Source organism: Hemicordylus capensis, chromosome 5, assembly GCF_027244095.1.
Source record: "Hemicordylus capensis ecotype Gifberg chromosome 5, rHemCap1.1.pri, whole genome shotgun sequence".
NCBI lineage: Eukaryota > Metazoa > Chordata > Lepidosauria > Squamata > Cordylidae > Hemicordylus > Hemicordylus capensis.
The window spans coordinates 218,421,956-218,673,450 of NC_069661.1; the positions used below are offsets into that span (position 1 = coordinate 218,421,956).

At 46.3% G+C, this 251,495-nt stretch overlaps 4 protein-coding genes and 2 long non-coding RNA genes across 13 annotated transcripts; 2 read left to right on the top strand and 4 right to left on the bottom strand.

Annotated features, from left to right (window-relative positions):
- Nucleotides 1-8,377: 8,377 nt before the first annotated feature.
- Nucleotides 8,378-55,184, bottom strand: SH3BP1 (SH3 domain binding protein 1). The gene is made up of 20 exons (XM_053256241.1): nucleotides 54,693-55,184; nucleotides 38,823-38,865; nucleotides 36,387-36,491; nucleotides 35,748-35,824; nucleotides 33,447-33,558; nucleotides 33,155-33,231; nucleotides 31,648-31,783; nucleotides 30,481-30,549; nucleotides 29,948-30,038; nucleotides 28,405-28,547; nucleotides 27,962-28,073; nucleotides 27,752-27,833; nucleotides 25,589-25,669; nucleotides 25,257-25,373; nucleotides 24,160-24,257; nucleotides 21,449-21,578; nucleotides 19,648-19,760; nucleotides 17,331-17,744; nucleotides 12,391-13,122; nucleotides 8,378-10,127 (listed from the first exon to the last, which is right to left on the bottom strand). The coding sequence occupies exons 1-20, from the start codon at nucleotides 54,752-54,754 to the stop codon at nucleotides 9,802-9,804; spliced, it is 3,120 nt and encodes a 1,039-aa protein (XP_053112216.1). The 5' UTR covers nucleotides 54,755-55,184; the 3' UTR covers nucleotides 8,378-9,801.
- A 20,838-nt stretch (nucleotides 55,185-76,022) lies between these two features.
- Nucleotides 76,023-108,742, bottom strand: GGA1 (golgi associated, gamma adaptin ear containing, ARF binding protein 1). 2 transcript variants are annotated; one of them, XM_053257065.1, is made up of 17 exons: nucleotides 108,139-108,741; nucleotides 105,269-105,353; nucleotides 103,221-103,296; nucleotides 99,875-99,973; nucleotides 99,434-99,557; nucleotides 97,762-97,862; nucleotides 88,874-88,954; nucleotides 87,636-87,773; nucleotides 85,786-85,867; nucleotides 84,754-84,861; nucleotides 84,209-84,367; nucleotides 82,431-82,495; nucleotides 80,962-81,134; nucleotides 80,555-80,841; nucleotides 79,305-79,474; nucleotides 77,933-78,043; nucleotides 76,023-77,726 (listed from the first exon to the last, which is right to left on the bottom strand). In XM_053257065.1, the coding sequence occupies exons 1-17, from the start codon at nucleotides 108,179-108,181 to the stop codon at nucleotides 77,616-77,618; spliced, it is 2,013 nt and encodes a 670-aa protein (XP_053113040.1). In that variant the 5' UTR covers nucleotides 108,182-108,741; the 3' UTR covers nucleotides 76,023-77,615. The 2 variants fall into 2 exon arrangements, with proteins under 2 accessions (XP_053113040.1, XP_053113041.1); XM_053257066.1 differs by lacking the exon at nucleotides 105,269-105,353 and having other exon boundaries at nucleotides 108,139-108,742.
- Nucleotides 92,880-94,741, top strand: LOC128327802 (uncharacterized). The gene is made up of 2 exons (XR_008308791.1): nucleotides 92,880-93,646; nucleotides 93,860-94,741. It is a non-coding gene; the product is annotated as an uncharacterized LOC128327802 (long non-coding RNA).
- Nucleotides 108,743-109,117: 375 nt separating the features above from the next.
- LGALS2 (galectin 2) lies at nucleotides 109,118-160,022 on the top strand. Of its 5 annotated transcripts, none has more exons than XM_053251569.1 (4): nucleotides 109,118-109,398; nucleotides 155,475-155,559; nucleotides 156,503-156,662; nucleotides 159,831-160,022. In XM_053251569.1, exons 2-4 carry the CDS (start codon nucleotides 155,504-155,506, stop codon nucleotides 159,975-159,977), a joined length of 363 nt encoding a protein of 120 aa, XP_053107544.1. In that variant the 5' UTR covers nucleotides 109,118-109,398; nucleotides 155,475-155,503; the 3' UTR covers nucleotides 159,978-160,022. The 5 variants fall into 5 exon arrangements, with proteins under 5 accessions (XP_053107544.1, XP_053107545.1, XP_053107546.1 ...); XM_053251570.1 differs by lacking the exon at nucleotides 109,118-109,398 and adding an exon at nucleotides 139,407-139,824 and having other exon boundaries at nucleotides 155,477-155,559; XM_053251571.1 differs by lacking the exon at nucleotides 109,118-109,398 and adding an exon at nucleotides 140,215-140,511 and having other exon boundaries at nucleotides 155,477-155,559.
- Nucleotides 160,023-163,263: 3,241 nt separating this feature from the next.
- On the bottom strand, nucleotides 163,264-189,124 carry CDC42EP1 (CDC42 effector protein 1). Of its 2 annotated transcripts, none has more exons than XM_053258127.1 (3): nucleotides 188,930-189,124; nucleotides 175,316-176,302; nucleotides 163,264-167,820 (listed from the first exon to the last, which is right to left on the bottom strand). In XM_053258127.1, the coding sequence occupies exons 2-3, from the start codon at nucleotides 175,731-175,733 to the stop codon at nucleotides 166,931-166,933; spliced, it is 1,308 nt and encodes a 435-aa protein (XP_053114102.1). In that variant the 5' UTR covers nucleotides 175,734-176,302; nucleotides 188,930-189,124; the 3' UTR covers nucleotides 163,264-166,930. The 2 variants fall into 2 exon arrangements, with proteins under 2 accessions (XP_053114102.1, XP_053114103.1); XM_053258128.1 differs by lacking the exon at nucleotides 188,930-189,124 and adding an exon at nucleotides 184,982-185,129.
- Nucleotides 189,125-232,337: 43,213 nt separating this feature from the next.
- Nucleotides 232,338-237,535, bottom strand: LOC128325707 (uncharacterized). 2 transcript variants are annotated; one of them, XR_008307569.1, is made up of 3 exons: nucleotides 237,503-237,535; nucleotides 234,234-234,354; nucleotides 232,338-232,675 (listed from the first exon to the last, which is right to left on the bottom strand). It is a non-coding gene; the product is annotated as an uncharacterized LOC128325707 (long non-coding RNA). The 2 variants fall into 2 exon arrangements; XR_008307568.1 differs by having other exon boundaries at nucleotides 237,426-237,528.
- Between the last annotated feature and the right edge of the window lie 13,960 nt (nucleotides 237,536-251,495).

The following is a 251,495-nucleotide window of genomic DNA, read 5'->3' on the forward strand; positions in this document are numbered from 1 at the left end:
AGGTCCATTGACTTGGCTTGTTGATATTATACAGGCATGGTAGTGCTTTTATAGTAGAAGTGAGGTGTGAAAACATGTTGAACTTCTTTCACTTAATTTCATCTTGAACATAGAAACATAGGAAGCTGCCTTATATCAAGTCAGGCTGAATTAAGGGTACAATACACCCCTGGGCCTGTTTCACAAAATGTAGGGGAGGCCATCTGAAAAGCTCTGGAAGTGCTGTGTATTATACACACACAAAATTAAACCTCCCTCTATATTACCATATGATAGTATGCACATATAATTGTGATTTTCCTTTAAAAAAAAAATTAAGGAAATTAAATATCAAACATCTTCAGTTTAAGATGCGTTAAGCTGCTTACAATTCTCACATGCAATCCAAAGTGTGGAAATTGCAAATTAAGGTGTTCACCTTAACTTCTGTACCTTGAACATTTATAAGCAGGGAATACTTTCTGCAGTTAGGTATATTATGCTGACTATACAAAGTGGGTTCCACACCACTGCACTTTGCTTTGTTGGTCTTTCAGCTCGAGACTGGGCTAGGGAGGGATACATTGAGGTAGAATACATTCAGCTGGTGTGGCTTGCTAGATGCACCTGATGATTTTGTCATTCATTTCCACAAGGCACAGTGCTTCCCCAAAATGTCATTTAGTAAAGGAAAATGTCCACGCAGAAGGAGTCCATCTTAATTTGTAGTTTCCATGCTTTTTTGACCACATCAGAAATGGTAAGCATCTTAACTCTCACCTTAAATGGAAGATTGTTGTTTTAGAGTCAAGTTAAAGGTCCCCAATGGGAACTTCACAAAATAAATAAATAAACAAATTAAAGGGGAAAGGGTTAGTCATATCTGGGAGCAGAAGCAGATCAGATACATCCCATGGTGCCAGAGATCAAAGGTACAGGAGACATCTAAGAAAAGACAGAGTTGTTGCTTCAGTATGTCAGCTCCCACTCCACAGAGCACAGATGCTTTGATGGACTCGGAGCCTCTAGATCAGGGTTTCTTAACCTTGGGCCCCCAGATGTTGTTGGACTACAACTCCTAGAATCCCCAGACATGGTCTTTGTGGCTGGGGATTCTGGGAGTTGTAGTCCAACAACATCTGGGGGCCCAAGGTTAAGAAACCCTGCTCTAGATGCTGACTGGGAAGTGGAGTCATAGGCAACAACTGAGCGGTCCCTAGAGAGTTCCATTCTGACTACTACTACTATGCATATTTATATACTGCCACTCAACAAAAGTTCTCAAAGAAGCTTATGTAGAAAACTAATAAATAATCAATAAGAGGGTTTTCTGTCTCCAAGGGCTCACAATCTAAAAGTAGGTGTGGGTGGCATTTGCCCAGGATTCTATTTGTCCACAAGTTATCCTGTTTGTGTTCAACAAAGAAGCCTGTGGCTTCATGCGGGTTGCTTCTGCCCCAAGAATCTAGTGAAGAGACACTACTAATGTGGTCCACAAAGTTGCCAAATTCAGACGTAATTAAGACGTAACACGAAACTGGAGGCTGATGAACCCGCGTTCTCAAACTGTAAAATGCACCACAGACGTTTATCCTACTGTGGCCTGCCAACCTCCAGTTCCAGGAAAGGGGAGCCCCTTCCTGCTGCTCAGCTCCTGCGGCCAATCCCAGCAAGCTCCATGGCCAGTGGGCAAAGCGTTAGCAGGGCAGCCATGATTGGCCACGGTCTCAAAGGGGGCATGCCGAGCATGATCGTGCATTTTTGGAACGCTCCGCCCACCTTTGGCATGATAATGGCCCTGAGCCATTTTGGAAGGGCGGTATACAAATCAAATCAATCAATCAATCAATAATGGCATTTAAATCCCTGTAAATACAATGCCATGCCAGCGATTCATCTGACAGCGACGGCACCATTGCCTCCCAAACAGTCCCCACAAGCACGATTTTGGGGTGTGTGTGGGAGGCACGATTTCCCTGTTACTCAGGATAGGGAAGAGAACATGAAGACTTCCTAGGAGGGGATATGTATATGAGGGAGGGCAAAGTATTGGGCGGGGGGGGTCTGTCCCGCTGTGATCTAGGATGGTGTTGCGAGGGATCACCCTGTCAAAGCAGTCCTTGCAGACCAAACCAAACTCCTGCTCTGCTGACAGCTTGCTGCCGGTGTGCTCGCTTGCCCTCTCATGAGAAGGCCAGTCTGCTGGGGAGGACCATGCGGTTGAAATCCCTAGGTCTCCTGTTGAACTGCATGCTCATGAGTTGAGCTAATCCAACAATGGGGTCCCAGCTTGTGCTGGGCCCCCAACTCTCCATGGTAAAAAACAGAACAGAATCACTGCAGAACTGCCTTCCCCTTTCCTATGAAGCCTTGTGCACACCCAAATGAGATTTTGACGCTCCATGTGTCAGAGCCTGGCCAAGTGCGTGGACGGGGTATCATCGGGTGTGTGGACGGATCTTTACTTCTATTCAAAATTCCCGGGTTTCATCCGGCATTGCACTGTATACAGATCTGCCAGTGCGGGGAACTGCAGGAGAGGGGAGCCCTTGATTTCCAGCAACCCCAGGAGAGTAGGGTCACCATTTGGGGGCACAAGCAAAGGTACACATGGGCAGACAGGCTGGAAGTAGGCCGGCCTTGACAGCTGCTTGGCAGCAGTCACCAAGACAGGGAGAGCAGTCGCCAGGGTACACACCCCTGTAGCTTTCCTCCATAGAACCACCTGGCTCAATATAAAGCCCCAGTGGCCAGTGAGCACAATCCGCCTCGGTTCAGCATCCGTTGTCATCACACGTTGAATCCTTCGTTTGACTGGAGCACTGGTGACCGGCCCTTCTCATGTGTAAGCATAGGGGCCATGTATCCTCAAATGGGAAGGGGCTGGGCCCCCCTTCCCCAACTATTTGTGGGGGGTAGATAGATTCTTGGCTGCTCAAGAATCCCTGCTAGGGGCTGGCTTTTAAACCCGATCCCGGGAAACACCCCCCCCAAAATGAATTGATTGCCCTCCCGGCACGGTGATGGGGTGTCCTGCTTATGTTGCCACCTGCAGTGTTTGTGCTTGCGAACATACATCATTGCCACTTCCTTCTCGGGGAGCAAAGCATTTAGTGCCCGTCCTGTCATCCCATCCCCTTTCCCTCCTGCTTGACCAGTGGGGGGAGCAATGGACAGAGTGGGAAGAGGGCATTCTCCTGTGTGACTGTGCTGCTTGACAGGCTGACAAGCTTGGGATGAGACGTGGCAGCATCCATGTTGCCAGGCAACTCCATAGCTGGATAGGTGACAGAAGGGGCAGGGATGGTGCTCAGAGGGGTGGCCAGTGAGAATCGCCACGGCCATGAAGCAGATCCCGGGCGCTTCTGGCCCACTATGAATGCAGTTTGAAAATCGGTATGAAAGCAGAGTTATGGCAGCATCTGGGATTGGACATAATGTTTTGGCAGCCAAACCGGAGGTCCTGGCAGCAAACCTTTGCGCAAACCGAAGGTTCAGTCTGGAGTTTGGTGAGGCAAAGGGCTGGTCGCTTTTGCCATGAAACCGTGATTTCACAAATTCAGACATAACCTCTGCCATGTTTAACTCCGGTTTCATGTTTCGTCTGAATTTGGTGAATGAATATACCCAAAGGACCCACAGAGCAAGACATTATAGCAATAAAGCACTTCTCTGTGTTGAGGATGTTAATATCTGAAGTTTTTCACTTCCCATTTTCTGAAATAGCACAAGTTATTGTCTTGCATCATTCTTTACCTTGCATCATGATTTTTGTTATAAATTTTATTTTCTAAATCTCTGGAATTTTTTTTGGCTTCTCCAGATGCTTCTCAAAATGAAGGTTGTCTTATGGTTGCCAATTTGTCTGTAGTTTCCTGCACAAGTAAGTCTATTTCAAGAGTGAAGATACTTCTCCAGGCAACGTGGTATTTTCCCCTACTCTCTCTAGAATTAAATCTTGGCAAAGGTTATTTAGAGCCAAACAAAGAAAGGAGGCAAAAGGATTTGGCATTTAGAGATGTTGAAATACTTGCCTCGTCTGTTGGATTGCTTGGTTTCCAACTGCCTCTAGCCCTTACAAATTCTTGTTCTAGAACCAAAGGAGCACAACTGCTTTGCCATGATCATCCTATCTATTCTTGGGATAGGAGGAGAACCAAGCTGCCCCTGTGAGATGTTGCTGCTTCTCCTGCATCCTCCACACCACTGAGCCTGAGCTTTAGCCATCACCAAGGAGACAATGAGTGCATCATAGTAGAGAAACCACAGGTGATGTCATAATTGCCAACTGCAGAGGTGGGGCAGGGGAAGTGTCATCCATCAGCACTAGGGACAGATGTAGCTAGTGACAAGCATATACATATTTTATAACAGTCCTATTCTGGGAGTTCTAGTTTGGAGAGTGTGCTGGTAGTTGTCAGATCCCTAAACCCAGGGTTCCCAAACTTGGGCCCCAGATGATGTACTACATTATCCCTGGCCGCAATGACCAGAGGCCATTGTGGCTGGGGATGATGGGAGTTGTAATCCAACAACATCTGGGGATATTTGGGGACTCAAGACTGGGGAACCCCCACTCTAGCCTTTCTCCACAACTAGTGCTTAAAATTAAAAAGGTTGTAGAATCTGGGGTATTGCCAACAGGAACTGGGTGGTTTCTCATTCAGCAAGCAAAATCCCCTAAGGTGCAAGGGTGCAAACGTTTCAGATAAACCAGAAAGAGACAGAGTAGAACCAGGAGTAGAGCAGACTGAAGACATGTAGAACCAAACCGTAGAGCAGACATGACAGCCGGTCAAAAAGGCCAAATGACTGCAAGGGAGATAGCACATGCCAATGCCAGGTAAGAGACTCGGTGAATAGGTGTTTATATACCAATGCCTGAAGCCTCCAAGATGGGAAAGCTGGAATGCTTGGTTGCTAATGAAAGCATAGATATAGTAGGCATAATGGAAATCTGGTGGAACGGTGAGAACCAGTGGGACACTTATTCCTGGATACAAATTCTACAGAAAGTACATGCTAGAAAACCTAGGACTGGAGGATTCCACAGAAACATTATGGGTGACAGTACAAGGACTTAAAGGTAATGTGTTACTAGGTATGTGCAATCGTCCTCTGGATCAAAACACTGAGAGTGACCTGGAGTTAGAGAAGCAAATCAGAGAGGCATCAAAGAGAGACAGAGCTGTAATAATAATGGGTGACTTCAATTACCGTCACAAAGACTGGGCAAATTCACGTGTGGGTATTGACAGAGGTGCCAGATTTCTAGACATGCTAAATGACTGTGCTTTAGGACAGATGATTGCAGAACCAATCAGAGAGAAGGCAATCTTGGACTTAATCCTGAGTGGTACCTAGGATCTGGGGCGAGATGTCAGAGATGTAAAACCATTGGGGAACAGTTGCCACTTCAGAAGAGGAAACTTCTCAAAAATGAGAGGACTGGTATAAGGAAGTTGGAAGGGGAAGTCATGAGAGTCAGATCACTCCAGAAAGCATGGAACTTATTTAAAATCACAATAATAGAAGCTCAGTTAGAATGTATACCAAGGAGGAGGAAAGGTACCACCAAATTCAGGAGGACGCCAGTGTGGCTAACAAGTAGAAACAGGGAATCTATAAAAGGGAAGACCATTTCCTTCAGAAAATGGAAGTCCTGCCCAAATGAAGAAAATAGGAAGGAATAAACTCTGGCATAAGAAATGCAAGGAGACAAGGGTTGCAGAAAAAAAGTTTGAGGAGTATATAGCTAGAAGTGTCAAGGGGAATGACTAAAAGTCTTTAAATATATTAGAAGTAGAAAACCTGCCAGAGAGGCATTTGGACCCTTAGATGATGAGGGCGTGAAAAGAGGATAAGGAGATTGCAGATAAACTGGATTAGTTCTTTGCATCTGTCTTCATGGTGGAGGATACGGACCATATACCCACTTGGAACTGAGCTTCTCAGGCTTGGAGGCTGAAGAATTGGGCCAATTTGAGGTGATGAGAGATGTTCTAAACCAGGGATTCTCAACGTTGGGTCTGTTATTGGACTTCAACTCCCATAATCCCCAGACCCAGTGGCCTTTGGTTGGGGATTATGGGAATTGAAGTCCAATAACATCTGGGGACCCAATGTTGAGAATCCCTGTTCTAAACTGTCATGAAAAACTGAAAATTAACAAATCACCAGGGCCAGATGGCATCCACCTGAGTACTGAAGGAACTCAAATGTGAAATTGCTGATCTAGCAAAAATATGTAACTTGTCCCTATAGTCAGGCTCTATTCCAGGACTAGGAAGTAGCTAATCTAACAGTCGAACAGATTTTTTTAAAAAAAATTGATTTGTATACTGCCCTTCCAAAATGGCTCAGGGCGGTTTACAATTTTCAAAAAGGAATCCAGGGAGGATCTGGAAAACTACAGGCCGATTAACTTCTATGCCGAGTAAACTGATGGAAAACATACTTAAGGGACAAAAGAGTTAAACATATAGAAGAACAGGCCTTGCTGAAGGAGAACCAGCATGGCTTCTGCAAGGGCAAGTCTTGCCTCACTAATCTTTTGGAGTTCTTTGAGTGTCAGCAGGTATGTGAATAAAGGTGATCCAGTTGACATATTATACTTGGACTTCCAAAAAGCTTTTGACAAAGTTCCTCACCAAAGGCTCTTGAGGAAACTTAGCAATCACAGGATAAGGGGGCAGGTTCAGTTGTGGATTGGTAACTGGTTGAAGGACAGGAAACAGAGGGTACGAACAGATGGACAGTTTTCACAATGGAGGGAAGTAAGAAGTGGGCTCCCACAGGGATCTGTATTGGGATTAGTGCTCTTTAACTTGTTCATAAATGATCTAGGAGTTTGGGAAATCAGAGAGGCGGCCAAATTTGCAGGTGACAAACTATTTAGGGTAGTGAAATCTAAAACAGATTGTGAGGAGCTCCAAAAGGATCTCTCCAAACTTGGGGAATGGGTGACAAAATTTATTTATTAGAAACATTTAATATGCCGCCCACTCCAAAAACTCTGGGCAGTGTATGGCAAGTGTGCTTCAATGTAAGCAAGTGTAAAATGGTGCAAATTGGAGCAAAATATCCAACTTCATGTATACACTGTGGAGTCTGAGCTGTCGGTGACTGACCAGGAAAGAGATCTTGGGGTCATGGTGGACTGCTTGTTGAAAGTGTCAACTCAGTGTGTGGCAGCTGTGAAAATGCCCAGTTCCTTCCTAGGGATAATTAGGAAGGGGACTGGAAATAAAAATGTTAGTATTATAATGCTCTTATACAAATCTATGGTGCAGCCACATTTGGAGTATTGCATACAGTTCTGATCACTGGATCTTAAGAAGGACATTGTAGAACTGGAAAAAGGAGCAGAAGAGGGCAACCAGACTGTATAAGAACATCCCTGCTCAATCAGCAGGGATGTGCACAAACCTTTTACGGGCCTCCGAAAAGGTTTGAAAGACCAGCGGTTCAACAGATTTGAAGGCAGGGCAGATACCTTTAAGGGTTGGGTGGGTTGCACTCACCCTGCCCCCCTACATTTCCTCCACTGGCACTGCAGTGTAAAATAGTCTGGTGGGGTGGCAGCATACCTCCCTGCCACCCTGTTGCCTCCTCAGACCGGAAGTACTCTGTGCGTGTGAGCGGACCTCAAAAAATATGTGAGTGCACGTACACCTTAGAGGGAACACTGTATACCACCACTTGAACTTGATTTAATTTCAGAACAGCATTTAGCTATTGTGTCGAAAGGTACTTTATAGAAGGCATGATGAACTACTTAAAAGTCAACATAAACCGCCCAGAGAACTTGCATTTTGGGCAGTATAGAAATGTATTAAATAAATACATAAATTAAAAAAATAATAAATAAAGGATCCCAAGTAAAGCCACAGTAAGTCTTGAAAGTTGTTACCACACAAGGAAGGCTTCCAGTCCACGCCATCTAGGATATTGCAGAAGTGTTTCATATTTGTCTCACGTCAACTGTTCAGCTATTGTGTACGATAGGTTGTTCACATTTATGAGACCTGAAGCTGCCAGCAAGTCAGTCAAGACCACCTTGGATCAATTTGAACTCAAAAGCAGTGCTCCCTGTAACAGGGATTACCTGTTGACTACAATTCTCATCATCCCCAGCCAAAGACCATTGAAGCTGAGAATGATGGGAGCTGTAGTCAACATCTGAGAATCTTTGTTACAGGGAATACTGCCCAAAACTAAGCCCAGCAGTGTCTATCTCAAATCTTGATTTTTCTGGCTCTTCCCAACCTCCACCCAACAGGATAATTTCTGTTATGATCAAAGTATTTATTCATTTTTCCTAATTTCACATAATTACCAGCAAACCTCACAGTATATGTCTTTGGATTTTAAAAAAAAAAAAAGCAGCACCACCCCATCTTGTGCCTGCACTTTATTATATGCAGAATGACAGTGAACGCAGAGAACCACAACATGGAGGTACAGGTAGTGAGTGGGCCCAGAGGCTACATACCCACTTTGGCACAACTGATCAGCATAATTTATACAAACACTTTAATAAATACATCGTAAACCATAAAAATACAAGCAGCAAGGATTGCGTCGGGATGCTGTGGCACACTTGACAGCACTGGAAATGCCAACATTATCCCACAAATCTAGGACACCACAGCAGGGCAGACGAAGGTTCATCCCTCACCATGGACAATGGTGAATCCTATCAGGCACAGACAGGAGCTAAATAGTTTTACTGAAGTGTTTCATTGGTCCACCCAGCCAAAAGAGAAAGGGAGAAACCCCACACATGTTACATTCTTGCCCCTGTGTAGGCCAGAATGTTTGGAGGCTGTTATCACTGGAAGATTACCAAGAAGTAGTGACAGCCAATTCAGAATATCATAGCATGAAGAGAGCAGCCCTCCACAAATATATCAAAATTAAACTGGATTGATATAAGTTCTGTAACCTGAGAAAACTCTCAAGAGGACAGAAACAAACATTCCTCCATATGTTATTCACAGTAAATAAGTTTTGCAGATTTATCAGCAAGTTCCTTCTGACTGAGTCAGTTAATTCCCACCCCCCTTGCACAACACAGCACTTTGGAGTAATGCCTGTGGATGCATATACCAAACACAGTAATGTCAGAATGGGTCAAACATGCAGCTTGCTTCGAGATCATGCTGTGGAGAAAATTCATCCAAAAATTAGCCTCAATGCACATCAGTCTGGGGCAAGCTGTACTGTTCTGATAAGGTTCTGCTTGCATATGTATCCACAGGAACGCTCTTAAGAGCCATTCTGCAGAGGCACAATGATACTTCTGAACTGGCTCTCCAATATTCCCCTTTTGATGCTTAAGAGTTCTGAGGCAAGAACCCCAACACTAGCATGGAATGGCAGTAGTGGGAGAAGGGCGGGGGGGACGGGGGACGACAGCACTGGTACAAATGTTGCCTCATTAAAGCTTGGGAACAGCAAATCCCAGAAAGAGCACATCACTGTGCTACAAAATAAAGCAGAGGACAACAGTAAAAAGGCCGCCAGTGGCTATAGTCGAACACAAATTCAAAAAAATAAATAGAAGTAATTACATCATGCCAATAGGTGGGAATAAATAAATAAATAAATACTGGTTTGGCCTGCAAATACCCCACATTTTCACATAAGACTTCCTATTCCCCTACAGCTGCCTAAAATGAAAATTGAAAGAGCTCAAAGAATGAATGGGGAGACACTGGAATGTGATGAGCCTGGAATCCGAGAAAGGGACACGGGAGTAGGGAAGGGTGGCAATCTGGAATGGGACTTGGACCCTCTTCCCCACTCGCATCCCTCCCCTTACTCATCCAAGCCTGGTATCAAGTCTGCAATACTGTCCACATAGTAGTGAGGAACCAGGTCCTTTGCAGCAGGGCTGCTGCTGGCCATGTAAGCCTGTGCCTCCTCTAGGCGCGAGACGCCTGTCAGGGTCAAGACTGTGTCAAGGCCGCAGTTCTTGCCAAACAGGATGTCTGTCTCCAGTCGGTCACCCACCATGAGCATGCGGGATGGATCCACACCATAACGCTCAACAATGCACTCAAACATGTACGTGTTTGGCTTCCCAATTACCATCGCCTTGCGCCCAGACGCCGTTTCAACTGCAGCAGTGAGACTCCCTGTTCCTGAGAGAGAAAAGACAGACATCCATGGGTCAAGACTGGTCTCCATTTCAATAAGCAATCTACCTTCACGTTTTATCAAATCAAGCTGAATTAGTCTGATAGAGTCAGCAGTAGGGATTTCTGAAGGAGGAACCACTTCAGCAGCCCCAGGAAGGTAGGATTAGGTAGGTCTAGTTCTCAGAAGGCGGAAGACTATATTTGAATTGTATCACTTCAGAGACTACAGGTGAGGACTGACATGGTTGAATGTTTCTTCATACAAAAACAGACATATCCCTTCCATACAGAAAAATCTTTGCCAGGGAGATGTGGCCTAGGCCTTCTAGCACTGGCTTCTCCCTGACCGGAAAAATTCCAATGTGCAGAGAATTTTTTATTTTAATGAAGGAATATTCAAGCAAGAGAGTCCCTTCTTCCAGTCTGAAGTGGTACAACCCAGAAACACATTTACCACCTTGTTGAGAACTAGGCCCTAATCTGTGAATAAGAGCACAAACTTGGAGGCAGCTCAGGATTTTTTCATCATGGATCAGAGACCCCAGCTTTCCAGGGAACTGACATTCTAGAAGGTATAAAATCTTTAGTAGTAAGCTAGATATTATAACATGTATTCCATATTGATGCTGTGTAGCTATGCCACCTCCAATAAACTTCTCATTTGATTTATTAATACTGGCACAAGACACTGTGTGAAAGTAGTGGGAAATAAAATGAACTGGATACTGGATATTGTTGAGGTTAGCAGTGGATATTTCTGAAGCAAGAAAGAAATATCAGTAACCTCAGGAGTACAGGACTAAGAAGACCAGATAAATACATGAATCTGAAGTCAGCTAGGCAAGACTACAATTTTCCTAATTTTGTCATACAAATCAGAGTGCTCTAGGTTTGAGGTGGGCATGGCTAGAGCTTCTCAGGAAATAGAGGCCAAGCTTGTAAAGTTACAAGGGGACCATGTTTGCATTCTCAGGTACCTAGGATAAATCAGATGCCCAGTAGAGGGCAAGTGGAAGCTCAGTTAAGTTGGTTTGGCAAACTGCCTGGCTAACTAACTAACTAACTAGTGAGGATTTGTACAAGGCTTCCCACTCGTGGGGAAGTGGGAAGCCTTGTATATCTTAGCAAAAGTCCAGGTAAAAGCTCTAGGGAATGGACATTTTTCAAGGTTAGTTTCTAAAGGAACCAAGAGCTTCTATTATTGTAAGTCACTCTCACATCCTAACTAATCAGCAACTCAAACCCTCTTTTTCAAAGGATTATCAGAAAAAATGAACATGTGAGGTGGGTTATGATTCATACATCTTTACAAGTACTCCACATTTTGGAAGTTACAGTACTTTAATTTAGTTTTAGTATTTATTTACGGTCTTTGACCAAATAATACAACACATTTACATTTACAAAAAACAAAACATACTTTCAGTAAATTTGAAACATTAAATAGTACTTTAGTATCTGGTGAGCAATATACAGGAAAGGATGCTAAATACACTGATATTTGATTATCAGCAATGTAACACAAGCATCAGGTTAATGCCATCATTGCATCCAATTTGCTCCTAAGAGGCTCCATGGGATAAAAACAGGTGTAAATAATGGAACACAAGAGCAGTGTTTGTTCCTCCAAGCATCTTTGATCCTTCCTGAAAAAACCTACCTTAATTCCCAACCCACACTTAATTCCCATGACCTCACAGTGTCAGTTGGTTCATAGACTTGGGTTCAAATTCCAGCTGAATTGTGTCTTTATGACTTACTTGATCTTTTAACCTCAGAACAAAAAAAACTAACACCAAAATGAAATACTGTTTCTCTTGAGCCTCTGCAACATGGTCTGTCAATCAAGGTAAGCACAAAAACCACCAACCCTGTTTTTTTTGGGGGGTTTTAAGCCAAAAGAATTGACCTCCTTTTAAAGTACCTGGATTATCTGAATACTTGTGCCCAGTTCTGGGTGCATCACATCTGAACTGATTCTATGGTATTAGCAACAGCAACATATAGTACCTTACGGACAACACTACTTTGCTTAATTTCCCCTACTCTCCTAATTAATTCAAAGAAGAAGGCGGTGCTGAAGCCTCGATCCACTATAACCTTGGTGTGACAGGCCTGTCTCCAAAGTCTCACACTGGGGAGGGAAGCAGATTTCTGCTATTCAGCCATGAGAAAGGAGGACTCTGCATATGCTCAGAAGCACCCCCTTCTCAACAGGTGACACCGAGGCCCTGCAGCCAAGCCCCGCCGTCTGTCTGTCCCTCACCTGGGGTGCGCTGTCCGTCGCTCAGCGGATGCCAGGGGTCGGGGTCGGTGGCCACCAGCAGGCACTGCGGGTCGCGCAAGTAGGCGCAGGCCTCTGAGAGCTTGGCGAAGGTGAACTGGTCGTCGTAGCCGACAAGGACGGCGCGCACCGGGGGCCTCTCCGGGCCAGGAGGCTCTTCACTTCCTCCTCCGTCCTCCTCTCCGACCAGGCGCAGCCCAGCATTCCGCAGCTCCCCGCGCAGCCCTTCGCCGCCCAGCACGAAGACGCGGCCCGGGAGCGAGTCGCCAGCGCCGGCTTCGCCACCCAGGAGGCGCTGGCGGAGGAAGAGGGCGGAGCAGAGCGCGGAGCTGAAGACCTGCTCGCCGCGGACGCCGCGGAAGCCCAGTCGGGAGAAGCGCCCCTCCAGCTCGGCCACGGAGCGGCGGCTGTTGTTGGAGACGAAGAGGGCGGCCTTCCCGCTCCGGCTCAGCCGCTCCAGCAGCTCTGGCGCGCCGGGCACCGCGCGCTCCCCGGTCCACAGGACCCCGTCGCAGTCGAAGAGGACCCCGTGCGCCTCGCCCAGCACCTCCCGCAGGCCGGAGCCGCTCAGCCGCCTGCAGCCCGCCATGCTGGGCCCGCAACTCACCAGCCCACACCGCCTCACCTGGCCCTCAGCGCAGCCAATCAGGGAGCTGCCGCAGTCTTGACGGACAGGAGAAAAGCGCAAGGGGAGGGGCCAGAGGGAACCAAGGGCTCAACGCGTTTTGGACGAAATGGGCGGGCGCAAGATTCAGCGCCCAACCCGGTTGCGGGCATCGCTGTGATTGATAGGCAAAAAGTAGGAAGAGGAGATCATCTGCCCATGGCGACTCAAGGCCGGACTGTGTTGCCATGACAACCCATTACGGAAAGCTGAGTGGAGGGCTGGCTAGAAAATTTAGGAACACAAATGGGCGCGCCTAAAGAAGCGCGCTCGTTTGACTTTCTGAGATATCGGACAGGGGAGGGAGGGAGAGAGGGAGGGAAGGAAGAGGTTGGGGCTAAAAAACCCGCCTCTGTTGTCTGCTAGCGTAGCCTATTGTCAGAAAGAAGGAAATAAACATGGAGGCGGGCAAAAGAAATGTGCACCGACCTTAAGCCTATCTAGTAGCCGAACATATTAGTGAAAGCTTCATTACCCTATTACGTACAGCAAAGCTGGATTGACAGCAACCTCTACCTCTCCTGAAAATAGTGTGGAGACAGGACTAAGGTGGATAAAAAAGCCCCCCAACACTACAGAAACTGAAGTGGTATATAAACAAACATGGGCGCCCGGAAGAGGGGATTCAAGAATGAGAAAGGAGGCGGGGCGGGCTAAGAATGCTCCGGAAGTGGTTCCCGCCCACGTGCGAGCCCTACGAAACAGACGGCGCGCGCCTGGGACGCTTTCGCGATAGTGCTCTCTATAGGCACCTCTAAGGAGGAAGCTCATCCAGAGCCCCTTTCGCCATAGACCAGGCGCAACATTTACTGTCTTGGGGCACAGCCGTGGGCCGTGGCTGTCCAGTACTATTCCCATTCCTAACACCTGCAGGTGGGATTAGGACCTGGCAGCTGATTGAGTTCCGGCCTACGCACTAACTGTCTGAAGCTCTATCTCCAGGATTGCTTTCAATTAGCCACCTGGCAACTGATGCCGGTTCCTGAAGTTCCCAGGGCAATCTTGCAGGGTTGACAACCCTAAAGCAGCAAAATGAGGTGGAATTCTGAGGTGATCGAGAGGGCTGTGCCACTTCTAGCTGCAGCTGGGCAGTGTTGTGCTTCGTTAACATCTTACATGCCCTCCCACCCCCACCCCCCAAAACCGCAAAAAAAAAAAAAAAAAAAAGTTGTTAAGGTTGTGTCCCAGCCTACACTGGATTTTTGTCTAGCTTTCTGTTTGTGTTTTGTTCAAAAGGTGGGGAGTAAGATTAGAAAAGCGCTGTATGAACCTCTTGTTTGATTTCTCCACAGACTGCAGTTGGATTGGGTGAGATGCTGGAAAGAGATACTTGAAAGTGCCTTGTGTGCTTAGAGGTTGTTATATTTTGCAGTTAGCAGTGCAGTTAGCAGGAGGCAAATATTTATATACTGCTCTTCAACAAAAGTTCCCAGAGCAGTTTACATAGAGAAATAAAAATAAATAAAGATGGATCCCTGACCCCAAAGGGCTCACAACTTAAAAAGAAACAAGATAGACATCAGCAACAGCCACTGGAGTGATGCTGTGCTGGATAGGGCCAGTTGCTCTCCACATGCTCCAAGAGAATCACCAGTTTAAAAACATGCCTCTTTGCTCAGTTAGCAAGGGATTACTTCCTACCTGACCTGTTGATATGTCAATACAAGTTATTTATAGCAGGATTGCCATTAGACTCTCTGAAAAACTGACCTCATAAAATCATTAATTTCCTGTGTTCATTTAGATAGGTAGATAGATAGATAAATCTTTATTGTCATTGTCCTGTGCAGAACAACGAGATTGAAAAGAATCTACAACCACTACTACAGGACCTAACAAGAATAATCTAAACATATACCCATACGCCCCCCTCCCATCAACCCACTAAAAACCCACTAAAAAACTCTAAAAACTAAATACAAAAAACCCTCAGAAGCTGTGTTTTGCTGCGTTCAAAGCTGAGACCGCTTTTGGATAGAAGCTACTTCTCAAGCGGCTGGTCCTGATCTTTAAGACCCTATACCTCCTTCTCGAAGGCAGAAGCTGAAAGAGATCATTTCCAGGGTGCGTGGGATCCTGTGCTATCTCTACAGCTTTATTATAACACCTAGTGGCATAGATTTGATCTAAGGTAGGAAGAGTACACCCAATTATTTTCTCCGCAGTCTTAACAACCTTGGACAACAGTGTTCTTTCTCTGGCTGTACAACTTCTTTTAGATAAAAGAAGAAAAATTTCCCATTCTTCCACAAGCACTTGTATAATGTGTACAGTAAGATTCTATGCTGTTATATCCCAAGTAGAAAATGGGTAATCACACAGTCAGATGGGACAGATTTTCCTTCCATTTCTCCACAGAGGGTGATACAGTAAATTGCCATGAGGCCTTTTTTGATCCCAAGGCAAAAAGGAAATTTAAAAACCAACAAACACCATAACTGGGCAGAAAGTAGATTGGTATCAGCTAGTAAATCCCTGAGTAATTTGCTATAGATCAGCAAGGGATGCTGGCTCAATTGTCTAGGAATAATGGCAAAAAAAAAAAAAAAAGCCCTTTAAGAATCAAGCCAATATGCTAAAACATCATCCGCCCAGAGACAAAAGTTTGGGCGGTATATAAATGTGATAATAAATAAATAAATAAATGGGAGAAAACCAGAAGTTGAATTTTAGATGAATGGACAGTGAGCTCAGTTTTGGCATGGAAAATAAATTTCTGGACTGAGCATGTGCTCAGAGACCCCCTTTCCCTCCATTCTAAGTTAATGTCTCTGCTGCCACCCAACCCCTAACCAAAGGCCTGCACTGTTTTGCACCTGTCTGCTGTTGGTCGATTTTGAAGTTCTAGTAAAAAATCAAAGTAGAGCCTGCAAATTGATGTCTGCCCATGCCTGTGATAGTGGGAACTCACATTGCCACAATGATATGATACAACAGAAGCTATCTTATGTATGAAGGTATTTTACTAAAAGAAAAAGAGGGCTACAGTTTGTGCAAGTGTATGCCACAATGTCTTTATTAGGCTTAAGGGTGCCACAGAACTCCTTTGTTATTTTGCAGGGTTTTCTTAAGATCAGCCCAAGAGCCAAATGTATCTATGGTACAAGCAAAGCAGACATGTTCTTTTAAAAGATGAAGGAATTTATCCCTTCTTACATTAGCTTTAAATATGACTCCACCTTTAAACAATAATTTATCAGTTATGTATAAAAATAAGACAATCCCTCCCTACCCCCTCAAGACTAAAGATACCACTGTGAGGGGTTAGTTTAGGGCATATTTATGTTGAAAATAGGGGTAATAAACAGGGTAATCACTGTCATGCTTCCTCCCTTCCAAATAATCCTGGGAATTGTATTCTTTTAAATAGGCAAAGGGAATTTCTTGTAAAATATTTTCTGCACCCTTATAAAACTATAGTTCCAGGTTTTTTTGGAGCAATCACAATAGCTAAACTGGTTAATCTTTCTATGATAGATGTGTCTTTAGCAGATGATTTCATCCTGTACAACTTTTAGCTCCTCAACTTTAAAGGCCATGAAGACCAAAGTAATCCCTGAGACTGACTGAATTAACACAGGATGTTGGGCAACCAGAGAGGGAAGATAACAAGATGGTTGCCTTATTTTCCCTCCCATTAGAATTTAGCTCCTGAATTTCAGAAGCATTCCCAATATATCTTGATGGGGGAGAAAGCAGACATGCTAGCCCTAAAAAGCTGATCTACACATTGAGGCCGTCTGCTGAATTGGCCTGATCTGTACCACTTCGGACAGCAAGTGCATGAGGGGCAGGTCATATTTCTAAATGCTCCCTGGATGCATTATCACATTGGATGATATTATCACATCACTAAAAAGGCTATGCCAGCTAATGTGCTCGTTTACGCCACAGGAAGGTTTTTGTTTGCTTTAATGTGAAGAAGCATTGGCTGTTCATCCGAATGTATTTTGGGAAAGGTCACGAAAGGGAATACCAATGAGGAGAGAACAATAATGAAGAAGAGTCATACATGAGTGGGACAAAGAGTGATGAGAAGTGGAGGCACACAGAAGAGAAGAGTTTCCTTTTGAGATTGGAGACATATGCACTGGCTTCTGAGCCAGAACAGTGACAGGAGTCTATATGGCACATCTATGTCCCTCCGGAAGCACCAGCCTTATGTGATGTACCCAACTGTTGCACAAGATCTTACACCTTCTCTTTCCTTAAAAACTGGCAACCAGAAGTGATGTCTCTACAGTGCTTTCTCTGCTTCAGTCATTCTCCAGAATCTCAGCCTTCTGATTGGGTGCAGACGGAGAGCTGTCTGCTCTCTCAGAGGATGGCTCAGTGGGCTCTGTTGCCAGAGGAGTGGAATCTTTGGACACTTTCTCACTGCAGTCATCTGTTGGAGACTCTTCAGCTGCAGCTGCCTCGTTGCTCTCATTTGCTGAAGGAAGCTTTGGAGACGGTGGTGCATTGCTTTTCTGACGCCTGGCTGGCTGGGGTGGAAGTGGCGGTGGCACAGAGGGAGTCCGCACAGATGCTCCTACTGCTCTTCGAGGCATGGCTTTAGGAATGGAAGGAGACTCTGGGGCAGGCGGCAAGGTTTGAAGATGCACAGGAGGTGGGCTTCGAGGCTGCACTAGGGGTGGGGGCACTGTGGGCCGGGGTGGGGCAACCCGCTTGGCTGCAAAGCAAAACAAGGAAACAAAATCCAAGTTTTGAGAAAACTCTCTTTGTGGATGTTGCTTATTATCCATTATCTACACAGCAGTTCTGTACCATGGCCCCTTCTTCCCCTTCCAATGCATATTAGGCATGTGCCCGAAACGTTTCGGAGGCCATTATGAAGGCCTCCGAAACGTTTCGGCACTGGGGGCGGTTTCGGCGTTTCGGGGCCGGCGGGAGTAGCGCTTTAAGGACGGGGGAGGGTGTACTCACCCTTCCCGCTGCATTTCCCCCACTGGCGCGTTGTTTTTAATAAGCCCCTCGGGGCAGCAGCGTTCCTCCCTGCCGCCCCGTTTGCCCCATCAGCCGGAAGCGGCTGGAAGTCACGAGTGCATGTGCGCCTGTTGTGTGCGCGTGCACGATGGGCGCACGCGCACTCACGACTTCCGGCCACTTCCGGCCGACAGGGCAAACAGGGCAGCATGGAGGAATGCTGCCGCCCTGAGGGGCTTAAAAAAAACAATGCGCCGGCGGGGGAAATGCGGCGGGAGGGGTGAGTACACCCTCCCCCACCCTTAAAGCGCTACCCCCACCGGCACCGAAGATTTCCGTGCACATCCCTAATGCATATTGCTAAGTGTGTTTGTGCAGATGACACTAAGAACACCTTTTAGTTTGGGACTGTGTGTCACTTCAGAGGCTATTCCCACAAAAGTAATGTTTCGGATCTTTCCAGACAACCAGTTTATACTGCCAGTTCCAAGCAGGAGAATCATTGGAGTAGGCCGCAGAAATCCAAAGACATAATGTCTTTTTCTACACCAGGGTACTTCAGCACAATGCAGAAAATGCTCTTCTCCAGTCAGTGGGAAGGGGAATTATAACTGGTTCCAAACATGAGCTATTTTCCTCCCATGAATACCACATAACCCCCATTCCCTCTATAAATTCAATTTTGGACAGCACAGTAATGGTGGGTGTATCCAGCACATTAATGGTATGTAGTAACTCAGGGGCGTAGCTAGGGGAGAGAGGGCCCGTGTTCATCCCTCACACTGGCGGTCCCCCCAGAGTGAGGGAGATAATGAAGAAAATAGGGAGGGGTGGAGCTGGAGGGCCTTCAGGAGCCGGGGGCCCGTGTTCTTTGAACCCTTTCGCTCAATTATAGCTACGCCCCTGCAGTAACTCCACCTTTATTGTTTTTAACTTAGCTGTAAATACGTGTGCAAAAGTGCCTATAGTGCAAAATAGCTCTCTGTTATTTTAAAAATGAAACAGAAAGGCCTAGGGCAGAATTACAATCTGAGTATTTTATTCAAATACAGACTATGCTCAATTGTACCACAAACCAGCTACAAACTCTTAATGTATATAGACAGTGTTTTCAGTCATAGCATCCCAATAAACAAAACAAAAAACCAGCAGCTGATCATTGTTGCCAAAGTTTGTAATTGTGCATTAAAAACATTCATAATTTCCCCCTTACTATTTTGCTTCTGTGCAAAATAAAATAAGATTTAAAAATGATGAATGCTAGTGGCAGGAAGAGCTGCATTCCAGGAAAGATAATCCAACATGGAAGGAGAAAGGTGTGGAAAAAGACACTGGGTTGTATCCAAAGAAAATAAATCATGATTAACTTTCTTTGGAAACAACAAACCATTGTCAGCAGGCCTCTGCAGACAACAGTGGCATGGCAATCTACACAGGCAAGGACTGAACTGCAATCCCATTTGAAGCTGAAGAAATTGCCACAAATGCGCACTTGGGGGCAGGGGTGGTGGTGGAACCAAACAAAACAGGAATGCAATAGTTATTATAGTTTGGGAACAATGTTGTGTGGATTCTATGGAATAACTGAGTGAGTGAACGGTGCCAATTCTGCAGAAAACAGCTCGTGTGGAAGCATTAATTAGACTTACATTTCCGTGAGGCATCATCGGCAGGAACTGGGGCTGGCAAGGAAGCTGCTGTTTCAGCAGAAGTTTGGGACACCTTTGAGGAGACGGTTCCTGGGATCACCTCTGGATTTTTCCTATCAACAAGGAAAATACCTGTATATTTTCATGTATATAAAGAATATAAAGCTCTTTATATTCTCATGTCCCAGAAGGTTGCACATCAATAACTAGTTCACAAATGAATGGTACACTCCTGTTAGAACTCTTCCAGCATCTACTTCTCATCCTAGATAGAGTTATACTTGTCATAGTCTCACCTGGCACCAGAGTAGTTCTATAACCCAGTCCTCAGGGAAGCGCTGCTTACATTATTGTGAGAGCAGAACAGTCGGGCAAACAACGATTTGGCAAAGTGCAGGTGTGTGTGTGTTTGTGCATGTGTGTGTATAACATGCAGCTACATTCCACTCAGTGTTGCCAACTGTAAGCAAAATATGAGCTGGTGAGAAACCACATTTTTTCCAGTGACAAAAATACCATCCTTAGATACACTTTTGAAAATGTTTATTGGAGCTCAAACTACATGTAACAGTGCCTGACCTGAGCCTTCCAATGCAATTCTGCCCCAGTTGTGACTAAATCAGGGGGTGCAACTTAAAATGCTAAGCGAGCATGCAGATAGGGGGTGCTGCTGAAAATCCCTTCCGTCTTTCCCCCCTATTGCTCACTTCTGGCATTGGCTCACTGCCTGAAGGGTAGAGAGGAAGAAAGATTTCAGGGGCTGGACTGGGGACAAAAGGCCACATTCTCTTGGGTGCTTTAAATCACACCTTTATACCCCACTTTAGATATAATTGGGGTATACACACATTTTAAGAAATAGGTCTGCCCCCTCAATCAGGATGTTCACAAATGAAACTAAGATTGGTGCTTTAAAGATTTTCCATGTTTGTAAATCCAATGAAAGAGACTGAGCAGAAGAACATACATTTTATTTTTAAAATGTCTGTCAATATCTGTACTACATTAATACAATTCAGAGTGGGGATGGGAAAGAACATTTTCAGATAAAGCTTGGCTTCAGAGTTTGTTGTTTGTTTTGGCAGCTTTTAAACAGAAAATTGTGTCATATTTGGCATGCTAGGAGAAAAGGGAGAATCTTGAATTTTCTGGGAGCTTTCTTGAGGACTGGTAGTATGCTGTTGGACAAAGCCTGCCTTAGATAAACACTGCACAGTTCTCTGAGCTGGCTTGCACCAGTCTCCATATGCCAGTCCTGTACATGGAGAGGTGGCTTGTTGGTTATTGTTTTGCATCTTGCTGCACCAGATCATACAGCTGGTTTATTTTATTTCTACATTCTATAAGGGTATGAAATGTTAATGTTTGACCCAAACTGTTTAAAACCAAAAGGTCAAAGTTCTTACTGCCAGTTAACATTTTAGAAAAGGTGATTTCATACTGTGGACAATCTCTTTCACTGTTCTGGGTAAGACTATGTCAATGGTCAGCGAAGAGCTCTATGACTCTATGTCAAGAGCGACTCTGTCAAGAGCTGACTCTATGTCAAAGAGCCAGCATGGTGTAGTGGTTAGAGTGCTGGACTAGGACCTGGGAGATCCGAGTTCAAATCCCCATTCAGCTTCATTCATGATGCTTGCTGGGTGACTCTGGGCCAGTCACTTCTCTCTCAGCCTAACCTACTTCTCAGAGTTGTTGTGAGGAGAAACTTAAGTATGGGCTCCTTGGAGGAAAAGCAGGATATAAAATGTAATAAATAAATAAATAAATAATGGAAGCTGCAAGAGATACATATATATACCTTTCCCCAGGTGATGGTGAAGAAGGTTCAACTGGGCAAAATGGTAATGTGGTCTCTTCTGTTGCTGGGACTTCATGATTTTTGCTGTCTGATGAGGGAGTGAACAGTCCAGAGATGTTGAAGTCAATATCTTGAAGAAAACAAGAAAGATAAAATCAATGAGACAATCTGAAGGGCTGAAACCATGCTTGTTATGAGATTCTATAGTCCTTTGCAACGAGGCTGGAGTGCTTGATCCCTTTTAACTATGATTCATTATATGAGCCTTAGAAGGTGAGCTGACTTTCATGATCCATGAGAGTCAACTTACCTTCTGAGGTCAAGGGAAGATGCCTTGCTTGCTATGGGTCAGTCCCCTCTAACTGAGAGGTTAGATAAAAATGTAGACATCGAGGGCTTCTCAGAGGTGGTCTCAACTTTACTGGGAGCAAAGACAGATATAAAAAGATATTTCTTAACAAAGTCATTCAACCACAGTGTGAAACCAGCTTCCTCCTGGCTTTATCATTTCTGTGACAGACAGACATTCCAGCAAATCAAATGTTGGTTCAGTCCTCAGGCTTCCCTCTCATCCCATGTTCCAAGCAGTTGTACAACTTTTAAAAACAACAACACAAAAAACAGAATGGTCACAAAAGCCTGTGCCACAATAAGCTTATTAGTCTTTAAGGTGTCACAAGACTCTTTATCCACTCATTCACTGCCTTATTAATTTTTTTTAAAAATCCAGAAACTTAAAAGTTCAAAACTGTTCCAATGTGTCTAATCTAATCTTTTCAGAAAATGCAGCTTTGGAAATATGATGTACTCCTGTCTATTTCTGCCATTATGACAGCCTCCCTCCTCCTTCTTGGGAAACTCTGGCTTCATACAGAAATGAAGGAAGCAGAGGGTGGACAGACATTTGGCATCAGGAGAGGAAACCTAGACTCTATTTGAATTAAATAGCAATGTCATGCCAGTACTCAACTGGTGCAAAACCTGAATACCAGTGAATCCTGTGCATTCTTAATGAAGCCAGTGTTCCTAACACAGCAAAATATATTTTAAGTTAAAGGACACAGAGGGAAACATCCCAGAATACAATCAAACTCAAGTCTTAAATTAATTACTGTATGTGCATTCAGCATAATAGTATTATTGTGTTCAGCTCTTCCTCTGAATAGTTACCATTATATCCACATCATCTCCATGTCTGGTACCTGCAACTCCTCCTTTGTCCTTTTAGTAGTTTAAAGTTTTCCTGCATTTGGAGCTTTACACTAAAGCAAACCTTATCAAAGGGGTTTTCTTTTGGATCTCAGTGTGTTTCTTCTGTTGAGTTTCCTGTGAGACTTCTGTGTTTCTTCTCTGATTTCATACATGGGAGCTTGGTGGCAAGCATTGCCTTCTACTGTCCAGAAGCCTACATGGCTGAACACCTGCTGTGTGCTCAAATCCTTTCCCCTGTGCTAAATCAGTAATTTGCTGAGTCCTAAATTGGAACACTGGACTGCAGGGTCCAGTACTGCAGAAGCTGAAATCACTGTCCTTGAGCATTCTGTGTGTAGGCCTGTTGTGAGAATACCTGCAACGGACTGCCAATTGTGGAATCCAGCGTCTTTGAGACTTTCTGTGTGGGCTTGCCCTGGGAGCATCCCCATTTCTGACTGCCTGAAAGCCTCTAGAGTAAAACCCTGGAGGCTGGGGAATTCCCAACATGGGCTTGCCACAAGCTAACCCTTGTGCCTGACTGACTGGGAACTCAGTGCTCCCTTTTGCTAGCTGTGAGCATGTGGTGTTGCCATTGATATTGGAACTTGGTGCTATGCCAGTGCCTCACTGCCTGTCTTTGCCCCCACTTTGGCAATAACATTTGAGAATGACCCTAAATTTTCTCCAGTGCAGGACTTCCCTTTTGGCATCACACACTAATGAGCAAAAATGGACATGTATTAAATTGCTCTTAATTTTATCTTTTTTCTCTATCCCTTTCTCTTCCCCTGCCCCTCCCCCTTCCTCCATTGAGATTTTAAATTCCCAACCACTAGACTATTAGAGCCTTCGTGCCTTCTCACGCTTTATCTAGTCCCTGGGAAATGCCTTCATGCCTTGTGCAACTGCAACCTTATCAAGGTTGCTAGATATCACCATTAACATTGGGCCTCTGTTCCAAAAGCCTTGTAAGAGTCTGCTGCCCCTCCAGGTACCCTAGGCATTGGCTTGTGTCCAGACTATTGTCTGTTATTCATACTTGCAAACTCAGTTTTGAGCAAATTTTCCCCAAATTGGTCCAAAAATGCAGATACACACATGTGTGGTATACACACGTGTAGGCAAATGTGCTTTTACTGTACAGTGCTGCTTTTTTTAAATTTTAAGTAAGGTACTTTATATTTGTCACATCTGTATTCCTTCTTTGCTCTGAGCTTCTCAGATCAGTGTACAATGTTGCTGGTTTTTGGTTTGGTATAATTCTGCCCTTGAATAAGAACCTTAACTGTTGTCCTTTACATCTGGATTATCCCCTTGATTTTCCCTATTTCTAATATGGACCTAGCAAAGAGGAAGAGTAGAATTATCCCATGATAGTGTATCACTATTCCTCATGACATTTTCACAGTAACAATGACCACACAAAGTATTTTCTCACTCCCATGCACACCAGTGAAGCTCAGAGTTGCTTCCAGTCCCACTAAAGCAAAAGAATTCAGGCTGACATTATTGGCTACCTCCTGGGAAGAGGATCTCCGCATTTTGTATTAGGGGCTCCACAACTCCCACAACTTGGATAGAGGATACAGAGGCCATGTCTAGTTGTATCTGGGACCTGGGAGGAAAACAACATTAAGGAGATAATGAAGCCTATATCCTTCATGGTCCTGTCATAAGAATATAAGAAAAGCCCTGCTGGATCAGGCCCAAGGCCTATTTAGTCCAGCATCCTGTTTCACACAATATGGAATGCTAGTTTCACAACTAGCATATTTTGCCAATTATATCATAGGGCAGAGAACTGAGAATTTCACCACCAGTCTGTAGAGTGGAAAAGAACAGTCAATGGAATCCTGCCTTCTACGGAGCTTTTAAAGGTATGGGAGCCCTTTAGGGTCTGGATCAGACAACATGTTGGAGGTGAGGGAGGGAAGGTGCTAGGGTTTTTGTTCCTGTCCTTTCCCCATGTTGACAAAGAAGTTATAAGGAAAACTGCACCTTTTAGGTGTTTTGCAGTTCTGAAAGGATCAGATGGAATATAGTATCTCTGGTAGGATAGGGCTCCAGCAGGTATACTGCACATGAGAGCTGCTCTTACCCCTGGACTTCCAGGCCAGTCCAGGGCCTCCACACCACTGGAGGGCCCCAAATCCTCTTTAGTCTGTCCCAGGTGGTGTGGTTGTCGCATGCACTCCATGCTGCATCGGGCACCTCTGCTTTAGAGATAGAGCGAGGAGTGGGGAAAGAAAAATGTGGGATGGGAACATGTTAAGTTGCGTGTTGACATGTTTCTGCTAATCCACATTTGCATAAATATACCTGTTTTATATTATATTCTTACATTATTGTGAGTTCAGCTGCTGTTTGTGCCCTCAAGAACCCACGTGTTAAAAATACTGTGTGTGTCACTGTGTGTGTGTGTGTAATGATGCTTAACTTGCAGTGGGGGGAGTGGGGGGGGCACAAGAGGCCTTTAGGTCCAGGCTCCAAAATTACCTAGGTGCAACTCTGTTGCACATTATCAGTTAGAATGCAGTAACTCCTGAATGCATATTACCAAATACATCAATTTTCTAACAGAGGGGGACTGCTTCCTGGGGACTCTATATATTACCCTTCAGTCTGTTGAGGCCACAACAGGTTGGGCCCAAGGACAATGGCAATGTTGCTAGGAGTCATTTTATTCACTTCTTGTTGTTCAGCCAGCTTGGCTAAAAACCGGATCAGATACCTGTTGGAAGAAGGTCATTAGTAAAGTCAGGGAGATATTGGCTAGATTTTCTGGCACAACTCTTTATGCCTTTATCTGATGCAGGCAGAGTAGAAAGGTTAAAAGGCAAAGCTTTTCGCACCATGAAAAGGTCAGGACGGGACAAGTTTCACACACCAAAATTCTGCTTAGACCCCTGAACTTGTAAGCCCAAAAGGCCAGCAGGTATGCCACACCTCAAATTGTTGTAGTTGTCCTTGGGGAGGCGGTTGCAAGCGTCCTGGAGGTGCTCCAGCCGACTCTCTGGTTCTTTGACACTGAAAAGGAAAGCCTGTGTTACTGCCTTCAAGCAGAGAGGGGAAGGGAAGGCCACAGGAGATTCAGAAGGAGAGGGGATAGAACCTCAGTGATATAATTGCTTCTATTAACCCTTGTATTTATTTCCTAATGATCATACACACTTTACTCTGTGTCTGACACCCAATATAGACTATATTTCAAGCAGTATGGTGTTACACCAGCCTGCTATCAGATGTGGAGAGTGGATGCCCTCCACCACAGTTGCAAACTGAGGGCCAAACTAGATATGACACAACTCATGTCATTTGGCCCTGGTTTTGTTGGTTTGGTTTGGTTTTAAGTCTCTTGCTCCAGTCTCCAGCTCCAAAGTCTTCACATGATGCTCTAGTACAGGACTGTGAGACTTTGGCCCTCCAGCTGCTGTTGGACTGCAACTCCCATAATCCCGAACTGTTGGCCACTGGGGCTGGGTATGATGGGAGCTGTAGTTTAACAACAGCTGGAGGCACAAAGGTGTGCAGGCATATCTATTGAGAATGGGGATTTGTGGGGAGGCGGGAGGCAGGAAAGAAGATGGAAAGGAACAAAGAATAAAGCCTTCTGGACTGATGTTCTAGGGTAGGGGTGAACAATTCAAGTGTCCTGGTGGGTCAGAACCAACTAGGTGTGTGGGGGCCGAGGTCAATTTTCAGCACATTAATTACTACATAAAAAATAATTATTAAAAATGGAAGTGAGGAGGCAAAGGGATGGAGTAAGGGGGAGAGGTGAGAGGAAAGAGGGATAGTGTCAGTTGGCTACAACCCAGGGATGGGATCATCAGAGGAGGGAGGGCATCTGGTCTCAAGCACGGGCCAGATCTGAGCCCTATGCCTTACATTGTCCAGGCCTGAACTAAGGTTATTGCATTTCCACCAAATTGGTTGCAAGGTTTTCAAACTCATTAACATCCAACCTTACGAGGCAGGGTTGCGGAAGATAAGCCAAACGACACAAAGATACAGGAGATTTGTAATCAGAAGGGCAAGTCCCCTTCTCCTGTGTTGCTTACCTAAGCAACCCCCCTTTCTGAGCTGCTTTTTGTCCCTCTGGTGGAAACCATAAACAGCTTTCCCTAGTGGAGCAAACTGCAGCTTCAAGGGTGTGTGGGGGGGAGGCTTTTTGATCAGGAAAATGGCACAGAGCATGGGAGGCTGGCCCATTTGGGCAACTAGGCCACCATCTGGACTCACCTGCAGAACCCCCACACACCTTCAAACTTTCCCTCTCCCATTTTCTCCCATCTTTCTTTGCTGTCTGTTTTTTATACCTTAAAGCAACATTTCCACAACTTGCCATCAGAGGGCTTCCCTTCCTCTCAACACCTGAAGCTGGGCATTGAAATTGTTCGCTCAGGGCATAGGATACTATTGGCCAGGTGTGGTCATCCCCACCATGGCAATCAGGAGAGCATAGGTTAGTGGTGGTCTTTTTAAAACTTCCTTTGGGGCAGGCTATTGGCGACCAGAAGGGAAGAGGGAGACAGGCAGAGAAGAGGTGTGCAATTTGCATTTTGCAAGGCTTCAAGTAGGAAAGCAAAGTCAATTTTTTCTGCTGCATGTGGAGGGCTTGGAACAAGAGAAGAAAGCCAGGTGGATAAAGGGTTAAAGTCTCCCTTCCCCTGGCACCACTGCTCCAGTCAAATTCAGAGCCTGCAGTGACTATCCTAAAATAAAAATGGAAACATTGGGAGATCAAATCACAGATCTCTAACATCCCATGTATATTGACCCTCAGAGGTAAGCTTCACTTTGTCCAAAGGGGCTTATTCCCAGATAAGTGTGTATACAATTAATCTGAATGCTGTTCATTTTTTGTTTTTAACCCAGGAGGATATATACATCATTTTTCTTACTCACATTCTTCAAGTTGTAATGAGAATATCTGCCCCTCTTTAATGTTTTTGCAACTAAACCTGTGCAAAGAGAATTTAAGATGGTGCTTGAGCGGGCTAGTTGTTTCAAGCATTGCCAGTGCATGTCACCAGCTAGTCCAATTAACCACTGAGATCATAATGCACGTAGGCTGTAAGAATGCTGGTTTTTCTAGTTTCAGCTTACCTGGCAGCTTTGAGCCAATCTTCGTAGAGTTCAAAGGTCATCAGAGGCTGGGGTAGCTCTCGTAGGTAACATTTCAGTGCACCTGGGATGTCGAAGGAGACATGTTTTAGAGATGGCACAACATGTCTAGCCATCAAGAAAGAGGGAGAGTGGGTTGTGCGACTCCCCTTTGCTCAATTCCTTGGTACTTTTAAGCTTTTCTATATCTACCTGCCACAGCATGAGGGTCCCCAGAGAATTCCTCCAGAGTGCCTGAGTTGCAGGCAAGACTATACTTCAGCCTCTTCAGCACAGAAGCCCCAGCTGCCAACCGGAAGAGTCCCTAGAAAATGAAAATGAGAAAAAAGAGTGAGGCCTGGGTGCTTTTCACACAGGGCTTTTAGCTCACATCAACTCCAGAATGGAGGGTCTGCATTCACATATTGGCCAGATTTACCCCAAAGTCCCTGTGAGTTATCGGGGAGCACTTCACACACATGATTTGTGTTTTTCATTGCACATTAGAGTGTAGGCTGATTTATATCCAGGGTTTTAAAAAAAAAAACTTTTTGTGTCAGTTTTTGGAGGCAACATCAAACTTGTAGTAAAGCCTGCTGTCTGAAAACCCTGGACATCTGTGACAAAGGAAAGATCTGGTGCTGGGTGGAACTTACCTCTTCCTGCATCCCTGATGTCAGCAGCATCATGACACAAGCTTCAATGGGGAGTGCAATCTCCCGCTCAGAAGTCTTCAGATGAGTCTCTAGAGGCATCCCATACACCCCTGGCACAGATGTGTCTGTTGGGAATGGAGATTCTGAAACACAGAATGAGAAAGACAGAGAATAAAGCCTGCTAGACTGATGATCTGGATTTATTTTATTCCCATTCTGTACTGGCTGGGATGTTTTCAAAACTCACAACCCTTGAAACAGATTTTCAGGATTGACCTGGAGGAGCTCAACTCAGTTTTCCAGGAAAATACATGTTGTGCCTTCTCTCAAGTCTGGTCCACACATGCAGCAGAATGAGGTGGCAGAACACAGGTAAAATGATAGGTAGCAGTGTTCCCCAGACTATGGGAAACACCAATATCAGGCAGCAGCGATATAGGAAGATGCTGAAAGGCATCATCTCACACTGTGCGGGAGGAGGCAATGGTAAACCCCTCCTGCATTCTACCAAAGACAACCACAGGGCTCTGTAGTCACCAAGAGCCGATGGCACACTTTACCGTACCATTTTTTAGTTCTTCTGCATGAATAAAGTCCCTGCAAGTGGAAAACTAACACACCAGGGAGAAACTTTCTAGCTCAGCCCTCTACTTGCTATGCTAGTTTTCTATTTACAGGAGACGGTAGGCATTTAAACACACACACACACACACACACACACACACACACACACACACACGGTTAAAAAGTGGGATTCCCCACTTGTGAAGTCTGAAGTGGTATAATCCATTCTAGCAAGGCAGCATTCTGCTGTCTCATTCATCTAGATGTGTAGATTCCACTTCAGGGTCTGCCTCAGCAGTGCAGAAATCAAGTGGAGATAGTTCAAGTGGAGATAGTTTCACTCCTGGAAACTTTGCTTGCTCAGAAATCAGGGCTTTATGTCTGGAAAAGGACCATAGAATACTCCAAGGGAAATGTGAACTCATTTGTAATGCATGGTACATCACATCCCCAGTGCCACACACTTTGAAGTTGCAGCCAATCTTGTGTACATACACGGTGCCTTCCCACACTTCTCTCTAACCGGGGGACTACATACACATGATGTCTGTTACTAAGGTAAAGTGTGCCCACAGAGCTCTGTGGTTTTCTATATACCGCTTCTCAGCAAAAGAGTCTTCCAAGTAGTTTATGTATAAAAACAATAAGATGGTTCCTGTCCCCAAAGGGCTCACAGACCAAAAGAAAATACAAGGTAGACATCAGCAACAACCACTGGAAGGATGCTGTGCTGGGGTAGGTTGAATAGGGCCTGTTGCTCTCCCCCTGCTTAATATAAAGAAAATCACACTTTGAAAGGTGCCGCTTGGCCCAGTTAGCAAGGCTGAGACAGAAGTCGCCCCCTATGCAGCAACAAGAATCTGAGCATTGCTGATATACTGCACACCCCCAAAGCCCCAGCTGACACAATAGGAACAAGCTCATGTTTTGGTCCATCTGTATCTAACATGCATACCAAAATACACAGTTTGGTTTGTACCTGGCTGGCTATGAGTCTCCTTCAGCTCTGCCAAGGTAGCGTCCAGAGATCCCAGGGACTTCCGGTGATATTCTGCTTGAATTTCCAGCAACTGGTATATAAAAAAACCACAGACAGCTTTATATTGATGAATGGTTTTTTCCCCTGCAAGTCCTTCTAATCCCAGGAGAGAGACATGTCTTCTTCAAGAGATGTGGCATAACAGCAAAGGGGGATTAGATAGATGATTAGGATAAGTCTTTCCCAGGTAGAGAGAGCTGCAGGGGGGGAAAGCTGAGCCTCATGGGACTGAGAATCCCATGATTATCTAGAGCAGTGATTCTCAAACTTGGGTCCTCAGGTGTTATTGGACTTCAACTCCCATAATCCCCAACCAAAGGCCACTGAGGCTGGGGATTATGGGAGTTGAAGTCCAATAACACCTGAGGACCCAAGTTTGAGAATCCCTGATCTAGAGGTATGCAAACCGTTTTTGAAGACTCACCTGGGAAGTTGATGCTACAGAAAGAACAGAGATAAGGTGAGTGACTTACTTTGATAAAGTATTTAGCATAGCTGTCCTCCTTGGTGGAAAAGTGATAGAGGTCTGCCATATATTCATCCTAAAGCATAAGATGTGGGGAGCATTAATCTTTGTACCCTTCATACAGAGCACCTTATCCCATGAACTACATTCCAGTCTCTGCAGTGTTATGGCATATTTAGGTGGTGGTTTACTTTTACCACAGCCACCAAATGGCGCAGCGGGGAAGTAACCTGCCTAGAGAGCAGTAGGCTGCTGGTTCGAATCCCCGCTGATGTGTTTCCCAGAATATGGGAAACTCCCATATCAGGCAGCAGCGGTATAGGAAGGTGCTGAAAGGCATCATCTCATACTGTATGGGGAGAAGGCAATGGTAAACCCCTCCTGTATTCTACCAAGAAAACCACATGGCTCTGTGGTCGCCAGGAGTCGACACCAACTCAACGGCACCACCTTTCCTTTCCTTTTACCGCAGCATGAATCTCAGGGCATGTGCGTGCTATCAGCGGGAGTTAAGAAGCTCTTAGGCTGTGCACACATGACCTGTTCCAACATGGTAGGGATTCCAAGGTCCTTGGAACCTTATAAAGTAGGAATAGCATGGTGACAGATGACTCAGCACTGATGTTTACAGATGTTGCTGTAACTCTATGCAGCATCTGGGATGAATCACACTAGCAATTGTTCTGGTTTACCATTCAGACCTCAGTTGTGGGTGCCAAACAATGACGCACAGCATAATTACGGATGGCACAGGTTGGTTGTGCATCATTACAGAGTCAAAACACAAATCACCCAGGGATTTTATTTGCGAGTATATGCCTAGCAGTGGCATAGCTAGGGGAGAGGGGGCCCGTGTTCATCCCTCTCTCTGGCAGCACCCCCAGATTGAGGTAGATAATGAAGAAAATAGGGTGGGATGATGCTGGAGGGCCCCCAAGAGCTGGGGGCCCGTGTTCTTTGAACCCTTTCGTTCAGTTATAGCTATGCCCCTGATGCCTAGGCCAAATCTGCACCAAGACTCTTGTCATACTTCATTCGATTTCACTTTCCCATTCCTCGCTGCTTGCCCCCCAAATCTTTGTGTTTCCCATACAAATTGCACTTCCCTTTCCTGAATTGGGAAGAGGAAAATTTCATTTTAATACTCAACCACATAGCCTCAGTTTGCACCCACCTTGCTCTGCTCAACCCTCCTCCTCATCTCTTCTTCCTCCTCCTTCAGATTCTCCAGTTTGGTGGCAGCTGAGGATGCTGCTGGGCCAGCGCTAGCACCGATGCTGTTACCAGAATTCTTGGAAGCTTGGTTCAGGCTCCAAGTTTCCAAAGAATCAAAAACAGGAAATGATTTGACGGCATTCAAAGGCCAGGTAACATGTTAAACAAAGAGACTGGGGCAGTTCACATGATTTCTAGGATAGAGGATGCCTCCTACCCTGGGGGGGGGGGTGAGGGTCCCAGTCCTCTTTAAAAACCAACCCAAGTTGCAAGCTTTGAAGGTGGCACGGTGCAGAGAGGAGAGAAGGTTGACAGCTGTCTTTTCTCATGCTTCTTGAACACTTTGCAAACAGTATAAAAAGAGGCACTCCTTACAAAGCCTGAAAGGATCAGATGGGCCCCACAGAGCTGCTTCGATGGTGGGGGCAGGGAGACATCTTGCCACCCTGCTGGAGTCCCAATAATCCACCACCTGAGGCAACTGCCTCACCTTGCCTCACAAAAGGTCGCCCCATCCCCACTAATGTAGCCATGAAGCATTTTAACAATAAAGCTAAGGTGGGAATAAACAGTTGGTGTGCTGATTGAAAAGGCAGGTACACATGTACCCAATTAAAACTCTTGTGTTCAATTTTTTTTTATGCAGACAAGCAGTTAGAACAGCCAGTAACACAGAACAGAGTGTGTGGTGGTGCTGACTCATATAGAAAGTGAGGCTCTCATATGATGCACAGCTAAATGGGCAAACTGAAGAGAATCAATTAGAAATGCATCTACATGATCAAGTGTATCTCACAGTTCAATTTCCATGTTTATTTAGTAAAGACCTATGCTTTCCCTCCCTCCTGTCTCTGTTTGGTAGAACACTTATGGAGCCTACTCTGCCCTTTTCTTTTTGGCCTTGCTTGTTTTAAGGGGGATTGATGACTAAAACCAAGTCACAAGCTTCATCAGCTGGCTTTGGACAGAACCATCTGCATCAGCCTACAACAACACGTACAAACATTAGTCAGCATTTCACTGCCTTCAGTGGCAGGCAGTGTTCATAACAGAGTTGATATAAGAGGAAAAGGGCTTCTCAAACGCACTATGGGCCCTTGGCAGAGCAGGGGCTGCATGTCAAGAATGTGGTCTCATTTCTACACTCAGACAAAAGCAGCCCATTCCCCATCTTTCTAGTTATATAGGATTCATCAAGACCATCTCATCTTTTTATTTATTTTACATTTTCTATCCTGCTCCTCCTCCAACGAGCCCAGAGTGGTGTACTACATACTTAAGTTTCTCCGCACAACAACCCTGTGAGGTAGGTTAGGCTGGGAGAGAAGTGACTGGCCCAGAGTCACCCAGCAAGTCTCATGGCTGAATGGGGATTTACACTCGGGTCTCCCCAGTCCTAGTCCAGCACTCTAACCACTACACCATGCTGGCTCTTCCCGCCTCCCCTCACATCCCTCTCTTAGTACCGGCTCTTGATGGTGTTCCAATCCTGAATAAGTTTCTGAAGAGTCTTTTTGTGTTTCAGAATGGTGGGCAGCTCCTCCTGGGAAAGATTGAGAGGAGGGAGTTAGTCACAGCCATTCTTGCCAATTTGTTAGGAAGAATCATATTCCTATAACATGCCACAGTCAGAGAAAAGAAGTCAAAAAGACAAGAAGGCCAAAGGAGGAGAGAGAGGGAATAGTCAGAAGGGCAAGCAGGAAAGAGGGGAAACAGAAGAAGTGTGGGGGGGGGGGGAGACAGAGAGATGAAGGATACCTCACTCAATTTATTCAGGGGTTGTAGGACATCTCGCTCAAGGGTCATTTCGAATTCAGCAAGGATCCTAGCTAGCATGCTCTGAATGAAGCAGCTCATTTCTAGAGCTTTCCTGCAAGCAAAGAGGGATGACATTGTTATCATAGTGTATTGTTATGGATTAGGTCAGGGGGTTTCAACCTTTTTTAAACAAGTGTACTCCTTACATAATAATAGCCCTTCTGGATCAGGCCTAAGGCCCATCAAGTCCAGCATCCTGTTTCATACAGTGGCCCACCAGATGCCTTCAAGAAGCTCACAAGCAGGGGGTGAGGGCTTGCCCAAATGCATTGCTCCCCTGCAATTGGTATTTAGCCACATCTTGCCTTTGAGGCTGGAGGGGGCCTTCTGTCTGAAACGTTTCTTCTGTCTGAAACCTTCGGCACAGGGACCCAGTGGCACTCTTACCCCTGGACTTCGAGGCCAAAGTCCAGGGCCTCTACACCTCTTGGCCCCCCCTCCCCAAATCCTCCTTAGTCTGTCCTGGGTGGTGTGGTCAGTGCTGGCCCACACTGTGCTGGGCAGCTGAATGTGATTATGACCTGTGCCAAGTGCTTTAGAGACAGAGTGGGGAGTGGAGAAAGAAATATGTGGGATGGGAAAATGTTAAGTTGTGTGTTGAAATGTTTCTGCTAATGCATATTTGCATAAATATATCTGTTTTATATTCTTACATTCTTGTGAGTTCAGTTGCTTTTTGTGCCCTTAAGAACCCATGTGTTAAAAATACGGCATGTGTCATTGTGTGTGTGTAGGAGGATGATACTTAACTTGCAGGGAGGCAGGGTAAGGTGTTCCTCCAAAGGCTTTTAGGTCCAGGCTCCACAGTTACCTAAGTGCACCTCTGCAGGTACCCCATAGAGATTTTTTTAAAAAAATATTACAGTTATGAGACAGATTGTCATAGTCACTGGCTTACATCCAGACTGTCTGGATGTTAGCCAGTGACTATGACAATCCACTGAAATTAATAGGACAAGTAAATTTATCCCACCAATATCAATAGCACTTCTCATGTGTAACTTAATCTGGATGTAAACCAGTGACTGTAATAGCCTAGTCCTCCAATCAGGAGGCAACAGAGTTGCATCCTAATTACTAGTCAGTGAGTCAGGACAGGAGGCTCTGGATACCCCTTACAAGCCTTAGAAGTAACCCCAGGATGTACCCCTGGTTGGGAACCACTGGATTAGGTAATGATTACTTGGTCATCTTCTTTTGTTAGGCAGGGGCCTTGATGGTTGCCACACAATTCTACCAAGTGTTAATGACTCTGCATCACTCTGAAAAAGGAAGTTTAAGCCAGTAGAAAGACATACTGTAAACAGAGACTTGAAACTCAGTATCCCACTTGAAGAGAGGGAATGAAAGTGATATCAAGCTGTCTCCTGTGCCCCAACCCCTGTGAAAGATGTCTGTGTAAAGAAAGAGCAGTTTGAAAGCAATTGCTGTCTGTGTGTGAGAAAGAAAGAGATGTGGCATGATTTGGGGGAACAAAAGCAGGCTCACAGCACCTTTTAGAGTTCAAGGGTGTGTCTCGGAAGCTGATGTAATCCATTGCTGACTCTTAGGAATGCTGTGCTATCTTCCAGCCTCATCTAATGTTCAACTTCTATATTGTGTAAATAAATCAAATGCTACAAAAACACAGTTAAGTCTCCAGTAATCGCTCCTTCAAAGGAAGTCAGAAGCCAAATAGTGCTACATCCCTTGAATGTCTGGCTGCTCAGAGAAGTGGGGCTGGGGGCATATAATAGTACAAACGGAGATAATATTTATTTACTGGCTTGGAAGATAAGGAGTGCAAACTCCCCAGTGAGTGCACTTGGAGGTACAGAACACATAGAGGGTTTAATGGAAGCCAGGGATCACCAGGACTTGATCCACAGTCCTTTCTTGAAATGCACTTCCCAGATGGCACAGCCATAGCTTGGTGGTTGAGCCAATACTGCAGGGCTGCTCAACTGAGGCCCTCCTGAAGATGTTGGCCTACAACTCCCATAATTCTTGGCTTTTGGTCACTGTGACTGGGGATTATGGGAGTTATAGTCCAAAAACAGCTGAGGCAGGGGCTAAGTTGAGCAGGCCTGCAATACTGCAAGAGTGAAAGGCACTGAGACAAAAGCTTTTGCCACCTGTTTGTCCGTGTCTACCTAATATTGGCCATGGAGACACGCCACAAGTCTCTTGTGTGTGTGTTGCTTATATTCTATAGGAGAACACATTTTCTGTTCCTTACTTCATGAAACATAGGGTTCTTACCCAAGACTGGAATCAGTGTCTAGTTCCCTGAAGCTCTCAGCCATGGCCATGGACAGTGCCATCAAGGGCAGCTTTTTCTGCACAAAAATAAGGAAAAAAATTGTATTCCACCTTTCTTCCAACATGAAAATCAAGGAGAAGAAGGCAATGAGCAGACAAGTCAAAACCCCAATCTTTTTCTGAAGCAGAGTAAAGCTCTGCTTTGAATCCGCACCTGTCAATGTCTATATATTAGAGGCTAAACAACACAAAGCACATTTCAGACCTTTCATCCACATTAAATTTATTTTGTCTATGGGAGTGAGGTGAATTTTCCTCAGTTCACTTGCGATTGGCATAAAACGCTATGGCAAGGATAAGCATCAATAATAACAGAAGATGGGAGCAACTTGCCCCTTATTGCTACTGTGGTACTAGTTCTGATCCGGCAATGATAACTATACAAATGTGATAATCATGCAAAAACTTGCAATGTTGACTAAAGATTTTAACCATATGACTCAGAACTCAGACATCTGTCTTATGTGCTAGGGACAGGCAAGCTGTGTGTGTGTGTGTGTGTGTGTGTGTGTGTGTGTGAAAATGGGGACAGAATAGGGCTCTTGCTAGAGTGAAAGGAAGTGGGGCAAAAGCTCTTACCACACGTTTATCTATGTCTGCCCCACATTGGCCCTGAAGGCAAGCCACAAGCCTCTTGTGTACATTGTGTGCAGCACGTTTGGCTGGTTCAATTCTCTGTTCAATCTAGGAAAAAATGAAAGAGAATGAAAGGGTTAAACATTTAAGGCTGTTAAAATAAGGAAATGTATCCCTGCAGCCATTCCTGTTCATATTCATCTTTGTCCTTGATGAGAACTCCTGAAGAATGCTGCAGAGGAATAGTTTGGGTGCCACATCTTTCAAGACATTCCTATGCAGAATCAGCTGTATGGAGCAGAATTTGTACTTCTGAAATTTACATTTTTGTATAACATGACGGTGGTCCTCGAGAACACAAAGACATATTTGAAAACATGCAGACAACCATTTGCCTCCCATCTTGAGACCGTGAGAGTTCTTGTATTCATCGGGTTTCCCCGGCCACAAAAGCTATCTAAATAGTTTCAAGACAACTACAAAGGAATATGAGTGTAGATTGGGGAAATAAGAGAGGAAGCTTGAATTTGCAAGAGACCATGTATGTCTGGGCGTGCAGATCACAAGCGTCTGCCAAAGGCTTAAAAAAAAGTTTGAGTTTTTATGCCCTATATATTATTCTCCATCCTTCCCTTTTAGCCTCTAGAAATGCCCTTTCCAGTCCCTAAATCTCTTCTGCCCCTCAGTCTGCTAAAATACTTTGAATTTGGTAATTTACAAAACATTAGGTTCAGATTCACCTTGGGGGGAAATATGCCACAAGCAAAGTCCAAAGAAAGTGGTTCTGTTTATTTTCATTTTAAAACATTTCTACCCTGTCTATCCTGCCAAAGGCAGTCAAAGGCAACTTATAACAAACCAAAAAAAAAAAAAAAAAAAAAAAAACCACACACACACACACACACAAAAGCAAAAATAACATTCTCCTAAATGAACACTAAAAACTAATAAACTATAATAGGCAAGCCACAGAATAACAGAAAAACAAAGCATCAGGCAACTTAAATATAGTGGCGGACATGATGAGGAAATTTGCTCAAAGTAGTCCCATTTAAAATTTAAAGGACAAGTTAGGTTATATCAGTATCACCACCTAGTGTGCATTACAGAATGCTGTAGCATACGTAATACATATGTAATTCCAGATTCCATGGGTGGACTTTATTTATTTTATTGCTTTTAAAATGTACTAATATTTTTCATGTTGCCCAAGGCAATATACATAGTAAAAGCAGCAGTTAATATTCAAAGTACAGAAACAGAACCACTCAAAAGAGCAGATGATCCCAAACACTAATCCAAGTAAATATTAGAAGCCTGGGTAAACAGCAAGGTCTTTAAGTGGTGGTGGAAAACTGAAAGGATACTGAAGCCACTGGGGCAATCACCAAGAAGGCCCTATCCTCAACAGACAGGCCTCAGCTGGTGTCAGCATGTGGAGTGGGTCCCCCCTCCACTGACAACCCCCCACCCCCTGTCCTGCCTCAACCAATCTCACTTGTTGGGCAAATTAAGTTGGAGCAGATGCTTCAGATATCCAGGGTGCAAGTTGTTTAGGGCTTTAAAAACTAAAACCAACTTTTAAAAGCTTTGCCTCTAGTCTACTGAGTCAGGGTCTTAAGGCAGTCAGCAGCCCAGTCCTGGAAAGGCAGGCATATATGTAGGCCCAATTCTGGTTAGACCCACAATCCCTCCTGCTCCTATCCAGGCATGCCACAAGCATCTGTTATTGTGTGTCACTCTGGTACTTATGGTGTAAACTGGCCACTCTTGGATTAAAGTGTAGAAAAAAGCAATAAAGTATATGCAAACATGTGTATTTTATATACATTTCTTCTACATAATTTTAGAAACACTAGGTAGCCTGTTTTATCGCACACAGAAACATAGAGTTTATGGTGCTGAATTTAAAATATGATAACTAACTAACTAAATAAATAAATAAATTTAGAGAAGCATTGTTATGGAGAGGTGTGGGAGGCTGTCTCTAGCTTTTGTGGGGCCCAGGGTGAGAATAGTTTGTGGGAAGGGGCTATCATGAGAAACCAGAAGGGTGTCTGTGGCTGTGCTGTGGCGTGCCCCCCACCCACAAAGGTGAGGCCTTGGGTGGCTGACCTCTGCCCCAGCCCCCCCTTTAGAAAGCCTTATTAGTGCCATCATGAATTTCAAGTCTGTCCCTAGCTTTCAGTTAGCAGATGCAGTGTTTCATTAGTGACAGAGATCTGCTCCGATCTCCTCCAACCGTAACAACCTATTGCTCTATGGAACTTGAATGACACTTCTGGATCATTCTAGGAAAGGGGTAGATCCAATCCAAAAATGACTCAGGCATAAGAAGAGATAAACACAAGGGAGTAGACTCTCTCTCTCTCTCCCTCCTTCCCTCCAAGCCTGCAGGTACAGGTAAGCACATGTCCTCAGTTCACACCCACGCCTCACCTGCAGCAAATCTTCAGTCAAGTATTCAGCTGTTTCCTGAGCTCTAGGGAAGAAGTGAAAAACTGAGTCAAAAGGGACACTGTATACATACTCATTATATAGTTATTTAAAGTGGCTTCATCTGAGGTTGCAGGGGCAAAATCAAAACAAAGTTCGTTCGTCCAGAGTAATAGGTAGCAGTAAATTTATTTATATGTATGTCTTATTTATTTATTTTATTTATATACTGCCCTTGCTAAAGTGGTTCAGGGCAGTTTACATTAAAATAAAAAACCACATAATAAAACAATGAAAATTAAAAAAATTAAACCAGAATTAAAACTAGACATCATTAAAAGCCAGGCTAAAAAGATGGGTCTTAAAGGCTCCCCTGAAGGCCTCCAAAGAAGATAACCCTCTCATATCTACGGGGAGCATGTTCCACAACCTAGGGGTGACAACTGCCCAATCACAGGTCACCACCAGATGAACTGGTGGCACCCAAAGGTGGACTCCTCCTGATGATCTTAATGAGCGGTGGGGATCTTGTAGAGAAAGGCACTCTCAGGTAACCTGGACCTAAGCCATGCAGGGCTTTAAAAGTAATAACTAGCACTTTGTACTTTGCCCTCAAACATATCAGCTGCCAGTGCAACCGTTTAAGAACAGGTGTAATGTGTTCTCTTCAAGATACCCCAGAGACCAGTCTGGCCGCCACATTTTGAACTAATTGAAGTTTCCGAACTATGTACAAAGGCAGCCCCAGGGGCGGAACAACCGTTGGGTGAACGGGTTCAAAGAACCCAGGCTGGCGGTCCCAGGGGCCACACCTCACAGCCCCAGACACACACTACCCTGGTGTCAGACGTGGAGGGGTGTGTGTGATGTTATTTTGGTCCAAAACGGGGCTGTGCGGCCCTGTTTGGGACCGAAATTGGCCCACGCTGCATTGGCAGTGCGGCTGGAGTGACTCTCCCTGTCCTTTAAAGGCAGGGAGAGCCACTCCTGGCCTCGTTGCCAACACAGCGGAGCTGATCTCCCTCCCAAATGGGGTCGTGCAGCCCAGTTTGGAAGGGAGATTGGCCCATGCGGCATTGGTAGTGCGGCTGGAACAGCTCTCCTTGGCATTAAAGACAGGGAGAGTCGTTCTGGCCTGCGTTGCCCAAGGCAGCGTGGGCCGATCTCCCTTCCAAACAGGGCTGTGCTGCCCCATTTGGGAGGGAGACCACGCCCCTGACATCAGATGAGGGGGCATGGCTAGCCGCCCCCCCTGCATCTGCTTTGAGACGCGGGGGGCAGGGCCAGGGGGCTGCGGCGGCGGCCAAACACGGGCCGCCGCCAGTCTACCTCCGCGCCTGGGCAGCCCCTACACAGAGCTCATTGCAGTAGTCCAACCTGGAGGTTACCAGCTGGTGTACAATTGTTTTCCGTTCACTCTCCTCAAGGAACAGGCAGAGTTGTCAAATCAATAGCAGCTGGTAAAAAGCGCTCCAGGCCACAGCCTCACTCTGAGACACCAGGGTGAGACCCAGGCCCAAGAGCACTCCCAAGCTACAAACCTGCTCTTTCTGGGGGAGTGTAACCTCATCCAGAACAGGAAGTTCTATCCCGTCTTGCAGGTTACGTCTTGCCCCCAACAAGGATGACATTCATAAATGTGCTTTGAATGTCAGGCCTCACTGATTTTATCTGCCTCCTGTTTTGTATGATAGTGAAGCTCTTCTCACGATCCGTTCTTCTCACAAGCTTCTTCTCACAAGCTGCTTGTAGCTGGGCGGCCAGATTGGCCACCCACATGGCTGCCGGCTCTGTCATGGGGCCGGTGGGGGCTGCAGGGATCGGGGGCTACGCAGCCCCCGGAAGTTCCAGGATGCCCTGTGCGAGCGTGCTGGGCATCCTGGAGAGACCCCTGAGCCCAGGACGCTGCTTGCAGCCTCCCAGCCTGGGGTCTACTCATGTGTTGCTGTGCACCACGGTGACACACGAGCAACGAAATGCTGTTAACTGAGTGCTCGCTCCGTTAACCTCATTTAAGGGGAGGGTGGTTTAGGTGGGCTAGCCGCCTTGGGAGCTGCGGGCTCGCCTGTGAGCCCAGGGGTTCCCACGATACATGGAAAGCGGGCTAAGGTAGCTTAGCCTACTTTCTGTGGAACGTGGGAATAGCCTCAGTGTATAGCTAGCTCCGTGGCTGAAAGATGTACTGAATTTTATGTCTTGACATTTCATCAATATTGAACAAACACATTAACATTGAACAGTACAAATAATTTAGGTATGTCTGTTGCTTGCTGTCGTGATCACATGTTTACCCCCATGTTCCTCTGGAGTTGCTCAGAATGGTGGTGTACAGAGCAGTTATCCTTTTTCATCTTCATAACATCCCTAAGAAAGAGAAGGAATGACTGGGCCAAAGTCATCCAGTGAGCCTAATGACTGAGTGAGGATTTGAACACAACACAGAACTTTCTTTTCCAAGTCCCAACACTCCTTTTATTACATATCTGTCCAGCATGTACAGATTTGTTTTCTTGGTATTTCTGTATACTACCTGTGTCTTATTCAGTAGTTAGAAAGGGTGGAAGAGCATTCTGGATGAAGATATCTATTGCTGACTCGGCTGCATATTACTTTAAGACAAGATAAAATATTTCTGAAGGGGAAAAAATGGTAGCGTTTTGCACAAAACTCTTGCTCAGAAATACCCTTATAATGCAATGGAAGGTTATATGTGACAAGAATTGTGAGGCACAAAGGTATGGATTGTAACAGGAATTTGATACAAGATAAGCCAATTATAACAACGATGAGGTGGGTTATAAGACTATGAATAACCAAGTAACTAATTGTCAGTCTCCCCACCCTGAACTATGTCTGTCTGAACTATGCTTGTGATGGCTATTTTTGGATTGTTGTTGCTGGCTAATCTAAAGCTGCATTTTGTTGTTTTGGAGTGGTGAGATACAAATGAACTGTTTATTTCTTCAGTCTGTGCTCCAGTTCTCATTCAGTGAGCAATTCACTATTTATTTATTTATTTATTAAACTTCTATATCGCCCAAACTCTCGGTTTTGGGTGGTTAATACAACAATTTAAAATCAGCCATAAAATTAAAAACAGACAGTTTTTAAAAGCTGGGAAAGCTTGGGTGAAAAGATGGGTTTTCAGATTTTTTTTTTTTAATGGCCAGAGATGGGGAGGATCGTATCTCAGCAGGGAGCGCATTCCACAATCTTGGGGCAGCAACCGAGAAGGCCCGTCTCTGTGTAGCCACCAGACGAGTCAGTGGTAACTGGAGACGGACCTTCTCAGATGACCTCAATGAGCGGTGTGGCTCACAGTGAAGAAGATGCTCTCTTAAATACCCAGGGCCTAAGCCGTTTAGGACTTTATAAGTTATAACTAGCACTTTGTATTTTGTCCGGAAACCTATTGGCAGACAGTGAAGCTCCATCAGCAGAGGAGTAATGTGGTCTCTCTGAGATGACCCAGAGACCAGTCTGGCTGCCGCATTCTGAACCAACTGGAGTTTCCGGACTCCGTACAAAGGCAGCCCTACATAGAGCGCATTACAAAAGTCAGGTCTGGAGGTTACCAACAAATGTACCACTGTTTTGAGGTCATTGATCTCGAGAAACAGGCGCAGCTGGCGTATCAGCAGAAGCTGATAGAAAGCACTTCTGACCACCACCTCAACCTGAGAAACCAAGGAGAGGTGTGGATCCAGAAGTACTCCCAGACTGTGAACCTGTTCCTTTTGGGGAAGTGTGACCCCATCGAGAACAGGTAGATCAAGATCATTTCTGAAGTTCTGACCCTGCACAATAAGAACCTCCGTCTTATCTGGATTCAGCTTCAGTTTATTCTCCCTCATCCAGCCCATTACTGCTTCCAGGCAGGCATTTAGAGAGGATATGCCAGCTCCTGAAGAAGTTGACATGGAGAAGTAGATCTGGGTGTCATCAGTGTACTGGTAACACCCAGCTCCAAATCCCCTCATGATGATCTCTCCCAGAGGTTTCATGTAGATGTTAAAAAGCATTAGAGAAAGTATGGAGCATTGAGGGATACCATACTTAAGCTCAGATCTTGAAGAGCAACAATCTCCAATCGACACCATCTGGAATCTGTCCGAGAGGTAGGAGCGGAAACACTGTAAAACAGTGTCTCCAACCCCCAGCACTCTCAGACGTTCCAGAAGGATACTATGGTTGATAGTATCAAAAGCCACAGAGAGATCTAAAAGGACCAACAGAGTCACACTTCCTCTGCTGATTCCCAATTGGAGATCATCCATCAGGCCGACCAAGGCAGTCTCCACCCCATAATCCGCCTGAAAACCAGTTTGAAATGGGTCTAGATAATCAGTTTCCTCCAAGACCGCCTGGAGCTGAGAGGCCACCACCCTCTCAATTACCTTGCCCAGACACAGGAGTTTGGAGACGGGCCTATAATTGCTCAACTCTGAGGGATCTAATGCAGGCTTCTTTAGAAGAGGTCTAATAATTGCCTCCTTAAGACAAGGAGGCATCCTGTAGAGATTAACGCTCTCTCAGCCAAGGACCTGCCTACTGATAGACTAAGGTAAATCTCAGTGCTAGTCAGTTAGTAAATGCTTTTTGTATTTTCTTTTGAATTCTTGTAGGCCTTTTTAAACTTCCAATTTCAACCTACTTTCTCCCAATTCCTTATTCTGTGTGCAACCCTTGTTTCTTAATAAAGCTCAGATACTTAGAAGTGGGTTCAGTCTGATTTAACAGGTTCTGGAGGATTACTTGCAAAACTCTTCCCATGTGCCTCGTAAGGTCACTCCCTACTGTTGAGTTGTTTTCAGAATATCTTGTTGTCTAGAGCTGGGCTGTGTGGACTCTGGCTGTACAGTGCCTGTAAGTCTCAAGCTGGACAGTTCTAGGTTATTGAAGCAGTGTCTAAGCCTGGTCAGTGGCTTAGATCAGACTTCAGCTGGTGGCAGCCTACCTTGAAGGAGCGGCATGCTCCTAGATTTGGGATCAGAGCAATCTCTCTACTGAGGGTAGATCCCAGGAAAGCATAGATCTTACTCTCCATTTCATCACAATTGACTGGCAGCGGGTGGGATCTAAATGGAATTGTTTTGCAAGAACTTTGCTAGAAGCTGACGGAGCCAGAACTAGGTTGCACAGAAAAGATGGAAAGGAGTACATAAACACACAGCAGGCGCGGAGCCTGACCACCAGCAGTCCTGCTCACCCTGCCCGCCACATCTGACGTCAGAAATGGGGGGCGTGGTCTGGCTCCTGAACGGAGCGCCGCAGCTCAGTTCAGGAGTGTGTGTCAGGCCAGCTCTGCTTTCGCAGTGCCGGCCATTTAACTCCTGAAGGGGCTGCACGGCCCCTTTGGGAGTTAGATTTGGGCTGGCACTGCTTCTGCAGCACAATCAGGAGCAGCTCTTTCTTGTCTTAAAGGCAGGGAAGAGCCGCTTCTGGCCGCGCCGCAAATGCAGCGGCCATTTAACTCCCGAACGGGGGCCACGCAGCCCCTGCTCGGGAGCTAAACCAGCACCCCCGCATCTGACATCAGATGCGGGGGGCATGTCGGGGCTGCGACATGCTGTGTGGCCCCTGATTGGGAATGGCCCGGGTTCTTTAACCCGTTGGCTCAATGGTGGCTCCACCCCTGACACACAGATGAATGTATTTCTGTTCGGTTTTAGTCAGGGTATTAGGAGTCATTTTGGAGGATTCAGTAAGGTGCAGAACTGCAGATCTCTGCAGGGGCTCTTCCCGAGCAAGCCACCCCATCGACTAGCTGGGCCGCAGAAACTGCCCCGACCTCAACTGAATTGAACAACCACCACCCCCCCACAAGACTTCCTTGTGGGTGTTCGCATCGCAGATTCAAATGCCATTCCTGCCAGACATCAGGAAAGCATAATTATAAATGGGAAGGTGGAAAGGGGATGGAGAGACTCTGGCACTAACATTGCCTCCATGCATAAAAGCCCTGTAAGACCAGAGATGATTGTGCCTGAGAGAAGTTGGGCAGTAAAACCCTTTGAAAGTGTAGTGGTGCACCTCCCGCTTGCCAATATTTGCCTAAAGTACCGGGACAGAGGGTCCCTGGACAGTTACTGTGCACAAGGATTTAAAAGCTCCTGATTTGATTGGAAATGATCTCAGCCACCAGGTTCCCGACATGCCTGTGTCAGTGTGATCACATGCAGCCAGGCTCAAGCAAGCTCTAAAGAGATGGCACCTAGGGATCCAGAAGCCCCGCTCTCAGATCCACCAAACCTCATTGAAGACCAGCCATGAGCATCGCTCTCAAGTACCAGTGATGCCATGCAAAAGGAAAAAAACGGTGCCCAGGGTTAACTCAGAGACCAACCCAGTAGTGGAACAAGAAGATCTTACTTTCCAGATTTTGCTGAATTAGGGAGCAGAGGAATAGTGCAGCAGCCACCCCAGTCCCTGTTCACCCTCACAAACTTCCTTGGTAGATTGGGATACTGATCCTGCTGTGCTTCATCCAATACATTATTCCTTCTCTTTCTCTCTCCCCACTCACCACAAGCAGACCTCATGGGCATTTTCTGGGCTGGCTACACTAAGTTCTTCTGCTCCCCAGTTCAGCAAAATCTGGAAAGTAAGATCTTCTTGTTCCACTACAGTGAAGAGGGTAATAGGGGTAAGAGGGTAAATGCCTGGCTTTTCTGGAGCATAGCGCTTGGCCAGTGGCTCCCAACCTTTCTCTCTCTCTGTACGATGAATATTTATATACTGCTTTTCAACAAAAGTTCCCAAACAGAAACCGCTTTGGGGACTTTTGCTGAAAAGCGGTATATAAATATTCATCATATTTGTATGTAGTGCACAGACCGGCTCTGCTTCAGGAGTGTCAGCGGCACTGTCAGGGGGTGGGGCTTGGTGACATCAGATATGGGGGCATGGCTTGGGGGCATCAGGGACTATTTTGGCCAAGGGCACCAAAACCCCTTGAGCTGGCCCTGATTCCCAGACAGCAGTTTTACTTTCCTTCACCACAGGAAGGGCAGGTGTGTGTTCACATATCGTCCAGATTTACACTGAAGTCCCTGCAAGCTATTGGGGAGCACTCCATAAACGATTCAGGGTTTTCATAATGCACTGGAAATTTGCTCAATCTATGTCCAGTGGGAAAACATTCCACTTTTTGTGTTTTGTTTTGTTGCAAATTCAAAATATCTGATATGCCATATAACTCACACTACTTCATCCCTCTTAATTCTGCCGTAAAGCCTTCTGGCTAAGAAAGGCTCTGGAGTCTTTCATGGATGTCCTGACATTCTCCCAGCGGGTTCCTTTAGAGAGTGCAAGAGTGTGTGTGTGTTTCATCTGAATGGCTGTTCTACAATGATATTTAATAATAGTTAAGCTAGTATTTGGGTTGCATGTAGAGCAGCAGTTTAGATAAACCAACCCCCTGATAATGAAACATGTGGGATAATATCCGGATGTGTGCAAAAGACATCAGTATCGGCATGCAACTGCCTGCCTTTTATTGGTGTAGGCTGTAAAAGTATCAACCTATTCTGCTGTATGTGGGGACCACACCTTAGACACACCCAGTTACCAGAAAGTACCAAGCACTTCCTCAGAAATTGGGCAACTTTAACACAAGTGTCTCAGGTACAGAGTATTCTGCATCAATGGAAACCTCAACATATTTTCTCCAGCAATGGCAAGAGGTTCAAACTTCTGCTGTTCAGGTTCTCCTTCTTTCTGGGGCAGAACTGCACCCAGAGTGAGGGCAGGTGAAAAGGAACAATCAGCAAATGGCTGGTGGGGCATACCCCACCATTCAGAGGGACCTTGTGGAAGAAACACCAGTCTAAACGTTAAAGGGGAATGATGAAGAGACTGCCCGGACAGTGGGGAAGGAGGATAAGGGAACAAAAGCTGTCCAGGCCTCATGTTTACAAGATCCTTGCTTCAGGTGCTCAGCATTGGTCAGCCGTCAGTGGCTAGTAATGCAAATCATTCCCGCAGTTGGGAATTAAATTAACTTGGCATTAAATATGTGCTCTCTCCAGTCTCCTCCAATTTTTAAGCAAAAGTGTCAATTACAATTCTAGAACATTTTGTTTTCATTCTGTCTCCCTCGGGAACTGTTGGGAATACTTTGGAAACCCGATTGTTTCAAACAACATGGACATGGGGGAGGCAGCAATATACAGAACATGGCCAAAACCCAGGTAGGAAGAAGGCTATGGAAGGCAGTTTGCTGAAGACTCAACCTGGAGCTGACCTTGGCAGCTACGCCCGTCGTCACCCTATAACTATTCTCAGAAGGCTTTTCTTCGGTCCTTTGGGCCTTTCAGAGAAAGGACACCTCCTCAGCTCTGCTTGGTAGGCACTAACAGGACTTAAGAGCCCATTCACAATAGCATCCTTGTGGTGCTTTCCTCAAAGCTCCTGCAGAACACTGGTTATGACAGTCTGCATTTATATTTGTGTTGGCACATTGACTTCTTATACCTCCCTTTGGTGAAAAGGGAACAGATTGAGTGTTTTTGGTGACTTCTCGTCTACGCTTTAACAGGTCAAGATTCTTCACAAATGGAAATCCTGCAGCAGAGGTCTATTAGCTGTTTAATTTGTGTACTCTATACACATGTGCATATATTTGTTTCTTAGACTAGGCACAAGGGGTAAAAATATATGTGGGAGAATAAAGTTCAGCTTCTGTCTGGGGCCAGTGGGAATCCTCTTAATCTTCCCCTCTGTTGCCCATACAATTGTGAATGCTTAAATCTTAATGACTAGAATACTGAATTTATCATACAAACTCCAGAAATAGATTGCTTTTCGAGTGTTCAAAGCACAGCATACATGCATACACACTCAGTAATTCTTACATCATCCCTATAAAATAGGTCAGTATTATTACCCTGATACTACAGATGAAGGGCTGAATGAAACTGAATGTGGCTTGCCTAAGGCTAGCTTACGTGTTCATGGCTGAGGCAAGATTAACATAGGAAACTGCCAAATACTGAGTCAGACCATTGGTCTATCTAGCTCAGACTGGCAGTGGCTTCTCCAAGGTTGCAGGCAGGAATCTCTCTCAGCCCTATCTTGGAGAAGCCAGGGAGGGAACTTGAAACCTTCTGCTCTTCCCAGAGCGGCTTCATCCCCTGAGGGGAATATCTTGCAGTGCTCACACATCAAGTCTCCCATTCATATGCAACCAGGGCAGACCCTGCTTAGCTATGGGGACAAGTCATGCTTGCTACCACAAGACCAGCAATCCTCGATTCTCCTTGAATCGGGGACTTACTTCCTGGCTGACAGCTCAGTTCCTTCATTAAATTGTGCCTGCCTGTGTGTCAGCAAACGCTTGAGAAGAAGCTGTGGGCCAGCTAAGTATATATTGGAATCCTATATAATAAAAGCCTTGAGCGTGATCCCATGCGCCCGTGTCTTTTTTGGCAGCTCTGAGCATGTGCAGAGCGCATGCTCAGAACTGCCAAAAAAGATACGGCCGCCCAGACACGGGCGGCCATGTTGGCTCTGAGCAGGGAAAGGCGGCGTAGGCAGGAAGGACTGGCCCTGCTGCCCGAGAAGCCTGGCCCCGCTGGCGGCAGCCGCCGCCGAGAAGACTGGCCCTGCTGCCGGCAGCCGCCACCGAGAACACTGGCCCCGCTGGCGACGACCGAGCCGCCGCTGCCGAGAAAACTGGCCCTGCTGGCGGAGGCCGAGAGGACTGGAGAGGAGCTCGCAAGCAGAGCTCCTCACTCCTTCAAGCCTCTTCCCGTACTGGCGCTTTGGCTGAAAAGGACGCAATAGGTGTCCTTTTCGGCCAAAGCGCCAGTACGGGAAGAGGCTTGAAGGAGTGAGGAGCTCTGCATGCAAGCTCCTCGAGGGGGGGAGGGGGGGATCAAAAGACAGCTGGGAGGGCGGCCGGATGGGCGGCAGAGAGAGGGGGAATGGCGGTGGGGTGCCAGGAGCGCCGTAACTAGATCCCGTTATTAAAACGGGCTAAAACATACTAGTTACTAATATAAAGTATTTATGACAAGAAAGTTCTTCAGCAGCATTAAATTTACCAATTCTGACTGAATCTGTTCCTGGAGACTTTGACCCCTAATATGTTTTCACAACACCAAGCCATTGAAATATCCAGGTTTGCTTTCAATAGTCTCCAGGATGCTTTACAGACCGGGCTTTTACTTTGAATACCCTCCGGATTGGAGTGTGCCAGTCCACATATTAGCTGCATTTACCCTGACGTCTCTGTGGGCTATCAGGGACCACTACAGACAGGACTCTGTTTCCCTCCAAATTACTGTTAAGAATTACTGCACATTCTTGCTTGGCCCAAATTATGTCCGGGGTAAAAAATCCTCTATTTGTGGCAGCTTTTTTTTTTTTTTTTAACTGAGCTTTCTGGTATTCCCTGCAGCTTCTCCCAAGATGTGTAATTCTGCTTTTTTCAAAGTGAAGGAGAGTTTGACAGCTGTGTTGGGTATGGTCAGGTCTGCTCGGAGTGATTTGCAATTGTGAGTGCTGGGGCGGGGCGGGGGACACAGAGTCCAGTTCAGGTGCCAGCTATCATGACTTCCCATCTCCCAAGCACTGAGCAAAATGCTGTCTGAATCCAACCGAAAGCCAAGTGAGGGGGCTGGAAAGGGGGAAAACCAATGATAATCTGGGCTGGGAATGGGGCTGGCTCCTCTTCTGTCTCCACCTCAGTGCAGTGAACATGTAGAGTTGGGGGGAGCAGCAGGGGGAGCGGTTGAAGCGAATCCCTTAAGTTGCCGCTGTCTTCATAAACACCTCACACACCGACCAACCCCGAGAGGGGAGGGAGGAAGGGAGGGAGGAAGCGGGGCCTCCTTGGCCATGGCTGGGTTCTTCACTTCCCCCACAGCCACCGCTGCCTCCCTCTGTGTATGTAGGGCAGGGAGGGGATCACTTGGCCACAGTGAGTCGGTACCGAGGAGGGAAGAGAGGTGGGAGGGAGAGAGAGAGAAGGAGCCTGCATGAATGCTAATGTTACTCTCGCTCTCTCTATCAAGCTAACAACAACCACCAAAAGGTCTCTCACCTGTGATTCGTTGGATGAAAAACCCAGAGTAAGCAGGGAGAATGCGCACGAAAAAAGATCTGCAGGAATTGCGGAGAGGAGCCGACCCTATGTGAACTGTCCATTTAATTTCCCCCGAATTAAACATCTGCAAATCTGCTGCGAAGCAGATTCATTCTTCAGATACCCCGCAGCATGAAGCCATGTGGGAATAACTCCCAGGACTCCAGGCTGCCACTCTAGTAGCTTTATTGCCTTTTTGCAGGTCCCAATAGCCCAGTTCCAACATCATAGCCAGACTATGGTTTGGCTATCATGAAGGGCTTTGGGTTTAAGCTCCCGTTATCACTCCACCCTCCCTTCTCTTGGTTTACAATGGGCCAGTTTGGATGAGACGCCTGCAGATACATACAATAAGAATGGGGTTACACCGAGAGCACGCCCACCATTATATCGGCAGAGGATGCCCTGCCATATTCTCAGCATGTCCTTTATTGTGCGAAGGAGCTGTTAACCTGAATTGCCCTTCTGCACACACATACAATGCCAAGTATTGGGTGGGTGTGTAGAGGGGCCATTCAGATGAACAGCCCCCTCCCACAATAAGAGGACATACTGAGAGTGCATCGGGATGTCTCCTGATATGGAGGGCATACTCTCAGCACCATCTCACCCTTATTGCATGTGCACTTAATCCCAACTGGCCCATTAACTATAGTTGATTGTGGCCAACAATTTTAATTAGGATTCCAGTTCTGTTTTGAAAGGAAACTATAATAGCCCTTTTCAGACACTGAGTTCTGTGTGCACACAGATGTCTGTATGTATGTTGTGTGGATGTCTGTACATGCTGATATGTATCTATCATTTAGACAAATTAATGGAGGAGAGGTCTAGCAATGGATACTAGTCTGTTGGCTATAGGCCAGCTCCAGACTCAGAGGCAAGATGCCTCTCAGTACCAGTTGCAGGGGAGTAAAAGCAACAGAGAGGGCATGTCCTCACCTATTGCCAGTGGGCTTCTCAGAGGCATCTGGTGGGCCACTGTGGGAAACAGGATGCTGGACTAGATAGGCCTTGGCCCTGATCCAGCAGGGCTGTTCTTATGTGTTCATTTTAAAAGTCAATCTGGGTACAAGTCCCCTCAACTGCAGGCTACAGATAGGAAGTGTACTGTACTACTCTACATGGGTTGAACATAATGCATGAAGAACTGTATGTGCATGCAGTACACACAGAAGCCCTATTCAAATATTTGGTTGTACATGCCTACAAGTGTCTGTACACATGTACATGTTTTAGTGTGAATGACTGTACATGCAGTTTTTTTAAAGTCTTTAAAGACACATCTGTTCACCCAGGCTTTTAATTAATATTGTTTTAATGGTTTTAATGCTGTTTTAAAATATTCTTTAAAAATTTTTAAAATTGTTGTAATGTTTTAAACTTTTCATTTTTGTTTTAACTAATGTTTTACTTTCTGTTTTTATTTTGTTGTAAACCACCCAGAGACGTTAGTTTTGGGCGGCATAAAAATATGTTAATAAATAAATAAATAAATAAAATAAAAAATGCATTCATTTTACAAGTGAAGCTGACCACAGGCCCCCTCAAAGGCAGAGTACAGATATGATATGTACTATGGTCTGTGTACTGTACATGTGAATAACTGTACATGCACATATATCTGTACATACATACACTGTACACAGTGTATTGAACATAATGTGTTAATAGGACTAGATTGTACTGAGCAGGTGTTACAGAAAACTATCCTCTCTTACACTATTACAGCGCCCAGGATTCCCTGGAGGAACTGAAAGTCAAGTCAAATCACTCTACAAGGTGCCACAAGACTCTTTGTTGCACCATTGTAAGTCTCTAGTATACATAAACTCTTAATGTTAAGCAAAGTCAGATGAACATGAGAGAGAGGATGTGGTGAGAGGAAGAGGTGGTCTCTGGTACGCATGAGCAGGAAACCATCAACTAAGGGAGCACAAATGAACAATTGTAGCAATGGATGCAGCACGTGAAGCCAAGTACACATTTTAATCTGGAATACACCTCTTCTTAGTGTTGCTTTAAAAGTCTTATTTTTTAAAACAACCAATGACGATATATAGTTAATAGTGATTCCAATTCAATGTAAAACATATAAGGGTTTGTTTACAACAAACAAAAGCACAAGTAAAGACCCCGGCTTTAAAAAACATAGATCTGAAAAATGCAAAAAGCACAGACCTGAGAAATGCATACTTCTGATTTTTTTTTTTAAAACTGAGATGTTCTGAAGACCAGAATTTAAAAATGAAATTCTATATTGAAATGGTAATATTAAGACGTTATCTCAACAGTTGCATCAGCACAGAGCAGCTGCTTGCTGTGTACAGCACAATCCTATGCATATCTGCTTAGAAGGATATCCCACTGAGTTCAATGGAGTTTACTCCCAAGTATTTTGCATAGGACTGAAGCCTTAATGAGTTTTTGGCACAGCCAGACACAACTCCTAGCCATCCCTTGTGTGTGTGTGTGTGTGTGTGTGTGTGTGTGTATGTATGTATGTAAAATATTTCTATACTGCCCAAAACTTGCGTCTCTAGGTGGTTTACAATTAAAACCATTTAAAACATTAAATCAACTAACAATTAAAACCATTTAAAAGATTTAAACCCAGAGAGAGGTTTGTTTCCCCCACTCACTTTAATTGGGGTCTGACTGAGCACAGCACCTCATATTTAAGGTATTAAATATGATAAATATTTAAGGTATTACACACACACGAGGGTGGGGACAGGAACAATTGACCCCCTGGGGGGAAGTGATACAACGTATGGTGGAAAAGTTTGGGGGTTAACTATGATCTCCCACATAAGAGAGCGAGAGCGAGAGAGAGAGCGAGTGCACACACACACATGCACACACACACAGAGTGCATGTATGGACTAAAATCCAAAGCATACTGTAGTCAGTGTAGCTTTTTCCTTTCACTTTACAGACCCAATTAATGCAGTTGCCAAACATGGCCAATGTGAGTGACTGCTCTCTCTCTGAAAGATCCTTCCTCCTTGCCTAGCCTGGAATGAGTAGATGAGTAACAACTAAACTTCTCCCCCCTTACACATCACAACAAAAACAAAGACAGGGAAGATGGGACAAGCAGCTATGGGACACCTAAGCAGAAGGCAGAGAGCCCAGCCCTGCTCATGTCATTACCAGGCTTTGCAAAGGAGGAGGTTTTCGTTTTGTTTCTTTTTCTGCAACGTAGAGCAGATTGGCAGGGGGTGGGAGAAAGTAGCTCTTACCAAAGGAAAAATAGTAAATAAAACAAAACAGAAAAGGAATGTTGTACTCCAAGAGAAACACCCTTCCCCACCCCACCAGCACATGCACACACTTCTATTCCTTCTCTACTGTGGAATCCTCCCTCAAACTGTCTAGGCCAGGGGAATATATGCTTCTCTTGGCACTGGGCAACCCAAGTTCAGATCCCACCCAGGTATGGAGTTGCCCAGTGGTCCTGAGCAACTTCAAGACACCTGAAGACAGTGAGCCTCCAGCTAGTGCTTAAAGTAAATAAAAAGTTATGCTTCTTGAACAAAAATAATGAAAACCCCAACATGTTCCGATTAATATATTTGCAGTACGAGGACAATACACAATACTGACTAACCTTAGAGGCTGGCGATAAGAATAATGCAGATCATGAATATGCAAAAGCTTCATATTATTGTTTATTAGATGCCCATACTCACTCACCATTTATACCCCTGCTGAGCGAGGCAGATACTGTTAGTTCCTATGGTTCTTATTCTTTCCTGTTTTACAGGTTTGCCCTGCTCTACAATGTAGCTAGCTGCTAATCGTTTGACCAAAGTGAAAAACCTGCTGATTCCTTATTATCCCATAGATGGAAGGGTTACTATGAGGTGCTGGCTATCTTTGGACCCCAATATAGGATGTTTCAGTCAGCTCCATCCTCTGAGGAAAATATCTTACAGAACTCGCATTTCTAGTCTCCCATTCATATGCAACCAGGGCAGACCCTGTTTAGCTAAGGAGACAAGTCATGCTTGCTACAAGAAGACCAGCTCTCCTCTCCAGTACAAGAGCATGGAGCCACTATGGCCTCCCCAGTATTTGGTTGATCTAGAGTTTGACAGGATACAGATTATCACACCTTTTAAAATACATTTGTCCCCTGATATGTGATAAAATATCTCATTGCATAGAAGAATGATACAGATAACTGACTAACCAAAACAGCCCTGGAGTACTGCAAAGACGAACAAATGTCTTTAAGGTGTACCAAGACTCCATATTGATTTTGCTACCAAGGACAAACAGAGCTAACCCCTCTGGAAGTGGTTCCAGGCACACCTTTGCAAGTAACCACCCTGGGAAATGTAATCTAACTGTCTTGCAACTGGTGGCCCACTATGACTGGTTGTGATAGCGTTGGCCCACAACTTAGACGATTCAGACAACTGCTACTCACAGAATCACTGTTTAAAAGCCTGCCATATAGGCTCTTAAGAGATGGGAAGTTAGGTCACCCATTATCTATCGGTCACTCAGAAATCATGCAGAACTACAGAGATCATTTTGGGCTTCTGGCCGGTCCAGAGGTTACAGCTGAACTGTCATGTAACATACAGACCAGCCATGTGACAAATTTTGTAAGTGGTTACCCCCTAGCTAGCCATCATCTCAACTGAGATGAAACTTTTTGTCTGGTCCACTGGAATTTCACACGAAGTTCTGAGATGCTGTCTCTACACACAACCCAAGGGGAGCATCTGGAGATGAGTCTTGCCCGTTAGACCCAAGAGGCTAGTCCTTACCGTCCACTGAGGCTGGGATGACTGAGCTGCTGCCGCATCCGGTTGAACTGTCTCTTCATCATCTTGAAGGAAAGCGCAAACTCAGTCCCACAATGATGGCCAGACCAGATGGGTTTTTCCTTTCAGTGCAAGCCAGCTGCACTTGTTGCTGCCATCAAGCTTTCTCGCTCTCTCTTTTCCTCCTCCACAGCAGGTTCGCTCCTGTCACTTCCTCATCATTCTCTCTACTGCCCGCCCTTGGTTTATTTTTTCTTTATCCCTCCCTCTCTTTTTTGTGGTTCACTCTCTTCCTCCCCCTCCTCCCCCCATTATATTTCCTCCTCTCTCCTTCTCTCTGATTTCCTCCACTCTCCTTCCTTCGATCTCCTCCACTCACTGGCTTTATGCTTCTTTCCTGCTAAGTTCTCAGCCTCCTTCCCTCCCTTGTTCCCTCCCTCTCCGTCTCGTCCTTGCCTCCTCCACTACCACCTTTCCCTGATGCTGATCAGGTAAGATCTGTCACTGCTTCTCTTGGTTCCTGTCACCACCCCACAAAGTATAAATAACTTCAGCCAAGCCTTAAAGGGGAAATATTATTACAGCAAACATGCAACAAGCAGAACAAGCTCATGCCGCAAGGGCTCACAGCACAACACTTCCTACTTTTCTCTTCAAGCTACATTTTTATTGCAGCATGGGGCAGGTACCGAAAAGGCAGCTTGAAGACAGTTGACGGAAAGCCAGCAAAACGCAGGAGGGCTGGTTATGGTTTTTGCAGTTGGATCAGGGAAGCTGAAGCAGCCAGTTTTGATATTTAGGTGCTTGGAATATTCACTTGCTGCTTGTGGCAGTTTCTAATCATTCAGCTCTGGGCACCTCAGAGCATGAGACACCAATACTTTCTTCTGCTTTCCTTTCAACTCTCCAATTGTACCTTGCTCACACAATACTACAGACCTGCCTCCAAGGCCGTGTGTATACTCTGTTAAACACACATCAGCATTCGGCACCAAGGGCATGAGATTTTGAGCAGTGCTCACAGCTGTGCACATGTGCATATATGGGCTAATTTTGCACAATGTATTCTGCTGTTTCAATAGAAACAGTAGCAAGGGCGTTCTAATGCAGTGACCTCAAGCTACACCACCTATCTGCTGAATATCCTGCTTAGTCCCCAGTTTGGCTTCTGAGATTGCCCCATGTGCAACCATGTGCTGCCTGCACACTTTCAATCCTTCCCTTTCAACCTAAGGGCTAGCAATGTGCTTTTCTTTTCTTTTTTTAAGTGGAATTATAATTCAGACCAGGCCTTCTCTGTGGCTGTCCTGGGGCTTTGGAATGCACTCCCTATCAAAATAAGAGCTTGCTTTTAAAAAGACCCTTAAGATACACCTGTTTTCTCAGGCTTTTAATTAAAACTAATTTCAAACTGTTTAATTGTTTTACTCTGTGAAACTGTTTTGTTTTATTCTGTGAAATTTGTTCAGTTTTTATTCTGTTTTTATATTGTATCTTGGACTATGTACACTAGGATATATGTACACTATATCCTGCTCTTCCTCCAAGGAGCCCAGAGCGGTGTACTACATACTTAAGTTTCTCCTCACAACAACCCTGTGGAGTAGGTTGGGCTGAGAGAGAAGTGACTGGCCCAGAGTCACCCAGCTAGTATCATGGTTGAATGGGGATTTGAACTCGGGTCTCCCCGGTCCTAGTCCAGCACTCTAGCCACTACACCATGCTGACTCTTATATATATATGATAAATAAAGCCAAACAGACAACCAATATCCCCTCTGTAGGGTGTAGCAAGACTGGAGTGGGCTCTGGGCAAGAAACAACAATGTCCCACCCACCCCTGCAGCGGCTTTGTTGCACAAGAACCATAAGAACATGGTAAAAAAAAATGTTCTCAGCATGGCCAGTCTCTCACTCCTATGCAAATAATATAACATGTTCCCTATGCATGCAAACACTTTCACACAGATTCTTGCGCACACACATTCCCTAGGTTCAGAAACATTTTGTTAGCATATATATCTACTAGGATCACGATATTCATACAACATGAACAGCGACAAGCAAGCTTCCCCCCCACCCATTCCCTCCAGTTCAGGGGCCCTGGGTCATCTGGGCCCCTCCAGTTCAATTATAGTTATTTCCCTGAACTCCTCACTATCATAGAACAAATCACCACTTGCATGAGTGAAACAGCCATTGCAGATCATACACCGGAGATTAGTCCTGTTCACATGTTATATTCAGTGTACATACAATCTGGGTACACTGAATGCACAGGCAGATCTGTACGCACATATAGCGATTTGCATGTTATGTTCAATAAACATACAAACTACACTTACTATCTGTATCTTCCTGCATTTGAGGAGGTCTGTACCCAGGTTCTCTTTTGAAATGAACACATATAAATAATACACACTAAAAAAAAAAGTGCAGACATAGGAAGCTGCCATATACCGAGTCAGACCATTGGACTATCTAGCTCAGCATTGTTTATCCCGACTGGCAGCGGCTTCTCCAAGGCTGCAGGCAGGAGTCTCTCCCAGCCCAATTTGGAGATGCCAGGGAGGAAACTTGGAACCTTCTGCATGCTCTTCCCAGAGCATCCCCATCCCCTAAGAGGAATATCTTACAGTGCTCACACATGTAGCCTCCCATTCAAATGCAAACCAGGATGGACCCTGCTTAGCAAAGGGTCATGCTTGCAAAGGATTCATGCTTGCTACCACAAGACCAGGCCTCCTCCCAGCTGTACATATGAGCAGCATAATGTCAGATGGGAGCGAAAGATTCCCCCCCACATCTGACATCATGTTTAAACAAAAAACAAAAAACTTGAACGCTTTCCTCCCTCAGAGCAACCCTTTCCAGTTGAGGCAGTTCTCACATGGTCAGCTGTGAGATGTCAAATTATAACTTATTGAGTGTTATAAACATGGCCAATGGTGAGACGTCAAATTATACTAACTGGCCACATTCAGACATTACAGGGAACCAGAGGTAAACGTGGCCGAGGTTTCGCTTTGGAACTCCAAATCACACTGCAGACGTTCGCCAAACCGTAGCCCACCAAGCTCCAGGGGCTGGATTGGGGAGCCCCTCCCTGCTGCTCAGCCTCCGAGGGCAATCCCAGCCAGTTCCATGGCTAGACTGTGGGAAAAGCATCGCCACGTCAGCAGGGTGGCAGCACTTGGCCGTGACCTTCAAGAGGGCTTGCCAAGCACATCTTTGGAGTGTTCTGTCCACCCCTAGCAGGGAAAGGGGACTTAAACACCTTTAAATGCCCTGCAATGACTGCACTTCTGCCAGTGATGGCACCGACCCCCCCCCCAAGTAGCCCTGCACCCAGAAAGCACTACAGAGGCACGGATTCTCAGGGTGGGGGGTGGAATTCCACTTTCATTATGGGAGGGGAGGGGGAAATCTGCACTTGCTAGTATGGGATATGTAGATGGGGGAGGGCAAAGGATGCTGGGGGTTCAGTCCCACCATAAGCCAGCGTGGTGTAGTGGTTAGAGTGCTGGACTAGGACCGGGGAGACCCGAGTTCAAATCCCCATTCAGCCATGAAACTAGCTGGGTGACTCTGGGCCAGTCACTTCTCTCTCAGCCTAGCCTACTTCACAGGGTTGTTGTGAAAGAGAAACTCAAGTATGTAGTACACCGCTCTGGGCTCCTTGGAGGAAGAGCGGGATATAAATGTAAAAATAAAATATTATTATTATTAATAATAATAATAATAATAATAAGTCACGAGGGGTGGCCCTGGCAAAGCAGTCCAGGTTGACTCAAGCTTGCTGTCAGTGCGATGCCATCTCATGTGGGGGCCAGTCTACTGGGGAAAGGCTTTGCCCATTCAAAGGCAGCCCCCACCCCCGCCGGACAGCGAGCTCATGAGTAGAGCCAGTTCACCCTCCCACCTCCAAGGTGACCCAAACTCTCTATGGTAAAAAACAGAACAGATTATTCACTACCTCCCTCTCCCCCAATCCCTCTGAAGCCTTGCACACACCCCAGAGGATATTTTGATACCCCATGTGCCATAGCCTGGCTGGCTGTGGCGTGGGCCAATGGGATGTACATTTACACAAATTCAAAACTCCCGGGTCCGTTCCGTCTTTGAACCATATGCAGATAAGCGGATGTGGGGAATCACGGGAGAGGGCACAATCTTCTTCTCCCCCAACCCCAGGGCAGTGGGGTCAACTGAAAGGGCCACAGGTGAGGGTGGACCTTTAGACTCAATCATAATCCTGGCTCCTGGTCTGTCATCATGCTGTATGCAGATCTGCGGGCATGGGGAGAGGGGAGCACCTAACCTCCAGCCACCCTGGGATAGTGGGGTGGCTATTCTGGGATGCTGGCAAGGGTGCACATGTACATAAGGGTGGCTGGTTGGGCAGGGGGCATGGTTCCACAGCTTGTCTGCAGTCCCCAAGACAAGGAAAGCAATCCCTGGGGCATCCCTCTTCGCAGGTCCCCTGCATACAGCAACCTGCCTTATTTCGAGCCCCCATGGACTGACATTCTCCTGAGGGAGGTGTTTGTGGGAGAAGGGGGTGTTTTGCTGTCTTGCATCATTTTAGATTTGTCCTGGCAATTATTTTCTCTCTCCTCTGATGATCCTTCTCATGAGTTGTGTGTGGGGTGTCCCTATGGCCTTTCCTCTTCATGCCTGGCTAGTGTGCCCTGGGTCAGGTGGCTGGATCTTTGAAAAAGGATTTCAACTTACCTGTATCGACCCTGGTGACCAGCCTTGATCATGAGTAAGCCTATGGGGCACAGACTCCCAAAAGGGGACAGGTCTGGGCTCCCCTTCCCCAACCTTTCTGTGAAAAGAATAGAACTTGCTGCTCAGGAATCCCAGTTGTGGCGGCTGCCTTTCAAAACCTGCCAATAGCACACCCCACCCCCAAACCATTTGCATGGATGGTATGGACACCAGGCTCCAGCATGGACCCTTAAACCCATTCAAAATTCTATGTCTGTATAGGCTTGCCGCCATATGCAGATTTCCTGGTGTGGGTATCGGTGGGAGGGAATCTCTGGATTCCAGCTGCCCCGGGATGGTGGTGGCACCCTGGGTGGGGCACGGGCAAGGGCAGAGGTGTATCTAGGGAAAATAGCGCCTAGGGCAAGCACTGAAATGGCGTCCCCTATCCAAACATCTGACACCCATCTTTCAGATAACTTTACCATAATATCCGCTGAAAAATACAAGTCAAGCTCCTTAATCTTTTAATATTTCAAAAACTATTTAGCAGTGGATGCAGCCAGACAAAAAAATGCTGGAAAACTACCAATTTCAGTATGCTGGGGATCATGAAATACCCACATACTATGTGGAGGTGTACTTGGAAAACTAAACAGAAGTGCCTGCCTAATTCTCTACTATGCATTGTAGCATCACTATTATGTAAGTTTTAAAAATCAATGGAGAATTTGACTTTTCCCAGATACTCTGAAAATAATTAAAGGATATGCAAAGTAAACTGTGTCACTGCTTGGAATATATTCTAGTCTTTCAGAAAGACCGTTAAAATTAGAGAAAGAGAGCAAGAAACTCCCAGTGGGCTCAGGATTTCACACTGATTCAAAGACAAACTCACCATTAATAGCCATATTATTAAGACATCACATTTAACTCACTTATCACAAGAAGCAAAGTAGAGCAAATGAATACAATCCTATCTCATACACTTCAGCTCAGTATTCACAAACCCTGATTCTCTGTACATCGTGCCAAACTAAGTATGTGTACAGTGACTTATATTAATTTAATTTTTTTTAAATCTGTAGCCCCTTCAGGGGGCTTCCTAAAGGCTGGGGGGGGTGTCTGCAAAAGTTCCCCCTCCCCCGCTGGTCTCTAGAGCCTCGCAGGGACCATTTGAGCATGTGCAGTGGCCATTTTAAAAAATAATTTTCTTAAAGGGCCGCTGAAAACAAAATGGCCACTGTGCATGCTCAAATGGCCTCTGTGAGGCCTGGCATGGCCTAGGGCCTCACAGAGGCCATTAAAGCATGCATGGTGGCCATTTTGTTCTGGTGGCCATTTTTCATTATTTTTTAAAATTTTTAAAAATGGCACCCCCTTCAAGTGGCGCCCGGGGCATATGCTCTGCCTGCCCCACCCTAGATACGCCCCTGGGCAAGGATGCATATCTCCACATGGGCTGGCAGGTGGCATGTTTTTGCATCAGCTTGGCTGTATTACCCAAGACGTGGAAAGCTGTCTCCAGGGTATCCCTCCCCATGACTGCCACCCACAAAACAATCTTGCTCTGTTTAGAGCCCCAGTGGCCTGACACTTTCGTGTCACATCTGTCAGTGGGAGAAGGGCATGTTTTGCCATCAGTTGTGATATAGCCTGGCAATTCTTTATCCTCCCCCACTGATGGTTCTTCTCATGAGTTGTTTGGGAGTGTCCCCATGGCCTTCTACTCTCATGATTGAGCACTGCGCCCCAGGTCAGGTGTCTCGATCCTCACAGTAGTAGTGCTCTCCCCTGGTACTGGGGCACTACTGACCCTGGTGGCCAGCCTTGATAATGAGTAAGCCTGGAGAACAAGAACCCCCAAAAGAGAAAGGGGCTGGGCTCCATCCCCAATTCCTCCATCCCCAATCCCTTTTTCTGTGAAAAAGATAGAACTTGGCAGCTCCAGAATCCCTCCTTGTGGCAGCCCCTCAAACCTAGACAGGATGATCCCCACCAAACTATTTGCTCTCCGGCTGGAGAGGGGATCCCCTGTTCACGCTGGCTTTCCCTGACATGAGGGGGCCCTTTGCCAGGGCCTACCCACTTGTGTGGATGGTATAGACACAGGGGTTGGGTACGGACCTTCAAACCCATTCAAAGTTTCTGGGCTCATTCTGGCGTGGCACCATATGCAGATCTCCCAGCCCGGGGATTCCTGGGATAGGAGAGCCCCAGTTTCCAGCTCACCCAGGACATTAGGCTCACCCTTCAGGGCCACAGGCAGGGGAGCTCATCCCCATATGGGTGAGTGGGCTGGCAGGGCTCAGGGTTTGACAGCAAGTACCTGTTACTGCAGCTTTCCTGCACAGAGCATCTTTCTTCACTCCCCTTAGTCTGCCACTCTCATGAGAGAGTGGTCTGTGGGGTAATGAGTTGTGTCTCCAGCATGGAGATGGCCATCTTCCATACCAGTGTTTCTCAGCCTTTTCGGAGTCAAGGACCGGTAAATTCTCCGTACACACTTTCCCAGACCAGCAGTTAGTAAAGGGGTGTCAAGTTTAAGTCTATCTATCTATCTAGTAAAGGGGTGTCAAGTTTAAGTCTGTCTATCTATCTATCTATCTATCAAACTTCTATACCACCCAAAACTTGCATCTCTGGGCAGTTTACAATTAAAATAATATTATGAGCATTAAAATCATTACAATTGGAATCATTAAAAAGCAAACATTAAACATTAAACATTAAAACTATAAATCAGGAGTTCTCAACCTTGGGTCCCCAGATGTTGGGGGGCTTCAACTCCCATAAACCCCAACCACAATGGCATTTGGCCATTATGGCAGGGGATTATGGGAGCTGAAGTCCACCAACATCTGGGGACCCAAGGTTGAGAACCCCTGCAAAAGCCTGGGTGAACAAATGTCTTCAGTATGTCTTCATATGTCTTCAGTTAATAAATAAAGTAAAATTTGTTAACAAAGAAGTATTTTGCTTACATACTCATAAAAACAAGATATTTAATTAATGTGAAACTGGATATAATCTCACCAATTAGCCGGCAGCCCTTCAGAAAAGGATAAGCATCCCACTGCCACCGTGGGCTTCTCCCAGGCAAGATCTTCTTTTCCTTCCAAAGCTAAAGCTAGAAGGGCGCACACACGCACCCTGGCTCTTCCAAGACCCACCAGCGCCCACGAACATCTGAGACCCACCAGCACCCACTCCAGTCCATGGGGTGACTCTGCAGTCCGGACATCGAGGCACAGCGGTCTCTCTCTCCCATTCACAAGTAGCCCTCCAACTTTTGATCTATTCTCATACCCGTGGGCAAACTGGCACCCACATTTGCAAGCCAACTGGCACCCACATTTGCACATCTCTACAAAACCAAGGATAAACTCCCTGGAAACATGCATGTACCTCTGCTTTGGAGAAAGTAGTTCCCACCCCCTACCTGACTCCACACATTTATTTGGAAGTAAATGCCGACTGATTTCAGAAGTCACTTCCAAGGAAAAGGGAGCAGAACTGCTACCTCACCCTAAGAACCTGACCTCCTCAAACTTCCAGGTCATCCTTTTTCCGGCCATCCCTCATCCATAAGCTTTGGTCCATTGCCACACACTTCTCCAACTCGTCCCACCCATGGAAGAAAAATTGTGTGTGTGTGTGTGTGGGGGGTTACCTCCCAGCTGCGGACCACCACTCAAGTCTCCATGGACTCGCAGTGGTCCCCGGACAACCAGTTGAGAAACAGTGTTCCATACAACAGGGATGCCATCCTGTGCATTTGCACTTAGTCCTCACAGATGGTTCATCTCATGAGCAAGACTAGGGAGGAAATATCCCCACCAAGGAAGGGCTGGGTCACCCCTCCCCAAACTTTCTGTGGGAAAAAAAAAAAAGAACTTTGCTGCTCCAGGTTCCCTGCTTGGATCTGCCTTTTTATATCCAACCCGCAGCCATTTGCTCCCATCATGGCACTGTGACAGGATCATTTGCTTATGTTGCCACTTGGAGTGCTTGTGCACTATTATTGTTGTTGTTGTTGTTGTTGTTATTTTACACAGTCAGACAGGTGCTATTGACTGGTTTGTTTTATCCAGACATCGAGTCCTTCCCAAGGACCTGGGATGCCAGAATTTTATTGTCAATTGTTATAGATATTGTCGCAGAATATAGGCTGTTCCCAGTAAAGCTGCTTTTTGTAATTGGCTGATGGTGATTTCTGTGGCCCCTATGGTGTTGAGGTGCTCTTCAAGGTCTTTTGGAACTGCACCTTCTATACCGCCCATCCAAAAATGGCTCAGCGCAGTTTACACAGAGAAATAATAAATAAATAAATAAGATGGCTCCCTGTCCCCAAAGGGCTCACATTCTAAAAAAATAAAACACGATAGACCCCAGCAACAGTCACTGGAAGTACTGTGCTGGGGGTGGATAGGGCCAGTTACTCTCCCCCTGCTAAATAAAGAGAATCACCATGGTAAAAGGTGCCTCTTTACCCAGTTAGCAGGGCACAGTTGCTCTCTTCTTGGGGAACAAAGCACTTAGTGCCTGTCCTGTCATCCCACACCCTCACCCTACCACTTGCCAAGTGGGGGGAGCAAGGGACAGAGTGAGTCTCAGGGATGCCCCCAAAGTGACTGCGCAGCTTGACAAGCTGACAAGTCCGGGATGAGGCATTGCAGCATCCCCGTAGCCTGGCAACTCCACAGCTGCATAGCTGACAGGAGGGGTGGGGCTGGTTTTCAGAGAGGCGCCAGAGAGAAGTGTCAAGAAGAACATGGAGCAGCCAAATCCTTGGGGGGGGGGGGTCTACACCACCGCCTCTATGGTTACAGTTTGAAAACCGACACGAAACCATGGCTATAGCAGCTCCACAAGTCGGAAGCAACGTTTCGGTGGCAAAACCACTAAAACAGAATAAATAAACAAACAAATAAATAAATAATGCGAAAACCTCAGATCTCTGCAGCGAACCTTCGAGATAACCAAAGGTTCAGATTGGAGTTTGGCGAGGCAAACCTGGAGGTTGCTTTCAGCCCATAGCTGCAGTTTCATGCGGTCAAGGATAATGGAGTAACAACCTTGGCCACGTTTAACTCTGGTTGGCTGTTACATCTGAATGTGGCCACTGAGTGTTATAACAAGTTGTTCTAGTAAGAACTAATCTGCCTACTTTCCTTTCACTATCTCCACAACTGGACTAAATCTGGTTCAAATAGAGATCCACAAGTTAGATCTCTTGCACTTCAAATGTCCGTGTGTCTACCGTCTTGGATTGGGGTGAATGCCATCATTACACACTACACCATTGAGGTGTCCTTGTGTGTCACTCACTACAACTGTACCAAATTTGGTCCAAATCGGCTAGACAGTCCTCAAGTTAGTGCACTTGCACCTCAAAGGTTCACGCATCTGCCATCTTGGATTGAGGTGGATGACATAATCACAAACTATGGCATTGAGGTTTCCCAAATGCCCCTACAGCTGCAGCAAATTTGGTTCAAATAGCTTAGGCAGTTCACAAGTTAGCCCAATTGCGCCTCAAAAGTTTATGCGTCTGCCATCTTGAATGGGGCGGATAATATCATAACAAACTATGCCACTGAGGTGTTCCTATGTGTCACTCACTACAACTGTACCTCATTTGGTTCAAATTGGTTAAAAAGTCCACAAGTTAGCCCACTTGTGTCTCAAACATTCACATGTCTACCATATTGAACCGGGATGAATGACATCTTCACAAACTGGGGCATTCCTATGTGTCCCCTACAGCTGTAGCAAACTTGGTTCAAATCAGTTAAGTGGTTCACAAGTTGGCCCACTTGCACCTCAAAAATTTATGTATCCACTATCTTGAATTGGGGCGGATGACATCATTACAAACTACGCTGTTGAGGTGTCCCTACAACAGTACCTGATTTGGTTCATATTGGTTTGTGAAGTTGACAGAGGCGGGCACACACACATGGATACAAAAAATGCTGGGTCATCTCATAAGCCTACTGGAAATGAGGCTAAAAATATGCATGAAATTGGGCCTAGTGATATTCTTCCCAAACAAGGGTCCCCCCAATGATGTACTACAACTCCCATCATCCCCAGCCATAATGACAGGGTATGATAGGAGCTGTAGTCCAACAACCTCTGGGGACTCAGACTTGGGAACCCTTGGTCTAAAATATGCAGTTTTCTTCCTAGATAAACTTAGTTTTAGGTTTTGTAACTCCTTTCTTTTCTTCAAAGAAAGGCAAGATGCTGGTGCCTGAACAGAATGAGTGATTGTGCCCTCCTGCCCCCATTCTCCATCTACTATATGGAACCTCTAAGTTTGCAGTAATTTGTAACTTACTCATAGAAAGGAGATCAAACAGGCAAGAGCTAGAGTGGACGAATGTCATGAAGGGATCTGAGGACTGAGAGAATTAAAGCAAAACCAAAGCAAGGAAGTGGTCATTGTACACATATCAAAATATATGTGCTATAATCTTAAGGGAGCGAAAGAGGAGGAAAGGACAGCCACAGGCTAGCTAAATTTAAAACACTGAAAGGTTGCATTCTGTTCTTGCTAAATCTATTATGGGGACTAACTTAAGCTAGAGCCCCTACATACAGTAGCTCTTGACTTGTACTGCTTACGGTTAAAATAGATAATACAATGGCAAGTGATACAACTTACTACTATGTTGACTCTAGCGAATAAGCAATAGAAGAGTACTTTTCTGTTGACCTAGGACTATGCAGGCTTCCAGGTTACCCAGTTATCTTCAACAAGCAGAATCAGAAGGCCTCATGTCATTTATGAGTGAAACACTTTTGTGCCATTTGCATCTTAAGCTGGTGTTGACTTTGGGGTCTTATTGAAAAGGCAGGCCTTTGAATTGCAAATGAGCACTCTGGATAACATAGGCTTCACATTTGCATGACAATCCCAAATGAAGCAAGAGCCAATTTAAGCTCAGGCAAGACCATGTGAATACTGCAAGAGAGCACTTCCCAGAGAATGTAATGTGTCCCACCCCCCATTAAAAAAACCCCATATGTATAAAGGTCTAGCTATGTAACTGGAGAGCGGAGAATTTGCTTGCTTTCCAATGTGCTTGCTAAGGAGTTCTGTGTGACTTGAAACTCTGATTGATCCTATACAAACCGGTTCATTGGATATAATGACCAGAGCATGATTTACAAAGAAGTGTCATAACCTCTACTTTACAGAAAGAGTCCTATTGCAACCCTCAGTTGCTGGAACATAGATTAACATAAGAAGCTTGTTGTATTCTATCTAGTAATCTTTTGTGTGTTATTATCTGGCCATTTGTCCCAGTGGGGCTCCTGTAGTTGACTGGCAGCAGCTCTCCAGGGGTTCAGGTAGGCCTCTGGGACCTTCTGCATGCAAAGCAGATGCTCTACCATGGCCACAGACCCACCCGCAGGCCATTGAAATAAGGATGGAAGATGATCAAGCCTGTTTTTGGCAAAGGGGATTGTGGGAGTTGGAGTCCAACAACATCTGGGTACCCAAGTTTGAAAGCCCTTGATTCACAATACAGTGGTCCCTCGACTTACAAACTACTCGACATAAGTATTTTTCAAGTTACAAACGGCAGTTTTAGATCCGGTTTTAGATGCGGTTTTTTCGACTTACAAATTTTTAGATGGGGTTTCCTCGACTTACAAATTTTTAGATGGGGTTTCCACGACTTACAAATTTTACATGCGGTTTCCTTGACTTGCCTGCCTGTTTACTGCCTGTTTATTCTTGAAAAGAAATGTTCCTGTGCAGTTTGCAAGCCTTACTGGGGGTCTGGGTCTTTTTTCTAGGCTCCGGAACGCATTAATCCGTTCCCAATGCATTCCTATGGGAAACCGCTTTTCGACTTACGAATTTTTTGACTTACAAATGTGCATTCGGAACGGATTAATTTCGTAAGTAGAGGGACCACTGTATATTATCTCTGGCAGGAGGAACTGCAGTTCTGGATGCTTTAAGCTTTTAAGGGCTTTGACGCCTGAAGCAAAAATTCAGCGCTTTTAATTCAGTGAACTGAACACACTTAGATCAATCTTAACTCCAGGCAAAGTTCATAAATTTAAAGAATCCTAAAATTGAGGGTGAAAATAGAGTTGGGGGGATGTGTGTCTTGAGCCATACATCCTTTCAGGGTGCTGTGAAGCAGTTATTGGAGCACCTTAGAATTTTGTCTCTTGTTTTGCTTTTTGGTTGGGTGCTTCCTGTTTGTTTTTTTCATCATCTGCTTGAGCCATACATCTCCTAACCCCAATTTATAATTCTGCTTTCCAACAAAAAGAAAGCGATTTGCAAAGATAAAGAGCAAGATGGTTGCCTGTCCCCAAAGGGTTCACAATCCCCCTCCCACAGTTATCCCATTCCCACCCAGCATAGGGATGGGGAGGTAAGAATAACCCCTCCCAGCACTGTACTACTTATATTCAGGGCATGAACAGAAGCTTCCTGCTCACCTGCCCGAAACTTCACCAGTTAGTGCTATAGGACCATGGCACCAGAGTACTGCGTGAGATTCAGGGCTAAGTGTGCAAGAAGCTACTCGTTGTCAAGTCTGTTTGGTGTTATTGCACTGCTTGCCGGTAGTGCATCTCCTCCTCCCCTGAAGTTATTCATGGGCCCCTAACTTGCCTCCTACTTATTAGAATGTCAAGGGCAGAACTCCTCTGATCCAACCTTCTGTATGCTTCAAAGCCCCACTTTTTAAAATGTGATCTGCTCCCATGGAGGGGTGTTGAGGATTGCAGCCTTTTCTACACCCAAAATTCACAAACCAGATTATACACATTCATGGAAACTACAGGTTGCTTACCTGTAACTTTGGTTCTTCTAGTGGTCATCTGTCCTTTACACCAATGGGCTATGTGCCTCCGCAGAGACCTCATCGGAATCTTAACAAGCTCAATTCTCCTGATTTAGGTGGGAACCCCGCCCCCAGCCGCTATATGTGGCTGCACCACTCCATATCCCCTCAGTCACGGAGTCCACCTTCAGTAGACCCAGCAGGGAGGATGGGAGGGCGTGTAAAAGGACAGATGGCCACTAGAAGAACCAAAGTTACAGGTAAGCAAGCTGTAGTTCTTCTATGTGGTCTCTGTCTTTGACACACCAATGGGGACATAACAAGCTAGCACCCAAGGTGGAGGGAACAAACAGAAACAGGGATGCACTCTGCAAGAAGTATTTATTTCAAAAAAATGAAGTACATCAGCTGAAAATAGACTGCAGGATAGACCTGCCAAACTTAGCATCACTCTGTGCCCTGGCATCAATAGCATAATGACAAATAAAGGAATGGGGCGAAGCCCAAGTAGCCACTTGACAAATAATGTCCAAAGGGACCGCATGATCAAAGGCAACAGAGGCCGCCATGTATCTAACTGAGTGTGCCTTAACGGTCGCAGGCAATTGTTTATTTGCCAAGCTGTGGCAAAGTTCAATAGTAGAAACAATCCACCTAGAAAGGGACTGAGAAGAAACTTGCAAACTTTTGCGAGGCCCATCATACAGAACAAACAGAGGAGTTTTCCTCCACTCTGCTGACCTTTGAACACAGAAGGACAATGCCTGCCGAACATCCAAATGATGCAACCTGCATTCTGCATCAGTCGAAGGGTTCTGAAAGAATACAAGCAAGGTGAGTGGCAGGGAATGATGAAAGTAGAAACTACTTTCAGAAGGAATTGAACATCCGGTCGGAGCACAACCTTATCTTTATGAAACTGAAGGTACAGCAAATCAGCTCTCAGGACCTGCAGTTCACTCACCCTCCTAGTGGAGATGATCACAACTAAGAAGGCAACCTTCCACGTCAGAAGACGATAATCAATTGAAGCCGAAGGCACAAGGGGTGGGCATAGGAAACCAGCCAGTACCACAGACAAATCCCAAGACGGTGACATGACAGGGTCATCTGGTAAAACATGCAACAAACTCTTCAGAAGAGTCTTTACTAGTGGGTCCTTGAACCAGGAAACCCGAGTGGAGGGCGAATGCACCACAATGGCTGCCAAATGTACTCCGAGAGAGGAGAGCTTCAAACCAGACTCTTTTAAATACAAAAGATAGGTACAAATGTTCTGAACAAATAGGTTAAGAAAATCAAACCCATTTTGGGTAGCAAACGTACGGAAACGAGTCCATTTATGTCCATATGACTTTCTCGTTGAGGGGTTTCTAGCCGCAAGCAAAATGTCTCTGAGTCATCAGGAAGGCGGCAGGATCTTCCAGGCAGTCAGGTGCAGAGACTGGATGTCTGGATGGAGCACCAGGCCCTTTTCCTGGGACAGTCTCTGCCAGTCGTCTCAGAGCCACAAACCAAGGCCTCCTGGGCCACCAAGGGGCTACCAGGATGACCCTGGAGCGATCCTCCCTCAGTTTGCGAAGGAGCTTTGGTATGAGGGGGGAACGGCAGAAGCAGGTAATGGAAGTGGGGGAGGGGACACACCATGAAAATAAAAACGCCAAGAAAAAGTCGCTACTGCACGTAGAAAGAAAGACAACAGGCGTGAAACAGGAGAAAACCAACAAGAGGATCCGAAGAATCACAGTCCTACTTGTTGCCAAGCTGAAGATTCCATGACGTCTCCTGAAGCACGGACGTCAAAGACTGAAGGGATATGGAGTGGCGCAGCCGCATATAGCAGCTGGGGGCGGGGTTCCCGCCCAAATCAGGAGAATTGAGCTTGTTAGATTCCATGAGGTCTCTGCGCAGGCGCATAGCCCATTGGTGTGAAAGACAGAGACCATGTCGAAAAACAGGAAGTTATACAAATTAAGAGATGTGAATAAACTTGGCCACAGGTTTTGCAATTCTTTCTTTTAAACCCCCCCCCCCCAGAACATTTAGCTTGGCTTAGCTTTGGGTGCAGTGATAGGTGGGTGGGGGCAACAGGAGTGCATCTTGTGGGCAATAGTGTAGGAACAGAAGCAGCTTCTTGAGCCTACAGTTACATCCAGCTGCATTCTAGAGCAATTCTGCACAGACACAAATCCTGTGATCAGTACATTGTGCAATAACGCGAGCCCTGCCTAACCATCTAAAGAGCACCCGGGACCACAGGTGTTGAATATTCACTCCAAGCATTGTACGGACTCTGCATCTGTTGATTTGTTCATTTTGGAGGCCAGACAGACAGTGGCGTTGACTCTGATGGAAAGACTGCTGATGCCCAATCATTATCCAAGGGTTAGACTGATCTTGGCTCCAGGACTGGGCCGCCTATGTCCAGCAAACTGCAGCTGGATTGTACCCAGGTGATTACCCAGAGGCCTTATTGGGCTATGATCGGACCTTTAAGGCCAGACTTCTCAGAGGAATAAAATCCAGGGGTATACATACCAAGCATGATAAAGTAAACAGTAACAGTAGTTTCAACAGGCTTCATGTCGGTGGTCGCTGGAGATAAAAAGGTATCTTTTCAGGCAACTTCTGAAAACTGGGTGTAAAAGAGGCACCTTTTAAAGTGGTGCCTCCCATATATTTAGCAGGGGAAGAACAATTCTGCCCAGCATAGCAATGATCACAGTGGCTTTCGCTGAGGTCTTCCTTGGGCTTTTTAGATTGTGAACACCTTTGGGACAGGCAACCATTTTCTCATTCTTTTGTAATGAAAACTTGATAGTTGAAAAGTGGTATATAAATATCATCTGCATTTCTCTGATGGTTCCTCTTTAGGTGCTACAGTGGAAAGCTGCAGCCTTCCACTCTGGGAAGAGCAGAAGGTTCCTCCAAGTTCCCTCTCTGGCTTCTCCAAGATAGGGCGGAGAAAGATTCCTGCCTGCAACCTTGGAGAAGCCGCTGCCAGTATGTGTAGACAATACTGAGCTAGATAGACCAATGGTCTGACTCAGTATACGGCGGCTTCCTATGTTCCTCCTTAGGGCAGCTGAGTAGGGCATATGAGAAAAGCCTCTTTACAACACACAGGTTCAATTTGTCCTCTTGCACATCCCCCATTCATGTTAATGGAATATGCACAAAATGTGTACCTGATTGTATTGTAGATTTTGCTGTGGTGGGCACAGACTAAGGCCAGGGCTACTTGTTGCTTCCATCCCATCAGAAATGCGGAAGCCGTCTCTATACGGTGGCTTGTCAATTCAGCATCACTGTGAAAACATGTACTGTGGCCAATCAGATGGTTATTCCGCATCATGTGAAAAAGCCATACTGGTCATTTCCAGCCTCCTTTTTGTAAACAAACCCTCATCATTAGAGGTATGGAGAAAGTCCACTGCATTGCAGGGGACATCAGCTCTGCCTATAGTTATACCATATGGCCGTGAGAAACATTGCCAGGAATGAAACACTGAAGGACAAAATTGTTAAGCATATAGAAGAAAAGGCCGTGTTGAAGGAGAACCAGCATGGCTTCTGCAAGGGAAAGTCTTGTCTCACTAACCTTTTGGAGTTCTTTGAGAGTGTCAACAGGCATGTGGATAAAGGTGATCCTGTTGACATACAGTAGTATACCTAGACTTCCAAAAAGCTTTTGATAAAGTTCCCCACCAAAGGCTCTTGAGTAAACTTAGCAGTCATGGAATAAGGAGACAGGTTCATGTGTGGATCGGTAACTGGTTGAAGGACAGGAAACAGAGAGTAGGAATAAATGGACAGTTTTCACAACGGAGGTAGGTAGGAAGTGGAGTCCCCCAAGGATAGGTACTTGAACCAGTGCTCTTTAACTTGTTCACAAACTATCTAGAAGCTGGGGTGACCAGCAAAGTGGCCAAATTTGCAGACGACATTAAACTATTTAGGGTAGTGAATAGTTTAACTACCACAACAGATAGTGAGGAGTTCTAAAAAGATCTCTCCAAACTGGGGGAGTGGGTGACAAAATGGCAAATGCAGTTCAGTGTAAGCAAGTGTAAAGTGATGCACATTGGGGCAAAAAACACCAACTTCAAGTATATGCTGATAGGATCTGAGCTGTTGATGGCTGACCAGGAGAGAGATCTTGGGGTCGTGGTGAACAACTCATTGAAATTGTCATCTCAGAGTGTGGCAGCTGTGAAAAAGGCTAATTCCATGCTAGGAATCATTAGGAAGGGGATTTAAAACAAAACTGCTAATATTATAATGCCCTTATACAAATCTATGGTGTGGCCACATCTGCATACAGCTTTGGTCACCGTATCCTAAGGAGGATATTGTAGAACTGGAAAAGGTGCAGAAGAGGGCAACCAAGATGATCAGGGGCCTATAGCACCTTCCTTATGAGGCTAGGCTGCAGCATTTGGGGCTCTTTACCTTGGAAAAGAGGCGACTAAGGGGAGAGATGATCGAGGTGTATAAGTTTATGCATGGAGTGGAGAGGTGGACAGAGAGAAATTTTTCTCCCTCTCTCACAACAGTAGAACCAGGGGTCACCCCATGAAACTGAAGATTGGGAAATATAGGGCCAAGAGGAAGTACTTTTTCACACAGCACATAATTAATCTATTGAATTCTTTGCCATGGGATGTGGTAATGGCCACCAGCTTGGATGGCTTTAAAAGGGTCTTAGATATGGTGAACAGGTCTATCAATGGCTACTAGTCTGGTGGCTGTGGGCTATCTCCAGCCTCAGAGGCACGATGCCTCTCAATCAGGGGCGTAACTACCATTAGGCAAGGGGAGGCGGCTGCCTGGGGGCCACCCACGCCTCGAGGGGCCCCCCAGAGGCAAATCACATGTGAAGTGAGTGTGTGTATCAGCGAGGGGCCCATTTTAAAATTTTGTCTCTGGGCCCACTCCAGCCTCGTTACGCCCCTGCTCTCAATACCAGGTGCAGGGGAGCAACAGCAGGAGAGAGGGCATGCACATACCTCTTGCCTGTGGGCTCCTCAGAGGCGTCTGGTGGGCCACTGTGTGAAACAGGATGCTGGACCTTGTGCGTAATCCAGCAGAGCTGTTCTTATTAGTAGAACAAGTGACCAGATTCATATGAAACTGCCTTCTATCAAATCAAACCAGTGATTCAGAATAGTTTACATCAGTGTTGCTAACTGAGCGAAGAGGAAAACCCCTGCTAACTGAGCAAAGAGACATGTTTTCAAGTGGCGATTCTCTAATATTTAGCAGGGGGAGAGCAACTGGCCTTATCCAACCCTAGCACAGCATCCCTCCAGTGGCAGTTGCTGGTATCTGTCTTTTGTTTCTTTTTAGATTGTGAGCCCTTTGGGGACAGGGAACCATCTTCTTGATGTATTATTTATTTTTCTATGTAAACCGCTTTGAGAATTTTGTTGAAGAGTGGTATATAAATATCTGTGGTTATCGTCGTGTTCCTTATTGCAAGGCCTGGAAGCCAGTGGTGATCCTCAGTGAGGCTCCCTAATGGTTTACAAAGTCTGTATCAGGGGTGGGGAACCTTGGCCCTCCAGGTGCTTTTGAACTACAACTCCCACTGGCTGGGGATGATGGAAGTTGTAGTTCAACAACAGCTGGAGGGCCAAGGTTCCCCACTCCTGGTCTATACGAAGCTTTGGCTGAAGCAAATTACTCGGAACAGCCTGCCTGACACTGCAGTGCTGTGCTTTCCCCAGACCTGGTGGAGCTCCTGAAAGGGCAATGGAGCCCTCTCAAGCCCCAGCACCATCTTGAAAGGTAAGCATGGAGTCCTGCGGAGTGTAGTCCTTCCCAGTGTTTCCCCCCATAGAGCTCTTTGGTGGGAAGGACTACACTTCCCAGCAATCTGTGTGCACCTTCTGTAGTGGTGCAAGGGGTTTTCCTTTTCCTCTTACAAGGCTCCTCCTGGTGCTGGGAAAAGTGCATCATCCAGAGAGTCAATGGAGAATGACTCACACACAAGGGTTGGGTTTTTTTGCCAAATGGCCCCTGCCTGAAAAATAAAGAGGGTCACTGCTTTACACTGACTGGCCATCATCACTCAGTGGCAGAGCATCTGCTCTGCATGCAGAAGATCCCAGGTTGAGTCTCTGGCCTCCCCAGGCAGGGCTGGGAAAGACTCCTGCCTGGAGAAGCTGCTGGCAGTCAGACTAGACCAGGGATCCTCAACGTTGGGCCCCCAGATGTTCTTGGACTTCAGCTCCCATAATCCCCAGGCCCAGTGGCCTTTGGCTGGGGATTATGGGAGTTGAAGTCCAAGAACATCTGGGGGCCCAACGTTGAGGATCCCTGGACTAGACAATACTGAGCTAGATGGACCGATGGTCTGATTTGGTATAAGGGAGCTTCCTATGTTCCAGGCTTTCAGGCAGGGGCCTTTCCTCCACAAAACGACTTCTCAAAAAACTTCAGCAGAATTTAGACGGCAGCAAATGGAGGGAATTTGCAAGTGAGACCCAACCCTCAAGAGAGGTTCCTATCTACAGCTGAAAGCAGTCCCAGCTTGGCCTCTACCAGGCCTGCGAGAGCTGCTGCTAAGTTCTTTTCTCAGCCACTGACAAATCCAGTTCTGCAACACGTAGCAACAATGACTGCTGCAGAGGCCCCTGCAAAAGGAGCGGGAAGGCGAGGGAAGAAGAGGAAGCATGAGCTATTAACACACACGCAGCAGACTTGGCCGCAAACGGCAAGCCTACAAGCTTGCGCTCACATCAAGCCTGCCCGCAGCAGGAGGCAGTGGTGACCATTTCTAGAGCGAATACCTTGGTTAGCGTAGGCTGTCTGTAGCAAGCTCAGGCGCCTCCCTTCAGAAGTAAGCTGCTCCGGCTGTTCCCATCCCACTAGCATGCCCAGCAACAAGCCGGGGGGGTGGGGGGGAACGTGGGTGGCAGAGTCATATCTCAGTGTCACATTGGAAGTTCCTGGTTCTGAAACAGGAATTGAGAAAGAGAGGAACAAAACCGAGAGCAACAGAAAGTGGGATGACTGGAAATGGTCCTTGTGGCTCTTCTGCCTTCACTGAGCCAGAGAGTGGGCTGCATGTTGCAAAAGAGAAAACAATTTATTTCCTCCATGGGGGAGATTAACAGGGGCACCGAGGGCTTCAGAGTTCTCACACCAGCCATCCTCCAACACTTTCTTTTTAAAACACGTAGCTATTTACAGGTGTGAAAATAATTCTGTGCTCATACCACACAGGCCCAGAAGTGCGTACTGGGTGAAGATCTCAGCATTCCGAGGATCAGAGCTTTCTTTCTTTTGAAGCACGTTTCTACCTCTTAAGACTGCAGACAGGACTGAAATTGTGCAGGCAATATTCTTAAGACAGAAGGCAAGAATTTCAGTGCCTTTGTCACAACTAGCAGAATGACAGAAAAGGAGCAAATCTGCATAGATTTGGACCACAGAATACAGCTTTTCTCACCATAGAATTCTGATTTTTGTTTGAGCACAGAATACACACAGTCCTGACTGTGTCTGAAATGGTGATGGCCAAGGCAGGTCACTCACTGAAAACTGAGCTGGTCATAAGAAGGGGACTGCTATTTTAGGCCCAAGACAAAACGATCAGTTGACCAAACCACCCATGTTCCAAAGGAAGCTCTCAAGTTCCCAGCAAAGGAAAGAGTCCCAGATAAGTTGAGCATCCGGGGTACAAGTGGGTATAGGTCCCTCATATCCTTTCAAAGTGGTCCCAAGTCTTAAGACACATATTTCAGGGAAGAAATCTCTTTATTTCCCATTAATACAGCAGATTTCACACAGAGTCTATTTTCGACAGAGTCTATTTTAATGTCTTTTTCCATGTGGAGAATTTGCACCAAAAATATATAGAAGTCTGTCCAAGAACCAAACTGAATCAAATCTAGAGAGAAAGGGGACAAAAATAACCCTGAAAGAGAGACTAGGAAGTAAATGAATCCAGTCACAGCAGAACCCGGCTTCAGAGAGGCCTTCCCACCAAAAGCAGCCTATCTCTGTCTGGAAATAGGGACGTTACCCATTGGAGTAAAACATCATCCTCCACCACAGTTCCATCCACCACATTAAAAGTCAGTTCCACCTCCCATGCAGCAACCTAGCAAGTAACTAGCTGAGCCCTCATCCCCAGGCATTTCCAGAGCTACTTTGCTCATGACATAAGAATCAGTCAGTCATATGGAGACTGCATGGTTCCTGGCCCAGAGCCTGTGAGTGCACCAGTTTGCAGGAGGAAGAAGAGGGCTAGTTACAACAGACAGTGATGGGTGGGGGATCAAAGGTTGCTATGCCCACCCGCCCTTTCCTTGACACCCTCCCAGCACGACATTCTAATGGCTACCAGTTGTGTGCGACAGGGCCCAAGTCAAGGGAATCCACAACGCAGGAGAGCACAGGGCCCTCCCCAGCAGACTCAACCTGGTTCAGGGAGTGGACCTTTCATCTCCCTGCAGACAGCCGCTTGGGATTACGGGTTGCCCTCCCTGGGAAGGGAAACTGTGGGGTGCGACACTCTCACTTCAGTCATCCCAGCAGGCTGCAAGAGGCCCAGTCCACTTTCCCTCTTGCAACTGCATAATAAGGCTGCAGTACTAGCCCTTCTCATGTAAGGCATTTTAAAGTAGGCACACTACCCTCCTTCCTTCCCACCCACCCTATTCGCTCAGACTCACTCTGCCCAGCAGTGGCTCAACACGCACGATGGGCATCGGCTCAGGCCCATCATCCAGCCCGGGAGGAATAAAAGCCTCATAAGCAAAACAGACCCAAGTACCCTACGGTCCCCAAGATGGTTCTGCCCACAGAGTTGTGAATGGGCCAATTAGATCTTCGGTGATAGAACAGCAGTACCCTTTGCCCCCTACCTGAGCTTTGTGTCGTGGCCCAGAGAAAACAGAGCAAAGGACAGCACTCCCAGAATCAGTCTAGTCATCACAACACCTTAGGTTTGCTCATGGAGATTGTGGAGTGTGAAATTGCTGAGGAGTGGGAAGGTGGAAGGTCCAGGATAACCCTACTAGGAGAGAAAGGGGGGCAAGGGGGGAAGGATCCAGAGAGTCCATGAGTGGAGTTGGCTTTCTTAGAGCCAGCCTCAGCTGATCACGACCACCCTTCTGCAGAAGGAAAAGCAGAGCTGGGGGAGCGAGAGGAGGGTAGGGGGCTCAGGAACCCAAGTTAGAAGAAGAACAGAGGGAAACTCACTCCAGCCATCCCTGCCCCGCCAAGCCCCAAACAGGCACCCCACTGCATTCTGCCTGCCATCCTCCACACACAGCATTCCAGTCTGAGAGCAGAAGTCTGAGCAGCAGCCAGCCCTGGGAAGGCTCTTGGCCTGGGGGGCAGAGTCCTTGGAAGTCTGAGGCAGCACAGTGGCTGCAGCCCTAGAGGTTTCCCCATGACTCAGGAGTGGGGAACTGATCGACATCTCCCATTTCATTATAGGTTCGATCTGCCATGGTGAAGGTCAGCTTGTATCGTAGCCTCACTTTCTCCTAGACAAGAGGGAAAGATGCACAACTGTTAGTGGAGGGCTGTTAGCTCCCCTCGGCCACCTCCACAACCCATCCGAAGGAAAACTGCCCAAGGAAAGAGGGTGGTGAGAAACAAGCTTGTGGGGAACTAGCAGCTCAGGAAGAGAGCCTTCTCGTGTGTGTGTGTGGGGGGATTCCTACCCTATTCTCTAGAGAAGTGGCATTACCTTCTGTGGGTTAGCAAGCAGGAGAACCTGGGTGATTGCAGTGGGGGGCACAATGGGGTTGAATGCTGGGAGCTCCGTCCCTGAGGGGGGTTGCAGTTTCACTTTCATCACCTGCAGAAAGGAGAAGCCACTCAGTCATTTATCATCACCACTACAGTCCTCTGGCCTGTGCTCTCACAGACCTATCTGTGGACAGCCAAAGAGATCAACTGGTTGGAGGATCTTTCACCCCCCCCCCCGCAAAGTGAAGGGCTGACATACTGAGCAAATCTGTGGCACTGAAACATTGATTTACGACCAGCTCCAGTTTCCGTATATTGTTCTAGCACAGCTCCCCCTGCAGCCAGAACTAGACTCTGAGTTACATAATAATGTTCAGGTTGTGGGACTTCTTAGCTCATAATTGTAAACACCTCCCTACCTGTTCTGCAGCCTCCACAAGCTGCATCACTTTTCTCTTTCAAAAGAAGAGGACATGTGAAATCAACGGACACTTTTCCTGATCTTTGACTAGCTGATCAAAATTACCCTAGCAACCGTGTGCTAAGAATAAGGCTGCCCTTCACAGCACAAATTATTAAGACCTTTTAGAGAGGTCCCCCTGTGGTTGCCACTAGCTTGTTTGGTGGCATCTCAGGGTCAGGCCTTTTCCATAGCTGCCCTGAGACTCTGGAATAAACTCCTCCTTGTTGTAAGCGCTAGGAACCTTTAAAAGAGCTCTCAACACACACTTGTTTAAACCAAGGCTTTGATTGCTGTTGTACGTTGATTTTACTGTTCTTGCTTTAAATAATTTCAAACTGCTTGTTTTGAACTGTGGTTTTATGGTTTTTATTTTCCTGTAAACCACCATGATATGCTTGTTTTTGGTGACCTAAAATGCAATACATAAATAAAAAACAAAATAAAATGCTGATGCACAAATGGGTACATCGACTTAGTGGCCAGCAGCTAGTGGATCTAGCAGGTCAACATATGAAGCCACAGACCATCCATTTCCCGAGCCCTGTGGTGTCTCCTCTGACTGGCAGTGGTTCCCCATGGTCTCAAAACAGGTTTCCCCCGCCCCGGAGATCCTTTCAACTGGAGATGCTGGGGACTGAACCAGGGACCATTTGCATGCAAGGCATGTACTGAAGCATTGAGCAATGACCCCTCCCCATTCCCTCCACTGGGACCCAAGTTGTCCAGCTACAAGGGAGCAGAGGCTGTGGTCAAGAGAGACACTAGCAGGCCTTTTGGGGATTACATCCTCCTACGTTCCTTCACCTCCGCAAAAGCAATATTTTGCCAAAGTGAAAAGCACTGCGAGCCAATAGGAGCCTTTGATCTGACTAAACTAGTCTTATTTGCCCCACAGTGAAGGCATTACCTTGGGGACGGCAGACTGAAACACAATGTTCCTAATCGGCAAAGGGGCCGTGCTGAGCATGGAGATGACAACCACCAACACGTCAGGCCGATCAGGCAGTGAGTCCTTGGCAAAGTGGAAGAGGACCCGGAAACCATGCTGGTCATATACCGTCACCGGGAGGATGCTGCCTGGAGTGAAGAGGCACAAGAGAGAAAAGGGGATCCGTTCATTCCATAGAGGTAATCGGGCACTCAGGAATCATGGCAAATACTGGTAGGTCAATGCAAATCAAACTGCCAACTCAGGAGCAGCTGATTACTCCATCCTCACATTTAGTTAACCTACTCCATTTCAAATGCGCCATGCAAGGACAAGAGGTCCAGAAAGCACAGACACATCCTGTAGCATTTCAAAAAGCAATGAAAAGCTCCTTCCTCCAGCCCTTTCTCCACTCCCCGCCCACCCTAGGCAAAGCCAGGCCAAGTAGTAATATTTGCAACGGGTGCAGGGGAGCTTCCAAGCTTGGGTGTCGGTCGATTTCCAACGGGAGGGCACTCAACCAGCGTGGGCAGCTACTGAGGCTCGCTTCTCCATTTAGCCTTGCTCAGAACTTGATGCACCAATGCTGCTGCTGGAAGGGCATTCTTAGCTGAACTCCTACAGACACCACAATTACTCATAATTGTGGTTGGCCTCCCTCCCTCCCCAGTAATAATCTGTAAGATAGGAGCTCTTTTATTAATTCGCTATGTATTGCATCTTGCGTTTCTGTATGGCTTACGGCTAATACAGAAATTAAGTTGAACAGATTTCTGACTGTGAGGGCACATGACAGTCAGTTAGGTATGCATTCCTCCCTACTGGTCTGTCATAAAGTTGGAAAGAACTAAAAGGTTGCCGAGTCCAGTATCTTCCTATGACAAAGGTCCAGTCGACCCCCACTGCCCATCCCAAACACTGCCAAGATACCAACCACTCCGCAACCAACCAGAAAGTATCTGTGGAGTAAATGGCTCCAGAGAGGAACACAGAAAAATGATGCCTTATACTGAGTCCAACCATTGGTTCATCAAGTATAGTCTACACCGACTGGCTCCCCAAGGTTCACAGGCAGGATTCTTTCCCAGCCCTACCTGGAGTTGCCAGGGATTGAACCTGGGACCTTCTGCAGATGCTCCATCACTGAGCTATGGCCTCATCCCGTAGCTCAAGCAACTGACCCCGAGGCACACGCTACAGGGCAAGGTCCACCTCTCCCGCAAACTCACTTGGTTTGATAGATTCCAGAGGCACAGACACATTCGTCAGTGAGACTTCCAGGGGGGACGTGGAAGTCGCCAGACTGGCTGAGGAAAGCGTGGCTCCAGCAGGTGTTGGGGGCCCACGAGGGACTGCAGTGGCTGCTGGTGGCTCCGAGAGTGGGGGCAGAGACACGGGAGGGCTCGAAGAGAGGCTTGGAAAGAGGGCTGGGGTGCTGTTGGTGCTCACAGCCGGGCTGGAGCCACTCTTGCTTTGGAGGTCTCGCAACGTTAACCGAGCTGGAGGCTGCTTCTCCCTGCAAGGCAGGCAAGGAACACAGGCTGTCAAGGTAAAGGGGAGAAGTTGCCACTCCACCTCGCCCAGAAGCTGCTGCCTCCTTGGAGTCACTCCTGCCCTTCCCCACCTTGCTTCCTACCATCTGACTTGCTGAGACTCTGGGGGAAGAGACTGCTGCAACAGAGTTTTGCCCAGCAGGTCGAGGTCATCCAGGCCACTGGCGGCAGGTGCAGGGGCCGGTGGTCCAGCATCAGTTTTCCCTGCTGGGGCTGGTGGGACGGAGGGGCCGCCGAGGTCAGGGCTGTCAGAGGACTGCAATGAAAACAGGAGAAAGGCGAGTGATGCAAAGAAGGGCAATCAAACCAGTCAGCCAAGAAACAGAGCACAGTAAAATCCACAGCCAATGCACACATGCTAACTTAACAAGCAAATCCCTGCAGTCCTTCCAGATGCATCTAAACGGAATGAATTTGGAATCTGAACACCTCTCCCTAGGATTCAGACACACTAACCGAGCACATCCAGTCCCTCAAATCCACTTGCAAACTACTGCAAATGTGTTCCAAAGTGAATTTATGAATATCTTTGTAGCCAAACAGCATGCGTCTAGACTCCATTATCAGCACAACCCAAGACAGGAGGTACAGTCCTCTCAAGACATACTGCAACTTCAAATATAAACAAAACAACTTCACCTGTACTTCTTGGTTTGGCACTCAAGAATGAACCCAGAAGCTGTTACTTAAAAGGTAACAGAGACACCAAGAGCACAGAGAACCAGGGTTCAGTGTGCATTCCAGGCCAACGGATGCTCCATATCTTTCTCAAGGCAGCAAATCCTTGTTGGCCTGAAATAACTGCAGAAAGACTCACTCCACATTTGGTGGAGCCTACAGCAACTCTTGCAGGGGAAACAGGAGCATCCAATGACCTGGGTCCTCATTTTCCACTCCAAGAAAGCAGGGTTGCTCCTTCCTCCCAGAAAGATCAGTGGAATTTAAAGAGGCAGGCTTGTTTCACCTGCAATGAAACTTTGCTCTGGCCCGATTGTGGCTTCATCTCCTCTCCTTTTCCTCCAACTGAATATCCACCATTCTGGAATTCAAGTAGCCAGATGACCAGCTCTATGAAGATTTCCTTCATAGAAATCACTTCACTGCGGAACCTGTGCGAGTATGCCACACCAAGATCACTACACTGGATGATCATGTGTGTGTTTTTGTTCCATTTAAACATCCTGGGGACACACAGGCAATTGCAACTTGTCAGAGGATGTATTTGGAGCAACACACACACACACATACATACACATACACACACACACACCCACCCACCCTGTTGCAATGATCAACATGCAGATTTCACAGGGCCACCTCAACAGAGCAGAAAATGAACACAACTACATGGCCTTCCGTTCTCTTGACAGTTTCACTGACATTCCTGTTGTGCATGCACACTCCTGGGACTGCCCACTACTGCATTCCAGTGCTTGAAAAGTCTGCAGCCTCAGCTTCAGCCCTTGCCCTCCTGCCGGTCCCAAAGGCTGTGGACTGGCACACTTCCCAACCAGCAACATCCCCACAGCATTCCTATAACAAAGACCCTTACCTGAAAACTGTTCCAGCCACTGTTGTCTGTGACCTGGGCTGAGGGAGTTGCTGGGTCATTAAGCCCTAGAGAAGGGAACAGAGGAGATGTGAGACAGAAGGTCCTTTGATTCCATGCATGAGGAATCCAAGCAGCCTCTGACTAGGGAAGGCATGAATGGAGAACTGTTACTCACAGCTCTGCAAGGACCTGGATAAGAGATTGCACAATCCCCAGCCTCCTCTACCGGGTCTCTTGACCCCAATTTTAATGGAAATGGCTCTCAATTCTGTTTTCCATCATGATGTGCCTCAAACATTTTAATCCAGAGGTTTGGTTCAACAGAACCTTCTGCATGCTTAGGGCCTGAATCAGTAGGAATTCACTTGCAGCAGAAAAGTGAACCTACAATCTCCACAGGTACACACTCCAGATCTATTTATCTGGAACATCATAGTGTGTTACTGTCCTAGACTGGTACCTATACCCAATTCACAAACAAGGATACATGTGCCCTTTCCTTACCAAAAAACCGACTGAACTTCTAAAAATGCAAGGGATGGGGTGGGGGAGCGCAATCATTTCGGCACCCCTGAACTCCTTAACCAATCTGATTGTGTTTATGAAACACTGCTTTGCGTACTTTTATCTGCACTGAATGATCTTGCCTATGTGCTCAGAGTCTCAAGGCCAAAGATAATTTTGTCCCAGTAACTCTGTTGTCTCTCAATGCTTTGATAGCAAACACTGGTGAAACTGATTTTGTACTCAGTATCTCACTTGGCCAGGTCCATACAGTTGGGGCTACAAAGCACAGAGACACAGTGAAAATCTCCAGACACCATGACCGCAGAATGGAATTGTATAGAGCAGGGGGTAGGCAATCTCGGCTCTCCAGCTGCTGCTGAATTACAACTCCCATCATCCCCACCCAACATAAACTGTGATTGGAGAGGATAGGAGTTGCAGACAACAACAACAGAGGGAGAGCCAAAGGTTGTAGAGGCTTATAGGAAAGCTACTAACCTTTTAACATGGCTATTATGACTTATTCAGTTGTTGCTTTCTTGGACATGCAGGTTATAGCTACACACATAAGAAAGCCAACTATGTGAACTGGCTACATGCAAATGTGACTCTCCAACAAGCCGAGGGTCCATAGTTCAATGGCAGAACACAGGTGGTGCATGCAGAGAGTTCCCTGGCATCTCCAGATCAGGTACGGCTGGGGATGAGAAAGATCTCCGCAAGAAATCTGGGATGGCTGTGTCCGAGGAGACTGTACTGAGCAAGGCAGACCAATTTGGTATAAAGCAGCCTCATGTGGAATTCCTAAAGGGACTTCACATTTCCACAAAGCCCATCTGCAGGTTATCAGTTCACAATACTATATATAAAGATATATATCCCTAGAAGAAGGGTTTTTCCCTTTCCTTTCCTCCTGCGTTGGTTGTATCTTATTGTGTGGAAGTTATGTTTAAGGGATCTTTCTTCTTCTCTTTTTCAGTTATACTCACATATATGATTACTATCCTTGATCATGTTATATGCACTGTTGTAGTCTTATTGCAATTTTAAAAAGAAACAAACTTTCTCTGCATCTGCAAAAAAGTAGTATTGGAACCCACCCTAAATACTGACAGGGCAGAAACGTTTTCCTTGCGCAAAGCAAGAGGCTGAGAAACCTAATGAGGTTTCCCCTACATTTCGTAACAGTGCCCTTTCCACCTGGCCTGCCATGTCACACACAGCTTTCCTCCTTAATCAACCTCGAAACACACAGCACCTTCTAGACTCACCTAAAGACATGAGCTCATCATCCAGCAGAGAGACAGAGCTGGCTTGTTCTGGCACTGGGGCCGCTGAGCCACCACCCGAGAAAGTTGGAATGGCTGGGTAGGAAGGGCCTGTAGTTGGGATGTCCAGCCCCGATAGATCCAGAAGTGCTGAAGTGCTGCCTATGAGAAGAAACACACCCTGTAGCCACGAGGAAATGTGGGGAAGCAAACCTGACACTTGTTCAGTCACATTGATCTGTTCCTTGTTCCACAACCCCCCATTTTCTGCTCCACAAGTTCAGCTTGCCCTCTCTCTCATTCTTATAGATGTCTAACCAGTTACTCTGCTATAGCAACTTGCCTTCAGGTTTCCTCTTTAGAAATGACCCTTAGGTTAGTCCAGGGCTGCTCAACTTTGGCCCTCCTGCAGATGTTGGCCTACAACCCCCATAATTGCTGGCTACTGGCCACTGTGGCTGGGGATTATGGGAACTGTAGTCCAAAAACAGCTGGGGGGCCTAAGTTGTGCAGGGCTGGGCTAGTCCCTGCACCCCCAGTTTCCTCACCTCGGAGAGGACCACCCACAGTCTCGCCATTGATCTCTTCTCCTTTCACAACTTGCTTGTAGAGGTTGATAACTTGCGTTAGGTTGTCATTGGCTTGCAAAATCTCCGCTAAAACAGGAGGATGAAGATGAGAGTGAGGGTTCACAGAGTACCAAAAAAATCCTATATCAATAGGGATGTGAATTCCAAACCCCAAACATTCAGTTTTCTGCAATGAGACTATCAAGCAGACAAAGGAAGTGTTGCATCATCATACATAGAACTGCAGTTTACCTGGTCAGACCATCACTCCATATAGCTCAGTACTGTCTACACCAGAGCTGCACAATGTTGGCCTTCCAGCTGTTTTTGGATTCCCATCTTCCCCACCCACAGTAGTCATTAGTCAAGGATGATGGGAGTCGTAGTCCAACGTCTGCACAAGGCAGAAGTTGTAGAGTTCTGGTCTACGACTAGCAACAGCTCTGCTGGGTTTTAGAGCGCGATCTTGCCCAGCACTACCAGGAGAGATCAGGGACTGAACTTGGGAACTTCCACACTCAAAGCAGACGCTCTACCACAGAGCTATGGCCCCAACCCCCTATCCTGTTATGAAATCTGGCACTACTTTTGAAAAATCGGTCAGCGTGTGCCAAACAGCCCAAGAGAGCTGGGCTGGTGTAAATATGAATGAACACAGCGCTGAAAACCCCGGGAAGAGTTCTGCTTCACAACTAAGCTCTGTCCATCTGCGTTACTATTTCTGAACAGCAGACTAGTGTAAGATGCTCAGGACAGGATGTTTGTATGGTGGGGTGTGTGTGGGGGAACAAGACAGCCAAGGTATCAGAATGGGGTGGAGCTTGAAGGCCATGCAACATCTCTGTGGAAAGACTGTCTGCACAATGATCCCGAAAAGCACAAAAATTACAGGGCACCACAACACAGTGTGAGGGAACTAGCAGCCTTTCTAGAATGCACCTGCAGGCTTCCAAAAGGACAGCTACGCCCACATCAAGTCGATGTCATGGTCTGAAGTGCTTAATGGTTTACCTAACGCCTCATCGTTGTCTTCTGTGTCGCTGGCAAGCCGGAAAAGCATGGGCCGCATGCGCTCACAGCGCTGGTACAACTCCTGTGGTGGAGAAAGATGGAGATGCAAGAGTTACCATACATGACATAAGCTGCTTTGGTTCTGTTTACAGAAATGCTGGAGAGGAAACATTATTAATTATTATTATTAACCACCCTGAGCCATTTTTAGAAGGGCGGTACAGAAATCAAATCAAATCAAATAAATAAATAATATTTACCTGAATACTGATTATTATTAATAATACTGATTATTAATGACTATTTACCTGAATAGAAGAGGACTCTGAATTTAAGACAACCACTAAAAAAAAATGAGGTTAAATACAGGTTATACCTATATTTACACAAAAGGAAAAGGAGTCTACATTGAAGAGGACTCCTCAATTTCTAACTTCTCCAATCTGAAATCATTACAAAGAAATTCAAGAATGTGCATATTGTTCATGGGAAGATCAAGGTGGGCAACAATGGGATTCAGAAGGAACTCCTGCATATCAGTACAGACAGAGCTAGTATGACCTAGAAAGACAGATTTCTTGGACTTGCACCTGGGAGATCTAAGGTCAGGTTCCAACTGATCTTTGGACAGAGGTGGAGGACTTGGGTAGATGGCTGCCCTTCAGCCTTAGTTCTCCATCTGTGCAATGAGAATAATGACCATATGGGTACATGTGCCCTTCTCTTTCCAGAAATAGTTTGCCTCAATGACTCCTTATTTTGCACATGTGATCTGCTTCTGAAAGTAAATGAGTTAATTCTTCTCCCACAATTCATTACTCAGCAAGGACCAGGGGCTTAATCCCTCCATCCCGCCTCTTAACTGATTAAGTTTCAGTGCCTTTAACAACATGACATTTAGTAAGTGAAATCTTTTCTGTCACTTCTCTCCAAGCCAGGAAAAACAGTGTTAAAAAGGCACAAGAGCAGGACCAATAGCTAAAAAATCACTACCAACCCAAAACAAGACACAAAGAAGGGTTAGAAAATGTCACTCCAGCTCCATCCTGTGGCAAAGCCGAAAAATGACTCACTTAATTTCTGCTGCAGTCTGCCATACAAAATGGGACAGGAGCACCAGTAAGGAGCACTGGGACTCCCAACATCAGCTAAATCAGAACAACAGTAAATGTAGCTGCAGTGCTCGAAACAAGTCAAGTGGTAGATGCACACTGTAAACTGTATTAATCTCAAGTGTGACAGAGAGAGAACGCTAACGTATTAGCTCATTATTTGTTATCTGCATCATGTGGCTGCTGTTTTTTCATGCCACAGCACAACTTAGCAGGCTCAGATGCTCTGGTTCCTTTGGCTGCTACTGCCTTAACAACCACTTTGTATATAATTGTGCTTTGGTAACGTACTGTATGCTTTGGTAGTTTGTTGGTTCAATTTAAAAAAAAAAAATCTTGTCCTAAAAAAAAAAAAAAATCTTGTCCTAAAACCACGGAGAGGCAAGGCAGCCCTCAACTGGCCAGCTGAGCACCAAAGGAGCACGTCAGCAACTTTGTTCGATGTGCACTGCAATCCTTTGCACATGTGTGCATGGGATTTCCTCCCAAGTACGTACACACTGGACTGGAGCCAAACTCACACCAGTAATATCTATATGCCACAGGCTTCTAAATGATATTTTGGTGAGTACGTATCCAATAAGCTGTTTCAGCCTTTTAATGGAAACTGAGAGACGGCACTTGCAGTCTACAGGAGAGTGCAACATAAAGTGACAAACCTGCTGTCCAAATCCACCCCCAAGACCCACTGCAGCCCCTGTACAACTCCCACAGCCAGGACAACCCCTTCCCATATACCTTCATGAGGTCCTCGCTGCTCTCCGTCGTCTCCCCCTTGCTGTAGTTTGTCACCATCTCCGTCAGCAGCTTCACGTTGTTGTTCACTTCCTCGATGGCATTCACCCTCTTGGAGATCTTCTCCATTCGCTTCTGGTCCTGGAAGAAGAGGAAGGGTGAGAGCAGCCTGGTGGTTTTCCTCCTTATTCTCGCGAGACTGGGGTGGCTGGAAGAGGTAGACACAGAAGGCCCTGCTTTCTTGAACGGCACCTGGTGGGGGCCCCAGTGCCGGAGGCCAGATTGAGGCCAGCCAGGATCATACCACCCAGATCACTGCAGGGACCAAGATCACCTTAAGCAGCCCTGGAGATTAGGATATAAAGTTCAGGCACACCACAGCGAATGACTGCAGCTCCTTTCAGACCCAGTTCGACAGCAAGCTTTACTGCTAAATCACAGGAACCCTGGAAAGTCACCCCGTCCCAAGAGGAGTGTGTGTGTGTGTGTGTGTGTGTGCGCCAACCCCCCTCACACAAGCTGCTTACATGATCCCCTGAGGCCGTAGCTCAGTGATAGAGCAGCTGCTTTGCATGCAGAAGGCCCCAGGTTCTGGGCTGGGAGAGACTCCTGCCTGCAAACTTGGAGAGCCGCTGCCAGTCAGAGCAGACAGTATTGAGCTAGATCAGGGATTCTCAACCTTGGGTCCCCAGATGTTGTTGGACTTCATCTCCCATAATCCCCAGCCCCAGTGGTCTTTGGTTGGGGATTAAGGGAGTTGAAGTCCAGCAACATCTGGGGACCCAAGGTTGAGAACCCCTGAGCTAGATCAAGGCTGCACAACTCCGGCTCTCCTGCAGATGTTGGATTACAACTCCCATCATCCCTGACTACTGGCGTTGTGGCAGGGGATGATGGGAGCTGTAGTCCAAAGACAGCTAGCGGGCTGAAGTTGTGCAGCCCCGATGGACCGACTCAGTAAAAGGCAGCTTCCTAAATTCTTAGATTCATTAATCCGGCAGCCTCTCTTCTCAACTCAGCGTGGGTGGAGTGGGAAGAGTGATGAGTTTGGAGTGGGGAAACCGCGGCACAAATCCCCGCTCAGCTATGCAACACACTCCCCTCAATCTAAACCACCCCACAGGGTAGCTGTGAGGAGAACGCATTGCTCCAAGCTTCTTGGCAGAAGAGCAAAGGCGTACCAACACTGCAAACTTAATTGAGAGGCAGAACGGGAAACACTGCTGAAGAGGAAAGCTTACCTCCTGAACCATCTCTTTGATTAGCTTGTTGGCAGCCCGGAGGTCCTCAGGATGGGAGCTTTTGAGCAGGCGAGCCAGCATCTGCAAAGGCACACAGAGAGCAGTGAGAAGCAGGCCTGATTACTTCACAACAGGAGTGTGTGTTTGAAGAGAACAAGGATGAGGACTGCAGCGGGAACAGACACCACCTTCAACAGCACAGCACTTCTCCAAGCCCTTGAGAAGCTTTCTGGGTTTTGGCAGAGACCAATGATCAGTCAGGAGATGAGCCTGGAGACAGGACCGGAACAAGTTGGATTTGTTCTAGGCCTCTAACACAGACCTGTCCAGACCTTTGACCAGCATTCCCTGTAACAGGGATTCCCAGATGTGGTTGACTACAACTCCCATCACCCCCATCCAAAAGCCACTGCAGCTGGGGGTGATGGGAATTGTAGTCATCTGGGAACACTGCTTATGATCCACCCGCCAAGCCACACAGCCATGTACTGTCAGGGGCTCAATGACCCCACTCATGTTTTTGTAGTCCCAAGCTGCAGAAACAAGCGGCCTCTTGAACTCCAGGTGTGCCACCTTACAAGGCTGGTAGACTGGCACCACTTGATTTGGTGCCAGGTCTGCTAAAGTGTTTCAGTTTCTTTCCAGCTGTGGGGACCTGAACAGGAAGTTCAAAAGTCTGAAGGGAATAGAAAGGAGCAGTCAGCTGTTGCTCCAGAGGACTTTGTCACTGCAGGGCAAGCAAGCTGCAACAGACAGGGAGCGGGACAAGTATACCTACCAACACTTGAACATTCAAAGAGACCCATCTAGATCAGGTGTGCACAACCTGAGGCACTCGAGTCACTGGACTACAGTTCCCATGATCCCCAGCCTCCATAAGTTGTGGTCCAACAACAGCTAGAGTCTCTCAGGTTGATCACACCTGATCAAGGCTCTTTCCAGCACCTACAAGGTCCTCCCCATCAGCTATGTACTTGCCTCAGCTCCCAAAATCACTACCCCCTGAACAATGCTGGGCGGGGTGGGTGGGGTTAAGTTAAAGCTAGCTCATGTGTTGCTATTTGCCATTTAGCTCATACTACTAGACCTGGATTTTAAAAAACATAACGTCGCTAACAAGTTGATGCCAAACAGTAGATCTGTTTATTTATAACATTTGCTTACTACATTTGCTTATACTGCTTTTCTACTCAATGGGTACACAAAGTGATATGCAACACCCCCACTGATAAATACAGTTCTAGACATCAGGCAGTGTAGAGTACAGAGCAAGCACAGTAAATTACAATGCAGGGCTAAAAGGGAGCTCAACATCCAGCAAATGCCTGAAGAGAAAAGTATTGTTAATTCTGCTCAGCAAAAGGCTGTCAAAGGTGTCAAGAGGAAGGGAGTTACACAGCCACCACCAAGAAGGCCCAATCCAGAGTCACCACCAACCAAATCCTGGATTTGGACCTGGAGCAGTGACCCTGGGTTGATGTCAGCGTTCAGGCAGATTTATAGGAGGTGGGGAGGACCTTCAGACATTTCAGAAGTTTACCTCTAACTCTGTTCTGCAAGTTCTAGTATTAACTAAAGCCCAGAATAGATTCTGCAGCCCTCAAGCTGCTCATCTTCATTTGCAGAGCCCAGCACTCAATCTACATGGATGGCATAATCATAATGATGATCTAGGAGGTCTGCTATGCAGAGCTAAGCACCACACAATTATAAAGATGAAACGGACCAGAAGGAAAGTAGACTACCAGGAAATAGATATAGCAGGTGGACTAACTCTAAAAGTGATGGCAGTGTTTGCAGATTAGAGGCATTGCCAGTCTCCACCAGGGTGGTGCCTAAACTCATAGGGTGGGAGGAAATGATGACATACACTGGGAAAATCACTTCCTTCGAGAAAGACTGTTTTAAAAATGGAGTGTCTAGCAAGATGAGATCATCAGGGAGGAGAGCTGGCCTTGTGTTAACAAGCATGAATTGTTCCCTTTGCTAACCAGGGTTCACCTGATTTGCATTTGGATGGGTAACTACTAGGGATGTGCACGAAACAGATTTCGCGTTTCATTCCGAACTCAGAATGGAATGCTAAATCCCCGGAACATATCGACTGGAACCGGTTGAGCTGGTTGTTCCAATGCTGTTTCAGCTCGGAACATTCTGAGTGCCATTCTGGATTCCAAAATGGTGCTCTTCTGGCATCTGAGTATGTGCGGCGGTGGTGCTGACTCAAAACAGACTGTTCCGAGCATGGAACGTTCTGCACGTCCCTAGTAACTACATGTGGATGTGATGGGACCATAGCTCAGTGGCAGGACATCTGCTTTGCATGCAGAAGGTCCCAGGTTCAATCCCTGGCATCTCCAGGTAGGGCTGGGAGAGACTCCTGCCTGAAACCTTGGAGAGTTGCTGCCAGTCAGTGTAGAGCGCTAGATGGACCAGTGGTCTGACTTGGTATAAGGCAGCTTTCTATGCTTCTATGAAGTATCAAGAAGGAAGCAAGCAAGCAGACAAACAAACCTTGAACAGAAAAAAAAAGAAAAAGGACAAGCCTGCCAGAGAAATGAGCCCTGTTCAAGCTATTCATTATGCCTATCTTAATGGCTATAAACAGAAAGATTAGCAACAAAACACAGGTCTGCCACAAGCACAGTAAGCAGCACTTTCCCCCTGCTTGGCCACATGTCCAGGAATTGTTCCAGCCATGGCTCAGGGACATTTGTCCCCTGTGCACTGTCCCTACGTGGGAACTCTGGGAGGAGGAATGTTCACAGAAATTTCACTCAGAAAGACAACCTTTACTGACCTTACTGAAATGGAAGCCTGCCTCTAAAGAGTTTTCCAAGCAACCTTCTGGAATTGTCAGAAGGGCCTTTGAAGCATTTCCCCCCTGCTAGTTTTAAGAGAGGGATGCTGCCATATGAGGCTGGCAGATACTGTCTGGTATCCCTGATTGGGGCAAGAATAATCAGAGCTGCTGGAAGTACACAGGAAAGCATTTAAACCCTATGAGAAGACTGCCCTGCCTTCTTTGCCAAACAAGTGGCAAGTACAGGAGTTACGAATTTGGTTCAGTCTTACCCCAAACGCTGTATATGCATATGTATTGGCCGAGGCCTTGTTATATTACAAGCTGTATGTATTTTCATGCCTTTTGATATAGCTGTGTGATGGTTGGCAGCAGTCCTGTCAGCCACCTTTTAAAGCCCAAGGAACTACCCTCTAGCCTGGTTTTGACCTTTAGAGCCCTTAACGGTTTGGGCTGGCCGCCTGCTCCCAAGGGTTTCTGCCCTCTTGACAAGATAATCGGAGGGGCCTCTGCTCCGCGTGCCAATGGTGAGAGAAGCTCAGCTGTCAGGCACAAGGACAGGGCCCACTCAGTCATTGCCCCCAGGCTTTGGAAGGCTCTCCTGGCTGGCATCCACTCCTCATCCTCCATCACAGTTTTTAGGAAGCAAGTAAAGACGTGGCTCTTCACCCAGGCTTTTAAATGAGAGTATTGTTTTTACTGCTGCTGATGCTTTATGTTTTGCGTATTATTGGGTTTTTAAAAATAGGTTTTAAAATTTAAAAGGGATAGTTTTGTTTTTATATTATCTGTACTTTTGTATTTTATTTGTGCATTGTTTTAATTATATTGTAAACTGCCTTGAGATTATCTTCTTTATATATTTTTCTCTTAGGCATACCCGTCGCTAATCCCATGTGTGGCAGCTCTCGTGAGAGTTCACGAGCAGCCAGCGACGAGGATGGGTGGGAGGGAAGAAAATGGCGGTGGCGGCAGCCGGTGGGGAAACAAAATGGTGGCAAATGGTGGCAGCTGGCTGACTGGCTGGCGGGGGGTGGAGGGGGGGAAGAGGGTGGACGGATGGGAAGGTGGCGGCTGCAAGCGAGCGGACGGGGGAAGTAGCAGCCAGCGGGCGAGTCGGAGAAGAACGGGGGAAACGGTGGTGGAGGTTGGCAGGCGGGGAAGAAGATGGTGACCAGCGGGCGGGGGTTTGTCGTCGAACTAAAGGCGCAGATGCTCTGTGCCCAGCCCAGCTAGTTTTAATGAAAAGCCATATATAAACCGAACAATAAATAAATAAAATTCCTAAGGGAGGGGCTTTAGAATGGAGCAGAGAGTGGCAGTTAAAGTGACTGTCTGTCCGCAGGGCGAGAGGGAGAGAAGCTCGCTAGAGGGGGCGGGGGGGGGGGTCTGTTCTGGGACTGGTGGGGCTCCAGGGAGGCAGGACAGGACCAGTGTCTATACAGGATAAGCGACCCAACTGTGGCTCCCTCAGTGATCTCTCTGTCCTTGTACACTGGGTAGAACGTCTGCCAGTGGGTGAAATCTGTGTGTCCAAAATCTTACATCACACCATATAGACACGATAGCCAAGCCTGGTTATTGTTGTTATGGAAACCATTACCAGTCCCGAGCCCTGCTTTGGCAGAGAGGAACCTTGAAGCTGCTTGTACATAAATAAGCTTGTTTTTGTTGTATTTAAAAGTTCTTCTTGTGTCCAGTGTGTTATACTTTCTTCTTACACAGCCCTCAGCTAGGGGTTGTCAGGATAAAAACCCAAGCAGAAAGAGCTTGGTGGTGGCAGCAAAGACTAGATAAAGAGGAGCTGAAATAAATACATATTTCTTGGGAACAGTGGTCCACCTAAGTTTAAGCTTATTAACCTCTCTAGTTTTGGTTAACCCCCACACCCCCCCCCCCCCACTAGCAGTGTCTTGGACTGATGAGTAGTGTGATGCCCGTCACAAGCTCTGAATGCTTTATACATCATGGTACGCGAGCATTTATATGTATCCAATTGATTCTGTTGTATTGATAGTATTTCTGTATGTTTCACTGAGCTTTAAGCAAAGCTGCAGACTTTGGTCCACAAGTTGCATCTTGGGAAAATGAAGTCATTTGCTGTTTTAAGCATTCTGTATTGTGAGCGTGTGACGTTAGTGACCTTGTTACTTAATGGTATTTATTTATTTTTTACATTCCAGACTAGACAGAATGACAAACGTTAAATAAAATGGGAAGGAGCCAACTTGTTATTTGAAACAACTGTAACAATTAAGACCATAGGCTGAGTGTAAAAACTGACACTTCTGTATCATTAATGCATATCGCAAGGCTCTGGCAAGCTTTAATTAGAAGGTACATAACTTAGTGTCCGTTTCCTCACCCCTTCACCTCACTCCCTGTCTGGACATCAATAGCTAAGGGCTGAAGAAGAGCCAAGAAGACCAGAAGGACAAACCTGTTGACAGTTATGGCTGTGAACATCAGAACTAACAGTTTATGAGCAACAACATCCAACGAAGACATCCTGACCCTGGAACATCTTGTGAGAGATAAGGACTTGGGTTTGAGACACTTTGGGCAGAACTTGGCAAGAGTATGAAAGCACCTGCCAGAACCCTAGATGTGGACATTTGGGTGCATCAGAATTGATGTGGTCCAATGGAAGTGACTGACCTGGTGCCCTGAGAGCTGATTGACCGAAAGAGGCAAATAAAGAAGGCCCACGGGTATAACTGCTTCTTCCCTAGGGCAAGAAGCTAGAGCTGGGGAGTCCATCTCCCTTCTTTCCAACACATGTTGTCTCTTCACTCCCTAGCCACTCTGAGCACCAACTTGCTTCATTATACAATCTGCAGTATCTTGGTAAGCCACAGGATGATATCAATCTGGCCCATTGATTGACTCCTGCAATGATTGAATTGGACATCTCACCTTAGTTCCGCCTCTCCTCTCTCTCTCTGTTTCTCCCCTCTTCCTTTAAGAATTGTATCTGATAGGTGAGGAAAAGTCTAGTCTGTTTGCCTAGCCTCTCTGTCCGTATTTTTTTTTTGCAATTTTTCAGTAAAGGTAACAAAAGAGAATTCCTGGTGTGATCTTTTACCTCTCCTCACACATCTACTGAATGAAAAGAACCTGGATGGGGATGGCTTGACACAATTCGAGAAAACGAATCTGTGGGATTTAGGGTTGAACTGATCAGGTAGTAAGGCCCTGTAAGGCATCCCTTTTGGCTGGACAGGCGGCCTCTCCCTAGGAACAGTAAGGCACGAGACTAAATCCCCCAGAAGTGAGGGCCAAGCTGACCAAGTTTCTCCACACGCAGATCCCCTGGACTGCTCCCCTAGGGTGGGATGCCCAATAACATGCGGGGTTCCTCTAGGTTGAGGGCTCATTCCCTAGGGTTGGATTTCCAGTGCCGGGGACAGAGAGATAGTGACTGTCACCCTGGTCCCTCCAAACCCAGTGAACAGACTGAGCTATCCTTAATACAGAGCAACCCACACGGATCAATACCTTTTAAGTAAGCTGGCATTCAAGCAATCTGGCAGGCATTAACAAAAGCCAGCCAGTCAAATAGCACGTTGCTGCCATCTAAAGAAGCTTGAGGAAATTGCAGCTGCGGTTACCCAGATTAAAGAGAAACTGATGCTATCAAAATTGAAGTGTGTCAATTGCAGGGTAACCCCAAATTTGCCATTCGCTCCCAAAATCAATAACATAGTCAATCTATGTAAAAAGGCCAAGGCAGATCAAGAAGTGGCCATTTGCATCATCAGACAGCAACATATATATCCAAGGAAGAATTGTCCACTGTACTGGTTGCAATACTTTGTTCTCCTGAAGATTAGGAACAGACCCAACCTATAGAGTGCCAAATCAGAGAAACTTCACAAATCGAGATTTGCTATAAGAGGTCTCTGCTGAGTGCCAGGGGACAAAGGGGGAAAGCAAATAAGGTATCCAACAGTAAGAATGGTAGCCTTGGACCCAGGAGATTTGAAATTAATATCTCTGCTCATAGTATGGGGTCCATAATACGCAACGGGGTGACTTGAACATGTCATTAGGTCCCAGCCTCAGTTCTCCATCTGTCAAACAGAATTAACAGTAGCATGCTTCCCATGGTAGGGTTGCTGCCAAGGACAAAACAAGATAAAGAATGTAATGCACTTTGCATATTAATAAAGCATTGAGTATTACATACTAGAGACGCTCAACATTGGACAACTTTTGAAACAAGCTGCTGTAGACCCTACTCAGTTGAAGAAATACTATGACAATCTAATAAAACTTCATCTGTCTACAGTAACACCCTCCCTCCCTCCAGACCAGGGATTCTCAACGTTGGGTCCCCAGATGTTATTGGACTTCAACTCCCATAATCCCCAGCCACAGTGGCCCTTGGTTGGGTATTGTGGGAGTTGAAGTCCAATAACATCCGGGGACCCAACGTTGAGAATCCCTGCTCCAGACTATTCTGCAATTTTGGGATAAATGGAGACTGACTTTAGCACTCTCCCCTTCACCTACAGCTATTCCTTTCAGACAATGACAATTTCCCCCAGCTCAACCTCTGCACTTTTTTGACATCTGGAAAAGACATGCTGCTGTCATTGCCCTGGTTTGAATACCTTCAACTATCTAGTTTTATTCCTTCTAAAGAAAGACTCTCTCTCTCTCTCTCTCTCCTAAGCAGAGCACTCACCAAATTTGAAAAGTATATCTTAGACTGCACCTACTCCATTCCTAGGTCTCTGTCAAAAAACCTACAGTCTGCTTACCTCTGCCAAATGGAACATTTCTCCATCATATATTAAGAAGTGGGAGGAAGATCTGAAGATGGATATACCTGAAGTAACCTGATATGGCAGATATGGTTGTCTTATTCAATATCATCCGCTTCTTTAAATATAAGGGAATTTGCTTTCAAAAGCTCGACAAAGTAGGCATTTACCCCCTACCAGACTCTCAGCTATATTCCCTGCTACTTCTTCCAAATCCTGGAAGGGATGTAACCAGAAAGGTATACTTTTTCATTCATGGTGGATGTGCCCGTATCTGAATAGATTTTGGCTAAGAATACATTTTCATAAGCAAGCAGTCCTTCAGTCTCAACTTCTACTTTCTCCCATTCACTTGCTGCTGGACCACCACCACCAAACACTCCCCTCAAAAGCTCACAAAACTCTTCTCCCTACTTAGTACTGCAGCATGTTAGTCCATACATCAGATGGAACAAGAGGGGCCATATATCTATTCATTCATGGTTTGTTAGGATCTGGGATCTAACGTCCCAAGATGAAATTTCCTCAAACTTAAAACAGGACCACTATTCTGCCAATCAGTTTCTCTTTTCTAGGTGACACTTTTTTATATATATATTCTCTCTCCCTCTCCCACACCTCCCCCCACCGCCCACCGAGTTATTAATAACAGGGACATTTTTAATAGCTTGACTTAGTCCAACTGAAAGTTATCAGTGGAGTGGAGAACAGTGAGAAAAGAACCATATTTTGGGAAGATGTCACAGGAATCCATGAAGGCCAAGGAGCATAACTGGGCACATTTAATGGAGCCTGTACTAAACAAGCCAGAACATTATTTTGGACCATTCCTTAGTCCTACCCAAAGCATACTGAAGGCAACAGACTATTGCTTTCCACAGACACGTCAATGCTTCACTATCATGACCCCCTTCTTCCACTTTTTACATTTTCATCCTTGAGAAAGCAGACGGGTTTTTAGCTGACTTTCCTCAAGGACAGTGAACTTATGAGACCACCCAGCGCTGTGCAGGGACACATAAGGACAATTCAATGCTGTAGTCTGTGACGATGTCATCCACCCCAATTCAAGACAGTGGATGCATGAACATTTGAGGTGGAAGTTGGCTAACTTGTGAAGATGTAATTATTTATTAAGATAATAGGCAGATTAGTTCTAACCAGAACTTCTTGTTTCTTGGACAATCAATTAAACAAGAATTTAGAAAGACTTCTAAGGACCTTGACACTTGATAAGTTGTCTCTGCTAACTGGGCAAAGTGGTGGTGCTCTTGTGTTTTGTTGAACAGTCATTCCAAACAATAAACAAACCCTACCTTGGACTTCTCTTCATCATCGAAGATTACATTCTTTGGCCTAGGAGCAGGCAGTGGGAAGGGTGCATCGTCTGGCAACTTGGGATCGCATTTAACAATTCCTGAAAGAAAAAAGGTTTTTTTAAAAAACAACTTCTAGTCTTCTTCCCCATCCCATCAATGGTAGAGCTGGGATGCAAAGAGGATGGCTCTTCTACTTCCACCTGAGAAGCCATGAACGGTAGTTCAATAGCACCTCTTTCCTAAGGATCTGCCATGTTACTGCTGACAATACTAGAGTTGTGAATTTCTTGCTCATTTTTAACCTCAGAGGCTAGACCACAACATTACAGAACAGCTTCTCCTACTTTGTTCAGAATTCCTCACTTTCAGGCACTCCCAAGATTTTCTCCAGTAGCTGTGCTAACTTTCATCCAAGATCTAGAGCAGGGCTGCACAACTTCAGCTGCTTCTGGACTATATCTCCTGTCATCCCCAGCCAATAATTATAGATTATGGGAGTTGTAGCCCAAGATCTGCAGGAGGGCTGAAGTTGTACAGCCCTGGTCCAGAGTAAGGCAGAATAAAGAAGGAGGAGGCAAATGATTCCTGAGCTCACAGCATGCATGAAGAGCCACAAGAGACAAAATTCAGGGAGCAAAATGTCCAAGAGTTAATAGGCATTAACATGCACAGTGTTCAGCCTGCAGTGACTGGCAGCATGCAGTGGGCTTGTTGCAGGGCAGACTAATCAGTGGGTGCCTCCAAGCAGTCCTTCAAGCCCCCCGCCCAGTGATGTCCCACACCTTCTCTGCTGCTCACAACAGTCACTCTGGCTGCCATAGTTTCTCATGATACTGCACATGTGCACAGACAGCACCATGATGTTCAGGATTAGTCCCCAGCAGCCATCAAGAACAGCAGGCACACAGGACAAATGATGGCGGTGGGGCTCCACAGGGCTGATTTGCCTCTTAATCTGAGTAACAGAATTAGGGTACATGTTGCACTCTGGATTTGCACTGGAAAATACACACATCTCTTGTCACTTACATAATCTGGACTTTCCCATTCAAAAGCCCTGTAAGTAGGTGCTCAGTCTAACTCATATTGTGAAGGGGAAGTTCCAAATCATGTGTGCAAGGGGCATCTGAGCACTGAAACACATGGACACAAGACACGCAAGGAACCACTGATGAGTCAGCACTCTGCCTCTTTGCCCCTTCAGCGTTCACACAGCTGTTTCAGGGACTGATGCTCGCAGAATTATCAGGGGAATAATACAAGAAATAAAAATAAATACAAAATGGGACAAGGAGGGGGCATATCTCCCATGCTACCGAGATTTGGCAAGAGATTCATGGCTGGAACATGGCCAAATCATTGCTACTCCTGCCCAGACAATACATGCAATCCACCCACTGCCCTTCAACTACTGTTCCATCCAGTGTTATATAACCACTGAAGTATATAGTGGAAGGTCAATTCTGCCTCCATCATCTTCAACCATGATTGAGGGTTTTTTGTTTTTGTTTTAAGGATGCCTAGCTCCTGCCATTGACCCTACAGGGGCTGTTGTGCAGTCCATAATAAAGGCCAAAATGTTAGCGCAGCCTGGAAGTACCATTCTTCCAAATTGTTTGGCAGTTAGCTAGAGGGAAAGCCACAGATTCTCTGGGCTAAGATCTCTCACCTTGTTTCTTCAGCATCTGATAGGCCTCCGTAATCTTCACTTCATGGGGCAGCCCCAATGTCCAGCTGTACATCAGTTCTAAGATCTTGGATTTCACTTTCTCTGGAGTCCTGCTTCCTAGATACTGAGACAATCAAACACCAAAGTCAAACATGAAGAATTAAGCAAAGACAAGTCACAAAATTGCTTGAATGAGGATACCAAGCACAGGGTGGAACTACATATGCTTGACTGGTGGTGGGGAGAACTTCTTACATGTGGCTCCATAACTTTTAGCCAGTAAGAGACAGATCCATATTTAAATCCTGCTCACTAACCCTGTAGGTCTTGAAGTACCCATGAAGTTGTCTTGTGAGTCACTGTTTCAAAGCCTTCTACTGCTCACTTTATTCCAAATTATGAAGGCCCACACAGCACAAGAATGCTCCCTCTAGAACTCACCTTTGGCGACACCACCTTGATGAGCTCATTGAGAAAGCGGAACTTGCCCACTTCGTCATGGAAGCGCTTGCCACAGTTCTTCATACAAGACTCCAGCACCTGGACATACATACAAATTCAAGCAGGGTGAGCCCATGTTACTCTGTTCCCAGGTATCTACACTTGGCAGCTCACCACTCTATGAGTGGGATACCCAGCACAACACAAATCTCCTCAGAGGTCTTGTTTCCACTGCCATTTTTGAAAAGGTAAGGAACAGTAGGAGTCCCGAGCAGGGAGAGAGGGCTCCAACTGTTTCTGACATCTCCATGTCCCAGAGCAAATGAATGAGGAGTCACTTCTCTCCTAAGGCCTCTGCTTCTGTGTCAGAAAAGCGTTTGAAAGAAGAGATTGGGGGCAACCACAAGTAATGGCTGGCTAGTGAGCTAAGCCTAAATTTGTGGATTCCTGTATTCCCCACTTCAGAATTAAATCAAGGCTCTTTAGGAGAGCATGCAAACAGCAACCTGCAAAGCATCAACTGCAGAACACATTGAGGAGATTTCTCCCTACTCAAACAATGGAAGGCAGAAAAGCACAGACAATGTTCACAGGGTACAGCAGAGAATGCTGATCACCTTTGCCTTCCAAGTTTCTAAACCCACAGCAGCAAGCCCCATCTATATATTTAATTCTTGGGACATGCGTGCCCAGGATTTGGCGGCGGAACTCTAGCGACACGCTGCGAGAGTTCCGAAGTGAGGACTGAGGAGGAGAGGGGGAAGGAAGTGCCGGCAGTGGCCAGCCGGCCGGCCGGCAGACAAGAGGGGAGAGAAAAGCAGCAGCGGGCAGGAAAGGTGGCAGACAGTGGACGGGGGGCGGGGAGAGAAAAGCCGCGGTGGCAGGCGGACGAGAGGGAGAAAAAAAGGATGTGGCGGGGCCCTTCTTGGCCACCCGCCGTGGCTCTGCGTGGGGGCCAGAGGGAAGGGGAAGAGAGGAGAGACCGGGACAGGAGGAAGAGGGAGAGGGAAACAGCCAGCCCCAAAGTGCCGCACAGATGATCTGTGCATGGTTGGCTAGTATTGCTTATTTGCTCTCATGGAAGCCCATTTCTGCATGTTTGCATTCTTAGCAAGCTAGTATTGCTATTAATAGGGTCTCCACAGAGAGTGATTTTAGGCTCCCATATGACCTCTTCTCCATCTCCCAAGGCTGGAAATAACCATGTGCAAGCCCATCTGGGCTCAATGGAAATTTACACTCAACTTCCTGCGGTCCCAGGGGAACACCTTCCACTCCAGGGTAGGGTTGCAGCTCCTTAAATGGACATACAGGAAAGGCTATTTTCAGACAATGACATGTATAAGGAACCAGCAACTGTCGGTTCGAAGGTGGGGAGAGGGGGGAATAGCTTTAAGGACAGAGGAAGGTGCTCTCCCCCTACCCCCCGGCGCTGTGCTTTAAAAACGGTCCCATGAGGCGACAACGTATCTCCTTGTCACCCCAGTGCATGGTGGACTGGAAGTACCCGGTGCGCGTGCATGTGATGTGCACGCAAGTACAGTGTGCACTGGGCACTTCTGGTCAGCCATGCACCAGGGTGGCAAGGAGGTACGCTGCTGCCCCATGGGCCTGTTTCAAAGCACAGCGCTGGCAAGAGAAACGCAGCAGTGGGAGCGGGGAGAAGAGGACCCTCCCTGGTCCTTAAAGTTACCTTCGAACTGGCCGAACCACCAACTTTCGAACTGGTTCAGAGGTCCATAAAAGGGCCTCTGAACCGGTTCGTGCACATCCCTAGTGCATGCTGACAAGCCATTCCATTAAGCTTGTGTTAAAAGTGACACAAGTCCCAGAGGGTCTCAGACGCAATGGTTGCTCCCCCCAGGGACTGAGAGATCCCTTGTCCCTCCTTTGCTGTGTGCCTAATTATTATTAGGCACACTGAATGCTGCCTTGGACTGCCCTTATTAGACACAAATCCCACATGTCAATAGGTCCATAGTCAGATGAGAAGTCCTTCCCTTTCCCAAGCTATTTAACACTTGCTAGTAATAGAGAATGCCTTCATGATCAGCAGAAAGGCCTGCCCAGAGTCCCTTCAATCTGTGGTAGAAGATCAAAATTCGGGGGAAGTGGGAATGGAACCAGGCATTTCTAGTTGTGGCCTTGTATAACTTGTATAAATTGAAACAACAACAACAACCCAGGAAGAGCTATCTGAATCCTCTCTTCTTAAGAAATCATTGCAAGGCATTGTTATTCGGATCGGCATTGCATAATCTTCTATATGTTTGTTTCATATATGATATTTCTGAATATTCCATGTTCTTCCTTGGTAAATTAGGACAGGAATTTTATTTCATGCATCTAACTGATTTTGCAGTTCTTAGCCATCCAGAGCAACAGTTTGAGGCAGCAAGATGTCAATCCACACAACCATAACTGTAAAAACCAAGTGTCATAGGAAAAATCACGTTCCCAGCCTCATGGCTTTGAAGCAGGCATAGAAAATTCAATCCTACTTGAGCTGAGCTTCTCTGAACGGCTCAGAAATTTGAAAGCAAATTAAAGCCCCTCCTGTATCCTCAACTCTCATCATTTCAAGGCAGTGTGTAAGCCATCTGGGAGGGTGGGGTCAGGGGACCCGATAAGCCAGCACCCGAGACCCCTCTGGCTTAGGGGTCAATATGTTGGAAGCCCGGGAGGATGGCAATCCTAACTGGATCATACAACCCCAGGCGTTAGCACACCTGGGGATGGAGAGGGGGGTGGCCCCAGGCTCCGCTCCCACACCTGAAGGAGAATGACCCAGGCGAAGGAAGAGGATCTGGGCTACATCCTTTACCAGGGGCAGGCCCAACAGTGGGGCAGAGATGGAAAGAAAGTCTCCAGGCTCAGGAGATGACTGGTGCTGCTCCCTGCAGCTGGCCAATGATAAGAGTACTGGCTGAGGTGGAAAAGGGCTGTGGGAAAACAAGTCCTGAAGGATGCCTGTGGAAGGGGTGGGTGAATTTGAACTACTGCCTGTACCATGCAGTAACCATCAGTTTAGATCGTCTGCCTGCTTGTGGCTCTTGCTGTACCCGTTGTCACCCCACCCACAGGGTGTTTGATGGAACTGCCCCCACAAAAGGGTGGAGGTGAGGGAGGATGGCTGACAACATACCACATGACTTTGAAGAGGTGATATGAGCGTTACCAAGGCTGCGATAATGCTTCTGATAAAACTATCCCTCTTGCAATGATTGCACCACCGCAGCTGATAGTGAGACCTTAGGACACCTCAGAGCTGAAGGTGGTCACACGCACAAACACAGCCCCACCAGCCTTCAGCCAAATCAGAAGGAAGAGGCTTGCGGCTTCTTACCGTGAGAGCCTGCATGGCTTCCCATTCTTGTGGAGACTGGATCTTGTGTGCCAGGAGCCGGGTGGCCAGCGGTGGGCTGAAGAGCAAAACACAGGCATGGTCACAGAAGGGCCTGCCCCTATGAAAATATCATTATGAGGTCTTCACTATATTTGAGAGACAGACTGGCCTTAAGGCACAAACCGTGTCTTAGTTTTTGTGCTTGAAGGCACAGAACTGAAACACTGATAAAATGCTACTTAGCATTTAATATATTAAATGATATCACTGCCCAGAGACGGAAGTTTGGGCAGTATAGAAGTTCAACAAACAAACAAACAATATTGAATATACACCACTTCTATTTTCCCCAAAGCAATTCACAATGTATATAGCACAATAAGGCCTCTGTTCTGTTACCAAAAACCCTGCCATGCTCCTGTAATTTACAAATGGACTTGCATCAAGCTTTAAGACAGGGGTGCAAAATCCAGGCAGACAGAAGCCACTGGTAACTAAAATATACAGCCTGGCACCTGGGCTGTTGAAGAGGGCAGGAGGTGGGCTTATTTTGTTTTCCTTCTGCCCTTTCTCAAAAGGGCTCGTGATGGCACACATCTCTCCTCATTCCAACTCCATTTCATCTCAGCAACAAACCTGTAAGGTAGGTTAGGCTAAGAGACAGCAAGTGGCCCAAGGTCACCTGGCAAGCTTCACAGCTCAGTAGGGATTTGTTTAGTATATTTATCAGCCACCCTTTGGCTAAGATTCCCCCTCTCACGAGCACCCTCAGATCTCTATCTTTCCCTCTCCCTCCACTGTTTCCAAGAAAATGGCTCTGAAGCTTTAAGAGTGATTGCACTCCCTTGCTTTAAATTAAGATATTTATCTCATTCATCTTTGCAACAGACCTGTGACCAGGCCATTCTCACTCTCACTTTACAGGTAGAGAACTGACATGGAGAGGGGAGACAATAGTGCTTTTCAGAATACTGCTGTACATACAGGAAACATGCACGGGGTGGAGGAGAACGTACGCACATTCACTAGACCAGGCCTGCTCAGCTTCCCCCCACCCCCCGACTGTTTTTGTACTACAACTCCCACAATCCCCAGCCACAGTGCCCAATAGCCAGGGATTATGGGAGTTGTAAGCCAACATCTGCAGGAAGGCTGAAGTTGAGCAGCTCTGAGCTAGACCTTCTGCAAAAAGCACAGCCCTCAATGGTGCACAGAGTTTACACATGTCACTCTGGATTTAGGGATCTTCCCTACCCTACATGCATTCACTGTACAAGTGACAAGGATCTGACAAGAGCTAGTGACACAAGCAAGGTCACCCAGGATGTTTCTGGCTGCAAATGCAAGCTGCTAGGCCACGTTAGCTCTCAGAATCAGAATTGGAGTGCGACAGACTTGAATACCACAAAATCCAAAGCACAGTTTAAGATTTTAATAACCCTGACTCACTATTGACAAAGAGAAGAGCGCTGCCTTCCCATTTCCTGAAACTCCCACTGTGCATTACAGCCCGCCCACACAGGGTAGTAGCTCGCCTTCAAAGCTGGCTAAAGCATGTAGCGTTTATGTAAATTCATCCCACTTAAGAGATCAGTTTTCCCAATTGTCACATGCACTGTCAGCTGCACGCTGCACTTCTGTAAAGTCAGTTTTGTGCTTACACACCCACTCAACAACGTCTTCTTTTACTAAACACCGTATATATTTATTTTACTATTGTTTCCAAGATTCCAAAACTTCTAGCTAGTCCACACAGCCCCCTCAAAGGATCCCTCCAGCCTAATTTGTTTAGGCCAAAACCACAGCAAAGTACTTGGTGTCTGAGGGTGTAAATAAAATTTTTTCAGTATTTTAAAAAGAACACTAAATCGCCAGAAGAACTGAAAAAACAGAGTGCCAGTGTACAATCTGAATGTACAAGTCTCTTAAAAGACCAATTCAGACAAAGATTTCAGCCGGCTCAGCCTACTTCTTGGGGTGACATTGACAGATAAAGTGGTATAATCTAAATATATATTTTGTGGGGGGAAGAGGTCAGGCATACTAACCCCTCTAGTTCCTTATTGAGCTGGTCACAGAAAGCATTGATGCTGTCCCATTCCAGGTCCTTGTTGAGAGGGTTGGTAGCTTTGTCTGAATTGAGAAAGGAAAGAAAGGCTTTCATCAAGAAGAGATCTTACTTGAAAGCAGGACTGGAGAGCAATGGGTATTTCATCAAGTTTCCCAGAGGGCTCTTTGTTAGCAGCAAGCCATAATAGGAGAAGTGAAAAACCTTTTCCTACACAGATGTCATGAGACACAATGGTGGGGGGAAAGGGAAATAGTTGGAGGAGGCATGGGGAGGAACCATCACTCAGTGGCAGAGCACATGTACTGCATGCAGAAGATCCCGATTGAAATCCCCCAGGACCTCTGCTAAAAAAAAAAAATGGTTTTAGGCCACAGCGCTAGGAGAGTAACCAGAACTGTGAAAGGTGGACTAATGATCTAAGGCAGCTTCTTATGGTCACAAGTGGGATTCAGGGACTGGAACTCAGAGCCGTGGAAAATGTCAAGGCCTTGCTCCGTGGCCATTAGGAAGATGCCACATTTTCAACCGCCTGTGTTACTTAGTTTTACTTACAAACAACATCTTTTAGGTATAAGGGTGTTTTTTTATTTGCCTAATGTATGTAAAATTCCCTAGGACAATAATCTGACAGGAATGCCTTTGCCCATATCTTCCACCCACCACAAGATAACAGCTTTCCTTGAACAGAATTAGGCTCCACCTTCTTATACGGATTTACCAATGACAGGCTGGGCCAGTCCTAAAGTCTGAATCAGGAGAAAGCTGAGTTTACACCAATAAACCCCTGCCTCAAACATAAACCAAAAGGGGCAACATGTTGCTCTGGAGTAGACATACAAGAAAAAGTCTTGTGACATCTTAAAGACCAACAAATACATTGTTGCATAAGTTCCACCTAGTGTTCCCTCTAAGGTGTGCACACGTGAGCACACTTTCAAGTTTTTTTTAATGCCTGCTCAGTTAATTTTAGATCCTGCGCAGGTTGAATCAGGAATGCCCCACTCTGAATGCATGTGCGCATACACTGCCTTGATACTGCCGCTCAGAACAAAACTCATTCTGCACACAAATGAAAAAAATTAGAGGGAATGCTAGTTCCAGACCCCTCCACAATTCATAAAGGATATAAATAACAGACACAGTCATTTTATAAGGGGTCAGTCCCCAAACACACTCTCTATTTTGGGGAAGATCAAGTTCAACTAGATCCTAGAAGTGTCAACTTAAAACCTGGCATTTATATTTAACCAAAGTTTGTTTAGGATGATAGCTCTGTGTGTGTGTTTGTGTACATACAGACATACACACTACTGCCTGGGTATTAAGGTTAGCTGGAGAGGTCCTCTTGGTAGTGCCGCCTCCCTCAGTGGTTTGAGGGGTGGAGGCGTGTGAGAGCTGAGAGGGCGTTTTCCATGATAGTCCCCCAGGTTATGGAATAATCTCCCTGCTGAGATGATGATGATGATGATGATTTACATTTTATATCCCGCTCTTCCTCCAAGGAGCCCAGAGTGGTGTACTACATACTTATGTTTCTCCTCACAACAACCCTGTGAAGTAGGTTAGGCTGAGAGAGAAGTGACTGGCCCAGAGTCACCCAGCAAGTCTCATGGCTGAATGGGGATTTGAACTTGGGTCTCCCCGGTCCTATTCCAGCACTCTAACCACTACACCATGCATTAAGCTCCTTCATTATAAATTTTTCAATGACTGGTGAAGACAGTGTTCTCTCTAATTTTTTTCATCTGTGTGTGGAATAAGATTTTGGGAGGCAGAAATATCAAGGCAGTGTGTGCACACATGCATTCAGAGTGGGACCTTCCCGATTCAGCCTGAGCAGAATCTAAAATTAACTGAATGGACATCAAAGAACATGTGAGTACGCACACATGCACACGCCTTAGAGGGAACACTGGTAAAGCTACACCTCTTTACCCTGGCCTTTAGCTCAAAAGTAGGGTTGTTCTCTTGCACCATGTTGTTCTAATAGTTTGTAAATGTGTTTTAATTGTTGTAACCCACTATGAGACTATGGGGTAAAGGGCAGGATATAAATGCAAATAAATAAATAAATAGATAAACTATGACTATGTTTATATTCCACTTCTCAACAAAAGTTCTCAAAATGGTTTATGTAAATATAAATAAGTAAACAAACAAACCATTCAAAGTAGCTTACTGCAAATTACCCTTAACACATTCTAGCTATCTCTTAGGGCTTACTACCAGAGTAGGCAGAATTTAGTAAGTGTTCCCCAGACCTTTCCATGGCATGTAACTGAAGATCTGCAAGCTTATCTACACCTACATGGAGTGCGCATTCCTTCAGTTCATTGGAACCTACTTCCGGGTAGAAGAGATGGGCTTGCAGGTCCCCATTAGCATTTATATGAGTAGGAAACCGGGGTGGGCTAGGCAGAAGTTCAAGATTACTGGGGAAACAAGGCGAGGAGGATGGTGGCGTTGAGAAAGTCCTGTATACTTGTCTGCCAAGAGTCTGGACCGCTCGTTCTCTTTGGTGATCTCTCTCTCTTTCTCTCTCTCTCTAGCAACGCTTTCTCCCCAAGTATCAGGCCAAGGACAAGTCTCACGACGCGTGGGGACTGGGAAGACATGTGAAGGGAGGTGGGGCAAAGGAGATCCCGTCATGCTTATTATTACAACTTCTGATAAATATTCGCGCCCCACCTTTTCATTTAGTAAAATGCCCAAGGCGGCTAACAGCATGTACAAGGTAAACAAACACAAAATCACTATGAAATACACTATTGACAAGAGCAACCAACAACCAGCCAGTCTCTGAGCTGCAGCTGGGGGTGAATCCCCGGGGGCCCCTCCCCTACTCACTGATCCTCGACTCCAGCGTCTCGGGCTCCATCCCGGGCTCCATCTGTTCGTGGCTCAGGTCGCCCCTCCCCACCACCACCGCGGCCTCCAAGTTAAAGGAGCAATGTCTCAGCAGCTCTCCCGGTCCGGCGGCGCGGAGCCATAGAGAAGACCAAGAGAACCGTCTAGAGGGCCGTTCTAGAAACTATAGAGCGGGATTACTGCTAGAGCGCCACTAGGGAGCAATACAAAACTTGTCCACAATTTCCTCCTTTGAATCAGAGAGATGCCAAAATCTGCCTAGAACGTCGACAAAGCCGAAGTGAAGGGCCACAGGAGTTGACAACATCCGTATAACTCTTCCTGGTTCGGGACGGAAACTACGTAACCGCAGAAATCCGAAAGTCTTGAGCTAGATGGGACAGCTACTTTCCCCGATCATCTCTATGATTGCCGTGATGTAAAGTGTGGACGGTGGTGCGGAAGCTGTTGATGTGATAGCATCAGCTTCCGTTACGCTGGACTGGGCTAGAGCGTCTCAAACTGATAGGCTACAGACTACGTCAAGATGGGTGGCGGCCTTTGATTGGCTTTGAGAGGCCTGGGATCTCGCGTCTTACGCAGGAGTAAATGAGTGAACAACGGTTACCATAGCGATAGAAAACGAACGGTTGCTGTTACAGAGGCGGGATTATGGGTGATGCATTCTGGGAACCACGGTCTCATTGGTCAAAGGCGCGAGTGGGTGGGGTGGGCTGATGTCAGGATGGGGGCCTGTTGTCCCCTAAACAGGCAGGTTAACTAACTCCTAAAGGGCGGGGGTGGGAAGTCCTAGTCTTCCTCCTCCCCTCGGCTGCTTATATTGGTAGCTTCAGAGACCAAGGCGGTTTCCTGGCAACTGTCAGTGTCGGGCGCGCTGCGGGGAGGGGCGATAAAATCTCTCAGCGCCCAAAGAATTCGGAGCGTGAGGCCGGCAGCGATAGGCGATCTGGTTAATCCGCGCGAAAGAGACACGCGTGGGCGGTGCTTGTTCGTAACGTCTGAAAGCGTTAGCGGTGTACAAAGCTGCGCTACCTTCATTGGCCCATTTTTATAACAAAATTCACGGGGCAACAAAAGAATACAAAATAAAAGCAAAATAATTAAAGCACATAAAATATATATTTAAAATTTCCTACATTTCACTTTTAGTGAAAAAACAAAGTGACTTGCGGAATAAGACACATCGAAATAAAAGAACAAACACCACCACAGCACAGAATCGCCCCCATACAGCAAACCAGTTTTTTTTTAATGATTTTCTGTTTTAAATTGTTTTAAATTTAAATTGTTGCCCTGATTTTCAGGGCTTTTAGCTGTTTTATTGGTTTTATTGTGTTTTAATAGTTTTTAATTGTTAATCTGTTTTAATTGTTTTTATCATGCTGAGCCATTTTAGAAGGGCAGTATAGAAATCAAATAAATAATAAATAAATAAATAAATAATAACCAAATGCTCCTTTTAGCCGAGAAGTACCACGGGCCAGTAATACACTCTTCCCCCGTCTAACCTACCTCACAGGTTTATTAAGAAGAAAAACTAGGGAAGGGGAGAGGAACCTTGAGGTCCTTCAATTTCAAGAAGATTGCATTTTGGAATATTTCTATCCCATCTTTCTGCCCTCTCTCTAGAGCACTAGAATCTTGCAGCATTAACATGAAATAAAAATCCAAGGTGGACGGAATGAAAATGTGACACTTTTTTTAAAAGGTGAATTTTCATGCATTTTTTTCAGGGTGTTTCTTTTAAAAACTATTTTCATTTCATTAAGCACTGCTTAATTCTGTGAAAGAAAGGAAACTATAGTAGACACCTTTTCCCTACTGAAAAGGATTCTGTCCAGTTATGCCTTTTTTTTTTAAAGAGTGTGAGGGTTTAAACACCAGAGTAAGGTTCTGTAAACTAATGCAACCTTCTAGATTAGACAAAGCAGCTGCATTGCAGTTAAGGTACACCCTCACAAAGCAAATGGATCCCTGTGTGGTGTCTGCAAGGAAGTCGTCCAGCATGGAATTATGACTGTCCCATACTTAAGGGATCTGGTTTCCCATTTACTTTGGGATCATACATAATCACGCCAATAACATCACTGATGCATAACCTCATCCCATCCCTGCTGCCCCTTGATCTTGCCATTATTTGTTTCTGACTGACCAGCTTGTTTTTCTCCATTTTAACATTCTACCTCTTTCTCTGAAATACTGAATAATACTATCTGGTAGAAGGCAGATCGTTGTGCTAGATATCTACAGGTCTGATTCTGTACAATAGTCTCTTGAGTTAATTATGTTGTATCTGAGAGCTCAAGCGGTAAGGCTGTACTTAATGCACCTCTATGCTTCCTACCTTTTGAGTATAATAATAATGCTGCTGCCGACATTATTTACTGCAGTAATCGAAAGTGATGTGGCTGAGACCTTAAATGAACCAGAAGCTGGAAATTAGAAAGTTAAAGCTGTCGCAGCCGTGCCAAGCCTTGGTGAGGTTGTGTATTAAGGTATTAAAACATTCACACCATCTGCAAGGCTATAAAATGACTCCTCCTGTAATAGAAGAGCAGGGGGCTGAGTCACAGATGCCGACCCTATCAGTCGAGCCAAATGAGTCTATAACAGTTTCAGACACTAAGCTTGCCTTAGCTCCCCAGTAAATTGCTTTGAGAAGGTTTGCTGGCTTTTAAAATAGGTGGGTTTTAAATATATAAATTTTGGCCTAGTGGTATAGAGGAGGCCCGCACAAGTAAATGTTAAAATGGTTGAAAGAAATAATGTGAGTAATGATAACCAGTCAGTAGTAAGTGAAGCAAATGTGCAAAGATGGTTGAAGTGGGGTAAGGACAAGATACCCTGCCCCCAGGGCCAGAGTATGACATGCTGAGGCCCTAAGCTATGGCAAGATAAAAGGCCTCATAGCATCACAAATGGGTTGGAACTTCAGAAGTCCCCTGGTGTGTCCCTCATCACCCTCATCCCCTCACTGCACTGCTTACTATTATAGCAGTGTTCGTCTGAAGAGGTGGACACTGCCTGTAACTGTGATGGCAGGTGTTTAAAATTTTAATAAAACACCTTTTTCCCCTGCACGGATTTATGAAAATATGATAAATAATTATGCAGTCATATATAGAGAGAGATATGTCTTATCAGAATGATGATGTCTAAAACAGAGTCTTTTTCCCTTTTCCCTTTATTTTTCAATGAATTATGTAAAACATGAAATTTAGTTGTTCTTTGGTATTCAGAGGCCCCTCATAATGTGAGGCCCTAAGCTGTAGCTTTCTTAGCTTGCTCCTAAATCTGGCACTGCTGCCTCCCCCAATATAAACTTAATTTTTAAAAAAATGAAATTGGATATTATGGCATGCTGAGGTTTCTGAGAAATTCTGATATCTCAAACACTTGCCAGAAGGTGAAGGCATTTGCAGGGGTTTAAGTTGAAAGCTATGACTGTTAAACAGATTTTGCACTAGTTTAATGTGGAATCTTCATACATACCCTTAGCTCCCACTTATTTCAGTGAGATTTAAGTGTATCTAGCTCCCTCTCAAATGTACCCATTGTCTAAATCCACTAAATTGTAGCCATTATTGTGGTAGTGGCTACTAAAAATCAGAGGTGTGCTTTGTGGGGGGGGAAAAGGCCATATGTTTGTATTAAGTAAGTGCATTGATTTCTTTCAATGCCTTTTAGTCTTAATACTAAGTAAATGCATCTTCTCTATCCCCTTTTGCAAATAGCTCAGGATGATATGTAGTTCATTACATAGTTATGTTAGTTCTCCTACATTTAACAGAGACTCATCTTGTTAAGAGAATTGGAATATCACATTTAAAACCTGAAATGTGGCCTCTTCCTATTTCTGGCTCAAAAATGTGGCTGGCAGCATTACCCATTTTCTTCTCTATTTGAATGGCGCTCTTGTTCTTCCGTATTGGAAGCAAGGGGGAGTTAAGTAATACTGTGGGGTGTGGGGGGGAAACAAGCCCTTTAGTTATTTAAATACCATTTGTCCTTTTTCTCCTTGCTGCCTCAATGGTCTAGTCTGGCTGTAATTATGACACTTAATAATCATTGCTTGCTTTTTCTCTGCTCTAGCAGTCTTGGAGGAACATTGCATGTTAACTCTGTGCATTGCTTTTAATTTAATGCTTGCAAAAGGTGCCAGCTTCGCAACCGCAAAGTCCTCTGCTTGCAAGATGGACAAACTGTAACCTAATGTGGTTTTACATTCAGTATTTACTGTCTGACCAGAATGATTTATTTTTTTAAAATGTTTAAATTTTTTGTTAGATAGTCTGTAAAATTCGTCAAGAGTTGTTCAATTCATCTTAGTTGTATTGTTGTAGTTATTTGTTGTTACCCTACTGCTTATTGTTAATTTAATTGTTTCATGTTTTATTAAACATTATTAATGTTTTATTAAACCCACCGCCCAGAGCCTCTGGATGGGGTGGTTTATAAATGTATTAAATGTAGTAAATAAATAATACATAATGTTTTATTTATTTATTACATTTGTACACTGGCCCAAGCTTCTGTCTCAACGTAAATTAAAACAGGAATTAAAACCTTTAAAACCTCAAATTCCTAAAAACAATGTCCACGCTGAGGCCCCCCTAGTGGGTGCGGCTCAGGATTTCATGGCCTCCATGACAACCATGGGCCTGTCTCAGTTGGTATTGGGCCCTACCCACATGGCAGGACACACTCTGGATCTGGTTTTTGCTGACCGGGAAATAAATGATCTGGAGGTGGGGGAATTTGAGACAACTCCCTTGTCATGGACAGATCATCATCTGGTGTGGTTTAGTTTGACTGCTCCGTCTGCCCTCTGCAGGGGTGGTGGGCCAATTAGGATGGTTCGCCCTGGAGGCTTATGGATCCGCTTGGATTCCAGACAGCACTTGGGGAGTTTCCAGTGTCCAGAGCTGGTGACCCTGTTGAGGCCCTGGTCGATCTCTGGAATGGAGAGACAGCCTGGGATGTTCACACGGTTGCTCCTAAATGCCCTCTCCGGCTTGGTGGAGCCAGATCTGCTCCTTGGTTTTCCTCGGAGCTTAGGGCGATGAAACAACTCAGGCAACGGCTGGAACGATGCTGGAGAAAGAGTCGTGACAGATCCGACCGAACATGGGCTAGAGCCCATTTTAGGGACTACTCCGTGGGGGGGGGAGAAACATTTTTTCTCTGCCTCCATTGCATCTGCTCAGTGTAGACCGGCGGAGCTGTTTCATGTATCAAAGACATTGCTGCACTCATCCCCCCAGACAATGGGGAAGGAATCAACTACAGCCCGCTGTGATGAGTTTGCGTGTCACTTTGTGGATAAAGTCGCTCGCATCCGTGCCGATTTGGACTCCAGAGTTTTGGCAGTTCCGGCAGACGTGCCTCTGGTACCATCTGGTCCCGTTGTGTTGGATTCTTTTCAGTTGGTGCGGCCTGAGGATGTGGACAAGATCCTGGGCAGTGTGCAGGTGACATCATGTGCTCTTCATGGCTAATAAAAGCTGCCAGGGAGGGTACAGGTGGTTGGTTGGAGGTGACTATTAATGCTTCATTAAGGGAGGGCAGGATCCCACCGTGCCTCAAAGAGGCGGTGGTAAGACCATTATTAAAAAAGCCCTCCTTTGATCCCTCCAACCTGGACAACTATAGACTGGTCTCTAACCTGCCCTCTTTGGGCAAGGTGATAGAGCGTGTGGTGGCATCCCAGCTGCAGAGGGTCTTGGATGATATGGATTATCTGGACCCTTTTCAATCTGGCTTCCGCCCCGGGTATGGGACTGAGACTGCCTTGGTCGCTCTAGTGGATGACTTACACCGGGAACTAGACAGGGTGAGTCCATCTCTGTTGGTTCTGCTGGACCTCTCGGTGGCATTCGATACCATCGACCATGGTATCCTTCTGGGCTGCCTCTCGAGTATGAGAGTTGGAGGTACTGCATTGCAGTGGCTCCGGTCCTTTCTTGAGGGGAGGGTCCAGAAGGTGGTGCTGGGAGACTACTGCTCGGCTCTGTGTCCACTGGCCTGTGGGGTCCTGCAGGGTTCAGTCTTGTCCCCCATGCTGTTTAACATCTACATGAAACCGCTGGGAGAGGTCATCAGGGACTTGGACTGAGTTGTCAGCAATATGCAGATGACACTCAGCTCTATCTCTCCTTGTCACTTGATCCTAGGAAGGCGGTGGATGTCCTGAATCGAGGGCTGGAGGCTGTGATGAGTTGGATGTGGGCTAATAAACTGAAATTGAATCCAGACAAGACGGAGGTACTGTTGGTCAGTAGGAGAGACAATTGGGATGAGGAGATTTTACCGGTTCTGGATGGGGTTGCACTCCCCTTGAAGGAGCAAGTACGCAGCTTGGGGGTTACTACTGGACCCAGCTCTGCTTTTGGAAGCTCAGGTGGAGGTGGTGGCCAGGGGTGTCTTTGCACGGCTTCGGCTAATGCGCCAGCTGCGTCCCTTTCTCGAGAAGGCAGATCTGGCTACGGTTACCCATGCCTTAGTCACGTCACGGGTGGATTACTGTAATGTGCTCTACGTGGGGCTGCCCTTGAAGAATATCCGGAAACTGCAGTGCAAAACGCGGCAGCTAGGGTTTTATCCAGATCTGCCCGATGGGAGCACATCACACCCATTCTGAAAGAGTTGCACTGGCTGCCAGTTCGTTTCTGGGTCCAATTCAAGGTGCTGGTTTTGACCTTTAAAGCCCTTAACGGTTTGGGCCCGGGTTACCTGAGGGACCACCTGCTCTCAAGGGTTGCTGCCTGTTTGACGAGGTCATCTGAGGGGGCTCTGCTCCAGGTGCTGACAATGAGGGAGGCTCGGCTGTTGTGCACTCAGGACAGGGCCTTCTCTGTTGCTGTGCCCAGACTTTGGAATGCTCTCCCTGTGGCCATTTGCTCCTCGGACTCCATCACAGTTTTTAGAAAGCTTGTTAAATCTTGGCTTTTTATCAAGGCTTTTACATGATTGTTTTTATTGCTGCTTCTATGTGTTTTTACCCGTGTATAGTTTTTATGCTTGTATTTTATAGATTTAAATTTTGGTTTGTTTTTATATTTTTAGCTTAATATTTTTATTGTCATTTTATTGTATGTTTTTTTACTTTTGTAAACTGCCTTGAGATTGTTTTTAATGAAAGGCGGTATATAAATGCAACAATAAATAAATAAATAAATAAAATACGAAAAGATACTGCTAAAGACCAAGAATGCAAAATGGATGTCAGAACAGACGGTGGAAATTGTCCAGAAGAGGAGAGAAGCCAAAGTCAAGAAAGATAAAGACCTCAAGAAGGAACTTAATAGGGAATTTCAGAAAGCTGTTAGAAGAGACAAGGAGCAATACTACAATGACATCTGTAAAGACGTTGAGAATGGAAATAGACACGGAAAAATGAGGCATGTTTTCCAAAAGATCTCTGAACTCAGAGGGAGGTTCCAACCTTGAACTGGTATGTTAAGGGATGCCAAAGGAGAGATAGTAACTGATTCATAGAAGATCAAACAGAGATGGAAGGAGTATACTGAAAATCTGTACAGCAGGGACGTCAACATCCAAGTTACTCTAGAACAGGGATTCTCAACCTTGGGCCCCTAGATGTTGCTGTACTTATGGGAGAACTCCCATAATCCCCAACCAAAGGCTACTGGGGCTGGGGATTATGGGAGTTGAAGTCCAACAACATCTGGGGGCCCAAGGTTGAGAATCCCTGCTCTAGAAGATATTGCAAGAACCTCTAGTTTGGGAAGATGAAGTTAGATCAGCACTCTGGTCATTACCAAGTCGTAAGACTACAGGAACTGATGGAATAGCTACAGAAATATGGTAGGCAACAGAAGAAGAATCAAACCAAACTATGCCAGCAAATTTGGAGAACACCACAGTGGCCAACAGATTGGAAGAGGTCAGTCTACATAACCATTCAAAAGTAAGTAGACTTAACAGATTGCGCAAACCATTGCACAATATTCTTACTTTCACATGCTAGCAAAATAATGCTCAGGATCATCCAACACAGATTAGAGCCCTATGTGGAAAGGGGAATGCCAGATGTTCAAGTTGGTTTCCGAAAAGGCCAAGGAACAAGATACATCATTGCTGATGCATGCTGGATAACTGAGAAAGCCAAAGAATACCAGAAAGAAGTCAATATGTGCTTTATTGACTACAGAAAAGCCTTTGATTGTATTGGCCATGTCAAGTTCTGGGATATCCTTAGGAAAATGGGTGTCCCAGAACATCTCATTGTTCTCATGGGAAACCTATACACAGGACAGGAAGCCACAGTCCAGACAGATCATGGTGAAACAGACTGGTTCCAGATCGGCAAAGGAGTAAGGCAAGGTTGTATACTTTCTCCTTCTCTATTCAATTTATATGCTGAACATATACTGAGAGGAGCTGGATTGGAAGAAGATGAGCATGGTTTTAAAGTTGGAGGAAGAAATATCAATAACCTGCGCCACTGATGACACCACTCTGATAGCTGAGAATGCGGATGATCTGCAAGCTCTAGTAATGAAAGTCAAGAAGCACAGTGAAAAAATGGGTCTACAATTAAATGTAAAGAAGACTAAACTAATGACAACAGGTACAGCAACCAGCCTCAGAACTGATAATGAAGACACTGAACTGGTGGATAGCTTCTGCCTTTTAGGATCGACCATAACAGTAAAGGATCCAGCAGTCAAGAAATACACTGCAGGCTAGCACTTGTTAGGGTAGCAATGAATGCCTTGGAAAGGATATTTAGATGCCACGACATGTCTACACCTACAAAGATTAGAATAGTTTGGACAATGGTTTCCCCATGACACTCTATGGATGCGATAGCTGGACTTTGAAGAAGTAAGATAGAAAAAGCATTGACGCTTGGAAATTTGGTGCTAGAGAAGACTTTTGAGGATACCATGGACAGCCAGGAAGACAAACCAATGGATGATAGAACAAATCAATCCAGAATTTTTCCTTGAGGCACAAATGACCAGGCTCAAACTATCATACTTCGGACACATTATGCAAAAACCCAGCTCCCTTGAGAAGTCCATAATGCTGGGGAAAGTTGAAGGAAAGAGAAGAAGAGGATGACCAGCAGCAAGATGGATGGACTTGATTACGACATCAATAAATGCACCACTAAGAGACCTTAAAGGCCAAGCTGAAGACAGATCATCCTGGAGAGAATCTATCTATGTGGTTGCTAAGAGTCGATACTGACTTGACGGCACTTAATCGATGCTAAGGATTAGCGACTGAAGATTGTAGGATAAAATTGTCTCTTTGAGCAGTGGTGGAGCCTGACTGCCGGCGGCCTGAGTGCGGTGTCAACCCCGCTGACCCTGCCCTCACATCTGATGTCAGATGCAGGGCTAGCCACGCCCCCACATCTGACATTAGATGTGGGGGGAGTGGTCTGGCTCCCAAATGGAGCCTTGAGGCTCCGTTCGGGAGTTGGATTTAAACCTGCATCCCTGCTTCTGACATCAGACGCTGGGGGGTAGGGGCGTGTCGGGGCCACAAGGCGTGGCCCCTGATTGGGCACGGCCTGGGTTCTTTGAACCCATTGTCCCAATGGTGGCTCCGCCCCTGTCTTTGAGGGCTAATTCTTGATCCCTCTCTGCTGTCAATTCAGAGGCAAAATTGGTGTGAAGAAAACTGGGATGTGTCCCCTCGGAACACTTTGAGGAATCGGGGCGGGGGCTTTGTCCGACACTTTCCAATTGTATTTCCTTTAAGGTGTTGTCAGGGATGACTCCAAAGGGTGGCAGGCACTCCTCTCAAACTATTTCCCACTCCCCCATTCACCAGACTGGAACTGTATGTCAAAGTGTCAAACAATACAGTCTCAGTATGTGATGGTCCTATAGCTTGAATTAATTCTTTGAAAAGGCCTCCATTGTTTAAAGAAGCCTCACCCACTCACTCCTCTACCCCAGAAAAAGCAGTAGCCATCAGTGCAGCCATGTAGGCAGGAGACTCATTAATTACCTTGGTTACATTAATTACCTTACCTCTATAAGTATTTAATGTATAGCATAATCCTCACTCCCTTGATAGCATTCTTTCCTGCCCCTTTGCTTCCCCAGGATGGTTGCTCTAGAGCTGGTCCTGGGTGTTGCAGGACTCTTTGTTGTTCTTATATGATAATTTGAGTTGTATCAAAATCCTGCTTTCTGCTCATACCATCTTAGCACTTGCGCACAAGATGAGTGTGTATAGTTTATGCCGATCCCCTCTCTATTCCTCTGCACCCCACCTACCCAATTCTGCTCTTAATTGTTGAGGGATCCTCAGGACCAGAATTTCAGGGAATGAAGGGGGCTGGAGAGGGAAGAAGGACTTGGAGGGAAATTAACAACCCGCTCCGGGGCTGCCGCCTGGTGCCCATCACAGCGAGCACCGCAGCCCTGGTAGCAGTTGTGCATGGGTTCTTGGAACCCGTGTGTGTGAGGACAGCTCCCCCCCCACCCTGTATAAAGCAGTGAGGCTGAAGGGCACCTTATCACCTCTCTGGTATCCCAGTGCTGCCTGAAGTGACTGCCTCACCTTGCCTCACTGAAGGGCTGCCCTGATTGCAAAAAGATATGGGATCAGAGAGGAAATTGCAGAACTTGGAATTCTCTGCCCTATTTTTAGTTGGGCTGAGCAAAGGTGGTTGGGCTTTGGGGTAATGGGACAGTAGTGATTAGATTGTTATGCAGGAGCAGAAATAGGTGTTCTGGGGTAAAACTGGAAGCTGTGTCGAATGGCGTACATGTTGCTAGCTGTTTCTCTCCAACCATAAGGGTTAGAAACTTGGGATGAAGACAGATGTAGCATTTTTAGAGCAGTGGAGCTACTAGAAAGGCCCTCACTGTATTTAGTCAAAACAGACTTTTCCTTGCCAGGGTCAAGCTCTGAAAGAAATGGCACTGTAAGCTTGAAACTGTATATTGTGCTAATTGACTCCAGACCCATCATGTCACCAAGAAACATTCCAATTCCAATTCCCAGAGCAATTGTGCACTTAATTTTGTTTTCATTTTTAAAATAAGGTGGTGAATGTATTAATACATGCATATATACATGAACATTTCTGTGGCACTATTAAAAATAAAAAAGGAAGGTTGCATGCCTTTAGCACTGGGAGCAGGGTGGACAACCGGACCGATTGCTGAGCCAGAGGTTAATTTGCTGGTGGTATGCACAGCTGTGATTTCAGTTGTGAAGCTGGGAGGAACTTGGGTTTCTCCCAGAGCTAAGGGACAGGCTGTGAGCTCTGTATTCATAATATGTATATAAACTCTTCACCCTTGCTTTTGTCAGAAAGGTGGGGTGGGGTGGGAAGGGGAGGGGAAGGGAGGGGATGGAATGGGATAGGATGCTGTTGCTGTTTGAGATGGAGTTCCAGTGCATCGACCTTTTGCACCAACTATCCTAATGACCACTAGGGGCACTGGGAGTCGAGATCGTGAGTAAGGGTCTCCCTAACTGTTCTACCTGTCTCTACTCTGTGACCCCTGATCTGAGTAGGGCTGTGCACGGAACCGCGCCTCTGCGGTTTGAAGGCAGTGGGGGTGCCTCTTTAAGGGCGGGGGAGGGTGCACTCACCACCCTCTCCCCACCGCTTCCCCCCTGCCAGTGCCGTTTGTTCCTAAAAACCTTTGGGGCGGCAGCGTACCTCCCTACTGCCCCGTAGCCCTTATCGGCTGGAAGTGGCCAGAAGTACTGGGCTCGTGTGTGCCCTTCGTGTGTGCGTGTACACCGGACGGGCACATGCACGCTCGGTACTTCCAGCCACTTCCGGCCAATGAGGGCAATGTGGCGGCAGGGAGGTATGCTGCCGCCCTGAAGGTTTTTAGGAAGAAATGGTGCTGGCAGGGGGAAAGCAGCAGGAGAGGTGAGTGCACCCTCCCCTGCCTTTAAAGAGGCACCCTGCTGCCTTCAAACTTCGAACCGGCCCCGTGTTCGAACTTATTCAGAGGCCCATAAAAGGTTAGTGCACATCTGAACAGGTTAGTGCACATCCCTAGATCTGACTCTTCCGTGCTTCCTGTGCTGAGTCATAATCCTTCCTTTCCTCCTAGAGAGAAGATGGAAACATCTCTCTTCCTCCTTACCTATTCATTAGTTCTTTAGATTAGGATTAGGTCATTCCTATCCAGGTGTACTTAACCAATAAATACTTAGTATTTAGTTCTACAAGGATCTCCATGTGTTTTCTCTAAATAGCTGCAACAACTAAACCATCCTTTGCTACCTAATCTGTAACTGGAGTGTGTGCTCATTCCTCAGTGCTCTGCTGTTTTACCTACTGGGGGTAAAAATTAACAACCCCCAACAGTTGCCACATTTTGAATTAGAGGCGATCCTATCTGCTTGGCCATCTGTAATGCTAATCCCTAGCTCCGCTGCTCGTCAGTGCTCTTTCCCATTAATTTTTGTGTGGCAATCTTTCACTTTCTACATGATGAAGAGCCAGCCTTAAATTTTGCAAGCAAGAGGCTATGAGAAATTCTCATGTGCGTCATCGCTGCAGTGGAGATATTCTTGCGCTCGCCACCCACCCGCCTAAGAATCAGTCACTACTGTGCCAAATCAACCTAGTTGTCTGTATGCTTGACCAATTTGGGAATGTGGCAAAAGGCAACAAATTCTTCAGAAGAAGGTAACATCGAAATCCCTGCAATAGACAGTGAGTGATGTGATAATCTGGCCGCAGAGGAACATCCCTCTAAACATGCGAAATACAGTTGGCTTCAATCCATAATGTTTGAAGCCCTTTCCAAAGCTTCTATGGGCTTTGATGCATAATAACTGGGAGTATTTCACTCAAATAAATGCAAACTTGCCAAGTTCTTGATCCAATTGATAATCCGCATGGCAACGACTCCCAAAGCTGTTTGCTGAATTATTGGCTCCTGTTTCGGTGGAATTACCTGTTCTTTTCCATTATATGTTTCCTTCTTCCTGTGTTTGTCAGAAGGGGAGCACCTCCATGTCACCTTGGAGCATTTCCTTCTAATTCTGGTAGCACCAACTCTACACAGGCAATAGTGGGTGTGGTGTTTTTGGTTAATCCATTCCTTGATCCAGGCCAGCTTTTGAATGGAGCTTTAGTTACTTGTATTCCAGTTCTGGAGTAGAGGCGAGGCTAACCATCAGCAGCAAGAGCACTGAAAAGCAGTCTGCGCTTGCCTCCCTGTACATCCTATCTGTTCCATTAAACTATTAATATTCCCGATTCCACTCCACTGCCTTGTCCTTGCATACCAAAACTCTTTCCCTTGGATTCTCCAGTGGGCGGCGGGCGGGCAGGGGGGAACGACGACTTTTTAACCTCGCGTTTCTCATGGGACAGTAAAAAAGATGTTTGTGCTACCTGTCCTGTAACCTCGGAATCATTAGTTATTATTATGCAGTTTTGTTAATATATTAACTTTTGGCTGGCAGTCAAGACCATTGGGTGTAATTCTTATTAATAATTTCTACAGCATTGTTCTTTACTTGTTTCCAGCTTATTCCAATGGTAAATGGTGGGTCCTGTTCTATCCTTCCTTTAACAAAAAAAAAATCTCCGAACAACACTGTGAGTTAGGTTAGATGGAGAGACAGTGAGGCATGTGGCCAAGCAGATATTTAAACCTGTGTCTTTACATTCAAGCCCCATGCTATTCACTGTTCCTCTTTGGCTCCTTTTTACTATTCAGAAAGCTTTGCTGTTCTTATTCACATTCACAACGATCCTGGGGAACAGGTATTCTCCCCGACACTTGTTTTAAAGATGGAGGAAATTGAGGTGCAGATATTAAGGCTGTTCTCATGAGCAGCCTAACCCAGGCTAGGGCAGCCCAGACTGGGTTAGACTGCTTGTGTGCCACACTGGGACCGTAGTGCCTAAGCTGCCTTTTTGACCCGGCCTTTAGCTAGGATTAAGGGTACGAGCATGCCCTTAACCTGGCAGCTGGGATTGTGCGTTTTCTTGTGTAGCTTGCAACCTGAGCAGACACAGAGATGGGTGCCTAGAGCGCCCATCTGACAGAGGAATCCACAATGCAGAGGTGTATCTAGGGAAAATAGTGCCTAGGGCAAGCACTGAAATTGCGCCCCCTGTCCAAACATCTGACACCCATCTTTCAGATAACTTTACCATAATATCAGCTCAAAAATACAAGTCAAGCTCGTTAATCTTTTAATATTTCGAAAACTATTTAGCAGTGGATGCAGCCAGACCAAAAAATGCTGGGAAACTACACATTTCAGTATGCTGGGGCTCATGAAATACCCAAATACTATGTGGAGGTGTACTTGGAAAACTAAACAGAAGTGCCTGTCTAATTCTCTACTATGCATTGTAGCATCACTATTACATAAGTTTTAAAAAATCAATGGAGAATTTGACTTTTCCCAGATACTCTGAAAATAATTGAAGGATATGCAGAGTAAACTGTGTCACTGTTTGGAATATATTCTAGTATTTCAGAAAGACAGTTAAAATGAGGGAAAGAGAGCAAGAAACTCCCAGTGGGCCTTAATACTAAGGATTTCACACTGATTCAAAGACAAACTCACCATTAATAGCCATATCATTAAGACATCACATTTAACTCACTTATCACAAGAAGTAAAGTAAGAGCAAATGAATACAATCCTAGATCATAAGCTTCAGCTCAGTATTCACAAGCCCTGATTCTCTGTACATAGTGCCAAACTAAATATCTGTACAGTGACTTATATTGTATTAATTTTTTAACAAAATTACCTGTAGCCCCTTTGGGGGGCTTCCTAAAGTCCATGGGGGTGTCTGCAAAGGTTCCCCCTCCCTCCACTGAACTCTAGGGCCTCACAGGGACCATTTGAGCTTGTGCAGTGGCCATTTAAATTTTTTTCTTTAAATGGCCTCTGGAAACAAAATGGCCACTGCGCATGCTCAAATGGCCTCTGCGAGGCCTGGCATGGCCTAGGACCTCACAGAGGCCATTAGAGCATGCGTGGTGGCCATTTTGTTTTTGGTGGCCATTTTTAAAATATCTTTTTTAAAAAAAAATGGCACCCCCCTTCAAGTGGCACCCGGGGCACGTGCCCTGACTGCTCCACTCTAGATATGCCCCTGCCGCAATGCACTGCACACTCATCACATGGTGCATTATGGGGATTCCCAGAAGCTGGGACACATTGTCCCAGTCTCTGGAAAGCTGCACAGCTCCAAAGAGAGCCACGCATGCACGTGGCTGAGCTGAGCGGCCAGGAGGTGGCAGGGAGGGCAAGGAGATCATCTGGGGGAAAGTTAAGTTTAGCACAGCCTTCCCCCTTGCTCGTCTGCCCTGCCTATGGTTGTGTGAATAGCCACTGTCTTGCTCAAACCCATCTGGTATGTCTGAAGTAGAGCTTGAATGCTTGAATTGCTTCCACACTGCGCCATTAGGTGGCATTGCCAGATACATACCCTCCATATATGCCTTAAGTATATACACCCTAGGTATAGAGAAGAAGAAAATGATAGTTCAAATTGTGAGGACAAAGGCTATGAAATGCAGAAAGTACAGTCTATGACTATTTTGTAATGTAAAATAAGTACTGTGACAGTTCACACCAGCAGTAATGGTTGATTCCATATTATTTAACACATGAAGTGAGAGGGGCCCTCTATTAAAGAGTAGTTTGACAAGATATCGGAACTCATGGTAATGGATGAGATATCATCACATATTAAATTTCCATGAACTCATAGAGATCATTTTCTTGAGAGATGGTTACCCTCCCTCAATTTCATAGATAGAAGTAAACTGCCATATTAAAGACCTGACAGATTCAATTCAATACGCCTGTGATAAGAAGTAACATATCACAACTTTGATATTTATAAATTATATTGACAAGTCATAAATTAGACAATGAGCAAAACGTGTTATTATTAGAGCCTTATTGCTATCCTTTTATGTATATATTAACTGGTGAGGACAGTTGACAGTATATTACAAAGTGAAATGCTTGAGAATACTGAATGTTTTGTTCTTGTATATCTGATGTAACTTGAAAATGCTTGTTCCTTTTTTTTAAAAAAAAAAAGTTTTTTCCCCTTTTGAAAACCAAAATAAAAAGTTTTTATAAAAAGAGAGAGAGGAAATAATTGTCTCTATTCTGGCCCAAACAGAAAGACTCAGACCTGTAAACAGTGGGGCCAAATTGAATGCACAAAATACATGTGTATAAGCCATAAGGCATTTGCGTTAGTAAATAACCTGCTGCCTGCATGTGCAATTTAGGATTAGCTCACCTTTCAGTCTGCCTGAATCCAGCAAAGATTTCTACACAACTGAAAATCTGCCATACGTATTCATCAGCTGAAGCTGGTTCAGTTGAAAAGCAATGTACTATTCAGTAGCATCACCATGAATGCATATGCTCTGTCACATTTCTCCAGCAGAGGGAGGTGAAAGGAAGGCAACAATTGCTGCTATAACATTTCATTGATCCATTTATATAGTTCAGGCTCCCTATTAAATCACAGCACACTTAATATGCAGTAATAAGAAATGTTGCATTGGGGATGGTTGCAGCCAGGAAACATCAAGCACTGTATTATGCAACAGGTAGGCGTCTGGTAGTTGGAATTCAAGAGGCGCAACATTTCCCCTAGAACCAGTCTGCCTTTTTACTCTGGTTAACCAAGCACAGTTTGGGCACAATTCATCCAGATTACTGGCTTCCATTTTCTGACACACAATCCCTTCTGTTTTTTCTCTGGAAGATGTCTGTGATGTTTGTACTAAGGTCAGGAGGAGAGTGTCTTTCCCCATCTCCTTCCTCTCCTCTGCAGTATGCTTTAGGGCGGTGGCTGCTTATCTGCTGCAGTGCCTTTGTTCTCTCTGCTCATTTTCCTGTGTTAGCTGACTTCTGTAGAAGGTATCTGGGATTCTGACTGAGTTGCCTTTCCTACGTCCCCTTAAAATAGGGCCAGACTACTCCAGCACAGTCCAACTTGGCTAGAAGTTGTTGGAGGTGGAGTTCCAGTGCATCGACATTTTGCCCCAACTATCCTAATGAACACTAGGGGCATTGGGAGTAGAGGTAGTTAATGAGGGTCTCCTTACCTGTCCCTGCTTGCCTCTGCTCTATGACCCCTGCTTTGGCTCCTCAGGTACTTCCTGTAGTGAATCAGTCCTCTTCCTTTCCTCCTAGAGAAAGGATGGAAACATCTCTCTCTCTCCCTACCTATTCATAATGTAGCTGATAGGATAGGTCTTTCCTATCTCAAATGTACTTCACCAATAAATCAATTTAGTGTAGACTCTACAGTGATCTCTATGTGTGTTACTTAAATAGCTGCAACAACTAAACTCTGCACTCTGTAACTGGAGTGGTAGTTTCCTTGGTGCTTCACTAAATAATCACCAACACCAACAGAAATTGTGCAGCTCAATTTTATGTATGTCTATGAATTCTAGAACTGAGTTCAGTAGCAGTAACTTTTAAATAATTATGCATAGGATTGCATTTATGGTGCTCATTGGGGTTCTGTGTTCCCTGCAATAGGGTTTCCCAGATGTTGTTGACTACAACTTTCATAATCCCCAGCCAAAGACCATTGCAGGTGGGAACTATGGGAATTGTAGTCAAAGATGTCTGGGAATCCCTGTTACAGGGAACATCACCTTCGTTTAGGCCTTCCGGATTGCAATAAGCTGCATGATGGGAGGAGCTTGCATGCACATTCCAAGCACAAGTTTATTCAAGTTCCACACACTCCCAGCAGGCTTCCAGCTTCCTCCCCACTGCAAATTTACATAGACACAACATCACTTGTGTGATTGTTTCAGTGTCGAGAAGAACCAGCCTTTTTCTACATTTGCCAGAAAAGAATCGGTTCTTCCTTGAAATGTTGCAAGATGATTTCACTCTTTCCCCACCTATTTCGGCAGACATCTTTAGTCTCGGGCAGCACAAATAGACACTCTGTCCACATGCACTTCAGGATCCTAATGAGATCTTTCTCAGCAGCGCCACCTGCTGACCAGCTCTTACATTCTGTGAAGAACTGATTACTACAGGGTTTCTTAACCTTGAGCCCCCAGATGTTGTTGGACTACAACTCCCATCATCCTCAGCCTCTGGGGATGATGTCTGGGGATGATGGGAGTTGTAGTCCAACAACATCTGGGGGCCCAAGGTTAAGAAACCCTGGATTACTATTTTAACAGCGACTGGTGGTTCTTTATGGAATGCAAGATCTGGCCAGCAGGTGGCGCTGAGAAAATTGCACTAGGACCCTGCTATGTATGCAGCCACAAGCATGAATTTGTGCTGGGAGAGGCTGTGAAAGGCGGTGGAAGTGTGTGGAAAAAAATGAAACCACGCATGCAAAAGTACTGTTCCAGCATGTTTTACTGCTGTCTGGAAATATGCTCAGCTTACTCTTGGCTTGCCACTTCCATCCTATCCACCTGCTCCTTGCCTTAAGTATCCCCTCCCTATATCTCCGCCATCATTCTTTACAGCTGCTGCTTCAGAGCTTTTTCCCAGGTCTGAATGCCATCGCTATATATATATATATATATATATATATACCCCCCTCATATATATAATGAGGGGGGTATACCAGGGAAGTGGGAATCCTTGCTTATTGAACTTACCCCTGAGGCTTCCCTGGGTCTCCTGACTCAATGCAACACTGCTCAGACTGCTTGCATGAATGGAAGTGTGAGCTGACCGCTAATCTGACGGGACTGTTAGAGAAGAGTGAACGTTCACCCTGATCCAGGACCCCATGTGAACAAATAAAATGGGAAAGCCACATTGGGCAGGAGACTCATCAAGGGCAGGTCATTTTTCAGCAGAGCTGTTGGCTGCCATTGGCTGACATCCTGACTAATGCTGTGCTTGTGCAATGAACACATTTGTGCGAATGCAGGAAGATTGCATTGCTGTGCAAAACCACAAGGATGCGAGAAATTATGCTCTTGGGGCTCTTACATAAAAGCTCCCTGCAAGACATAAGAGGTGTGCCACAGGTCGCAGCAGGGTAAACATGTTTGTGCTAGCACAACACTAGTCGGGAATGCAAGTTCCAGACTTAGCGCAACTAGCTAGTTCCACAGCCTTACACTAGCCTAGTGCAACATCCTTGCACAAGCGCAATGTTAGGATGTAAGCCATTAATTCCTTGAGGTGAATCCTCAGCTATTCCCTACAGCTGGTGTTCCCTGTGACATGGATTCCCAGAGGACGTTGACTACAACTCTCATAATCCCCACCCAAAGACCACTGCCGCTGGGACTTATGGGTGTTGTAGTCAACAACATCTAAGAATCCCTGTTACAGAGAGCACTGCCTATGGCCCTCTTTTTTTTTGGAGACATGCACCCGTAGTCTCCTCATGCTGTGTCATCTTGGCCTCTGAAGAATCTCTTGCAGTGCAGTTCCCCACTCTTGCTTGCATGAAGGCAGTGCCCTGACCAGCTGGGGAGTGAGTTAATTAAATCTTCTAGTAGAGAGGTGAACTCCATTCACAGGTAGAGAGTGGGAGTGAAACTGAAAAGGGAAGATTTCAGAATGAAGAAGGTGGTCAGGAGCGGGTTGAAGAGGTTTTTCTTCTTTTGCTTCATGCTCCAAGCAGGGTTGGGGATCAAATTCCCAGACTGATTGGCAGCCTGAAGACTCTTTTAGATTATCTGAGAAATGAGGACAGTTCCTGTTCCTGCAAACCAGAAATGAAAAGGAAGAGTCAAAGTCTGTCAGATTGAGTGGAGGAGCATTTGAATTTAACAAGGACAAACAGGCATCACCTTTAGAATGCTGTGGGGCTATGTACACAACTACTTGTGTGTGGCTGGGTGGGTGGGGGAAGGCAGGGTTCAACCCACCTTCCCCCAGACGACTGCTTGCAGCCCTGAAGGTGCGCGAGCCCACACAACCGCATGCCCACACAACCAGCGCTGCCGGGAGCAATGTGGATGAATCTCCTGGCAGCATGGGTAAACAGAGCAGGGGTGTAGCAAGGTTGGAGTGGGCCCAGAGACACAAGTTTAAAATGCCCCCCCACTCAATGAAACTCAGCTCATGAAGTAAAGAAATCTTAAAGGAGGCTGAATAATGGAAACAAAAAGCAGAATAAAATTTATATATATAACCTATGTGCCACAATAGAACATCATCCTAAATTATTTTTAAAAAGGTTTTGTAAATTGTGGACGATGCAAGGCATTTAATGGTACTAGAGAAAGACATGCTGTTCTGGTAGCTCCAGGTCTTAACATTCAAATCAATTTTGGAGGATAAATAGAACTGAAGGAAGCCCGGGCGAGTGCGTGGCTGGGGGAGTCAGTCATGTGATTTGCCTCTGGGGCCCCCCCCAAGGCGGTGGGCCCCCAGACAACTGTCTCCCCTTGCCCTATTATAGTTATGCCCCTGAAACAGGAATCCTACAATGCACCGTGAGACATGTGCAATGCATTGGGAGATTCCCCCAAGAGACGGACACTCTAGGTGCCCGTCTGTGTGTGGCCGGTAAGCAGCCCAGCTCACACATTAGCAAGTAGCCTGGTTCAAGGGAGCGCTCACACCTTTAACCTTGGCTAGCAGCTGGGCTAGAAAGCCAGGTTAGGCAGTGCTGGCCTGCTAGGATTGGGCCTGACCCCGACGGTTCTCACATGCAGCCTAACTCAGGCTGGGCGCCCCTAGCCTGGTTTAGGCTGCGCATGAGAACAGCTTCTGTGCTTCACTGCCCACCGAGGCTGTACTACTGTATTTCTTTTACTGATTAATTTTTTAAACCATTTTTATTGCTTTTCAGTCATCCCATTTGCAAAGCATTTCACAGAGTTTTAAAACTAAGTGCAGCCCACTAAAAGCAATAAACTAGTAAAATGGAAAATAATGGCATCAACAGATTCAGCCTGGATTGCAATCAGTAAACAGGGGGCCTCCCTTTCAGAGGTCTGGCAGAATAACATGTTTTAAAGTCAAGTCAAGTCAAGTCAAGTCAAGTGTGCCATCAAGTCGGTGTCAGCTCCTCCAAAAGGAGGTAAGTTTTAGGGCAGAAGCAGCCAAATAATGTAGAAGATATTCTGTATTATTGGGGCAGCTGCAGAAAAGGCCTTCCTCTTAGAGGATGCTAATTTTGCATACATAAAAGATGGTACCCTAAACAGGGCCTTAAATGAGGATGGGAAGGAGACTCATACAGGAGAAGATGCTCTCTAGGATACTCCCTGGAATACTGTTAGGACTTTAAAGGTCAAAGTCAGCATCTTGAATTGTAAGGGTACACACACTCACACTCATTTCAGAATCTTGCTCAGATTCAGAGTTCCTATTATCATTTTTATTCACCCATTCAGACCCTGCACTTTTTGTTTCAGGATCCATTTGGAGGATATCAGTTCATTTTAACCTCCTGCATTCATTTTCATGTTTTAAATTTAAAAACATGTTTAATTCTCCAGTTGTTTTTGCCACTACCTGTATTTGGAGTGGCAATGTGCAGCCGCCACCTGGCAGACATAATCTTGAATACTCATGATTGCTCCAGGACACCACATCATCCTGGGACAATGTGGGTAAAAAATGGCTGCCACCAGTAAAAAGTGTAGTGTGACCACAGTTTTTTCCATGGTGGTAACCATTGTTTTAACCACAGTGCCCCATGCTGATGCTGGGTCCTGGGATAATTATGACTATTCAAGATAGTGCTCAGAAGGCAGTGGTTGCACATTGTAGCTCCTTCTGCTACCAGCATAGGTGGCAGCAAAAACAATGGTAAAAGTAAGACATTTAAATTTTCTAAAAATGGGAATGTATGGAATGGGCTTGTACTGAAGCAGAATGACCACTGAAATGCTTTATAGGCCACTCAGTGTTTGTACTCGTCTGTCAAGCATAGCCAAGGGTATGGATATGGTATACGAGGGTTTAGGTGCAGCATCCAAGGAGGGTTTGGATGTGGTATTCTCCCCTGCAAGCTCCCCTTGCTCCTCTGTTAGGGTTGCCAACTGTGACTGCAGCTATTCCTGGAGATTCCCCACCTCCCAATATCAGCCATTCCATTCTCCAGGATTGCTTTCAATCATCACCTGGAGATGGATGCTAATTCCTGGAGACTCCAAGCCAGTCCTAAAGGGTTAGCAACCCTGCTCTGTACTTGTGTCCTGGAGTTCAGGAAACCCATCTTCTTCTCTCAGTGCCAAGTTTTGCTGTGAATTCTGTACATAGTCTGGAGTAAAGACAATACTGTGCCCCACTGTGGTGCATTTCATCACAGCGCATGTCCGATCTTGGCAATGCAGGAGATAAAGCTCTCTCTTTTTAACGAGAACTGTCTCATAGCTGGTGTTGTCAGTATTCTGATTGCTTTTATCAGATCTCTTCCTGGCTGGATAAGATTGTATGTTCTGGGGCAGGTAACACTACATTTCAGACTGCAGGGCGCATGATAAATCTTGCCTGTCCTGGTTTATGGTAACTTTTCCCACCTCACAAGGCGCACAAGCACATTTCCCACTGAACAGCCCAGGTCTACATGGCAGGAGACTTCACTCCCAACACAAGGCCTATTCACAGTTTACGTTCAACACTCCTACGATGAGTGTATGGTGTACACAGGTACAGATCTGTACACAGGTACAGTCATTGACATGTTATGTTGAATGTAGGTACAGAAGTACACTTCCTATCTGTACCATGCATTTGAAAGGCCTGTATTGAGGTTCACTTCTAAAATGTACAGTCATTCACACAAACACATGTACAGATATCTGTACACTCATACATCATAATGTCTAAACTGGGCTATGGTTTTGGTTCAAAGCTGGGAGATGTACAATGAACAGCTGCAGCAAATCACTTCAGAAACAGTTTGCCACTTCAGAGACAAATGGCCTCTTTGGGGGTGAAAAATGTTACCAGCTACACAGAGCAGAATATAAACATCCGTAGTATTCTACCCGGCCCCCAGGAGCCTCCCTGTTTGCATTTGCATCTCTAGGCTTGGAGATTGTACTTTGGATATGCTCAGAAGCTGCACCACTATGTGAGCTCTCAGTTTATAGTATACATGGGGACAGGTCACTTAGCTGGCAGTGGGCTAGCCACCCCTAGATTTGGTTGCAAGCAAAGCAAGTTGAAATGGAGATCATATCCACACACCCTCCCTATGTGGGGGTCCCAGCTAAGTAGATGAGAGTTAACTATAGTGAGTTAACTCCAAGGCCACTCTGAACTTAGTGAACCACCTCACTCCCCTCCTTTCACAGGAGATAAAACACACTAAGGAGCAGATTATGCCAAGCAGGAAGAGGGTAGATTATTAAGATGGTGAAGTATTGTTCTCCCCATCACAGAGGAGATGAGCCAGTGACATAGGCTCAGAGGTGTACCTATTGAAACTATTGATAGGATTATTGGAGAACCCGTCTTGGCATGGATATTCTTTCACGCACCTGCATACTCTGATTTTCATCACAAACAGCCTTACTTGCAAAAGGCACACCCCTATTATCACACTCAGGAAAGAACGATCAGAAACAATGCATTCCGAACAGGCCCCTTCTACTCAGCAAAGCATGACAATAGGAATGTGCCCCCAAGGCATATTTGGGGATATAAGTATCCCCAGTTCCATGACCCAGTGTGCTTCCTTGTGCCTCTCACTTGGGACTCCATTGGATGCTCCAGTAAACCATCTCTGTGCTCCCTTGTGCTTTACACTTGGGTCTCCAGCAGATCCTCCAGCAAGCAATCTTGGTGCTCCTTTGGTCTTGCCACCAAGGACTCCACTGCAACAGGCATTCTCTTGTGCGCCACTCAGGATTCCATCCAGCCACTTTCGTGTTCCCTTGTATGCTATACTTGGGACCCCACTGAGCATTCCATATGCTCTCCTGCAACTTACGAAGAGCTTGAAATCACTTGGTGTCTCACCGGCACCTCAAAGATCCACCACTTGAGACAACTGACTCACTTTGCCTCATGAGAGGACCACCCCTGCTTCCATCCCACTTCTTCTTTAAGCGCATCTCCTTAAAATGTATTTAATGCCATGTATGGTTAGGCCCTCAACTTTGCTCATATAACCATAGTTTACCATTACGTGTTCGTGTGACCCAACCGGAACCACAGATCAGCATTTGGGCAAAACAGAAAGCTTGTTGCAAACTGCAAATGGAAGCATGACATTATTTTGTTTCAGAATATTTACATGCCACTTTTCAACAAAAGGTTCACAAAACAGTTCATATGAAAAGATGAGAAAAATAATGGGGAAATGTTTTCCTGTTCCAAAGAGGAGGCTCATAATATAAAAAAGAAACACACTGTAGACACCAACTACAGCCACTAAGAGAACCATCTCTATAAAGGGTGCCTCTTCACCCAGTGATCAAGGGAAAGACCCACCTTTTGTGAAAAAGAGGGAGGAAGGGGAAGTGGGAGTGGGTGTACCCAAGGCTCACTGAGGATCATACATATAATGCTAAACCATAGTTTTGCATTATGTACCAAGCCTTAATGTAATATAGTGGTTAGAGTGTTGGACTAGGACTGGGGAGACCTGAGTTCAAATCCTCTTTCATCCATGAAACTCGTTGGGTGACTCTGGGCCAGTCACTTATCTCTCAGCCTAATCCACCTCACAAGTTTGTTGTGAGGATAAACATAACCACATATACTGTTCTGAGAAAGAGCAGCAAACAAATGTAAAAAAACCCACCACAAATAAATAAATGCATGACTTGGAATGAACCCTTTGGGTAGCAAAGTAGCAGGAGCCACTGTACATAAGATGGACATTGGTGTGGTTGGTATCTGAAGATGCAAATCCAGCTGGAGCGTGGATGATACCAGGTAGGTGTGTGTTATGGTAAAAATGCAACCATTTTCATACAGACATAGATCGGCATTGATTTGTGTAGGGGAAGAATGGCAGTCCAGTCCCCAAATAGCAGAGCAAAACCAGTTTGGTGAGAAAGCCGCAAAGCAAGAGTTCTTGAGCCAGGGTCCTAGCTCCAACACGCCTTCTCATCAGCTCATGATGCTGTCTATAAGTCCATACTTCTCTCTCAAGGTTTTGAAAACGATCCCTGGGCAACGGCTTAGTTAACACATCTGCTACCATTTGATCACTTAGACCAGTGATTCTCAAACTTGGGTCCTCAGGTGTTATTGGACTTCAACTCCCATAATCCCCAGCCTCAGTGGCCTTTGGTTGGGGATTATGGGAGTTGAAGTCCAATAACACCTGAGGACCCAAGTTTGAGAATCACTGACTTAGACAATACATCAATTTTACAAGTCCTTCTTCTTGTGCATCCCACATAGAATGATAATTTGTTTCAATGTGTTTTGTTCTAAATTTAATTTTCTCCATTTGTGAGATCTGGATGCAGCTTTGATTATCTTTGAACATCTCAGAGGGTTTTGGTTCGTCTACGTTGAATCTGACATTAGCTTGTGCAGCTATGCCACCTCTTGACATGCTTGAGTGGCAGATACATATTCTGCCTCAGTAGAGAGCAACTATTGATTGATTGCAGCTACGCCAATTGACTGCTCCACCCCCATAAAATAATACATAACCAAACCAGTGGTTATGTATTCTTTTATGGTGGTGGAGCAGTCAGTTGGTGGATCTGTTTGATCCTCAGCCCAGTCTGCATCCATATAACCTACTAATTTGCATCCACTACTAGTAGGCAATTTTAATTTTAGATAGATTGTCCCTTTTAGGTACCTGCCTAGTCTCTTTACCTCAGTCCAGTCATTTTTGCTGGGTGTGCTTACTTTCCTACTCAAGATTCCCACAGATGCAGCTATATCTGGTCTTGTTATCATAATTACATATAAAATTTTTTCCAGTGCTCTCCTGTACTCACTGTTGTCTGGCAGAAGTTCACTCTCCTCCTTCTGTTTTAGGTAACCTGTTTCGATAGGTGTACTCATTTCTTTGGCCTCTTTAAGTCCCAAATACTCTAGTAAATCATTTATTTTCTGTTTTTGGTTAAGCAAATAGTTTCTATCCTTTTCTCTCTCTATGTGTAGCCCAAGATAGTGTGAAACTATAGTGAGGTATCTCTGTGAGTGTCCATGTGTTATTTTTGTTCAATGATTCCATTTCTTCTTTCACATCTTCCAGTTTTGTGCTTCAGTTGCAGGTAAGTTATCCGTTTCTTTCCACATGTTTGGCTCTTGAAATATTTCTCCCTTTGCAATGTAGGAACGTTTCTTAGGCAGAACTCCTTTATTTTGTCATGTTGAACACCTCACTCTTTGTTCATCATCAGCATTCCCTACTGCTGAATTGCTGCCAGGTGTAAAACTTACAGTGGATCCTTCCTTTTGATCATATTGCCTTGATTCTTTCTCCAACTGAAAATTGGGCTCTATGTTTGACAGTTCACTAGTGGTTAGTTTTTCGTTTTCACTGAAGTATGCTACACTGCATGTTTTAATTGTTTCTGTGGCAAGATCTAAAATCCTATATCCTTTACATCCTATTGAATAGCCAACAAGTATTCCTTCAGATCTATATATAGTTGAGTTTGGTCCTTTTGGCTTTTGGTATATAGGTGTATGCTTTAGATCCAAACACTCTTATAGGATTCAAAGTGGGCTTGTTGCCATGCCATAACTCATGTGGAATTGTTCCTGTGGCCTTTCTTGGCAATCTGTTTTGCAGATAAGTAGCAGTCATCACTGCCTCTCCCCAAAATTTAGTAGCCAAACCAGCATCTACAAACATGCATCTCATCATTTCCATAAGAGAACGGTTCTTTCTTTCCACCACTCCATTTTGCTCCGGAGTATAAGGAACAGCCTTTTGGTGTTCAATGCCCTTCTCCTTTAGGAATCAACTTATTACATCATTCCCAGTGTGAATATGTCACCATTGTCAGTGCAGAGGACCTGTAGTTTTCTCCCACACTTGTTGCTCACTCTTTTAGTCTGTCTAGTACTTGTCCCTTTTCACTTAACAGGTATGTATATGTGTATCTAGAATAGGTATCAATGGAAGTAAGAACATATTTAGTCCCTCCTGATGTATTAACTTGCATAGGTCCACAAACATCACTATGAATCAGATTCAAAGGATGATGTGTTTCTCTTTCTTTGTGTGGAAGAAAAGCAGGCCATGTTGCCTTTGCTCTTACGCAGCATGTACACTTTGATTCAGTGCTTCAGGGGGCTGTTTTTAGACCCTTTACCATATTCAGATTTTCAGCCTGACATATCATTTTGGCATCTCTATGGCCTAACCTTCTGTGCCACAAATTCAGACATCCTTTGTGTGTGCATTCCTTCACAGTTTTGGCCTTTTCAGTCACACATTCTACTTCAAACAATCCATTCTCTTGTAAAACTACTTTCATAAGCAGTTCCAGTTTATGAGTAATGAAACAGTGCCTTCCTTTAAATTTTACTTTGTAGCCCCTTTCTGTAGCATATTTTACAGACATCAGACTTGTTTCTAGAGTAGGCACATACAAAGCTTCTTCAATTGTTAATCCAAAGGTTTCTCCTTTCTCCAGCTTGCAGAACAATTGTGCAGATCCTTTCCCTTCTTCATACATCACTTTTCCACCTGTCAAGTATATAGGGATTTTACAACTTGTAACTAGGTTTATAAATCTCTCCCTTTCTCTAATCAGGTTGCTTGTAGCAACTGAGTCAATGCAGATGCCACTGCAGCATTTCTCAGACTTAGCTTCCAAAACTTCATCTGTCCTTGCAGTAGCAGCCAGTGAGGGTGCAGTGTGCCACCCTGCACCCCCTGTGGTGGGGGGTCGCCACCGCCACTCACCTTGCTTCCACGGAGCCGAGCCCCCGCCCATGGCCAGGTGAGTGTCAGGCGATTCCCCACCACAGGGGGTGCTGGGTGGCACTCTGCTTCTCCGAGCAACATTCAGGTGTGGCGAGAGCAGAGGTAAACACCTATTCTTTTACTCTTAAAGGTGCCTCTTGCCACCCCTCCACCGGCGCCCTCACCAGCCACTACTGTGTCCTTGCAAGGTATGTCCTTTGCTTATTAGCTTTAGTCTCTGATTGCTTGTAAGTTCTATACTCTTTGTTCCCAGATGACTCACCCTCTTTGCAACTTTGTTTTGCTTGCCTTTTGTCCACAAACTCTTTATTCTGGGGACACTTATTCTGCAGGCGTTTGAGGCTTCCACAAATAAAGCATTTCTTATTCCTTTGCAAGGTTTTAAATGCATTTTCTTCACTTTCCTTTGGTTGCCTATCATCTATTCTGCACAAATCAAAGTCCTCTAGACAGTTAATTAAAAATTGTAAGTCTGCATCCTCTTTGACTTCCAAGGCACTAGTCACACTATCAAAGTAATGTGGCAAAATATTCAATAGCAATCCTATCAAAACTGCATGTGGCATGATTACTTCTTGAGCTTGCAGTTTTCTAGATATTTCTAACATTTCATTTATGTGCTTGGACAGACTTTCTCCTTTTCGTTTATTGCTCAGTTGTCTTACTGGATGCACTTTGGAAACCACAGACTTCTTTTTATATAATCCCTTCAGAGTTTCCCACATATTCTTTTCATTTTCTTTGTGTCTTAGATGCACAAAGACTGGGTCACTCACCACCAAGCAAATTATTCCTGATGCCTTTTCATCTGCTCTGTCCCATTCTTTCTGCTCCTTTCCTGCATCTGCAGGATGCTGGATGTGCAGAACACTGCGAAGTCCATTACTCTTGAGGAGCATCTCCATCTTGAAAGACCAGAGCTTGTACTCAGGACCTTGCAACTTTTCAATCATCTGGAATCCTTGTGCTGTCTGAATTTTCAAAGCTTTTCTCTTTGCTTTGCTTTCTATTTAACTCTTTAGGCTTTTCTCTTTTATTTACTGGCTTCTAGGCCTCGTAACCCTTTGTAGGGGAAGAATGGCAGTTCAGTCCCCAAATAGCAAAGCAAAACCAGTTTGGTGAGAAAGCCACAAAGCAAGAGGTCTTGAGACAGTTCTTTAAGTGTGAAGAACAACAAGGATTTATTTAGAAGTTACAAAAGGACAGGAAAGCTGAGCTTAAGGCTGAAAGGGGAGAGACACTAAAATAAACAGCCATCTCTGGAGAGACAAAATGGAGACTAACCCTGGAAGAACAAAGAGTGGAGGAGTCCAGCACTTTTATCCATGACCCTAACACCCACCCACCCCGTGGTCACTATGAGACATTGCAGCTGAGAGCTGATGCTTCCAGGGTCCTAGGAAAGATTGTGCTGCTGAGTTGGTGTCAACTCCTGGTGACCACAGAGGCATGTGGTTTTCTTGGTAGAATACAGGAGTGGTTTACCACTGCCTTTTCCCCGGCCAAGGTCCTAGCTCCAACAATTTGTGCTATGTTGCTAGAAAAGCTGTGTGTTTGTAGGTTGTCACTAGAAAGGCACTGCAAAATTGTATTTGCTTTTTTATGCAGCAGAACCTGTATTGCAGGTTCACATTCAACATGGCATCCCAAATAACCCTAAAATCCTTCTTGCCATTTCTAATGCCTAGACTGAGTGTGCCTAAACAATTATGCTGCAATTTTATTTCTGGTTTCTCTCTCTCTTCATTTTACTCCAGTCCTTTTTGAAATTCGTTTATGTTTAGCTCATTGATCTGACTGATACTAGGTCATTTTCCTACATGCAAAATTTAGTGGTGTGTGCATGTGTTTTGGAGAATGTGCAACATCCCCATCTGTAACTCTGTATGCTTTTTTGTAGCTCCCTCCCATTGTGTAGCCTAGATTCAGCCTTCTCCCATGTGTGTTGCTGCTGCCAGAGTCCATCCGTTGATTTATTTTTAGTGTTTCTCCCGGGGCTGATTTCATTTTGTTCTCTCAGGCTTTTCTTAGTTCTCCTTCAGCTGTATGAAGTTCCTTTTTTAGAAGTCCGTTTCTCTGTAGGAAGTCATTCATTTGAGAATTTAAGTTTTTCTTTCTTTCTTTTTTGTGCCCCCCCCCCTTTAGTAGCATTTCATTTCAGCTTCCACCACGCCACTCCAGCGTTGCCATTTCATTTTGAAGACAATCAAAGGGAATGTGTTCTATTTAATTTCATAGCAACATATGGCTTTTGGCTTGATGTTGCGTCCTGCAGATGCAGCTATTATTTTAAGGGTCTGATCTTGCAAGGTGCTGAGTGCCACAGACTCTTTCCCAAAGCTGCTGGAAGTTAAAGACCCTTGGTGATTTCCAGGGACCCTCAGCACCTCCCATGATCCAGCCCTTGAAATTGGAGATGTGATGACTAAAGAACAAACACATTTCCCCCCTTTCTCAGTGGGCAAACTCTTATTACTTTTCTAAATGTATTATTTCTACTTGGAAACTTTTCTGCTCATATTCAGCAAGACATCCCAGGAGTTCTGTACACACTTGATTCAAATAATACAGTGACTGATTATCCTGATGTTCACAATAAATATTCAGATATATTTATTTATTTGCCAGTATATGAACATAGGAAGCTGCCTTATACTGAGTCAGACCATTGATCCATCTAGCTCAGTATTGTCTGCACCAAGGATTCTCAACGTTGGGTCCCCAAATGTTATTGGACTTCAGGCCATTGGGGCTGGGGATTATGGGAGTTGAAGTCCAATAACATCTGGGGACCCAAGGTTGAGAATCCCTGGTCTACACTGACTGGCAGCAGCTCTCCAAAGCTTCAGGCAGGAGATGCCAGGGATTGAACCAGAGACCTTCTGCATGCAAGCAGATGCTCTACCACTGAGCTATGATCCCATCCCCTGAGGAGAAGATCTTACAGCAGACAGTACTCATATGTACTCGCCTATCAAAATGTAAACCAGGGTGGATCCTGTTTAGCAAAGGGGACAATTAATGCTTGCCACCTAATGGTGCAGCGGGGAAATGACTTGATTATCAAGCCAGAGGCTGCCGGTTCGAATCCCCGCTGGTGTGTATCCCATCGGGCAGCAGAAGTATAGGAAGATGCTGAAAGGCATCATCTCATACTGCACTGTGGTTGCCAGGCGTCAACACCAACTCAACGGAACACTTTTTACCTTTACCATAAGACCAGCTCTCTTCCCCATTGCTGTGCCATGACAGCAGTCGCAGTACTAAGCTAGATGGACCAATGGTCTGACTTGGTTTAAGGCAGCCTCTTATGTTCCAAAATGTTCCTAAAAGCAACATAGGGATGGCAGGTGTATCCTCCTGTGATGAAATGGTGCAGAACTCCTTTTTTTTTTTTTTGCAAATTGGCTTAGAACTCTTTGGAGATGTCAGTTATAAGAGGCAGTTAGAGAGGGACAGTTAGAAGTTGGATGTGAAGTTAGAGTGGGGATTTGGGTCTTGGTAGGAACAGTCTCAAAGAGGAGTTCTTCTGAGACTCAAAGGATAAGACAGGCTAAAAAATAAAATAAAAGCTGGGTTATTTGGACAGTCTGTCATAAAGACTGGGTAGTGAAATACAGTTCTGCGAAGGAACTGGGTTCAAAGTTTAAAAAAAACCCTTATATATTGTGTCTAAAGTAACTAAGTGCTGTAAGAAGTTCAAATCATCAACTTTGTAACCAAGCAAGATTTCAGCCCTACTAATCAGTAGTGAAACAAACCAACCTCAGATAACATCTTTAAATAAATCTTCTTGCTTTGTTCTAAAGTATATCTGACTGACTGATTTCTGTAAGAAACTCTCCTCACATCTGCAAAGCCGTGTTATTGAGGTAAAGAAACCAACAGAGTTATAGAGAAGGCTTCGCTGTACCATTGGTGGCAGCAGAAGTATACGTACACTTATACAAACCAAAGTATAAGGTGAAAAACAACTGAAAATAAACTTTACACATATCCCTGACTCAGACCACATGCCACAACTCCAATTACTTTAAACATTAAACTCTGCTTCAGTGTGAATAACATACATTACCTTTTATAGTTTCACACTGCATACAGTTAGAGCACTAACACTCTTTGACAGAGATCTCGGTGGTAAAGCTCTGCTGTTTACTACAGTTTTATTTATTACTGTTGTATTCTATCTAACAGACCTTTATGTTTTGTTGATTAGAAGTTTGTCCCAGTGGGGATCCTGTAGAGAGAGTGAAGGGGTGTGTATGTGTGGTTTGAGTCAGTAAGAAAAGGGGGGGAAAGGAGAAGGAAAAAATTGAGTTGTTTCTGGAATAGTCTTAGTTAAACAAACTTAAGACTGCTTTGTATTTATGAGGGAAGCAGCTATAAAACATTTGGTGACGAGATTTTGAACTAGCTATGTGTGTGAGTCTGCAAAGCTTGTGAAGGTTCCTGCATCTTCCTTTCATTGCATTACTGGGCCTACATTCCTGAGCGGCTGCATTCTGCTATTTCTGCTGCTGATTGTTTCTCCAGATTCCTGACCTGCACAACCCCTGAAGGTAATTTTTCCTTATCAGTCCTGGACTATGCTGTTCACTGGATGCCCACTGCAGCATGGCTCAGATCCCACGACCACCTTTTTTCTTGTCCACCCCTGGAGAACCTGCTCTTCCCTGGAAACAATGGAGGTCCTATTTCTGCAATTTTCTCCTCACTATACAGACCCCTGATTTTACTGCAGCAAAGCAGGCAGCTATATTGCTTCACTGCCTGGGCCCTGAAAGCCAAAGAAAATATAAATTCTCTAAGGCGTATCCATGGCTAATCCTGTGTGTGGCAGCTCTCGCGAGAGTTCGCAAGCAGAAGCACTGTGGTGATTGGGCAGTGGAGATTCCATATGCAGATAGGGAGGAGGAGCCTGTGATGGTTAAGGTCAGTTGGAATGCAACTGTTACTGGTCAGAAGATGTTCTTGATTATAGAGGAGAGGAATCTTTATATATAAAAGGATAGTGGTCAGGGGTCTGCCAAGAGAGGTTTTATGAGGGAAGGAAGAGCCCCTTCAGGAGAAGGAGGCTGCCTTTGTGTGAATTAGATGAGGAAGCAAGATGAACAAGATCTGTTAACTAAGGAAGGAAGGGGGGAGAGAGAGAGAAAGAAAGAGAGAAAGAAAGAAAATAAGAAGGGAAGGGAAGAAAGACAGAGGGGAAGAGCAAGTGGATGAGAGAGAAAGAGAGAAAAAGAAGGGAGGGGAAGAGAAAAAGAAGGAAGGGCAAGGGATGGGCCTGAGCCTGTCAGCGGCCTGAGGGGAATGAGCAGCCATGACAGTGGCAGCAATGAGGAAGGGCCCAATCAACAGCTGCTGCAGCTGCTCCTGTGGGGAGGAGTGGGGCTCAGGTGAGGGTGGGGAAGTCTCTGGGGATAGGGGGCTACAGCTTGGCCAATAGGTGCCAGCAACACTGCAGCTGTGACCAAGAGGGGTGAGGGGGGTGGAGTAAAGGAATGGAGCAGTGACCAAGAGGGGTAAGGGGGATGGAAGCAACCAGAAGGAAGAGGAGGAGGAGGAGCAGGAGTGCGGCTCAGGTGAGGGTGGAGAGATCTCTGAGGTGAGGGGGGCTGTGGCAGAGGGTGAGGGAGCAATCAAGTACTAGTGTGCAGATGCTCTGTGCGGGTTAAGCTAGTATAGACTTATTTGCCCTTTCCTACCAACTTGGAAGGGGTTGCCAATCCTCATGAAGCTGCTCTTCAAGCCTTACATGTCAGATCATTTCAATCCTACTTTGAATGTGATTGCTGAACATTAAAAGTTCTAGTCTAGATGATTCCAACTGCCTGGTGAATCTATTGATCAAAGTGTCACAGCATTCATGCCTTTAAGTGTAACCTGTGAGTTTACCAATTTTATGATGAAAGGATCAGAGATCAGATTGTTATGAAAACAAACTTCTCTAAACTGCATGAAAAACAAATAACTAACAGCTCCTGTGCTAGAGATCCCAGGAATCAGGAGAACTGTGCATGACAGACCACCTAAAAGACTACAAGACTTTGTCACCAAATCTTAATCAATTTATTTATGTTTGTTATAAAAGGGAGGGATGTGTTGTATTCTGTCTAGCAGTCCTTTATGTTTTGTTGATTAGAAGTTTTTCCCCAGTGGGCAGAGGCGTAACTGGGTAAAACGGCGCCCAGGGCAACTCTGCCTCTGAAATTGCGCCCCCCCCACATACCCTATCCCACAAAGCCAATGAGGCATCAGTCCCTTGAGTGTGGTGCCGCAAAAGCGGCAGAGAAATATTGGGGGGCGGGGGCGGCTTTCTGCATCTTCTTTGCTTGCAAAAGGCTCTGGCAGCCCCGCTTCATAGTATACTACACGGAACAGGCACTGCCGAGACTAAAAAGGAATGCGACCCTCACCCTTCGCCTCTCACACATACCCACACCCACTCCAGGGAGCATTTTCTTCACCCTCCATGCAACGCAATGTCTCTAGCTTCCACGCAGCTCCTATGGATGCAATTGTGGGGGAAAGGAGTCCACAGCCTTAGCCAAACGGTGCCAGAAAGGGAAATACTCTCCTTCCAGGCAACCCTAGAAGCGCCAGAAACCGCAGCTGAGGTGGCAGCAGTCGCCGCCACCTCTAACAGAAAGGCAGCAGCCCCTTGCTTGGGGAGGAGGTGGGCAGTGGGCGACGCGGTGCTTCTGCTAGTTGGAAGACTCGCCCCCACCCCACCCCACCCCACCCCACCCCCCATGCCATCTTCGACCAAATAAACCATCCATGTCTCTCCACACCGCGCCATTTACCTTGTTTTGCACCACCCGAGAAGCACAGAGGCAAGCAAACGGTGATGTGAAGCACGCAAGCCAGAAGTCAAAACACAGGGCCACCGCTGCGCTCACTCCCCTCCCCACAAGCCATCAGGGGCACACATGACGACTCCGTCGGGCTGCCGCCGGCCAGGGCGCAGGTAGCGGCAGTGGTGCGGGAGCGAGCTGGCAAGGGTGTGTGGCTGACACTGCCCGGAAAAAATTTTTTTTTGTGGGGAAGGGGGGATCGGGGGGGTCATGTCACTTTTTGGCGCCCCCCACGTGACCCACCAGAGTGGCGCCCAGGGCACGTGCCCTGCCTGCCCCCCCTATAGTTACGCATCTGCCAGTGGGAATTCTGTAGAGATTGTAGGTAGGGGATGGAGTCAGAAATAAAAGGGAGGGAAAGGAGAAGGAAAAAATGTAGTTGTTTCTGTAATAAAAGTTAAACAAATGTAAGATTGTTTTGTATTTACCAGGGAAGCAGCTATAAATCAATTACCCCAGTGGGGATCCTGTAGTGAGTGGGGGAGGGGGTGGAATCAGAAAGAAAAGGGAGGGAAAGTAGAAGGAGAAAATGGAGTTGTTTCTGGAATAAAAGATAAACAGACATAAGACTGATTTGTATTTACAAGGGAAGCAGTTATAAATCAATTACCTATCCTTTAAGAATGGTTTCTTTCTGCGGATGGGCATTCAATGATGGAGAAACGCTATTCCAAGCCTCAGTGATGGAAGGAAGCATAGGATACTTTTGAGACTGGCTATCAGTTGCCGCAGCCAGAACAGTCAACATTCACAGCCAAGCCTTAATTAAGCTTCACAATACAGATGTAATGGAGGCTACTCCATGCTTTTAAAAGATAACTAGACAGTTGTGGAGGGCAGGTCTATCAGTGGCTGTTAGTCATAACAGTTGTAAGGCACCACTGAAGGCACACCTCCCAAAGATTATTAGAGATTAATTATAAATCAGCACTTTTAATATGCTTCTGGGAGATGCATGCTTCTACAGCTTTTCAGCTGCTGGTGTGTGGTCAGAGGAAAGCAGTGCCTTTACAAACCTCTAATACTAGGATTCCTTGGAAGAAGCTACAATTTTTAAACCAGTTTTAGATCTGTTTGAATTTGAAGCATACTTTTTTTTCTACTGGGAGCTTGGTCTTTCAGGACCCCCATACCAGGAGAACCAGGAAAGCCCAAGCCAGCATCTCCATCACAACTGAAGGATACAGCCTTGCTTTCATCCTCTGATTTTGAGGATGAAAGGCAGCCCTAGGGAGGGCAGTGTTTAGAAAAGTAGCAAGGTTCCTTTAAGAAAGAGAGCCTTCCCCAGGGAAGGGGAAGGGGCAATTCATTCTACCTTGGCAGCAGCCATCAAAATTGCCTGTGTGTTCCCTTCCCAGCAGCTTCCAGAGCAACATCTCTCTTACATTGCTAGACAGCTCTTGTGAGCTCCTGCTCAGAGTTAGCGGAGGTCCTGATTCTCAACCCCTTTCCCCCCTCTGAGCTATCTGAAGTCAGTGCTCCTCCTGGATCCCTGCTTGGCAGAGACCTTGGCTTGAGCTAGATCAGTATAACTAGCCAGTAGGTGTTCACCACAGGCATTATTTTATTAATAATAATAATAACAACAACAATACATTTTATCCCGCTCTTCCTCCAAGGAGCCCAGAGCAGTGTACTACATACTTAAGTTTCTCTTTCACAACAACCCTGTGAAGTAGGCTAGGCTGAGAGAGAAGTGACTGGCCCAGGGTCACCCAGCTAGTATTATGGCTAAATGGGGATTTGAACTCGGGTCTCCCTGGTCCTAGTACAGCACTCTAACCACTACACCACGCTGGCTCTCATTAGCCAATAGGTGCTCATCACAGCTGGCTTACCCCCACCCCACCCCCCTACACTGGAGACTTGCCCGTTCCCCCACTCCCCCCGGCACTTGCTCCAAGACATTAACTGTATGCTTGTTTCCAGCATAGTGAAGGAACTTCCAAACCACTTCTGGTATACTTCAGATGTGGCATCTTCACCCTAAGTGTCCAGAAGAGCTCCCTTCATTTTCTTTATTTGTTTTCAGGATGCTCGGTGTGCCACTAAGTACTCTAAAGCTGCTAGAAATACCATTTTGTATATGGAAAGTTCAAAAATATCCACCCTGTGACGCCAGTAATTTCTTTCCAGCAATTTGTGGCTTGACACACACAGCAAAGAATGTTGACATGTTCATTTCCCTGCATGTAGAATTGCCACAAGTAATAATTTTCCTGCAGCAGGCACACGGGACATCTAAATAAGCCCTTAGTCATGCTAGAGCACGACAACAAGATAAAACATTGAGAACAGGCTATTATATACCCAGTAAATGCAAGACCCAGCACTGTGCCATATGCTGTTATAGTGTGTCCATATTTTAGCTTTTCACTTTGGGCCAATTCGTATAGCCAGAATTTGCAGGGCAGGGTGCAGGCCTGTGCAAAATAGGTCCTTTTATTGGCCCAGTGGGCTAACTTGTGGGCTAACTGCCTGACCAGAAAGAAGAACACAGACTCATAACACACTGGTTTTACTGAAACAAATTCAGCAACACTTTATAGAGGCACTGAATGCTACACTTAAGCAAAATAATATAAAGTGATATTAAATGAATAAAGTAAAGAAGGCATACATGGACAGTGGTAAGAGAAACCCACAAAGCATTTAAATGCAGAGCAGTTCTTGGCAAATATTCTTAACAGCAGCAACTGACTGAATGTTCTTACAGGTCTGGGTAGCCAACCTGAGGCTCTCCAGCTGTTGTTGGACTAAAACTCCCATCACCCCCAGCTGCAATTTGTGGCAGTGGGTGATGGGAGTTGTAGTCTAATACAGCTGCAGAGCCACTGCAACAGACATTTCAATGTATATCCAGCAGCTTCAGTGTTCTATGTCCCACTGTTTAAAATCCACACTTTTATATCCACGACTTTCCCCAATCTAATTAAGCACCTGATTAAGACATAACAGAAAGGAGAGAGGACGGGAAGATTGAAGACTCTCAGCTATGCTTGTTTATCGCTAACATTGAGAGAGAGAGAAACCTGGGAGAGGGAGGGTATGAAATAAAAGTGTTACTTGCACCCTTTAATGGCCTATGTACTTTAAGATTTCCTTCATTTCTTCTTTGCCGTTGACCTCAGGCCGTAGTTTATCCAAATATAATGCTTCCCTTATCTTTCTTTTAAGTGTACACTGTTCAGATTCTAAAGTGCTTACTTTGAGAGGCATTGTTATTCCATTATGTTTATTTTTCATATGTATTGACCATGGTTTCCCCCTGCTTATGTATTAAGAATCTGCTAGGTGTTCTTTGAATCTGGTGACCAGATGTCTTCCTGTTCCCCCAACGTAATTTTCACCACATTGTCCACAAGTGATTTTATAGACAATGCCTTTCTGCTTGTAATTGCCTTCCCCATTTTCACAGACTGAGCAGGCTTTAGTTTTACACTTTTTGTCGTATAGTCTGGATCTTACTAGCTGTTGCTTCAAGGTTTTAGGGGTTGAGCACACTGCATTAGCCTTGATCCCATCCTGATATGAAACTTCAGCTGCTCTTTTAACTATATTTTTCACCGTTTGTACTTTGGTTGTTAGTGGATGTGCTGAGTTACTGTTTAGAATTAAATTTTATACCATTTAGTCTGTAAGTTATCCTTCCCCAGACAAATTTATGTTTCCAGGAAAGGTAACCACCCTTGACTATCCGGTGCTTCCCTTTTTAATTTAGAGAGAAACAAAGATATAAGCTAGGCAAGGAGCAGGAGATTCAGAATCATAGCAGAGAATTAGGAGAAATAAAGTGGGAAAGCAAGGGGTAGGGGAAGAAGTTGAAGTAGATGTAAGTAAAGAATAGGGATGTGGTTGAACCACTGGTTCAAAGTAGAGTTGGGGAACTTTTAAGAGTGAGGAGAACAGATCTGTACCTGCTCCTCCGCTGCTCACCGGAGCTACCTGCTGTGACATCACACTCCCCAGCATCCCTCATGTGGCAGTGTGGTGGTGGCAGCGGCAGCAGGCACATGGCCTCTTCACATGTGTGGTGGCCATTTGTGTGGTCATGCACATGCAAGCCGCCCCACGTGGGGTGTTGGAGAGCGTGATGCTGCAGCAGGAAACTGTGGCAAGAGGCAGAGGTATAGGTACGGACCTGCTCTCCTCACTCTTAAAGGTGCCTGAACTCCACTTTGAATCAATGCACGAATCGTGATCTGTGCACATCCATAATAATAATAATAATAATAATAATAATAATAATAATAATAATAATAATTCTCCAACTAGAAGAGGTTATTTTAAAAGAATGTACCAAATTTGGAAAGAGAAGCATCCAGATACAGAAATAACAGAACAAAGGCTAGCAGACCAGAGAAGATTCATAATAAGAAATAAAGTATTCACAGGAATTGAGCTCGAAGAACTGCAAAGAGCAACACAGGCTCAAGATATGGAAGAAGAATTACCACCAACTGAAGCAGTTGCTCAGGCGCAGGTGGAGGAGGTGTTGGAAATAGAGGATGCCACTGTTGCTGAACTGTTTCAAAATCAAAACCAGGCAACCTCCCCTTTGCCTTCACCTCAAAAACCCAAATGCCGTTTAACAGAAAAGCAACAAGAACTAAAGCAAAAAATAACTGAGCACATGAACCAAACAACCACCAGGGTTCGACTTCCAGCTCTAAAAACAGTTGCCAAAAAACAACTTGCTCAGGCATTAAAAGATGTCAATGCTGCACTTGCAGAAATAACAAACAATAATTTGCAAGAAACAAACCAACTAATGTACAGTGCAGCAACAATAACAACACAAGAGCTCGGATATAAGATCAATTGACCTGTAAAAAAAGAAAGTAGTACATCACCTAAATGGAAGATTCGATTAGAAAATAAAATCTCTAGGCTTAGATCAGATGCTGGTAAATTGAAAGATATGAAAGACAAGAAGCTGAAGAATGAAAACACCAAACAGTATCTGATCCAAAAATACCACCTAGATTCAAGGAAAATTAGAGGAGTCCTGGAAATAATAAAGCAGCAAATAACAGCAGTGTCAAAGAAGATTAGCAGATATGAAGCCAGAATTACACAACACAGGCAGAATCTCCAACTCCAGTTGAATCAGAGACGTTTCTACCAAAGCATAGAAGGAGAAACTGCAAGAAACATAGAAACACCAAATAAAGAAGAAACAGTGCAATTCTGGGGGAAATTATGGGACAATCCAATAGATTATAATAAAAAAGCAGGCTGGATGAAAGAGGTCAAAAATGTAACCAACAAATGCAAGATCTAATAATAACACCAGAATTAATAAGTGAAAGAGCAAAGAAAATTAAAAATTGGACTGCTCCAGGCGACGATGAACTGCATGGCTTTTGGCTTAAACACCTAACAAGCCTTCATAAACAACTATCAAAACAGTTCAATCACATTTTGCAAGGAGGTGATATTGAACAATGGCTAACAACTGGGAAAACTCATCTCATCATGAAAGACCCAGCAAAAGGTGCAGTTCCAAGTAATTATAGACCGATAACCTGTCTGCCAACAGTGTTCAAATTATTAACTGGAATAATAGCAGATGAAGTGATGCAACACTTATTAACTAACAAACAGCTTCCAGTTGAACAGAAAGGAAATTGCCCAAACACTAGAGGCACAAAAGACCAGCTGCTGATTGACAAAATGATTTTAGAAAATTGCAAGAGAAGAAAAACCAATCTAAGTGTTGCATGGATTGACTACAAGAAAGCCTTTGATTCATTGCCTCACACATGGATACTAAAATGTTTAGAAACAACTGGTGTCAGCAAAAACATTCAGATATTTATAAAAAAAGCAATGATCATGTGGAGTACACAGTTAACAATCAATGGCGAGACACTTGGACAGGTTAGCATTAGAAGAGGCATTTTCCAAGGGGACTCACTATCCCCTCTGTTGTTTGTAATCGCCATGACCCCACTTTCACAAATACTAAACAAAACAGGCCTCGGATACCAAACATCTAAAACATCAAGTAAAATCAACCATCTGCTGTACATGGATGATCTGAAGTTGTATGGAAAGTCCCAGTCAGAAATCAAATCACTGCTAAACACTGTCGGTATATTCAGTAGCGATATAGCAATGGAGTTTGGACTAGACAAGTGTGCTGCATTAATAATGAACAGAGGGAAAATAAGAAAAACAGAAGGAATAGAACTGCCCAATGGAAGCAAGATCAAGAACCTGGAAGAGAAAGAACATTACAAATACTTGGGCATTCTCCAGGCTGATAACTTCTCACACACTGAAGTTAAAAGAAAAATGGGAAGTGAATACATCAGGAGAGTTAGAAAAATCCTCAAGTCCAAACTCAATGGCGGGAACACCATACAAGCCATAAACACCTGGGCTATACCTGTTATCAGATACACTGCAGGAATAATAGACTGGACCCAGGCAGAGCTAGAGACGCTGGATCGTAAGACCAGGAAAATCATGACCATCAATCTTGCTCTGCACCCCCGCAGTGATGTAGATAGCTATACCTCCCTCGCAGCTCAGGTGGAAGAGGAATGCTGCAAGTCCATCAAACAGTAGAGGAGGAGAAAAGAGGCCTTGAAGAATATATCAAGGACAGTGAAGAAGATGCACTTCAAATGGTCAATAATGCGAAACTATTCAACACCAATGAAACAAAACAGGCCTACAAGAAAGAACAAGTCAAGAACCGAGTAGGGATGTGCACGACGATCTTCGGCGCTGGCGGGGGTAGAGCTTTAAGGGCGGGGGAGGGTGTACTCACCCCACCCGCTGCATTTTCCCCAACGGCGCGCTGTCGGTTTTAAGCCCCTCGGGGCGGCAGCGTTCCTCCCTGCCGCCCTGTTTCTGCCCTCGGCTGGAAGTGGCCGGAAGTCGCGAGTGCGCGTGCACATGCCGTGCGCGTGCGCATGCCCCTCTGCTGTGTGCACGCGCGCGCACGGCGTGCGCATGCACACTCGTGACTTCCGCCCACTTCCGGCCGAGGGCAGAAACGGGGTGGCAGGGAGGAACGCTGCCGCCCGGAGGGGCTTAAAACCAACAGCGCGCCGGCGGGGGAAATGCGGCGGGAGGGGTGAGTACACCTTCCCCCACCCTTAAAGCTCTACCCCTGCCGGCGCCAAAACGCCGAAGCGGCCCCTAGCCCGAAATGTTTTGGGAGGCCTTTACAATGGCCTCCGAAACGTTTCGGGCACATGCCTAGAACCGAGCAGAAAAATGGAAAAATAAGCCACTGCATGGTCAATTTTTGCACAATATAAGTGGAAAATCAGACATTACCAAGACCTGGCAATGGCTTAAGAATGGCAACTTGAAGAAAGAAACAGAGGGTTTAATACAGGCTGCACAAGAACAGGCACTAAGAACAAATGCAATAAGAGTAAAAGTCAAAAAATCCACAACAAACAACAAGTGTCGCCTTTGTAAAGAAGCAGATGAAACCGTGGACCACCTGATCAGCTGTTGTAAAAAGATCACACAGACTGACTACAAACAAAGGCATGACAAGGTAGCAGGGATGATACACTGGAACATCTGCAAAAAATACAAGCTACCTGTAGCCAAAAATTGGTGGGACCATAAAATTGAAAAAGTTGAAGAAAATGAATGTAAAAATATTATGGGACTTCCGACTACAAACAGACAAACATCTGCCACACAATACACCAGATATAACTGTAGTCGAGAAGAAAGAAAAACAAGTGAAAATAATCGACATAGCAATACCAGGGGATAGCAGAATAGAAGAAAAAGAAATAGAAAAAAATCACAAAATACAAAGATCTACAAATTGAAATTGAAAGGCTGTGGCAGAAAAAGACCCAAATAATCCCAGTGGTAATTGGCGCCCTGGGTGCAGTTCCAAAAGACCTTGAAGAGCACCTCAACACCATAGGGGTCACAGAGATCACCATCAGCCAATTACAAAAAGCAGCTTTACTGGGAACAGCCTATATTCTGCAACGATATCTATAACAACAGCAACAACATTGACAATAAAATTCTGGCATCCCAGGTCCTTGGGAAGGACTCGATGTCTGGATAAAACAAACCAGTCAATAACACCTGTCTGACTGTGTAAAATAATAATAATTCAATTTCTATACCGCCCCTCCAAAAATGGCTCAGGGCGGTTCACACAGAGAAATAACAAACAAACAAGATGGCTCCCTGTCCCCAAAGGTCTCACATTCTAAAAAGAAACATAAGACACACACCAGCAACAGTCACTGGAAGTACTGTGCTGGGGGTGGATAGGGCCAGTTACTTTCCCCATGCTAAATAAAGAGAATCACCACGATAAAAGGTGCCTCTTTGCCCAGTTAGCAGGGGTCTAAGTAAAGAATTAGGAGAAGGGAAGAGAGAAAAGAGTGACAGGTTGCTACCCTCATTCCCTTGCTCCTCTTACACTTTTTTTCCTGCACTGGAAAAAACAAGGCAAGGAAAAGCAAATACTACCATTTTCAGCTGCTCTTGTTTTGAAGGACTAAGTCACTCTTAAATTTCTCTGTTGAATCATCTTTGACCATTCGTTAGATCAGAACAGCAAGTTCAACATATTGGTGTTATTCCCAGGCATTGCTATAAATTCCTTGGATTCATTTCCAGAAGACCATAGCCCTACTTGATCGCCCATTACATACAGGTGTCTGTACACATGTACATGTTTTTGTGTGAATGACTGTGTATGTGCTCATTTAAAAAGTGGACCTGTATATAGGCCCTTTCAAATGCAGGATATACAGGTGAAACTCGAAAAATTAGAATATCGTGCAAAAGTTCATTAATTTCAGTAATGCAAATTAAAAGGTGAAACTGATATATGAGATAGACGCATTACATGCAAAGCGAGATAAGTCAAGCCTTAATTTGTTATAATTTTGATGATCATGGCGTACAGCTCATGAGAACCCCAAATCCACAATCCCAGAAAATTAGAATATTGTGAAAAGGTTCAACAGTCTAGGCTCCAGGTGTCCCACTCCAATCAGCTAATCAATCCATAACACCTGCAAAGGGTTCCTGAGCCTTGAAATGGTCTCTCAGTCTGGTTCATTAGGAATCACAATCATGGGAAAGACTGCTGACTTGACAGTTGTGCAGAAAACCATCATTGACACCCTCCATAAGGAGGGAAAGCCTCAAAAGGTAATTGCAAAAGAAGTTGGATGTTCCCAAAGTGCTGTATCAAAGCACATTAATAGAAAGTTATGTGGAAGGGAAAAGTGTGGAAGAAAAAGGTGCACAAGCAGCAGGGATGACCGCAGCCTGGAGAGGATTGTCAGGAAAAGGCCTTGGACTGAGGCTGGAGTTAGTGCATCAAGAGCCACCACACACAGACGGATCCTGGACATGGGCTTCAAATGTCGTATTCCTCTTGTCAAGCCGCTCCTGAACAACAAACAACGTCAGAAGCGTCTTACCTGGGCTCAAGAAAAAAAGAACTGGTCTGTTGCTCAGTGGTCCAAAGTCCTCTTTTCTGATGAGAGCAACTTTGGCATCTCATTTGGAAACCAAGGACCCAGAGTCTGGAGGAAGAATGGAGAGGCACACAATGCAAGATGCTTGAAGTCCAGTGTGAAGTTTCCACAGTCTGTGTTGATTTGGGGAGCCATGTCATCTGCTGGTGTTGGTCCACTGTGCTTCATTAAGTCCAGGGTCAACGAAGCCGTCTATCAGGAGATTTTGGAGCACTTCATGCTTCCTTCCGCAGACGAGCTGTATGGGGATGCTGACTTCATTTTCCAGCAGGACTTGGCACCTGCCCACACTGCCAAAAGTACCAAAACCTGGTTCAATGACCATGGGATTACTGTGCTTGATTGGCCAGCAAACTCGCCTGACCTGAACCCCATAGAGAATCTATGGGGCATGCCAAGAGATGGATGAGAGACATGAGACCAAACGATGCAGAAGAGCTGAAGGCCGTTATTGAAGCATCCTGGTCTTCCATAACACCTCATCAGTGCCACAGGCTGATAGCATCCATGCCACGCCGCATTGAGGCAGTAATTGCTGCAAAAGGGGCCCAAACCAAGTACTGAATACATATGCATGCTTATACTTTTCAGAGGTCTGATATTGTTCTATTTACAATCCTTGTTTTATTGGTTTCATGTAATATTCTAATTTTCTGGGATTGTGGATTTGGGGTTCTCATGAGCTGTACGCCATGATCATCACAATTATAACAAATTAAGGCTTGACTTATCTCGCTTTGCATGTAATGCGTCTATCTCATATATCAGTTTCACCTTTTAATTTGCATTACTGAAATTAATGAACTTTTGCACGATATTCTAATTTTTCGAGTTTCACCTGTAGATAGGAAGTGTACTGTCCCAGAGCTGGACTGAAGATAAAGAGGGCCAGGGCCTGTGTATCCTCCAGTGGCTGTTGTTGTTGTTTACCATGCTTCTTTTTAGATTGTGAGCCCTTTGGGGACAGGGACCATCTTCTTATTCTTTTTCATAAAAGCGCTTGGAGAACATTTGGTATATAGTCATTATTTATTTACTTGTTTTCAGGGGAAACCTGCAGGGGAAGTAATGTCCAGCTTCCCCTCTTACCTTCTCCTTCTTGGCAGGAGATTGACTTCTTTCTCTTTTAACGTCTGCTTGGTGGTTGTCACTGTCATGTCTGGTTTAGACCTTAGCACCTTGAACAAGCAGCAATCAGAGGGAGGACAAGCTGCTCAACATTTATTCATGCTCTTTAAGTTGGTACTTAGAGCCTTCAAAATGGCCAGGCAAGAGAGACAGGGCGGTGAGAAAAGGAGTGGCAACCCCCACCCAGAGGTGTAACTAGGGAAAATGGCGCCCGGGGCAAGCACTGAAATGGCGCCCCCCGCGCCGCCCCCCCCCCCGCGCCACAACATACTACATTATACTTAGGTTTTTCCTCACAAGCGCCCACCGCCGCTGCCAAGCCAGGCCACTGACTGGCCGCCAGGCGCCAGCAAAGCAATGGGGGGGGGGCGCGGGCAGCGCGGAAGGGACCGCTCATGGGGGATGGGCTGCCGACGCGCTCCCTTGACTGCTGCAGCACTGCTGCACTGAGCAGGAAACATTTGTATTAACAAAAAATTAAAAAAAAAAATCAAAAAAATTTTTTTGTCATGTCGGCGCCCCCCATGTGACCAGAAAAGATGGCGCCCGGGGCACGTGCCCCCCCGCCCCCCTATAGTTACGCCTCTGCCCCCACCCCATCATTTGTTTATTTAAAATATTTATACCCTGCCCCTCCAGTACAGTACTGCTTTGGGGTGAATCGCAACATTTATAGAATAAGATACAATGTAAACCCTGCTAACTGGGCAAAGAGGCACCTTTTTAATGGGGTGATTCTCTTTATTTAGCGGGGGGGAGTAACTGGCCCTATCCACCCCCAGCACAGTACCTCCAGTGACTGTTGCTGGTGTCTAACTTGTGTTTCTTTGTAGATTGTGAGCCCTTTGGGGACAGGGATCCATCTTATTTATTTATTATTTCTCTGTCTAAACCTCTTTGGAAACTTTTGTTGAAAAGCAGTTTATAAATATTTGTTTTTTGGTTGTTGTTGTTGTTGTTGTTGTAATAGAATTAAACAAGTTAAAAGACCAGGCTAAAACCACATTTAAAATGACAAATTTTAAAAGATTCAAATTAAAAGTTATTAATAAAAAGCTAAAATCTAAGAACTAAAAAATGTAAAAAATGTCCACCCACATTAATTCACAGGTTCTTGCACACAGCAGCAGGGTGGCTGCACATGTTTGCCCACCAAGATCAATATTTGGCAGGGGCTAAGGACCTCCAGTAAGTTTAGCAGACAGGGCCCATGTTAGGATCTGCTCCCGCTTCCCCCTGCAGAAACACTGCTAGCAAATAGCAGGCTGGGGCCAGGAATCTATCATGGTATTGATTAGCCTAGTCTGTTTGAGTAGAGGAACTGCCCAGGATAATATTCTCAAGATCAAAGTTTCTGGGTTTTCCCCAGCTGTGATTTGTGGAAGTTAGAAAATTGTTAATATGTAACATCCAAAGAATTAAGCCTATATAAAACCACTGGGTTCTTCTTTTTAAAAATACAGACAAGCAAGCGGCCTTTAGCCACAACAGTATACCGAAGATGTCTGTAAGAGTTCTCTTCTTAGCTAGCAGGTGGAATCCTTTCAATCTCATGGCATTCCCATTTTCTTTCTGCCTATAGTCCTTCTATCAAGGCAGCCCAATTTGCAACCAGTAGGGCAGAGGACTTGGAGATTTTTAAAGCTGATTTAGCCTAGTTGCTTAAATCCAAATGTTTCAGCTTAATAGCACTGCAGGCCAATCTATTTGTCTCTGAATAACAACAATCTCTTTGTTTGCCAGTGCTCAGTTCATCCCAGTTGAAGGCCAATACGGGCCAGCCCATTCAGCCCTATTTTTCACATTTTCCCTTTTTAGTAAACTGGCGGAGGGGAGGATTCACGGGGGGGGGGGGGGGGCACCTTGAAAGAAATAAAATCAAGATTTTTCTCTTGGCCCCAATGGAATTTCCAAAACCTCTCCCAATGGAAGATTGATTCATTCTTTTTTATTCCTCAAAGTGCATATAAAGGAGATTATTTTTATATTTCATGACATTTACTCTCCAACAAATTTCTTATTAGTCTTTCTTTTCCGTTTAGGAGACATTTGAAATCCTCAACTTGGATATGAATTCAGGTGACAGTGTGAAGATAAAAGGGAAAATCTCAGATGATACGAATGGGTGAGTTTAAACCACAGAACTGGCTTGAATGGAGTGGGATGGGGGCCATTTGTCCTCTCTGTACAAATCCTTTATGTTCTTGTACAAATGGTTCATCTAACCAATTTTGCATATGTGGCTTCTATCACCAAAGACAGAGTGCGGCCCAGAACCAGCCATAGGTTTCAGGGGACCCTCAGCAAACTGCCTTCCTTGGGCTCCCAAGGAAACCCGAGAGAGATGCTCACTACCACCATATGAAGGCTATGGGCACAAGGGTAGTCTCAAAACCCAGCAGTGGGCCCTTCTGAGAGCCCTGGGCTCTCAGCAGCTGCCCATTGATGCTGACCCTGCACCCCCATGCAAGCCCTGTGTGGATCTGCCCAACTCTTGAGGAGCTTTCTTAGCTTCCAATAATAGATTCTGAAAACGTGGAATAAATACTATTGTGCACCTCCTCATTCCCTTTCCTCCCTTCCTTTACCTCACCCATCCCCATCAGATGTTGTTGACTACAACTCCCATAATCCCCAAGGAAAAGCCATTGCAGCTGGGGATTCTGGGAGTTGTAGTCAACAACATCTGGGGATCCCTCTTAGGGGGAACAGTGGTGCCGATGCATGCTAAAATGGCCAGGATAAAGCAGTTTAAATATCAACTGCTAAAAAGAGGGATTTTGAGTGTTGGCAACCTTTTTTCACCACAAACAGGGTACCTTATTAAATGTTCTCTGCCCCTTAAATTTTATACAAAAAGTCAGGTCCATGCTTGACTAATGCCTTTTTCTTCTTTGAAAAATATCCATTCAGTAATTGTTAAAGTTATTAAATAACTGCAACTATTTCACTGTTTTCAATGGGACTTGGTCAATAAGACCAGAGTCCAGCTTGCCTCTGCGTAATGGGACAGCTCCATAGGCAGCTCAGGAGTTTCTTTCACATCTCCACACTTGGTCTCCCCACAGCTTTGTAATTAATCTTGGCCAGAGCTCCAGTGAGTTGGGTTTGCACTTTAACCCTCGCTTTAATGAATCGGTTATTGTCTGCAACTCCAAATGTTCCAACACTTGGCAGTCAGAGCAGCGTGACCGTCATTTGCCTTTCTCCAAAGGCTCAGAGGTTAAGGTAAGGGCACTGAGATGATGATGATGACTATTCTTAATCGATGTGCTATGCTGAAGTGGGGTGTCTAAACATTTAATAGGCTGGTTTAGATTATAGTTCCCTGACCCATGTGATTAAAAGAGGGACACCCCAAGAGCTGAACCCACTCCCAAATAATATCTAGCATTTGTACAGCACTTGCCATCTGAAAGAGTCCAGAGTGTCTCACATGTATTTTCTCAAGGTGATTGAGAAGGTGGTGGCCTCTCAACTCCAGGCAGTCTTGGATAAAATAGATTATCTAGACCCATTTCAAACTGGCTTTCAGGCAGGTTATGGGGTGGAGACTGCTTTGGTCAGCCTGATGGATGATCTCCAAAGGAGAATTGACAGACGGAGTGTGACTCTGTTGGTCCTTTTGGATCTCTCAGCGGCTTTCAGTACCATCAACCATGGTATCCTTCTGGATCATCTGCAGGGACTGGGTGTAGGGGGCACTGCTTTGCAGTGATTCCGCTCATACCTCTCGGGCAGATTTCAGAAGGCGTTACTTGGAGACTGCTGCTCTATGAAGCAAGAGTTTTTGTATGGTGTCCCTCAGGGCTCCATTTTGTCTCCAATGCTTTTTAACATCTGCATGAAACCGCTGGGAGAGATCATCAGGGGATTTGGTGCAGGGTGTTATCAGTACGCTAATGACACTCAAATCTACTTCTCCATGTCAGCTTCATCAGGCAATGGCATAACTTCCCCAAATGCTTTAAGGCAGTAATGGGCTGGATGAGAGATAACAAACTGAGATTGAATCCAAACAAAATGGAAATGCTCACTGTAGGAAGCCACAGTTCAGGAAATGGGATAAATCTGCCTGTTCTGGATGCCGTTACACTCCCCAGAAGGAACAGGTTTGCAGTTTGGGAGTACTTCTGGACCCAACCCTCCTTCTGATACCTCAGGTGGAGGCAGTAGCCAGGAGTGATTTCTAAGGCATACCCATAGCTAATCCCATGTGTGGCAGCTCTCATGAGACTTCGCGAGCAGAAGCACCTGATTGGGAAGTGGGGATTCCATATGCAGATAGGAAGGAGGAGCCGTGAGAGCAGAAGCACCATGGTGATTCCATGTGCAGATAGGAAGGAGGAGCCTGTGGCACCGTGGTAATTGGGCAGTGGGGATTCCATATGCAGATAGGGAGAAGGAGCCTGTGAAGGTTAAGGTCAGTTGGAATGGTCGGAAGATGTTCTTGATTGTAGAGGAGAGGAATGAATATATATATATATATATATAAGTGGGCAGGGGTCCGCGAAGAGTGGTCGTGAGGGAGGAAAGAGCCCCTTCAAGAGAAGGAGGCTGCCGTTGTGTGAATTAGATGATGAAACAAGATGAACAAGATCTGTTAATTCAGGAAGGGAGAGAGAAAGAGAGAAAATGAAGGGAGGGGAAGAAAGACAGAAGGGAAGAGTGAGTGGAGGAGAGAAAAAGAGAGAAAAAGGAGGGAAAGAGAGAAAGAAGGAAGGGTGAGGGACGGGCCTGAGCCTGTCAGCGGCCTGAGGGGAACGAGCAGCCATGGTGGTGCCTATTGGCAACAAGGAAGGGCCCTGTCAAACACTGCTGCTGTTTCGGGCTACCGAGGCCATTGTGGAGGGAGGCAGGCAGGCAAGGCACAGACCTGGGCCTATCAGTGGCCTGAGGGGAACGAGCGACCATGGTGGCGGCGGCAGTGATGAAGGGCTCCCAACAGCAGGAGTGTGGGGAGTGTGGGGAGCAGCAGGAGTGGGGCTCGGGTGGGGATGTCTCTGGGGATAGGGGGCTGCAGCTTGGCCAGTAGGTGCTGTTAACGCTGCATCTGTGACCAAGAGGGGTGAGGGGGATGGCGGAGTGACCTAGAGGGGTAAGGGGGATGGAAGTAACCAGATGGAGGAGGAGCAGGAGCAGGAGTGTGGCTCAGGTGAGAGTGGAGAGGTCTCTGAGATGAGGGGGGCGGTGGCAGGGGGTTAGGGGAGCAATCAAGTACTAGCACGCAGATGCTCTGTGCGGGTTAAGCTAGTAACTAATATACCAAGCAGTGTAATAACAACTGATGTTTTCCTTCCCACTCTGTGCTGGCAATCAGTGCAACAATCTCCTACCTTTGCAAAGGATTTTGTTTGGGTTGCCTCGATTCCATAGAGCTCTTCTGTTTTGGTCCTTAAATAACACCATAGGCCATAGGCAGGACCTTGTATTTCCCATGATTCTGTGCAAGCACCGCACAAAGGCACATTTTATTATTGCAGCACAGATATCAGCTTTCATGACAATAAGCAAGTTGTTAATTCTTTAAGGCTGCAAAGGGGAAGTCTAAAGGTGTGAGAATGTTGATGAAATCCCAGAGGCCAAGAGGAGACTGAATAAGATTTCCATTGATCAAATGTTTATAGCACAGAAATTGGGTTGCTTTGATGCCCAAACCTGTTTTGTTTTTTTGTTAGCATAGACAGTACTCGGACCTAATAATTGACCTGTAAATCTTTATGTCCCCTTCCTTTCCCCTTGATGTATCTGGCTCATTGGCTGAAACGGAGGGTCCTTTCAGATGGCAAAAAGATGTGAGATGTGAGAAACTGTCATGTAAATTCTAAGCATGAACTTACCCTGTGCAGGCTTCCATCCTGTTTCCCAGCATGAACTCACAATCTGGTGATGCTGGACAATTAAATTTACTTGAAGATTAAAATTAAATGTACTTGAAGAAGGCTCATTGAAATTATGAGTTGGGCAGGCCTAATGGCCTTTTAATTTCAATGGGACTTCCCTGAGTAAATTTAGTACAGATGTCAGCCAAGGTATTCAGATGCAGAGCAGGGTTCCTTTTTGCAGCGCTGCCTGCTGGCCAGATGTTACACTGGCCACATCATCCTTGGTTTGTTTTGGTTGATATCTCCTCATGCCTACTTGTATGTGTATTTGTGGGAAGTTCACAAAGACAAGAGAATCCCAGCTCAGTGGGTAGGTGATGATGTACTGACGTCCCAGTCAGGCTAGCTTCTCTCTTTTGCTGGACTATGTCCTTATGGACATCTGTTGCATGGAGGCTAGATTAGGAGTTAGAGTGGGGTGGGGGGGGAGGAAAGAAAGCAAGCAAGCAAGCAAGCAAGCAAGCAAGCAAGCAAGCAAGCAAGCCACTTATCATTTCCTCTTCTTCTAAAGCTCTTATTCCTTTTCTTGGGAGACAAGTTCCGGGTGAAGCTGCCGGATGGACACGAAACTGAATTCCCCAACAGGAATGGCTATGACAAGATCACCTACCTGAGTGTGAAAGGTGGCTTCAGAGTCATCTCTTTCAAGCAGGACTGAAAGTCTCTTGAGCATTATCAATAAACCTCTCCAAAGAAAAACCAACTCTTTCAAATTCTTCGTATTCTTGGGTTCTGTCACATTTCAGGAACTGATAATAGTGCAAAGATAAGTCTAGGCATACAGCTTTAAATGGGGATTCTCCCACCAGCACCTCTAAAGAAGCAAGCTCTCCCATTCTATGGTTCCCATTGCCTTCTGGGTCTAACCTGGCAGTAGAAATCACAGTCACCAGGTCTACACGTGCATCAGAATGAAGTGGTAGAATGGCACCCCCCACCTACAGTCAGCCGTGGTGCAGTCTAGCTGCCAGGTCAAGATCCTACCACTACTTTATGTGGCATGTGTAGATATCTTGTGACATGAAATGGGAAGGGGCTGTCCTAGGCTCAATGTAAAGGAAGCTCTTGAGACTTCAGGCAGGGACACTTTAGCCTCTGGATACTTTAAAGATTTGGGGCCTGGACCCAGAGCCCCACTTTGGTAAGTAAACTCAATCATACCCCCTCCAAACGTAATAATTGCTATGTTTTTTAAAGTCTCTAACTATATCAGGCAGCAGCAATATAGGAAGATGCTGCAAGGCATCATCTCATACTGTGCAGGAGGAGGCAATGGTAAACCCCTCCTGTATTCTACCAGAGAAAAACCACAGTGTTCTGTGGGAGCCAGGAGTTGAAATCGACTCGATAGCACACTTTACCTGTACCTTAATACTATAATGCAGCAGCTATGAAGGTGGAAGCAGCAAAGAGCTAGGCGAGGCCAGGAGCTCCCTCCCACACTCTGTGGAGGTACCTCCCCTGCTGCACTTCCTTGCTAGAAGAGGTCATGGAGGATGGAGATGCCTGATGATATTTGGGGCTCTGAGCAATTCACTGGGGGCCCATGTCTCATGGGCCATCTCCTAATGATGCTCCTGTTCACACATGCTGTTCAACACTTGTACAATGGGTATACACATGTACAGATCTGTACACAGGTATGGTTATTCACACATTATGCTGAACACAGGTTATTTAGTATGCTTTCTATCTGCACTCTGCATTTGAGGGGGCCTGCACCCAGGTTCACTTTTAAAATGGACACTTGTACAGTCATTCACACAAAAACATGTAGGAGTGTCCCACGGTTGCAGGCAGGAGTCTGGAGATGCTAGGGAGAGAACTTGGGACATTCTGCATGCAAGCATGCAGGTGCTCTTCCTAGAGCAGCTCCATCCCCTAAGGGGAATATGTTACATGTAGTCTCCCATACAAATGCAAACCAGGGCAGGCCCTACTGAACAACGGGCAATTTATGCTTGCTACTACTGGCAGAGCGGGGAAATGACTTGACTAGCAAGCCAGAGGTTGCCAGTTCAAATCCCCACTGGTATGTTTCCCAGACTATGGGAAACACTTATATCGGGCAGCAGCGATATAGGAAGATGCTGAAAGGCATAATCTCATAATGCATGGGAGGAGGCAATGGTAAACCCTCCTTGTATTCTACCAAAGAAAACCACACGGCTCTGTGGTCATCAGGAGTCGACACCGACTCCACGGCACACTTTACCTTTACCACAAGACCAGCGGCATGGGGAAATACCCACCCAGGTGTTAAGTACTTTGAAACTCATCAAGAGAAAGATTCTTCTTTGGCCTAGCTTTTATCTTTTCTTTGACTTTATGTTTGGGGGAATTCCAGCCAGGTTAGCCATTAACGAGACCTTGCCATGTCTTATCTTACTCAATCCAAAGGAGGAGTGGAATTGCTACAGAATAAAACCTCTGAAAAGTTGTGCCCTTTATTCTTCCATGGGCAACATGTAGCAAACATCTGATGGAGCTGGAATCAGGACTCAAAAGATAATTCCCCTGAAGGAAAGACTGTCCTGGAGTGGAGCATTCTGAGTATTAAGTCCGTCTTACACAGGACTGCACAACTACAGCCCTTCTGCAGATGTTGGCTTACAACTCTCATAATCCCTGACCATTGGCCACTGTGGCTGGGGATTATGGGAGTTTAGTCCAAAAACAGATGGAGGGCCTAAGCTGTGCAGCCCTAGTCTTACACCCCCTATACCTTTTCCCTGTCATTTGATTTCAGTTTGACCCTCATTTCTGAGTGAATCTTGGCATGTCAGTGCATACACACTTATTCTTTGGGAATCCTTCTGGACTTGGTTTTTCTCATGAAAAAGCACCATGTTGGAAATATACCACTGAACCTTTGCATCATAGTACACATTTGTTAACATAGGCCAAAATGGGGATGGACTTTAAATAGGATCATGAATCACTTGGACGTGTACACAACTTTAACAAAACTTCGGTCCCATTTGGAACTCATTGGTGCTGGAAGTCCAAAGAACAAGAACAAGGGCTGATGTCTGGAAAGGGGAGGACAGTTTTCAGAGGAACCTATTTGTGAACCAGATATTAGAAGAGTGGGGGACAGAATTCTTCCGCCTGTGTTCCTACAGCAATCCAGAATGCTCCTTCCTTCTACTGCTTTGATGATTTGAGCTCCTTGCCCCTTATGCATCAAATATTAGTCAGAGCTAAAGCAAGCAGCCTAATTAGATGGGCCTCTTCCTAGGAATCTGGTAGAGCAATATCTCAACCCAAACACATTTTTCCCCCAGTCTGGGCAAGGAGGAATCTGAGTTGCTAGGCAACTGCAGAAATAATACTCCATGACCTCTATAGTGGTGCAGCAGGCATGAGATGGGTGGGAAGTAGAGTTGCCACGTGTCCAGGATTGGCCTGCACAGTCTAGGAATTGGACGTCATGTCCAGGATGTAGGCATTTTAATCATTTTTCTGGTGCTTCTCTCCAGGCATTGTAGCTAAATGGTGTCTTTATATTTAAAAGCCCCATATTCTTACCCTTGCTTTGGCACCAGTGCTTCTGACTGGCTAGGTTGACTCTATCTATATGGTTCAGAAACCCCTTCTGCTCCCTTCTGGAACATCTTCGTGAGGATGATAGTGGGCCTCTGGGTTTAGCTGTGAAGTATATGGACAGAGAGAGCACCCCTTTCTCTACTGACATTGTTGGGGTCCCACTTCTCACTAGAACACTCTTTCCAATCCTGGTCAAAAAAGCAGGGCTTTAACATTTGTGCCCCCACCCCATTTGATGGTTGTGACCGGGAATTCTCTGTGACAAATGTGGCAATTTTAGTGAGGAGCATAGAATTGAGGCCCTCATTTGAGACTCCTAAAGATGGTCTGGTTGAGCAACTAACCTCTTGAAGACTGAAATCTTAAGAAAAGAACTATCACAGCAGCCAACAGTATACACACATATATAAAAATGTAATAATGACAACAGTAATAAGTGCAAGGGATACAACTTAGGAGAGATCTTTGGTTTTGAAGCTTATCAGACAATTCAGACAAAAAGAGCTGGGAGAGATGTTTGTCAAGAGAGAGTTACACAAGCACCCGCCCATCCAAATATGGAAAATAAAAATGTGTGCAGGCTCTGGATTCCACCAGAGACCCTGGCTTTTCACAATTACCAACCCTAGCGATCCTTAGATTTAACCCATTTCTTAGAAATCAGCCCTAGCAATTGTGATAGCCAGACAGTGAGTGCTGAAACTTTCCACAGGTGCTATATAAAGGTGGCTGCAGCTGTGTGCGTTGCTGAGGCAGTGGGTTGAGATCGACAAGTTATAACTCCATCGAATAGGGAACAGCAGTTGGCGAGGCCTCCCTCACAGCGCTTGTTTATTATATTCCTCGTGTTACTTCCTGCTTTCCTCAACCCCCACTGCTGCCACACAGATCTAATTGGCCAGAGTGATGCAGAAATGGGTTTCCTCCAGCTACTGCCAACTGGTGAACAATCAGAGTGCTGTGAGGGATCTCACCTCCCAGGCATCTCTGCTTTGACACAAAGACCTCTCTGTGCGAGAGTCACAGAGAACTGGCTCGTTCCAGAGAGACCATGTTGCCATGTTGGAGACCATCCAACCTGGGGACACATGGAGTGAACCAATACCCCACAGTGAACAGAGACACCAGGAAGGAGAGAGAAGGCCAGACAAGGGTTCCTAAGCCTTTGGATAAATTGATCCTCTGGAACACAGCTGGGAGGAAACAAAGAGTTGCACATTCTGCATCTTGCTGGACAGAACTGTGGAGAAAAGAGCTCCTCCAATGGGTTTATATATTATGGGATGAAGGTGCAATTCCTTTAACTTATTCCCACTCACCGCAAACACTGGGAAGAAGAACTCTGAACACGTATTTCCTTTGGTTGCCTCAATCAGTCCCCAAGTAAACAACTGTAGGGAGCCATTTTAAGATAGAGCAACACAAAGGAGGGGCAAAATAAAACACAATAAAACAAATTCCTGAGCCTCTTAAACTTGATTTCTGCAAATGCATTGTGGGCTGCATTCTGGTTCCTACTGGCAGCCATTTTAGATGCTATGACATGCATCATTCCTCATAGCTGGGATGTCCTCTGAACACCAAGAATTTGCTGTTTGGCACCCATCTCATCCCTTTTGTTTCTCATCTAAATAGTTTCTTGAGAGCAGGGTGATTTGAGCATGAAAAAATCCAGACAAGCGGGTGGAGGGGTTGGAAGAGGGCTGTGTATGATTATCTTCAAAAATATGCAGAACGGGGAGTGGGGGAAGCTGGACAAGGAGCCCGGTTCTCATGTTGTTGCTGTGCTAGGGGGAACATGATATAACCTTTTCTGTCTGAGGGCATCTTCACAGTAAGCGTAATGGGGTGACTCAGCCCTCAGAATTTATTTATTGATTTATTTCTTACTGGTCCACCTTGTGTTTCATGAAGGAAGGGGTTTCTTTGTAAGCACTCCCATGTGAAAATTGCCACACTTCTATTGCCTCAGAAAGAAGACTGGTCCCAGCCATTTCTTTCTGGAGTGGTAAATTGTTGCCATGGGAGAACATTTCACAAGGAGACACTTGGAACTCTACACATCCCCCCCCGAAACCTGAGATGGTACAGTTCCCCTACACTTGTTTGAATGGCCTTGTATCCTTTTGGACAGGGAAGTCACGTAAGGCAGGCCTGTGGTTTGTGTCTGGCTCATCCTGAGAAACATTTTTCTCTCATTTCCTCCCAGAACAAGCATGCTGTGGAAAAGCTGCTGCTCACCGGCAGAGTGGGGCTATGCGAGTTAGGGACAAATTGAGAAAATGGCTCATGGACCTAAAGTCACGCACTTCTGCTTTAGGGGATTCAGAGAGAAGCATGGAAAGAGTTCTCACTCTGTCACCCATTCTGTGAACTGGATTCGGAATTTCTGTGCACTTCTTGGAACCAGGATGAAAAATAATTTGATTGATAGGCTCCCCTGGCATGGGCTCAGAGTGAGGCCCTGTAGAAGACCAGAATTCTGTTTTCCCACTGAAATGCAAAATAAAGGGCAAAGCTTCCCATCTAGAGTAAAAAGCAGTCAGGGAGGGGGCAGTCTGAGCCAGATCAGGGCTGTGGTGGGGCAAATGATATAAGCCTGCCTCCCACATGCTGTGGTCCCAAACTGGATCAGGCCTCTGTGGCTCCTATTTATCAAAAATAAAATGAGGATTCAAGGATCAATCTCATGCTTAAAATCATGTCTAGTTTGATCCTCAGTAGATTTGATCTAACCTGGGTCTTCAGTAAATGGATCACCAAAAACTGGCTTCAGATCCAATCCATGTCTGATGTTCTTTGTGAGCAGGGTAGAGGGAACATATTGGAAGGTTTGGAGTCAGTAAGGCAGTTCTCACAAGCAGCCAAGCCTAAGCTTAAGCAGCCGATCCTGGGCTTGACGACCTGTGAGAAACACCCGGATCCCAGCGGTTCCGTGGCATGAGACCCAGCGCCAACGCCTGGCTTAGGTTAATGGAGCGAGCTTTACCACATGATGGGTGTCAGGGAATGGTCAGATGGCAGGCTCCCAGGGAAGTGAAGCTCTCAGGGCCCAGCCTTGGTGCTGAAGAGCCAAATGAGGATTGTGTTTCATTAAAGGTCAATCCAGGCTCTGGGACGGTGTGTCAGTGTAGTCTGCTTGCAACCCGCCACTGGCACAGAGAGGAGTGCCTAGAGTGCCTATCTCCTAGGGAAAGCCCGCAATGCACCGCACTTGCTGCACTGTGCATTGTGAGATTCCCCCGGCCTCTAGAATGCCGCACCGGTCGCCGTCGTGGGGATCGTGCGTGTGGCAGTGTGCCACGGCTGGGGCTCGTCTGGACTGTCTGTGGGGAAGGTAGGCTTAACCCACCCTCCCCACCTCCCCCCACCCCCTGATGCAATCGTGTGAAAGGCCCCAGTGTGTCTGACTGGAAGAACCACCTGAGTAATTTTTTCCTCCAGCAGGCAAGTATCTCCTGATAGTTGGTTGGGTGGGCTATGTTTTCTGGGGCCTGAAAGAAACCTCCTATTCTTTGTTTTTTCCTGTTCCTCTTAGACCTCTGGTTTGATCTTCTGTCATAGTTTTTCTCCCTTCCTATAATTATTTGACAGAGATGTGGAGGGTCTCATTAGCTTTTTTACCTTTTTTGCAAGGATTATTTGTTTCTACCAGTGTGTGAAATGCTCACAGACTCACGGCACAAGCTGCAGTAACAGAAACAGCCAGTCATTGAGGGTAAAGGTGGACGTGAACTCATTCACACCTCTGAATGCTGACTGCATAGCAGAGAGAAGAGCAATGGAAGAGCAACAAGGAACAAGGAGGGCCTGACCTGCTCTCTGGGGTTCTATTTTTCTTCCGTCCCTTTCTTTAATTCCCTAAAGTGGGAAGGAAGGTGGAGAAGAAGGCAGAGAAATGTGCCCCCCTTCACCTGTCTACCATCATCTCATTCATGTCCAAAGCAGGTTAACCCTTAGAGTTCACTCATCTGACTGTCAGCTTGTAAGTGGCAATGTTCACTCTATGTAGGCATTTTCTGGGAGTGTGATAAGAGGTTCCCAGAGAGCCTATGTAGATAGTCAAACCTTAACCTCATCTTCCTCCTCCTCATCAACATATTCAAAAGAATCACTGTGGCCCTCTCCAACAACGGTTGAAGCTCTTAAGGAGTCTTCCTCTTCTTCTTCCTCTTCCTCCTCTTCCTCCTCCTCATCTTCATCTTCCTCCTCTGTTCTTGGGCGCCATCCAGCCTTGGGTACTTGTCGCTCTGCCACCCTTGTCTTCAAATGCCATGTGTTGACATCTGGGCTTTCCCATGAGGCTTGGCTTCTTGACTCTTGTTGACGCTGCAGGCCACGGTAGGTGTCTCCCATGCCATAATGGCTAGCTAAAGCCTGGGTTGCTTGGCTGAATTCTCTTGCTTCCATCTTGCAGTCATTATGGTACTCTTGCCAAGGGATTTCTTTTGACACTGCTCCCTTGGCAACGACTCCTCTTGGCTTGGAGCTTGGGTTCTTTCCCCTAGAACAGGGTGACCCTTCTTGAGACAACTCTATGGAATGAGAATCTCCATTAGTGCACACTGAGTGTCCTAATGGCAAACTATTCTCAGAATGACTCAGAAAGCTCGATGCTACTTTGCTTTCTTCACAAGGAGCATGAGGTGATCCTGATCTCCAAGGCAAAGAGTCATCTGCCCAGGTACTCTTCAGGGGCAGAGGCGAGTTGGTATCACTGCTGGTTGGCGTTTTGCTATCTTCTCTTTCATCCTCTGCCCTGTTGCTGTGGCTGGGGTCTCCTGAGAAGCTCATGACATGGAGGAGTTCACTCATCAGGGAGGGGCCGAGGTCAAGGCGGAAAGACAGCAAGGAGTCTGAACGTGTCAGTGCTGGTTCAGCAAGGTAGGAGCTTTCCTGAGTCTTCTCTGAGCGAGGGACGCGGGGGATGGTGCAGAATCCAGATTCCAATCCTGAAAAGACCACCAAACCAATAGTGAGAGAAGAGCATATACCAGTGTGGGAGAACCAACTCTTTTAATGCAGGTGAGAAGATACAAAACAGGAGACAAAATCTCAAGGTGCTGTGAAGCATTTATTGGAGCCCAATGCATTTCAGTCCCAAAGGCTTTCTTCAGGGGCAATAATTTGTAGTATTTCAAGGAGAACTTCAACAAGTAGACCTTTACCTTCTCACAAGCTTGCCTACATAATACTACAAATTATTGCCCCTGAAGAAAGCCTTTGAGGCTGAAACATGTTGGGCTCTAATAAATAAATACATGCTTCACAGCACCTTGAGATTTTGCCTCCTGTTTTGCTTCTTGATTGTGCGCTTCCTGTTTTTTTGTCTGCGAGAGCACAGGATGCCCATCTTGCTATGGAGTATGTTGCAAAGCATGTGGATAGGTCAGCATTCAGGAACACAGGAAGCTGCCTTAGACCAAGTCAGTCCATTGGTCCATCTAGTTCAGTATTGTCTACTCTCCAAGGTTTCAGGCAGAGCAGAGGCGTAACTATTGGGGGGGCAGGGGGGGCACGTGCCCCGGGCGCCATATTTTCTGGTCACGTGGGGGGCGCCGCCATGACAATTTTTTTAAATTTTTTTGTTAATACAAATGTTTCCTGCTCAGTGCAGCAGCGCTGCAGCAGTCAAGGGAGCATGTTGGCGCCCCTCCCCCACGAGCGGTCCCTTCCGCGCCACCCGCACCCCCCCCCCATTACTTTGCTGGCACCTGGCGGCCAGTCAGTGGCCTGGCTTGGCGGCGGGCGCTTGTGAGGAAAAACCTAAGTATAATGTAGTATGTTGAGGGGGGCGGAGGCGCCATTTCAGTGCTTGCCCCGGGCGCCGTTTTCCCTAGTTACGCCTCTGAGGCAGAGTCTTTCCCAGCCCTACCTGGAGATGCGAAGGATTGGACCTGGGACTTTCTGCATGCAAAGCAGATGTACTTTCACACAGCTACAAACCCATCTATTCCAGGGATGAGGAAGGCTATTTTGTGTAGCCTGCCCACACTTGTTAGAATCCTGAGCATTACAGCTTTCATTTTTGAAGAACGTCTCTGTCCCTCATGGCTGGAGATATATTAATCCATGTGATAGTAAAAACGCTTATGGGTCAAGACCAAGGAAGCAAATCACATGACGTTCACATTGATTATATTTGACAACTGATGTGATTGCTGAAACCAGACTGCGATGTTTTTTCAAGGCTTCGTCAAGATTTCTCTGCATCAGAGGGCAACAATTTCAGGATAAGACTGTTGTGGAATGAGTGTGCACCATGTCAAGCTAATGTTGATTCACATTTGCCATGCTCATGCACGTTATGTTAATAGCAGGCAACTAAAATATGCAAATTAGCTACAGCTCAGTGGCTTATGAGCTATTTCCAGTGAGTAGCTCTCAGTGCTGAGAGCAAATTGTTCATCCCTGAGCTAACTCAGTATCCACCCTTTCTTCAAGAGTATCATTACCAGATGTGGTAGAGGAAGTATGCAACAGCTCAACATGATCATGGCATACAACATGCCTTGCCTGTTTTCCCCATCTTCTAGTAAACAGGACTTAAAAGCAGTGGTCCCCAAATTTGGAGTAACCAGGGCACAGGTTTTTTTCTGGATTAAAATTGGAGGCACAATGCCTTCTTATACTTCAAAAGACACGCTTAGATTTCTTTAGTCCATTCCGAGATCAATGGGTAAGCATGAACATAGAAATTTGCCTTATACCAAGAAAGGCTGTAGGTCCGTCTAGTCTGGTACTGACTGGAAGCAGCTCTCTTGATATGCTTTTAACTGGAGTTGGCAGGCATTGAACCTGGGACCTACATTTTCCTTGCAGCTGTGGAATAGCCCAGTTAATAGTACCTCTTGGCATCCCATCCCCCCCTTTTGCCCATTCAGTCACTGCTCAGGGACAAGACCATCATTTTGGGATAATACGGATGCTTGTCAATTCCCTGGCACTTGGCACTTGTCGGTTCCCCAGGCACTTGTCAATTCTAGCATGGGTGATATCAGAGAATCCTGCTGTGCCCTTATTTCCTCCACCAGGATGAAGTAAGGGCAATTCCTCCATCATTATCTATATATAAGCAGAGAAAAGTGCTCAATACTGCATGATACCTCCCCACTCCAGTGGGCATAATGTGTTGGTTGACTGGAAATGGTAGGCTTACTTTCTCAAGGCACACTTCAGCCCCTCTGATGGCTCACTGAAGAGTCCCAGCCCGGAGTAGGAAGATCCACAGGTTCAAGAACACTCTGGTGTAAACGGGGCTGCAGCTCAGTGGTAGGGTGCATGCTTTGTCTGTAGAAGGTCCCAGATTCAATTCCTGGCATCTCCAGGCAGAGCTGGGAAAGACCCCAGTTTGAAATCCTGGCTGGCTGCTGCTATTCAGTATAGACTAGATAGATCAATGGTCTGGGTATAAGGCAGCTTCATAAGTGCTAACTGCCTTAGCAAATAGCCTTTGTGAACACTCTTTAGTTTTCTGCAAACCCCATTATACTCCCATTATACTAAGAAACAGGATGGATTTCTCTGTTATGCAAAAGGGAAGCTCAGCCTGAGCAATGAAGCAGCAGAGGCTTGGTTACGTGGCAAATATGAGCCGTGGGATAGCAGACTTGATTACACTGCAGCATTTGACTGGGCGAATTGGAAAGAATAGAGCATCAAGCCTAAATTTAAATGACTGGTCAACCTGATCTTTTTTGTGCTTTGCTCATAAGCTGGAATTGGTCTGTGCAAAGAAGCAAAGATGTCTGATAAAGAATAGGAGTTCAGGCAGGGTGGGGTGGGGGACATCTATCTACTGCAATAGCTGCATGACTCACAATGGTCAACAGAGGGCAGCATTGTCTTGTAGCTGTCTTGATGCAAGCCTGGGCTTTAGCAATGCCAGATAGGCCCGGCAGCTGGGAAGGAGCCGTTCTGCAGCAACAGGAGCTCAGAACACAGGCAATTATTCACTTCCTTCCTAGACCCAGCTCAGTGCAAATGCTGCAGTGTGTATGGTTTATACTGGAAATGCAAAGACTAGCTTGATGGAACAGCTTCTGCATTTAACCAATGAAAGCCACAATGCCGCTCCAGGTTTTTGCTCAGAACAGAACTTGGCTGGATTCTCTTGTTGTGTTGGATAGTGGGGAGTATAGGAAAATAGCTGGGCTTTTCGCTTTAGAAGCAATACGCTCATCCAAGCAATACATTCAGCCAAGGCCCAGAATGAACCCTAGGCACTGGAGCATGGCTGCCCCATCCCCATTCTGGTCTGCACTCCCCTTCATAGAGGAGAGCTGGTCATATAGGAACATAGGAAGCTGCCTTATACCAGAGTCTGACCATGGGTCCATCCAACTCAGTATTGTCAATGTCTACACAGACTGGCAGCAGCTTCTCCTAGGTTGCAGGCAGGAGTATCTTCTCAGCCCTATCTTGGAGATGCCAGGGAGGCGACTTGGAACCTTCTGCATGCAAACATGCAGGCGCTCTGCCCAGAGCGGCCCCATCCCCTAAGGGGAAAATCTTACAGTGTTCACATATAGTCTCCCATTCAAATGCAAACCAGGGTGGACCCCGATTAGCACAGGGAAGAATTGATGCTTGTCACCACAATACCAGCTCTTCGTCTGGTGGTGGCAAGCATGAATTGTCCTCTTTGCTAAGCAGAGTCTGCTCTGGGGAATCTGGTGCTCTGGGAAGAGCACCTACATGCTTGCATGCAGAAGGTTCCAAGTTCCCTCCCTGGCATCTCCAAGAGAGGGCTGAGAGAGACTCCTGCCTGAAACCTTGAGAGAAGCCGCTGCCATTCGTGCGGATAGTACTGAGCTAGTACTGAGATAGTACTGAGCCAATGATCTGACTTTGGTAAAAGGCAGTTTCCCATGACCCTGTTATCTGCCACAGGGCCCACACCAGTAACAGGAAGCTGCCTTACACTCAGTCCGACCATTGGTTCATCGAGTGCAGTACTGTTTACATTGACTGGCAGCGGCTCTCCAAGGTTCCAGGCAGGAGACACTCTTCCAGCTCAACTGGGAGATGCCGCCAGGGAGTGAACCTTCTGCATGCAAGCACTTCCGCTGAGATATGGCCCCCTCCCCTAAAGCAGGGTTGCACAACTTTGGCCCTCCAGCCGTTGCTGGACTCTAGCTCCCATAATCCCCAGCCATAGTGGCCAATAGTCAGGGATGGTGGTTAGGAACGTAACATAGGAAGCTGCCATATACTGAGTCAGACCATTGGTCTATCTAGCTCAGTATTGTCTTCACAGACTGGCAGCGGCTTCTCCAAGGTTGCAGGCAGGAATCTCTCTCAGCCCTATCTTGGAGAAGCCAGAGAGGGAACTTGAAACCTTCTGCTCTTCCCAGAGCGGCTTCATCCCCTGAGGGGAATATCTTGCAGTGCTCACACATCAAGTCTCCCATTCATATGCAACCAGGGCAGACCCTGCTTAGCTATGGGGACAAGTCATGCTTGCTACCACAAGACCAGCTCTCCTCTCTGGTTGTTGTAGGTAGTGATGTGTACGGAACCGCGGAGGCACGGTTCGACGCCGGCAGGGGTCTCCCTTTAAGGGCGGTGGGTTTGCACTTACCCCTCCCGCCACTTTTCCCCCACCGGCACATCGTTCTAAAAAAAAGTTTTCGTGGCGGCAGTGTTCCTCCCTACCACCCTGAAAACTTTTTTTTTAAAATGGAGCACCAGCGGGGGCAAAGCAGCGGGAGGGGTAAGTGCAAACCCACCCCCACCCTTAAAGGGAGACCTCCTGCCGGCATTGAACTGCGAACCGGCACCAGCACGAACCGGTTCGCAGGCCTCTTGCATGGCCTCTGGACCAGTTTGTGCACATCCCTAGTTGTAGGCCAGCATTTGCAGGGGGCAACAAAGTCTCTTTCCCTATGGAGAAGAACTGACCTCACTCACATGCAGTCTGCTATCCAAATATAAACCAAGGCAGACCTTGCTTAGCAAAGGGGAGAATTCATGCTTGCGACCACAAGACCAGCTCTCCTCCCCAGTCACTCTTTCCCCCAGAACTCATATCAGCCTCTCTCCTCTGACAAATATGCTGGAAATTCCTCCACACAGTCCTCTTTCCTAACAGCTGCCTCCTTGGCATTTGGTGCTGGAGACAAACATCCCAGCCAGAGACAAACAGACCAGCTTTCCCAATACTTCTGGAACGATTGCCTCCAAATCGTTAAATATCACTTTACATGTCCAGGCAGGTCTGCCAACATGTGAAAAAGCAAGAGATAAGATTTCCAGCCCAGTCCAGTATAGGAAGGAAGGAAGTCCTACAGAGTTCGTTAAGACTTGTTCCCAAAATAAGTGCACGTAGGATTGCCACCCTCGACTTCTTTCTCTGGTCTACAATGCTTCTGCATCACCCTCATCAACCCCTGATCCATGCATAAAGTATAAGCTGGGTCTGTTTTCTTGTGTCTCTGTTTGAACTGCTACCAAAATACATTTTGAAAGGGAGAAAAATCTAGATCCCTCTTCACACATTACAATAAACGCACATCGAGAGGGGAATGGACTTGTGCCCCCTGTCCTTGCTCTTGCCCTCTTTGGGCACTCAGCATAGCTTGTGACAGAGCGGAGGTGCATACAAACAGTACATGCCCAGCTTCTGTACACACAACTGTGGGCTCTGACTTCCCCAGGGTTCCCAGCTGCATGTCACTGTTTGTATGTGCGCTGGCTCTTTCACAACCTGTGCTGAGCATGTGAAAGTGGCAGGATGGAATGCACACAGGAGGCTGAAGGGGGAAGGCAGGGGTGCACGCAGAGGACAGAAGCCTGAGGAGCAATTCCTGACTTAATTTTTTTCTGGGGTGGGGGGAATGACAGAAAAGCACTGGGGGAGGACTCCCCAAATGCTTAGGGGATATGCATTCCTGGGGAGAGGAGTAAAATTCAGCAAACCTGAATTTCCTCTTTTCAATAAGCTCTTCTGGAGCTTGAAAGATACTTGGGTGGGGAGAGAAAAAAATGTTTTGGGGGAACAGAATAGAGCTCTAGGGGGAACTCCTCAAATGCTTAGGGTGGAATTGTCATGTCTTGGGGGAAAGAGTAAAGTTAAGCAAAATATCATGTGTTTCCTCTTCTTTGCTTGCAAATTTAATCTTATTTGGCTAACGTGACCTCTGACAAAGTTGATCTTGCTCTAAATGATTATAGTCTTATTTCTTCCAGTTCAGCTCTTGCAAAGCTCATCTTGCTTAATTGCCTGAAACATTTTTAAATAAATCCTAGTTAAGAACTACCAAATAGTAGCACTTTAGATCAAAGTGAACAGCACCAAAGTAAACAATGACGCAACAGTTAAGAGTCAGAATAATAGGTAACAGAAAAAACCACAATTGTGGAGTTGCACTGCCTAAAGGGAAAGGATTGTTAGGTGTGCTCTTTGTGCTGTACTGACCTAGTGTTTATTCTGAGATAAATAAGGAATCTGTGGCACTCGTAGTCATTCCTAAAAATATCCAGGATCTTCATGGTACTCTCTTCCATCCTTTTATATTCACCAGAATTTGTACTGGAAGATTACCCAGTTCCTTTCCTTTTCTTACCACACTTTCCATTTCCAGTCCTCTAAGTGCTTGTGGAGAGCTGGGTAGACCAGAACATGGATATCGCTATTTTTGGCCTCTTCTTTGTACTACCAGGAGAGTGCCAAGTGCATTCTGGGATTGGATGACCAGGCAGAAATATCACAGCTTGTAAACCACCACAGTCAAAGTATATTGGAAGAACTATCAAAAAGAAGTGGTCTCTACCACTCGGCTGAGAGATTAAAAAAGACATTTGAAAGTACTCTGAGAGTTCTCGAAATCTACATCCCAGCCAGAAACCCTCCATTACAGTCTTTAAACTCTCTTAAGAGACCAAAACGTCTGCAGGAACATATTTGCCTGTGATATCCCTCTACAAGTCTGTCATTTAACATTCTTGTTTAGAAGATGTTGCAATGACTCAGGAGACAGTATGCGCCGTCCAAAACACTAGTTTGCTAACAGCAAGCTGTAAGGCTGCATTGCAATAAAACAGCCCAAGGAAAGGGAATTGGTGGAGGAGGTGCCATGGAGAATGATGTACTCTGCAAGAGGTCTATGGTGGGTCCCATCAAACTCAGAGTGTTCCCCTTAAATATATAGCGTATTTATCTGAATAGAAGACGACTCTGAATTTAAGACAATTTCCTTAAAAATACAGATTATACCTGTACTGACCCAAAAGGATGAGTACTCTGAATTTAAAACAACCCCCCAATTTCTACAACCAAAGAACTTTGCGGGGAAACCTAGCCTTAGATGACATGTCATCTCTAAATACTGAAATCTCAGGCAGTTCATAAAGAAGGATTTGTGCATGTGTGAGGCAAAACAGAAGTCAATGTCAGAAGCAAGTCAACCCATTCAGTCCAAACCACCCACCCTACAGGTCACCTACCATAGTCAGAGAAGCTGTTGGGGGTGCTCTTGAAGGCAAATGTCACACCATGGCCATTTCCCCCACAGTTGGCGTCATTGAGCTGTGGCAGTGAGATGGCATTCTTGATAATAGGCGAGATAGGAGGGGGCAAAGGCGAGGCCTCATCTTTGCTTCTGTTTCTCCAGTTCCTTAGCGGTCTCCTTCTCACGTGTCTCAGTGTCCGGACGAAGAAGTTGTTGTGCTTAGCTTCCTCACCGCCATGGTTTCGGAGGAAGGAAGTGTCTCCAAAGGCGTCGCCGCCACGGCCCACATGCATGGTGTGGCGGAAGTCCCCCAGGGGTGGGCTGATCATGTCGGGTGTCAGCTCTGCCTTCAAACGGCGCTTGCTGTGGGAGCCAGACACCCAGCCGATCACTGGTAGCTTTCCAAGACTCATCTCCTAGCCTGTCACTCCTAGCCCTCTTGCAGAAATTCACAGAAGGGGAGGTGTGCGTATGTTGTGGGGACAGAATCACACTCCGGGATCCTCCATCACCTGTGGTTTTCCTTCTTCTCCTCTCTCTGGGCTGTTTAAAGAATCAAGACGAACCTTTCATGGGACTTCTGGGTTTCTAGTTGGGAGTGGATATCTGATTGCCACCCTTCTCTCTGGTCCTTCTCGGTAGTGTCCCTTCACAGATTTCATGAAGCCACTAAGCTGATGTTCTGCTCACAGGTCGGGACCTTCAGGAATTCAGAGGGGATGAGCGCAGGCAGAGATCCCTGCCTCCTTTCTTGGACGGGGGCAGAAGCTGTGACCAAGGATTCTGTTGCTGCTCCTGTCTGGCTGGAAGTGAGCAAAGCTGGAGGATTAACATTAATCCGTTGATTCTTCTTCCGCCTTCTTTCGATCTCGCTCTCTCATTCCACCTCCCACTAGCATGGGAGCTGGTGAACAGATGGGGCAGCAGGTCAGAGGAGCCAGGGCAGGCCTCTGAGGTTAAATGCCTTCAACCTGCTGGATGCCTGCCAGAAGAAAAGACAAAGAGAAAGGTGAGTCCCCAAACTGAGGTGTTCTGAAGGTGGGAGCTCCAGAAGCGAGAGAGCTTTATTTGTTGGCAACCTGCAGCAACAGCACAATGGACGTTTTGTATTGTGCTGAGAAGCCAAGGTATGAGTTCCATTAAGCTAGCTGGGCCCCTTCTTGGGTCCCCCACTAGGTGGCAGAGACGTGTGTGATGCTTTCATGTCTTCTATGCTAGCTTAAGTGGTGTAACGGTTCTATTTATACAATGCATGTTGGTCTAGAAGTTCTGGGGAAGTCGTGAGCCCTGCTAGTCAGCAGGCAAAAATAACTCTCTCCCTTCCACACCTCTGAGAACCAGTTGCAGGGGAGTACCAGTAGGAGAGCGGGCATGCCCTCAACTCCTGCCTGTGGCTTCCAGTGGCATCTGGTGGGCCACTGTGCGAAACAGGATGTTGGACTAGATGGGCCTTGGGCCGGATCCAGCAGGGCTGTTCTTATGTTCTTATGCTGTCATAGTTCAACATGGCCATCAGGATCAGCTGCAATGGGAAATGATGGCAGGAAGGGTGGTCCTACCGTTCTCTGCACCTGCACTGTACTTACAGCAGAGACAGCCAAACTGGTGGAGCGCAATACATTATTATTATTATTATTATTACATTTTCCCCCGCTCTTTCTCCAAGGCGCCCAGAGTGGTGTACTTCTTGAGTTTCTCTTTCACAACAACCCTGTGAAGTAGGCTAGGCTGAGAGAGAAGTGACTGGCCCAGAGTCACCCAGCTAGTTTCATGGCTGAATGGGGATTTGAACTCAGGTCTCCCTGGTCCTAGTCCAGCACTCTAACCATTACACCACACTGGCCCCCCAATAAGCTAGCCCCAGATCTCAGTCCCCCTTCTTTGATTCACCTCAGTTGCTTTCTCTGAGCCACTTGTGAGTCAAGGCACAGGCAAATAGGAGAATGAGCATTTGAGGAACATAAGGGGAGAACTCTACCAAAGCCTGTGTTTACATCAAAGAGATAGGTGGCAGCAATGGCGATAGAAGAACTTGTTGCTTTCGTTTTGCCTTGCGTGGGAGTGATTCAGTGGGTGAACCCTTCAGCCCCTGTTCAGTTCAAAATATTGCTCCTCTTTAGTGTTTGCCATTTTCTGGGTCTCCAAATCCGGGCACCCCAATTTGCATCTTATGTAAATTGACTTGCAAATAATTTGCATATTATGCAAATTAGCAGATGCACTTTCCAGTTGACTTGTATTTGCTCTGGATATATACTAACAATAGTAGGGGAAGATATCTTTGCCTGACCATTTTCTTTGACATATTAACAGCAGCAATAGAACAACAACAACAAAAATGCACAGCTTTTCAGTTAAGGCTGCAGTTCTGTACACACTTACTTGAGAGAAGATCTGACTGAAACCAAAGGTGCTTACTTCTAAGTAGGCATGCACAGAATGTCAAGCCAAAGTCCTTAAACATTACAATATACAGCCTGGTAGGCAGGCAGAGATTTACATCCAAATCAAGCAATCCTCTCAACTGCCTGATAGAGATCCCCTGCTGATAAAAAACAAAGGCAACATTCCTCAGATGATGACTGTACTTGTGAAACATTCCCAGCTAGCCTCCTGCCTTAATCCAAGTTCAGTGGTTGAGCAGAGTAGTGACCGCACATTTTGCTTCATAACTCCACTTCTACAATGGCTAGAACTTAGCTTTTTTATTTCTTTTTTTAAATGAAAGCTGAAATCCAGGGGAATCAAGGCGGGCTAAGAAATCCAGGTAACATGGTTAAAATCTGGGTACTTCCTGGAAAATCCGGGGAGATGGCAACACTACTCTCACAAATTAGTGTTTTCCGGGTGCTGCAGTTACCTGTGCTGAAGAACTACTTTATTATGGATAACTGCGATTACTTTTTATAACTCCATTATGATCTATGGCAAGGGTTTCCTTCCAACCATGGATCCCTAGGACTACAACTCCCATCTACTCCAGCCAAGATGACCTTTGGCCATTGTGGCTGGGGATTATGGGGGCTGCAGTCCAACAGCTTCTGGAGACTCAAGGTTGGAAACCCCCATCTATGTAATGGTGGTGCTCTAGAACAGGACTGCACAACTTTGGCCCTCCTGCAGACATTGGACTACAATTCCCACAATCCCTGACTATTGGCCACTGTGGTTGAGGATGATGGGAGTTGTAGTCCAAGCACAGCTGGAGGACTGAAGTTGTGCACTCCTACTCTAGAATAAGGGGCTTTCTGTAGCGCTCCCAATGTGTCCGTACCCAGCTGTGGCAAGAATTCAAAGAAAGAGCCATTGAACCAGCAAAGGCTGGCGGTTATGGAGATGCCAGGATCTGCAACCCTTCTTGAAGCTCAGACTGGCCCTGATCCAAAGCAGGTGCCTGAGCTGGCCTTCCCCTTCTCTTGAGTAGGCCCTCTCAGAGGCAAGCAATTTGCATCCGGGGCTGGAATTTGGCCCTGGCACAGCATTGCCTCTGCACCTGGGGTCCCTGGGGACAATGGAGGGGGCTCTAAGGGACAAGATGAGAGCCTTGCTGGGGGGCAATAGGTTTGAGAGGGTTCATACGGGGTGTGTGTGTGTGTGTGTGTGTGTGATATGCTCTGGCTGCTCAGAGTCTGTTGGATGTGCAAATGACTCCTTTCACTGGGGGTCAGGGAATGTGATCACCCTCCAGGGTCCCCTCCAGCTTGGAGTCTGGGTAGGTCTTGACACAATGACACAGGTACATCTAAGCAGGGATTTGTGTTTGTGTGTGTGATGCACTGTAGGGGGCACCCGATCTGATGCTCTGTATGGGTGTATCTGATCTCCACACATGCCCTCGCTCTGGACTAGCTATGGAGGTAATAGAGCCAGCAATGGCTGCCCGGACTGCACAACTCAAGATACTGTGGCGCTTCTGTGGTTTCCCAGTGACACACTGTGTCTTCTTTGGGGGGGCGGCATCCTTTATCTTTCCAGCTTGGCACGAAGGCTGACTGTGGAGATGGCATAGTGCAGATATGCTTATAGTTTAATTAGCTCTCTGTCAGTTAAGGCCTAAAAATTAAGGGTTCCCACCAGACTTGTTTTTAAACAAGCATGACTGTTTGTTGGGGAAGAGGCAGGAACTGGTCCCTGGCTGAGGGTTGTAATTTAAATACAAGCTCTATTTAGATATTGTGCTGTATGTGCATACAGGGGTCTGTAGGGGGCCGTAGCTCAGTGGAAGAGCATCTGCTTAGCACGCAGAAGGCCTCAGATTCAACCCCTGGCAGCATCTCCAGGTAGGGCAGGGAGAAACTCCTGCCTGGAGAGCGGCTGCCAGTCAGTATACAGGTGAAACTCGGAAAATTAGAATATCGTGCAAAAGTCCATTAATTTCAGTAATGCAAATTAAAAGGTGAAACTGATATATGAGACAGACGCATTACATGCAAAGCGAGATAAGTCAAGCCTTAATTTGTTATAATTGTGATGATCATGGCGTACAGCTCATGAAAACCCCAAATCCACAATCTCAGAAAATTAGAATATTACATGGAACCAAGAAGACAAGGATTGAAGAATAGAACAATATCGGACCTCTGAAAAGTATACAGTGTACTGTGCTTGATTGGCCAGCAAACTCACCTGACCTGACCCCATAGAGAATCTATGGGGCATTGCCAAGAGAAGGATGAGAGACATGAGACCAAACAATGCAGAATTGCTGAAGGCCGCTAATGAAGCATCCTGGTCTTCCATAATACCTCATCAGTGCCACAGGCTGATAGCATCCATGCCACGCCGCATTGAGGCAGTAATTGCTGCAAAAGGGGCCCAAACCAAGTACTGAATACATATGCATGCTTATACTTTTCAGAGGTCCGATATTGTTCTATTCTTCAATCCTTGTCTTCTTGGTTCCATGTAATATTCTAATTTTCTGAGATTGTGGATTTGGGGTTTTCATGAGCTGTACGCCATGATCATCACAATTATAACAAATTAAGGCTTGACTTATCTCGCTTTGCATGTAATGCGTCTGTCTCATATATCAGTTTCACCTTTTAATTTACATTACTGAAATTAATGGACTTTTGCACGATATTCTAATTTTCCGAGTTTCACCTGTAGACCAGGGCTGCTCAGCTTCGGCCCTCCTGCAGATGTTGGCCTACAATTCCCATAATCCCTGGTTATTGGCCACTGCGGCTGTAGATTATGGTAGTTGTAGTTCAAAAGCATCGGGGGGGGGGGGGGGGGCACATAACTTGAACAGGCCTGGTGTGGACAGTACTGAGCTAGATGGACCAATGGTCTGACTCCTGTGTTCATGTACAATAGGCAGCTTCCAATGTTCATGTAGATCTTGTGTGAACATCTGTACATGTGTTCATTTTCAAAGTGAACCTGGCTTCAGGACCCCTCAAATGCAGAGTACAGACCAGGGGCGTAGCAAGGTTGGAGTGGGCCCAGAGACAAGATTTTAAAATGCCCTCCCCCCTCACTGAAGCTCAGCTCATGAAGTAAAGAAATCTTAAATGAGGCTGAATAGTGGTAACAAAAAGCATACTAAGTAAATATATATATATGTGTGTGTGTGTGTGTGTGTGTGTGTGTATGATTTTTAAAAGGTTTTGTAAATTGTGGATGATGCAAGTCATTTAATGGTACTAGAGAAAGACATGCTGTTCTGGTAGCTCCAGGTCTTAACACTCACATCAGTTTTGGAGGATGAATACAACTGAAGGAAGCCGGGGAAGGTGCGCGGCTGAGGGAGTCAGTCATATGACTTTGCTCTGCCCCCCCCCCAGACAGTGGGTCCCCAGACAACTGTCTCCCCTTGTAGTTACGCCCCTGGTACAGACAGCAAATGTACTGCTGAACATGCATTGAATGTTACATGTGATGTGAGAATAACTATACGTGTGCACAGTTTACATGTGATGTTCAGTACTCATATGAGCTACAGATCTGTATACAGGTACAGTTATTCATGTTGAACACACTATGTTTCCTATCTGCACCATGCACCTGAGGGTCCTGTACCCAGGTTAGCTTTTAAAATGAACGCAGATACAGCCATTCACACAAAAACATGTGCAAGAATCCAGATATATGTACACTCTTACCACATAATGTCGGACTAGGGAAAGATTGCACATGCATTAAACATTATGTCTGAAAAGGGCTGACATAAGTACAAAAGAAGGTACCTTATACCGAGAAAGACCATTGATCCATCTAGCTCCGTTGTGTCTGCACCAGGACTGCACAACTTCAGCCTGCCAGCTGTTTTTAGGATACAACTCCCATCATCCCCAGTAGACAACAGTCAGGGGTTATGGGAGTTGTAGTCCAAAAACATCTGCCGAACTTGTACAGCCCTGGTCTACACTGACAAACTGCGGCTCTCCAAGACAGGAGTCTTTCCCAGCCCTCCCTGGAGATGGCGGGGATCAAACCTGGGACCCTGAGCATGTGAAGCAGATACTCTGCCACTGAGCTACGGGCCCCATCCTGTGAATGTTAGACCAACAACTGTACGTGCGTATTCAACTGGGTCCTAAGAAATACTCATGTCTCCACCCTTTGGCAAGCCCATTACCAATTGGTTTTGGCATGAAGCCTTAACTCTAATTTATACAGATGGGAACCTCAGTTGCCAGCAGTGGGACCCTTCATTAGCATGGAGCAACACACGTGCTTAAGACAGACTGCTTCAAACATTACAAACATTGCCCACATGGATAACAGTTCTGCAGAGAAAGAGTTACACAAACCGTGTTGTCATATATTGTGAGCCCTTTGGGGACAGGGATCCATCTTATTTATTTATTATTTCTCCGTTTAAACGGCCCTGAGCCATTTCTGGAAGGGCGGTATAGAAACTGATTGAATGAATGAATGAATAAATAAATAATATATGTTGATCTTACGTGTGTGTCTATTTGTGTTCTGTGTTCAACATTTCAAATGGAGAGGTTGGAAATGTTGCCAGATTTCAGCACATTTCATCTCAGCTCCAGCAAATGGGCTCTGTGAATGCTCTTATGCCTAACCCCTGCTAACTTGGCAAAGAGGCACCTTTTAACGTTACGATTCTCTTTATTTAGCAAGGGTAGAGTAACTGGCCCTATCCATCCCCAGCACAGTATCCCTTCAGCGGCTGTTGCTGGTGTCTATCTTATGTTTCTTTTAGATTGTGAGCCCTTTGGGGACAGGGATCCATCTTATGTATTTATTATTTTGCTGTGTAAACCGCCCTGAGCCATTTTTGGAAGGGCGGTATAGAAATTGAGTGAATGAATGAATGAATGAATGAATGAATGAATGAATAAATAAAAACATTCCACAGATGAAGACCCACTAGCCTTGACCCCCATTCTCTCAAGCTCTCTACCCTGCCCCCTTCATTTGTTCTTTGGCTCATGGATCACCTTGGAAAGAGAAGAGAAGAGGGTAGGAGAAAATGTCACTGGATTAGCCACAAGTCTCTATGCCAATGCCACGTGTCTCTCCATGTTCTGGCTCTGTTTGCTCACGTGGAACCCCTCTTATCTACTAGGGTTAGACGCTGGCAGATGAAAGATTATAAAACCTCAACTGGAATGCATGACTGCCATTGGCTGTGCGTTGTTTTTTCTCAGGGTGAGGGGCAGCGGGGGAAAATGTCCCTCTCTCCTCTGTTCCTGGTGCCCCTGCTCTGCTCACAAAAGGACAGGGAAGTGGCGGAAAGGGAAAGTCACTGTGGAGAGATCACACAGAGGGCCTTTCTAGATTCATAAAATAAATATCTTTCCCTGCTCCCTGTGATTTCCATGTGCTAGTCTCATTTACGCCTGGTAGTACTCTATCCGGTCTCCACATATTGGAGAAGGGCAAAGCCTTGAATATATGAAGCCTGTAAGACCATCAGTCTAGTTACCAGCCCTATCCAGATGTTATACCTGTGTCTGTTATACCCAGAGGCGCTCTTACCCCTGGACTTTGGGGCCCAAGTCCAGGGCCTCCACAGCCTCTGGGCCCCCCAAATCCTCTTTAGTCTCTCCTGGTTGGTGTGGTCACCTGGCAGAGCATGATGATGCTTAATTTTTAGGGGAGGGGGGCCTCCAAAGGCTTTTAGGTCCAGGCTCCAAAAGTACCTAGGTGCACCTCTGGTTATACCTGTCAGATATCTGTACACATTTTTGTGTATGTTTTTGTGTGAATGTCTGTACCTGCGTTCATTTAAAAGTGAACCTGGGTACAAGCCCTCTGAAATGCAGGATAGGGATGGGAGGTGTATTGCTGCACAGTACTTGCGTTCAACATGACATGTGAATAACTCTGTTCAGATCTATACTTGAGTGTACACTGTACACAGATTGTACAAGTGTTGAACATAATGTCTGAATAGGGCTACTGTCTACTCTGACCCTCAAAGCAAAAGATGGCTGGAATGGCGGAGCATTGCTATGGGAGCAGGGAAGCATGGCTGTCTTTCGTCTTTTGTTTTCCCTTCTCTTTGCTTGAGAGTTCTGTGATGCAACGGGGGAGTGCATTGGGAGGAAGGCGTTTGGGAGGAAGGAGTATTGGGAGCAAGGAGTATACTTTGGACATCAATGAAATGGCAAGCAGAGGTGGAACGATGTGTATCCCTTGCCACTAATGATGTCACAGGCCTTAGCCCAGGGGTTCCCAACCTGGGGGTCCCCCAGATGGTATGGGACTACAACTCCTATCATCCCCAGCCACAATGGCCAGTTGTCTTGGCTAATAAGAGAGCCAGTCCTGATGTGATTTCCCCCTCCTTTATGGTGCACATAGGAAAACAGTGAAGGAAAAGGGCTAAAAATGCAAGCTTTTTTAAACCTCAGGACAATCAGATGCAAGCAGGGAACATGCAAAACACCTAAAACCCGCTCCTTGCCTGCATCATGCTTGCATTTAACCATTCCCACATTATAACAATGTGAGTTTTTGCCTGTTTTATCTCCTCCTCCTTACATGTCGCTTCAAAAATACCAGTGGGCAAAAATAATGCTTGAAGCAGCCCTGGGTAAACGTGCTGTATTGAGAATGCAATATTCAGGTTTTCATGTCCAAAAAATAGGGAGTATTGAGGATGCAACAATTATTTAATTTCTAAAATGTTTATCCAACTTTCTCCCTGCAAAGAAGAAACCCAAGGCAGTAACCAAATAGACAATATACCAATAATAATACAGAGGTAGGCAGCCTTGGCTCTCCAGCTTTTGTGGAACTACAGCTCCCATCACCCCCAGTGGCTGGGAGATGATGGGAGTTGTAGTTCAAAAACAGTTGGAAAGCCAAGTTGCCTACTCCTGATATAAAACATATATATAGAATATTGTAGTGATCGTGTGGCTGACTTCTCTGGCAGGGCTCCAGTACCTTTATAAGCCACAAGGCAGGCAGGAATTCAGCAGGGGCTTTCCCCCCAGTGTAGAGTCACCTTAAGTGGCACAGTCGGAAAATGCTTGACTAACAAGCAGAAGGTTGCCAGTTCAAATCCCCACTGGTACTATACCAGGCAGCAATGATATAGAAAGATGATGAAAAGCATCATCTCATACTGCACAGAAGGAGGCAATGGTAAACCACTCCGGTACTCTACCAAAGAAAACCACAGGGCTCTGTGGGCACCAGGAATTAAAATTGACTCGATGGCACACTTTACCTTGCAATGAAAGAGACAGACTCCCCTGTTGAATTCACGCAACTAGAGGCACAGGAGCGCCACCAGTAAAACATTAGCAAACCTAAATATAGGCAGTGTAAATTCGGGCTGTCACCCTTTTCTCCAGCAAGGCACTTTTATCTTTAAGCGCTGCATGCTAAGCAGGAATTCAACATATAAGGCTTTTCCAGTGGCTGAATCTCCTTGCTGGTTAGCCTTCAGCTGGAATTTCTGCTTGTCACGTCACTGTTAAAGGCACAGGAGCCTAGCCAGAAAAAAGGTTGCACCCTAATGTAAATTCATCACTCCTTCCTTAGTTTTTCTATCCCCAAATGCCGCAAGGCAACTCTCCATTGTGTAGGGCCTTCTGTGGGTCACAGTGCGCTGAAAAGAGCAGGAGGACAGCGATGGATTTTTGAAACCAGCCTCTCTTTATAGCTCTACAGTCTTCTTTCTACAGCGCAAGAGCAAATTCGCCACAACCTCCTTTTTTTAAAAAAAAAGACATGCTGGTTAAGTTAAGGTAGACACCCAGGACGATGAGATGCAAAAGAGGGCAGGATGCTTGTAACTTTTGTGCAGAAAACACACTGTTTTTAGATTGTGAGCCCTTTAGGGACAGGGAACCATCTTGTTTATTTTTCTGTGTAAACCGTTTTGAGAATTTTTTTGGTTGAAAAGCTGTATATAGACATTTGTAATGAATAAATAAAAAAATAGGATTGTGGCAGCTCCTCATGTCCATGTAGCATTGTCTAGAGACTGCGAAAAGCGGCACCTGCTAAAATTCTCCTTTCCATTTAATTATTAGAGGTACAAAAGTCCTGTCCTATCGCGCATCTGGTCAGCCTAGAGCTGCCTTTTTCTTCATGCTGTTTTCAAGGGCAGCCAATGGGAACATCTAAATCAGCAGCTTGCATACATTAATGTGCCCTTTTATTAGCGCTTTTTTTTTGGCCAAACTGGCAGCTTTTCATGTAGTTTCTCTACAGTTACAAAACTGGGGAGAAAGTACAAGCACTGTTCTCTAAATCCCCTCTTCTTTTGAGGCTGTGAATCTGTGGGCAAGGATGTATTCCTTTAGTCATGTATAACACCTGGTATAATTTAGGCGGCCACCTAATGGTGCAGCGGGGAAATGACTAGCAAGCCAGAGGTGGCTGGTTTGAATCCCTGCTGGTAGGTTTCCCAGACTATGGGAAACACCTATATCAGGCAGCAGCAATATAGGAAGGTGCTGAAAGGCATAATCTCATACTGCGTGGGAGATGGCAATGGTAAACCCCTCCTGTATTTGACCAAAGACAACCACAGGGTTCTGTGGTCACCAGGAGTTGACACTGACTTGACGGCACACTCGACCTTTACATTTTAGGCAATTTTATAAATGACACATTTCCCATCCTAATTATCTTCCTAGTTATCTTCCCATCCTAGTTATGTTCTATCAAGCTCCTCTCTCTTACTAGGGGATAGTGGGAAGGAGAAGGGAAAGAGAGGAGGACAGAACAATACAAGTAGACGACTTGGCTGAAACCGGAGCAGTCCCTTAGTTGGAATAGTCCCTGGAGAGTGCAATCCCCCCCCCCCCCGCACAATCCCTGACAAACAGCATTAGCTCAAAGCAGGAATTGTGGCTCCTTTTTTAGTACTTGCTGCCGCCTCTGCCGCCAAGACCAGGCACTGCCCTTCTCTTGCAGCTGGAGGGCCTCAGTCTTATGCCAAAGCCAGAATGTGCCCCAGGTTTCACAGGGCTCCTTATCTTCCATCTTTGGCTTGGCTCTCTCTTTCCTTCTTCCCTCTGCCAATGCAGGCTGCGGAGACTCTACCAAACTGCACTGCCCAGGAACTCAGAAGTCCTTCCCACTCACTTGACTTCATAGGCCAAGTCCAGCTATGCCTTTGTTCAAGGAAAGCTCGTGACGGTCTAGTCAACAGAGCAACAATGGCATTTGTTCTGTTCCCCTATTTGCTTGCCTATCTGTTCATCCATCACACGTGCAGTGGAATCCTAAACATGTTTACTCAGTCCCATTGAGTTCAATGGCACACTCACTTCCAAAACAAGGGTGCATAGGATCACAGCCATTGTTTTTCCAGAGTCCATCACCACTCTGTTCTATCTAGGCATTTCAACCTACTGCTCTAGCATCTCTTGAACATGCAGCTTCCCTTCACCCATCCTGCTTGTTATCAGAAGAGAACTGAGGCCAAACAGTTAATACCTTTTCCCCATCATCCTTCACCTTCTCCTGACCTTTAGAGTTGTACTCTGTCCTTTGTTTCAGAAGACTTCTGGGCACTGTACTAATCACTGTCTCTTATTAGTGGCACCCATGGCAGCTTTTTCATGAGGCAAGGTGAGGTGGTTGCCTTAGGTGGCAGATTAATGGGGTGCCAACAGGGAGAGGAGTTTCTCCCCCATTGCTGCCAATGGAGAAGCTCTTCATGCCTCTCCTCACACTCCTTACAAAGTTTGCAAGAAGTGTGAGGGGAGAAGAGAAGGCTGCTAGCAATCATCCTTCTTCCTTGCTCCTGAGGCACTTCCAAAGCATGCAAGGGTCAGTTTTGGAAGGGGGCTGTCCCCCATCAGGGGTGTGGGGCAAGCCAACATTTCGCAGCTTGCCTCAGCTGCCCCAAAGCCTTGGGCTACCCCTTGCAGCACCAGGGTACCACCGTGATACATACATACATATACATATACATATATATATATATATATATATATATATATATATATCTGGCAAATTTCAAAAGCTTTATGTGGCTACTATCCAGACACAGCTTAATATTTGAAAGAAGAGCTAAAGCACGAAATGGAAGGAAGCACTCCAGATGTCTGTCTGGCTGGCTGGGACTGTGAGAACCACAACCAGCTTTGCTAAGGATGGACAAGACACATCGAGAGATAATCCAGGGTAGTCTGAGAACAAAATTAGCACCAGGGAGCTACAGTTTCGAATGGAGCTTTGGAAGATTTCATGCAATGAGCAACACCCGGGCCAATTTTCTGCCCATGTTTGCAGATCAGTAATTAATTTCTTATCCATTGAGCCATTTGGAACTGGCATTGTCAAAGGCCTGGAAGACATCCTGCTGGGGACAGTCCTGTCTAGGCTGGGAGAACAGGCTGGATGGGATCTTCTCAGACCGTCTCCTCCTCTGCCTTAAGTAGGAGGAGAAGGCCAGCCTCATAAGCTCTGGAAAGAAAACTGAGTCACTTTTCTCTGCTTATATATATGAAGCACATGGGAAGGGTTCCTCCCCCCCCCCCCAGACAGCGGGTCTGGGATGTCAATGTACTTTTTTTTTAAAAAAAGGAAACATGCTTTTGTTTCCTTCTTAAAAGCAATTCCCCTTTCTGTATGAAGAAGGAAAAGAGCTCCTGGTGGAATGGGCGACTCTGGTCTGCAAGATCCCAACAAGTTGAACACCACCACCCCGCCAATAATTGTTGCCTCAGTGCGCCCCCCCTCCCTTCTTGCTGTGCCCGGCGCCCTCTTAAGACCTTTCTCCATCCCTCTTCTTTCCCTCCTCCATTCGCCCTTTCCCACCTAACTTCCCCCACTCTCCCTACCCCTTTCTCCAGCATCTCCCCCTCTCCTGCCATTCCCCCTTCTCCCCTTTCACACCCAACTTGCTCTCCGTCGCGCCCACTCTAAAAATGCCAGTTTCTTCCACCCTCCCTCCCTGCTCCTTTTTTACATTCACTCCCCCCCCGCGCCACCGCGCGCAGCAGCTTCGTCGGCCTCTTTACACTATTCCCAATTTATCCCGCCCCCCCTAATTATCTTTTAATTTGATTTTCTAGTTCTCCCCTTCAACATCTCCCCCCCGCACCGCGACTCCTCTTCTCTCCAGCCCTGCCAGCCCATCGCACTCATGCCCCATGTGATGTCCTTCCAGGGAGCGCAACACGCAGACAAAACGGAAAGTTCTGAACTTTACCTTTTCTGGCAAAACGGAGCCCGGACTTCTCTGGGATTCCGAAGCGCCCTGGATTCGCCCGAGGGGGGGCGCGGTTGACAGAGCGACGGCAAGGGCAGTCGGCACGTCCTCGGGTCCCTTTGAGCGCCGCCCGGGACGCGGGGATGCCAATGACGTGATCGGTCCCCCCCCCCCACTCTCCTCTGCCCTGCCTTCTCTTGCGGGCATAGCAGCACTGGAGCGCGAGCGAAGGAGGCAGAAGGCGACCAGGATGGGCTGTGGAGAGCAGTGGGAGGGGTTTCAGCCCTCGCTGACCAATCCCGAGCCGTCTGAGAATGAAGTCCGGCGAGGAGGACGGGATGCATTTCAAAAGTCCAGCCGAGGGAAATTCAGGCGCTCTTGAGCCTCGGCCTCCCCTCCCTCTTTCCAAAGGCGGCTTCCGTCTCACAAGAGAGTCTGGAATTTGGAAAAGTTTCCCTCCCGAAGTGGAAGGAAGGAATGGGGGGATTCCCAGCCCAGCAGCTTTCCACTCCCTCTAGGCTTGTTGTCAAGCAAAACATGTTGCTTGGGGGGTGTCTGGTTTGGCTTGGAGCCCATATTCCTCTCATAAGTGTACCCAAGGTGGGTGGCTAATATTTTTGTGTGTCTACATTTCCAAACCAGAAATCATTTTAATGGATGGCATTATATTCCTTGGAAATGGGTATTTATCTTTCCAAACTCTGCTTTCTGATGGCTGCATTGTTTCAGAACTAGCCAAGTGATTTACTCTGACCAATCTGAGGCTCTCCCCCTGCCCTTGGACTACAACTCCCCCAACAACCCTTGCTGCCATAACTTGGCTGGAGGCCATTGCGGCAGGCAGGGGATAACAGCGGTTGTAGTCCAACAACATCTGGTAACCCAAGGTTGGGAACCCCAGCTGTAGGCTAGCTTGGCAGTCTGAGGGACTCACTACTGGGCATACAGATGTCCTCACCTGACCTGGACCTTTCTACCAAGGCTGGTCTTGGCTCCCAGACAAAGTGCGATATCAGGGCACAGAGCCACAGCCAGCATGAGGCCCTTAAGAACAGAAGAACAGCCCTGCTGGATCAGGACCAAGGCCCATCTAGTCCAGCATCCTGTTTCACACAGTGGCCCACCAGATGCCGCTGGAAGCCACAGGCAGGAGTTGGGGGCATGCCTTCTCTCCTGCTGTCACTCCCCTGCAACTGGTGCTCAGAGGCATCCTGCCTTTGCCTGCCCTTGCAGAGGCTCTTGCCTGCTGTAATTATCTGATTGTGGCTATGTGCAGACAGTAGCCCAAACTTGCTTTCTAAACAGGACCCATTGAAAATTCCTTCCATCTCAGAATATGGTGGTTGGTCTATGTACCACATTCCTATCTCACGGAGACATATAAACACCATCAGGGGAATCATGTGGACCAACTTTGGTTGCGGTGTTTGTGGGGCTGGAGATGCTTCTTTGCCTCTGAAACTGTTTTCATTAGTAATCTGTGTTTAAAAGCATGCAGTATAAAGTCTGGGAAACCACAATTTCTGCATTTCCCTAGATAAGTAGCAATTTGCTTTAAATGGTTTACAATACATGATTTCACTATTTTTGTGAAAAGACAGACACTGTCATCCAAAGAAGAGGTACAGCTTCAACTGTCACTGCATCTCCATAAGGGGGAAAACAGTACCATGTGCACCAGAATGAGACCCCCTTCCAGCCCCACCCCCAGTAAAAAATCCAGTCAGAGATGCAAAGAACAAAAAGGAAAAAACAATAACCTTTATTCAAATGCTACAGGCCGCTTTTGTCTGAGGCTGTCTCAGCTTTTAGTTACAGATAAAAATCACTCAGTGGTTATAGGAATACTTCAGAAAGCACCCCATTTGCATGGAATAGGGATGTAGGAAAATACAAAAGCACCTTTAAAAAGTTTACAGAGTCTTTTGCAATGCCCTGGATGGATGGGCAAAGTCTAGTGTTTCTTAGTTTAGTTACGCTGCAGATAAACAATAATAGACCAGTATCAGGAATATGCAAAACACACACAAAAGAAACTGAAAATCTGACACAAAGTCTGACTAAGCAAATTTTCCCTAGAAGACTAAACTTCCCAAAGCCAAAGCCCTGGCTTCCTTTTCCTTGAACTCACCAAAACCTTGGTTGAGAATCAAGCCCTTGCAGTCCTATCTTCCAAGGTCTGCAGCCATCCTTCTGCAGCCAAACTCCATGGCCCTACTAGATGTGAAATCAGAAGCATAGAGGAGATGCAACTTTAAAAAAGAGGGTAGAAAACACATTCATACATCAGATTGTGCAGCATGTATGACTTGAGCTAGGTCTGAAATATTGCTCCCATCACCAGTGTGGATTGAAAAGATTGGATATCCACCTTTGTGTGGATACGCCCTTAAAAACTCTTAGAGCCCATCCACATTTTACTTTTTGTGTTTGGGTACTTACTTACTAGCCACCAAATGGCACAGTGGGGACGTAACTTGTCTAGGGAGCAATAGGTTGCAGGCTCGAATCCCCGCTGGTATGTTTCCCAGACTATGGGAAACACCTATATCGGGCAGCAGTGATATAGGAAGATGCTGAAAAGCATAATCTCATACTGCGTGGGAGATGGCAATGGTAAACCCCTCCTGTATTCTACCAAAGAAAACCACATGGCTCTGTGGTCACCAGGAGTCGATATCGACTCGACAGCACAACTTTACTTACTTATTTAAATTTATATCCCGCTCTTCTTTCATGGAGACCAGACTGATGTACATAGTTATGTTTATCCTTACAACAACCCTGTGAAGTGGGAGGCTGAGAGATAAATGACTGGCCCAGAGACACCCAGTGAGTTTCATGGCTGAATGGGCATTTGAAATTGGGTCTTTCCTGTCCTAATCCAGCAGGCTAGTCACTACACTATGCGTATGGCAGTGCATCAATTGCAAATAGCATCTAAGCAGATAACACACCAAGTTTCTCTGCAATGTACATAGGAAGCTGCCTTCCTATGAATACTGAGTCAGACCACTGGTCCATCTAGCTCAGTATTGTCTGCACAGACTGGCAGTGGCTTCTCCAAGGTTGCAGTAGGAGACTCTCTCAGCAGATGCCAGGTAGGGAACTTGGAACCTTCTGCATTCAAGCAAGTAGGCGATCTTCCCAGAGCAGCCCCATCCCCTAAGGGGAATATCTTACAAAGCTCACACATTCAAATGCAAATGAGGGTGGGTCCTGCTTAGCAAATTCATGCCTGCTTCCACAAGACCAGCTTTCCTTTCTGATTCCTGATATCCTTTCTGATTGCCACTTCTACATATATTGCATTGGCCACTTCAACAAGCATGTGCTGTTTGCAACAGATGCACTGCTGCCTGTAGTCTGTAGTGGGGTATCTGCTCCCAGTGTTAAATAATACTGTGAACTGGCCCTTAATACATGAGACTCTGAATACATGAGGCCCGGGAAAGCCACTCCATGATAGGACCCTCAGCTGCCAGCAACCTGAGCTCTGCAGAGGCTTGACAGGCACTGCACATCAGGGAAGTTCTGGCCACCAATTCTCCCCTGGGGTGGGAGAGAACAGACTGATTCTGACTTACTGGGGAAGTGCTGTACAGGCATTTTCCTGTGGCTCTCCCATTGGCTGGCTAAGAAAACAATGTTTTCTGGACATGTACAAGCCCTACCATGGTACGGGCACATTCTCTGTGTTAGGAGTTTGTTAAGCCTTGCGATAAAGTGCCAGTGCAAACACACCTGCAGAGGAGTGGCTCCCCTGAAGTCTGCATGGGAACGAGAAAGGGGAGAGACTCTCTGGCAAAGCAATGAGTGGAGTCCTTAATGCTGTTGGGATGGAAGCCGGGAGAAGTCTGCAGAACATATGACCTTGAGTGTATGTGTGGGTTGCCCCACCCTCTGCCAGCAATTCAGGAAGCTCTGGGGATGCAGCTTCCTCATAAGGTACGCCTCTGACAAGGAGGACACGAAACCCACTTTTCTACATTTGGCTTGTAGCCTGACCCTCTTTCGGGGGTAGCCAACGCTCACCAGCTGTTGACGGACTACAGACTGGGGCTGATGGGAGTTGTAGTCTATCAACAGCTAGAGAGCTTCAGGTTGGCCACTCCTGCCCTATTCCAACAGTGCAGCAGTATGGAATTAGGACAATGCTGCCCACCTGCCCAATGCAGATCACAATGATTCCCTTTGCTAAGCAGGGCTTGCCCTGGTTTGCATTTGGATGGATGACTACATGTGAGTGCTGTAAGGTATTCCCCTTAGGGGATGAGGCCATGAGGGGATGAGGCCAAAGCAGATGAGAGTATCTGCTTTGCATGCCGAAGATTATTATTATTATTATTTACATTTATATTCCGCTCTTCCTCCAAGGAGCCTAGAGCGGTGTACTACATACTTAAATTTCTCCTTACAACAACCCTGTGAAGTAGGTTAGGCTGAGAGAGAAGTGACTGGCCCAGAGTCACCCAGCAAGTATGGCTGAATGGGGATTTGAACTCGGGTCTCCCCGGTCCTAGTCCAGCACTCTAACCACTACACCATGCTGGCTCCCTCCCAGGTTCAAGAGACAAAGGTTTGGGGTGGTGTACAAATATAATAAATCAATTGATTAATTAAAATAAAATATTTTAAAATCCCTGGCGTCTCCAAGTAAGGCTGGGAAAGGCCTGTAACCTTAGAGAGCTGCTGCCAGTCAGTGTAGACAGTACTGAGCGAAGATGAACCAAGGGACTGACTTGGGATAAGGCAGCTTCCTATGTTCCTAACTTGAGAATAAGTTTCAGTGTAATATAGCAAATCATACTCGTAGGAGCAGTCCTTTCATGATGTGAAGTGAGGTGGTCACTCTCACTGGTCAGCCTGTGTATATAGTATACACTGTGTACATATTATTATTATTATTATTTTTACATTTATATCCCGCTCTTCCTCCAAGGAGCCCAGAGCGGTGTACTACATACTTGAGTTTCTCTTTCACAACAACCCTGTGAAGTAGGTTAGGCTGAGAGCGAAGTGACTGGCCCAGAGTCATCCAGCTAGTTTCATGGCTGAATGGGGATTTGAACTCAGGTCTCCCCGGTCCTACTCCAGCACTCTAACCACTACACCACGCAGGCTCTTGTACACATATGCTGTGTACAATTTGTGAACAGGAATATAGTCACCCCAACGAAGCAGAGAGATCGGTGTGCAGAAGTAGACCACCACTCAGTGACTGCACATAGTGGCACTTACACAATTGCTATGGAACTGTCTGACGTAGGTGTCTTTTGATGTTAATGAGGATGCGCACCCTCATATGGGGCTCACTCTGGTGGTTATGGAGAGCTAGTCTTGTGGTAGCAAGCATGAATTGTCTCCTTTGCTAAGCAAAGGTTGCCCTGGTTTGCATTTGCATGAGAGATGACATGTGACTATTGTAGGATATTCCCCTCAGGGGATGGGGCTGCTCTGGGAAGAGCACCTGCTGGCTTGCATACAGAAGGTTCCAAGTTCCCTCCCTGGCATCTCCAAGATAGGGCTGAGAGAGAGACTCCTGCCTGCAACCTTGGAGAAGCCGCTGCCAGTCTGTGTACTGAGCTAGGTGGACCAATGGTAGAAGTCAGCTTCCTCTGTTCCTACTAGCAGCCCTCGACTACAGCTGAATCGCAGGCAGTTCTCTTGTCATCCTCCAGGCCACCACTCAATGAGCATCCTGTCCGAGGAAGTATTTCAGCCTGGATCTCTTACATTTTCGAAGCTCCAGAATCTAAACCAAGATCGCTGCTGCCTGCCTCCCTAGACTGGCACCCCCATTTATGCTGTGTACCATTTTCAACCTTTTGTCTTAATTAAATCCAACACTTCTCCCATACCAGGCACACAGCTGACGCTTTAGAATAACAACAACGAAAGCTGGTTTTCCAGGCTCAAAAAGCATGTTGGTGTTAACCTTTTGCTTAATGTGGCATCTGCCAAATGCTGCAGGGTTTGGATGCCTATGAAACAGGGTTCACAGCTCCATTTCCCACAGTGGGGTTTGAGAGGCCAGGCTTGCTAGACCCATTTATTATTAACGTGCAGGAGCGCTGCATTCTTTTAACCTTTATTGATGGGGTGGGGCTTTCTGCAAAGCCCACGGATCTGGGTGCACTGGGGCGTGATGTCTGAGCAACTCCTGGCTAGGAGCAGCTGCTCATTCCCTTGAGCAGGAGGTGAAGAGAACCGACCCGCTCCTTCATCTGTATACCTAGGGGTGCTGTATGGAACTCATGCCTTGGGGTGGAACATCACTTCAGTCTCTGTTTATTTGCCCGAGCTGGCAGTGCTCAGTGGAAGTTAACTTTAGCCAGATGGGTCTTTCCATCCCTTCATAGGAGGATCACCAAACAACCCCCCTCTCCCAGCTTGCCTCGACTTTCTCATTGTTGTAGGGTGAGGGAGCTGAATCCAGAGGAGCTGTGATCATCCCTGCTCGGGAATGCAGAACAAATCTCTTCCAGATTGGGGTCTGGTGTGGGAGGGGTCATAACACTCTCCATTGGGAGGGGTTGCAAGCACGTTTCACTTCCCCCCTCCTCTCTACCACTCTCAGCATCTCCATACTCCAGGGCAGCAAAAATGTCTGATGCATCCAGGCAAAGAGATGAAGCTCTCCCTGATGGTCCTGCAACCAGACCACCCGGGTTTGTGATTCCATCCTTATCTTCTTAACGACAAATAATTCACTTCCTCCACTCCATAAATAGGGGACCACCATGGATCAGGCCACAGCGCTGCCAACACTGCTACTGAGAAGTCAGGAAGGGGGCAAGGTTACTCTTCCCACCCAGCATCTGTGAGGACATTGTAGGGCACTGTTTTCCCATTCAGACAGATGACTTTATGTGTGGAATATTACATTTTCATTGAGTAAAGCAAGAGTCTGGATTCCTGAAGAGAAAGAAGTATGTGCTATTGCAGTAGGCAGTCATGTTCCATGAAGGTTATGAAAGCATACTGTGCTTATGGATAGGTTAGGGCAGCCCTTCTATGAGGCGAGGTGAGGCTGTTGCCTCAGGCGGCAGATTACTGACAGCCAGTGTGGTGTAGTGTTCAGTGTTGGACCAGGGCTGGGAAGACCCAAGTTTTTAGATTGTGAGCCCTTTAGGGATAGGGGACTGTCTTATTTATGTCTTATTTATTTTTCTATGTAAACCGCTTGGAGAACTTTGGTTAAAGAGTGGTATATAAATATCCATGGTAGTAGTAGTAGTAGTAGGTTCAAATCCCTGTTCAGCCACGAAACTCAGGGTGACTCTGGGCCAATCACTTATCTCTCAGCCTAACCCACCTCACATGCTTGTTGTGAGGATAAATGTAACGATGTATACTGCTCTGGGCTCCTCATAAGAAGAGTGGGATATAAATATGAAAACAAGAAAATAAATAAATAGGGGCACCAGTGAGGTGCAAAATGCCCTCCGACCCCCACTTTTACAAAAAATGTACACACAAGGGGGTAGCATTTGCTGTCCTGCCTAAGGAGCATAGAGGTCTTGAGCCACCACTGGGTCTATCAATGACAATTTGGTAATAGCCATGATAATTATATAAAGTCTCCATATTCAGGGGCAGTATATCTGTAAATCCCCCTTCCCCAAGTCCTGCTGTGCTGCCTCATCGTGGCGGGGTGTGTGTGTGTGTGTGTGTGTGTGTGTGTGTGTGTGTGTGTGTGTTCCTGGGAGGGATGAGCAAAGTATGCCGGTAGGTATACTCCCAATAGGGTCACACAATGCGCGAAGGTCATCCCAGCTGCCCAGCTTAAGCAAGCAGCCACCTATATTGGGCAGCAGCAATATAGGAAGATGCTGGAGGCGGATGATCACTTCAGTGACAACGACAAAGGCATCTTTTCATACTGCGTGGGAGAAGACAATGGTAAACCACTCCTGTATTTTACCAAGAAAACCACATGGATAGACAAAATGGAATGATTGTCGCTGTAGTGCCAGATGATGGGCCCTTCATGTCGGATGGTACTCAACATGCTATTGAGGGAGAGCTGAGGATCTCTCAGAGTACCGATGGTGTTTATGACGGCGGTTAGACTAAAGCCGTTTGGATGTCTAGCAGCTGATGTTGCTGTGAGGGAAAATAAAATCCGAAGCTGCAAAAACAGAATTACAATGGGAACGTGGAACATAAGAAGCATGAATATGGGAAAGCTTGACACAGTGAAAGATGAAATGAATCGACTACAGATTGACATCTTGGGCATCAGTGAATTAAAATGGAGTGGAATGGGACAGTTTCAGTCAGAAAATCACACTGTTTACTACTCAGGACACGAAAACCAAAGAAGGAACAGTGTTGCTTTCATAGTCAGGAAAGATATAGCAATGACAGTACTTGGGCAGATTTGTATGCAATTAGATTTCATGGACAACCCTTTAACATGACAGTTCTTCAAGTCTATGCCCCAACGACTAATGCAGAAGAAGAAGAAGTTGATGGGTTTTATGCTCAAGTTCAGTCTGAAATTGACTGAACATGCAAGCAAGATGTGATGCTGGTGGTTGGAAACTGGAATGCCAACGTTGGAAAAGGTAAGGAGGAAAACACAGTTGGCCTGTATGGCCTAGGAAACAGAAACGAAGCAGGAGAACAACTTATTAGTTTCTGCCAAGCCAATGATCTCTTCATTGCTAACACATTCTTCAAACAACCAAAGCGGCGCTTTTACACATGGACATCACCAGATGGAATACACAGAAATGAAATTGATTACATTATTGGCGCAAGTTGCTGTAAGAGCTCAGTAATAACAGCAAAGACATGGCCGGGGGCGACTGTGGAACCAGTCATGAACTGCTCATGTGCAAGTTCGTAGCCAAGCTAAAGCGGAAAAACAAAGCTATCCAGCTTCCATGATATGATCTTGAGAATGTTCCCACCATTTTCAAGGAGAACATCAGGAACCGTTTTGAAGTTCTGAACCTCATTGCTAGGGAACCAGAGGAACTGTGGCATGAAATCAAATAAGTTGTTAAAGATGAATGTGAAAAGAGACTGCCAAAGACCAAGAAACAGAAGAAAGCAGAATGGATGTCAGAACAGACAGTGGAAATTGTCCAGAAGAGGAGAGAAGCCAAAGTCAAGAAAGATAAAGACCTCAGGAAGGAACTTAATAGGGAATTTCAGAAAGCTGTTAGAAGAGACAAGGAGCAATACTACAATAATATCTGTAAAGACCTTGAGGATGGAAATAGACACGGAAAAATGGGGCAAGTTTTCCAAAAGATCTCTGAACTCAGAGAGAGGTTCCAAGCTCGAATTGGTATGTTAAGGGATGCCAAAGGAGAGATAGTAACTGATTCATAGAAGATCAAACAGAGATGTAAGGAGTATACTGAAAATCTGTATAGCAGGGAAATCAACATCCAAGATACTCCAGAAGATATTCCCTACTTGCAAGAACCTCTAGTACTGGAAGATGAAGATAGAGCAGCACTCTGGTCATTACCAAGTCGGAAGGCGACAGGAATTTTTTATTTTATTATTATTTATTTTATTAAAACATTTTATACCGCCCAAAACTTATGTCTCTGGGCGGTTTACAACAAAATAAAAACAAAATAAAACATTCGTTAAGACAAAAATGGGGGGGGGGCACACATTACAACAATGTAAAAATTTAAAATCTATATATTTAATTCTCCTGGGTGTGCCTTTAGAACATGCGTCCCGGCAGCCCAGCTGATTGGCTGGGCTGCGGGGCGCCTGATTGGGTAAGGTGCACCCAGGAGAACCAGCAGGCCAGGCTGTGGGCGGCCATGGTGGCCGCCGCTGCTGGGCGGGCCGAGGAGAAGTGGCGGCCGCCGGGTGGGCCGAGGAGAAGCGGCTGCCGCCGGGCGGGCTGAGGAAAAGCGGCCGCCGCTGCCGCAGGGCAGGCGGGCGTGCTGGCTGAGGAGAAGCGGCCGCCGCTGCCGCAGGGTGGGCCGAGGAGAAGTGGCCGCCGCCGGGCGGGCGGACGGGCTGAGGAGAAGTGGCCGCCGCAGGGCGGGTGGGCCAAGGAGAAGTGGCCGCCACCGGGCGGGCAGGCCGGCCGGCCGAGGAGAAGCGGCGGCGGCCGCCGGACGGGCCGAGGAGAAGCGGGCGGCGGTGGGCCCGGCCGGAGCTGAGGAGAAGCGGGTGGTGGTGGGACCGGCCGGAGCCGTGGGGAAGCGGGTGGCGGTGGGCCCGGCCGGAGCCGCGGGCCTCAGGCGGCGGTGGGCCCGGCCGGAGCCGCGGGCGGCGGTGGGCCCGGCTGGAGCTGCGGGCCTTGGCCAGCAGCCTGGGCAAGAGGGTGGGGGAGAGGAGGCCAGCCGCAGAGGCCAGCAAGGAGCAGCAACGGCAACGGCGGGTGTGGGGGGGAAGAGGTAGCCAGCCCCAAAGAGCGCACAGATGCTCTGTGCAGGGTCGGCTTGTAATATTTTAAAGCAGAATTGATGGAATAGCTACAGAAAAATGGCAGGCAACAGAAGAAGTATCAATCAAGGCTCTAACCAAACTATGCCAGCAAATTTGAAGAACAACACAGTGGCCAACAGACTGGAAGAGGTCAGTCTACATACGCATACCAAAGAAAAGAGACTTAACAGATTTCGCAAACCAATGCACAATATCCTTAATTTCACATGCTAGCAAAATAATGCTCAGGATCATCCAACGCAGATTAGAGCCCTACGTGGAAAGGGAAATGCTGGGTGTTCAAGCTGGTTTCAGAAAAGGCCAAGGAACAAGTGACATCATTGCTGATGCATGCTGGATAACAAAGAAAGCCAAAGAATACCAGAAAGAAGTCAATATGTGCTTTATTGACTAGAGAAAAGCCTTCAAATGCATCAACCATGTCAAGTTCTGGGATATCCTTAGGAAAACGGGTGTCCCAGAACATCTCATTGTTCTCATGGGAAACCTATACACAGGGCAGGAAGCCACAGTCCAGACAGAACATGGTGAAACAGACTGGTTCCAGATTGACAAAGGAGTAAGGCAAGGCTGTATACTTTCTCTTTCTCTATTCAGTTTACAGTATATGCTGAACATATACTGAAAGAAGCTGGACTGGAAGAAGATGAGCATGGTTTTAAAGTTGGAGGAAGAAACATCAATAACCTGCGCTACGCTGATGACACCACTCTGATAGCTGAGAATGCAGATGATCTGCAAGCTCTAGTAATAGAGGTCAAGGAGCACAGTGAAAAAATGGGACTACAATTAAATGTAAAGACTAAACTAATGACAACAGGTACAGCAACCAGCCTCAGAATTGACAATGAAGACATTGAAGTTGTGGATAGCTTCTGCCTTTTAGGATTGACCATCAACAGTAAAGGATCCAGCAGTCAAGAAATACGCCGCAGGCTAGCACTTGGTAGGGTTGCAATGAAGGCCTTGGAAAGGATATTTAGATGCCGTGATATGTCTACACCTACAAAGATTAGAATCGTTTGGGCAATGGTTTTCCCCATGACACTCTATGGATGCGAAAACTGGATCTTGAATAAGCAAGATAGAAAAAGCATTTAAGCTTTTGAACTTTGGTGCTGGAGAAGACTTTTGAAGATACCATGGACAGCCAGGAAAACAAACAAATGTATCACAGAACAAGTCAATCCAGAATTTTCACTTGATGACGCACAAATGACCAGGCTCAAACTATCATACTTTGGACACATTATTCATAGAACCTTGAGAAGTCTATAATGGTGGGGAAAGTTGAAGGAAAGAGAAGATGAGGACGACCAGCAGCAAGGTGGATGGACTTGAATACAACAGCAATGAATGCACTACTGAGAGGCCTTAAAGGCCAAGTTGAAGACAGATCATCCTGGAGAGAATCTATCTATGTGGTTGGTCGCTAAGAGTCGACACCGACTTGACGGCACTCAATCAATCTATCAGTATCTGTAAATAGCAGATGCTAGGGGCAAACAAGGGAGAGCTATTGCCTTCATATCTTGCTTGTGGGTTTTCCAGAAGCTAGAAAGCTGGTAAGGGTTGAAAATAGGACTCGGGACTAAGTAGAGTATTTGTATGATCCTTTTATTGTGCTCTTATTACACAAAAAGTTAAGATAGTAAAGTTGGGGTCCAGACCACTATTCGCTCTAACAGGGATTCATAGATGTTGCTGACTATGACTCCCACCATCCCCCGCTGCAGTGGCATTTGGTTGCGGATGGTGGGAGTTGTAGTCAACACCATCTGGGAATCCCTGTTACAGGGAACACTGGTGCAGATTCCAGAACCTTTCCCATGAAAGAGCTCTTTCTCCTTTTCATTATGTCTGAATTGTGGTGCATAAAACACAGGCTTAGGTATCGTGACAAGTGATCAAGACAAAACATGAGGAAAAGTGAACTCAGCCTTGCAAGAGATGAGAAAGAAAGAAAGAAAGAAAGAAAGCTCACACAAAGAACCAAGGCAATAACAGAAGTGAAGAAAAACCTATTTTTTATTATTTCATGAAGATAAATTGAACAATGCAAAGTGCATACAATACTTTGAACACAACACTATCTCATAGTGAGCCCCTGGTGGCTCACCCCCAGTGAGCCCCTATAGTGAGCCCCTGGTGGCTCACCCCCAGACTGAGCCCCTGGTGGCGCAGTGGTAAAACTGCCGCCCTGTAACCAGAAGGTTACAAGTTCGATCCTGACCAGGGGCTCAAGGTTGACTCAGCCTTCCATCCTTCCGAGGTCGGTAAAATGAGTACCCAGAATGTTGGGGGGCAATATGCTAATATCACTGTAAACCGCTTAGAGAGCTTCCAGCTATAGAGCGGTATATAAATGTAAGTGCTATTGCTATTGCTATTGCTATATATCCATAAAGTCACATTCAAAAGAGGACATCGGTATGTATATGGCTATTGCCCCGTACAAGGAAACCTGGATACTTCAGATGCTCACACATCTGTCCAAATCCAGCATCCATTCCCAAACAACAAAGGAGTGCATAAAATATTCAGGCTGCTTTCATGACCCAAAACAGGGTTGGGGGAGCACCCAGCCAGAGTAGGAGATCCGTGCATGCTTCTGATCTGCGGTCATGTGTACTCAAAAAGCAAAGGAGGAGGAGGGGAGAGTGATCATGTGGGAGCCGGGAGTTGGGTAGGATGGCTTTTTGTCCACCTTTGATACAATTCTGGAGACAGAGTGTGAGTTGACCATGCCCATCCTACCCAGCTTCTGGATCCCACACAATCACTCTCCCCATATCCTACCTGGATCTTTGCAACACACGAGTGTAGAATCCAAGGGAAAGAGTTGTGGTATGCAAGGTCAAGGCAGTGGAGTGGGATCAGGAATATTAATAGTTTAATGAAATAGATATAATGTACAGAGAGGCAAGTGCAGACAGCTTTTCAGTGCTCTTTTCTACTGCTCTGACAACACCTGAGAACTCCTGTTCTTCTAGTACACTGGTTGTCAATGGGTTGGTTGTGATCCACAACTGGGTCATACCCTGACCAAAGGTAGCTTGTGCCAGCAGGACAACAATTGTGTTGCTGTTGAAGGCCAGGGTTCCCAAACTTTGGTCCCCAAATGTGGTTGAATTACAGCTTCCATCACTCCCAGCCACAATGTCAGAAGGCCTTGACATGAAGGTCTTCGGCCATTGTGGCTGCGGGTAACGGCCATGATGGGAGTTGTAGTCCAACAACATTGAGGGGCTCAAGTCTGAGAACTCCTGGTTTAAAATATTTTTAGAAGAAAGGCAAAGAAAGAAATTGAAACAATATAATTTAAAAAGCGAGAAGAAAAAAGACAGAAACAGGGAGAATATAAGAACAGCCCTGCTGGACCAGGCCCAAGGCCCATCCAGTCCAGCATCCAGTTTTACACAGTGGCCAACCAGATGCCTCTGAGAAGCCCACAGGCAAGAGGTGAGGGTGTGCCCCCTCTCTTGCTGTTGCTCCCCTACAACTAGTATTTAGAGGCATCTAGCCTCTGAGGATGGAGGTGACCTATAGCCACTAGGCTAGTAGCCATTGATAGACCTGTCCTCTATGTATTTGTCTAAGCCCCCTTTAAAGCCATCCAAGCTAGTGGCTATCACTACATCCCATGACAGAGAATTCCATAAATAAATTACACGCTGTGTGAAGAAGTACTTCCTTTTGTCGGTCCTAAATTTCCTGGCCATCAGTTCCATGGGATGACCTGTGGTTCTAGCGTTGTGAGAGAGGGAGAAAAATTTCTCTCTGCCCACTCTCTCTACTCCATGCATAATATACACCTCAATCATGTCTCCCCATAGTCGCCTCTTTTCCAAACTAAAAAGCCCCAGATGCTGTAGCCTTGCCTCATCAGGAAGGTGTTCCAGGCCCCTGATCATCTTGGTTGCACTCTTCTGCACCTTTTCCAGTTCTACAATAGCCTTCTTCAGATATGGTGACCAGAACTACATGCCGTACTCCAAATGTGGCTGCACTATAGATTTGTATAAAGGCATTATCATAGTAGCATTTTTATTTTCAGTCCCCTTCCTAATGATCCCTAGCATGGAATTTGCCTTCCTTTCATTTTGAAAACTGTCCATTTATTCCTACCCTCTGTTTCCTGTCCACATATGAACCTGTCCCCTTATCCCATGACTGCTAAGTTTACTCAAGAGCTTTTGGTGTGGAACTTTGTCAAAAGCTTTTTGGAAGTCCAAGTATATTGTATACTTGTATATATATATTGTATATTGTATATTGCACTCTCATAGAACTCCAACAACTTAGTGAAGCAAGACTTGCCCTTGCAGAAGCCATGCTGGTTCTCCTTCAGCAAGGCCTGTTCTTCTATATGTTTAACTATTTGGTCCTTAAGTATGCTTTCCATCAATTTACTTGGCACAGAAGTTGTACTAATCAGCCAGTAATTTCCTGGATCCCCCCTGGATCCCTTCTTGAAAATGGGAGTTACATTAGCTACTTTCCAGTCCTCTGGTACAGAGCCTGATTGTAGGGACAAGTTACATATTTTTGCTAGGAGATCAGCAATTTAACATTTTAGTTCCTTCAGAATTCTTGGGTGGGTGCCATCTGGTCCTGGTGATTTGTTAATTTTTAGTTTTTCACAACAGTTTAGAATATCCTGTCTGGTCACCTCAAACCGGCCCAGTTCTTCAGCCTGCAAGCCTGAGAAGCTCAGTTCTGGAGTGGAGAAAGGGAGAGAGTAGAGGAGGGTGAAAGATACAGTAAAAAAATTAAAACAAGCCCCATGTTGCAGGCTGGATTTAAAGACAGACCCTGAAAACGCTGAAGCTTCGTGTTAATGCATATGCCTTTCATTTCCAGCCCTAGGGCTTGATGAGATGGCTGGTCCCCCAAGCATGCCCCTTTGGAGTTTTGAAAGGATTCAGTGACACTTACAACAATGAGCGGCTTTCAAGGACTTACAAAAACCAGATCTGAGCAAAGGCTCCTTGTGTCGAAGTTCTATTAGCCATCTCAAGGGCTTTTAACTGCCTTCGTATGATATGAATGCAACCTGGACTGATAGGATCCTCTTGTTCAGCACTTGAGAAGTAGAGATCCTGCTGCCGCCCAGGGTCCACTCCTGGCTCATGTTTCCTCATTAACTGGGAGCCGAGTTTGGTTGCAGGCAACAGCCAGATGTTTCCATTCTCCTCACAATAGCTGGGAAGTTGCATACCACACGGGTTGGGAATAACTGCAGACATTTGTGGATGGTCTGCTGCCATGACGAGGAGGGGTGGGATTTTGAGACCTCTGACCCCCACAATGTCAGGGGTCAGCCACGACCAGCTCTCCATCTCTACGCCTAGCCCCAAGTTCCTGGTCCAGGCCAAATTCAAACATAGGAAGCTGTCTGATATAAAGACAGACCATTGATCCATCGAGCTCGGTATTGTCTACACTGACTGGTAATGGCGCTCCAAGGTTTCAGGCAGGAGTCTTGCCCAGCTCTGAGGCCAGCCCTGAGCCCTATCTGGATGATATATATGTCTATACCTGGCCTGTTCAACATAAGGCCTGGGAGCCAGATCCAAGCCGCAGGGACTTTTTTGCTTGCTCCAGAGGTGGGCCAAAGTATTGTGATGCCTGAGGTGAGGTGCAAAATGCCACCTTGCCCCATGGACCTGGTGGGGGTCAGCCCCCTTTCAAAATTGACCTTTGCAAGCGTTGAAAGTTCATGGGGGATAGGGAAGAGGAAAGGTTGCCAGGAGCCTCCGCTTACCTCCTCGTGCTGTGGGTAACTAATAACTGCTTTCATTAATATTTTTAATGTAATCTTTAATGTGCTGAAAACTAACCTCGGCCCCTGCATATCAAGTCATGGTTGGTTCTGGCCCACCAGGGTATTTGACTTGTGCACCCCTGGTCTATACAAATATTTATATACTGCTTTTCACTAGAAGTCCCCAAAGCAGTTTACATAGATCTAAGCAAACAAACGAACAAACAAATAAATAAAATGGCTCCCTGTCCCCAAAGGGCTCACCATGTTAAACAACAAACAACAATAACAACATAAGATAGATACCAGCAGCAGCCACTGGAGGGATGTTGTACTGGGGGTGGGTAGGGCCATTTGCTCTCCCCCTGCTAAATATAGAGAATCACCACTTTTAAAAGGTGCCCTTTAGGGATTGAGGGATGCTTAGGGATTGAGCCTGGGACCTTCTGCTGCACACAAAGCAGATGCTCTACCCCCGAGCTACAGCCTCATTCCCTCTCGGAGAGTTCATAGGAATACAGGAAGCTGCCTTATACTGAGTCAGACCATTGGTCCATCTTTCTCAGTTTTGTCTACACCGATGGGCAGCAGCTCTCCAAGGTTTCTGACAGGAGTTTCTCTCTGCCCTACCTGGAGATGCCACGGAGTGAACTTGGGACTTTGTGCATGTAAAGTTACGGGCTCCTTCCCGTGATATGACCCTACGTTAAGACAGAGGTCTGTGATAAGATTTCCCGTCTTTATTCTCTTAAAAGCAATTGTGGGAGACCCCAAATCTGTTTGGGACCACAATACCGGAGAAATTTAATTAATTTAATATATTTTTAAAAACATATTTCTATACCACCCAAAATGTGCATCTCTGAGGGTGTTCCCAATCCAATGGGCTCTTCCCAAATGGAAACCACCCATACCTTCAAGCTGCTGCTTGTCTCCTTAGATTAAAGAAAACATATGGAGGTACTTATCTTTTTGTCCCTGCGAGAATTATTGCAGGCCAAGACTTTGAGGGTGAGGAGACAGCAGATGCTAGCTTCATAAGAACAGCCCTGCTGGATCAGGCCCAAGGCCCATCTAGTCCAGCATCCTGTTCCACACAGTGGCCCACCAGATGCCTCTGGGAAGCCCACAAGCAGGAGATGAAGGCATGTCCACTCTCCTGCTGTTGCTCCCCTGAAACTGGTATTCAGAGGCATCCACTCCCAGTTTCCCTGGGTTCTTAACCATGAAACGAGGATCTAAAAGGCCATTGCTGCCTTCCACTTTAATTATCAGTTGCATTCACCACTATAAACTGAGGCCTGAGGCAAACATCCCCTGATTCCTGGGCATGAGGCCCAGTGGGAAGGCAACAGGCCTGCTAGCTGTGTTGCTTGTGTCTGGTTTGCAGGCTTGCTGCTCAAGGGAGTTGGCATTCCTTAGGTCTCATTTTGGGTAGCATGTAGAAGCAGCACTAGGGGAAAATATATCTCTCTCTCTCACACACACACGGGGGATATACTGTATTTACCTGAATCCAAGGGTCCCAAGTTTGTTGATGTTAGAAATCAGGGGGTCTTCTTAAATTCAGAGTTCTCTTCCTTTGGGATAAATATAAATATAATTTGTATTTAACCTCTGTTTTTAAAGGGGCTTGTCCTAAATTCAGAGTCATCTTGTATTCAGGTAACTACGGTATTGTTTCTGAAGGTGCAAGCTCTCTTTTGCACAGATGAATTATTTGCGGGGGGGGGGATGCAGATAGCTCCTTTGTTTTGCAGCTGCCTGCCAGTGGTGCTCTGCTGCTGGTGTGCGCACATGTGTGTCAGGGCTGCCAGCTCTGACTGAAGCGACCCCGCCAAAGGTATTTCCCTCCACCCCAACATTTCCCATAGTTTCCACAATATCAAGCCATTCAGATCTCCAGGTTTGTTTTCCTGGGGAGGGATGAGGATTCCTGGAGATCCCAGGCCAATCCTGAAAGGTTGGCAACCCTAGGTAGGCCTTTGCCGTTTCCAAGGGGGATGTGCCCTGAATGGTTCCCGCCGTGCCTGTGTTTTCCTCCTAATGTTAATGTGGGGGCTGGGGTGGCACTTGGGCTTGGAAATCCAAGGCATGGTCTGAGGGCATGTGAGGCAGCCACCTGGCTGAAGCTAAGCAGGTATAAGTCTGGTCTGCACCTGGATGGGAGACCACCTGGGGACCCCAAGGAAGCTGCCCTGGGCTTCATGATGGGAAAAAGGCAGGATATGGAGAGAATAAGTAAATGGTTTTGGGTAGGAATGCCCAGGAGCAGCAGGTGAGGTGAGGTGAGGTGAGGCAAGCACGAGTGCCCCACTCCCACTGCCATGGGTGCCACCCCATCTGCTCACCGTTGCCACCTCTAGCTTCTGTGCCCTGCCAGACTGCACTTCCTCTGTCTCTCCCTTTCCCCACCTGCTGCCATCTTGTTGGTTACCTCCAACCTATGACCTCCTTAACTGGTGGCACACCAGCCGCAGCTGTTCCCCTCCCCTCCCCTTTCCTCTCCTCTCCTCTAAGGGGGGAGGTGTGTGCACCCTCAGGGGCAAAGAATGGTGCACTCTGAGTACGGTTCAGCGGGGCAGGGGTAGTGTTGCACCAGCTTGCGTCCTGGGTTTGGGGCTGGCTGTGCCCCATCCACCAATTCTCCCTTGGAAAGATCTCCTCTAATTGCTTCCCCCCCCCCACCCGCCAGTTGACCTCCAAAATTGGAAATAAACTCAGCTGGAGCTTTCCCAAACGGGCAGCTTCACTGCGGCAGGAAGTGCCTAAAGTTTAGCTGTTCTGAGCATTGTGCACATATAGTGCGCAGTAACTGCAAATTGTCAGGAGCAAAGCTGAATAATGCCATTGGCTATATGAATGGCACCTTCTGCCGCCATCCTGATGCCGCTGTAAATACTTCCCTCGTAGGAAAACCCACTCCCCACCCCGCCTAAGTGTAGCAAAACTGTGCTAAATTCGCCATTTGGAAAAGACCCTGGAGGTGGAAATTTGTTAAGGAGAATTGGTGGATGCAGGAGGGAGTGGGAGGGTTAAGCACCCCTCCCTCCTGCTTGCTAATTCTCTCCTGTGACCAGCGGTGACCATTTAATTAGGCAGGTTGAGGTGGACATCTCAAACAGCAACTGCACGCAGGGCAGGGTATGCATACCCTGTCTCCCTGCCACGGACACGAACCTACCTACCTACTGCCAGTCTGTTGCTGTCACTACCCCTCTTTCCCCTCTTCCTCCTCCCAGATCACACTCTGTTTGCCCACCATCACTGCTTCTGCAGGGAAGACTGACTTAGAATCCTCTTAGAAGAGGAAATTGATAATACAAAGGCAGAGCTGGAGAAAGAGACTCAAGCTAGGAAGAGACAAAGCTGGAGATGCTAGTCACTGCTCAGGGTATGTGTGTGTGTGTCTGCTGAGGCAAAGTGACACGTTGTGCTTCCGCTCAGGCTTTTCCTCAGGCGCCAGAATACCTCGGGCGGCCAGCGGCCCCTGCATGCAAGTATCAGGAAATTTTTCACACCTGGTTTTTCGTTTGCATCTCCTCTGGAATGGAGGTGTCCGTCCACATGTTGGCCAAATTTACCCCAAAGTCCCTGCGGGCTATCAGGAAGTACTTCACACATGATTCGGGTTTTTCATTGTATGTTAGAGGGTAGCCTGATTGATATCCCAGGTAAAAAAATCCCCCTTTTTTGTGTCGGTCTTTGGGGACAGATTTGAACTCGCAGTAAAGCCTCACAGTAAGCCTGCGGTAAAGCCTGCTTTCTGGAAAAGCTCCATGTGGAGGGCAGCAACAGCAGGAGAGGGGACATGTGGGCTTCCCAGAGGCATCTGGTGAGCCACTGTGGGAAACAGGATGCTGGACTAGATGGGCCTGATCCAGCAGGTCTTGGCAAATATACTGCATAGGTTGCCAGCCCAGAATAACTTGTAATTCTGCCCTGGGACTGCCAAAAGCAAGTGGCTGAACCTGGCCCCTCCCAACCCATTGCTGAGGAGCTGTGCTTTGGCTTGTGCAGGCCTCGCTACCGTCTGGATCTGGCTGTGGGAAACCCAGTTTGAAATGCCGCTTACTCATGAAGGGTGCCCTTGGTCAAGTCACTAGCTCTTAGACTGACCTACCTCCCAGGCCCAATTCAAAGTGCTGGCTTTAAACTTTAAGGCCTTAAATTACTTGGGACCAGGTTACCAGAAAGAGAGCCTTGCCCATATGTCTCTACTCAGACCTTGAGATCTTCTTTGGAGGCCCTATGAGGACTCCTGCCAAATGAGGTGAGGTGGGTGGCTACTAAGGAGGGGACCTTTTTGGTGGTGGCACCCTGTCTATGGAACAGCCCCCAGGGAGGCTTGCCTGGTGCCCTCACTTCATTATTTAAGACACCAGCTGAAGACCTTTCTGTTCACCCAGGCATTTAAAAAATTAAAATGTGTTTGTACTTTATCATAGTTTCCTTTTGTTTTGATGTGTCTTTAATTGTATGTTTTATTCAATTGTTGTTTGTTGTTTTACTTTGTGAGCCACCCAGAGAATTGTTATGGGGTGGCTAATGAATAAAGTTGTTGTTGTTGTTAAGCTCACAATTATTATTATTATCCTCACAGAGCTGTTGTGAAGCTGAAACATTCATCTGAGCTTCTTGGAGAAAAGGTGAGTTGCAAATGTAAAACAAGAAGTCAGTCCATTGATGTCCATTTCATCATCGGGAAGCTTTCCACACCTGACTTTTAGTTTGCATTTCCTCTGGAATGGAGGTGTGTGTTCACATATCAGCCAAATTCTCCCCACGGTCCCTGCGAGCTATTGAGGAGCACTTCACACATAATTCGGGTTTTTCATTTTGCGTTAGAGTGTAGCCCGATTTATATCCAGGGTAAAGAAATTCATTTTTTTACATCTTTTCTTGCATCTTTTTGCATCTTTTGGGGGGCAACTTCAAACTCGTAGTAAGCCTTGCAGTAAACCCACAGTAAAGCCTGCTGTCTGGGAAAGCTCCGGGAGAGACTCTTTTAGCTCAGGGTTTTCTCAGCATTGGGATTCAGTAGAAGGAGGGAAAGAGTCAAGCGGTGGGGGAGGATGTTGCAATGAGATCACTGTAGCAGAGGCGCTAAATGTGAATCAGAACAGCTGGAAGCAGGACAGAAATGCCAGTTGAATTCCAGACACTGGGGGGGAATTATTCTGCCTACCCTCCAGGGCCTTCTCAGACCAAATCCCCCCAAATCCCTTTTAAATCTGCGGATCTGTTCCATAAGCCCTTGGAGAAAGGAGACCTTCAGGTGAGGGCTTCCCTTCTCACAGGAGCCTTGGTTATGGCAGGCGAATAGATGAGAAGCCTGGTGGGCACTTTTTGGTTTATTTGCTCTCACTTCTCCATAGCTGATGTCCAGTGAACTGCCGTCATGTATGTGTGTATGGGTGAACTATGCATTGTGAAAACTGCACAGCTGCCTGCATTCAGAATATTTGCTGAGTGACATAGAAAGAGATTGGTATGGAAAACAAGGAGAAAGAGAGGAAGAGAGTGAGGGAATGTCAAGTCATAAAAAGCAGAGGCAGGCCAGCCAGGTCAAATGTTAAAGAATAAAGTGGGCTGTGGGAGATCTGGTGTTCAGAAATGTGAGTTGATGCCTTAATTAAAAACAAAAATAGAAAGCATAGGCTCCAAGCCTCCAACTGTCCTTACTGACCAGGGGCATTCCTGTTTTTTTGTATCTGTCCCTTGTAAATCACGGTTCCCGTTTTTGTCTCTTCGGGATGGCTTGTTCTTTTTATTTATTTCTTGTGGATTGCCAGAGTTGTTATTCAGGATTCAGCTGCTCCTTCCCCAGAGCCTCTAGAAATTAAATCTCCAAATGGGCAGGTGGATGCATACATCTACCTGCATGTTAATGGGTGCACAACACTAAGGCAACATTATATCCAATGCACAGCATCTAGTGAATCCACTCTTCAGCAATGGGATGTGACCATAGCTCAGTGGCAGAGCATCTGCTTGGCATGCAGAAGTTAAGGTCCCAGGTTCAATTTCGGGCATCTCCAGGTTAGGGAGAAAAGACTCCTGCCTGAAAATCTTGGAGAGCCTCTGGGAAAGGACTCCTGCCTGAAACTTTGGAGAGCTGCTGACTCTCAGTGTAGACCGGGGTTTCCAACCTGTGGTACTCCAGATGTTTCTGGACTACAACTCCCATCACCCCCAGCCACACTAAGCTGTAGCTGGGAATGATGGGAGTTGTAGTTCAGCAACATCTGGAGTACCACATATTGGGAACCCCTTGTGTAAACATAGTGAACTAAATGGACCAATGGTCTGACTTGGTGTAAGGCAAGCTTCCTATGTTCCTAATTGCACTCCCTAATTCTGGGACAAACAGAAGGATGGAGAATGAGCACAGAAAGGGGAGACAGACATGAATAAAAGAAGCCATGAGGGCATAAGCCAGGGGATGACAAAAGGCAGAGAGGGGGGCTGCCGATTTTGGGGAAATTTCTTTAACTTCAGTGCTTTGGCTCTCTGTGCTGCGTGTGTATTTTTGGCTCCTGGAAGCTGAGAAGCCAGGCAGCTAAAAATAGGACCCTCCATCCCCAAAGTGACTGTCCATCCCTGCTTGTGGGGATGCTGTGGGCAGGGTGTGGTGAAGAGGGGAGCGAGCAAGCCTGGTCTCCGCCCTGAGCTGTCTGGCTTTGCCTTTGTTTGTGTCCCAGCTCTTATGAGGACAGGAAAAGGCCTGGAGGCTGAGGAACAATGGCTCATTCTGCTTGAGTCAATGCCTGGTGCTCAGCGATAGGGAAGTGGGCAAGTGGCCAGCCTGTTGGTAGTGGTGGTGGGTCTCACCCCTTTCTCCAGCTGGAAGAAAGGGTAAAGGGAAGAAGAGGGATTGATGCCTTGGACAATTTCATCCCCAAAGAGTGTCCCTCTCTCTAAATAAAGATGTGTGATTGTCTGTGCGGGGGAGCCAGAATCCTTTGAAAACAGGTCCTGCAACCTAAGGAGGTGAAGGTTTCCCTTGAACTGTAGCACAGAATTAGCATTAGTTGCAAACAAAGACAAATAAGTGCAGATTACCGGGGTGTGTCTCATCATCATGGCCTTGGCTAGGTGAATGATGGGTAGAGGAGGGGAGGGGAGGACTTGACAAATTTTCTTTGGATCTGAGAGCCAGCCTAAAATTTTAAAAGCCAGACAATGGACGCTTGGCAAACCTACTAGATTTCATCATAAACATTGTGGTGTGTGTGTGCATGTTTAAATGGGCTTCCCTTTTATCCCCTTTACAAGTAAAATACATAGAAAGCATGGCTGCTTGGGACAAATCAAGATTTTATTAAATAACTCTGCCTCTGAATATCTTGGTGTAGGTGCCATGGTTAAATTTCTAGGTGCTATGGCTCCTTGTAGCTGGGATTTGTCAAATCCTTGGATTGGCCGTGTAGGTGGAACGGATTGAGTGAAAAAGAGTTCACATTTAGGAGCATCATACTGGTTTCGTTATAAGCTGCTGAAAAGCAAAAATTGCCTCCTTCCCCCACAAAAATGCCAAGTGCTCACCAGGGACATCATTCACCCCTGAATATATTTTCAGTGTTAGAACTTTGCCTGGGCACAACAGTAACTGGGCACAACAATATCTGGGTTGTGTGGGTGTGTGAATCATCATCTCCTTGCTGCTTCCCCCCTCCTTTTTAAATTATATAAGATGACTGTGCACTTTGGTGCTGGAGAAGGGAACTATATGAAAAAGAAAGTGAAGACAGAAGTAATATTATTAGAGAAGCGTGGCAGCTTTTGATATGTCTTCACTACATTCAACACAAGCTGTGGAATTCCCCCCTGCTATGGCTAGTTTGCAGAAGAAGCCAGCCATGCGTAATACTGGTTGGTTGGTGCCCATGTGTTACTAAGAATCCTTCCCAGAGCAGTATTGTACCCAAAAGAAAAAGTTTCCTTTTTTTTTTTAAAGGAAGGCAATGAATGAATGCTGGATGGATAAATATACAAACTTTTAAAAATAAAACTTAAAAATAAAAAAGGCAAACATGCAGCCAGAAAAAAAGTAGAAGGCACAAGAATGATGGCTGAGTCAGCATTTGATATGCAGGTATGCACGCCTGCCATTTCAGTTGCAAAGCCAGGTAGAAGAAGACGCGACAGGCTTACTCCATGCCTTAGCGCAGGGGTTTTCAAGCTTGGGTCCTACTCCCCAGATTTTATTGGACTACAACTCCAATCATCCCTAGCCACAATGGTCAAAGGGAGTTGCAGGTCAACAACAACTGGGGACCCAAGTTTGAGAAGCTCTACCTTAGGGACCAGCTAGGAGGCCTCCCAGAGGCGTAACTATAGGGGGGGCAGGGGGGGCACGTGCCCCGGGCGCCATCTTTTCTGGCCACGTGGGGGGCGCCGCCATGACCAATTTTTTTAATTTTTTTTTTAAAATTTTTTGTTAATACACATGTTTCCTGCTCAGTGCAGCAGCGCTGCAGCAGTCAAGGCAGTGCGTCAGTGCCCCCTTCCCCACGAGCGGTCCCTTCCGCGCTGCCTGCGCGCGCCCCCCCCATTGCTTTGCTGGCGCCTGGCGGCCAGTCAGTGGCCTGGCTTGGCGGCGGCGGCGGCAGGCGCTTGTGAGGAAAAACCTAAGTATAATGTAGTATGTTGGGGGGGGGCGATGGGGGGCATGGGGGGCGCCATTTCAGTGCTTTTCCCGGGCGCCGTTTTCCCTAGTTACGCCTCTGAGGCCTCCTTTTGTATTGCGCCTATCTTCGAGAAAAAGAAAGGAAGGAAGGAAGGAAGGGAGGAAGAACTATCACATGGGAAAGGAATAACCTTGCTGATGCTTGCCATTTTATTTATGTATGTATTTATGTATATATATTTTAAAAATTTGTATACAGCTCAACTGACTGAGGTCCTTGGAGAGGTTTACAAGAAGAGCTTGCCATGGCATCCCATCCCTCCACCATGTTGCAACTTTAGAAGAATGCAAGTTTCCTATTTTATTATTTTAGTTTGCTGTTTTTGTTCTTGGGCAGGATCCAGACTATATTAGTCATCACTAAACAGCACTGAAATACATGATACATGACTAACTTAATTTCATTAATTTCAGTGGGACTTAGTCATGACTAACTAGTCTGGATCCTTTCTCTTGTATCTAACTAGTCTGGATCCTGTCTCTTGTATTTCCTTCTAACATTGTTAGCCATGTTGAACACCTTTTCGCACAAAGGACAAAACAAAAATTCAAACAAATAATCCTGCTTGGAGGTTTTTTTGTTTTTAGTGGAGAGATCTCCCACTTCTACAATAAAGAAATCAATGAAATGTAAAACATTTTCATTCTGAAGCTGGTGTGAGTATGGAAGAGGAAGGAGTGTGTGGTTCATCATCAGTGACATCACAGGGATTAGCTAGTAGGTGCATGCAGCAATCATGCGCTTACAGTATACACAGTATTATGAATAGCAATGGATGTGTGAGCTTGGAAGAAAATTGTCTTTTCCCCTAGGAACAAAATATTGTAGTTAATGGTTGGGAGAATGTGATTTCCTTGCCATGGAAGTGCTAACTGAGGGAAACCCAATGAGATTTCCTGCAACTGTTGAGCAACAGCTATGAAATAGTGGTTCAATGTGAACGAAAACAATACATAGTCTGAGTAGGTCCCTAACTTTGCCACCTCGAAAAAAGCACCCAAAGCTGTCCTTTGGGAGCTGCTGGCATTGTCTCTTCTTGGAAATGTGAGAGGATCCCCATTCCGTTATTACCCAAATTCCAGTTAGTGGGAAAGTCTATTTACAAAGCTTCTTGTTTGCATTCCCTTTTAGGAAGCCTTCCTGGAATTGCCTGCGTTGGTCAATGACTGGTCAGGGCAGATAGCACTCCTCCACCACTCAAACTTTTATGGCTTTGAAAAGATGACTTGCCGGCCAATGACCACCACAGAGAGCCGTGGAGGGAGGCAGGGTTGTTAGACTTGGTGCAGAGAGGGGACCTATTCCCAACCCCTCTCTCAAGGTCTCTGATGTGTACGGTTGAATTCCTGCCAGAAAGCGCCTTGTTTACTCAACCGGGAGCTGACACATTCAAGGTCTCTGCTGATTCTACTTTCCCACACGCAGCTTGTTAACCACATTCCTGGGCTGAGGGACACAGTGGAGTCCAAGAATGTGAGGGGGCTTCTATCAAGCAGCCTGTGGCATTTCATCTCCGTCCTACACCAGACTGCTGAGATGGAGCAGGCATGTGACACTCAGTCGGTGTCGTGGGGGCTGAATTACAGGAACTGTTTGGTCCTTGGGATGACGCCAACAAATGATGCCCTGTTATTGGGCAAAGGTGGCCTCCGTCCATTTGCTGCTTATTGCGTTATGGGAGGCCCAGTCTCTGCTCTCTCAATATTGGCTAATTTTAAACCAGACTCCTCATGGTTTTTTTAAAACTCCTAGCTTTCTTGTCTCCAAAGTCCAGCCTCCATGATAGGCAGTGAGCATTTCAACATGTGCATTAATCTAAATATACATCAACAAATTCAAAGGAGCAGGTCGCTCCGTTTTTATGTTTTATTTTTTCCTAGTCCCGTGTCTTTTTCTCTCCATGGGCATTATGTACACACATCTATTTTATGTTAATGACATAAATTTATAATAAGTGTAGAGTCCTATAAAGTTAGCACTACAGATGTGAAACTGGTTTAACTCAAGTCTCTTGCTGTTTAATGCTCACTGTACTTTCTACAGGTCAGATTGACCTGTGCTGCAGCCAATCCCTGAAAGCATCAGGGAGTATTGAAAGCCAGTTTACTGAACACATTGTAATGCTCATTTCAATGACTGTGGCAAATTCAAGTTCTTGTTATGCAACAGAAAGCTTGGTTCACACAATCGTTTGAACCTAGGTTTAACTGACATAAGCATGATCATATGAACCCACTTCAAGGAGAGAATCTCAGATTCCTCTTAAGCCATAAACCACCTTGGTGTGGGTTCACACAATCAAGCTAATATCAGTTACCCACATTAAGCCTAGTTTTGAACAATTATGTGAACCAGGCCGAAGTTTTAAACCTGGACCTTCCTAGGAGCAACAGGGGCAAGAAAGATCTATTCACTCAACTACTACTTCTCCATGCAGTAGGGGTGTGCACGGAACCTATTTGGCTGGCTCGGTTCGGATTTGAACCGGTTTCAAACTGGCCTGATCCAGTTCCGAGTCTGGCTGATTAGGCTTTGCAGGTTAAAATAAGGATACATTTGTAAGAAGCGATTCTCAGACAAAGAATGATTGCCCAAGCTCCCACCGACTATTACACATTGCTGCAGATTGGATTCGACCCACTAGATGCGGTGCAATTTGTATAGTGCAGGCCTACTCAACTTTGGCTCACCAGCTGTTTTTTGGACTACAACTCCCATAATCCCTAGCCATAGTAGCCAATAGCCAGGGATTATGGGAGTTGTAGTCCAACATCTGCAGGAGGGCTGAAGCTGAGCAGGCCTGGCATAGTGTCTCAGTGTTGTGCAGCCATGTACATGTGAGTGCACTGGAGGCACAATGCATGCGCCCGCCCACTTAGAGATTTAATTTCTAGATACTTTAGGGAAGAGAGCTGGCCTTGTGCTAGCGAGTAGGAATTGTCCCCTTTGCTAAGCAGGGTTTGCCTTGGTTTCCATTTGGTTGGGCAACTACATGTCAGTGTAAGATATTTCCCTTACAGGATGGGACCATAGCTCAGTAAAAGAGCAGAGAACGGATGAGGCTGTAGTAGCTCAATGGTTGAGCATCTGCTTTGCAAGCAGAGCAGAAAGTCCCCGGTTCAATCTCTGGCAGTATCTCTAGGTAGGGCTGGGAGAGACTCCTGCCTGTAACCAGGGTTGTTGTGAAAGAGAAACTCAAGTATGTAGTACACTGCTCTGGGCTCCTTGGAGGAAGAGCGGGATATAAATGTAAAATACAACAACAACAACCTTGGAAAGGTGCTGCCAGTCAGTGTAGACAATACTGAGCTAGATGGACCAATGGTCTGACTCAGTATAAGGCAGCTTCCTATGACCATTTCAGCAACTTCATGAGAAAAGTGGAACGAGGCAGCATCCCCAAGAGGCAAAAACAGGGACAAAGTTGAATCTGTACCAGGGACAGATTCGAGAAAACAGGGATTGTCCCTGGTAAATAGGGCCGACTGGAGCAGATGCCCTCTGTAATTTTTATTTATTTATATCCCACTTTTGGACCCACAAGCTGCAGATCAGGGAACAATATAAACACTCACAACAACAACAATACAGCACAATGGCTTTATAACGCCATGTTCCTGCCTGCAGCCTCCAGCTCTCCTGCTAAGGAAACCTTTCAGGCTTTGCTCTGCAGTTGCCAGATCACAAGCCGGAGATCCCTGCCCCTCTAAAATCATTGCTGACTTAGGAGATCCGGCAGTCCTGGCTTCCTTTCCTTGTTGTCTCCCACAATCCTTTTGCTCCCCCCCCCACTGATCTGCCTGCTGTAGGAAGCAGGAGTCCAGTTGTGCCTCCCGGTAGGCAGAAGAGAGGATGGACGAACAGACAAAAGGGTGGGGAATGGGCCAAAGCAGCAGCTGTGGCTGGGTTGTTGTCTTCAAAGTCAGCAGTGGCTGTAAAGGGACAGGGGAAATCTCTGACTGGTGACCTGGCAGCCATAGCTCCCTCTTGCCCTGACCACTGCCTGCCTTGTGCCAAACCTCCCATTCCAGCCTGCACTCCTCCCTGCTTTCCTTCCCTGCCTGCTTTCACATCTGCCCTGCTCTTTTGCCTTGGAACTGCTGAGTGACCCCAGCCTGGCTTTTACACTGTCATTGCATCTCGGCCTCTTGACTTCCGCAGCCTCCTTAACTGAGAACTGATCCTCAGCTCCCTGAGAACCTCCTTTGTCTCCTGCAAAGACACAAGCCTCTTCCGGGGACCCTAAGGGGAATATCTTACAGTGCTCACACATGTAGTCTCCCATTCAGATGCAACCTGGGCAGACCCTGCTTAGCTAAGGGGACAAGTCATGCTTGCTACCACAAGACCAGCTCTCCTCTCCTTTGGGTCCCGCAGATCAGGATCTGGGGGACCCAAGGCAATGGCATAGTCAGGGAAAGGCCAAGTTTTAGGGAAAAAACCAGTCAGATGGGACAAATCCTCTTCCTCAGCAGCAGCTGCTAATAATAGCGACAAGCTGCTTAGGCCAGGGCTGCTCAACTTCGTCCCTCCTGCAGATGTTGGCCTACAGCTCCCATAATCCCTGGCTATTGGACACTGTGGCTGGAGATTATGGGAGATGTAGTCCAAAAACAGCTGGGGGTGGGCAAAGTTGAGCAGGCCTGGCTTAGACTTGAGCAGGCCACCTCTGAAGCCAAGACATTTTAGGCTTAGGTGAGCTGGGATGGGCTGGTGGGGTCAGTTGACAATTACTGCAGCCTAGGTGGCACCCTTGTACAGCAATGCTTCCTCAGATAGATTTGCAGGAGGGGCAGAGCTGTCAGTAGTGCTGAGGGACAGGTGCTGGGCCCTGGCTCAAGATTTCCACCCTCTGCCCAAGACCATACAGACTAGAATGTTTTAAGTAAATGCATCCCTCTTAGACAGGAGGGCAATGGCCCTGAATGGCTACTTTTATCTAAAATGATACCTGCAACAAAAAGAGATGTGCTTCTGGCTTCTGAACTAGTGTCCTGTGGTCCCTGTAACAGGGATTCCCAGATGTTGTTGATTACAACTCCAAGGAAGGAAGCCAAGGAAGGAAGGAAAGAAGGAAGGAAGGAAGGAAGGAAAGGAAAAATAGAAAGAAAGAAGGTCACGTGAGATGGGCACCCAAAGCAACTTGAGAACTGGGCAGAGATGTATCTTGTGTGCAACAAGTTGCATTCTTGATCATGTGAAAAGACTTGGATCAACCACAATTACCTACTGAAAGGAACGCAGCTGCGTGCTCAAGGAGCTGAATGAGAGGAGACCCATCTCTTTGGGAGAAAGAGAGAGAGGAAAAGACAGAGACAGATTAAGACTCCTTATGCTCTGTTTTCACAGCTGTCTCTACATCCTTGCACTGAAACCTCCGCCTGCCCCCACAACCCTAGTTTTGCTTTTTGACTCCCTGGTGACATTGGCAGGAGCCAAAAGAAGTAGCAGGATAATTCCTTGTGATGCTACCGGTGGTGCAGAATTCTCAGCTTCTGTTCCAAGTCCTATCCCTCCATTCTCTTCATATATCAGGACATGAGGCAGGTGGGTTAGAAAATGTTGGCCTTTGGGAGACGGAGTGCAGGAGGCTGAAGTGGGCCCCTCCTTTGTGGGCAATTTGGTTTGGAAGGCTTTTGCAAATCCACACACCCCCACCCCTGGCAGCAACCCCTTTCCAAAGTTAGAGCTTGTGCTTTTGGTCTGAGTGGATCAGGGGTTTCTGTCCTAACCTTGGGTCCTCAGGTGTTGCTGGACTACAACTCCCATCATCCCCAGCCACAATGGCCATCATCTAGCCTCCTTGGCAGCAACCCATACCAAAGCCGGAGCTTGTGTTTTTGGTTTGAGTAGAGCAGGGTTTGCCAACTCTGAGTCCCCAGACGTTGTTGGACTACTGTTGGGTTGATTGATTATCAATCTGATTGAACAGTTCCCTGTCAGCATGACCTGGACAAAGTCTAGCTATAAGGGAGGTGGTTCAGCTGTTGCTCACTGCACAGAAAACAAAGCACGAACTCAAAGGATCAAAGTTAAGAGTTTATTAGATATAGCAATAGCAATAGCACTTACATTTATATACCGCTCTATAGCCGGAGCTCTCTAAGCGGTTTACAATGATTTAGCATATTGCCCCCAACATTCTGGGTACTCATTTTACCGACCTCGGAAGGATGGAAGGCTGAGTCAACCTTGAGCCCCTTGGTCAGGATCGAACTTGTAACCTTCTGGTTACAGGGCGGCAGTTTTACCACTGCACCACCAGGGGCTCATTATCTCGGTGTTTATTAGTTATCTCAAAACCCATCACCCCCAGCCACGAACTTGGGGCCCTCAGAGGTTGTTGGATGACAACTCCCATCATCCCCCACCACAATGGCCTTCAGTGGGGAGATGGGATTTGTAGTCCAGCAACATCTGAGACCCCAAGTTTGCGAACCCCTGGAGTAGACAATGCCACAGGGCCAGGGGCGTTGCTAGGGAGAGAGGGGGCCTGTGTTTACCCCTCTCCCCGGTTGCCCCTCGGAGTGAGGTAGATAAAGAAGAAAATAGGGAGGGGTGGAACTGGGGGGGGGGCCCTCAGGGGCTGGGAGCCCGGGGTTCTTTGAACCCATCCGCTCAATTATAGCTACACCACTGCACAGGGCCTTTTCTCCCTCCCCAACAAAAAGTAAACTCTGCCCTCCAAAGAGCCTTTCAGATAGCCTGGAAGCAGTGGAGCCTGCTGCTGTTTCCTTCCCCCTATACTCCCTTTCACCCAGTGAGGCTAAGGACATACCCTGTATGGAGACTTGAAGATGCGTCTAGTTTTCCTTTCTCTGCGCAGAGACGGAGCAGTGCAAACAGGGAGAGAGAAGAGAGACAACCCGTGACCACGGGGCTCCTACCCCTCTGGACCGGGACATGCCAAAGACCTTTTCTCTGAGTCAGCTGCTTTTTATTATATTTGTATTTTAAGGGATGTCCCTCATTGTAAAGCACACTAGCCCCTGTTCCAGCACATCCTGGTGCCATTCGCACATAATGAATGTCCCTTATCTCAGACACCACAATCCCCCCAGTCTGTCCCTTATTTTTAGGTATTCTTTCTTTTTTTAAATAAATTATTTGTTTTGAACGTCTCCCACTGCCTGCCTACTGTAAAGGGGCTGCAGCATCTGTCTCTGGCTGCCTTTTCGACTGCCACAGGAAATGCGGCGAGGTCAGGGGGCAGCCAGCAGTCCCTCCCCTGGGGGGCCCTGCACACAGAACACAGGGACTTGTTTCACTCCGATGGGGGGAGAGGGCCAGGCATTTCCTGTTTATGTGACTTCCAGACCCCAAGAACGGAGCGGGGAGGGAGCTGGGAGGGGCTGGCCTGGCTGTCGTTTAACCAAATGCAAGGAGAGCAACCCTGTGTGTGTGTGTGCCTGGGCTGCTGGCATCTAGGCAGAGCTGACTTGCTGCAAAAAGGCTGCGGCTGTGCTCCTTCTGACCAGGGAATCTGGGATTTTCGACACTGTCGCCTACATTCTGCTCAGGGTATAAAACGGGACACATTTCCAACCCAATTACTTGAGAACTGGTCTTGCAGCAGCGCCAAGCAGGGGCACCATTTGCGGATGGCCCATGGGGCACGTGCCCCCCCACCCCCATGAATTGCTCAGAATCCCAAATCTCAGCAGCTAGCTCCCTCCTTCATGACCTCTTCCAGCAAGGAAGTGCAGCAGTGGAGGCACCTTCACAGAGCAGCAGGGGAGAGAGATCCTGGCCTCAGCTAGCTCTCTGCTGCTTCCACCTTCATAGGTGCTCAATTATAAAATCAGGGACTTTTGGAAGTAGATGTATTTATTATTGGGGCAGGGTACGATTGAGTTTAATTCTGCAGCCTGTGGGTGTTTCTGGACCTGGGCTGTCCTTGGAAGCACAGGTGGCGGTGGTGTGCAGAGGTGCTTTTTACCAGCTACAGCTGGTACGCCAGCTGCGACTTTACTTGGAGAAGTCAGGCCTGTCCTCAGTTGCTCATGCTTTGGTAACATCCAGATTGGACTACTGCAATTTGCTCTATGTGGGGCTGCCCTTGAAGATGGTTCAGAAGCTTCAGCTGGTCCAGAATGCTGCTGCAAGGATGCTCATGGGCGCAAGTCACTTCATGAGTGCCATAGCCATCCTGCGGCAGCTGCATTGGTTATCTAGCACTTCCGGGCTAGATTCAAGGTACTGGTCTTGACCTTTAAAGCTCTATACGGCTTGGGACCTGGGTACCTGTCAGACCACATTTGCCCTTCCAGGGCCCTCTGCTCAGCATCTCAGGCCCTGCTCATGGACCTGCCACTAACAAAGATCCGTTTGGAGAGAACTAGAGACAGGGCCTTTTCGGTTGTGGCCCCTTCACTTTGGAATGCCCTCCATGAAAAGCTTCGCCATGCTCCCTCCCTCAGTGTTTTTTTTTTTAACCAATTAAAATGCATCTTTTGATATACTTTAAAAATGTTTTATCTGCTGCTTATATCTGGTAAATTCTTTAGCTGTTAAAGTTCTTAGTTTTTAGCTTTTTATTAATAACTTTTAATTTGAAACTTTGTAAACAAATTGTAATTGTAAATGTTATTTTAGCCTGGTCTTTTAACTTGTTTAACTTTATTTTATTTTACATTGTATCTATTTTATTATGAGCTTCTCCAAGCTGTAGTGTACTGGAGGGGCTGGGTATAAATATTTCAAACAAACAATATAAAAATAATGATCAAAAGTGGGGCTGCAGGACTGGGGTCTGGGTCTTTTAAGTATCTAGCAACACCCCTGGTAGCAAGCACGGATTGTCCTCTTTGCTAAGCAGGAACTGCCCTGATTTGAATTTGGATGGGTGACTACATGTGAATGCTGTCTGCTGTAAGATATTCCTTTTGGGGGGTGGGGCCATAGCTCAGTGGTAGAATATCTGCTTTGCATGCAGGGGGTCCTGGGTTCACTCCCTGACATCTCCAGGTAGGGCTGGGAAAGAACCAGGGCTGCCGCCAATCAGGGTCTGCACCTCACTGCCCCGACACCCCCCCACACACGTCTGACGTCAGATGTAGGGGGCGTTATTTTGCTTCCAAACAGCCACGTGGCCCCATTTGGGAAATAAATCAGCCTGCACTGCCCAATGCAGCACAGTCCTGTTTGGGAGTCAGACGCGGGGGCGTGGCTAGCTTGGCCCCTGCGTCTGATGTCAGATGTGGGGGGCGGGGCCAGGGGACCACGGTGTCCAGACACAGGCTGCCGCCAGCCTCGCTCCACGCCTGAATCCACTCTATGCATCACTTACTTTGGGCAACTTCAAACCCGCAATAAAGCCTCTCAGAAAACCTGCGGTAAAGCCTGCTTTCTGGGGAAGCTCCTGCAACCTTGAAGAAGCCACTGCCAGTCAGTGAAGACAATACTGAGCTAGATGGACCAATGATCTGACTCAGCATAAGGCAGCTTCCTATGTTGCTGTGCTCCAAATGCCTCTGTTGCCCAGGGACATCCCTCTGTCTGAGGACTCTTTATCTTAATGCATCTATGGACTGCCCCTTGCCCCTCAGATCCTCACATATGATCCATGGAACTCCACCTCATTTATGTCATATATTTTCAAAGCTCTAGTAAAAATTAGAGGGGGGAAACCAGGAGGGTTATTTTCAAGATCATTATTCTGACTCAGCCGGAAGCAAATCAAATTCAGTGCCACAATCTAAGGCATTGCTGGGTACTTGAAAGATCCAGGACCTGGGCCTTTGGCACCCATTGGGAAATTGAACACAGCCATTTCCCACATGAATAATAACACATGTTTATAAAAGTCTCTCACGTTATAATGCAGGCAGCACCTATAATGGAGGCAGCACCTGGCTACCTATGAAGATGGAAGCAGCAGAGAGCTGCTAGGTGAGGCCAGAAGCTTTCTCCCCTGCTCTGGGCAGGTGCCTCCACTGTGGCACTGCCTTGCTGGAAGTGGTCATGGAGGAGGGAGGCGGCTGAGGAGATTCGGGGCCCTGAGAATTTCACTGGGGGCAGTGTGGTAAGTGGTTAGAGTGCTGGACTACAACCGAGGAGACCCAGTCACTTCTCTCTCAGCCTAACCTACTTCACAGAGTTGTTGTGAAAGAGAAGCTCAAGTATGTAGTACACCGCTCTGGGCTCCTTGGAGGAAGAGTGGGATATAAATATAATAATAATAATAATAATAATAATAATAATGGCACCCTTGCAGCAAAAAATTCCTACAGACCACCTGGACCTACCACATGGGTCCCCATGGGGTCCATGGACCCCAGGTTAAGATCCCCTGCTCTATCTTGCCCAGGTAAATGACCACCCCTGTTTTTGCCATCGGGGCATGCCTCCTTAACTTGTTGTCACATTGCTAGAGCTGCTATTCTTCAAGGTTTGGTTCCCTCCCTAAGTTCTTTAGAATGCCACATCTCTGAGGATGCAGAGGGTGAATGGATGCATCTTATTTCTAATGCTCATGCGTATATATATTAGCCTCCCAGGCTAGCTGGGCAAAGAGGCACCTTTTAAAGTGTTGGCTCTCTTAGAGGTGAAGGTAAAGTTGTGCCGTCGAGTCAGTGTCGACTCCTGGCACCCACAGAGCCCTGTGGTTTTCTTTGGTAGAATACAGGAGGGGGTTACCATTGCCTTCTCCCGTGCAGTGTGAGATGATGCCTTTCAGCATCTTAGGAACATAGGAACATAGGAACATAGGAAGCTGCCATATACTGAGTCAGACCATAGGTCCATCTCGCTCAGTATTGTCTACACAGACTGGCAGCGGCTTCTTCCTATATTGCTGCTGCCCAATACAGCGGGGATTCAGACCGGCAACCTTCTGCTTGTTAGTCAAGCATTTCCCCGCTGCGCCACTTGAGGTGACAGGGCTTGGGTAGCAAGCATGATTTTTCTCCTTCCCCAGAAAGCAGGGTCCACCCTGGCTTCCATTTGAATGGGAGACTACATGTGTGAGCACTGTAAGATATTCTCCTTAGGGGATGAGGCCGCTCTGGGAAGATCACCTGCTTGCCTACATGCAAAAGGTTCAAAGTTCCCTCCCTGGCATCTCCAAGATAGGGCTGAGAGAGAATCCTGCCTGCAATCTTAGAGAAGCTGCAGCCAATCTGCGTAGACAATACTGAGCTAGATGGACCAATGGTCTGACTCGGTATAAGGCAGCTTCCTATATACATTGCAGAGAAACCTGGTGAATTATATGCTTAGATGCCATTTGCAGTTGATGCACTGTCATATACATGGGGTAGTGGTTAGTAAGCACCTGCTTGCTTGCATGCAGAAGGTTCCAATCCAAATTCCTCCCTGGCATCTCCAGGTAGGGCTGAGAGTGTCTTCTGCCTGCAACCTTGGAGAGTCACTGCCAGTCTGTGTAGAGACAATACTGAGCTAGCTGCACCAATGGTCTGACGGCTTTTTATGTTCCGATAAGGCGGCTTTTTATGTTCCTTCCTGTGTTCCTAAAGCCTGCTGTCTGGCACACTTGCAGCTATTCAAGTGTATTTAGAACTGTTGCTCACCTGTTGCAGAACAATTCTGTCTTTCTAGTTTGCACCCTTGAGCAAAAGAACACACACTGTCTTGGCAGCTTTTGACTCGGTGCAGGACATGCTATTGCAGATTTAATGAGTACACCATACGCAGCAGCCAGCAAAGAGCCTTCCACATTGTATAATAACAGGGTGGGGTGGGGAAACACAGGCTACAGCCCTTGCCAAGCAAATTGGGGCCATTAGGTTACAAGCATGTCCTTTCTTTCACCTGTGAAATGCTGGAGGGTATATTATTCTGTTTGGGCTTGGGGTTGGGTTTTGAAGCTGTTCCTCTCCTTTGCCCTGAACGGGGATTCTGTGTGTTCAGTGAAGGTGTTGGCATACAAATTGAGAGAGACAGCATTGGGTCTCATGGACAAATCCAAGGCTGAAAGGGTCCACCATGTGAAGCATGCAAGTTTCTGCTCTCCTTGTGAGGTCCTGCAGGGTTCCTATGTCCTCTGTGTATATCAGAGACTGTTGGGTGATGTTACATGCCAGGCCAAATTGGGTGGGTGGGTGGGGGCAGCAGGGTCATTTGGCTTGGGCCTCGAGCTCAAAGTGGGCCTCAAATTTAGACACGTTAATTTTTTAGCATTTGGTAAATTTCACAACTGGTTTTTATGCACACTCCTATCGGGACTCTTGTCCTATAGAGCTAGGGGATAAGAGCATTTGAATGGTCTCGCCATACTTCGTATCATTTGCTCAAATGCTAGATTTCCCCTCATAATTAGTGCATTTGCACAGAAAGAGGCGAGAAAAGCATTTGTTAAATTTTCAAAATTCAAATTATATCTTTTTTTGGGTGGGGGGTGCCATTGTGTTTTCATGTGGTGTCATTTTCCCCCCTTTTCACTTTTTCAATTATGGCTAAAGGCCTCAAAAGCTGGAAGTGGCCTGGGCCTCTCTGGACCTCTGGGAGGGCCTTGTTAGATGCCATCACAAGGCAAATGGCACACTGAGTCTCACGGGCAGGGGCTGCCCAAGGCATTGCAGTGCCGGAAGGCACCAAATGCTGCCTTGGCCCATGCCCCTAGTGGAGACCAGCCTCCTTTCAGAACTGACCCTGGCAAGCTTTGAAAGCGAAGGGGAAGCAGGAAGGAGGAAGGTTGCCAGCAGCCTCCTCTCCTCTCCTCGTGCTTCTTGCAGGCTTTCCAAGGAGTGTGTGAAGAGTCGCCAAGCTTGCAAGGGTCAGAGAGCTGCTCAAGATAGCAGGGCAGGGGCAGGGGCGGAGCCATCACTGGGTGAGCAGGTTCAAAGAACTCGGGCCACCGCCCCCAGGGGCTGCGCCTTGCAGCCCCAGAAACACACTCCGCGTCTGATGTCAGATGTGGGGGACGTTATTTCACTCCCAATCAGGGCCTCACGGCCCTATTCAGGACCGAAATCAGCCCACACTGCATTGACAGTGCGGCTGGAGTGACTCTTAGGCAGGAGAGCCACTCCTGGCCTCGCTGCCAACGCAGCAGGACTGATCTCCCTTCCAAATGGGGCTGCGTGGTCCCATTTGGGAGGGAGACCACGCCCCAGCATCTAACATCAGATGTGGGGGCATGGCTAGTCGCCCCCTGTATCTGACATCAGACGGCGGGGGGGGGGTGAGGCAAGGGGGCTATGGCGGCGGCAGAACACGGGTCGCCGCCAGCCTCCCTCCGTGCCTGTGCAGAGGCATCTTGCCACCCTTCTGGTGCTCTAATATGAGCCCCTGGTGGTGCAGTGGTAAAACTGCCGCCCTGTAACCAGAAGGTTACAAGTTCGATCCTGACCAGGGGCTCAAGGTTGACTCAGCCTTCCATCCTTCCGAGGTCGGTAAAATGAGTACCCAGAATGTTGGGGGCAATATGCTAAAATCATTGTAAACCGCTTAGAGAGCTCCGGCTATAGAGCAGTATATAAATGTAAGTGCTCTTGCTCTTGCTCTTGCTAATAATCTGCTGCTTGAGTCAACGGCCTCACCTGGCCTCATGAAAGGACCACCCTGCTCTAGGGTTTCAGACAGGGTTTCTTAGCCCTTCCTGGAGATGGCAGGAATTGAACCCAGGCTGTTCTACATGCAAACAGGGGAAATGTAACTCAGTTAGCAGGGGAAATGTAATGAGTAATAACAATGTACCTTCCTAGAACACCTGATGTTGCACCAGTGATTATAGCTTTGTTCAGACATTCCGTTGCATGTGTGTGCAGGTGTCTGTACATATGTACTGCTCTTGTGTGAATGACTTTCACACAAAACTTTTGTGTAATGAATTCATTTTAAAATGCTGTCTGGGTAACAGACCCCCTCAAGTGCAGGGTACTGACAGAAAGCTGATCATAATAGGGTAGTTCACACGATCGACATTAGGAGAGGAGAAGCATTAGATAAAAACAAGGTTAAAAGTCGGGTGCTTGATTTCTGTCAAACCCTAATGGGGTAGGATGGCCATGCCCTGCAAAGATTCCACCCCCAGCTTCTGAATGAGGTAGGTGGGAGAATTGTCCTAGTAGGACAGCCTTACTGTGCTGGGCTGACTGATGATCAAGACTGGTGAAAACAACGACTGAGGGGAGACATGATAAGAGGTCTATGAAACCATGCATATTGTGAAGAAAATGGATAGAGAGAAATGTTTCTCCTTCTCGCATAACACTAGAACCAGGGGTCATCCCATTAAACTAACTGACTGCCAAGAAATTTAGGACCTCTGACCGACAAAAGGAAGTACTTTTTCACACAGCACATCATCAACTCTTGGAATTCTCTGTCACAAGATGTAGTAACAACCTGGATGGCTTTAAGTGTTGCAGTTCCAGTGCATAGACCTTTTGCACCAACTATCCTAATGACCAATAGAGGCACTGAGAGTAGAGATAGTGGGCAAGGGTCTTCCTAGCTGTTCTACCTGTCTCTACTCTATGACCCCTGATATGACTTCATGGTATTTTCTGTGGAGAGTCAGATTCTCTTCCTTTCCTCTAAGAGAGCAAATTGAAGCATCTCTTTATCTCCCTACCTATTCATTATGTAGTTCTTTAGATTAAGGATTAGGTCTTTCCTATCCAAAGTGTACTTCACCAATAAATCTACTTAGTATTTTATTCTGCAAGAATCTCCATGTGTCTTCTCTAAATAGCTGCAACGAAACTCTGCAAACTGCTCTGTAACTGGAGTGGGTAGTTCTTTAGTGCTCTGCTAATTAAGTGGGGGATACAAATGACAACCCCACACCCAGCATTAAGAGGGGTTTGGAAAAATGCATGGAGGAGAGGTCTATCAATGGCTACTAGTCTGACGGCTATACACCACCTCCAGCCTCAGAGGCAAGATGCCTCTAAATACTAGTTGCAGGGGAGTAGCAGCAGGAGAGAGGGCATTCCCTCCTTTCTTCCCTGTGGGCTTCCAGCGGCATCTGTTGGGCCACTGTGTGAAGCAGGATGCTGGGCCTGATCCTGCAGGGCTGTTCTTATGTTCTCCCTGTCTCCGACCCTGTTTTTATCTAAAATGTGATCGTTAGATATCCTAGACAAAACCAGGGCTATTCCTAGCCCCCAAATTAGAGTAGGAGTACGAGGCTTCTAGAGTAGAAGAGGTGAGCCAGCATGGTGTAGTGGTTAGAGTGCTGCACTAGGACCGGGGAGACCCGAGTTCAAATCCCCATTCAGCCATGAAACTAGCTGGGTGACTCTGGGCCAGTCACTTCTCTCTCAGCCTAACCTACTTCACAGGGTTGTTGTGAGGAGAAACCAAAGTATGTAGTACACTGCTCTGGGCTCCTTGGAGGAAGAGTGGGATATTAAATGTTAAAAAATAAATAAATGTTGATCTTGTGAATTGCCCTAATGTGTGAATAACTGTATGTGCATTTAGACTGGTAAGTGTGTGTACACTGTCCACAGATTGTACAGTTGTTGAATATAATGTGCGAACAGACTCTGGCTTCTCAGAGGCTGTGGCTGAGGCCCTTCTCCCCTTTTAATGCCGAGAGTTAATTCCCTGTTGTGAATCCTAATATTAAATTAATGTCGAAGGTCAAAGCTTTGGCCGGCTTCTCAAGGGGATGGATGTTGATCTTCCTAGTGCGGAAATGCTGGTGTTGACTACATGCTGTCTCCACAGGGTGCCTGAAGCATGCTTTGTCTATAGATTTTCTTTGTTTCTCCCTTTGTTGAATGTGATCTTGTCTCTGTCCTTGGTTGCTGTTGGTATCTGTGGGATGGCCTGGGGCAGGGGGGAGATATTTTGGCTTGGGACATGGGAATAAGAAGCCCTGGGGATCGTCAGGAATTTAATCGTGGAGGATTTAAAGGAGCGGTGTAAGCAGCACCAAGTGAACGATGAGGACACTGAGCCCGCCTGAACAATCTCTAGCGCTTGGTTCTGAGCTTGTTACGAGCATCAATTCAAAGAGCAACTCTGCTCATAAATAGGGTAATGGAGGGGAGTTTCAGTCATGATTTGGCCATCTTCTTTTGTGAGGTGGATTCCAGATCATAATTCTGGCCGACAACTTGATATTCCTTAAGTGGCGGATTAATTGTTCTCCTCCTGGATGAATGGAGCAACTATGGGTCCGGTTAGAAGCACTGTGGAACGCATCTCACAGGCTGGAGGTGACATCACATTTCCCCTCCTTCTGTCCTGCCCCCTCCAGAGGGGTCTCTGCAGAGTGGGAGCATGGTTGGGAGCAGCCTGGGGGCAAAATCCAAAGCACACCAGTCCCCCTTTGCTCATCCCCTTTGCTTGAAGCTCACGCCTGCCCCTTCACTTGCCACTTGCCCCCCTCCTGCTCATCGCCTGTCCACTCACCCCAGCTGCCAGTGAGAGCAGGTCTGCTTAAAGGGGCTGCTGTGGCTGCGCTGGCACAGAGTTGGGGCCAGTGTGGCCCAGAGGTGGCATCATGGTAATGGGGGCCCCACGAATATGGGGATGAGCACCCTAGGGGGGCGGGGGAGGCAGCATGCGCAGCCCTCCTGGGCACCCAAGAGCACCTGTGGCCCAGGGCCACTGCAAGCCCTCACTCAGTGGTGCCACACTCACTGGGTCTCTGCAAAGAAAGGGCAGTTTGGGAAGCAGCTGTGGTGGGAGGGAAAGAGGACAATTTCGAGAGCCTGGAATGAACCAGCCAGGCAGAAAGTGGAGCTATCTTAGGATACAGATTCTCTGGAAACGGATGCAACCTGATGCTGGCCTTTAAGAATAATCTGCTACAGGGCTACTCAACTTTGCTCCCCCAGATGTAGTTGGACTACAGTTCCCATTATCCCCTGCCACATGCTACAGGGGTACTCAACTTTGTATCCCCAGATGTAGTTGGACTAAAGTAAAGTGTACTGTTGAGTCAGTTTCGACTCCTGGCAACCCAAGAGCCCTGTGGTTGTCTTTGGTAGAATACAGGAGGCGTGTACCATTGCCGTCTCCCGCACAGTATGAGATGATGCCTTTCAGTATCTTCCTATATCGCTGCTGCCCAATATAAGTGTTTCCAATAGTCTGGGAAACATACCAGCAGGGATTCGAACTGGCAGCCTCTAGCTTGCTAGTCAAGATATTTCCCCGTGCACCATTAAGTGGCTACAGTTCCCAATATCCCCTGCAACATGCTACAGGGGTACTCAACTTTGCGACTCCAGATGTAGTTGGACTACAGTTCCCATTATCCCCTGTCAGAATGGGCATGGCTGGGATGATGGGAGTTGTGTAGTCCAACAACATCTGGAGACTGAAAGCTGAGAACTCTTGTAGTACAGCCTTTTTAAAGGCTCTGCTGTTGTTGGTGGACTGTAACTCCCATCAACCCCCACCACTATGGTCTTTGTGGTGGGGGGTGATGGGAGTTGTAGTCCAACATTGGGGGACCCAAGGTTCAGAACCCCTGCTCTACTAACTTCAAATCTACCTAGTGCTCAACCTGTATCTTTGTGTAAATAAACAAGATATTGTTTAGACATCAAAAGTCTGCAGAAATCTCTGCTCCAGGGCAAACCAGAATTCAAGGCATGCTGCAGCTCCCTGCAACTTCTTACCACTCAGAGAAGTGGAGCAACTGAGGCAGCACAACAATATATTCTGTAAGACTGGGGAAATGTCCATCATTTTTCCACACTGGAGTACCGTAGAAACCCCCCTGGGAGGCTGAAACAGATGTCTGAGAGACTGATTTCAATAAAGGTCTCTCCGCTTGGTGTTTTCAAAAGTGGTTTCTGCTTCTCCCAAGCATCAGTCCTTTGATTAGTGATTTCCTGAATTAGTTCCCTCCTGACCTAATTCAGGAAACAACTAATTAAAGGGCCCGTAGCTGGGAGAAACAGGACGGAGCTGCTTGACAACACAGTAAACTAGTAGACCTGTGATGATTGAAGGCTGCAATCCTGAACATGCTTTCTAGGCTGTCCAGTGGACTGTGGCACAGCAAGGGGAGATGGGCCCATGCTCATGTAGTGTATGCTTTCCCCATGGTCATGTAGGTTATGCTTTCCCCATGGTGCCCACCCCCATAATAACTCTCCTCACCCCTCTCAGCTGGCTGGCCAGCCACCCTGCACCCCTGCCGTAAATGCTGCCATCAGCGCTGTTCTCCCCCGGCACTTCCGCCACCATTGCTCGCCAGCTCTCAGGCCCATTTTCCTTCCAGCGGGGCTGCTGGGAAGGAGGGTGCACATGTGCCCTGTGTCTCCATCAGGGTGCATGCGTGGCCGTATTCCCAGTGGATCTGGGATCTGGTGGGTGGCGGCGGGAGTGTTAGGGGGAGTGGAGTAAGAGGTGGCTCCCAGACACAGTGGGTGACTCCTGGAAGCTGGGCAACGCGGATTCTTTTAACCGCCCAATTGTAGCTCTGCCCTTGACTCAGTCCTGCTGGACCAAAGGGACTGGCTTTAGAGCGCTGCAGGAATGTTATGGGGAATGCCAGTGTAATCACTGGCCTCTTTTTCGCTCAAAGGTATCCAAAGCACTGCAGAGCATAATGCACAAATAACAACACTTGCAATTTCACAGGGCAATAATATTTAGAAGGCAGTTAAAACCTCACAGAAGGACTGAAGCCTGAATACACAGGACATCAAACAGTAGAACACTTCATTCTTTTTTTGTGGGGGAGCCGATACGAGACCCCCACAGACTTCATTTGCCAGTGAAAGTTGGTGAGGGACGGGGGGGGGGGGCTTCCATGAGGCGAGGCGAGACGGTTGTTTCAGGCAGCAGATGATTGGGGCGCCAGCAGGATGGCAAGATGCTCCCCACCGTCCCCATCGGCGCAGCTCTTTGAACCAATCCAAGCCTTGCACACTTTGCAGGGAGAGCCTCTCCTCACACTCCGTGCCAGGTCTGCAAAAATCATGGAGAGGAGAGGAGGCTGCTGGCAACTTCGCCACCTCCCTGCTCTCCGTGCCACTTTCAAAGCTTGCAAGCATCAGTTTTGGAAGGGGGCTGCCCCCCCCCCACACACACCAGAAGTGGGGTACAATAGCATTTGGCACCTTACCTCAGGTGCCACAACACTTTGGGCTACTACTCCTAGGAAGGGAAGTTGCCAGGCTAATCTACCCTGGGGAGTGGATGTCATTAAGCCAGTGCCAGGAAAGAGATGGCACTGAGCCTCTTCATTCTCACTAGCGATATCTGGAATAAAACCAGGGACGCTCCAGAAGACCTCAGGGGATATGAAAGAACATTACAACTTTTAATTTAATAGTGGACCTATTTACAGCTTGTCCTTACCTTTTGGAACAGAGGAAGCATCTCGTCTAACTGCTCAGTCCTAGGCATACTGACTCAGAAGTAAGTCTCACTGAGTTCTGTGAGGCTTACTTCCAGGTAAATGTGCATAGGCTACCAGCTGATTACATAAATAGCTGTGCTGGCCTCATCCAGTGCTGGGGAAATGGTGCTTCTTCAGACTGAAGGGAAACAAGGTAGGCCTCTACGACATTTCCCGATCATTTGGAGTCACTCCTCCCGCTGAAAAACACTTCCAGGGGCCTTGGTGGGGAGGGCATGCGTGTAAATACACGTGGATTCAAAGGGCAAGACCACGGCTTCCCTCCGGTCCCCTCAAAACCACTTATCCAGATAGTAAACACGGCTGGGTGTATTCTGGGTTGCAGTATAATAAGTATAGCCAGATCTGTTGTGAAACTAAACAGCCTGAGAAACAAATTGTTACGGTCAGTTTGCTTCTGAAGCCAGTGCCTGATACATTACTGCAGAGTAAACAAATACTGAGCAGGCAAATGACAGAAGGTGGGGAAAAACCATCAGCAGCATCTGGGGAACAGCGCGATGCACAGCATAGCTCAGGACATGATTCTTGGCATTGAACACAGGAACAGAGGAAGCCGCCTTATACTGAGTCAGACCATTGGTCCACCTAGCCTAGTACTGTCTGTGCTGAGTGGCAGCCACTCTCCAGGGTTTCAGGCAGGAGTCTTTCCCTGGAGATGCTGGGGACTGAACCTGGGACCTTCGGCATGCAAAGCCACTGAGCTGCAGCTCCACTCCCAAAGGTGGCACATACAGGCCTCCCATCCAGGCATGGATCACACCAAGATCTGCTTAGCTTCTGCAAGCTGGCTGTATCGTGTGCCCTTAGACCATGCTCTGGGTCCATCTAGTTCGATCAGGCCTGCTCAACTTAGGCCCCCCCCCAGCTGTTTTTGGACTACAGCTCCCATAATTTGCAGCCACAGTGGCTAGTAGCCAGGGATTATGGGAGTTGTAGGCCAACATCTACAAGAGGGCCAAAGTTGAGCAGGCCTGGCAGTGGCTCTCCAAGGTTTCCAGCGGGCGTCTTTCACAGTCCTACCCAGAAGCTTTAAAGACAGGGCTTCTACCCCGAATCTCCTTTGGAAGAGTGTGTGTGCGTTCACACATCAACCAAACTTACCCCGAAGTCCCTTCGAGATGCTTGGACCCACTCCACACACAAATCGGACTTTGTCTTGCGAATTCTAGCTTATCTCGAGGTATTTCGGGGTTTTTAAAATGCTGGTTTTAAGCGACTTTTTCTGAAAACGCCAGAACAAATAGGGAGAGTCACTGGTGTAGAATCATTCGCATGATAAGAAGGATACTCTATTTAGAAATGCAGATGTAGCTCTTTAGTAATCTCTCCCCCCAGCCCTGCCATTGGCTAGAAGGAAAACACAAAGGGATGCCATGTGAACGTGCACCAAAATAAAAGCTGAGAGCAGAGGGGAGGGGCTGCTTCCCTCAATGCTGCGAGTGTAATTCGGAGTGGCTTCGCAACGTTTACCCTGCAGCGTGAAGCCATGTGCAAATAACTCCCTGGAGATGCTGCCAGGGATTGAACCCGGGACCTTCTACATTGCAAAGTGTAGGCCACTGAGCCACAGCCTTACTCTTATGAGGACAGGAATCGAAGTCTCCCTATTTTCCTGTGAAATGTGGAAAGTTATGCTACGCATCACACAGTATCTCATGGCTGTCTGGGTGCATTGCTAGTATCAGACACTTATATCTCCATTGCTGTCACAACCGGCAAGATCACATCTCCCTCGCTGTTTCCAGTGACGAAGCTCCACTTAGATGCTTGTCAGTGGTAAGAAGAATGGAGGAATGAACAATGGTTGCTTGCAGATTTGGGGGGCGCATTGAATCCAGCATTGCAAAATGTGGACAGTTCCTCACAAACACAACTTCCATGGGGAATTGTGGGTAGAGAGAACGCTGCCAGCTAACTGGGGGAAGAAACCAACACGACTCGCTCTCATACTTTTAACAGCATCGTAAAAAGCAGAAATCAGCAGGCGAAGTTTTTCACAGCATGGAAATAAGTACGATCACTTGCTACTGTCTGAGCATCAAGCCCTTGATACTGGCACTGCTGTATAGTGGCCAATCGAAAGGCTGAATTGTGTGGGGGGAGAAGTCAGGGGTTAAGCTTCTCCTTCTCCATTCAAATGCCCTCCTCAAAGCTGTTCTTGCTGCAAAGGTGGAAAAAGACAGGTGCCCTCTTCATGGCTAATCCCGGGCATGCATGCAACTCCATCTGGAAAACAGCAGAGGGGAAAGGACTAACCTCCCCTGCTTTAGTCTGTGAGCCAGGCCCATACCTTTTGGCTACCAGTGCCATCTCAAAAGATGAATGCTCATTGTGGTTTTTGGCAATATCTACTCCCCTGCACCACCTTGGTGCAGCACGGAAATGCTTGACTAAGAAGCAGAAGGCTGCCGGTTCAAATCCCTGCTGGTTTGTTTCCCAGACTATGGGAAACATCTATATCGGCAGCCGCAATATAGGAAAATGCTGAAAGGCATCATCTCATACTGTGCAGGAGAAGGCAATGGTAAACCCCTCCTGTATTCTACCAAAGAAAACCACAGGGCTCTGTGGGTGCCAGGAGCTGAAATTGACTTGACAGCACACTTTACTTTACTACTGCCCTGCAGTTGAAAAATCGGTGATAGCATAGTTGCACTTACAGCTTTCTCTGTGTCAGCATCCCTTCTTTATCCCTACCTCCAAATGTTTAGAGTAAAATTGCAGTCATTTTTGCACAGGGGGAAAGGGTAGGGTAGGGCCAGGGTAACAATGAACAACCTGTTGTGCTCTCTCCATGGGCTAATATTTGGAGGACATTCCTGCCAATTTCCATTTCCATTCCTCTGACAACACTGGTAACATGTTTTTATGTTTTAAAAAATTGTTGTAAATAGTATTGGCCTGATGATCAGGAGAATAAAAGCATGATAACCCACTGAAAGCATCGGAAAACTGCCACCTATTTTCCATCTCAAGGGGTATAGACCTTAGGGGTGTGCATGAACTGCGCGGTTCAAAGTGAGGTGTGAGCATCTTTTGGGAGCAGCGCATGAGAGCTTTAAGAAAGAGGAGAGCAGGTCCTTCCCTGCTCTCTGCCGCCCCATGCAGCTTCCTGCGGGGGGGGGGCACTCAGCCCAAGTATCCCCATGCAGTGCCTGCATGCACATGCTGACCACACGAATGGTGCCCATGCATGTGCAGATGCATGTGCAGAACCGCCCAGAGATGAAAGTTTGGGGCAGTATACAAATTTGATAAATAAATAAATAAATGTGCACACTGACGCCTTGCGGGGCTTCTAAGGACATGTGCCGGTAAGGACCTGCTCTCCTTATTTTTCAAATCACACTTCATGCACACCCCTAGTAGGCCTTGTCCAAAATCACAATGAGCATTCATCCTTCCAGATGGCACTAGCATCCCCAGCCGGTTCACTTCAAGCTGCACTGTGGCCCTGATACAATCCACCCTGCCCCCCACCCCACCCCCGGCTGCTATTTAAAATGGCAGGAGATCCTATTCAGGGATCCACCCCATATCCTATCTGGAGCCTGGCCCCACTGAGGGGGTACATTGGATAGATTATTGTGGAGTGAACAGTAGAGGGCACTGTTGGTCTGCATTAGGCACACTGACATGGAATCCAATCTGGTATATAGCATCAGTTCACACACTGCCTGTTTGCGGAGCCCTGGGATTTCATGGAAATCCAGCTTCTTCCCTTAAAAGGGAAACATGCAAATATTGGCCGACTCTTGGCTTGTTGTTGTTTCTGTCCTTCAGCGCCATGAAGCTGCCCCCACCCTGCCCCGCCACTTCTGCAGCCTCTGATATGAAAAGCCATGTCACATGTGAGTCAAGCGCAGAGTGGGGGAGACACCCTGTGGCCTGACCATAGACATGCAAGTGGGGTTTGTGTATGCACTGACTGCCCTGCCATCTCCCCCTCCCAGACAAACCAAACCAAACCGAGTCATGTTAATGAGAAAGATGTTGGACGGGACATTTAGGAGAGACATGCTTTTTGGTTTGCAAAAGAACAAAGACTTTGCAATCTCTTTAGGAACAAAAACACTGATCCTAAGCAAAACCAGCGGCAACTGGTAATATCCCTGGCTGAACTGCATTCAGCCAGGAGGCAGGTAGGCAACTGGGACCCATTTGGCTCACCCTATTGCCTAGCACTAGTCCTTCTCTGGGCTTGTTTGGCCTCCAGGACATGCAAGGTTTCTGCCTTGAGGCCAGCAGCCCCTCTCAGCATGGGCTGCAGCTGCCCTTCTCTTCCCTTCTTACCTGTGACTGTCGCAATAAGCAGATTTTTACAAAGCCCCGGCAAGACACCAATGTACTCCTCTTTGAAAGAAACTGACCTTGGGAAGACAGCTCTGAGCTCCCTGCTGCTCAGGAAAGAGAGGGAAGAAAACAATATCTTTCTGAATTTACACATCCAGCTGGAGGACGTTAAATATTTATTTTGGGCCTTGGAGGATGCCAACATGTTTCCTCATTGCAGCAATCATTAGTAGTGCTGTGCAGTGCAGGAGTATCGCAAACAGAACCACAGCGCTCAGTGAATTCATAAATGCGCTTCATTTCAGAGCCGGCATCGGCACAACTGCCGAGTCAGCAGCAAAACTCCCGCGGAGCAAAGTGGAGCAGGATGAGCGTCTGTGCCACTCGGATCATCTCACTCTCCTTGCTTCATATGCATTGCAGTCCCTGGATGACGTGCATTTTGGAGGGTTTTTTCCCCCCAGGCATAGGAAGCTGCCCTATACCGAGTCAGACCATGGGGCCATCTAGCTCAGGATTGTCCTCACCGGGGGTGGGCAAACCCGAACCCTAAGCCGTTCTTGTCGAACTACAACTCCCATCATCTCCAGCCACAATTTATCGTGCTGATGGGAGTTGTAATTCAACAACAGCTGCAGGGCCAAGTTTGCCCAGCCCCCTGGTCTATACAGACTGGCAGTGACTTTCCTAGGTTTCAGGCAGGAGTCTCTCCCAGTCTCACTAGGTGCTGTATTACAATTTTGGAGACTTTAATAAGTGTACGTAATTATTCTTGTGGGGATAAGATTGAGTTTAATTATAAGGGGTATGTGGGCCTGGGCCCTAGATCTTTTAAAGTACCTAGCAATGCCTTAGATTGCTGCACTGAATTTAATTTGCCTCCTGTTGCGTGAGAATAATGTTTTCAAAAATAACCATCGTGTGTACTCCCCCCCTCCACGATGTTTATTGAGGCCTTGAAAATATATGATATAAATGAGATGGAACATAGGAAGCTTCCATATACCGAGTCAGACCATTGGTCTATCTAGCTCAGTATTGTCTTCACAGACTGGCAGAGGCTTCTCCAAGGTTGCAGGCAGGAATCTCTCTCGGCCCTATCTTGGAGAAGCCAGGGAGGGAACTTGAAACTTTCAGCTCTTCCCAGAGTGGCTCCATCCCCTGAGGGGAATATCTTACAGAAGACACATTTATAGTCTCCCATTCATATGCAACCAGGGCAGACCCTGCTTAGCTAAGGGGACAAGTCATGCTTTCTACCACAAGACCAGCTCTCCTCTTTGATGGAGATCCATGGATGATACATAAGGATCTTGGGGTGGGGGAGGTCTATGCGTGCAAAAAGGTTAAGAAACCCTGAGATAAAGGGAGGTCCCTGGTCAGCAGTTGGAGCACAGGAACGTTGGAAGCTGCCTTATACTGAGTCAGACCATTGGGCCATCTAGCTGGCTGGCAGAAGCTCCCCGAGGTTTCAGGAAGGAGTCTCTCCCAGCTCTACCAGGAGATGCCAGGGATGGAACCTGGGATCTTCTGCCTGCAAACAGATGCTCTACCACTGAGCTATGGCCCTATCCCAAAATGGAATATCTTACAGCACACAGCACTCATATGTAGTCACTCATCCAAATGCAAACCAGGGCAGACCCTGCTTAGCAAAGGGGGCAAGTCATGCCCACTATTGCAAGACCAGCTCCCCTGATGTTTATGGCAGGGAAATGATGAACTTTTGCAGAGAAACACAATAGTTACTTGGTAATGTTTTCATACAATGGATTACTTATGGCAGTGATATTGGCTGATATGCAGACTAATACTGCTTGGCACTACAGGGAAAGGCCAATTTTTTTCAGCCTCCCCTTCCCTCTGTAGCCCACTGTGCTTCCCAGAAATATGTCCCTGAGTTGTGTGACCCTCAGGGGCATATTTCCGGGAGGTATATTGGGCTGCAGAGGGAAGGGGAGATTGACGAAAATGAACTCTCCCTGATAGTGCCAGCACAGCATTAGTCTGGAGGTCAGCCGGATGTCATTGTCGTGTTGGCTGTCATGGACATCACTGCTATTGTTATTTAGCTACTACTTTCCAATCTTTTCTAACTGAGCAAAGTGGCACCTTTTAAAGCAATTCTCCTATATATTAGCAGAAGGAGAGCAACTGTCTCTATCCACTGTCAGCAGAGTGTCCCTCTAGTGGCTGTTGCTGGCGTTTCCCTTTTGTTTCTTTTTAGATTGTGAGCCCTTTGGGGACAGGACCTATCCTGTTCATTAATTGTTTATTTTCTTTGTAAACTGCTTTGAAGATTTTTTTAAAAAGTAGTATATACATATTCAGAGTAGTAGCAGCAGTAGTATCAACAAAATGTTTTCAAAACAGTTGATGTGGAAAATGGAATAAGATGGTTCCCTGCTCCAAAAGGGCTCACAGTCTAAAGAGAAACACAACGGAAATACCAGCAACTGCCACCGGAAGGACACTTTGTTGGGACTGGATATGCCCAGTTACTTCCCCCCTGCTAAATATGAAAGCCACCACTTTAAAATGTGCCTCTTTGCCTAGATGTTGACTATTTAAATCAACAATACTGACCTAAATAGACCAATGATGGTGTTAGGCAGATTCCTGTGTCCCTGTTATTTTTACATATTTCATCTGTAGATGGGAACACAATAATTCATCCTGCTTCCCTGTTTTTGCTGGGGATGTAATGCATGCGTTCTGTCACTAGGTGTCTGTCTAACACACAAAGTGAGCCCTCTGGGCAGGGACTAAATTTCTTCTATGCTCCAAACAAAACTTAGCATCCCATGGGGGGCAAAATAGTGTTAAGCAATAGGGATAAAAGTAGTAGCTAGAGAAAGGCCCAGCCCGTCTCACATCCCCAATACACTATTTTGTGTCCCAGAGACACTTTATGTCCTCTCTGGCCTTGCTCTGTCTGTATTAAGAAATTATACCTCAATTTTTCTGGACTGTGTTCTGTTTGCTAGGTATCTTTGATGCAAAGAAATGTTTGTGTTGCTGCAATCAACAGTTAATGTGTAATTCCAATTTGTGCTTAAAGTCTACAGGGAGGATCCCTTTGTTTTGAGGCTAGACAGTGAAGGATCAACTTCTATATATTTGCTAATAGAAGTGGCAGAGCTTTTCGATTAAGCTGATACACAGTCTCTGAAATGTTGCTCAGGGGAGCTGAAGAGAAGAGAAGGAGAGTTAAAGTGGATTAAATTTTTAATTTTCTGTGATCACTTGTTTAGTGTGTTTTCATCTGGCACACGGCTACATGTTGTGTTTACTTTCACAACAACAACAACAACAACAACAACAAAAATAAAATAAACAACTTATCAGAATATACATTGCAAACAGACATTGAGGTCATTCACACAATCAAAAACTGTTGTACCCAGCTTTGGGAGCTATGTGTGCTCCCAATTTTTGGCAGTATGGAAGGAAGGTAAGAGGAAACCCTGGGTAGAACTGATTGTGTGGAAGCAAGGTAGGAGGAATCTGGTAGGAGAATTCCTCCTATCTTGCTTCCACACAATCACTTCTACCCAGGTTTTCCTCTTACCTTCCTTCCATACCGCCAAAAATTGGGAGCACACATAGCCTCCAAACCCGGGTATGACACAGTTTTTTGATTGTGTGAATGGCCTCATTATATCCTAGATGTGATATTTCCAGGATTCTAACTATTCAGTATGCATTCACATAGGAGTGACTGTGCACTTTTGATGCATGATCCAGAAGAAAACATCTCCCTAGTCTTGTTTTCAAAAGGAAAGAGGATTGGGACTTGTGGCACTGAGCTTTTTTTCCTTAGGCAGAGCCACGAGGAAATGTTAGGCAGAGGGTGCCAGGAGAAACCCCAAGGGATCAGGGATGAAGCCTGGGATAATCTGGTGGGATGGGAGCAGAGCCAGGACAGAAGCTGGTGGTAGGCGGCAATGGAGCCAAGGTAGAACTTGGTGGGTTATGATCTGGAGCTTAGCAGAACCTGGCAGCTCATGGGTGGAGCCTGGCAGCATCTGGTGTTTGCTGGCTTTTCAGGCCCCTAGTAAAATACTGGATGACTGGCCACCTGAAAGAGCAGATGTGCTGTGGAACCCAGCTCTGCTCCTGAATGCTCAGCAATAGGGGATGGTGGTCAGGGTACCCCTGCAAGCTTTAACACTAGCAGCACTTTAAAGGTGGGCATCTTTCCATGTGGCAGTGCAGTGCAGTGCAGTGTGGGTGCATGCATGTGTGTATTCACAACACAGCCTTCACTCACAGGCAAGCCAAAATACACTACATATGCAGCCACCCGTAGGAGAGCAGACCCTTTGTACAAATGGCAAGAATGCGCTAGTGCAAGATTTTCTAAATTTCTCCCTAACTTTATATCCTCCAATCCTAGCAACTGGCCAAGAGCATGCAAATCTGGATGAACCAACAGAAGTCTGGTTGGGTGGCAATCCTACTGCCTCCCTGACTACTTTGATGATGCCATCTCCTTCTCATCCCCCAATTCCCTTCTCTAAACACACATGTTCCTTGAACTCTTTGGATCAAGCCTATAGCTCTCATTCCTTTCTGAAAGTAAGCTTTCCCTGCTGAAACTAAACTGAATGCATCTTCTGCCCCTATTTACTTTCTGCTCCATTCTTCCTCCCCTCCCTCTGTTACCTCCCTTGGGTCAAGTTTTAGACTGTATGCTCCTTGGGACAGGGACTTGCTATTGTGTTGTGGCCATGTTCACTGGTGGTTCAGGGCTGGCCTGTCCACAAGGCAGACCTAGGCAGTTGCTCAGGACATCGGGCATTAGGTGAGGGCACACTGCCATTCACAGTGCCAGAATATAGCAATACCAATTATTCTTTCTCTCCCTCTTGTACTGCACCCCTGAAGTACTGCACAGTGGTGTAAGAATGTAATATGCAATACTGCCCCCTACTCCCCAAAGGGCCTGCACATTCTGCACCTCAAAATACACACTTTTTTGCTCATTGCACCTCAGTCCCCAATAAACAGCTAATCTCATAAGCTGCGCTCCCTCTCTTGAATATGAATTGCCCGCTTCAGCAGTCTTTTCAAAAAGGAAAAGGTCTCAGGCTGGATTTCCAGATTAACAACACTATCTTTTCATCTCTGAAGGGTGAGAGTTTTGATAGACTGGGAACTCTCCCCCATTGCATCCCCAAACCAGCACTGGCTAGTCATTCACTCGTCATCTGCGTGGGCTGGTCATCTGACCTCCAACAATGAGCAGCACAAGTTAAAGCCAGGGCTCTGTGCTACTCTGCTTGGTCGGGGGAGTCACGCCTGCTAACTGGGCAAAGAGGCACTTTTTTTAACATGGTGGTTCCCATTATTTAGCAGGGGGAGAGTAACTGGCCCTATGCACCCGGCCATAATACCTCCAGTGATTTTTGCTGGTGTCTATGATGTTTCTTTTTAGATTGTGAGCCCTTTGGGGACAGGGATCCATATTCATTCATTCATTCATTCATTCATGCATTCTCTCTGTAAACTGCTTTGGAAACTTTTGTTGAAAAGTGGTATATAAATATTTGTTATTGTCGTGCCTATTGTTGGGGGATGGGTGTGTGTGTGCCAAAGTCGAACTTCACCTAGGATGCCAAAAACCCAAGGGCTGGTCCTGTCAGTGTTAGAATTCAGTAGGGGTGGGGGGAAGTAGAGGAATCCATCCCTTGTCTACCTTAAATTTTAGCCAAATCACGTCCCCGCCCCTGGCAGACGAGATAAGCCCTGTGGGCCATACACCAACTGGGACAACCACTCTACCTGTCCTATTCTTGTATGTCTTCATCCTCTTCAGCACAGGCCTTGGGAACAGTGAATGGAATCTTGTTCGAAAAAACCAGCTGGCATTTGCAAGGTACGTGTGAGTCTTTTTCCTTTTTCCTTTTTCTGCAAGCATAACAGTATTTTAATAAGAAGACAATTCAGAAGCAGAGCCAGGGGTATACCTATCCGAAGATGGAGATTTATGGTTTAATTCTGATTCAGGCTTATTCATCACTGGCTTGAGGGATGGGCCCAGCTTTGTGCTGAGAAACAATTCCGTTATGAAAAATGGATTCCATTTAAAAGACTGTATCCGGAATTTGATTTCGCTGCAGGCACTCGGGTCCTGCTTTTCTTCGCCCCTGTGCATGGCCTGCAGTTCTAATGAACGCAGGGAGATACTGGCCATGTTTCAGTGAGGGGCTCTTACCAATCCTTTTCTCCCTGGGGACTGGAGCATCGTAAAATTGGAGGCCTGCAAAGGACCTGGAGGTCATCTCATTCAGCTCTCTGCACGGAGACAGGTGTGATGCATTCCAAAAATATAGCTAGGCGCAAAGCTGAGTTTGGTGCCATTGAAAGGCCATTACATAGAGGTAAAAGGTAAAGTGTGCTGTTTCAAGTCGATTTCGACTCCTGGCGCCCACAGAGCCCTGTGGTTGTCTTTGGTAGAATAGAAGAAGGGTTTACCATTGCCGCCTCCTGCGCAGTGTGAGATGATGCCTTTCAGCCTCTTCCTATATAGCTGCTGCCCGATGTATGCAATGTTTCCCATTACATAGAAGAGTTTCCTAAATTTCTTATAGCTTATATGGACAAATTAATTGTGGACAAATTATATGGGCAGTTTCCTAAATTTCTTATAGCTTACATGGACAAATTAAGCTGCCATACTGACTCTGACCTTGTAACTCAGAATTGTCTACAGCAGATGTTCCTGACCCTGAGTCTCCAGATTTGCTGGACTACAACTCCCATCATCCCTAGCCACAAGGGCCAAAGCCAACAACATCTGAGCACCCAAGGTTGTCCTGCTACACACAGTGCTGATAGATTTTTGGGCATTGCAACTGGGATGATGGTAGTTGTAGGCCAACGACATCTGGGTACGTAAAGTTGGGCACTCCTACCCTGCTTAACAGTGCTGATAGGAACATAGGAGCACGACGACAAAGAATATTTATATACTGCTTTTCAATAAAAAGTTCCCCAAGTGGTTTAAATTAAATACATGTAAATGTTTACAATAAATAAATTAAGAAATAAAATGGCTCCCTGGCCAAAGGGCTCACAATCTAAAAAAAGAAATGTAAGATAGTTATTAGCAACAGCCACTGGAGGTCTTTCCTGGAAATAGCAGAAATTGAACTTGGGATCAATTCTGCAGGAGCTTTCCCAGACAGCAGGGTTTCTTGTGGGCTTTGCTGTGTGTCTGAAGTTGTCCCAAAAAAACCAACACAAAAAGTTTATTTATTTATTTTTACCCTGGATATAAATCGGGCTACACTCTAACACAGGATGAAAAACCCGAATCATGGGTGAAGTGCTCCCTGATGGCGCGCAGGGACTTCAGGGTAAATGTGGCCAATATGTGAACACATAGCTCCCTTCCAGAGGAGATGCAAACTAAAAGCCAGGTGTTAAAAACTTCCATGCAAGTGTATACACTTCCACTGAGTTACAGACCTTCCTCGGCTGAGGTTGCAGGTTTTTTTGGAATTAAAAAATGGAGATGTTGTTTATGTGAAGGAACAGGGATTGCCCACCCTTAGGAGGAGAGCCTAACCCTTTCTTTCTTGCATGAGTCATTGCTTTGCGTGTCTCTCCTTCCAATCAGGAGGCAAACCCAAAGCAATGACTCACTCAGAGCTATGAGCTAGTGCAGAGATGGAAAGGGCAGTCTACTCTGGAGGGATTTATTTATTTAAGCATGTTTCTGCCCTGCCCATCTAGTATACTACTGCTCAGGGTGGCTCACAACATTAATAAAACAGATGCAATACAAAGCAAAGAATTAATAAAAAGTTAAAAAGTTAAAAGACCAAGCTAAAACCACATTTAAAAGTTAGAAATTTTGAAAGTTTCAAATTAGAAGTAAAAAGTAAAAAGTGAAGAACTAAGAAACCTACCAGATATAAGCAATGGATAAAACATTAAAAAAACAAAAAACACCCTCTAAAAAGATGTCTCTTTAATTGTTCTTTAAAAGCACTAAAAGAAGGAGCATAGTGAAGCTCTTCAGGAGGGTGTTCCAAAATCGAGGGGCCACAACTGAAAAGGCCCCGTTTCCAATCCCTGCCAGCCAATTATCCGTTAGTGGTGAGGTCATGAGCAGGGCCTTAGATGGAGGGGCTGGCAGGTTCATATCAGCAAATGTGGTCTGACAGGTACCCCAGCCCCAAGCCACGTAGGGCTTTAAAGGCCAAGGTCAGCACCTTGAATCAAGCCCAGAAGCAGACTGGTAACCAGTGAAGCTGCCACAGGATGAGTGATAACCCTTACAAAGCGACTTTCGTTCTTCCCTGTCTGTGCGTTGAGAGTAATTGAATTCTCCATTTGTATACAAGATACTACGGCAGACTGCACATCCCCCAGCAGAAGCTGATTGGAAGGAGGCAAAAGCAGAGCAGCCAATCATGCTGAGACACAGAGGGAGGCCTTCTCCACTGGGGGTTTGCTGATGCTCCATTGGGAAAACTTGCTGAAGTTTGCTGAATAATTTATGTATTTTGTGTAGTATGCTAACAGTCTCTTTGGGCCACATCAGTGTGTCTGAACATACGGTGTGGGAATTACTGTTACAGAGGTTCACGTATCACATTGCTTATATGCTCGGACCAGACGTGTGCTTAGTTTTTATTTACTCAAAAGGAACTACAGAAGGGACCCAATCCAGATTTGGACTGCGGTGTTTGTGGGGCTTTAACTCTTGGTCCTGCTGTGATCTTGGTTCAGATTCTGCCTCCCCCGCAGTTGTGCCAATGGGAGATTTCCTCCCATGAAAGTCACAGCTGTGGGGGAGATCTGGGTTGAGACCACAGTGGGGGGGCAAGGGTGGCTCCAGAGGGCGGTGAATGTGGAGAAAGGCCTAGGAGAATAAAAAATGTAGGCTGTTTTCACAAGCAGCCTAGCCCGGCCTAGGCCACTCGTGTGGAGTGCCAGGATCCCAATGGATCCTGGTGCTGCTGCCCAGCCTAACCCTGTTCCCAAGCTTGGCTCTTAGCCAAGGTTAAGGGAGCAAGGACTCCCTTAACCTGGCTGCCGGGCTCTCCATGGAGCTAAGGAGACACAGAGACGGGCACCTAGTGCACCCGTCTGACAGGGGAACCCCCCAAGGCACTGCGCTTGTTGCACGAGAAGAGAGCTGGTCTTGTGGTAGCAAGCATGACTGGTCCTCATAGCTAAGCAGGGTCTGCCCTGGTTGCCTATGAATGGGAGACTAGAAGTGTGAGCACTTTAAGATATTCCCTCAAGGGATGGAGTCGCTCTGGGAAGAGCAGAAGGTTCCAAGTTCCCTCTCTGGCTTCTGCAAGATAGGGCTGAGAGAGATTCCTGCCTGCAACCTTGGAGAAGCTGCTGCCAGTCTGTATAGACAATACTGAGCAAGATAGACCTATGGTCTGACTCAGTAGGCAGCTTCCTATGTGGGATATGTAGAGGCTGGGAAAATGAGTACAAATATGCTGGGGATGGCAAAAGAATAAAAGGGGGTGAAGAGGAGTGCTGGTCTTGTGGTAGCAAGCGTGACTTGTCCCTTTAGCTAAGCAGGGTCTACCCTGGTTGCATATGAATGGGAGACTAGAAGTGTGAGCACTGTAAGATATTCCCCTTAGGGGATGGAGCCGCTCTGGGAAGAGCAGAAGGTTCCAGGTTCTATCCCTGGCTTCTCCAAGATAGGGCTGAGAGAGATTCCTGCCTGCAACCTTGGAGAAGCCGCTGCCAGTCTGTGTAGACAATACTGAGCAAGATAGACCTATGGTCTGACTCAGCAGGCAGCTTCCTACGTGGGATATGTGGAGGCTGGGAAAACGAGTCCCGTTTTTTGTTTCTCCCTGCAACGCAGGTCATGTAGGCGTGTGGCTTGCACACCAAGAGGCTGAGGAACAATCATCTGGGGAATGGTAGGTTGGACCCTGTCTCTCTCCCCCGACCCCAGCTGCCTGCATGCTCCACCATGTGAATGGCCCCCATGGTCTTTGCCTAGCATTAGAATCACATCAAAGCTAGCATCAGGTGAATCTCCCTAGAGAGAGAGTTCCCTACATGGGGTACCGCCACTGAGAAGCCCCACCCCCAGTCACCACCTGCCTTGCCCCACATGGCAGGGATGCCTGGAGAAGGGCCTCCAAGGATGACCTCATTCACTGCACTGACAGGCTAATTTGCAAGTAGGCAATCAATTGTTCTGGCATGTGAAGTGATTTTGTTGTTTCTATTTTGATACTCACCTTTTGAGATTCGTTACTGTTTTGCATGCTATGTCGGGAACAGCCGCCACTGAAAAGGGGTTTTGAAATCTGGTAAACAAATCAAATAAGCCGAGGGTGTGGGTGCTGGTGGAGCCCCAGTTCCAGGTGAGAGGCGGTGGGGGAGAGGGCAATCCCCATCACTGGAGCTTTTTACCGGCAGACTGGAAAACAGCCCCAAGACAAACTTGCATAAGGGAGGGAGGAGGAATATGATGTTGATTCTATGATTCATGAGGCCGGCTCTTAATACCTTAAATGGGCATCACCTACTATCCTCCTGTCCCTGACTGGGAAAAGTCACCAGGGTTCTGTAACCAACTTGGGTAGCCTATTTCCACATCTGCCCATTCCAAGACCTTTGAATATTTTCATAAGTAGTGCTGCAGAGCAAGTCTTTTAGTCTAGGATGGGTCACTTTTCAATATTGTTAATGCTGGTAAGCATTTGACCTTTTCCAAGTCAAAGACACACAACCAGGGACATCTCAGACATTTTGCTATCTGAGGCAAAGGACATCACCCACACCCCCACACACCACTCTGTAGTGGCTCCTCTTCTTCAGGCCATGGTGCCAAGGCAGTGGTGATGGCATGTGGACACACTCTCCGACTGTGTAACCAGAACCATTCTTAGCTCAAGTTGGGGTGTGGGAGGGAAGAAGAGGCATGCCCAGTGAGGTGAGGAGGGGAAAATGAACAGTGTGTCCCAGTGGGGCACGGATGGATGGCATTGGATGGCAGGATGGTGCCCGTGGTGGATTGAGCCCAGCACTTGCTGCTCCCTGCACCCCTCCTTGCACCTGTGCCTGAGGATGCTATCCCACTCAGCCTAATGGAAGGGCTACCCTTGGACACAACCCCTGGGTGGCCAGCTTGTGGCACTCCTGGGCAGATGCAAGAAGATATCTGGCCCTGGAATCACACTCCAGCTTGCCTCTCCTGCATGTATCCCTGGCTCACAGGCAAAAGTGAGGGAAAAGAGGAGATGGGCTGGCCATTGTGGCTGAGGACGATGGGCATTGTAGTCCAACAACATCTGGAGACACAAGGTTGGGAACCCCTGAATTAGGGAGAGGGGGAGTGCACATGTGCTGTAGTGCTCAGCGGAATGGGCATTATCTAATACATCTGAGTTTATTTGTGGTACACCTATAATCAAACCTGGCCACTGCTGTTGTGTTCCAGCCAATGTAAGCTTTTCATCTGAGCTGCAGACACAGGGAAATGCAAAAGCCGATTTGAGCGTGAAGTGTTGCAGCTGTTACCTTGCAACTGTCTTGATTGAAATCAGCGGGGGCTTATTGGTGACATTTGAGTACGCTTGCTTAAGATCACCGTCTTAATTTGTAGACACAAACACACCCCTAGCCTAGACTCTTCATGTGTTTGTGTAATCCCCTGTCCTGCTGCCCCCTAATCTCGTGCAGAGCTTTAGGATATTACAGGAGGACAAATAAATAGCTATGATATAATTCTACTGAGCTAGGGGATGCGAACTTATTCTTCATCCAAATAAAAAAGCACAATGTCACAAAACTAGCACTGAAGTAGCCCAATGTGGGAGTGGAAAGAGGAGTGGAGGATGATGTACATAACTAGAGCCTAAGAACATACGAACATAAGAACTGCCCTGCTGGATCAGTCCCAAGGCCATCTAGTCCAGCATCCTGTTTCACACAGTGGCCCACCAGCCTAGTTCAGACATTACATGCAACATGTATACAGTCAGTGTATACCTGCTTGTTTACTCAGGGGCATAGCAAGGTTGTAGTGGGCCCAGAGACAAGATTTTAAAATGGGCACCCCATCACTGAAGCTCAGCTCATGAAGTAAAGAAATTTTAAATGAGGCTGAATAGTGGTAACAAAAAGCATAGTTCTATCTATCTATCTATCTATCTATCTATCTATCTATCTATCTATCTATCTGTCTGTCTGTCTGTCTGTCTGTCTGTCCTATGTGCCACAATAGAACATCATCCTAAATTATTTTTTTAAAGGTTTTGTAAATTGTGGACGATGCAAGTCATTTAATGGTACTAGAGAAAGACATGCTGTTCTGGTAGCTCCAGGTCTTAACACTCACATCAATTTCGGAGGATGAATACCACAGAAGGAAGCCCAGGCGGGTGTGCGGCTGGGGGTGTCAGTCATGTGACTTGCCTCTGAGGGGGCCCCCCAAGGCAGTGGGCCCCCAGACAACTGTCTCCCCTTGCATTATTATAATTACGCCCCTGTGTTTACTGCTTGTTTACTGCTTACTGTACAGGTGAAACTCGGAAAATTAGAATATCGTGCAAAAGTCCATTAATTTCAGTAATGCAAATTAAAAGGTGAAACTGAGATATGAGACAGACGCATTACATGCAAAGCGAGATAAGTCAAGCCTTAATTTGTTATAATTGTGATGATCATGGCATACAGCTCATGAAAACCCCAAATCCACAATCCCAGAAAATTAGAATATTACATGGAACCAAGAAGACAAGGATTGAAGAATAGAACAATATCGGACCTCTGAAAAGTATAAGCATGCATATGTATTCAGTACTTGGTTTGGGCCCCTTTTGCAGCAATTACTGCCTCAATGCGGCGTGGCATGGATGCTATCAGCCTGTGGCACTGATGAGGTATTATGGAAGACCAGGATGCTTCATTAGCGGCCTTCAGCTCTTCTGCATTGTTTGGTCTCATGTCTCTCATCCTTCTCTTGGCAATGCCCCATAGATTCTCTATGGGGTCAGGTCAGGTGAGTTTGCTGGCCAATCAAGCACAGTACACTGTATACTTTTCAGAGGTCCGATATTGTTCTTTTCTTCAATCCTTGTCTTCTTGGTTCCATGTAATATTCTAATTTTCTGGGATTGTGGATTTGGGGTTTTCATGAGCTGTACGCCATGATCATCACAATTATAACAAATTAAGGCTTGACTTATCTCGCTTTGCATGTAATGCGTCTGTCTCATATATCAGTTTCACCTTTTAATTTGCATTACTGAAATTAATGGACTTTTGCACGATATTCTAATTTTCCGAGTTTCACCTGTATACCTGCTTGTTTACACATGCTGCGTGATTCTCACTCTCCAGTGTACACATGTTCGTTTTCTTTGTGGACCCATTCAGTCCACCTAGTTATGCATGCTGATTAAAGTAAGCTATCCCCAGTAAAGTAAGCTATCCCCAGCATGAATGAAAAATAGGCATACAGGAAACATTACAAAATGCAATGATTAATGACATATGCTGACTTGACAAATTGCCCTGGTCTACATTGCTTACCTCTATGGCAGGGGCTCTTTATCTGGGGCCCATGGACCCCCAGCAGTCCATGGGGTTGTTCCAGGTGGTCTGTGGGAAATCTCTGCAACACTTAATTTAATTTGCCTGCTGGTGAGCCAGAATAAGGTTATGGAAAATAGCTATCGTGAGTACCTCCCCACCCCGCAATGTTTATTGGAGCTTTATGAAAATACATTATTTAAATGTGGTGGGTCCATGAGCAATTCTCAGGGACCTGGCGGCGGCGGGGGGTGGTGGTGTCCGTAGGTGCAAAAATGCTAATCACTGCTCTGTGGCTTGGAAGAGAACTTCGTACAGTACAGAGATATGCAAGTTCAGCAATCCACTCAATTACAGACAAGTACAATGAACATGTGTACAAAGTGATTGCCATCTGCAATATTTCTGGTATTCAGAGTGTGTACAATGAATGTGCACAAGCCCTTGAGAGTGTACACATACACTTTGGCTATGCACAGATATGCACTAATTCTTTGGATGCCCTGTGTGCACGTACATGCAGCGTGAAGG

Excerpts from the sequence above, each read along its gene's own strand:
- CDC42EP1 (XM_053258127.1), bottom strand. The coding sequence starts at position 175,733 with ATGAGTCTTGGAAAGCTACCAGTGATCGGCTGGGTGTCTGGCTCCCAC. Across the intron at positions 167,821-175,315 it reads CAACAGCTTCTCTGACTATG|GATTGGAATCTGGATTCTGC; the intron begins GTAGGTGACCTG and ends TGGTCTTTTCAG.
- GGA1 (XM_053257065.1), bottom strand. The coding sequence starts at position 108,181 with ATGGAGCCCGGGATGGAGCCCGAGACGCTGGAGTCGAGGATCA. Across the intron at positions 79,475-80,554 it reads TCTGGAATCTATCAAACCAA|GCAGCATCCTCCCGGTGACG; the intron begins GTGAGTTTGCGG and ends TCTTCACTCCAG. Across the intron at positions 78,044-79,304 it reads TTCAGTCTGCCGTCCCCAAG|GTGATGAAAGTGAAACTGCA; the intron begins GTAATGCCTTCA and ends TCCTTTCTGCAG.
- LGALS2 (XM_053251567.1), top strand. Across the intron at positions 155,560-156,502 it reads ATCTCAGATGATACGAATGG|CTTTGTAATTAATCTTGGCC; the intron begins GTGAGTTTAAAC and ends GTCTCCCCACAG. Across the intron at positions 156,663-159,830 it reads CCAAAGGCTCAGAGGTTAAG|CTCTTATTCCTTTTCTTGGG; the intron begins GTAAGGGCACTG and ends CTTCTTCTAAAG.
- SH3BP1 (XM_053256241.1), bottom strand. The coding sequence starts at position 54,754 with ATGATGAAGAGACAGTTCAACCGGATGCGGCAGCAGCTCAGTCATCCC. Across the intron at positions 33,559-35,747 it reads GACACTGATTCCAGTCTTGG|GAAAGCTCTAGAAATGAGCT; the intron begins GTAAGAACCCTA and ends CTTTGCTTGCAG. Across the intron at positions 19,761-21,448 it reads TCACCATCACCTGGGGAAAG|GAAAAATCCAGAGGTGATCC; the intron begins GTATATATATGT and ends CCTTGTTGATAG.